This window comes from Manis javanica, chromosome 9 (genome assembly GCF_040802235.1).
Source record: "Manis javanica isolate MJ-LG chromosome 9, MJ_LKY, whole genome shotgun sequence".
NCBI lineage: Eukaryota > Metazoa > Chordata > Mammalia > Pholidota > Manidae > Manis > Manis javanica.
Window position 1 is genome coordinate 17,038,978 of NC_133164.1, and position 288,358 is coordinate 17,327,335.

The window sequence follows — 288,358 nt, forward strand, 5'->3', positions numbered from 1 at the left end:
GATTCTAAGCCAGCTCTACGACCTATCCTGGGCCACTTAGAAGATGCCTAGGAGTAAGTGGTCTCTAAAAGTAACCAGCTTCCAGATCTACAATCATTCATATTTCAGCCAGGGTAAATGCATGCAAAAAAAGTAAGTAGAAAATTGCTCTCATCTCTCTTAATTAACCATGTCAATGGGAAGCCTAGATACTCAAGGCCATGAACACCTAACTAAGATTGAACCTGTATTTGGTGTCACAGAATCTTAAACTGCAGGCCTAATTCTTAGAGTATAAACAATCTCAAGGTAACTGGTCTTGCAAACTCACACCTATAAAATACAACAAATTTTATACATGGTTTTAATCTTTATTGCAAGGACCTTCAAATGCTTTATGGACAGATTAATCCTCATAACCTCTATTTGGGAGATGGCAAGCATTGTCTTCATCTTACAGAGTGAAAAATTGAGTCATCTAAAGGTCTTGGCTTGTATCCAGTTAGCAAACTGGAATATGAAGGAGAAGAAAAAAACACCTTAAATTTGCTGCCTCTTGGTTTAGAGCTTCAGCCACTGAAGTCTGGCAGCCATCAAGATGGTAAATTATAAAATTTATTCCCTTGGCAGATGTTTCCCTATTGGTAGATTTCAAAATGTTTGCTGCCTAGGGAAGAAACACTTCCCTCTTCTTAGGATTTTCCCTAGTTGAATTTGAAAATGCTGTTGGCAAAAACAAAAACTTGGCTATTCCTTTTTTTTTTTGAGCACATCATTGAACAAAGCTTGCATCTTAAAAACCTACTCTTCATGTTTCAAAGTAATATTTTACAAGCTAATTTTAAAAAGATTAGCTACTTTTATTAAAATGTCTAATAAATATATCATTCACATAAAACTCTAATTGGGATATATATATGATGTGAAGAGATCTGTATGATGTAAAAATACAGTAAAAACAATACCCTTTGACCTAAAACAGAGCTTAAGAAATACATTATCAATAACTTTTGAAGCCTTCCTTCTTCATCTCCAGGGGGAACTATTGATGATATGTTTATCATTTCTTTGATTTTACTTAGAGTCTTGCTGCATGTGAACATATCCACTCAACAAAACAGCTTATTATTGTTTTGTCTGTTTTTAAACTCTATATAAGTGGAATTATACCGTATGTATTCTTTTGTGACTTATGTCATTTGAACTCTAGTACTTAATTCCATTACGTATATACCACAATTTACTTTTCCATTCTTGTGTCATTTAATCCCTCCCTCCCTCTCTCCCTTCCTTCGTTCCTTTGTTCCTTCCTTTCTTTTTGCCATTACAAACAATGCTGCTATGGAAATTCCTGGAAGTAATACTTGTCTTAGCTTGGGTTCCCCCAAGAGCAGAACTTGACCTCCTTGTATAGAGTTTACTTGAAAAGTGATCTTAGAAGCAAGAGTAAGGAATGAGGGATGTGCAATAGAAAGCAACGGATCCAATGGAGGATGTTATTTGTAACAGACTGAATGAATGTGTCCCCCAAAAATCCATATGCTGACGCACTAATCCACAGGGTGGCTTTATTTGGAGATGTGGCCTCTAAGGAAGAAATTTAGGTTAAATGAGGTTATAAGAGTGGAGTCACGATCCTACTGAATTAGTGTCCTTTTAAGAAGAAACACATTGAAGAAAAGCTTGGTCTCTTTTTCTCCCGACCTTGTGAGTACACAGCAAGAAGGCAGCCATGTATGAGCCAGTAAGAGCTCTCACTCAGGGCGGAACCTGCCAGTACATTGATCTGGGTCTTCAAGCCTTCAGAAGCATGAGAAAACAAATTTCTGTTGTTTGATCACCTAGTCTGTGGTATTTTGTTATGGCAGCCCAAGTTGACTAAGACATTGCCCACTGCATAGACAAAGGGTTGGTTTTGTATATGATTTTTATAAAAGCTCTTACACTTAAATATTTAAACCATTTGAGTTAATGCTGTAACATAGGGTACCAACTTCATTCTGTAAATTAAGGAGGAGCTACTGTAAGCATGAAATGATGTATAAATGGAAGGGCTATAATTGGCATAATTCTAGACACAGAGGAAGCACTCAATATATTATATGATTAATAAAATGATTAGGATTCCACTGTCAGGAAGACCAGATCAACTCACTAATGTATATAAATTTTTTAAGTAGAAAAATTGTATTTCATATAATCTAGTAAATAAAAAGTATATCCTTATGACCAAATTAATTTTTCCCAGAAGTCAAGAAAGCTTCAACATATGGGATTCTAATAACAGAACACACTCTTTGCTTCTAATCTTCCCTCCATTTGGTATGACACTGATAGCACTGCCAGATTGCTTCTCCTAAAATCTTATACCCATTGCTAAAGATTACACCCATGCTTCATAACTACATAAGGCTCTTTTCCCATTGGGTTTGCATTATCTATAGAATTAAATGCTTAACTTGAATTCAAGTCCCATATATGTATTCTGGTACTTGACATTTAAGTTTTTCTTCTGCTTTTTTCCCTATGTTAACATTGGACTAGAAATAAAGTAGCTCACTCTTCTCTTTACAAATGTATTGCTTTTCTGCTTCTTTACTTTTGTTCAAGTCATAACATTCATACCCAAAACTGTACCTTAAATTCTTTCCTTTGGATCATATTGTAAATCTGTGTACATACAACAAATTTTTGGTGATTTTTTTTTGACTTTCATAGTTATTGCTGGTTTAATGCTATTATTACCTAGAGGAGATTTAGTGTCCTTTTCCCCAACTGGATTTCAGTCTCTAGAAGAAGCATTGAGTTACATTTGCAAATTCTATATGCACTGTTTATGGTTACCAAGGCAATATTTGTTGATTTTAAAACTGTAAAAAGTTCAGTCTCAGTAATCTTTTCCAATTATGGAGAAACCACTTCATGTGACTTTTTAGGAAACTTAATGTTCTCAGATCAAATGTTTAAAGTTCTGTTCTTATATAAACTTAAAATTTTTAACTACATTAGTTTCGCCTTGTCTGCGGTCTCAGTACCTGTGGTCAGACGCAGTCCAGAAGCAGATGATCTTCCTTCTGAGGTGCGGTCGGGTCAGTAGTCCCCTAACACTACATCACAGAGCCTGCATCATCCACCTCACTCCATCTCATCAAGCAGGCACTTTGTCATCTCACATCATCCCAAGAAAAAGGGTGAATATAGTACAGTAAGATGTTTTGAGAGAAAGAGTCACCAAATTCACTAAACTCATTATGTTTTGCTCAGCCTTATTATTGATACTTTAGTGAATTCTTGTTCTACAGTGTATTACTATAATTGTTCTATTTTATTATTATTTTTACTCTTATTATGCCTAATTTATAAATTCACCTTTATCACCGTTATGTATATGTAAGAAAAAACATAGCATATATGGGGTTTCAGGCATCCATTGGTGGTCTTGGAACATATCCTCTGCTGACAAGGAGGAACTGTTGTATATGCTCATTCACAGGTGTTTCAAGGAGTAGATGAATCTGCTCTACTGTGTGATGGTTGCCACAGAAACAAATGAATGGGGATAAGTTATTAATTCAGAGATTATAAGTGGAGGAATGAAGAACTTTAGAGTGATATACTCTGTGTGAGGTAAATATAGACAGAACAGCACTTTAGGAAAGAAAGCTTCATTCAGGGGGGGAACAACTGCTGAGTTTCTATGTCATTCTCTTTTGGTCAGTGGAGGAGGGTGGAGATGAGATGCTGTTTTTTGATATCTACCCACCATTCTTCATAAGTAGCTCTGTTTGTTTGTACTGCATGTGGCTGGGAAAGAAAAAGGAAATGAGAAAACATTGGCTATCTCTTTTTATAAAGAAAAAACCAAATGCTTTTGTACCCACATAATACCGGAGTTCTGTATGTAACCTGACAAGACAGTAGAAAAAACTGTTCTGAGTGAAGAATAGAACAAGAATTCGCTAAAGCATTGATAATAATTAAGGCTGAGCAAAATGGAAGGCTAGTGTTACCTTTAGTTTCTTTTACAGTTTAGTTCTTTAAAATATACTTCACTCAGTAATGGCTATGTTTCTCTGATATTACAAAAAATTATTTAATGTAGACATACATCACTTTGGCCCTATCTCCGTTACCCTATTACCTTATGTTACAAAATGTGGATATTAGATCATGAAGATTTTAGAAGCTACCACTTATCTCACTGCAGTATATTTTAAACAAAGGCAAAGGAACTAAAGAAATAAAAAGCTTCTTGAATATTGAACTTCAGAGTCCATACCTATTAAGTCGTAATGTCATCATTCAGCAACCATGTCAAGAAATCTATCTTATATTTAATCAGACTCCTTATATTTCAACCTTTATTACTCAGGGTGCCAGTGAAACATGTGGCCTTTATCAGAGATAGATTTACTATGAAACTGATGGAGTTTAGTTTCATGGCTCCTCACTTGCATAGATCTTTCTCAAGGCCCTAACAGGGGGTTAGGAGGGTCCCAGCGTTGTGTCACATGGACATATATTTCTGCAAAATTTGCAAAAGTAAGTTATTTTAATTGTACTCTTAAACCACTATCACTTTGTAGTAACATGTACTCTATGTCACACTTCCCCTTGGTAATAGCAGTAGAATTTCATGAGCATTTTTGAGATCCAGCCAAAGGGAAGCAGAGCTGCGTGGAACATAATTTTTTGTGGTTCTCAGTCACTTCTCTATGTACTTCAGTGGTTGCTAGTTACTCCACAGTAGGAATTGTTTTCAGAAATACTCCTACATTCTGCCCATTGGTGACTTACCTGAGGCCATGAAATGAAAATTTAGGGTTAGACATTGTAAAATGATGCATTTTTCCCATTGCACTTGCCGTTGGACCTAAGTGGGAAGTGGGGAAAAACAAGGGATGAAGCATAGGAAGTCAGAAGTGCACCTGTGTGAAATCTTCCCATTTTCAGACCTATAAGCAGAGAATTGGTTCTTGCCAACATCTAGTGAAAGCAGGAATTCTCCTCTATCAGGAATTCTTGGAAATGCAGCATATAAAATTATTAAGGCATTACACAGATTTTTCCTATTTGTTGGAATCACACAATGGAGAATTTATCAGAATATCTGTAGGACACAAACCTGCAGGTACTAAATAAAAATGTGTGTGTGAAGCACATGTTTTTGTGCATCCTACCTTAAATAATAGAAAACAAATTTTAATTGATGGTGCTAGAAGAAAGATTGAATTGTCTCACTATTTTCTCTTTATAAAATAATATCAGAACATTGTCATATGAAGAGAAAAAATGCAGGGAATATAAAAATATGTTAGGGGATTAAAGATAGCGTCATGAGAGGTGAGACAGAAGCCTCTTCCTAAAACCACATATAATATGAAAATATAATTAATACAACTAATCCTGAAAGAGCAACAGGAAAGAGGGCTGCGCCAGACTGCATACCTGGAGAAAAGAATAAACCTTATGGAACAGGGTAACATACCAAAGCCATGGCCTGGAGGGACCCAAGCCCTTCCCCCACCCCAGCTCACAGGCAGGAGGAAGAGAAATGGAGCAGGGAGGGAGTGGAGGCCTGGGACTGCTGAACACCTAGCTCTGGAGATCTGCTGTGGAAACACAAAACTACATTGCATGGTGCTCTGGTGATTACGGGGGTTGGAAAGCTAACACAGGCACAATACCTGGAGAGACTGAGATTCTAGCCACTTATGGAAAACAGGGATCCATATCCAGCTGTTCTGTGACAAAAGAAAGATAGGCAGTATGAGAGTCTTCCGAACAGCAAGAGGGCTGCTAAATGTGCAAGGATTGCTTACTGCTCAGGAGAAAGGACAGGTAGACAAAATTGTTCGGGTGCACTCTGCCCAGTAGGCTGAGAACTTTCACAATCTTCAGGCACTGCAGCCCCCTGGCTGGCTACACAGCTCCAAGGTCCCAAACCATGATACACAGCCTGGTGCGCCTTCCTTCCAGTCAGCCTGCACTTAGCTTGCAAACCGGCAAACCCTGCCCTGGCATCATGCCATTTAGAGGAAAGCCCCACCTAAAGCAGCTAAAAATGTAAAGCACAGAGGTTTATACCTGTGTGCTGGGCCCACTGGTTATGGCAGTGGAGACAGGCATAGCAGCCTGGAAGCAGGAAACAGCTCTTTCCTCCCCCCAGGCACCAACACCACTCCCCTGTGACCCCCGACATTGCTCCAGGGGCTGAGCAGCTCCAGAGAGTAGAGCTACTGGGCACTAGAGGGCACAACATACAAATATGAAATGTTAAAGGAATCTGGTTCAAAGAAAAATCCTACATACAGCAGAAAAAGAGTCAAGTGAAACTGATCTCATCAATCTTCCTGAAAGAGATTTCAAAATAAAAATCATAAACATGCTCCTGGAGGTACAGAAAAATATTCAAGAACTCAGGAATGAATTCCAGTAGGAGATCCAATCATTACGGAACACAGTATCAGAAATTTCCAGATAAGCAAAAGCTGAGAATTTACCTCCCACAAACTGTCTCTACAGTGCGTTTTGGAGGGACTGCTATAAATGGAAGTGTTCCTAAGGTTTAATAGCTGTCATCAGAGGTAATAAAACCACAGTGAAGAAAGTAGAACAGTTAATTACTAAGCAAATGCTAAATTAAATCAACTACCCCCAAAGTCAGTCAAGGGATAGACAAAGAGTACAGAGAATATGATACCTAATATATAAAGAATGGAGGAGGAAGAAAAAGGAGAAAAAAAGAACCTTTAGATTGTGTTTGTAATAGCATACCAAGTGAGTTAAGTTAGACTCTTAGATAGTAAGGAAGTTAACCTTGAACCTTTGGTAACCACAAATCTAAAGCCTACAATGGCAATAAGTACATACCTATTGATAATTTAGATTGTTTTGTAATATCATACCAAGTAAGTTAAGTTAGACTCTTAGATAGTAAGGAAGTTGACCTTGAACCTTTGGTAACCACAAATCTAAAGCCTGCAATAGCAGTAAGTACATACCTATTGATAATCACCCTAAATGTAAATGGTCTAAATGCACCAATCAAAAGACATAGAGTAACTGAATGGATAAAAAAAAGACCCACCTATATGATGACTCCCAGAGACTCACTTCAAACCCAAAGACATACACAAACTAAAAGTGACGGGATGGAAAAAGATATTTCATGCAACTAATAGGGAGACAAAAGCAGGAGTTGCAGTACTTGTATCAGACAAAACAGACTTCAAAACACAGAAAGTAACAAGAGACAAATAAGGACATTACACAATGATAAAGGGGTCAATCCAACAATAAGATACAACCATTATAAATATCTATTCACCCAACACAAGAGCACCTACATATGTGAAACAAATACTAACAGAATTAAAAGGGAAACTAGAATGTAATGTAATGCATTCATTCTAGGAAACTTCAACACTCCCCTCACCCCAAAGGAGAGATCAGCCAGACAGAAAATAAGTAAGAAGACAGTGGCACTGAACAACACATTAGAACAGATGGACCTAACAGACATCTACAGAACTCTATACCCAAAAGCAGCAGAATACACATTCTTCTCAAGTGCACATGGAACATTCTCAAGAATAGATCATATGTTTGGCCACAAAAAGAACCTTGATAAGTTCAAAAAGATTGAAATTGTACCAACCAGTTTCTCAGACCACAAAAGTATGCAACTGGAAATAAATTATGCAAAGAAAATGAAAAATCCCACAAACACATAGAGGCTTCACAACATGCTCCTAAATAACCAATGGATCAATGATTAAAAAAAACAGAGATCAAGCAATATATGGAGACAAATGACAACAAAAATGCAATGATGAAAAACTGTGGAATGCAGCGAAGGCCATGCTAACAGGAAAGTATACTGCAATCCAGGCCTACCTCAGTAAAGAAGAACAATCCCATATGAAGAGTCTAAATTCACAATTAACAAAACTAGAAAAAGAAGAACAAATGAGGCACAAAGTCAGTACAAGGAGGGACATAATATAGATCAGAGCATAAATAAACAAAACCAAGAAGAATAAAACAATAGAAAGGATCAATGAAAGCAGGAGCTGGTTCTTTGAGAAAATAAACAAAATACATAACTCTAGCCAGACTTATCAAGAAAAAAAGAGAGTCTACACACATAAAGAGAATCAGAAATGAGAAAGGAAAAATCAGTATACACAAAAGAAATACAAAGAATTATTAGAGAATACTATGAAAAATTATATGCTAACAAACTGGATAACCTAGAGGAAATGGACAACTTTCTAGAAAAATACAACCTTCCAAGGTTGACCTAGAAAGGAACAGAAAATCTGAAGAGACTAATTACAAACAACGAAATTGAATTGGTAATAAAAAAACTATGTAAAAACAAAACCCCTGAACCAGATGGCTTCACTGCTGAATTTTATCAAACATTTAGTAAAGACCTAATACTCATCCTCCTTAAAGTTTTCCAAAAAGTAGAAGAAGAGGGAATACTTCCAAACTCATTCTATAAGGCCAGCATTACTCTAATACCAAAACCAGGTAAAGACATCACAGAAAAAGAAAATTATTGAACAATATCCCTGATAAACATAGATGCAAAAATATTCAACAAAATATTAGCAAACTGAATTAAAAAATATATCAAAAAAATCATTCACTATGATCAAGTAAGATTTATTCCAGGGATGCAAGGACGGTACAACATTCAAAAAGCCATCAACATCATTCATCACATCAACAAAAAGAAGGACAAAAACCACTTGATCATGTCCATAGATGCTGAAAAAGCATTTGACAAAATTCAACATCCATTCATGATAAAAACTCTCAACAAAATGGGTATGGAGGGCAAGTACCTCAACATAATAAAGGCCATATATGACAAACCCACAGCCAATATCATACTTAACAGCGAGAAGGTGAAAGGGTTTCCTTTAAGATCGGGACCAGAGAAGGATGTCCACTCTCCCCACTTTTATTCAACATAGTTCTGGAGGTCCTAGCCACAGCAATCAGACAACACAAAGAAATAAAAGGCATCCAGATTGGCAAGAAAGGAGTTATACTGTCACTGTTTGCAGATGACATGAATTTGTATATAAAAACCTTAAAGAATCCACCTTAAAACTACTAGAACTAATATCTGAATTCAGCAAAGTTGCAGGATACAAAATTAATCCACAGATATCTGTTGCATTCCTATATACTAATAATGAACTAAAAGAGAAATCAAGAAAACAATCCCATTCACAATTGCATCCAAAAGAATAAAATACCTAGGAATAAACCTTAACCAAGGACATGGAAAACCTATACCCTGAAAACTACAAGACACTCTTAAGAGAAATTAAAGAAGATACCAATAAATGGAAACTCATTCTGTGCTCATGAATAGGAAGAATTAATGTTGTTAACATGGCCATCCAGCCTAAAGCAATCTACAGATTCAATGCAATTTCTATCAAAATGCCAATAACATTCTTCAATGAACTAGAGCAAATCATTCTAAAATTCATATGGAACCACAAAAGATCCAGAATAGCCAAAACAATCCTGAGAAGGAAGAATAAAGTAGGAGGATTATGCTCCCCAACTTCAAACTCTACTACAAAGCAACAGTAATCAAGACAATTTGGTACTGGCACAAGAACAGAGCCACAGACCAATGGGACAGTCTAGAGAGCCCAGATATAAACTGAATCATATACGGTCAATTAATATATGATAAAGGAGCTGTGGACATACAATGGAGAAATAATAGCCTCTTCAACAACTGGTGTTGGCAAAACTGGACAGCTACATGTAAGATAATGAAACTGGGTTATTATCTAATCCCATACACAAAAGTAAACCTGAAATGGATCAAAGACCTGAATGTAAGTCATGAAACCATAAAACTCTTAGAAGGCAACATAGGCAAAAATCTCCTGAATATAAACATGAGCAACTTTTTCCTGAATTCATCTCCTTGAGCAAGGGAAACAAAAGCAAAATTGAACAAATGGGACTACATCAAAGTAAAAAGCTTCTGTAAAGGAAAGGACACTACCAGCAGAACAAAAAAGGCATTCTACAGTAGGGGAGAATATGTTTGTAAACAACATATCTCACAAGGTGTTAACATCCAAAATATATAAAGAACTCATATGCCTCAACACTCAGAAAGCAAATAACCCGATTAAAAAATGGGTGGAGTATATGAAGAGACAATTTTCCAAAGAAGAAATTCAGATGGCCAACAGACACATGAAAAGATGCTCCACATCGCTAATCATCAGAGAAATGCAAATTAAAACCACAATGATATCACCTCACACCAGTAAGGATGGCCACCATCCAAAAGACAAACAACAACAAATGTTGGCGAGGCTGTGGAGAAAGGGGAACCCTCCTACACTGCTGGTGGGAATGTAAATTAGTTCAACCATTGTGGAAAGCAGTATGGAGATTCCTCAAAATGCTCAAAATAGAAATACCATTTGACCCAGGAATTCCACTTCTAGGAATTTACCCTAAGAATGCAGCAGCCCAGTTTGAAAAAGACAGATGCACCCCTATGTTTATCACAGCACTATTTACAATAGCCAAGAAATGGAAGCAACCTAAGTGTCCATCAGTAGATGAATGGATAAAGAAGATGTGGTACATATACAAAATGGAATATTATTCAGCCATAAGAAGAAAACAAATCCTCCCATTTGCAACAACATGGATGGAGCTAGAGGGTATTATGCTCAATGAAATAAGACAGGTGGAGAGAGACAAGTACCGAATGATTTCACTCATATTTGGAGTATAAGAACAAAGAAAAAAAAAACTGAAGGAACAAAACAGCAGCGGACTCAGAGACTCCACGAAGGGACTGGTGGTTATCAAAGGGGAGGGGTGTGGGAGGGCAGGTGGAGAGGGAGGGAGAAGGGGATTGAGAGATATTATGTTTAGTTCACAGGGTTTGAGGGGTCACAGGGAAGACAGTGTAACACAGAGAAGGCAAATAGTGAATCTGTGGCATCTTACTGCACTGATGGACAGTGATGGCAATGGGGTGTGGGGGGGACTTGACAATACGGGTGAATGTAGTAACAACATTGTTTTTTCATGTGAAACCTTCATAAGAGTGTATATCAATAATACCTTAATAAAAAAAGTAAAAATTAAAAAAATGTGTTAGGAATCCAATAAAATTGCTTTTTTGAATTTTTGATGTTTGTGATATTTGTCAGTTTTCAAAACTTTGTAATTTGTTTTTAGCATGTAAATGTAAAGTTTTATCATTCTGCAAAAATATTCTCTTGAGTGCCTGATTTTGTTTTTCTTTTTCTTAAAAGTATCTCCCAAATTATATAAGCTTAAGGTCGCTCAAAGTCAAGTTTTCCTCCCGGTACTATAGGAGAGTTAAAACTTACAACCAATTTAGTTTAAAAATCAAATGAGTGACTAGATTTTTTAATGTACAAAAATAGCATAAAAATTCTTCATATGCTGTAAATGTCACTCATTCCTTTTTTTCTTAAGAGCAATAATCCTAGTTCCTTTAATTTTTCTTTATTATATATATTTGTATTTTTTTATTTCTACATTATATTTTGTATATGCTCCTGGTCTAATAGAACTTTCTGTAATGATAGAAATATTCTATTACCTATGCTGTATATTATGACAGCCACGCTATTGAGACTTGAAATGTGACTGGTGAGACTGAGCAATTAAATATTTATTTTATTTCATTTTAATTAGTTTGCATTCACACTGACATAGCCACACATGGTTAGTAGCTCTCATATTGGAGAACATAGTTTATACCCTTGGTCATGTTTGGGATAATCTCCTCATCTCCATCTATATCTAGTCACTGAATATAGATTTCTATGTCTTTATGCAGTGATGTCCTGTTATTATTAACATAATACATATCATTCAGAAGATTGTGTTTCATTTTTCAATAATTTCTCAAATTAAGTATTATATACCGATGGTGCTGTGGGCATTTTATAGGCAGGTCCTTGTTATTTGTGTTTATTGTTGGCAGATCCTGGAAAGCTTAAAAAGATTTGCAGAAATTTCCCTTTCAAACATGCTTTCAGTATGGTAAAGCACTCAAAGCATGCTTTATCTGGGGTAAAAGATGCAAAGAATCAATAATGCATGCTTCTTGCCTCTAAGTTGTGTTTACTAGAATAAGCTTGACAAAAGTTTGACATATTCAATAAATGGAGACTTTCTTCTTTATCAGAATTTTACAACTATAGCCAGCTATTTCATAATGCTCTGCAAGTTTAGTGTGGATACCTACAGCAGAAGCAGCCATGGCCTGCCCCTGGAAGATGACTGCTTACACCCAAGAGCAATTCCTGGAATGTAACAGGAAGCTGCACGGGACCAGTAGCTGAGCTGGACATTTCTCCAGGCTTCCTGTTGGAGGAATGACTGCTTTTCATTCCTCTTCAGGCACAAAGAAAACTCTGAAAACATACAGAAGAAAATACTCATTTAAAACAAATCATGACTTTCCCCATATATATATGATTCTTTATAGAATAATTTCCAGATAACTATACAACAGGAGTTGGAAACCTCAACACCACCTCAGAAAAATCTAGAGCAGTCTAGACATTGAGGTCCAGTATACTGTAAAATGGCACCAAAATGTAATATTAGTATTGAAATGATTTCTCAATCTTTTAGGCTCACAAAAATTGGTAGAAGACTAAAAATCTGATTCAACACATTTTCCATCGTTATTTCCTTTCTGTTTTCACATCCTTGTTTTTGTCTACTGCTTTCATGTCACTGGATTGAAAGAATACAATGATTTTTCTATCAAATATAGTACTCTGTATGTAATGCTAGACAGAAGAAAACAACTGAAATAGGCTACCATCAACATATTTTCTATTGAGTTCATTGTGTCCTTAAGGCAAGTAGGTGATATGTTTTTTTCAGCTTCCATTTATAAGGAACCATGGTGCTGGACTGCACACGAATGTAGTTTAGTTAAAAACAGAAAGCATCATAAAAACACAAAGTAATAAAAGCATTTTTGGAGGAACAGTTTTACTTAATTTTATTTTTTGATTTTTAGATTCTCAGGGTGTGAGCATTTGCTTAGTTGTGGAGGCAGGATTAGGAATTATGTAGGAATATAATAATCCTTTTCATCAAACTTGTGTATCCATTTAAGACAAACCCTGGATAAAACCCCAAGGCCACCTGCAGGTGAGCAGATACACAGCCGAGGTACATCACACTATGCAATACCACTCCCATATCTACACCACAACACAGAGGAATCTCCAAATAACCAGGGTGAGTGAAAGAAGTCAGGGAAAAAAACACACTTACTATTTCTAATAAACCCATGAATACAATTGTCTTTGTAAATATAATTAAGTAAAGCTTCTATAAGTTTCTGGAAAATGCACTATAATCCATGGTGACAGAAAGTAGAAGAGACTGCCAGGCCTGGGCAAGGTGAGGTGCAGGAGGCATGTGTGAGGGTAGGAAACTTCTGGTGGTCACATGGATGTGACGGGGTGCATGGTTTCACAGGTTTACATATGTCAAAACTTATCACATTATACACATCAAAAAATGCAGTTTATTTCATGTCAATTTTATCAGAGTACAGCTGCTTAAAACTTTTTAACAAATTTAAAATCAGTACTATATGATTTTTGACTATTCAAAAATAAAGCCCTCTATCCAAATAGCTTTCACAGTCTCATAAAGGAGACTAGGTGAGGGCCCAGTAAATGCTGAATAAAATAAATAACGGTCACAGAAACAAATGACCAATTTCCAAATGAGTGATAATTGAAACAGGAAAAAAAACATCACCAATCAGATGGTTTCACCTGCCTATCTCCATGAATGACATTAATCTTCATTGAATGACATTAATCTTCATTCACTTGCTCAAGCAAAATACTTGGGTGTCCTCCTGGGCATATTCACTCCTTGCTCTTTCATACTGTTAGTTACAATTTCTTTTCTTTCCTATACTAGATATATTCTGAATGCATCTAATTTCTGTCTTCTCTTCCCTGACTCATCTCCTGCTTTGGTCAGATCTGCAAGCACTTCCTAGGTGTTCCACATGCTTCTAGTCTCCTTCCCTTCTGAGCCAGCCTCCACAAAACAAAGGGGAGCAGTTATCTGTAGGGCCAAGGAAAGAAGTGCTCCTAAAAGGAGAGAGAGTTTCAGCCGTAGGAGGCCAGGTGAGGAGAGCTGAGGCCTTGGCACAAGAACAGAGCTATTGCTGACCCATGCATGGCCTGGAGGGAAAAACGGGGAAATAAAAACAATACAGACCTCATAGTCCTCTTCCCATCAGCCTCCTGCCCATGCCTCTTATTGGTCACACCCAAATCGAAAGCCAGGGAGGGGAGGTGATATAATCCATAAAGGTTGGCCTTCCAGGGCACAGAACAGGGTAGAAAAGGAAAGCAGTGGATCTAGAGAAGCAAAGAGAATATATTATCACTTCCTTCTAAAACATAAGATTGATCATATTATTCCCTTAAGAAAATAGCTTTATGTGTGTTTGGGGACAGGGGAAGACCTTTGTCCCTTCCTTTAAAATGGCAAGGTAATCCTTTGTTCATCTCACTAACATTTATTTGCAGGAAATTTTATTTACTGAACTAAACAAATGATAGCTGTAATTCCTTATGTGCGAACCATGGGATAGGCACTGTCCTAAACGCTTTATATATATTACCTAATCTAATATTCCCAACAGTTCTGAAACAGATTATGTTACTTCCATTACTGTACTAATAAGGCAGCTTATCTATCTTTACAAGGGTATCACATTATACATGCATAGTCAATAATCTTATGTGAATTCACTAATACTTGTAGGGAGGAAGACAGGAAGCAAAATGAGATTTAAATAACATGGCTGATGGCACTTGCCAGTCCACTCTCAACACTAGTGAAAACCTAGAGTTTATTTTGTACAATCTGATCCTTAAACACACACCAACTCATTTACCTCGTACTTAATGGAAGAAACAAGACAGAAAGAAAACTGGAAATTATGATTTATTAAGAGATGATGTGTTATTTTCCAATATGACTCAGTTATCATTTCAAAGGTAATTTTTATACACCTTATTATCCTCTTACTCAGTGGCTTTAAAACCTAACCCTTTGACAAGATGATTCTACTCTTGAGAATTAGAGCCTAGATTAAAACACAGGCTAGTTACAAAAGCCTGTCTGACTATAAACTCCTTGCTCTTTAGCATTATCAGGTATTGTCTCACCAAATAAAAGGCTAAAAACTGACAACCTTTTATTCTCTCTCTGCAGAATTGGCACTTGGTATTATTTACCTTTTTCTCAGTTTGCTAATACATATTGAGTGTCTGCAACTTGAAAGGCAATGGATATTTTATATATCCTGCCATTGTCTTTTATTAGTATGGTTTTTATGAAAGGGTACACTTATATTTTAATGCCTAGGAAATGTCAAGGTTTCTATTGAACATAAAAAATTTATTTCCCAACTTATAAAACATAAGTCAGAAATTTTATAAATATTTTGAAGACTAGTGGCAATTTGGTTTTCTTATGCTATTGTGTCCTTGTCTAAACATTGTGGATAAATATTTAGTGCTCATAATCTAACACTGTTGGGGATCTAACATGTAAATCCAACATCTTTTTTAGAGCAGAAATTACTTTTTTTTAAAGAGTTTTCAAAATACATTACAAATAATGTATTCTAACTGGGATAATCATATGTTTCTCTTTGAGTTCACACTCCTGCATTAAAAATTTCCTTCTAATTCATAAGGCACATAAATGTATACCATTGTTACTTATATACAAGCTTTAATCTAAGTTGAAAGTCCATGTATTTTCTTATTTGTATCTTGAGGCTGCCTAGGATGTACTTGCAAATCATAAACATTCAGTAAACATCTGTTGAATGAATGAATGAATTTTATAAATGACAGCTATAAAGATTTATTCTGAATTTTCATTAATTCCATTCATAAGTGACCTAGAAAAAACCATGCTGTTTCTATCAAAAGGTGATATAAACTTCCATTATACGGGATGTATTATAATCACTGGCATATATTTAAGCAGAAAACAACAGCAGCGAGGCAATCGGGCAGAAAAGCCCAAAGTGGCCGGATCAGTGGCGTTCTGTTTGGTGTGAATGATGTTTTTAAAGATTTTGGACTCAATATTTAAAGTCAGGTTATTTGACATAAACATTAGGATTTCTGGGTTTTCTGAATTTCTATGGTATGCCAACACGGCCTCCATTCCCAGAGGCACCAGCAGTCGTAGCCTTAGATCCTGAGCTGACTGGAGTCCCCCCTCTGCTGTCCTGCGTCCCCACTGACCACGGGCCAGTTCCCCTGAGCCTGGGGCTGCAGGAAAGGAATAGCTCACTGCATGGTTTGAATGGAATCGGTTTCTAAAATTCTAAGTTCTGGTGTTCTTTCCTCAAATTAGTGTGCCTGAGTTCACAATGCCGCTTCTTCCACTGCATGAAGAAAAGGATGCTCTTGCCCACTACAAATCTAACTGTGGAGTAAAGCCCTGGGGCATAAAACTCAGGGGGCCTGAAACAGAAGGCAGGCCGCCTTAATGATCAGCCAAAGCACCCAGGGCCTCAGGAGTTGCCTGTCTCTCCCGTCTCACACCTGTTTGGGTTCCTGGGGAGGCCTGGCGTTAGAAGTGGGGTCCTCTCATGATGCTTGAAATTCAGATAAATTCTACAATAGGGTGATGAGAATAATGGCAATTTATATTCCACTTTTTGGTTTGTTAATTAATTCATTAAATGTATTGGACAAATGCACGGCTCTTGAGGGAAAGTCTCTTGAGAATGCCACGGACGAGCAGATACGAGAAACGCCCCCAACTCTTTTTTTTGTTGTCGTTGTTTCTTAAAGCTTCACGTATTTATTTGGATTTAAATGTAGCTATTATCAGTCAATATTAATTGTCTTATTTCATATTGGTATCTGGGTCTGATTTTAGCAATACTTTAATAAATAAATAAAAAAATCATAAGGTCTGGTAAAATTAATGTTTTTGTTCTGATTGAAAGTTGTCTCATTTTTGATAATTCTCCTGACCTGAACACCAGAATCCAGTGTGTGTGTACCTACACACTGACTAGAAGAATACCAAGTTATGATTTTAAAACTGCTCATACACAGATAATAGATAATCCGGTAATCATATATATAGTAGAAGAAAAGCCCCATTTTCTTTAAGGTGAATTTGGAGTTTGAGTTGTCTCTGTTCTTCATCACTAATTTCTAGCTTAGTGGGTATTTTTTGAAATGAAATAGTTTTCTTAATTAAGTATACAACGTTCCACTCTGAAAAAAAAAAGGTAATTTACAGTATTAAAATGCTTACAAAGGACAGCCTAAAAATGACAGAAGAGAAAATGAAAAAAATAAAGTGAGTGTACAACTATTTTTAGAAGTCATTGATAACCAGTTTACATAAACTACTAGCAATAATGAAAAAAATCATTGTTCAATGGATTTAAAAAAATTTTTTTGTCTCTATTTTTTTACATTCACTATTGGTTTGAAGTCTTTTCTTTTTGCCCTGAACATCAATGCATCCAGAGGAAACAGTGACTGGCATGTTAGAGTGTGAATAATGCAGCAATCTGGAATTGCCTGTCCTTTCGCCTTACATGAGAGTTAATGAATAAAAATAGAATTCAGAATTTGAGTTCATACTAACTGCTTCAGAAATCTTTGCAAAAAGAACTATTTTTAGTGACCCATGTGGTCTTATGAATCTCTATGGGAATATCAAGCAAACAGTTCCTAAAATTGGTCACAAATTATCTCATATTTATTTAGCTCCATTCTCAACTACAATCACTTTTTTTGAAGATTACCCTAAAATAAAAAGTAATCGGTCCTGCATCTCAATGAACAGCTGCTCTTGGATATGCACAGTCATTTCAAACTCATCATCTTTCTCTCTCTCTGGACCTCCTTATTTTTCTCAAATGAGTTCTATCCTCCGAGTGACTCTAACTTGACAATTTTCCTTTATGCCTTTTTCTCCATCTTCCCCAAATCTAATAATAAGAAACCAACAATTATTTTTTCTTGTCATTGATACCTCATTTTAATTCCCATTGTCATTATCTTGGTCTCAGAACTCATTACTTCACAGCAAGACTATTTTAATAATTTCTTAGCTGATCTTTCTTGATTTTGTCTCTGGCCTCTCCAATATTGTTCATATACCATGGCTTTCTTTACTTGGTTCATTTTTCCTACTCAAAATGCTTCAAGATTTCTCCATAACCAACAAAATAAAAACTCCCTAGTCTATCATCTAAGACCGTTTTCTTCTGACTCCAATTTATTAATCTAACCTCATTGACTCACTCAACAGACATTTTTTTAGAGTTGCTCTGTGCCAGGAGCTATGCTGGGAACTTGGCATATAAAGTAGAGTAAGGTAAGATCCTTGGAACTTATTCTCAGGAAGAGGACATTAGCCAGCAATGCTCTCCATGACCCCTCCACAATTCTGAGTGTTTATTTTTTCATTCAGTGACTAATTCACTTCTCATTTCCTCCATGGAAACTCTTAACTATCTCCGTCCATTTTAGTTTCTTCCTCTTCTGAACTTCTATCTCATGGTATTTATTTATGATAATCTAGCCAACTTGTTCTTTTCTTCCCACAGCTTTCCTGAAAGAAAACTGACATATAACATTATGTAAGTTTAAGGTGTACGATGTGATGATCTTATATATTGCAAAATGATTCAATAAGGTTGATAGTGAAGACATGCATTCCTTCACATAATTAGAGTTTTGTACCTGTGTGGTGAGAATATGTAAGATCTATTTTCTTAGCAGCTTTCGAGTAAATTAATACATTGTTAACTCTAGTCATCATGTTGAATATTAGATACTCCAAATTTATTCATCTTATAACTGGAAATCTCCTCATTTCCCTCACGGTCCCCCAGCTCTGGCAACCACCGTTCTATTCTCTGTTTACATGAGTTTGGCTTTTTGTTCTTAGCTTTCAAATGCAAGTGCCATTATGCAGTAGTTGTCTTTCTCTGGCTCACTTAATTCACTTAGCGTAATGCCTTCAAGTTCCATCCATGTTGTTGCAAATGGCAGGATTTCATTTTTCTCGTGACTGAATAATGTTCCATTTTATATATTTATATATATATATATATATATATATATATATATATATATATATATATATATATATATACCACATCTTCTTTATCCATCCACCCACTGATGGACACCCAGGTTTTTTCCATATATTGGTGTCTCACCTGAGGGTTTCAGCCCTGTACAAGTTCGCTATGGGTTCAGTGAGACTGAAAAATGACAAAAGAATGTTGTGGGTGAAAAGGGGCTCCCACTAAGCTGTTTTATTCTAATAGGGGCAGGTCAAGCCAAAGAATCCCATCTGCTTCTGCCCCAGCAAGCCCGTCTCAGTCTCTGCTCTTCACTCTAGGCTCTGCCCCAGACGCTGCTCTCTGCTCCCCCGTCTCTGCTCTCTTTTCTAGGTTCTGTTCTCCGGCTTCCCTCTGCTCCGCTCCAGGCTCTGCTCAGCTCTGCAGGCTCTCAGCGTCTGCTTCGGCCTCACCTCTAGCACTGGGCTCTTTCCATAGCAACACAGGCAATAATGGCTTATCGCCAATGGGTATACAAGTATGTGCCTGCACAGTAGGCTAAGTATTACATCATTGCAGGTATACAATGGGTTTCAGGTGAGGATCCTGGCCGTGGAACTTCCATTTTCCCCATAGTTGGCTACTGTGAATAATGCTGCAATGCACATGGTGGTGCAGATATCTCTTCAAGGTGGTGATTTCATTTCCTTCAGATATATACCCAGAACTGTTGGCCATTTATGTATCTTGTCTGGAAAAAAGTCTATTCAGGGTCCTATGCCCACTTTTTATTTAGGTTATTTGTTTTTTTATTACTGAGTGATATGATTTCCTTATATATTTTGAATATTAACTCCTTATCTGATAAATGCTTTGCAAACATTTCTTCCATTCCACAGGTTGCTTCTTCACTCTGCTGAGTTTTTTCTTTTTTAAAAGAAGCTGTGCAGAAGCTTTTCAGTTTGATGCAGACCCACTGTCTATTCTGCTTTGCTGCTTGTACTTTTGGTGTCATATTCAAAACATTGAATGTGACATGGTGCCACACTGTCTACTTCTACAAAAGGAATTCAAAAAAAAACAATGAACAAGACTGAGGTCTGCAAATCTGGCCCTGGAGGTAAGGATGGGAGTGTCACCTGGTCCCTGGATGTGGGGGACTGCTCTCTGTAGCTGGAGGGGCTAGCCAAGAGGACAGGGCCCTTGGATTCCCTGAGGCACAGATGGGACCCTCTGCCGCCATCCCTGTGCCTGCAGGCCTGCTCATAGGCTGGGAGGGGCGGGAACTGAGCGTAGAGCGCTCCAGGTTCTACGGGAGCGCAGACAAGAGTGCCTCCCAGTTGTTCTCGGGGCCAGCAGGACGGCTCATGGACTGTGGCCGGGAGGGGCTTGAGCCAAGTGTAGGACCCTTTCAGAGCTCTGGGGGTGCAGCCAGGAGTATCTCCTGCAGGGTCCCTATGCCAGCAGGGCTTTTCACAGACCATGGTTGGGATGGGAGCCCAGCTACAGGCCCTTTCAGACTCTACAGGCTGTTTGGCCGACTTACCTCCAGGGGCTCCCAGATCATGGCCGGGAGTGGCTGTGGGCCATTTCAAGCTGCACAGTGGGACCAGGTTCTGTATGCCTATTACCCAATGCATGGGTGGGCAGGACTGCTCCCATGTCCCTTGTGTATGGTGCTGGTGACAGGACAAGCCGAAAAGGGTGGTAGCTGAGTAGTACTCAGGAATACAAAGCTGTTTCCTTTTCCATGGCTGGGACCAGGGTTGGCAAGTCAGCCACCTGGCTGTGGGCTTGCCTTCTCAGAACAGCTCTCCTAAGTCTTGGGCTGAGCCAGAGTTTCACAATCTCCTGCCTGAACTCCAAAGCTCTCACAAAGGTACTTTTGTCCATAGACGGATGCCAAATTATTGTTGCTGTGCTTGGGATACAAGCTAGGGATGTCTTATTTGGCTATCTTGCTGATGTCACTCCTTGATAAAATAACCTAGAGGACTTGTTCTTAACCAGAGGCAATTTTTCTCCCATGGGACATTTAGCAATGTCTAGAAACATTTTTAGTAGTAGTCTGAAAGATGGGTGGTACTGGCTTCTAATGGCTAGAGGCAAGGGATGCTAAACATTCTAAAATGCACGGACATCCCCCACAATAAAGAATTATCTGGTCACAAATATCCATATTGCTGAGATTGAGAAACGTTGATCTGGGTAATTGTTTATCGTGCATATAAGTTTTTTTCCCCAATAATGCCACATACCTTATTGAAATAGAAGTCATTTACTTTTCTATTTATTTTTCCTGACTTTTGAAAAACAGTGTAGTGGGTTAAATGTTGGTTCCCCCTACCCAAAATAGATCAAATCCCTGGAATATGTGACTGTTGCCCTATTGGAAAAAGAGTCTTTGCAGATGTCATTAAAAGTCTTGAGATAAGATCACTTTGGATTATCCAGATGAGCTTGAAATCCAATGAGAAGCGTCCTTATAATAGAGACACGGAGGAGAAACACACAGAGGAGAGACACACACACAGAGGAGGAAATGTGAATACAGAAGCAGAGACTGGAGTGCTGAGGTCACAGCCACACGCACAGAGGAGAACTGATGGGAAGGTGGAGGCAGAAATTGGAGTGATGTGGCCACAAGCCAAGGAATCCAAGGAAGGCCACAGCCACCAGAGTGTGAAGGCAAGGAAGGAGGCTCCCCTAGAGCCTCAAGAGGGAGTGCAGCCTGCCTGCACCTTGATTTAGGACTTCTAGCTTTTAGAACTGTCATAAAGTAAATTTCTGTTGTTTAAAGTCATCAAGTGTGTGCTAATTTGTTATAGCAGTCTCTGGAAACATACATACAGTAAGTACAATGCCTCACCCATATTAGGTACTTAATAGATATTTCATATTTATGAAGGAAATTGTTTTGCTTCATTGTAGAAATTCAGTTATGTCTCCTTACAAAATCTAATCAAATGCATGTTCTTGTACCTGCATATGACTTCCCTCAATGCTACAGTGTGTCATTCAGCTACTAGACATATTAGCAAGTGAGTTAATAGAATACTACCCATGGGAGGCCACATGATGCAATCATCAAGGTGTTAGATGTACATTTGTTCATGTGTGTACTCATTGATTTATTTCAAATGCACTCCATATAGATGTCTTCTACTGAACCTGTTAGCTATAAGATGTAATGCTGTAACTTAGAAGCTAGCTGTGGTTAATGTAGTTTGTAGCAACATCAACTTTAATCTCTAGATGGCACTATGTTATAAGAAATCAACCTAAGATCTGATACGATTTCATATAACTGTTTCTGGAAATGAAGAATATTTTCCTGCTAAAATCTCCGAAGAAATTATGGACACTACTATGAATGGTCTATTTTACTAAATATGGGTAGGCTTCTAATGTTCATATTACTATGTGATAAGGAAAGATAACAGAGGGATTGAATTCTGAAATGTGCTGACCAACAGTAAAGAATATATCAGAAAAGTTAATTTTCAACAAGCTTCTGGATCATTCTGCATACATTCATGAGCAAATGTATACACAATGAATGAGATAGCTCCAATTTCTGGTATTAGAAAGTCCACATAACCTGGGACTTTATCTTTGATAGTTACAAGGGAAGATTAATAACCTACTCTTCATTTCAGCTCAAAATATAAACAAGATGACATATTTATCCTTAATCCTCATTACTGAAATTCCAAAGTCAGTCTCAGATGAGGTGAGATAATGTTACTTGTATCATCTTTTCCTTAATTCTCTTTTTTACATCCTTTGCCTTTCTTTTGAAGAACATTTTTTGTCTGGAGCCTCCAGTGATTTCTAGGAATTTAAAAAATTCTATGATCCTGAGGGCTTTTGTAATTAGATTTTTCTCTATTTGCATATATGGTAAACTCATTTAAACCAATGAAATAATCTCTCATCATTGTCTTCTCCACTTCCAAAGCATCTTGAACCACTGCTATGGTACATTTTCATTTATTATTCTGTGTTTTAATTATTTGCATACAGATCTTACCTTTGCAAAATTATACACTCCTGGGGAAGGCATCCTGACTTATTTACTTTTATGCAAAATGGTATGTGCTTAGAAACAAATAATAAAAACAGATTTGGTAGTGCACAATGTGATTCAATTCAAAGAAAAAATTGTTTATTTGTGAGTTGTTTCTTTTTTCAGCCTTTTTCCTTCTTTAAAAACATCTGAATGTCTTTGATCTGAAATACACAGTGTGACTGCCAAGTAAAAACAGGTATAGTTTCTTCATCAGTTCAATGATTTGGGGGGGATTAAATTATTAAATAAAATTTTGGGACATTCAATGCAGTTTATTTGAATTTCTTCATTTTCTTCACACAAATGAAAAACCAATCTACCATCACCCCTACCAATTCTAACCCTCAACTTTCCTCTTTCTTCAGATTTCCATTCATCTGCCCATTCTTACAAACACAGTTCTTCCATTGTAGAGAGATGTTGCCTTTTTTTGTTCCTAAAGCACATTGCCCTTCCCATACTACAGCACACATATTGGACTTTCATTGCTTATTACTTTGTCTATATCTTTTATAATTCTTTAAACTTCAAAACGATGAGAACCATGTATACCTTACTTACCTTTGTATACCCAGCACTTGGCACAGAGCCTGCTATATTGTGACCACACAGTGTCTACTGTGTGAATAACAGTGGAATGAATGATTTAGGATGAAGGGGAAACACTTATACCATTTACCTTCCCAGTAGCTGGGATACTTATTATGTGTCAATCACTATGCTAAATACAAGAGGTGGAGCAGCGAGCAGGACAGACAAATCCCCCTGCCTTCACAGAGCTCCCATTTTAGTGCGTGAAGGCAGGCAAGTCAACAAATAAATACATAAGTCAACAAGTGAATACAAAATAAGACATATATGAAAAAATCTAAACATACTAATAAATTAGTTTATAACATATAAAAATGAGGCAGGTAAATGTGATAGTGCTCAAGGTAATTCCAGAAAGGCCTTTCTGAGGAGATACAATTGAGGTGAAGTGGTGGTAGGGAGATCTGTGTTTTGTGGCACAACATTTCCTTTGGAGAACAGTCAATGCAGAAGACATGAAGCAGACATTTCCTGGGCATGTTCCAAACACGAATGAGATGGAGTGAGTGAACGAGAGAAGCAGAGTGTGTTTGGAGCAGAAACCTGGCGTCAGATAATAAAGGACCTTGGAAAGCCTGACAAGGACTTCAGATTTAAAATGGGATGTCTTTGGACTGGGGTGGTGGCGGTGGGTGGGCAGCAGGAAGTGGTCAGCTCTGGTTTATATTTGTGTTAGAGATGTCAGAATTTGCTGAGAGAATACATATGAAGTATGAGGGGAAGGGAGCCATTAAGGATGACAACAGGGTTTTTGGCTGGAACGACTAGAGAAATGGAGCTGCCATTTACTGAGATCAATAAAAAGTAGAAGATAGAAGGCAGATGAGAAGACAGGGAAACTTTTGCCTTTAAGTAGAACAAGTATATATGTTAATGAAATGATCTCAGGTGGTGAACAGTTCAATATATAGAAGAGAGAGGAAATGATCCCAGAAGTGTTCCTTGATTGGGCAAGAAGGGTTGAGATACTGTACAAGCAAAGTAGTTGCCTTAGATAATTCACCCCATATGCAGGGAGTACAAGGTGTAAAGGCACAGATGCAGACAGACTCGTAGCGATGGTGGGTTTGAAGCTGATGGCCCTTGGAAGCTCTCTTATGAGTGCTTCTATTTTTCCCATAAAATAAGAAACAAGATAATCAGTGGAGAGCATGGATATTAGAGGTTAGAGGAGGGAGGAAAAGGTGCAGAATGTAAGTTTTTAATATGAGATGAATAATGTATAATATGTGACACTATTTCAAATGGCTAAAAAAATCAATAACAGCATAGTCATCATGTGGTTTTATTCCAAATTCCCTATTTTCAAATTAACAGACTATAACGGAACAACTAATAGTTTACGAAGAAAGTTGTCATGGTTTGATATGTAACTTCAGTTGAAACAGGATGCTTTAAATGTAATAGTAAATGCTCAATAAATTGTCAGCGACTGCAAATACATAGAACAGCATTGGAATGTGGTAGATTGAGATTGGCTCTGTCTTTTTTCTAAGTACCTGTGCTATGTTGAATGAGTTGATTAGTTTGACCACCTATAAAAGGGGTTATAAGAAACAGACATAGTGGAGATTCTTCATGTCTGGCTTTGAAGACAAAGGAAGCCACATGGCTTGGAATGTGTGTGACCTCTTGGAGCAGAGAGTGGCCCTGAGTGGCTTCTAGGAGCTGAAAGCAACCCTTGGTTGACAGCCTGCAAGGAAATGTGGACCTCAGTTCTATAATCATGAGAACTTGAATTCTTTGAGAATCCTCAGTGAGGTTTGGAAGTGGGTATTTCCCTCAAAGTTTCCAGATGAGAATTCAAGAAGACCCTGAGCAGAAAACTCAGCCATACCTTACCCAGATTTTTGACCTACAGAACTCTGAGCTAATGAGTAATTGTTTTAAGCAATTAATTATCAAACAATGGCACTTTTCTTTGTAAAGCACTAATTTTCAGTCAGATCTTATTAACTTTAGAATAGAGGACTGATATAGGAGAAAAGACTCAAACGAGTTGTCTGGGAAGCCAAACCCATCTAGAAGGAGGCACGTGTGATGGACACAGGAGGGATCACTGCGCTGTAGAGCTGGGGGATATAGGGGTAAAGATCGAAGGTCTTTATTAAATTCAGATTCTAGGGTTTCTTGGTGTAGAAACTAAGGATGAAACTAAAGAGCAATCTTTCAGTGGAGGGAGGGTATTCAGTGGTGGACAGAGCTAAAAGCCAACTTCTATTTGATTCTGTCTTACACAGGCTTTACCCTTAATAGACTTTTATTCTAATTTGACTCTACTATCCAGTCACCTAGGTTCAAAGTAATAGCATTATGTTTGAGTCAGGGCTTCTGGAAGTCATCAAGTCTAGCTGATAATTTTCTCAGCATTTCTCTTACCTCTCCATTTCCTTGGCTAGCCTCTCATCCCAGCACTCCATCCTCTGGTAACTGGTTTATATTACAGAACTTTACTTGGACATCCTATGTCCATTTCTATGCATTACCGCCAGACTCATCTCACTTGAACCTGTCTTTCTTCACACCACCTTCTTGTTCATAATTTCTCTCCGTAAGATTCTGTCTCTCCAAGACTTTTGCACTGTCATGGTCTTTTGGCCTCCCTTGCATTATGCACGAGGAAACTAAAGCCGGAGAGCTATGCTTCCTTCACTCAGTGTCCGAGCAACAGGGGACAGAGGGGGGCCTAGAATGAGATCTGACTTAGTTGGATGCTGTCTCCTTTACACTATCATGCTTCTCAGAATGGCTTCAGGGTTTTCACCTTAACTGCAATCTTATCTCTCTACCTTTACCCTCTTTACTCCTCATGAATCATCTGCTCTGGACAAACCCATTTTCCCACTGTTCTGTGAATATATGGATCACCTTATTCCACTTGGCAGATGCCCTCTGTTCTCTGCCTTTCATAATGCTTGTGTTTGTGCTGGCTGGTCACTCCATCTCACAGATTCCATCTTTCTGTGAACTCTGTCAGCATCCCCTGTTTGTGTCACTCATGAACACATGAAGCTTACAAACCACCTTATTTGGTTGTAGATATTTCACGAGTGGCTCTCTTATCTTGATAAGACTATATATTCTCAGATGGTGCCTGTGGTTTCCACTTCATTTGTAGCCAGCTCCAGGCGTTGTTGCATAAATAAACAGTATACCAAATTAAATTAGGCTTTGTGTTCTTCTGCACTGTTTATATTTTAAATTAGCTAACATTTATTTATTGAGGGCTTATTAGGTATTAGGCAGGGGGATAAAAGGGGAGATAGGCTAAATCTCTGTCCTCAAATGAGCTCACATTCTAATGGGGAATTCAGGCAACTAAATTGCTGTTAAGTAATATGATAAGTATGTTTGCAGTGAGTTTTGGGGTTACACTATTCTCACTACTATCCAATGATTAGAGAAGATGGGCCCTTGTGGTTGGTTTTGAGCTTGGCATGGTTTTTCTCCTATGAGACTGTTGGTTCATACAGGAATTTTATCATGATACATGTTACATTAGTTCCATGCTCTAGCTGGTTGAACAGACTCAGATTCAGCAAAAAACACTGCAGCAAAGCCACATTTTAAAGGACTTTGCTCTAGCATGGATCCAATTATTCTGGGTAAATAACCTAACTGATTAGGTGTCCTATTGTATTTTCATTTGAAAAGTGCTCTGATCCAGAGCCAGTTAATTAAAAATCTATTTTCAACCTGGTTTTTTTTTCATTTCAAACAAATATGCCCTTACCTTATTGTGAACGATTTAGAATTTAGAATATTGGCCCTTAGAAACAGGTTGTACTTAATTACAATAAATTCTGTTGCTTTGACAGTAGCTACAAAAGCAAACAAATCTTTTCCACGTAATGCTTTCTACAATGGCAAAAAAGAGAAAGACTGAGAAGTCCAGTTGACAAACTGCAATTGGTCTGCACTAGGGTACTTGAGTACATCATTCAGTATCACTGAAATGTGAGGGAGCTTTGTTAGGATTTAAAAATTGAGGACTTGGATTCCTACCCAGTTGCAATAACACAGGGTAGCATTGTTAGTTCTGATTCAAGTGCGACTGATCAAAAGGTTATTGAATATTCCTTGTCTCTCTGCCAGCTCTGAATGTCCTCTCCCTGACTGGAATATTTGGATCCTGTTGTTGTTCATTAATGCTTATCTTACATTCCATTCACTATCATTATCTACCTTTCTCAGTAATTAGCTAATTATATTTCAAGATAATTAGTTTAATGAAAGTGTGGGAAGTATGCAGTAAGAATCTAAGTGATATTGTCATGACCTCTACATGTAGATTGAATTAAAAATAAGGAACCAAAAAAATTAAAAAGGAACATGTTTTTACAATATTATATGTGTTCAAACGATAGTGTGTTTTACTGAAATACTTCAAGTAAGTGCTAGTTTCCTTTTGGGTCCCATTGCTCCTTGCGGGTATAAAATGGTAAGTTGGGCATTAGAAATGTGGAGAAATTCTTTCAAGCTACTGGGGCAGCTCTTTGGTCCCTGCAGATGTGATGCTTGTTGCGGCCTATCCTGTTTATGGATTTCTCCGATACTAAAGAAATATAGAGAAATTTCTAGAAATGAAGTGAAATAATATTAGATTAGTGAAGTACCTCTATTAATAGATGGAATATAGCCATACTTGTAGTTCTCCATTATAAGAAAAGAGCACATGATTAAGTTGAAGTGCTTATATATTATCTAGTTATATATTAAACCTAAATGTGTATATATTATCTAGTGACTTATGCATTTATGTATGCATGTATTTATTTATACCAATGTATGTATGTATGTATGCATGTCTTCATTGAACATGACCCTTTATTCATTGCTGTGGAAGAACAAAGAAGGATACTGACGATGCTTTCTATCTTGAAAAAGGTTCTTATCCCCTTAGACAGCAAATGAGAATGTGCCTCAGTCCTCCAACTGCAGGAGCATAACTGACCAAGAACCTCTGCAGGGATCTAGTCCATCGCTACCACCATGTTTGCTCTGAGCCTATGCTTGCTAGAGACAGTTTCCAGCTGGTAGCTGAACACAGCTGAGACAATAAGGTCTATTCTTGGGAGACTGGGACTCTATGCTAGTTACCTCTGGCCCAACGACTCTCCCTGAGAATTGCTGGACTTCCCTCAGACAGCATGGCACTGTAAGATGTTTCCACCCTGCCTTTCTTCTCATTCTTCTTCTCTCAGGATCAGGCTTGTATATTGGATGGTTCTCCCAGGCTTCCCTAGCTTGCTCTCTATTTTCTTTCACAAGCATTTCCCCAGTAAAAGCCTCTGTATGTTTAATCTCACCTTGCTATCTTATTCTTGGAGGACCCTGCCAAATACACTAATGATGAACTATACTTAGGGAAAATTAAAAACATTATTAGGAAGTACAAAATAACAGGCAACAAACAATACAGTTAAAGAGGTCACAATAAGTGACATAAAGTGATTCAGAATAGGTAAAGAGGGGCTGAAACAGAAATTAGGATGCATAATATGGTAAAGCATTCTAATGGAGTTGTATACAGAAGAACTGAAGATTTGAAGTTTTTGAAGACTGAAATTTGAAAGGTTTATTGACTTTGGATTTAGAAGGCCTTGAATATCATGCTGGAGAATTTGGCTTATCTCTTTCCTCTCTATTCCCTCTCCTGAAAATGTGACAACAAAGGGTCTTCAAAGTTTTGAGAATGCTGGGCACCAGCCGGTGCTTTCTATTTCAGATCTTAGTGTAGAGGCATGACTAATATCTGGTGGAGTTCAGTAGTCAACGCCCAAGAGCAAAGCCACGGAGAGGAGCCATAATATGAGGCTGGGATTTGGGATTCTAACACCTTGGTAGTTTCCTATTGAGCTGAAGTACACACATATGTGCAACAAAGACTGCTTTTGAGACTCGTGTCTTTGTTCTATACCAAGAACAGGCTAATTGGCTAGTTTCTCTTCCTTCTAGTAACTGTGCTACAATTAGCAGTGTATGGGCCAGAGCTGAAAGATTTTGTTTGGCAACCCAGTGCACATTTTGTTTGGCAATGATAGTGCTTTAAAAAAATCAGAAAAATCTGGATTTAAGACTATTTTTGAATAATCCATTTATTTGGCTGGATTTTCATTCCTGTACAACTACAGAGTTGGAGTTGAGTAGCAACTTTTCCATTTAGATGGGGTAAGGATTGTTCAGGGAGGCCACAGCATCCATTCTACTTTATAATCTAACATCTGGTCCATGCTGTTCAATGATGCCCCTGTCTAGTGTTTGTAGCCTTTTCGTATGTGACTGCACCCACATTTAAACCTTACTTTCTATATCTGGCCACACTAATGTTGAAGACTTATAACCAGCCTGGCCACATGGCCATTGTGTGTTTGCTCTGGGGCAACAGCTTTGTGTATGTGAACAGCTGACATGCTTTGGATCCCAGGGAACTTTGCTGTGAGATTCTTGTCTGAGCAAGACATAGAAAGGGTTCCATTTTCTACTCAGCACCAAGAGGATTCAGTTGGCAATGGTGGCAAACTGAGCTTGAATGAATTAGCATTGAGACCAATGGTTGCAGAGTCTTGGTTGGAGGGTTAACATAAGTCCTGTCCTCTGTGGGTGATGAGAAAGATAAGGGCTTATCTGAAGACATGTATAATGGGAAGTACTCCACAATTTATCATTATGTTACAGGAGGCTTCATCTCGGTCGTGTCAGTACTTGTATAATCTTCCCTCAAAGGTCCACAAGCATTTATTGAAAGGCCATGGGAGCCATTCACTCTGTGTCCAAGACCACAGGCTTACATTGGACTTCCCTGGTCATTGCTCTTTATGGCCCCATAGATTAGGAATAAGCAAACTTTTTCAGTAAAGTGCCAGATAATAAATATTTCTAGTTTTGTGGGCCAATCATGTTTGTCACACTACTCAAATTTGCCGCTGTAGTGTGAAAAGCAGCCATGGGCATTATGTAAACAAAAGGGCATGACTGTGTTACAATAAAACTTTATGTAGAAAAATAGGTAGTAGGTAGGATTTGGCCAGCCAGTGTAGTTCACTGACCTCGTCATAGGGCATAAAGAAAGGGAAACACTTATCACAGCCTTCCAAGCCACAGCTAAATTCTCTAAGGATTTAGGGAAGTGTCAGAACTTCAACCATGTATTCCATATCTTTTTCCTCTCTAGTTAAAATGTAAACATCCCTCTATTTCTGTAATCTGCTTCCCAGAAAACTCTGCTTTTTCTCCCTAACCCTCTCATGGAACAATGCACCAATTTTGTCCTTCCTGAGCCTCCACAGTTTTCGGTATTAACAAAAGACAGGTTCTCCCCCCCACCCCCCGAGCACACCACCTCTTTGCTGTGTGCAAGTGAGTGAGACACCCACAAAGTGGTCTCTCGGTTCACTGGCCCTTTCACAGTCCAAGAACTCAACTCTGCTTCAGCTACCCTCCCCTCTTGGTCTTCTGCACCACATCTGCTGACATTTCTATGCCCCCAATTTCCAAATTTGTATCTGCAGTCCTGACAAGACTTGCAGTTGATACGTATTTCTACCACACCGGATATCCATTTACCTGACAAACAACTCGAACTGAATTTTGCCAAAGCTGAATTCATTAGTTCACTCCTTAACCTCTTCCTTCTTTGTCTTCCGTCTGCAGAAAATGACCCCACTTTATCCTCAGTTGCTTCAGTCTGCAGCCTATATTCTTTTACTTATTTCCCACATCCAAGCCATTAAAACCTCCCCACACGCCGCTTTCCATTGTTACCCTTCAGGCTCCTCTTACCTTCTGGAATGGCAGAATTCTCCTGGGATCACTGGAATGACTACCAAAAACCTCATCTCCTGACTGTCTACACATATTAGCCAAAATCAACTTTTAAAGCATAAAGCAGGTCACGCCTCACCTTTAATCTTCTGACTTAAACAAACAAAAAAAGAGCAAACTCCATACCTTTTCCTATTAAGTCACACACAATGTGACCTCTGCCGCTTGGATTTCTTTCTCTTCCTCCTCCCTGCTCACCTCCGCATCCTGTGGGCCTCTTTCCATTCCAAGCTCACTGCCATCGCGGTACATCTACACTGGCTCTGTCATCTTCTCGGGTTGCTCTTTGTCCTCATGTATCAAAACCAAACGTCTCTTACAATCCAGATTTCAATGTAAGTGGTGTCTCCTCAGAAGCCCTGACTACACAGGATAAAATTGCCACCTGTCACTCTGCATCATTTCACCATATTTTAATTTTTTCCATGGTATTTATCACCATCGTGGCTGTTTGATTTTTTGTTTCTTTAATGGTTCCTCAGGTAAAATGTGAGCTTGCATGGAACAAGAATTGTTTGACTATCCAATTACCTTACTTCTTTAGTCAATCGATCATTTTGCATCATCTCTATCCATTAGCCCCTTCTGGTTTTCTCTCCTTGGTTTTGGTGGTGAATTGTCTTGATTATCATTTCTGCAATTCTTCTGTCAGGAGTTCGGGCCTCCTTTCTTTGCATCACACCATCCTGGCAAGTCACATTCCTGGATGACTCCAGCTTTTACCCTCTCTGTGCCATTATTCTGCTTGATAAGACTTGCTGGGAAAAATCACATAACCAACAAGAAACGTACAGTCATTGCCTCACCTGTACACGGCCTGGTAATGTTAGTGTATTTCCCAATCATCCAGTGCTCCTGAACTTCACACAGTTATTCAAGTCTCTGCTCCTTGTGTGCAGCAAGTAAGCTCATGCCCTGCTGTGAAGACAAAACAAGCCCTAAGAGAGGCACCCACCCCTAAAACTTTCTTTCCACCACCAAACCTACAAGCCTTCCTTTCTTCCTCTCCTGTCACTCAGGCAGAGGGCTTCCTTTCTTGGATAAGCACATGTCCTCTATGGTTGCTTTTGAGCCTATCCTTCCTGCGCACCAGGATCTTGCACTATCAGTTATTTTCTACTCTGTTCCTGACACATCTCTCTCCTTCCTGGACCTCCCTCACTCTTTGCTCTTGCTGGGCTCAATTTCTTTGATTTCTTGGCATCCATAACTTTTTCTCTGTCTCTTTGGGGATTTTCAACATATCCCTCTGTCTGCAATGCCCCTTCTCCTCCACATCATCTGGTTAATTTGTGCTCCTTTCAGATTTCAGCTTAGGTGTCAGTTCTTCAAAGTGGCCTTTCCTTAACGCAGATGATAGCAGGGACTCTGTTATCACTTCCGTCACACACATTCTGAGCTTCCTCCTTCTTTCACCATCAGAGTAGTAACTATTTAATACCTATATTCCTTGATCCATGGAAAGCTCCCTAAGGGGAGTGACAATAAGTGTCTGTGAGCCACACTGTATTTGTGCCTAATAAAGTGCCTGGCTCATCACTGGCATTCACTCATGGATATCTGTTGAATGAATGAATGGAAGGAAGAAGAAAAAGAAGGAGGAAGAGGAAGAGAAATAGGGGTAGAAGAGGAGGAAGAAAGAAGAAAGGAAGACAAAGGAAGGATATCCTGAAGAAATGCACACCCTACAGCCTGGAGCTGACTTGCAGGCATTTGTTTCACATCTCTCACAGGGCTGCCCCATGGCTCCCGACAGAGGGAAGTCCCTCCCCGTCAGGAGGGTTCTCCAGGCTCACTCACTGTGGGTAATAAGCACTTGGCTGAGGTTCATCAAAGGCAGCGTGGCTCCATGCTGCCTCTAAACCACTGCTGACCTTTTCCAGCCTGAGGGTCTCCACGCAATCTCCTAGTGTTGCTGTCCAGTGAGTCTGATGTTCACTCAGGTTTCTTTGAGAGTGGCCTAGGGAGGCAGGGGGGACAGAATGTCATTGTCTTGCCAATGGGTTTCAGCCCCAGGCAAGTTCACCATGGATTCAATGTGACCAAAGAAATGACAGTAGAATGTTCTTGGGATGAAAGGGTTATACCCAACTTTATTTCCACAGTGGCAGGTCAATCACTAAAATCCTGTCCACTCAGAGGGAGTCTGTGTGCAGCAGGCTGGTCTCTGTCTCTGGGCTTCTCTGCCTTCGGTGCTGCCACCACTCCAGCCTCTGCTATGCTCGCCTGCAGCCTTGTAGCCATGCCACAGTGTTGCCCAGAGCACTGGGCAGAACTCTTTATATAGAATCAGTAACAATGTATTGCCCACACTTGTGTAGTGAGCTAGCCGACCAGGGCCAGGTGAGAATCCTGGTTATAGGAACTTTCCACAGTCATGTTCTTCCTACTGGTCATAATCTACCCCTTACAATGAAGTTGGTGGACTTTGGCTTGGATCAGAGAGATTAGTGTTCGAGGGTTGTAGTCTAGGGCAATATTTAGGAAGGTACAGCAATGGACAGATAAGATGATTAGGATCTAAATTAGAGTGGTGGTACTCTTTCTATTAAATCATGTGTATACTATTGAATATTAACATACAGCTTGAACAGAACATACCAAAATGTCTAAACATGGAGAACTAATTCAAACAAGTGTGTTCTTATGTGATTCAACAGTGATAGGCTGAGAAATTAGTAAAATATTAAGCTAATGTGAACATAACAAATTGGATTAGTGAAAAGTAAAAACATTGCTTTAAGCATAGGAGAACATATTAAAAGTATCAGTTTACTATTTTAGTTAGTAATTAGAGTTAAAAGAAAAAACGGGGGGAAAAATACAAAGTGCCTTATTATGAATTCAATTATCAAAGCCTCTTAGATAAATGCTATGTGAATTTGATTTTCCTTTTATAATCCTTACCATGTCCCATAAAGAGTAACAGATGACACAAGCAGATGGACTTGTGGTATCTGCTACTGCTTAAAACATCCTCCAGCATTTTTTTTGGCCATATTCATAAACATAGGATATGGTAGAACTAACTTACATCTGTTTAAAATCCTTGGTAACTTCTGTTAAAATTTATTTTAGTAAGTTATAATATGGCAAGGCTTTTTTTTTTATTATGGACAATATTCTATCCAATTTAGAAATAAAGTCTGAGGTATATTTTAATACTTCAAGATAACTGTAAGTTTGGAAAGTGAAACATGCTTTTACCTTTCCTGTGATTTTATAGTGGTGAGTATTCTTAAGGAAATCATGGTGGATGGTAGTTGAATTTGTGGAGGAAATGGGAGAAACACATGGAAAGATTCTTGTTCTAATTAATAATTTATGTAGCTTTTTACAATTTCTCAAAGCATTTTAAGACCATTAATTTTGTTCTTTACCTATGCTTTGCTCTTTTGATAAGTAGCATGTTTTTCAGTTGAACAAAAAACAAGCTACTCTGTCTCCATTAACTTTATTAACCTTATCTGAGAACAGAATGTAATCATGCCCCCTCTTCATTTGGTAGGAGTTTGTCTGACTTGAGTTAAAGTAAGCCTGGGGAAACACCTTGTATATTATACCCACACCTATAGTGTGACAGGAAATGTCACACACGATCTCACGGAATTCTTAAGTAATTAACCTTGATTAAGAGAATAGACTAACATTTATATAGTTATTGCTCAGGTTATTTTAGAAAAAATTCAAACCTATGGAAATTCATATCGAGGTGAGTCAATTTTTATAGAAAATTGTTTATTGTTATGATGCATTTAATAAATTTCTTTAGTTATATAACTGAACAACAGGAAGAAAAATAATGCTTTCAGAAATAATAGTCATAACTTCCAAATTCTGATTATTTGCTGACTACTTATTTTAGGATAAATTTAATGACTTTTTTTTTTAAAAAGCTAGTTTTAAGAGCTAGACCTGTAAACTTCAAGAAGCTCCAGGTGAAACAGTTACATACAAAAAAATGTTAATGAAGTATACATTCACTTTTCAGGCAAGTGTACTTGAAAAACTATACTTGCAGTAAGAATCATTGCGGAGGGACAACTCCCTGAGCTGCACCTGTTTTCTGAGATGGGTGGGCTGGCTCACTGATTTCAAATGGTCTCTGTGGGGTCCTGGTGTTGCAGTTTCCTGAGAGCCCCCATGGAAGACAGGAGGAGGATCCGAGTGACGGGGCTAAGACTTCTTCCCTGAACTTCTCCCTCCTACACATCAACTTCGCTGTCACATATTTAATTTACTGAGGTTTTACCTAAGACTTTTTTTAATTTTGAAATAATGGTTTTTCTACTAAACACAATTAATAGTCACAATACAAAATAAACAAAATGATCGTTGCTTAATCAAGGATGTTAAAATGATGAACTGGATCAAACAGCAATCAAATAAATCTGCCATTATTTTCTGAGCATTCAGTCATTTCCATTTTAATTCTACCCAAGAATCACAAGTAGTCCTAATCTTTTTTCTAGGTTATTTTGGTTTAACATATTGACATTAGAATATTTATAACATGTTTTTCTCCTTAATTCTTAATTATCTTTAAAAGTCCTCATTGTAGAATTCAACAATTTGCTAATACACAGTTTGTTTATCATGGAATTTTCAGGACAATGCAATATATTTAGGCAATATATAAATGCATTAAAATAATGTCAAGTCATTTTACATTATTGGGACTAAGTGCAGGAAAGGCTTAGCTCACAGCAATTACAGATCCTAAGTTTTGCAGCTACTATACTACACAATTGCAGATGTTCAAAATTAGGTCTGAGAGAAAAAGTTCAAGTTGATGAATCAAATGAAAAATGGTAATTTAAAAGTTGAGAGATGAGACCTTCCAACCAAGAACAGCAAAGATGGGTTGAGACAAGAAGGGCAGTACTTTGGTGTGTACTAAATGTTTTTGGTTTCTGGCAGCAAAGGATAGAAAAAAGCCCTTGATACCCACAGGCATACCTACTTACATTCCACACCAATGTGTTTACTTCCAGCTCTTAATGATGGGGTTGACACCTTAGCATTCAGTAGCGCCATTAGATTAAAAATGTCATTAACATCAGCCTCTATTTCTCTGCAGAGAAACCTCGTCCTTCTGAATTCTTGTGCAGCTCCTTCTCCCTTTGTGAGGTGCACTGTTCAGGAATATTCAGTTTACAGTGGAAAAAAAGAAAACTTCAACACTTTCCATTTTTTTCAGGCCAAAGAGAAATAAACCTCAGCATCTCTTGAGCTTGTGATAGGTGATCTTTGTTGTGTGACAGGAAAATGAAAAACCATCCCTTTTTATATTTGGCTTAATAAGGTACGTGAGGTAGCAATGCTCAATAGCCAAAACTGACTGGTGATTTCCTTTCTAGATGACCCATTTAAATTGGCTGAAGATAATGAATTCATCCATCACTTATGACTAAGTGTACTGTCCCCTGCATGCACTCAGGATAATAGCATTTTAGAATGAAGGGTATTAAAATCATCAGATAAATCTAACATTACTGGGGAAAGTCATTTCATGATGATCATTCAGAGGTCATCATTATGCACATTCATACCAGTTTCCAACTGGTTGAGGACCCAAATTGGAGAAGAGCAGGACAAGAAACAATTTCTTTCAAGTGACATCAGTATTTTTCAGCCACTAGGTTGCCTAGTCACTTCAGGGGCAAAAAAGAAAAGAGGGGAAGAGATAGGGATTGGAGTGTTTCTCAGTTTGGTTTGTAGACATTTTTTCTGCTTTTCACGAAGTCGACTTTTTATTTTTGATTAATACTAGGCCACAGGATGGCATAATATTCACACAGAACAGGACTGAAATATGCTGAAGAGCAGGAGGGCTTGCCTAGGTCCCGGAGAAGCTGTCTAGTTGGGAGTGTGCTTCCTCTGCCTCCCCAGTTACTGCTGATAAACGTTGCACAAGGTATTGAACCGTTCTCTGCCCTGGCTTCCTCAACGTAAGTGGGGAGAATAATAATACCTACCTATTGAGGTTGAGGTGAAAATGAAATGGATTTATACACATCGAATATTTATCATAGTGCCTGGCACACAGTAAGCTCTCAATAAAGGTTATTCATGTTATTATTATCATTACCATGATTAATATTATTCATTCTGACCAGAAATCAGAACCACCACAAAAAGGTACTGAGTAAATGTGTTTGGTTTGGTAACTTTTCTTGGTTTTCTTTTCCAGCTAACTGCTACAGAATACTCTCTAAGCCAGCTTGCATTTTTCTTTCAACAATTGGGTTTTAGAATCCTCTTGATCAGAAGCTACCCTATTTAACCCAACTAACATATACACTTTAGGGAATCTGGGATCTTCAAAGCACACTATAGGACTTAGCTTATGGTGGGGGCAGGGAAGGACAGGGGCAAGAAGTCTGAAGTGGTCAGAAGAAACCTTGGCCATCTAAATGGCCTGATTTGTGGTTCTTGCATCTCGGGAGGTCATAAAAAGGCAGGAACCTGAGGGTCATTTTTTGTTATGGGGAACTGTTGCTATGGTAAAGGAACATGATGGAACAAAATGGATGCTGGAGACAGTATTACAACCAGTCTCTCTGGAGTGGACTTTGGGTAGGATACCTGGTTATAGCTTTGTTGGAAGAATACCTATCAAATCAAGCAAACTCTTTCCTTATTGAGTCTGGGAGGCCATCCAAAAGCCCATAGAATATGTCAAATTCCCCTAACAGGTCTTTTTATTTCTTTTTAGGAGGGACACTTTAGGAGCTGAAATAGGATCCTCTCTTTTGGTATGTCTGTTGGGAATATACTCATTTATTTTTATCATCAGATCTAGAGACCATATCTGACCACTGTGTGCTTGGTAGACCTGCTGATTAAAAATTTTGCTTATTTGCAGCCCATCTTTCTCAAGAAATAATTATTAATGATAACTGACTCTTAGAGTAGATTCTGGGATGATACATATTAAGGTATCATGCCTGCCTTGAGGGATCTCATAGTCTAATGAGGGAGGAAGACCTATCATATCATGACTGCATTTGATGATTTTAGTATAAAAATTGCTCCAGAAATGGAAGAGCAAGAAGCTAGTTGACCAAATACTCAGTTGCTGCTGTCCAACTTTAAAATTCATTCATTTAAATGAAGCTCATTCAAGGAGACAGATGGTCTCAAAAACTAAAATATCCCAAGACTGCTTCCCTGACTTAACATATCTTGATAGAACTGAATAAAAATGGGGATTCTTTAGGCTGTACTGTTTCTTATATTGTAGCACTGAAGGAGATGATTCTAATTCATCAAGGACTTCTTACTTCTAGGCATTCTTGGTCTCCATGTTTGCATTTGATTCTATTAATATTTATAGGACAGCCACAGGGTTTTCAGCAGTCACCAGCTACATAATTTCGTTGAATTTTGCTCTTAAAAAGAAATGCTGGGGCATCCAACAGGGATAAATATTATTGGTGGAACTATGTATCACAAGAAATTATTCAAATTCTTTACACACTATGCTTCTGGGCTATAATGTTACTGTACAGAAGGCAAAACTAAGAATAAATCCTCAAATGCCATAGCTTGGATTTAGAATTAAAGATAATGAATGCATTTATGTAAATTCTGTATTTAAAAAGAAAAAAGAATATTATTCCTTACCATGGTAAACTGAAATGTAAATGTTAGGGAAAATGTGCTATTAAGTGTCTTGAGCTGATGGCTAATTTCATTACATGCTGCAACTCTGTGGACTACTACAAAGCTACAGACATTTGAATATTTTTAAAAATAGTGAATTTTTGGTCCCATAAAGATCTAATCAAAATCTGATTTCCTTTAATGTAGGTATTTCTCCTTTATTCTAGACTTTCTTAGACATATATCTCCTCTTGTCTTATCATTCTACTCCTCCCCACCCCATCCCTGGAATGGATTTGCTGTGCCCAACTTACATTTTTTCTCAATTCTGTGGATACTCTTTTTTTAATTATTGTGGTAAAATATACATAACATATAATTTCTGATTTTAGCCATTTTGAAGTGTACGATTCAGTAGTATTAGTTCCAGAACTTGGTCATCACCCCAAAAAGAAACCCCATATTCATTTAGCAGTCATGCCCCATCCCTCCTTCTGCCAGACTCTGACACCCATTAATACTCCATCTGTCTCTGCGTTTTTGTCTATTCTGGATTGGGTGACTAATTCTGATGACTAGAATGGCTCCAGGAACAAACATTTTGTTGTCTAGATTGCTGCCCTCATCCTTATTTGGGGAAACCTTCATGAAATTTCTCTTCTTTTCAAATTTGGTATGTGCATCCCAGCACAGCATTATTTATCCTGCTGTTGGGCACTGATGGCCTGACTTTTAACCCTTGGTCTTTTTTTGAACATGTGCCTATAGAATATCCAACATGTTAAGAATGAATGTCATCTGGTCATTACTGATGGATAAATGTGAAGGGCAATAGAATGATATAACTAGTAATTAATTCAGTAGAAGAGACCTACTGATTGACTTGGAATTTGCTTATGCCCCATAGTCACCTTGAAACTTGTTTATTGAATACTTGCCAGATGAAGTGTACTGGGTGGTACTAAAGTAGAGTTTTTCCAAATTATGAATTCACACAACATTCAAGCCTCAGCAGTCAAGGGCAAACTAACTACTGTCTCTTCAGGCTTCTCCACCAAAGAGAAGGCCAAGTAACTCTTTGGACTCTGAGCACTGGAGATGGTATGTGCTTCTACTTGGCTCTAGTATCAGTTACCTTTACATCAGAGTGGTTAAAAAGAGTACCAATGGCGAGTTTAGTGTCAGAGAAAAGACGAGACTTCATGGTGCCTAATAGTGACATCAAACTAGAGCCTGCCCTCTGTAGAAACTGGGCAGCTTAAATGGATCTTGTCAAGCTCCTGCTAGAAGGGACCTGGCATGTGGCTAAATCGGAAGGTGTGGGGACGGAGAGCAGGAGGTGGTGGTTGTGTAGTCAGTGGAATCGCTGGGAAGTTGGGGAAAGGGAAGGGAGGCAGGAAGCTACTGCCTCCCTGGGGTTTACTGTCTGTGAGTGTGGTCAGGCCTAAGGACCTGAGGAGGGTAGATGCAGGACTGTGCTCCAGAAACAGGGAAGATTACCTAAAGAGGAACCACACAGTGCCATCACTGTACTTAATCTGCCTTTATAATTTTCCCCTAAAGCTTCCAGCATGCACAGTTAGGAGACTGATCTCTATATCCAGAGGACAGATGTTTATAGCTATTATTATTGGTACCATTATTATTGCATGAATATTTCTGATTATGTCATACTAAAATATGTCTTTGAGCCAGAAATTAATGAAATGTTGGATTGGAAGTCACATAAATTAGTTGTATTTCTAATTTTGCTCTGAAGAATAAATTTGGATGCTTTCCTTCAGTGGCAGTTATTAGTTTTAGTGATTTTCTATCAAAAAATGAGAGAAAAGATAACTTTGGATAAGGTTTGTATAAATATATAGTTACTTATAAAGTCTATAATATACATTTGCATTATCAAAATATGAATGTGTATAAAACATAGTTGTAACTTCAGATTTCCTAAATTATTCCAACCTGGTGTAGGCATAGGATGATAAAGCATGAGTAAAATTCACAGGGTTATTCCTCAACTCAAATCTTCCATTTTATAACTGCATATTTTAGATTGCAAACTTTATTATTCTTCTTATTTTGGAAGTAGGGGGAGGAGAACAGATTATTTAGGGAAGTGTAACAAATACTGAATCAAACTCAAACTGAGAGCTGGTTAGTGGATAGCAGTGACCAGGAATTCTGTGATCGGAAGGATAGCCTCAGTGGGTGCTGGTCTTTCCTCACGCTCGTTTCTTCATGGTTCACACCTTATACAGACTTTGTTCCCCCAACAATGATAGAGCTCAGATGCAATGCAACCTTCTCCAAATGAAGTGTCATCCCTTTGAACTTTCAAATGAAATGAATCTTGGTCAGTGCAGGACTGAGAGGACTGAGTTCCTCCAGGGGGGTGGGGGTGGGGGTGGGGGTGGGACACAAAGATGCTTATTCAGCAAAAAGAGTCAGTTACGCTACCAATGAGCAGAGCTAACTGGAAAACTGGCCCTGTCATCCAAGACCTATGCTAAAGAATTATTTTCCCTAATTTAGATGTATGTGACATAATTGCTAAGCAATCTTACCGCACCTCTCACGTGGCAGTGCAGTGACAGCAGCCTGGGTGTCGGGAAATGTATCAGGACACACACCACCAGGAGGCAGAATTACTGGGCTGACCAGCCCACTGTGAGAGTGAGGTCAGAGGTCTCCCCATACAACAGCATTTTCTCAGATTTGACATCAGCTTTCTTGACTGCCATTTTGAATGTTGTTTTCTACTTTAAAACCCTGTATGAAGGTGTAAGTGTGCCTTCTGGATAATGCTTAGCATGAGAGAATGAAGGCTGCGTGGCAGCCAGTAGTAAGGCGCAACAGGGAAATTATTCCCATGATGAAGGGCAACTTTTTTGTCTTAGCTCCCATATTGCCTTATTTGCTGGGGTTAGCTGACTCATTTGTACTCCTGGCTGAATGACTAGCCAGGATCTTAATAAGGATCCTTAGGAGGTGTGTGGTAGGTGAAGTGGGGAGAGAAGAGCTTTAATGCTAACTCAGTCTACTCTTTCATGTTGCCCAAGGGTTGGGTCAGATCCAAGAACTGGAGGAGGTCTTGGTCCCTTCCCACCTCCAACTCTCACTTACTTGCCTCTTGCTCCCACTTTGTGCACCCAGCAGATACACCTCAGACATGCTGCTGCCTTTCTCAAGCTTCCTAATCATGCCAAGTACTTTCTCCTTTCTATGAAAGTAGTTCTTTTAGTTAGCACTTCGGATATTCCTTTTTCTAAGTTCTTGTTCTCAATGAGGAACTGCTTCGAACATGATGGAAAATCTCCACAGAGAAAAGGTAGGAAGAAGAACAGAGACAGTAGCCATCTGTTGCTTTGGCTATCTTTATGCAAACTGGAAACTGGAAAAGCTTTCTTTCTTTTTTTTAAAGATTTGTTTAATTTGGAAATTATATAAATGTAGTTTAAAGGCCCAATGTTAAACTAGAAATTTCTGCCCTAACATCCGTGAAATTGACAATGAATTTGCATGACTGGGTTTATTCAAACATTCAAGTCAATACTATCAGAAATCACAATTCATAATAGGAAGCTTTATTCTTATTCAAATAATAGTATAACTTTCTAAAATGTTTTAGATATATACTTTTGCAATTGGCTTCAGAACTGAATTAAAACTAGACCAAGAATTACTTTCACTCCATAACCATATTTTCTTGCCTGTTTTTCAACTTTTTGTCCAAGTGGGAGTCATGTATCTCCTGGCTGTTTTCAAAATTCAAATCTGCTATCAACACAAGTTGTCACCCTTGCAATTTTAAAGTCACTCTCTTTTAGTTTCAAAACATCCAGGATCTTAAGTTATAATGGCAACAATGGAAAAATGTCTAAAGGCTCCAAAGAAAACAAATACAAAGAGACCACACTCAGTTGGGTCTATGACATGTGGTAGGTTTGTTTTTAAAAAGTCACTTTACTCAGTGTCACACCCATATATCTATCTGCTTCCAAAACAAATGTGATCAATGGGAATTAACTTTGGATGTTAGAAGAACTCCCTGAGTTTTTGTTTGCTTTCTTGTTTGTTATTGTGAGACTGCTTACTACTTGTACTGAGCCACCCCCTTATTCTCCTATAAAGATGCCAAGGCTATAAGCTCAACAGAAATGCAGTCAGCAGTTAAGAGACTCTTTACCAAAAGAAAATTAGACTCATTTTCCTCCTCTAACACTTAGGCAGCAATTCTGAAAATGAATATCTAGGTTATTTTTGTAAGTGGATGGTGTACAACTCTTATAACCATAGTAGTTAAGAATTTGGAATCTACAGTAAAAAGCTCTCAGGAATTTGAAAACAAAATTAGAAGCAGGCCTGAAACTGATGCTAAAAGTCAGTATTTAATGAAAGGTATCTAACTGCAGATAGAAGCACACTAAAGAAAAAGAGTATTATTAAATGAATCCATTTTAAGCAGGTATTTGTAGTGCTTTAATAATAAAATTATATTGTTGTTTGAATATTTAAATCCTATTGAGATAATCCCAGTTGCTGAATGTAGTGGGTCCACATGCCAGTCCATGGATAAGAATAACCTGGAGACTTTTAAAATTATTATCATACTCAGATTTGATATACTTCCTAAGGCTTTACTTTAGAACTGTTGAGGCAAAATTGCAGAGACCAAGGAATCTTTAAATTTAAAATATACTCCAGGTTATTCTGCTGCAGTCTGGCCATGGATGCACTGAAGACCCCCTGGTGCAAAGGAGGGCATCCCTTGCAGTGGTTTCAGAAAAACAACAGAGGAGACTTTAGGGATCAGAGAAGAAAACAACACGCGATCCCTGCTTTAAGGAGCTCTTGTGAAAGGGGATGGGTTAGAGCTGGAGAATGAGTGCTATGCAGGAACCAAAGAGAGAGGAACCCAAACAACTCTGGAGAATCCAGAGTGGACTTTTGGAAGCAATGCTTGCTGAGCATTATAGCCTGTTAGATTAAGCAGGTAAATGGAAGATATAGGAGAGAAACTGTGTGAGCAAAAGTGTTTGAGGAACTGCAAGCAGTTCATAGGATGGGAGCGAAGAGGGTAGAGCTGAGAACATGGAGAAGGCAGGGGCCAGATCTGAAGAGCATCAGATGTCATACAAAGGGGCTTTAGTTTATTCTGCCACTGAATGATTTCATGTTAGTGTGTTGCACATGCCATTCTGAGGGCAGTGTGTGTGTGGGGTGGGGAAGGTGACTTGGAGCTCCAGACCAGCTAGGAGGCTATCTCAGTAGCCCAGGTGAGAAATGAAGAGATGCTTTGGTACCATGTGGAGAGAGGAGGGAGTGTCTTAGTCAAGTCATGGGCCATTCTTAAGGTCACAAGAATTACTAGGAGAAATTCTAAACTATTTCTGGTCAAAGTACCCCAGAAACACATGAAAGTGATGGGAAGTAGTTATGGAACCTTTGGGGTTATAGCAACTGAGCCTTAAGCATCCCACTATAAGCCCACACTTCTTTGAACTGTTGCACATCATCTTTAAATGCATGCTCATTTTAAATCCCACCTGTCTCCACTTTTTCATAAAATATGATGTTCAAAAATACCTGTTATTAAAAGATGACAAGGAGGAGGAGGTGTCCCAGGAAGTCCATTATGTTATTCTGCACTTTCCTCTATCTCCTGTTGGGGTATCACTGCCCATGAATATCCTCATACTCTAGTCTGTAAAGCACAGAACTGTACAGATGAAAGAGGAAGAATTAGAGAACTTGGGTATAGGAACTGGTCAGGATGGAGAATGTCTGGTAATTTACAACTTTCTGACTCGGGCTCCTTGTTAGGTGGTAATGTCACTGATTTCTGCTATGCTCAGACAGGTGTGTGTGTGTGTAGAGAGTTCTCTTCTTTTAGGAGAAAGGGGGACAGGGAGGAACAGTTTTTCTGGAGGAGTAGGGGTATGATGGATTCCATTTTGACATGTTGACTTTGAGTTGCTTATAGGACACCTAAGTGGAGGTGTAGATAGACAGGTAGATCTATGGCTCTGGCTGTCGAGGGACACCTGTTCCAGAGGTACACAGACATCAGTTGAATGTATAGTTATGCTTTGTAATAATCTTTACTGTTGCCAGAGATGGATTTAACATATGCTTGCTGGAAAATTTTAGGCTGTTAACTTCTCCAGTTTTCCAGTTTACTACTTACTTGAAAAATTAAGCAGTTCTGCTTTGAAACAGTAGGAGTAGAGGAAGTGACCACAGGGCTAATTGGAAGGCAAGAGGTACAGTCTCCTTGGTCAACTCACGAGCTAACCTTAGGGACACAATCTTCTGCTTTGTGCGCGTCATGTTTAGTAAAGGTTACAGGGAACTAAATGATGGGAAAAAAGAGAAGAGGGAACTAAAGAAAATACAAGTTGAAAGTAGTAAGAGCAATAGGTAAAATAAGCACCTTAAGAGAAAGTCCAAATGAAATAAACAAAAGTAGAATAAAAAAGAAACACAAACAAAAAGAGTCATTAACTTAATAGATGGGGGTGGGTGAAATAGGTGAAGGGAATAAAGAGGCAGGCACAAATACCCAATTATAAAATAAATTAATCACAGGGATGAAAGTACAGCATAGGAAATAAAGTCAGTAATATTGTAATATCTCTGTATGCTGACAGATGGCAACTGCACCTACAATGGTGGGCATTTAGTAACATATATAACTGCCAAATCACTGTTGTACACCTGAAACCAATATAAGATTGTATATCAACTATACTTCAATTAAAATAAATAAATAAAATCTAAACATTAAAAATCAAAACAAAATGAAAAAATAAAAAGATGTAAAAGATAAATTAAAACAGATTGAACTAATGCAAACAATATAGGAAACAATTTTATTATGACTTTCTCATTCTAAAAGAAATTCATTTTCAAAGGAAACACTTGAAAATAGAGATAAGCAAAAAGAAAATAAGAAAACAATTTTGTCTTCAAGGAGAAACATTTTGGTAAATATTCTTCTGGTTTTTTTCTAATACATGCCACCCAAGTTACTATATACGATGTACGTCACACAGATCTGTAGTATGTATGCACATTTACAATGAATGTATATATTGTAAATATATATATTTATTAACACTATAAATTATAGATATTCATATAACATGTTAAATATAAACTGTTTTAAATTCTAGCAGAGTAGAGGATAAAAATAAGTTAATTAAAATAGAATAAAATAAGTAAACTAAGTTTAAGTTCCAAAGCTGGCACTCAAGGCTCTTAGGGCTCTTGGAGTTTCATCCCTTGAAATATTCCCTGGGCCTCCCTCCTCAGAGTTATATTTTCCCTGCAGGGGATCTTTAGCAGATGTCCTTTGAGCTGAGACTAAGAGGGCAAAGGTCATGACCCTTGCCCTCTAGCTGGGTCCCTGTATTCTCTTAGCAGCTGTTGGAGATGTTTATCAGCCTTCAAAGGCTGCCTGTGGGGAATCCCTGCTGGGTGCCCACCAGCATGTACAAGTCCTTTTCTTTGGGGAGTCTCTCTCCCGCCAGAAGCCAATCTAACCAACACGTGTTTAGCCCAGGATAGTATATAAAACCCTTTTATATGCACCATCTCATCTGATCTTCACAACTACCCTGTGAAGCAGGTATTATTTCTTGACCTTTCATTTTTTCGGGGATTAAGTCACTTGCTTAAGAACACAAGCAATTAATAAGAGGTGCAGCCAGAACTCAAACCTATATTGGATTCCAAATTCTGTGATCTTTGCTCTACGTTTACAGCCCCCTTGCTTCTGAATACAACTGAGATTCTGAGTTTCTGAAGCCGAAAGCCACACCTGCAGCAGCTCCTCCTCCACTTTAAGATTCTGGGTCTCTGTGGAGAGTTCTTTAAAAGGCCTCTGTGGATCTTTGCAAAGCACAATAAATATTTGTTGGAACATAAACAGATATAGTTTATACTTGAGACTCTTTGCAAAGTGTATCAGAATCAATCTTCCTTAGAAGTTTGAGTCAGGGATATTTTATTTCTTACAGATCTTAAAAATCATGTTCCTATACCTTTAATTAATAGAACCATGGATTAAAAATAAGGCTTTCCCAATGCAAATAGCAACTTATTAATTACATGGAAATATAATAGGCTGTTAGGATAAGGGTGCAAATGTAGACATGAAATGAGAAAACACAAGACACTGGGCATTAGAAGGCATGTGGATAGAAGGGAAACCCGATCACAAAGTGAGAACAAGAAAATTTCCTATGTAATCATGCCCAGGGTTTCCACAATTTATGCTTGCTAGTTTTGCACTTTTTAAAATGAAATACTTGGAGTTATTTAGCATATTATAGAGCAACCAGACTCTTTCACTTTGTCTCTTGCCTCTTATTACTGACCTATCTTTTCCTCAGTATATTAATGGACATAAAAATAAGGTATCCAACCAAATGAACCGATCAAATTCTCTAGGATAGTGCTTTTTTAATCTGTGAGGCAGCTAAACTCATTCTTTAAACAGGCATGTACATGGGAACCCAATAAGTAAAACAAAAGCAGAGTGGGTGTCATGGAAATCAGGGGGCAGGAGAGCGAATCTCCTCACGCCCGTACATCCCTTGTGGCAACATTCTGGCCCATCTGTTGAGGGGTGTAACCCTTAGGATTTGAAGTGGGTTGATCTTGTTTCATTCTCTATCAGACAATCAAATGACAAGATAGAGAATACATTCCATCTGTGTCACATGGCTTCACTAAAAAGCAGAGCTTGGGGTGGGAAGGGACCTGGGTGGTACATAAACTCAGGGCCATAAAAATGGGAAGTGGGAAAACCAGCCCGAGTCTAGTAACATTTCTCTCTATATTTCTTCAAAATTTTTCATTGTGAACATAATTTCACAAGAGAATAAATGTCTGTCATTTTCAGAATTTAAAGAATGGGATCCATAACTTAAAAAAACATATAAATTGCATGATATCTCTCTGATTTGTGGCTTTGTTCTACCATCCATCACAATGTTAGGAGATAGAAGAGACTTTTGATCATCAATCTGTCCTCCTGCTCTTGTCATTGCTTGTGTCCTCAGATAAACATAATCTGTTTCTATAATTTATTTTTCTGAAAAGGTTTGAATAAATTGAGATATAGAAGCTTTTATTTTAGGCACATATTTTGTAGAACTGAATGCCTTCAGGACTTCTTCTTGGTTCAAGTTTGGCCAAACAGAAATGGAGAAAATAAGGTTTATATATCCATGTATTATATTATATAATGACCTATATTACATATAATAAAAGCAAGCATTGTCTGTTTGCTTTCTACTGTACTAGAGGATATTGGATCCTTTTGTACTTTTGTAAATCACATGGTGAGAATTTTTATGAAGCATTTGTGAAAACTATGTAATTTCCAAAGTGCTCTTTCTATTAAGAACACAGGTATTTTTTCAGAGTAGTGTCTCATGCTCAGCATTGTTCTACCTGTGTGTAACAGCCAGAAATCTTGAAAGGAGTTTTAATTGAACTTGAACCTAGCATCGTTTTCTATTTCTTATTTGTAAATAGTTTTTAGATCTATCTACCCTTACATAGTACACAGTTTCTTTCTATTTTAATCACATTTTTTATTTACCTTATGGAATTTCCCCAATCTTGGCCTTTTAGGCATCCACATTTTCCAGCACTTGACTGCTATTAAACATCTCTTAAAATATTCATAGGTATACACTGATTATCTCTGCAGCCTAGAGAAATTTGGCAATGCTTACATTATTCTCTCTTCATAATTTTCTCATTGGAAATCAGAAGTCCTCTAACGTTATTTTTAGTTTATACTGACTTTATATATATATATATAAAATCAAGAAAAGTTAGAGATATAGGCATACAATATGAAATTTCTAGTTTTTGAGTTAAAGATTATTAGTGTAATTTGTTTGGAGAACTTAAGGTTTGTGGAACACTAAGGAAGAGAACACAGATTCAGGAGCAAACAATTTCTATGGACTAGAAAGTTCTTTGAATGAAATCATCATTTGGAGAATACACAAAATTTTAGTTCACTACAGAAGAAAGGGCTTCTCTATGCCTTTCTATACACAGAGTCAAAGTTATATCATGAATTTTTATTCTTCAACATATTCCTTTGGCATTAGATGGCTTGTGATCTTATTGCTAACACTCCCCCTTATTGGCCTTGCAATGGATAAGGTTATTCAAAATGGATACTTAAGGGATTCTTGTTAAACGAATGTGAAAAAAAAGAAAAGGAACACAGACTATGAGTTTATTTCATGAAAATGAATCAAACAAGGTTTCTGTTTCTTTTCTAAGTATGAACGTCAGAATGAACATTCTGAAATACTGAAATAACCTTAAAGTCCAACCTTTTTGAGTCTCTCAAAGTTCTGGCTTCTCAGAACAAGAAAGAAAGGAACTGACTCAACATCACTGCTAGAAGGAAGAGATCAAACTTGAACTCAAAAGTTCTATTTTCAGTTGAGGAAGTCTTATTGCTAGAGCATGTTTCTGTTCACAAACGGAGCAAGCCCACTTTCTTTTGTAGCCTCTTTTTCTTGCAAGAAAACGTGTAGATAATCACGTGTGACCCTCTAAAATGCTTCTGTTTTGCATGCAATCAGATGGTTATGGGTTTTTGGACAAGAATTTCCGTTTGAGGCTAACCTTTGTTCCTGGTGTCATACACAGTTCCTCTTAAAATATTTATTGCTATTACTTATGATTCCTTAATGTGAAGTTTTGTAGAACAGTAACTGCCATCTCTTACTTTGTTACTTTCTCAGCTCCCAGCTAGACTTTTCAACAGATTTTCCTTTCTTAGAGCAGTTTTAGGTTTGTGGCAAAATTGAGGGGAAAGTACAGCCCCCAGACAGGTACAGCCTCCCCACCCTCAACCACAGTGATACATTTGTTACAACTGTTGACTCTGTTCTGACACGTGATTATCACCCTAGGTCCATAATTTATACTAAGGTTCATGCTTGTTGTACATTCTGTAAGTTTTGACAGATGTATAATCATATGAATTTACAATTAAAATATCATACACTCAAGACAGGTGCACCCCTATGTTTACCGCAGCACTATTTACAATAGCCAAGAAATGGAAGCAACCTAAGTGTCCATCAGTAGATGAGTGGATAAAGAAGATGTGTTACATATACACAATGGAATATTACTCAGCTATAAGAAAAAAACAGATCCTACCATTTGCAACAACATGGATGGAGCTAGAGGGTATTATGCTCAGTGAAATAAGCCAGGTGGAGAAAGACAAGTACCAAATGATTTCACTCATATGTGGAGTATAAGAACAAAGGAAAACTGAAGAAACTAAACAGCAGTAGAATCACAGAACCCAAGAATGGACTAACAGTTACCAAAGGAAAAGGGACTGGGGAAGATGGGTGGGAAGGGAGGGACAAGGGCAGGGAAAAAGAAAGGGGGCATTACGATTAGCATGTATAGTGTGTGTGGGGCACGGGGAGGGCTGTGCAACACAGAGAAAAGAAGTAATGATTTTACAGTATCTTACTATGCTGATGGACAGTGACTGTGAAGGGGTATGTAGGGGGAGACTTGGTGAAGGAGGGACCCTAGTAAACATAATGTTCTTCATGTAATTGTAGATTAATGATACCAAAACAAACAAATTAATAAATATCATACACTCTTGCCCTAAAAATCCTCTATGCTCCACAGATTCTCCCTTATTCTTAGCTTCAGAGAAGCACTGATCTTTTTACTGCCTACATAGTTTTGCCTTTCCCAGAATGTCATATAGTTGGAATCATATAAATGTAGCATTTTCAGATCAACTATAATTTCTTAAAATAGAAAATAGTTATTTGCAAATCATGGGATTCATTTATAAACTGTGGCTATTTTTAAGATTGAAAAATGAGTAACAATTGTAAAAAAAAAACTCTATATATACCTTTTTAAGCATGATGGAGATTGTGTTCTTTGTGTAATGGTTGCACCCAATTTCAGGGACCATTCTCAGATCCTGGATGAGGCAATTTATTGTCTTGATTCTTTGCATACAGTTTCCCTTTGTTTTTCTGTATTCCTGGATGAACTTGCTAAGAAAAGAAACAAGTCAAGCTAAACTACTCAAAAAACTTTAAGATTCATTTTTCTATTCCCACCTATTTTTCTGTCAAGAAAGGAAATCCTGAATTCTACCAGGGGCATAACTCCTTAACATAGTTCCTACCCTCCTGGAACTCAGAAGACTTGACATTTTCCAAATGGGTTGCTTCAGGCTGAATTTTCTTTTTAATTTTTTTAATTTTGGTATCATTAATCTACAATTACATGAAGAACATTATATTTACTAGGCTCCCCCCTTCACCAAATCCCCCCCACAGACCCCTTCACAGTCACTGTCCATCAGCGTAGCAAGATGCTGTAAAATCACTACTTGTCTGCTCTGTGCTGCACAGCCCTCCCTGTGCACCCCGCCCCCACACTATACATGCTAATCGTAATGCCCCCTTTCTTTCAGGCTGAATTTTTAATTACTTATTTTAGGCAAGCCTTCCTGCTCTTCCAGGCAAAGCCTTGAATGGTGTGTGGTGAGGACTCTGCAGCTGTGAAATAAGGTGACACTGAGCTCTCATTTTTTGGTCGGAATTAACTATTACAGGCCTTGTGAGGTTGTGGCGATTTCTCCTCTCCTACACTTACGGTATTAAAGTCTTAGAACGTGAACTCTTAAAATCCTGTAACAAGAAATCCCTTTTCTTTTGAGCAGCCAACCAAGCTTCCCCATCACAATTTGTAAGCATCGTTATAGTGACAGTCGGCTTCTGAGAAGTCCTAGAGCACTGTGGAAACACTTACTTGCGTGAATTTTGCTAGCTGTCATTCCCAGGCACCAAGTGGGGAAGCCTAAGGCAAGGTGGTGAACACATTTTAAGAAAGGTGGGATAGTGAAGGAAGGAGAGCATTCATTTTGGCATCATTGTTTAGAGCCAAATTCGGTTCCATTGTAACAATAGTGCCTTGAACTTTCTTCCAAGTATTTTTAAGGCAAATACTTTTTAATTTTGGTGAAAAATTTGTCATGTGCTTTCCTTTTATCAAAGGAATACCATTTGGTTTTGAGAATAATTTTAAGTGCTGTGTGAAATGAGGAAGTCACAAAAACAAGGGACATCATTACCTGAAGAGGAATTGGTTTAGGAAACTTGTCAATCACAGTCGTGACTAAGGAACCACTCTGGTCACCACTTCCGATCCTTACTAGCCGTTATCTGGCAAAGGGCAGATGGTGGCCCCCAAGCTAGATACCGCACGAATGACAACTGCTTGGGGGTGGGGAAGAGGGAGGTGGAGCAAAGACATATGTCTGTACAGTGTGTTTAGCTTTAAAGAATCAACTTTAAATTGTGTAACATCTTAATAATCAGTCGACCCTAAGATGCAGATGTTCTTTCATGTATATAGTATAAAAATATACTTTATAAAGTTCACATAAAAATAAATAATGCTAAATGATGTCAAAGAAGAAAATAGATTTCTAATCCAAAATCAGTCGCCTAGAGTTCTATGATGGATATCTACGTAGATTGACTGGTGACACTTAGAGAAGGCATAGATGGAACGTTACACACACACAAAAGCAATGACTGACAAGTAATAATTTGCCAAAATAGTCAAAATGTTAGGCATCTGGAGGTGTAGTCTAATAGAGCTCACTGTTCAAATCAATTTCACACAGACTGTGAGTGTTCTGAAAAATCTCAAATATGGGACATGTTTATAATGATGATTACTGCAGATTCTGGCACACATACTAGTTCTTTTAAATACAACAGGGAAAAATCTGTTAACAGTTGGCTCCAGAATTCATTTTAAGGAAGTATTGCTTTGTTTAGACCACATTCACTGGGGCAGGTGAGACCCTGAGGGTACAGGTATTAGCAGGAATAAAAATTGAAGTATAGGCAGAATGGCTGGGTTTCTGTGAGCCAGGTGATGAAGCCAGGAAAACCAGAGGGGTGGTGGTGGTGCTGGTGAGGCGGAAGGTCAGAGAAGCCAGAAAGGTCAGATGCTGGGTCCTTCCATATTGTGGATACCAGGAATAATATTCATAATTTTTCTATTATTAGTGGGGATAATGGTGATGGCTGCACAATATTGTGAATGTAACTGTACACTTGAAAATGGTTAAAATGGTAAATTTTATGTTATGTATATTTTGCCCCACACTGAGGATGACAATTCTTGGCTGTTTTATGTATTTGTATTTCCAAATAAAGGAATATACTTATCCTGGATTTAAATGCCCAGTCTTTTTCCATTCTTTCTTTAAAAACTATTTTCCTTCTTTTTTTGGGACAAGAGTTAAGAAAAAATAAAATTAAAGATATCAGAAGAAATTATGTAATATAAAGTTATCTAGTTTCTTAATCTGTGTATTTTATTGGGCATACAGTATATATTTTGAATACAATTAAGTATCTATAAAGATTTATTCAATATAAATAAATAATATTATCTCTCCATTCTTTATCAAAATATGTTCAACTGCAGTGTTATTGAAATTATTAACCCTATTAGTCAGGCTGACTAAGTATCTTTTGAAAGCAAGTAGAATGTTTAAAGTACTTATACATATGTAATTGGAAATATTTTATAATGGTCATGAAATTTATCAAAAATTATTTGGTTTGGAAAACCACGTTATTAATCTTCTGTAATCACATTTTAAAAGTAAAAATTATAGTGCAAACAGAGAGTAATTTGATTAAGTCAGTAGGTATTTACAGAGAAAAAGTCACAGGACATTCACAAAATAAACTTCATACATAAACAAACCTTCAACATGTTTGAAAAGTTGAAAATATACTAGTCACATATTCTGAATACAACTAATAAGGGAAAAAAGTTGCAACAAAGGTCTAAAGAATTTAAAAACATTATAAAATATATATATACTCTCCTAGATTTTATGCAGAGTATAAATCAAAAATACAAAATAATCTATTTAGGAAATAGATTTAGACACTGAAATAAATGGTCAGTAGCTGTAGCTATAATTCAGTCACAGATAGCCACAGTGCTTCTGTTATTGGGAATGAATGACAATAAATGAACTAAAAGTTCAACTCAAGAAGTCACAAAAGCAGCACAAATTTGTGACAAGGAATAAAGGAGAATGAAAATGAAAAAGATAATTCAGTAGCAATAGACAAATAGACATGATAAACCCAAAACTAAGTTTTACCAACTTTGGTAAAGTTTAATAAAGGCTGAAAGAGAAAGCAGAAATACAGAGAATCAGGATTATCACAATAGCTATTAGGGATGACTAAAATAGTAAATATTTGAACAACTATGTTAATACAAAAGTGACTTTTCATGTTCTAGAGAAATATAAATAATCAAAATGAGTACATCAATAGGAAGAAAAACCATATAAAATTTAATTGCTAATAAATCCAATGATCATACTGTAGCAGTATTTTTCAAACTTTATTACCATGACACATGACAAGAAATAACATTTTACATCATAAGTCTTCACACAGATACAGTTATATGTATAAAGCTGAGACAAAAGGCAGCCTATGGAATGGGAGAAAATGCTTGCAAACCATATATCTAATAAAGGATTAATCTTAAAAATACATAAAGTTCTCCTATAACTCAATAGTAAAAAACTGAAGACCTGATTAAAAACTGGGCAAGAACTTGAATAGACATTTCTCCAAAGAAGGAACATATGGATGAAAGCCTCAATGAGATACCATCTAACACCTGTCAGGTTGGCTATTCTCAAAAAAATAAAAACCAACAAGTATTGCCAAGGATGTGGAGAACTCTACACTGCTGTTAGGAATGCAAAATGGTACAGCTGCTATGAGAAACCACCTGAAGGTTTCTCAAGACATAAAAAATAGAACTATTATAGGTTGCAGCAATCCCACTTCTGTTTTTTTTCCAAAAGATCTGAAGTCAATAGCTCAAAGAGAGATTAGCAGACCCATGTTCACTGCAGCACTGTTCACAGTAGCCAAGATGTGGAAACAACCTTAATGTCCACCAGCAGATATACAAATAAAGACAATGTGGTATATGCATGCAATGGAATATTACTCAGTCTTGAAAAGGAAGGAAATCTTGCAATATGTGACAACACTGCTAACATTATGTTACAGTTACAGGGAAATAAGCTGGTCATAGAAAGAGAGATACTGCATGATCCCATGTACATGAAGTACATAAAGTCAACAGACTCTGAGTGGTTCCCTCACCAATTCAACTATAAGCTCATGGTTCCAGGTGTGTGGTGTAAGGCTGCCCATGCAGGAATAGGGGTATCTGCCTATGTGGAGTATCAAAAGTAGCCTTGCACAACCAGTTGTGGTCATTTCTTAGCTGGCTTCCTTAGTGTCCTCACCTAGTTTGGCCCTGGGTTTAGGCAATAGAATGTGATACATTATTAGCTGGTCATCAGAGGCCAGCTGGGTTTCCCTCAGCAGTTCCTTGGCAGTAAGGACCCCGTTATGACACATGCACTCTGAATAGTCCCTTTTTGCTTTGCTGGCCATCCACTTCATGTAAGTCCCTCTAGGAATATTTCAGCAAGCTGGAGGATAAAAATAATTGGCTCCTCAGCTTTCATTTTTACAACAGGGCAATACTTCCTCTCCACTCAGAGCTGGCATATCTACAGGTGGCTGAATGTAAGAAATGCAGGAAATTCAACCTTTTAATGTTATAAATAGGGCAAGATCTAGTTGTTACTGATTTTCAAACTAATTAAAGTTATGCCATCAAAAACTTGAGGTTTACTGAATAGTGCTGGTCTTAATCATATAATATTTTAAGGGCAAATTAAGTATGATATTCAGTTCCAGAAGAGATTTCATACTAATCATTTGCTGTAGTTTTTGTTTGTTGTTTGTTTGTTTTGAGGCCTATGATGTCTGGATGACCCCTCCCCCGACCATGAGACTAGTCAGTATTTTAAGACTAGTACAACCCTGGAAAAGTCAATTAAATTTTCTGAGTCTTCTGTTTTCTTCATCTTTAAAATGAGTGTTGGATAAGGTGATTGCTAAAGTCTATATCTATGAAATGCAATGCTTCTAAAATTCTGCACATGAATTTTATTTTCTCCTTTACAGTTTTTTAATTAAACTGCAAAATAGTATTTTTCAGTGATACAGTTAACTGTTCTTCATAGCACAAACTGAATGCTATTATCCCACATATTTTTCTTGTTCTAACTTACTGTGACTTAGCAATGATAACCATTTTACCCTAAAATGATAATGGTATTTCAAAAAACCTATTTTCAGTAGTTACTTCATTAACTACTTTTACTGTATGGATTCTGTGTGGTAGGTAGAGAGCATCGATACTACAGGTATGCATTTGTACAATATGCTATGTCTGTCACTTATAAACTCTGAGTTTGAAGAACTAACATTTAAGACATTTATGATAGCTATGTCATTTTAAATGTGAAGAGGAAGATAGGAATTTTCCCATCGCCTTGTTTCACAGGTTGAGGAAGTTTGCATTTTTACATGCCAAAGAACACAGGTTTCGGAGCAGGTCTATTGTAGATGCAACTCTCCTGGAACCAATTCACCTTCCTGAGTGCTGGCACCAGGGCCTTAGATTTTTAAGGGAGATTTATTGCCTTTACCTGCCACCGTCAAAATCCATGGAAGAAACAGTATTCTTGTTATCATGTTGCATTTGTGAGTTCATTTTTTTCTAGCTCACTTTTCATTAAGAGTGAAACATTTTAGGTCCCAGATTTATGTAAAAGTTTTAGTTCTAATTTCCTTCTTTGCATGGGCCCACAATCTTGTTTCTTAACAGCTCATGGATGTTTAAACCCAAGTCATAACTTTACCAAGACTGTCCACATCAAGCACTCAGAGGCAAGAAGAGCTGCCCGTCAGTACACTCACTACATCAGTTCCCAGCTCTTTAGTTTCTGATTCCTGTGTGTCTTCCTTGGACTTCACCTGTGCATTTAGGTGAATGTTATGCAGTATTTCTAGGTGTTTGCATCTGGATAATTTTTGTCTATCATATGGCACCATTCTTTCACAATGTGTCATATATTTATTAATGGATGTTCTCTTAAATGCTCAAAAAGCCAAATGAAACTTTAAGATTACCTCGTTCATAGGTATAATGCCATTTTCCTCCTTGGCTTCTCTCTGGAAGTAAGTACAGGTATAGTAACATTTTGTGGAATTCTTACTGTATACTCAGAGCTTCAATTATATTATTTTTTGTAATCCTCACTGGGTTCCAGAAAACTGGAAGGCTGGGTTTATATACATTTCATAGGTGAGGAAACTGAGACGTGAGAGGATAAATTTCCTAAGGCCACATAGTGGGCAAACGTTACAGGCCCATGTTGATGTCGATGAAGGATCCATTTGATGCATTTGCTCAGCTTCCCAAACATTGTTTTTTGCTTTGGAGTGAGAGGAGATTCAAGAAGAGCTCCTAAACATGACTCCCCTGATTCTAATTCAGTCAGTGGATGGATTAGGGAAAGTCACTGAGGGAGAGAATGCAGGTGAGGAGCAGGATTGGGACAGAAGGAGGAAATGAATTCAGAGTTGCACATAATACGGTGTAGCGATGGTTAAGATCTCCAAGTGGAGATGTCTAGGAGGTCGTTTGGTTCTGGAAAAAAGGAGAGAGATTTGGGCTTCATCCTCCAAATCATAGTGAGGTTTCCAGGCACTAGGAACTAAATATGTATTTTATAACATCCTAATTCAGTTCCTTGCTCAGTAGGTATTACCTGCTGAGGATTAGAATCCTTGGAGTTATTTACATTTTACTTCCAAGCATTTCCAGAACACTCTCCTTACCGGTGCCTTAGCCCTTATCACTCTGTGTATCTTTGCTTTTATCATCTGCACTGAAGTGTCCTACTTCATCTTCTGCTCTCCCCATGGGGCTGTAAGTTTCTGGAGAGCAGGGACAGCTGTCTTGTTTATTATTATGAACAGCACCTAGTGTTAAATACATACTTGTAAAATAGATTAGTAGATACTTCCCAATTATAGTTCTAATTCAGTTTGGTAATACAAAAGCACATCAGATCAGAGAATTGTTATGGAGAAATGAGTAGTAAAAAGTGAGGGCGTTCTCTGTTGACTAGTCTCAGAGGAAAGTGTCATGAAGATGTAAGCCCTCATAAAATGTGCTTGTTTGAAATTATTTCTTACTCTTTAGCCTGAGAATGAACTAGAGTGAGCTCACTTATTCCTGCTCTTATTATGCTTTAGTGTTCTGCACACTCCAGTTCCTTATTCATTTTTCACAAGGTTAAAAGGGTTATTTGGAATTGTACAGAATGTTCTTCCATTACTATGAAAGGAATGCATGTTGATAACTCCCATTAGCATTTATCAAAGTTTATATGTACCTAACTCAATGTAAACAAAATGCTTCAAATTCACATTTCCTACAAACTTGGGTTATCACTAATAGTCTCACTATTTAGATGATATGAAAATGTACATGCTTTAAGACTGTATTAGTTGTTAAAAAGTGTCAAGAAAGGTAAAGTTTGGGTAGTCTGCCACCTGCTTAAGGCCTGTAAAATCATTCCTACTGGAGATACTGAATTGTTTTCCATTATATTAACATTGCATGAATAAAAATCCAAGCCTTTTAAATCGCAAGTATCATAAGGTGTTGATTGGTCTGGAGCAGGATAAATTCAGACAAATATTTATGGTGCTAAGAGTTGTGTATATAAATACTCTTCCTTGAAAATGTTTCCAGTGTACTGTTAAACTGCCAAGGTGATATAATTTAACAGGTAAAGCAGTGAATAGAGAGCCAGGGTTCACTGAGTTTGAGTTCTTTCTCCATTCCCACTTTAACATATGATCCTGAACCGTTTGAACCTTTCCAAAGTCAAATTCCCACTTTGTGAAACAGGGGAACATTAACCACATAGTTGTCAGGGCACCAGGGTAGGGGCCATGGTTACCGACATTTTTAAAATGTAGAATTATTATTAAAATCCAGAAATTCACAACCATTATGGAGAGGGTGATTTTCATTAATTATTAATCTTCATATTTGCAAACCATAACTTGTACCAACACTAGTTACCATCTATTGACTGCTTGCCATCCTAAGTGTTCTATATCCTCCATGTACTTCTGCTAACAAACCTTTGAGGCAAGAATTATTATTCCCATATTAATGGGACTAATAGTACAGGATCCGATGTGCCCAAGATCTCCCATTTTGAAGATGGCAGAATTGGGATTCAAACCCATGTGTTTCTGAAGCCAGAAAGCTGGTTCTTACCTTTTATCCACATTGCCTCTGTGCTTTGCACACGAGGTATCTGAAGCTGAGAAAAGTCGAGTTGTTTGCTGAAGATCACAAGCTAACATGCTGGGTTGGAATGAAAACCCCATGTGTTTGACGTGGGAGCCCTCACTATTTCTATTACTGTTTCTCTAATAATATTAATATGCTTGGGATGTTTTGCTCCACCTTTCTCTATTGGATTACCAGGATAATTGGAGTCACTGTCTGCTGAATACTCCGACCTCTGAAATCTCAAAAACCCCATCTTGCTAATGAATTCTACTTTAGTGGATGTGAAGGTAGACTTAGACTATTCATCAAAAGTTGAACTAGCTGCATTTTAAATCTTCTGGAATTCAGTTATTTTTTGATTAAATGAGGGGTTAGGATGGTTAAGTCTCTACGTTTTCAACCTTGTAGTGCAGCCTTTTTGAGAGCAGTGAAACATACTGCTGTCATCTATCGAGGCACTGGTACCTAACTGAGTGTCAGGAACTTTGTGGATATAATAAAAATATTTGTAAACTTTTAATGAAGTTTCATTGAATTCTTTGATTTTAAAACTAGGTTAAATGAATTTTCCACTCAATTTCAATGCTTATTAAAATGCTAAGCATATTTACTTCCTTTATAAAATGAAGGGAATTAAATATAGTGGCCAAATGATTTACCTGAATTATTATATCTTTGTTAATAATTATTATATCTACTTAGGTAAATCCACTTAGAATCACCCTTTACTTCAACCAGATGAAGCTGCCTAAACTCTTCATGTCATCTTGCTAAGACTGTTCAGAAGAACATACAGTGTGACATTCCCAGAAAGCATAAAATTGTTAAATAGTAAAGCTCACTGTAGTTGCAGCCATAGGATATAGTCATTATGATAGGAAGGTAATTTCAGAGAACCCAATGTTCAGCTTAACAGACTTATATTTAATTCTGATTCCACTAGCATACTGTCAAAGATGGTCTTAAAGATAGTCAAAGAGTGTTGTGATTGCTTCTAACAATGGAATTTACTCTAAACGTGCTTTCATGTAGGTAGGGGAAGAATTCAAAGTTCTTTAGGATTGATTTACAGGTGTCCTGGCCACAGTTAACATTTGAATTCCTGCCATTTGTGCCTCAATATGGAAACCTTCCAGCTGGTTCCATTGTGCCTGCAAAGGGCAGATTATGGCTCTCTAAAAATGCAGGTTGTCTAATCCCCAGAACCTGTAAATATGCTACCTTACATGGCAAAAAGGGCTTCACAGATTTGATTAAGGTTACAGATTTTGGGATGGGGAAGAACATCCTGGATTATCTTGTGGGTCCAATCTATTACAAGCCTTAAAAGTGAAGAATGTTTTCTGGCTGTGGACAGAGAGATGAATGTGAGGATTTAATCTACTGTCTATTTTAAAGGGGTCACGAGCCAAGGAATGCAGGTGGCCTCTACAGGCTGGGAAAGCCAAGAAAAACAGATTCTTCCCTACAGCTTTTAGAAAGCAATGCAGTCCCTTTGATTCCACCCTGGTGAGCCCTGTGTTGAATTTATGATCTGCAGAACTATAAGGTCATAAATTTGTAGTGTTCAAGCTGCTAAATTTGTGGTCATTTGTTACTGAAGCAAAGGAGACTAATACAGTGTACATAATCTTTCCTGAATCACAGCATTTGGATTTATTAAGAACTATGTTTGAGGAGTTTTTATGATGTATCAGGTATGTGTATGTGTCTAATTATCATGCAAAAACAGCCCTAAAAATACTATATTATTTAAAAAATTTTCACAGGAGAGAAAACTAAGGCTTAAAAGCTTACAAAAATCACATATTCAGTAAGTGACACAACTATTATTTTGAAATCAGGCCAGTCAGGAGTCAAAAGTTATACTGAATCTACTGTTTCATGCATATACAAAATGTTAAGATGAATTTTCTTCACCAGAAGGAGTTTAAAGGCAATTAATTCACATAAAAACAGACTCTTTCATGCCAGGTCTTTAGTTATCTTAAATGGCAAATCATTTTCCCCAGAATAGTGCTTGATACATTATAGGCACTTAATATATGGTAATTAAATGAATGATTATTATTGAATAAAAATAGTGCACTATAGGTAAATATTATATCATTTGTTTCATTTCACATACCTATTACAGTATACTATACATGTATATATATATATATATATATATATATATATATATATATATATAAGAATCAGCTTTTTCTTCCATTATAAAAATAGCATAGAGATACTTCCCTTTGCTACAAAAATCAGGGGTTCTAAAAGATTTTTTTCTGCATTTATAATATTAAGTTATAATTACATATTATTTTAAGGAAGTGATTTATAGTTCATTTGTGGTTTATTCTTATATTTAACATCAGTAGTAAGGTTATATTTAATAAGGTAAAGTGATTAAAGTACAGGAAACAAATTTTGGTATGAATGTTACTTCCCATTAAAGTGTTGAAAAAAGATTACTGAACAATGCAAAGGAAATTAAATGACCTTTGTTTTTCAGTCAAGGTGTTTCATTTTCTTTTTTAAATTGCCAATAAAACTAGAAAGATAATAGAATCTAATTAAACAATGTTCTTTTTTTTGAAGTATCATTGATAATCTTCCATTGTAAGCCATATCTTTTTATTTGAAAAGTGTCCACTAATAGTTAAATACAAACTTACGAATAATAGTGTAACTATATTAGTTAAGCTTCATTCCACATTACTCCATTTTTAAATGATTACTAGATGCTCTAAGAAAGAATGTAGAAGTCCCAGAATTTTTAATTTCATAAGGACTTAAGTTACAACTAAATTGGTCCAGAGGACCTTTTCTTCAAGAAACAAACTCTTCATATAACCAAAATAACATTTTACTGACCATTTCCTTCCAAATCTTTCAACGAAGAATCTCAACTAATAGTGATTCACTTTATCAATCAGAAAACTAGTTCCCATCCTTTTATGAAAATTACAAAGGTTAATATTTGACAACAAAATAATCCTAGGAAATTGAGAAGGTTGTCTTGCATTTAACAGAAAATTTTCAAGTAGCTATGAGCAAGATACTCAACCAGGCAATAAAGTAATTTTAAAAATACTTTGTTTTGATATTAATAGCATGCTAATTTAACTTAAATTTTTAACATTGTTGCTCATGCATTATACACATATAAGTACATGATATTATATGAATTTATGCAAAATGATTTATACAAAATAGAAAGTATTGATGCTTAAATAATAGGTGCAGATATTTCACATTGAGGACCAAGGGGATAATACATGTGGTTTTTCTTTTTTTTTTTATTTAAGTATCATTGATATACAATCTTATGTTGGTTTCAAATATACAACACTGTGGTTCAACAGTTACCCATATTATTAAATCCTCACCCCCTCCAGTGCGGGCACTATCCATCAACGTAGTAAGATGTTACAGAATCGTCAAGTGTATTGTCAGTGCTATTACATGTGTCTTTTACAGTACAACAATCTAAACTACTGCATATATCAATATCTTGATTAGCCAAGTTAAACAATTTGTAATGACTAAATGGTCACATCCTTGAGAGCAGTGGTGGATGGTTTTAGGAGACTGAGAAATAGAGAAAATTTCATATGGGAATACTTATGGCAGTTTGGGGAATTCTCATCAGAAAGCAATCATGGAAGCCAGTCAGATCCATGAAGTACTAGTATCCAGGGGGTAATTATCAAAATGGAAATAGGGCTCGGGGCACAGGGAAAGGAAGTTGTATTACGTGAAGTCAACAAGCACTTCCACACACTGGTGGCCAAGAGTAGTTTAGAATCAGACAAGAAGACCAGAGTTGAAGCTCGTGAAGAAGCAAATGTCTTGGCAACTAGGAGCTGATTATATTTGCCCTCCTCTCCTCTCTTCCCTCCTTTCTCTGAGGAGCAATGGTTTCTCTGCATTTCCAGGGGGGTTCCCCTCCATGTGAAAACAGGGCTCTTCTTCTCGGACATTCTGCTTCCAAATGATCTCTTCTCTTTCGCCATCTTCATCTTCACTCTCCTTTTTACCTCCTTCCCCTTGATTATGACTAAGTCAAGCCTGTCCATGAAAAACTCTTCCCTAAGCCTTCATGCTAATTTTAAAGGAAATCCAGTTGATTCTTTTTTCAATCTTGTATATTTTATCATTCCTTGCAAATATTCACACATACTTAACTCAAAATGCTGTATTTTTTCCTGTAACTCTTGTTTTGCATAAATACTAAATTGAAGTAATGTGTAGATTAATTATGCTCTGCCATTTACTTATCTTTGGTTTCTGTGAAGGAATATGCCACTATTTTTAGTCCTGATCTTAAAATAACTCATTTTGAAATGCTGAAAAACCTTAATGAATATCCAAATTCATATAAATTATTTAAGCTATAATTTCCTATACTAAACAGTCATTAGATTAACATACATCTTTCGATCTCCTTCCAGCTGTACCAAATTAGCTTACTTGAGCGCTTTTAGTTTATGATTTCAGGCAATGGAGAAAGTACTGCTTTTCTAAGTTGTATTCAAAGGTTACAAACAGCAATTTGACTTTAAAATGCCATTTAGAATGTTTCCTCCAGTTAGTATTCCTGTAATAAGAACTCAGTTTTTCCCTAAAAATGATTGACTTTTAAAACATTGCCTGATCTTCTCATTTACAGACCAGGAAACAGAAATACAGAACATTTAGATGAAGAGCTCAGGATTTCAAAAAGAAGTCTGTATTATGAGATGCTCTCTTCTTTCTTCTTTCCTTTAAGAAAGCAAGTGTTACAGAGCCATTTTTGTTTAGATAGTAATTATGATAAGAAAAAAATCAAGCATTTGATGACATTTCAAAAGGAAAATATTAAAGTTTCATTTTACGTTTAACTACACTGTGTCTAAGAAGGGGTAGGTTCCAGTGGATGCTTCTCAGGGTATCGCTGGTTTTATTCTTCACAACACCTTTTTCTGACTGTTTCAATCCCAGAAGACATAACAAGATGGAAGGATCATCTTCATCTGTCCCAATAAAACATCTCTCTTTCTCAGTTTCCCTTTCTAGCCGCTAGATTTCAGCTTTCTGTCTTTATGTTTCTATCTCGCATCTCTTAGAGAGTCTTCCCACACACTTCACTCTGCTAGTTATTAACGTTTCCTCTCTGACAATTCCTTTTTTTCTCTTGAAGGGAAAGGGAAGCCCTGCTACTGTCATGGCTTTTTCTTTTGATATACTTCAGATCTCTTCTTTGTAACCTACCCAATTCCTGGTCTGCAGGGAACCTGCTGATGGGAATATTTCCTTCCTCCTTTTTTTTAATACTCAAAATACTCAGAATACTGTTTGCATAATATTGATGATAGATATGTTATGTATTTATAAATGACCCTCCATCTGGTGATCTCAATGTAATTTATGTGAATAACTTCATGAATAGTCTCAAATTTCCCACCATGTGGTGGATCAGTTTGTGTCTCCTCTCTGTGAGTGGAAGGGCAGTGATTAGGGAAAACAGAATTTGGGACTAGAAGCATGATGCTGGGAGAGTGTCTGATAGGACAAGGTTTTGGGGGGAACAAGATAATAAATTTGTGTCAAAAAATTAGTTGGAGGGGGCGGAGCCAAGATGGCAGCATGAGTAGAGCAGTGGAAATCTCCTCCCAAAACCACATATATTTATGAAAATATAACAAACACAACTATTCCTAGAAGAGAGACCAGAGGACACAGGACAACATCCAGACTACATCAACACCTGCGAGAACCCAGTGCCTCATGAAGGGGGTAAGATACAAGCCCTGGCCCGGTGGGACCCGAGGCCCCTCACCCCAGCTCCTGGTGGGAGGAGAGGAGTTGGAGTGGGGAGGGAGAGGGAGCCCAGGACTGCTGAACACCCAGCCCCAGCCATCTGGACCAGAGCGCAGGCACAGTGCATGCGTGGAGGGCTGGAAACTAGGGAAACAGGGAAGCAAGACCGGTGAGAGGGTCCCTGAAGCTGGCACCAGAGAACAAAGAAAAGCGAGCATCTTTTTTAAATTATTTATTTATTTATTTATTTATTTATTTATTTATTTTTTAGTGAGTGTTTTTTGGAAGCCTTAAAGGGACAGGGACCCCAATACTAGGAAAACAGGGCAGCAAGACTGGTGAGTGGGTCCCTGAGGCCGGTGCCTAAGGACAAAGAAAAGTGAGCAGCTTTTTTTTTTAATTATTTAATTTTTTGTTGTTGTTGATTTTTTGTTTTAGCGAGCGCTTTTTGGAAGTCTTAGAGGGACAGGGTGGGACACTTAGTCCAGAGGCAGGGAATCTGGGAATCTCTGGGCACTCTAACCCCATGGGCAGCAGGGAGCACAGAGGCCCCTTACAGAGATAAATACCCTCCTGGCTGCTCCCCCTCCAACATGGCTCCACCATTTTGGGGCAGCAGCCTGAGACAGGCCATGCCCACAGCAACAGCAGAGATAAACTCCATAGCAGCCTAGCAGGAATCAGAAGCCCTGTCTGCACACAGCTGCCCAGCACAACCCACTACAGGTTGCTGTTCTCCCAGGAGAGGAAGGCCACAAACTAACAAGAAGGGAAGTTCTTCCAGCTGTCACTCGTCCCAGCTCTGCAAACTATTTCTATCACCATGAAAAGGCAAAATTACAGGCAAACCAAGATCACAGAGACAACACCAGAGAAGGAGACAGACCTAACCAGTCTTCCTGAAGAATAATTCAAAATAAAAATCATAAACATGCTGATGGAGATGCAGAGAAATATGCAAGAGCTAAGGGATGAAGACCAGAGGGAGATCACAGATGTCGGGAAGGAGATTACAGAACTGAAACAAACTCTGGAAGGATTTATAAGCAGAATGGATAAGAAGCAAGAGGCCATTGATGGAATAGAAACCAGAGAACAGGAATGCATAGAAGCTGACATAGAGAGAGATAAAAGGATCTCCAGGAATGAAACAATATTAAGAGAACTGTGTGACCAATACAAAAGGAACAATATCCGTATGATAGGGGTACCAGAAGAAGAAGAGAGAGGAAAAGGGATAGAAAGTCTCTTTGAAGAAATAATTGCTGAAAACTTCCCCAAACTGGGGGAGGAAATAATCGAACAGACCATGGAAATACACAGAACCCCCAACAGGAAGGACCCAAGGAGGACAACACCAAGACACATAATAATCAAAATGGCAAAGAACAAGGACAAGGGAAGAGTTTTAAAGGCAGCTAGAGAGAAAAAGGTCACCTATAAAGGAAAACCCATCAGGCTATCATCAGACTTCTCGACAGAAACCTTACAGGCCAGAAGAGAATGGCATGATATATTTAATGCAATGAAACAGAAGGGCCTTGAACCAAGGATACTGTATCCAGCATGACTATCATTTAAATATGATGGCAGGATTAAACAATTCCCAGACAAGCAAAAGATGAGGGAATTTGCTTCCCACAAACGACCTCTACAGGGCATCTTACAGGGACTGCTCTAGATGGGAGCACTCCTAAAAAGAGCACAGAACAAAACACCCAACATATGAAGAATGGAGGAGGAGGAATAAGAAGGGAGAGAAGAAAAGAATCTCCAGACAGTGTATATAACAGCTCAATAAGCGAGCTAAGTTAGGCAGTAAGATACTAAAGAGGCTAACCTTGAACCTTTGGTAACCACGAATCTAAAGTCTGCAATGGCAATAAGTACATATCTTTCAATAGTCACCCTAAATGTAAATGGACTGAATGCACCAATCAAAAGACACAGAGTAATGGAATGGTTAAAAAGCAAGACCCATCTATATGCTGCTTACAAGAAACTCACCTCAAACCCAAAGACATGCACAGACTAAAAGTCAAGGGATGGAAAAACATATTTCAGGCAAACAACAGAAAGAAGAAACCAGGGGTTGCAGTACTAATATCAGACAAAATAGACTTCAAAACAAAGAACGTAACAAGAGACAAAGAAGGACATTACATAATGATACAGGGCTCGGTCCAACAAGAGGATATAACCATTTTAAATATATATGCACCCAACACAGGAGCACCAGCATATGTGAAAACAAATACTAACAGAACTAAAGGCGGAAATAGAATGCAATGCATTCATTTTAGGAGACTTCAACAAGCCACTCACACCAAAGGATAGATCCACTGGACAGCAAATAAGTAAGGACAAGGAGGCACTGAACAACACACTAGAACAGATGGACCTAATACACATCTATAGAACTCTACATCCAAAAGCAACAGGATATACATTCTTCTCAAGTGCACATGGAACATTCTCCAGAATAGACCACATACTAGCCCACAAAAAGAGCCTCAGCAAAATCCAAAATATTGAAATTCTACCAACCAACTTTTCAGACCACAAAGGTATAAAACTAGAAAAAAGTTGTACAAAGAAAACAAAAAGGCTCACAAACACATGGAGGCTTAACAACATGCTTCTAAATAATCAATGGATCAATGAACAAATTAAAATAGAGATCAAGGAATATATGGAAACAAATGACAACAACAACACAAAGCCCCAATTTCTGTGGGACGCAGCGAAAGCAGTCTTAAGAGGAAAGTATATAGTGATCCAGGCACACTTGAAGAAGGAAGAACAATCCCAAATAAATAGTCTAACATGACAATTATCGAAATTGAAATACAATGAGAAATCAGGAAAACAATTCCATTCACAATTGCATCAAAAAGAATAAAATACCTAGGAATAAACTAACCAAAGAAGTGAAAGACCTATGCCCTGAAAACTACAAGTCACTCTTAAGAGAAATTAAAGGGGACACTAACAGATGGAAACTCATCCCATACTCATGGCTAGGAAGAATTAACATCATCAAAATGGCCATCCTGCCCAAAGCAATATACAGATTTGATGCAATTCCTATCAAATGACCAGCAACATTCTTCAACGAACTGGAACAAATAGTTCAAAAATTCATATGGAAACACCAAAGACCCCGAATAGCCAAAGCAATCCTGAGAAAGCAGAATAAAGTAGGGGGGATCTCACTCCCCAACCTCAAGCTCTACTACAAAGCCATAGTAATCAAGACAATTTGGTACTGGCACAAGAACAGAGCCACAGACCAGTGGAACAGATTAGAGTCTCCAGACATTAACCCAAACATATATGGTCAATTAATATTTGATAAAGGTGCCATGGACATACAATGGCGAAAAGACAGTCTCTTCAACAGATAGTGCTGGCAAAACTGGACAGCTACATGTAGGAGAATGAAACTGGACCATTGCCTAACCCCATACACAAAAGTAAATTCAAAATGGATCAAAGACCTGAATGTAAGTCATGAAACCATAAAACTCTTAGAAAAAAACATAGAAACATAGGCAAAAACCTCTTAGACATAAACATGAGTGACCACTTCTTGAACATTTCTCCCCGGGCAAGGAAAACAACAGCAAAAATGAACAAGTGGGACTATATTAAGCTGAAAAGCTTCTGTACAGCAAAAGACACCATCAATAGAACAAAAAGGTACCCTACAGTATGGGAGAATATATTTGTAAATGACAGATCTGATAAAGGCTTGACGTCCAAAATATATAAAGAGCTCACTCATCTCAACAAACAAAATACAAATAATCCAATTAAAAAATGGGCAGAGGAACTGAACAGACAGTTCTCCAAAAAAGAAATATAGATGGCCAACAGACACATGTAAAGATGCTCCACATCACTAGTCATCAGAGAAATGCAAATTAAAACCACAATGAGGTATCACCTCACACCAGTAAGGATGGCTACCATCCAAAAGACAAACAACAACAAATGCTGGCGAGGTTGTGGAGAAAGGGGAACCCTCCTACACTGCTGGTGGGAATGTAAATTAGTTCAACCATTGTGGAAAGCAGTATGGAGGTTCCTCAAAATGCTCAAAACAGACTTACCATTTGACCCAGGAGTTCCACTCCTAGGAATTTACCCTAAAAATGCAGCAATCAAGTTTGAGAAAGACAGATGCACCCCTATGTTTATCACAGCACTATTTATAATAGCCAAGAATTGGAAGCAACCTAAGTGTCCTTCAGTAGATGAATGGATAAAGAAGAGGTGTTACATATACATAATGGAATATTACTCAGCCATAAGTAGAAAACAAATCCTACCATTTGCAACAACATGGATGGAGCTAGAGGGTATTATGCTCAGTGAAATAAGCGAAGCAGAGAAAGAGAAATACCAAATGATTTCACTCATCTGTGGAGTATAAGAACAAAGGAAAAACTGAAGGAACAAAACAGCAGCAGAATCACAGAACCCAAGAATGGACTAACAGTTCCTGTGTGGTGATCTCCAATAAGTTCTTCAGAATGATATAAAGTGCATATCAAAGTGTGGAGAAAGGGTTTGTTTGTGTTTATACAGAGGATCAAAGCCTGATTTGGCTACCCAGAAAACAAATTAAGATACAGAACTTCCAACATCAACATTCTCTGGAAGAGTCATTCCAGAAGGTGATTATCAAAAGGCTTCAACAAAGATCCTGGCGCTGTTGCAGTTGTGGCTGCATTCATCCCACTGGTTCCTGGACTTGCCACTGGAATGAAGAGGGACATGTCTAGGCTGGCCTGTGCATACAGTACAACAACAAATTTGACTGGATCTATACTGTCGGAACTCAACCAAGAATTGGGAGAGGTGCAAGTTGCAGCGCTGCAAAATATTGTGACTACAGACTATCTACTGTTAAAAGAACATATGGGATGTGAACAGTTCCCAGGAATGTGTTGTTTTAATTTGTCTGATTTTTCTCAAACTATTCAATTTCAGTTGGACAATATCCATCATATCATTGATAAGTTTTCACAAATGCCTAGGGTGCCTAGCTGGTTTTCTTGGTTTCACTGGAGATGGCTGGTAATTGTAGGTCTGCTTTGGTTATGTAGCTGTATTCCTATTATGTTAATGTGTGTATGCAATTTAATTAGTAGTTTAAAACCTATACATGCTTATGTTACTCTACAAGAAGATATGTCAAAGAAATAATCAGTCTTCCCATGTTTTCTTCCATCTGCTACTTCTATAGCTTTTCTTCTTCTTTCCTAATTACAACCCTTAAGTAGAATTCGTGCCTCATAACGAAATTACCGAGTATCATAATTCTTCCAAGTGGTAAAGATACCTCAAGACAAATGCTGGGCATAAAAGCCACAGGGCATAAATCTGCAAAGAAGTAAAAAGCTAACCTTTTCAAACAATATTGCTTCTCTCTCAATTACCAACTTTACATTTCCCTGTATGGCCCTGGAAGATGACTGGTTAGCCAGAGACGGGTAAGATTCCTCAAGGGAGGAACAACCTAAGACAGGCACAGTCACAGCGGGGCCATCAGGTGAGAAATTGGGAATCAACAGAGGTGAGGCTTAGAACCTCACCCCGTCTGTTTTGAGAGAAATCTTCTGCATCCGTGGATGTTTTGTTTCCCTTGTCTAGCTTAGATTAATACTTAGTCTATAGGCACACACCTGATCATCTACATTTGCCCTCTTATAGCACTAAACTATGTTTTCTACCTTTATCTTGCATCTACCTACCACTTCAGCAGTTTATTAAAAATAAAAATAATAATAATAATAAAGGGAGAAATGTGGGATCCACATATAAATCAAGTATAAAAATCAAACGAATATTCATATTTGACTTGATTGTTTATAGTTCATAATGCGTGATCAAAACCGAAAGTTTCTGTGATGACTGCCCTTGTACTGTTCACCATGTAAGAACTTATTCACTATGTAAGAATTCGTTCACCATGTAAGAACTTGTTCGTTATGCTTCAGAAGACTGGAGACTGAAGAGAACTAGGCTTGAGATGGGTTAATGACTGTGCATTGAGCATTGACCCCCCTATACAGAATTTTATTGTTGTTAACAACCAACCATTTGATCAATAAATATGAGAGATGCCCTCTCAAAAAAAATAAATAAATAAAAATAAAAAATAGAAAATAAATGTAAAAAAGAAAAACAAAAAAACTTAGTTGGCCTTACTAATTTTTAAAAAATGATATTAAGCGGAGTAAAATTACCAGTTTTTAATTTTTTTCCCCAATAATTCTACCTTTAGTTTCCTTTCCTCTACTTGCACTTCTAGATTTAGATACACATTTGCATAGTAGTAGATAATGCCCGTGACTGTCTCATGTGTTTTTGCCTTATCTATGTCTGCCTTACTAAAACAGCAGAGTTGAGTAGCTGTGACGGACTGTACAGTCAAAGCCTTGCACCTGGTCCTTTACAGGAAATGTTTGCTGACCCTGATGTATTGCTTGCCTAGCTTGCCAGGTGGAGGAAGGGTTCTTCTTACATTTCTTAAAGTGGGTTCAGTTTTGTCTTTCAGCTTATTTCAGTCTTTTATCCCAAGTTACATCATGATTGTGACCGATAACAAAACAATTCTTAGAAGTTATCATAAGTTTCCTAAAAGCAGGGCTTGAGATGGCAGGTTTTGTACAAGTGGTTTGTTGAGGGGGTACTTGCAGCAGAAACAAGTGAGAGAAGAAGGGTAGTGCTTAAGCAAGCCAGGTGCAATTTCAGATGCAAAGTAGCTTCAGCTAGTCCCAAAGGAAGCCTCTTGGGGCATGAATTGCAGCACAGAGTTGGTTCTGCCCTGAGGCCGGGGTTTGGTTTGCTGTAGTCCCTGTCAGTCATTGAATGTGGCCTGCTCAGGGGTGGAATGTAGGCTCCCAGGCAAGGCAGTTCTTCAGAGCAGTGGTTAGCACAGAGCCCTCAGCAGTCTTCACTGCAGCTGGAAAAGGGCACTTAAGACTGATCAAGAAGATTAAAATTTATCATTTAGCTTTTGTGATGTCATGAACTACTCAGTGGCTTAAAATTACAGAGATTTATTATAGTCTACATTTCTTTAGGTTGACCATTTGCTGGGGCTCAGCTGGACAATCCTTCAGGTTTGGATGGTTTCAGCTGTTCTCAGATGGTCTTGTTCACAGTGGCTGGAATAGTTGGGGTGGCTGTAGCTTTTCTTCATATAATTTCTCATCATCTATCATAGGGTCTGCCAACTGCAAATCTAGTTTGCTGCTTGGTTTTACAAATGAAGTTTTATTAGAGTACAGTTATGCACATCTGTGTATGTATTCTCTATGTCTGCTTTATTACTAAAATGGCAAAATTGAGTAGTTGTGACAGAGACTGTATGACTCCCAAAGCCTAAATTCCTTACCATCTGGCTCTTTCAGAAGAAGTTTCTGACCTTGATCTCAGGTAGCTCAGGCTGGCTTGCATCGTGGAGGATGAGTTCTCAGGGCAAGAGTGGAAACTGCAAGGCCCCTTGCAGCCTAGGCCTGGACACACACAAAGGCACTTCTGCCAAAATCTGATTATCAAAGGAAGTCACAATTCAAGGTCCAGATTCAAAGAATGAGGAAATAGACTTCACCTCTTAATGAAAGAAACTAAAAATAATATGTGGCATGTTTGCTGTCTACCCCAGTGGGCCTCCAGTGGGAGCCACTACAGAAGTTGGCTGTCCCTTTGGATATTTCGTGAATGAGGAGACTGAGACCCAGACAGGTAATATATATCTGATAACATGCAATTTGTTAGGAGAAAAACTTAAAGTAGAAACTAGATCTTGATCAATATTCTACCACTATTTGAGCTCTGCCATGTTGCTTTTACTATATAGTCACCCACTAAAAGTAACTTTCATTGGCTATTGATGGTTTCTCTTCAGGACTTTTAACATGCTTGGTATGAATTCTATTACATACCAAAGAAAAGCACAATCAAATCTTAACCATCACTGAAATTTTGACTTTCTCACTTTCAGTCAATTTTAACATAAAAGTACTGAAAATGGAAAGCTTTATTTCTTATATGTTGTATGTAGTGCCATGACACAAAAGCTTGGTCTGAACAAAGACTCCTTGGGTAGACAAAATAAAAACATAATAGTGAAAATTAAACCTTGAAGGATATACTTGTCAGACCAACTATTCACTATCAATCTTACTAGAATATGTCACCAGCACAAATGTATAAAAATAAAAGTATGTGATGTCCTGGGTATTTCCTGAACATTACCTTTAAGACATTTTGTGATTGAAACTGCCATTATAGGATGTGGAGCACAGTATTTATGGACATTACAATAATTTGTAGATTTATTGAGCATTGACCACATGCCAGTAAGTTTTCAAAATTCAGTAGATATTATTTCATTTAATCTTCAAAACCCAGGAATTATGTTATTATTTCCATTTCATAGATGATGAAATTGGGATACAGAAGAGTCACACATATAGTTAGTGATAGAAGCAGGATTTGATATGGGCAGCTGAAATCCATTATCTCTACCTTTAACTGTGATGTAAATATCTTGTCCACGTGACATCACTTACTGGCTCTGTGACTCTGGTCAATTCACATAAATTTCCAGAGCCTCAGCTCCATCACTGAAAAATGGCAATAATGATACCTCCCTCTAGGAGCTGTTGGGACAATCCAGTGGGATGATGTATGTGAATGTCTAGGCTTAAGTATGGGGGGGACCCAAAGGTAAATAAGGCATGTTCCTACTCTCCTCTAAGAGCAGAGCTTACTATCTACTTCAATAAGAAGTAAATAAAACTCAGTTATTATAAAATTGATACCATAAAATTTCTCTGGAATTCAGTCACCAGGGAATGGAAATTTTAACCATTTTACTGATTCCTAGAAAGATAGAGGGCATAGAAATGAGTGTCACTCTACTTTTTCCCCTCCTATTTTTTGGATATTTCTTGCTAGCTCAGAAACTCATACATGAACCTACTTCCCAACATCCTGGATCTATATACAGCTGGTCACTGTCTCATATTATTTTCAAAGTCATGTGTTTTCGCTGATATCTTTTAGGACAAATTATCTCTACAGCTTTGAACTCCATTTTATTGGCAAATTCAATCTATTTTTCATTTTCTTCTTTAATAAATATCTATTAAATGACTAAGAAAATCACAACATTATGGTAGTCCATGGGAAATAAAAAGACATAAAAATGCAGTGTGAGACCAAAAAGAAGTTTATAATAAAAATTAGTAGTTTCCAATGTATATTTATTAGACTCCCAAGGATCACAGACATGTAAGTTGCATTATCTATAGATGAATAATATGCTTTACAAATTACATGCTTAATTTTAAAAATATAGTGGGATACTCTCACAATCAACAAAATGAGAGTTTACGAATGTATACTTGTCATGAAGTTTGTCAGTCAACATTATTCAAATTCCAGTCCACCTTGGGCCCTGAATATTCCTGCACACTGCTGGGTGTGCCAGACTCAAAGGCTGTCCATCTCCTTATCCTGAGCATTTCTGTAACTAATCATACAGGCAGCTAGTAGGTCAAGAGGATCACAGCCTGGCTTCCTTGTAACTGTGTGTTCCCTGTAGGGGAGACTGGCTGTTTGTTACTTACTTTCTCAAAAATAATGCAGGGACCTGTCCCTGGAATTCTTATTTGTGAAGCAAACTTACTACATTGGTAACATCTATCTGACCTTATTATTGTCCTAGTATGACTGGGGATAAGGGCTATAAACATAAATCTGTAGATGCTCCTGCTGCTTTTTGTGCTACCAGATTTAAAAGCCCTTTGTCTCTGATCTAGGAGTTTCTTGCCTTCTGCCAGCATCCATGAGACAATAATAAGCTAGCTTATTAGCTTATAAGTAGGTTAAAATATTAGACCCTTCACTCACTGGTCATGACAGTTCTGGAGATCTTCAACCTTTAACCTTAAAATAATATCTAGGACTCAACAGGTAGGAATCATTGGTTTTAGGTTTTAGATATATAAACCACCATCAATTAAAAGCCTTGTGTGAGCTAATAGAAGGCAAGAGATTAGAGAGGAAGAGAATGACCATGAACAGAGATGTGGTGTGTGGTAAGAGAACAAAGGTGTAGAGTAAAAGAAATGTGACAAGAGAAAATGTGACAAAAGAAATCTGAATTGAGTGAAGAATGCTTAAAATGTCAGCTGGGCCACACTTTGGAGCACGATCAATGTCAGGCAATGGGGAGCCCTTGATGGTTTCCTAGTAAGAAATTTACGCAATTAGTTTTTCTCTACGAAAATTAATTTTTCAATAGAGAGAGACTTAATATGGGAAGGCAGTTGGGAAGGTTTTGAGAATAGTTTGGGTGCAAATTCTAAACTACTAGTGCTAAAGGAGTAACAAGAGGTGGACAGATGAAGATATTCCAAGAGGAAAGATGTGATGGTTTCCTGATTAACTTTCAAGGAGTTGAGGATAAAAGAATAAAGTAAGACTAAAGATTTGAGCCTGGGAGTAGGAGATAGTTACAGTATTAAAAACATAGAGAGACCTTCAAAGGAGGTTCAGAAGTAGGGGGAAGATTGTGTGTGGGTTCACTTTCACCCAGTTTTGACATGAAGTAGCCTATACAGCAGCCTTCCAACTTTTCCTCTTTTAATCTCTCCTTCCCTTCCTTCCTTCTTTCCTTTCTATATCTGTCCATCTATTATCAAACACTTGATATTTTGCCAGTCTTTTCTTGGGAACAAAAATATAAATAAGTCATAATTTACAAGAGCAGAAAGGTAGATTAAAAAATTCTGTATAGTGTGATGAATTAAAAAATTGAGATAATACATGGTGAGAGCACAGAAGAGAAACAGCTCTTTCCAAGGGAATTGGGGAAGCCATCTCATTGGAGAGGATATTTGAGTTGGGTATTAAATATTGAGTTAGAACTTATGAGGATGAGAAGAGGAAACAGGACATTCCAGGGAGAGGGAAAGTAGGGAATAATATGTGCATGGTGCAACTCGGTAGAAAAAATATCCAAGAAGTTGGCAACGCTAGATTAGCTTGCAATGTCATTCTGTGAGACTACACTATCTCCAACTTGGACATCATGAAGCAGCTTATATTTGCTACATGCTTGCTATGTACCAAGCTCTTTTTGTTTAAAAGCATTTTAGGCTTTAATCTTGGTAATACTAAAAATAGTGATATCGGGTCTTGGATGAGGAAACTAAGAACATGACCAAGGTCATGGAGTTTATGAATGGTGGTGCCAGGATTTGAAACTCCTCAGGGCTGGGCTACCATTCACCTCATAACCTACATGGGACTGTGCACAGTGGCCCTGAACCATCCCAACCTGGTTCCAGAATTTCTCTGAGTCATTATGTTTACCGTATCACATTATTGAACTGAAGAAAGCCTCTGTGCATCCCTGAAGCATGCAGGACTGAAGGCATAGGAGTGTGGATTCTTCTGGGGAGAACATCAGGTTCGCGGGGGGTGGCTATGTGGCAACAAGGACTAAGAAGATTGGGGACCACTATGCAAAATGGTCATCTTTAGTTATTGAATATGGTTATTTCTCGTTTTTACGGCAAAATACCAAGGCAATTTAAGAAGTAATTTTCTCAAAACACAGATGACCATCACTTACATAAAACTCCAAAGTTCATTTCAGTTTGTGTTACATGATTCAGAGGAGCAGACCTTTTCCAATGACATATACTCTGGTTTCTGCCTTTCACGGACTTCTGAGAGAGAATGGGCCTCTGCAGTCCCTGATGCCAAGGAAATTCTCTAACCTGAACAGGCAGAACATCAGTACAAGTGGTTTCCTTCTCCCTTTATTCTTTCTCATATTTCCACACTATTTTTGAAGCTGTTTTGAGGAATGCAGGGCTGATTTTTTTTCCTGAGTATGTATTTTCAATATTCTAACCAGAAAGTGAGGAGAACCCAAGATGCTAAAAACATTAGCTTGCAAGTTTCTTTTTTTGCTCTCTTCACATTAAGCTGGTGATAAAAGGCCCACTGGAGGGCTGTGTTCAATGCCTAAAGTGAATACTTTAAATTTAATGATACAATCAAAATCATTTTTCCCTAGTAACTACTATTGTGCTCATTTGAATGGATTCTAATGCAGTTGTTTTTCCCTTTAAATTATGCTTTGTAAATAAATATGAGTGAGATGGTTTAGTTCAAGTATAACAAGTATCCAGCTAATAATTTACTTTGCCTGTTACTTATCTTTGTCAGGATGAATGTCTGCCTCTTTCCTGTTCTTGGTTCATAGGTATTATTCTAATAGTGTTGGTTGTGCATTTTTTAAGAATTCTACATGTAGTTGCTGAATTGCTTAAAAGTACTTCACACCAGAAAGTTAAATCTCAAAGAATTTTGGTCTTACATCTAGCAAGCAAATTGCTCCTAGCAACATTATATTAATGTCAGGTCAAGCTTTGTCTTTTCCTTTGTATTCAATTTCAAGTACCCCAGCAAGTGATTCCACGTGCCAACCACAAACTGATTTGAATGGTAGAGGTTGATTGGCCTCAGACCACTTGCTATTCTGAAAATAAGTTACTTAGTTACAGATTTGACAACACTTTATTAGTTTTCAGAATCACTTTTAACAGTAAATCAGCTCTTTTGAAAAAATGCTTTAAAATTGCATGGCTACCATCTTTACCTCTTCTCCCTTGATACTTGTGTAAATGTCATAGGATGGAATCAGTTGATATCCAAAGACAGGTCTAACCTTGGACGATTTTCTGCCTTTTGCAAACAGTGACCGTACTTCTCGTCAGCCTTGGGAGGGCAGCAAGCGAGTCAAACCTGAAGATGAAGGGGAAGGAAGGGTGCCAGGTGGATAAACCACAGCAAGCTCAGCACCCATCCCTCTCTGTTCTGGCCCTGCAATCCTATCCAGGGCACTGTTCATACTGTCCTTCCATAAGCCACATGGGGTCTGGGTGGAGCTATGTTTTACGCTCACCCAGAGTATGAGAACGGTCCTTGTGAAACTGACTAACCGATGGTCTACTTGTGGTTTAGTTACACTAACGGAAGCATTTTTACTTTTAGGAAGTTGGAAGATGACATGAGCTTTAAGCTGTGAATTGAATTCTTCTAGGTGTAAAATATATGTGGCTCTTACAGCCATGGTTATCCAAGAATTGCTCAACCATGTTGACAGGAATGAAGATATAATTTCTGGAAGTCTCCTCAAGAGAATATCATTAGCCAAGATTTAGATGATAAAAATGCAATAATATAGAGAATATTTTAAATTTGAATAAAGGTTAACTAAACATGTAAAAACTATAGGACCTTTTAAGGAAGAGTCAAGGTGCTTTAACATTCAAATATATAAATCACAATGAAAACATTTTCCTTTTTATCTATATCCCAACTAAAATTTGTTAATCCAGGATCACCCAATACATACATCCAGAAATAATTTTTAATCAAGTATTGGGAAATAATTCAGGAGAGTTAGAAGTGGAAAAACCTACAGTTACATTAATGCAAATACGTGAATGTGCAAACAGGACATACCTCTCTTCATGCCCTTAGTACCTGGTTTTACCTTCAGACTTTCAGCTTTTCTTGGCTTCTGTATTTTCTTTTGGCTTATTTCTAAAGAAACGTTTTATCCAAGGGAAAAAATGTTTTATCTGTTCCTTTTCCAAGAAGTAAGAGGGGGAAAATTTGAGAATTCTAAAGATATTTAAATGATAAGTAGTGATCATATCAACAGGGTTTTACTGTCACTCCTTGGCAATGTTTTGTCTTATCCATTGTGGGAGGATACAATGAAATCAGTTTTTACAATGTGTCACCATCCTCTGCAACCAGAGGGCCTGGGGCTGGACTGTAATGTTAAACAGACTGAGTCCCTCCCTGCTTTCTAAAATTTGTCTCACAATAACTGATAAAGTTAAAGGGTCCTAGCTGATAATATAATTTGTGCTGCTGTTTCTGTTAGTAATTTTGGAGGCATATTCAGTCTAAACGAAATTTAGATTTCTCCACTGGGCATTAGATGGCAGTATTAATCAAGACATTCAGAGCTGACGTACATCGCAGCCACTTCGGAAGGTACTCATAATTCTCCTAAGAACGTTTCATGAAATAGTTATTTATCCTGCATTTTGTACTTCTGCAAAGGGAAAGCATAAAAAGTACTACAGGTCTGGTTTTATAATCTTTTGCCTCTTTTATTTACTTGTGTTTTCAGGAAGCTGCTTAAAGACAAGTACCTTTATTTTCAGATGGTTATTTCTAATGTTAACTGTCCAAAATGTTTCTTTTGCAAATTAAATTTTTTTTCTCTCTTCTTGCAGCTATAATTGCTTATATATCGATGATTAAAATGTCAAAGTTAAGAGAATGGCCCACATTAAGTGTTAATTATAATGGTCACGGGTTATCTTATACAGAAAGTTCCACTTGAAAGGGAGTGGAAAGCCACCTTGCACAAGAAACCCTGCTCAGTTACTTACAAGTTGGGTAACTGGTTTAACCTCTCTGTGCTTAAAATTCCTCACCTGTAAAATGGTGATAATGCTGGTTTATCTCACAGTTTTACTGTTGAGGAGTAAGTGAATTCTCATACGTAAAATGCTTAGACCCATACCTGTCATATGGGAAGAACGGTTGAAGTGTTTGCTGATGATGGACAGGCGATGCCTCTGCGTTTGCAGTCATAACCTCCCTAGAGTGTGTTTCTAGAAAATCAGTCTGATTTTTTTCTGTTTCAAGTATTTTGCAGTACACAAAATATTAGGAATGAAATTGGTTAAAAGTGAGCTCTCTTGGCAGCTGTTGTTGGGCAGGTTGATGCTCAATGGAGCCAGACAGGCAGCATCGCGGTTTACATGCCACACAACAGGGGATTCTTTTCAGCAATGACCAAACTCAGAGGTGACTCTTTCTATAGTAAAATGTCATGGAATCAGATCCCCCCATCCCTGCAGCAGAGCAGAGCACAAGACGCAGAGCTGACAGCGCACAGAGGTGTTAGGCACACAGCCCTCGGAGAGGAACAGGAAGCTTGCAGGATGCACGCATCGAGAGAGAAGCTGTTTTCAGGAACACGAGTGATCCTCGGCAGGCATTCAGACGGGCACTTCGGAGGAGAGTGTGAAGATCATTTAACCATGGTGGATAAAGACTTGGATATTGAAATGAGAACTTCGCAGATACTGCAGATAACATCTGAGAATTCTCAGCCCCTGTGTTGGGAGGCATCCGGCCCCCATGAAGGGCAGAATAAGAACATTGTGAGGGACTCTGAAGATGGAAAGCAGAACCCAGGGACAGAATAGAAGAACTGTAGATCAGATGCTTAGTACCATACATAGCTAACAGTTTTCACTAATTCTCAGGAGGAAAAAGTACATTTTTCATGATATACATGATTTTAAAAAAAGCTAACATTCTAAAACATTAGATACATGCCAACTTCTTTATTTGCATTACTTCACTAATCTGCAATAGCAGTAAAAGTGCTCTTTCCTCAGGAGAAAATAGCCAAGAGCTGTTAAGTAACTTGTTCAAGATAAGTTAATGTCAGCACAGGAATTAACTGATTAGTAAAACTGAATATAAGTCTTTTATAACATTGATTCAGTCAGTCTCCATTAAATCTTTTATTATTTCATACATCTTTGACTTAAAGAACACGTCTAGGTATTTTTAAAGGTACCTTTGGATTGATTCCGATAAAGTAGGACTGAAGCAATTTTACCGCATGATCTCAGGAAAGGGACTGGGTCCCAACACAGGCAAAAAATAAGTAGCCTTCTTTACAAAATACTGCTTTAAGAAGACTTCCTGTGGTCTGGGTATGCAACATGTATGTATGCCTGTATACACACACATATGTATGTATATGTAATTATATACTTATGTTGAATGCCTATATTCATGTATATGGATCTTGCCTTCTTTCTGCTGGTTAAAGCATCTAATCAAAATTAAATATAGGATAGTTTTCATTATTCCAAGGCTGGAGTTTCAGTAGTTCAAAACATGACTTAGTATTTGTATCTCTTAATTTTCTGATATATAGCATTCAGTTCAATGTTTAAATTTGACCTGCCCTCATTACTCCCATCCGTCTGTTATCAAATGGAACAACACTGATTCTAATGTGAGTATCTATTAATCGGAAATCAGGTTCTCCACTTAAACATTCCTAAATTAACCTTTCTAATAGAGAGTTAATAAGCACTTAGGAGGGATTGTTTAAAGTGATCTGAATGAAAATATCATTTTAAGTCTCCCAGACATCCCCTTTCCTCTTATTTTCCATAAAGTTTGTCATCAGCATTCAATGAAACTGCTAGTGATGGCTTTTCTAGTGCTTGCATCTGACACTAAAGACAAAAAAAAATGTGACCCATCTGCCACAGTGGCTGCATATAATGATTGAAACCACGGTTTACAAGGTCCATTAGTGTTTACAGTTCTGCCACTTTCCTTCATGGTCTGCAAAGCATTTTAGTTCAGACTGAGTTATTCTTTCATAGCAACCAATTTTCTATAGTGTGGATGTCTCTTTAACTTAGAAAGCTCCGAAGGGAGTTCCGATGTCTTGTGCGTGGAGGCCAGGTAATACGTATCAGTGTTGCTGGGCAGCAAAGCCCAGTAGCCTGTGATCTGTTTGTGGTATAAAGGGAGATGTGCATCCTGAACTCCAAAGTCAAAATGGTATCGCAGATGACAGCATCTGCTTTCTACTAAATGGCTCGAAAACTTGTTTTATTTTTTTGATCAGACAATTCTGTTCCTCTTTAACAATTCTTCATGCCATTGCCACTTCAGATCCTCCATGCCTGCAAACCCCTCATGCATGAGTATATATACATAATGAAAACGTGATCTGGATGGGGACAGAACCTGGGCCAAAATCACATAAAGCAACTTTATAAAACCAATTTAAAATATTTTTATAAAATGAGTAAAATACCCATTATAGAACTTCTACACAAGATGTCAAGCAAGGCCAGGACTAGAGTGAATTAAGAAAGTTGTCTGCAGAGAAGAAACTTGCAGGATCCTGAGAAAGAATGCCTCCTTAAACGGCATGTCTAAGCTGTCTCTATTGTCTTATCCTAGTCCCGCCCATAGGGTCAAGATTTTATTCTATCTGCAAGCCAACAAGTTAGCCTGTGACAGTTTCAAAGATGCTGGCAGAAGACACAAGATGCCTGGGTCAGAGACTAAGGACTTTATTACTCAGGGCGTAACAGACAGCCTGAGTTTTCCGTTTGTTGTTGGTCCGTCTTGCCACCCAAGTCTGCGCAGTGATGTGAGCCACCCAGGTGGATGCTCTGTACTGAGAGGGTTTGCAATACAGCCCAGGAATCCCAAACTTAGAGAACACATATCTTTAATAATGGGGTGTAAGCAAACCTGCCTGACCTTTGTCCCAGAGTAAGATTATATCTTTATTTTATTAGACAGTAAAAACCAAAAAACACCCTTCCCCACCCCCACCAAAACTCATTTGCTGTAAAGAGAGACAATCATCTGTGTCTTTCAAATTGCTCGCTCTACAAAGATGCTCTTGAACAAAAGCTGGAAGAGACTCTGCTCATAAAATATGCACAATCACAAAAGACCCATGGAGAATTTCATCCTGATACAAAGTTTTATGAAGATTAAATGAGGCAGTGTTTATAAACTCAGTCCAGAATAGGGAATATAATAGGAACTCAATAAATGTTAATTCACTCTTTATTCCTCCCGCCCCCCTCTGAAACACAGAACCACTTACATCATTGCCCCAAAGCCAGACGGTTAACTGAAGGTAAGAATCACATTTTGTTGTTCCTACTATGTTTATGGAATAATATTTTCAGATGGTTTTTGAGTACTTTATAGATACATACAATTCTAATCAAAGTAAAATTATGCCTTCCACTGGCTACTACTGAGTTCATGTGAGTTATTTTCCAGTTCCGGTCCAGGCCTAAATATGCTGTGACTCATTCCTTACCAAGAGGCCATGTTGTCATAGTCTTAATCTACCAGGCGTACAGATGGAGATCTAGTAACCAGTATGAGTGACTGATGGATTTCTGGTCAACCTCTTTGCTTTCTGATCCATTCCCCACCCTTTTCACACTTTTCTCTTTATAGTATGGGGCTGACTCCTGCAAAGTGCATTTCAGCTTCTTTGCAAAGCAGCTTCCAGGTAGGTTTGGCCAATGGGACACAGAGGCAGAGATGGAAGTGAACAAGAGAGAAAAGCTGGGTTTCTCTCACCTATCCTCTCATTTTGGATGGATGTCCGACCATAGTTGCATGTCTCCCATGACTCCAGCTCTGTTAGGCAACACTCCCCTCTGGGAGCCCGCATTCTTATGGACAGCCATGGGTCTTGTTGTCTGCTGGCACTCTCTCTTCCTTCTGGTTCTCCAGGCCCACAGGTGGTGGTATCTTCCTGTTATTGGCTGGCTGGCCTCCCTAAGTCTATGCTTATCCTTTTTCACCCTATGGTACTATCTGACATGGGTTTCTTTTCTTGACTGGTCCTTAACTGACAGAGTTGGATACCCAAACATTTTTCCACTAGTAACTTTCTGTAAGTCTTCTTCAAAGTAGTTTAGTCTTTTGATCATGATTCTATCTTGAAATCTTTAATTCCTTGGTCCTTATTCAGTTGTGGGCAATATAATGTGATTAAGCTAGCTTCAGTAAAGGGGGTTATATTCTAAGGATGTTGGAGACTCTCCAAAGAAAAGGGTGGAACTTGCTGTTGGTTGGCCTTGTCTGCTCTAATGGTTGACCTTGAAGGAGGGATGAATTTAATCTGATCCTTTGGGATGATTTTGGGGGAGGAGGTATAAAGCAAGGCAGTTTCCAACCTTAAAATTTTATGACCATTCAGCTGATCTCTATAGTAAGGTGACAGACCGATTAGGGGGGAGGACATTTACAGGGCCAACAAGAAACAGCCATGTTTCTTGGCCCAAGCTGCTAAGATCTGATTTTGAGAGCAGGTGCCATCTCTTACAGTTGGGGAGATCCTTACCTCAGAAATCCATATCCTAGATGACCTTCATTACTTTTAGAGATACTTAGCCAACCAATATTCAGAGAGATATTAGTTAGGTATTAGTGGATTCAGGAACTCAAGACTAGATAGTGACTGATAAGATAGTTTGAAATATAGGCCTGAATTTTTATTGACCTTAAGGCATATTCTATATTTTTTCCTTCTAAATATCTTTTATCCTGCTATATTAAAAAAAATTATTTCTTGTTTCAGAAAATATGGTGCTAAACATTCAGCAAGACAACATGGTTTTTTATAGGTAAAAGTAATCAAAGTTTGAAGGAAAAATTTTATGTGGTGTTTGTATAACTTTAATAAAATTATGGTCTCCACACCCTTTATTGATGACTTTTTGCTCTGCAGTAGTGTTCAAATATGTTATTTCAGCATCAGTCAGCACCTCAACTTCTTAAGTAGATTCATCTTACACATTCGTACATTATTTCCTTTAAGGTTATTGTCATTCAGTAGATTTTTTAAAAATCACTTTTGCTAAAGACACAAGTTAATGTTGTGTTTTTGCAACTCCATGTATAAATGGGACATCATGTGGTAACTGCCTTCAACTGCACTTACCTAGGTATGCTACAACCTAATAATACTGAATTTCTAGATCTTAAAAATACCAAGGTTTCACTGTAGTAGATTCTGCTGGCACTGTGATACCTGTTCTTAATTTAATGGGAAGTAAGGTGTCTGGATGGCAGAAAGTGACCTTGAAATAAGGATTTATGCTTTTGGAAATTATTTCTAATTTCCAATAGAAACACTTGCTTTTGAATCAATGGCATTTTTTTTTTCTTTTTCAGAAAAGGCTACCCATTCCCAAAATGATTGCCTTTCCCCCAAATTACAATATGACATATTGGCAAAATAACTTATTAAAATACATAATACTGTGCTAAAGTGCAATTATTTTACATTAATTCTAGATTTAAAAAATCACATATTTTAAAACAGATTGAGTGCTAAATGGAGAGCAACTTGTGAACATATCTGTTATTGAGGATTTTTTTCTTTTAATAGAATTCATCTTAGCCTCACCACAGCCAAGTAGTATTAGTAATGGCTGTCAGCCCAGACCTAGAAATAGCATCATTCAATAGAAACGGATGTTATAGTTCTGATCTTTAAAATTGAAATCTAAGCATATACATTTAGTTTGCTAATCTTATGAAGTATGGTGAGCAGGAAGGTAACCCTTATTACATGAAAAAACAACACTAACAACATTAACCAACAATAAACTTCTCCAATGAAATATTTGCTTCAAGTGGTTAAAGATATACCTCACTGGGGGGACATGTTGTTTAAAAGACAGGCATTATTTCCTTTAAAAATAAATTATACATCTATATTTAATGTTCACTATTTTGCATGTCCTGGAGCCTCTATTTTATTCAGACTCCTCCCTTTAAAACAGTTCATACAGTTTATCCAAACACCTAACACATATGCAGATAATTGTCTTTAAAACTTGGAAACCACATATAGGAATTAAAAAAACAACAAGCATTTATTGAGTACAGACACATTTAAGTACCTCCTACTGTGTGCCTATCACAGTGCTTCAGGAAATAAAATATGAAGGTAAGTACGGACTCTATTTTCTGTCTTCAAGGAGCTTAGGGAAAGCAAATGTACACACAAACACTCCTGTGTAGACACAGGGAGGGTGGGTATGGGGTGATTCTGTAATTAGCTGACTTCAGGCTCTACTGGAAAGACTGCTGTGGTTCACATATGCCATACATAAGACTGATCCTACATGCCTCTTTGTTTGATGCCAATAATAATGCTCATACACAAAAAGGAGGGACATCTTACTTTGGCCTCCATTGATTTTAGCACATCCCTTAAGCAAGACTGATATTTCACATGAATGAGAATAACATGTATTTCATCCTCTCCACTCTTGACACCTCCCTATCCTGTTTCTCCCTGCACTCCCTAGCATCTCACTATTTCCCAAATGTTTTCAGTGTCCTCATCCTGCCAGTGTCTGGTGGACTTACAGAGTCCCCCACCATATCACCCTCTAGTATAGAATGCGGTCTTTTTCTGTAAGGGGCAGTATAGTAAATAATTTTGGCTTTGTTGGCTACTTAAGTCTGTTGCATAGGTTGCTCTGTTTACAGCCCTTTAAAAATATTCAAATCACTCTTAGCTTTCTGGGCAGTACAAGCCAGTCATCCCTACAGGTCTTTAGCTTGCATGCAAATAATCTGAAAGACTTGTTGAAACACAAATTGCTAGGCTCACCCCCAGGGTTTCTGATTCAGTCCATCTGGGGATGGACCTGAGACTGTGCATTGCTTACAAGCTCCCATTCCATAGAGATAAGGCTGGTCCTGAAGTCACACTTTGAGCACTGTTTTTAGAGCAGCAGTTCTGAATCATGACAGCATCTTTACATCACCTAAGGAGTTACAGAACAAAAGAAGAGCCCCAAATTATGTCCAAGCCCATCCCTGAGTCTAAGAATGGCTTCTACATTTTAAAATGGTTGCTCCATTTCCAGGCCCAACTCTTGATACTTTGTGTACACACAGGCACACACACCCCTCCATCACCCTTGTCTCCTAGGTAATTATTATATGCAGTCAGGACTGAACACCCCCCTCCTTCCTCCAAAAGACATGGCCTAAGTACCAGCTCCCCAGAGACCCAGCGAGGTGTGCCAGGTAACCTGTGGAACTCAGACCTGCTTTCCGGTCAGGGTATGCGTTTCACGTTTATTATCCAGACTATCCTATCCCTTTCATACAGTAAGACCTCAGGGCTTGGCCCACGTCAAGTAGAGGAAGAGCCTTCTATTTCAGTCACCTAGCAGCACCTGGGCAAAACGAGACACATCATCGTTTGAGGAGAAAGCTACAGGGCAGAGGCGACAAAAGGTCACAAGGGCCTCAGCAAATGTATGCCCCTGAGCTTGTTCCTGCTTGTCGCGCGTGCGCTTGTGTGTGTGTGTGTGTGTTCACAGAAAAAGGGCATTTATTTAGTTAACCTGATAATTTTGCCAACGCTGGTGGTTCTCTTGGATTCTGTTTTCAGCTGTGCGTGTAGGGGTAGGTGTGGGATTGCTAAAATAATTACCGTGGATTCGTTTGAGCATCATGATCCTCTGCTTTTCTTTTTCCAATCCTAAGGTGTAAGGCGCTTTCAGGAATGTGCAAGGTTAAGAGTCCTGCAGGGCAGAAGCTCCCTTCCCCAATTAACACAAGAGTCTGGGAGGAAGGCTGCAGAAAAATCCAGAAATGGGGTAACAGGCCAAGAGGAGAACATGGCAGACGGGGAAAGGGAATGGGGCAAGAAAGGGAGGAGGGCGGAGGAGGCCGAGAGGCGCCATGCTCCCCCGGGCTCGGCGCAGCGCGTCTTGGCGGCCAAGTCCAGCTGTAGTGGGTCGGCCGCCGGCGCGGGGCTTGCTCTTCCCCGGGGGTCAGGGATGCCGCACCCCAGGCCCTGTTCTCAATGCTAACCGTCCGTTCCTGGGCGAGGCCGGTCCCCGCGTTTCCTGGCGTGCCTGTCCCGGGGAAGTGGCATCGTCCACGGAAAGCTGCAGCAGATCAGCCTTTTGCTCCCTCTCGCTTCTCACTGGCTTTCCTTCCTTCTGGGTTACACGGGAGGAGCTGGGCTGCATCAGAGGAGGAGACCCTGGCAGGGAAGGGGCTGCGCGCCCCGAGGGCGGGGTGGCGGTGGTGTGTCTGTATGCGTTTTCTGTTAGCTGGACTCACATCACTTGCTTAAGTACTGATCAACTCCTGGGAAAGATTTCGGGGGTGGCGTGGGATCGTGGGTGAGATCAGAAGCTTCAGAACAGAAGGAAACTCAACTTGCCAGTTATTCCCCTTGATCCAGGGCACACTCTGAGTAACTGGGATAGCAGATCTCTCATCAAAAGATGTAAACAGGATATTTGGGTTTAAAGTCGCTAAGGTCTGCGATGGGCCTCTGACGTGGCTGTGTCTATGGTTAAGGTCAACCCCCCCAAGGCCACATCTATAATTTAGGGGCGGCTGGAAGGGCTGTGTGCAAGGCCTTACCACAGTGAGGCTTAATCATTTCTGGTCTTGTATAGTATATTGTTACTCTTTCCTAATGATGCGTATTACACCAAATTAGACTTTTTTAAACCTCATTTCCTCTTCATATGCCAGTGCCTGGAAACAAGAAGGGCTCACTAAATGCTGTGGAATGACTGTCTTCAGGTAGTGGTTGTCAAACTTGAGCCTGCATGTCAGAATCACCTGGGGGTATTGTAAACGGAGCCTTGGGTCCCAACCTGGAGTTTGTGATTTTGTAGGTTTGGGATGGAACCTAAGAATAGGCATTTCTATTAAGTTCCAAGGTGTCTTGAAGGGGAATCATCTGTCCTAGGGGTAGATTTTCAATCTTTGGTGAAATTAGCATCTCTATCACCTCTAGAGCATTGAAACACACACAAAATAATAAAAACAGTAACAACAGTTTGCCACAGCCCCACTGCCAGATCCTCTGGGCTGATTGGCTTGGTCTGGGACCTGGCCATGTTATGTTTTAAGGACCTACTTTGGTGTCATTCTCAGGTGATCCTCATCTGCTGCCAGGGCTGAAACCTACTGTCAGTGCCAGCAGATTCCACCATTCAAATGCCACCTGTTTAGATAAAGACATTTTCCCAAAAGTTAAATGGAACTCCCATTGCTGCATTTATGAGGCATCAATTTGATTGGCTCTTCCTAAGAAAATGGGAAATGGCTCAGATTCAGTGTCAACTAGGGAGACAGTCTGAAGAGAAGGAGGGTTTGTTCTGCAGGCAGATGATCAAGAGAGAGGATAAATCTTAATTCACTTTCCCAATCTGCAAATTCTCCTGCAATAGTGGAATGGGTTTCTCTATCCATCTGACAGTTGAAACATAGCTTCCTGTTTTTGCTTTGATTTGAAATTTTGAATTGCTAGGGAAGCTGAACCTATTTATATGCTCACAATATTACTGATTATTGGATGACTGGATTATTTTAATAATTTATTCATTTTTCTCTTGGCACGTTTTCCTTAATAATTTGTAACAACTTTATGTCTTAAGGACATTTATATCTTTGGTATACATTTTCTGATTTTTGTCACTTTCCTTTAAATAAAACTTTTGGTACTAAAGTTTTAAATGTTTTATGCTATCAAGTCTATTAATTTTTTCCTCCTTGAGGCTCTGTTTGTCATTCTCAACAATTCTTTTCCCACCTTATTAAATAAATTAGATAAATATCCTCTGTGAAAATTACATACTTATTTTTCACTTAAGCCTTAGTTGGCCTGGAAATAATTTTGCTCTAAGAGATGAAGTAGGGATTGCTTTTAGCTGCTTTTCCCAAATGGAGGGCTAGTCCTGACATAATTTCTATTAACAATTTGTCTTTTTCTTGATTGGAGATGCCACTTTAACCTATAATTATACCTTAAAGTAATATACATTCTGTCTCATGTATCCATCTAGCACTTCCCTGGCCAGTACTTCCCTTTTAAAAAGTACTGTAGTTTGTAAAGAGTGTTTTACTATTTGAGAGGGCAGAGATGTCCTTATTAAAAAAAAGCTCATTTATTTTTCCAAATGAAATAAGAAATCTGTTTTGGCATATCCTTCTCTGTCTCAAAAACTGTAATTATGACACTTTGGAACATCTGAAGATATTCAAGAACCTCTCAACAAAGGCATAGCACTGGGAAAGCCCAGCCATGTAAGACTGTTTAACAGGTACAGAGGGATTTGCTTTCTTTTGGTCTGGAATGATAGATAATGAATATTCAAAGCTACCTTTTATTAATAAACTAGTTTAAAATTAATCAACTGACAGTTATGACTATATAGATGATATAATGTCTTAGACTGTAACAGAATGTATTATTTGAAACAAAGTTAAATTCCAAGTGATGGAGGATTAAAGGCTATAGTGGATGATTTCTTTCTTAGGTAATATTTACAGGTAAATAGGGCAGTTCTACTCCTTGAAGTTATTTGGTACCCAGGTTTCTGTTAGTTGCATATTCTGTCATCCTGCAGGGCAGTCAAGCAGGTGTACTATAGCCATGTGTAGGTTGCAGCAAGAAAGAAAGCAAGAGAAAACATGGAATAGGTATGTACGTGGCTTTAAGGCACAACCCTACTTTACTATGAAACTGAAAAGAGATCCATCACTTCTGTCTTATGCCTTTGCCACAAGCACAGTCAAATGGCCACACCTACCTTTAAGAAAACCTAGAAAATTTAGTCCATGATTAGAAGGTGCCATGCTCAGGGAAACTGCCTATACTGTGAAGAAAAAGATCAGGTTTTTATGGTCAGTTTGCAGTCATAGCTCAGAGAGAAAAGAGGCAGTTGTAACCTATTGCTCATCCCATCTGAACTTTCTAAGTTGACCATGACCTTTCCATACAAGCCTGTTCCTGGATTTCATGTAAATCATGGATGGGTGCTAACCAGACTGCATCCCCATTGTCTATTTGTTTTTCTCATTCTTGCTTTCCTGGTTCCTTGACTTTGCCTCATACAGCTCTTACAAGGTGATCACCGTTCCCAATTTTGTCCCTTAGTATGGAGGAATTCCTAATTTATTCTTATAGAAATTGGTGTCTCCTCATGCCCTCCCTTCCCACTCCAGCCATAACTTCTGGGTCTAGCGATGGTTTCTCTTTCCTGAGAGGAGACAGCAGTTACACCCCGTTCCTATAGCTTGTCTCCCCACTGGCTAGTCCATTCTTTTCTTTAATAACACCTTGAGAGAAGAGAGAGACTGAAAACTGATGCAGTATTTTATGATGAAATGAAAGACTCTGCAAATAGCTCTTCAGAAATAATATGCATTAAAATGTATAACACCATATAAAACATCATTAATAACAAGTGGGACAAACTGATATGAAGTTAAATGGGGGCTCGATAAGAAAACAGAATAAACCATAACAGTTGGTCTGCTCTACTGAAACTTATTTCTGTATTGAGAACCAGATCATCCATGGTGGACAGATAGGACATCCCATGTGTGATTTGCTCCAGCATGTTAATAATATTTTACCCCAGGATTAACACACATCAGGGATATTCTACTCATCAAGTGATAGCACCTGAATGCAAAATATCTTAACACAGCTGCTGCAGAGGAATGGAGTCCTGCATGTGATGTTCATTGCCCTACATTCTTCCTCATGACTCAGTGTGGCCTCTTGCTTTGTCATGGAAGTTCCTCCTTTGCAAGATTGCCCAGTATTTTCACACTTTGATTTCATTTCTACAACTGAGCAGCCTCCACTCTTCCTTACATCCCTTTCCATCTACTTTCACTTCATATTTATTTATTTCTAGGAATATCAATGTATTTTTAACCAAGCTAGTATTTTTATCAAGATTATTATTGTTTTTCTTAGCATTTAGTAATAGATTGCATAGATTGTGAGTAGTCTGCCCATAACCCAGTTTTTTGCATATTCTCTGGTTACTTTCCATATATGATTTGCAGAATGTGAGTTTTAATTTTTAGGAGTGCCTATGTTGCCCTATAGCACAAACCATACTTTGTAAACACACCGTGACCTACATGGAGGGATGAAATCAGTTGGTGATATTGTTGCATCTGATTTATATTTTGCATATTATTCTTTCTGTTTTCCTCAATTAGGAAAAATCTCCCAAATCTTAGGGGTATGTTTTTTATTATTCCTTTCAATGCCCAGTTTAGGGTTGTGTATTATATGCTCTCTTAAGTTATTTACTTCTCATCTACCTGCCTTCTGTTTAGAGATCTGGTAGTCTTACCTTTGGCCCAGAACACCCCTTTGTCTGGGACACTGAAACCACCCTTATTAAGGACAAGGGAATGTAAGATTGACTAAATGGTATTCAGTGTGACTCCTGTGTGAATGACTTGATGTGAACAACTGGTTTGTTTTGCTTTGTAGATTTAGGACTAATCTATTCAATCTGTTAATATATTTTGTGTGCAGCTGCTATCACTTGATGTGTAAAACACACTTGATGTGTGTTAATGTTGGGTAAAACATTAAAATGCTGGGGCAAATCACACATGGACCAACAACTGTGATCGATGCCATCATATATGATGTCCTTCTATCTGCCCACCACGGATAAGTTAGTTCTCAGTACAGAATACAACTGTACATGTTTACACAATCTTTTCCTTTGTACATTTAGCAGTAATCTGTTCAGTCAGATGTTAACATACGAATGCAAATAAACACAGAAGTTGGGTATCCCACTGCACATGGCTAGGCTGACACATCTGCCTTTGAAAGGAAAGCTGTGTATTTCAGGATGAAGTAATATCAACGAGTGTGTCAGCACTAGAGAATGCATGTGGTTGTAGGATTGCATTGTCCAGTCATCAAAACTCCCTGCTTATGATTCCTATTAGTGTTGCAAAGAGCAAAAGTCAATCCTGTATTTTGCTTATCTAGTTGATTCTGCTGCTTCCTTCTCATATGAACAATTGGAAGAACAACTGTATAAGAAGCTTGAGACAATAACTAAAAATTGGTTAGGGGTTGCCTGGAGTGACAGATTCCATTTCTTCAGAAATTGTACAACCAGACAAGTGAAGTCGCTGGAGGTGTTGGACTGGCTGCAATGGATTTATCCGTCTAGCATTTCTGAGCTCCTTTTCATGGCTGCATCCCCCTGCCTGCTGCTGTCCTTACTGATGATGGCACAGCAGCAGGAAAGGGCAGGGTGATCTCAGGGGCATCAGCCATATCGTGAAGTCTCAGGCCACTTCTGTGTCTGCTGAAGCCCCCCGTGAAGCTCCTTGTGTGCCAATAGGCATGTTTAGGTTAGGACTAAAAACCTCACCTTTTGTTTAAGAGGCTGGTAGCAGGGATGGTTGCTTTCATATTTGACAAACCCGCAACAGGAAAAGCAACGCACAAGGTCTGGAGCTCAGCATGAAGGTCATTCACTGAGATGCAGACCAAATCTGGTAGCAGCCAAGCCAACAGAGGATATAGATTTAAACTTCATTTTTATTTATTAGAAGTCCTGCCTCTACTGTTATTTTTACAAGCAAAGCTTTACAGGTGTTTTACATTTATAATGTTTTCATGCAGCTTTAGTGAAATTATGTTTGCTGCTGTGTGAAATTCTTCCTAATATTCTGAAGCCACTGTTTGGCAATTTTCACATTTTTCCAAATAGAGAGATATTCTAATATGATTTTCTGGCATTTAATGAAGCCAACTGCAATTTAGGGTAGATTTATTTAGGGTAATTAACTCTGGTGTCATGGATTTGTTAAACAATGAGACCTCAGGTCTGACACTAGGAAAGTAAGATTCGATCTCTGTGCCTTAGTGGCTGTGAAGCACATGAAGCTGTTGACCTTCTTTTATGATGTTGGAAAGATTTTTTTTCACCCCTTTGGCTTAAGTCTCCGGGGAAAAAAATCCCCTCTTTAACTAACTACATGGATTTCTTCATATGGATGAAATACTTCATGATATTCTTTGTTTGCTGGTAATGGAAAACCATGCCCATCTTATGAATGATTAGATGAGAGAACATTCCCTAGCAGGGGCTAGAGTAAGGCTGACACCCACTGAAAACCAGAGTTGGGGATTATTGGCTCTGTTTTTTGCTCTGGAGAGTATGCATGACCATATTCAAATACTGTTTTTCTTAAAGATTCAGCATGGCCATGTTAGTTTTTCAAGTAAGCAAATGATCCCTCCCCACATATATATATGAATGTATGGGTGTATGTGCATAGATGTGTGTGCTGGTTTGGCACCAAGGAACCTGAGCACTGCTCCCAGATGAATTTTTCTCTAACACCACTTTCATTGGACTTCTCTTTCTCTTCTTCAAGACCATAGAGTAGGTTCTCTGGACCATGCCATTTCTGTCTCTCAGTGACCAGAATTTTGCCCCACCCCATCTCTGTCCTTTTCCTTATAACTCCTTACCAAACCCCCTGGTCCATCAAGTAAGTTTCTTCCTGGTTCTTGTGCATAATGCTTATTCCTCTCCCTACCAGAAATCTGGCACACAGGTCTATTTATCTAGGGAATAAATAAACAAATTAATTACTGACTTAAGTGCTTTGTTCAGGCTGATTCAGGAGGGCTGGGATGAAAGAAAGGACATTCCCATTTAGCTTCATGTTCTCTGCACTCATTTGTCCCTCTTCCTTCATGGAACCTTCTTAATAATGATCTAACTCTTTCCTTGTCCTTAGTCCATCCTGAAGGTATCTAATATACATTTTGGTAGTTAATTTTATGTTTAATTGAGCACTTTAATGAACAGATTCTTATATTCTTTGATTCTGTATTTCATAGGGACTTTTAACTACAGTAAAGATTTCTGAGGGCTGGGACTCTGCCATATTCTTCTTTTATATTCTCTAAGTAACTTAGCACATATTATCAAGCACATAATATGCCCTTGATAATAAATAATTGAAATAAATGATATTGATTAAATCTCTTTGAATGTGATCAATTTGTGGTATTGTTACAATTCATTACCTGCCTCTCTCTACCATTACCACTAAACTAGAAATTCACATTTGTTTACATTATATGTACATCCCATTGTGCACATATACACACAGTATAGAGCCAGTAGTCTACTGGAGGATTTATTTTAGGTGGTTTGTGATCCTATGCCAAAGAAAAGGAAGTAATTCTTTGTAATCTCCACTCAACCCCCTTCCCAACTGTGGAAAAGCACCATAAACCTTGGCAAATGCTTTGCCCTCTCAATCCTGGGAAAAGCTGTCTTGTTAAAACACGGCCGTGCATTTAAATGGCTGCTCTGCCATTATGAACTGTGTAAGCTTCAGCAAGGAGTGAAACCTCTCTGAACCTTGATTTCATCCTTGTAAAATGAGAATAACCACGTTGCACTTTCAAGGCCACTTTTAAGATTAGCAATAGTGTCTCTACCAGTCACCATTTATTGAGGTCACTATGTTCCTGGCAGTGTATTCTGTCCACAAATTTTCTCCTTTAATTGTTACAACATATTTGGCATATATTAAATGCTCAGTAACAGTGACTATTATATTTCATACCTTGGCTTTAATGAACACTGACTCAGACTGAAGATTGCCAAGGACGGTTTTTTCATTTCCCAGGATTGGCAGAAAGGTGTAATGAAGTCAGGCTACTACCAGGTGCCTGTGGCCCAAAGCCAGTGTAATGGTTGCTCTGGGTGGAGGCCAAATGCTGGGTCCTGCCATCCCATCCCCATAATGGCTCTTGGGCCCAGGAAGCTTGCTCTTCAACAGAATCTGGCTTAGGAGACAAGAAAAGAACTGCCCTGAGTTGCTTGTGAGCTGATTCACACAACACTCCAGTAGGACTGGTGAGTCAGTTTCATTAAGCCTCAAAATAACTCACTTATGTAAACTGAGGTGACTTTTCAAGGACAGAGAAGGGTTAAGCCTGAGTGTTGGGAGCAGGTTGTGTTTCCTCCGAGCTAAGCACAAGAGTGAGGGGCCTTAGCTTTCAAGAGGAGGGATTTGGATTAAATTCTAGTAAGTGCTTCTTGATTGTAAAGGTTTTGAGCTATTAGAGCACATGAACAACAAAACTAACAATAACTTATCCAGGGGTTTTATCTTTCCTGCACAGATTTCATAGAAAGAAATGACTTGGATGACATCAAATAGTAACTTCCCCAAACAGTGATTCCTTCCTCTCTCCTTTCCTTTCTAAAACAAAATTGTATTTTAATTGTATATCTTTCTCCCTTCATCCAGTTATCCCCTAGACTTTTGGGAGGCTAGAGCCAGGAGAATGGTATTTTTGAAAAGCTGGGCAAATGATTCCCTTGTTCGGACAGGGTTGGGACCAACCAGCTTCTTGGATAAAAAAGCCCCATAGACTGGAAGGGACTGGTTGCAGGTCTGTGATGGGATCCAGTGTGATAATGGTGTCCTGTTTACTACCACCTTGTGGTTGCATCCTCCATTATGATCCACAGGGCCCTGGCTGAGGTAAATGGAGGAAGCTCTCTCTCTATCAGTCTTACAATAATTTTATTAAGTTCTTGAATGGAGTGATCTTAATCTTAGTGTCTTACAGAGTCTCTGAATGTTACATCTTCTATTAGCTTCTTACTGCACCTTCTCATGAGAAAATAAGGGTCAGTTGCAGAGCCTTTCTATTACAGTACCCCACCAGAATCTTCTGCTACTCAAGAGTTAAGAACAGTTATTGACATAATAAACAAAAGCATTTTTTTAGTACCAAATGCATTAGCACCATCATTACACAGATAATGCCAGTGAGGCCTAAGTAACTTTTAAGGCCACATAACTTATGAATGATAGAGCTTGATTCAAAGCTAAGACCATCTGGCTTCCAAGCTCATGTTCATGGTAGCAGGATCTCAAGTGAACTTGAGACTGGCAGCCAAGAAGAGACTCTCAGCCAGGAGATGCTCATGCCTGGGGCTTTGACCTTCTGAATTCTAAGGGAAGAAGGAGACTGGTGAGAAATTTTCCGCAGTGGTGAAGGAGGCATTAAAGGAGTCAAATCTTGAGAGCCCACTGGGAACGCTGTTACTAAGGGGACATCCCGATCAGGCTGTTCAGTGGTGGGACCTGGGCTACCTCCCCTCCCCTGAGGGCTGTCCGTTTCTAAGACTCATTCTCCAGCTCTCCCACCTCCCTCACATCAAACCGTTGAGATACTGGCTATCCTTCAGGAATTTCTTTTTTTTCTTAAATTTGAGTTAATTTATGTTGCTTGCCACCAACAACCCATACTGACAGAGACTGCCACACTTTAGAACTTATAAACAGACAAATTATAAATTATATCAAGACTCTTGATACATATAGGTATCTTTCCTTAATTTTTGTTATCTTACATTTTAGCTTCTCAAAATCTTGGTCATATTACAGAAAAGGTTTTTTCTTCTCTTTTAACTTACATTCATCTCACTTTCAAACTCTCTTTATGATCTACTTTTCTGATTTATTCATTTGACTGCTTCTCCAGATTTCTTTCCCCAGCCAGGTGGGCCACATATGGAGTCTTTAACACTTCTGCCAGCTCTCTCTCTGGGGGTTCTGCACCTTGGTTTCCCTAATCATAACCATAATTACCTTGTACTTTTACAAGGTATTTGCTATTTAATTTACATAGCATACTGTTCAATTAGTGACTTAGTCACAGTCAGCTTAAAGTTTCTATACTGCTCCAATTTAGAAATAGAAAAAGAGAAGCATTGCCTTTTAAAAATTTAACTGGTTTATATCAAAATAGAAAATGAGTATTTTAATTCTTTCATCACTTGTATCTTCTATGACCTTGAGTTAGGTTGTTACAATCTTTTCTCTTGCAATAGCACTTCTAAAGCTCCAGGGTATGCATGGACTATCTTTGGTTATTATGACCCTGACATAAAGGGCTACATTAGCTGTTTTTGATAAAACAAAGTAACAAGGAGGAAGAAATATGCTAGTTAAAACTACGAATAACAGAGCTGCTTTTGCCCCTAAGGAAGTGGCATAATTTTTCTCTGGAGGCTTTTGTTTAAGAAAATATTTAATGGTCTGACCTTGGGAGCTAATGCTTACATGATTTGGAAGGAGACAGCAAAACAGAAAAGATTGATAAATTGGCTGCAAATAAAATGAAGAGAAACTGAATGGTAGGAGCCGCCCAGAAGTGAGAGGAATAGATGAGGTCTGCAATATGGTAGAAGGCTGCCCAAGTAGAAGGGAAAACATTCTTTTGAGATGGGGATGGTTGAGGGACTTAAAAGGCTGGACCGTCTAACACTTAATTTTAAGTAGTCTGTCCCAAACCTCCAGTAAAGAATGCTACATGTCCCCTTGATTTAATGACTTTTTGGGGTGTGAATGGGTGGGGTTGATTGCCAACCTAGGGAGCAGAGATCTCAGATGGGATAAGGGAATAGGTGCAGAGGGGTAATAACTCAGTAATTGACATGAAATAGCTACTCTTTCCCTAAATAGACCAGAGGAAGGAGAACTCTGAAGGAGGAATAAAGGTGGCCTGAAAGAACTCCAGTTGTAATTGTTACTACATAGCGGACATTTCAGGGAAGAAACTGACCAACTAGTGGAGCAGAAATGGAGACACTGGAAGAACTGTTGCAAAGAGAAGATCAGCCCCATGAAAAAACAAAACAAAACAGAAAAAAGAGCTGGATCTCCTCCTGTTTTCCTCCCTGTCTTCTGCAATGCTGAAATGTGTCGGGTCTATTATTTCTCAGAAAGTAAAGCTCTTCAGTGTGTAACCAAATGATACGTATTGTTTAGCACCACCCAAAGTGACGTGAGCAGGTTCAAGGTATTTTTCTATAAAAGCATTAGTGGAAAGCAGAAAATATAAAGGAATATTCAAACATCTAGCAGAAATGTAACTACAATTTTTAGAAGTAAATTTCTTAGTGGGAATTTGCCATGAAAATCATTTCCTTAGAGATGATGGGTGCAGAGGCTGTAATCTCCTATTTTACACTCATGTTTATGATTCCAAATAGATGATTTATATGATTGTAATTCTAAATTCTTAATATAATAGGTCTTATTAATCTCCTTATGACTAAGAACAACTTTCAGATTTTAAAAAATATGATTAAACTTCATTCAAGTGGGCAATTCCATAACTGGGATTTCTAATATCTAGACTAGAGAGATAAAATGGTTGGGAGGAAAGACATGAGGGATCTTAGAAAATTAAGACAGAGAATTAAGACAGAAGGAGAATGAACAGAAAGACAGGATAAAGAAGGAAATGTTGAAAAAAATAAAGTTGATGAGAATTACTTTTTAAAGCATTTGAAATAATATATTTTTTTCAACTTATGGTTGAGATAAACTCTCACCTTTAGGGGTAACACAAAGAAAACTTCTGCCTGAGAAGTAAGGATGGCTACTTTACTTTAAGCTAACTCATTACATTATGCAATAGCTGATCAATAATTATGAACATCTACGCTATAGTAATGGTATATCACCACTATGACAGAAAGCTAAGGTGTCTTACAGTAGTTTTGAAATGAGTTTTTTGGTTTAATGTTGCTATATTTGAGTACTGGAAGTTTATATGCAATTCAGAATATAGCATTACTCACTCAGTTCACAGTTAAAACTTTGAATACAGAATTTTATCATATTTTTAAGACATGTAGTTTACTGTAGAATAATGGTGGCTATTTAAATCTAACACTCCCTACACCTTCTCTGAAAAACTATGCATATCAAAAAATGATAGTAAATAAATCATCCATAATCCATATGTAGAGCACAGGTAGGAGGTGGTGATTCCTAGCACATTAAATTATATGTAAGGAAGTAAATACATATAGAGTTAATACCATAAAAGCCAGGGCCATAGCCTAGTGGATGGAAAGTGGGTACCGAGTGACAAGCTATCAGATGCCTAGGAAGAAGACTCCCCCAGAATGGAGGTGCTTGAGTATTTTTCCAAAAGAAGGCATTTGGATATTTTCAACATAGCATTTTCCAGCTTATAGATTGCTATGCTGACTGGAGACCTGGTGAAAGACTATAAAAGCCTCTTAGGTTATAAAACAAATTCGTATGAACTGAAAGCTGTTCATTACATTCAACATGTCATTTTGCTTTCTGTTCCTCATTTAAAAATAAATTGTATAATAAAATAAAATAAGTGAAAACATCACTCATTAGTGAAAACACTCGAAGTAAGGTAATACAGTGAAAGGAAAGAAACCTATTGGATAGAACCAAAGGGATCAGATAAAAATCGACACCACTAAACAATGTAAGAAGTGAGTGCAAATCAGAGTATGGATTGGAAAGGACTTAAAGACTTTTTTCCAGGTTTTTTGAGGTATAATTAACAAATAAAAACTGTGTGTATTTGTATGATGATTTAATACACATATACATTGTGAAACAATTACAATCAGATTAATACATCAATCACCTCACATAGTTACTATTTTGTGTGGGTGTGGTGAGAACACTTAAGATCTACTCTGCACAAATTCCAATTATACGATGTAATCGCATTAAGTACAGTCACCATGCTGTCCTATTTTTCTTCCCTCAATTATACGATGTAATCGCATTAAGTACAGTCACCATGCTGTCCTATTTTTCTTCCCTGTTGGTGGCAGACTCACAGATATATAAACATCCTCCCATTGATTCTTAGGTCCGTGACCCGAAACTTTGGTGCCTCCTCTGCTCCCAACCCTGCCCCTCTCAGTCTAATAACGGGTCTCATCCCTCTGGGTTGCAACTGTGACTTTCTCCAGATAAGCATTTCCAACATCCAACCCCATTCACACTTCCACCCTCACCCATTACCTATCATCCCAGACTATTTCAGGTGACTTTTCCCACATTTAGTGACTGAACTTAGCTCATCCTCACCCTTTAATTACATCGTTATTTCCTGTTGACTTACCTTTCAATAGACTGTAAGCTCTACTTGTTCATCTTTATGAATGCAGTGTCTGTCATGGTGTCTGGAACACGGCAGGTGCTCAATGAATATTCGCTGAATGAATACCCCTGATCGCCACAAGAGAAGGAGTTGAGTACACAATATCGAAACGTTCAGTAAGGTGCACTAAAATATGACCACAGTTGTGATTACTCTTTCTGTGAACTGAGGCAGAAGCACTCAATTAGAAGGAAAGGTAACTGGATCCATTCTCTGCAAATTGTACCATCACTGTAGATGGAATTAGATGAACTGCTTTGAGGATATCATACTATTCCATGTCTGACATCTAATCTGGCATTTCCATGCCTGTTGCAGCCATCAGCATAATTTGGACTTTAACAGATTCTTGTAAAAATAGTTTTTAAATTATGGATCTGTAACTTCAGTTCCTGTTATTTCATCCAATCTTTACCACACACTGCAGCTACCAAACTTCCACCAAAAACAAGATGACCATGTTGCTCTTCTAACCAAGAATTTACAGTCAGTGACTCTACCCTGCACACACATCTTATTGACAGTAAAGAAAATTATCCAACTTATTACAATTTTCATCCTTCCTTCTTTTCTTAATAAATTAAACAATTACACTGGTGAAATTCACATAACATAAAATTGACTATTTTAAAGTGAACAAGTCAATGGCATTTAGTTCATTAAGAGGTCATACAACCACCACATCTGTCTCTGATTCCAAAACATTTCATCACTCCAAAAGGAAACTCCACACCAATCAGGCAATTACTCCCCATTCTCCACTCCCCTGGGGACCACCAACCTGCTTTCTGTCCCTATGGATTTAACTCTTCTGGATACTTCATATAAAGTTGGCCCTTGAACAATGTGGGGGCTAAAAGTGCTGACCCAAGTGGAGTTGAAAAGATGCATGTAACTTCTGACTCCCAAAAAACTTAACTACCGATAGCCTACTGTTGACTGAAAGCCTTGCTGATAACATAGTCAGGTAACAGGTATTCTGTATGTTATATGCATTATATACTCTATTCTTCCAACCAAGTAAGCTAGAGAAGAGAAAATGTTTTTTTTCAAATTTTCACAAATTTCCAAAAATTTTTCTGATAATAGTTATTGAAAAACATTAATGTATAAACGGACCCCTGCAATTCAAATCTGTATTATTCAAGGATCAATGGTATATGGAATCAAACAATATTTAACTTTTTGTGTCTAGCTGCTTTCCCTTAGGATAATATATTTGAGTATCATCAGTGTTATAGTACCTAGCAGTAGTTTATTCCTTTTTGTGACCAAATAACATTCCATTGTATGGATATGTCACTTTTGTTCATCCATTCACCTATTAATTGACATTTCGGTTCTTTATGGCTACTGTGAGTAGTCTGCTATAGGTATGCACGTATATGTAGTTGTTTGAGTACCTGTTTTCATCTTTTGGATATATACCTAGGAGTGGAATTTCTGGGTCATATGGAAATCCTATGTTTAATTTTTTAGGAACTGCCAAACTATTTTCCACAGTGGCTGAACCCTAACACTTTCACCAGAAATGTATGAGGGTATTAATTTCTCCACATCCTTGTCAACACTTGTATTTTTTTTTTATTATGGCATCTTAGTGGATGTGAAGTAGTAGCTCATTGTAGTTTTAATTTTCTTTCCCCTAATGGCTAATGATATTAAATATCTTTTCATATGCTTTGGAGATATGTCTATTTCAGTCCCTTGCCCACTCTTTAGTTGTATTGTTTGTCCTCTTATTATTGAGTTCCGAGAGTCTTTGTGTATTCCGGATACCAGATCCTTGTCAGATATGATTTACAAACATTTTCTCCCATTCTGTAGGTTGTCTTTCACTTTCTGGATAATGTCCTTGGATACACTGAAGATTTTTATTTTGCTGAAGTTCAATTGATGTATTTTTAAAAATTTTATTGTTTGTGTTTTTGTTGCATCTAAGAATTCAGTGCCAAATCCAATGTCATATAGATTTACCTCAATGTTTTCTTCTAAGTGTTTTATAGTTTTAGCTCTTATATTTAGGTCCTTTATATATTTTGAGCAAGTTTTTATATATCGTGTGAGAAAGGAGTTTCCCTCTTCTTTTTATATAATTTACCATTCAGGAAAACAGAAATGCCTTCACCCAGAATAAATTCATCTCCAAGCCTTTATTATATTCTTCTGTCTACAATGACTTTCCTTATAGTCATCCTTACCTGGGCTTACATTACCAGTCACTCAATGTGCTCCATAAATACAAATTCTACTTTGTATTTCTTATACTCCTGTATCTTTCTCCACTTCTCAACTTACCAAATTAACAGAAATAATTTCTTCTCTATCAACTCTCATAACCTCTCTTATGGTACTAATTCATAATTTATTTATTTATACAAATAATTATCCATACATTCAAAAATTAAAGAAATGATTAGTGGGTACTTACTCTTGCTCTGCTAAATACTAACCCCTTTTCAAAACCTGTCATTTATTATGTATTTATGAAGATGTCTTCTTTTTCCTACTAGTGTGGCAGTTTTAAACATAGGAGTATCATCTCATTGACCTCTCCATCTCTCACAAGACTCACTCAGCAACTGGAGTGAATTAATGAATGCAAAAACTGATCATTGTCTACACACTGTCAATATAAACAATTGTCTCTAAATCCTCTGACCTCATATATTTTCTGCCAATATAAAGGACTGATCTCAGCTTAGATTAGGGAAGTTCATACACATTTTCCCAAAATGTATCAAATTTGCTGTAACATCTCCCCTTTGGCCCCCTTCTCCTCCTTCCTTTGTAAATGTGATTTTCAGTTTCCCCAGGGTGAGAATTATTGCAGGAAGATAACCAGCTATTCTCTGGCAGAGAACCCAAAGAATGCAGGATTACTTCAACTCACTTGCTTACAGATTTTATATAAATGATTTTGCCAGCCTCCTTTGAAGTTTGAGTAAAGCCATTTAACAAAATGCCAATACAAGAAGTTCATACATCTTTAAGCATTTCCTGAATATTCCTTAAGTAAGGACTAGAAGAAATTTGATAGTTTTGTTATTTTGTGTGTGTGTGTGTGTGTGTGTGTGTGGTATGTACCTTATCCACAGTGAACAGTTTTTCAAAATTTTTATCTAAGTAGCCTTGAAGCAATGAAAATGGCCAGTATAGATATAGGATTGATAGTTTCCAACACAACATCTGACATTTCAATCACATTCCACGTCAAGTAAAGACACATTGCTGGATCTTTTCTAGGTCTTTGAATTTTTTGAATTGATATATTTTGATTACCTATTTTCTCCAAGCTACATAATTGTCCTCAGATAGAAAATTTCTTAATTTAAATATCATTTGCTACACAGTATTGGTAAAATAAAAAAATTGATTTGAAAAGAGAAGAGAGAAAGGTGACAGGCATTCAGAAAATAAATACTGTTGGTGTGCTGAAAATAAAGTGTAAGAGTTATGATCTATTAAATACTACATTCAATTTAATTTAAAGTGTCCCTAATTAGGTGGGTATTTCTGGTTTCTCTTGCTTCCCAGTATAACGTCCCAAAGCACTTGCTGATTTTTAGCAGTGCGTTAGATGGCAGTGTTCACATAGTTTAAACGGCACTTACTGCAGTCGTGTTATTGCAGATCCAACCAGTCACCTTCATTTGGGATTTTGCACCACTCCAGTCTCCAGTCTTCAAAGCTGCTATTTTCCAGGACTCCTTTTATGCCTTTGGTGCAACTAGGGGAAAAAAAATAAGAATATTAGTAACTGGGGATATCCTATGATAAACATAAAAGTATGTCTTTCTGAATCCTTATGCCTTACTGAGCAAAAAGGACACATGGCAGATCATACCTGTTTCTTACAGGTAAAGTTCACAGAAACTCACATTGCTGTCATTTGCAACTACAAAACCGCCTATGCTCACCTCAAAGTAAAGGTATATCTTTGTTATTAAGAAACTTGCAAGGTTTAAATCACATTCTTTCTTACAAATTGTTCCTAATTTAAGTCTTGGCTGTTGTTTTCCTTATTCCTTTCCCCTTTGTGCCTTTATCGACTTTGAAAAGAAAACCTCTATTCTAACCCTCCATGTGCTTCTATTTATTTTTATTCTCAGATCCAATAAGCATAATTTGCCCAGTTCCAAGCTTGATTAACTCTCTTGGGGCAGAGTCCATTTGGCACATGGACCAGATGCCAAATAATTTACTATGTCTTACATGCCATCAGGGAAATATCTCCAAGGTCTAAGTCAAGATGCCTTTTCACATTAGGGCATAGCTTTTTTTTTTAAAGAAATTTAGCTCAAAAAAACAAATCCCCAAGTTACTGTTTTTCTCTAAGTAGTTGAATGGTGTCCCTTCTCCAATTTCTATTGCCCAGCAAAGTCTGTTTTCTAGTTTTCCAGAAACACTGGGACCTCTTGACCTGGGAAGGTAGGATGCCATGTGCTAAATTCACTTAGACTAAATTTAGAAGCATCTTTTTCCCTACCCCAAGTGAGATCAAGCAGTCTGCATGGAGAGCACACGCAGGATTTTGAGAACCAAGGGCTTAGAGGTCAGAGGGATGAAGAGAGTTTTGTAATACCTGGATTTAACCCTTTTTATTCTTTCCAGAAACACCAGAGATTTGGGCTATACCTAATAAACATTCAAGTGGAATAAAATCCTTTTGGAAGGAGGAACTTGCAGAATATGTTATATAAATATCATCCAACTGTGAATAATAATGTATATCTATAGTTCTTTTTCACATAAAGATAGACGCAATAGATTCTCTTATCCTATTTTGTAGATGAGGAAAGTGAGACTCAGTGACGTACTTGTTCAAGTTCACAGATCTAAGACGAACACAACTTCCAACTTCTGGTTTAGTCTTTTCATCAAACTCTGAAAGCTCGACCAAATCCAGTGCAATTTTTTTTTCTGTGTAACAATCTGGATAATGTATTTCTTATTTAAACATTGGCTCGAATTTCTCTTGACTTATTTGTTTGGGGCAAAGCTAGAGGTAATGCTCTCCTCTGGTCACAGGAAGCCCTCATAGGGAATAATTGTAGAGGCTCACTCTCTTCTTAGCTGGTTAAATTGCCATATTACTCCCCATTTAATTTGAAAACTTTTAGGAGTCTCTCTCCTCTGGATAAAGATTTTTGAAGGTGTGGGCAGTGTTTTAGAGCATTCATCTCTTAAAGGAAGACCAAAAGCACAGAAATTCCCTTTAAGTGAGTTTCCAGGAGAAAACAAAAATTTACGAATTTGCGATAGACTACATTTGCTTTTTAATACCCACCATATGTCTAGTTTTATTCAGGGACTAGAGGAGTGGGTTAGTGCTTATTTTCACAGATTATATAAATAACAGCCCACTATTGCTTATTTCTTCTAGGTGATGATATTTTGGACTGTACTAAATAAAATGCAATGGAAAAACTTAAAACCATCCTTAATTATTAACAAAGACAGTCCACTAATAGGTCTTTAGTTAGTGCCTGTAATACTTGGGCTGTGAGGTTTTAGAGTGTGGATTGTTTAATAACCAGAGACAAAGGTGATTGCTTTCAGGGGTTTCAATATTAATATTTCCATTTCCTGTTGTCTTGCTCTCCCGTTGATTTTTTTCAGGCTTTGCTTAATGACCTATAAATCTAAAACTGAGTTTTACCATAAAGGGCCAGCAACATCCTTCCTATTTTTCTGTTTTATTTTCTTCTCTATCTGTCCCCTTTTAGGACACCAAGCACCAACCTCCCCATCTTCCTTTCCCTCTCTCTCAGTGGTGGAAGTGCAAATAGATGGGGCCCCGTTTAGTGCCCAGAGGGAAGGAAGGCACTCACGTTTGTAGAGAGCTCTCATGTCCAGGCACTGTGCTAACCTGTTACATATGTGGTGGTATAATATTTCAAAGTGCTAACTCTCCGGTGTAACTGCCAATTCTCCCCAGCTTGGCAGCTAAATGGAAAAGCAACATGGCCGTGGGGACGATTTACAGTGGGGAACAAAGTTCTTTAGCTTTTGAGTTCAAAGGGCACCATCTGGGTATGAGAAGGGAACATTTTTGAAAAGGAATGCAGGGAGAACAGGTTTTTCTTCCTAATTTGAGACTAAAGAGATTAAGGAGCCTGGAGCTGGCAACCAAGTCACCTCCAAAGTCGTCCAGTTCCCAAAACACTGGACTTGATGTGACTTTTTACTTTCTTTCCTTGAGATGTGTTTGATGTTTTGTTTCCCAGGCCACCCAGAATCAGCAATTTTGCAAAGAGTCCCAGATGGAGGTTACTTCTTTGGGATTTGTTACAAAAAGGGAACAGTTGAGTACAAAGGACATTGACGAAAGAACTGAAAGAACATTTTAGTTGAAGTGTTTACAGATACACTGTTTGGTAGCGGACTTAAATCTTGCTACTCTTCCTCATTTGAGAGTTAGTAACAAACAGGTCTCGTCAAGCCTACTTTCTTGATCCTTCTTCCCTCTTTCAGAAGGCTTACAGGCTTCTGCTTGATGCCTTCATTTTAAGGAGTATCACTATGAGAGCTTTCTAGCCTTGGTGGCAAATCCTTGTAAGTTCCCCGTGTTCTTTAAATGGCACTTCTCTTGCCCACCCCCGTGTCCTCACCATCTGCAGTCCGGCTTTCAGTCAGGGCCCCTCTCTCCCTCCCACGCCTGCCCCAGCACGTCCTATGTGCCCCACACTCTCCCGGTGGCTCTCCCCTGGAGTTCTCTGGCAACGAGCAAGGTTGGACAGGGTAAGGTAGGCGTGGGTGTGGGAGAAGAGGCTGTTATTTACACTCTTCAGAAAGTTGTCATTTTGGCATGAAAAATTTGACTTTCAGGAGTAGAAGAGTTTAGTATACTGCTAGGGGGAATCCTCCCTACTTCCTCCTTCCTCAGAAAACAAGCCCGACCCCAATCTCATTACTTCCTGAGTTTCTAATTTTAAAGTGTGGCTGAAGCAGTCATCTTCAGAACAGCAGTAACCACCAGCTGCTGGCACTGCAGAAGGAGAGATGAGCTTTTCAGTCTCTATTGCTCATGGTAAGTTAGCTGTTTTAGTGGTTTGGCCACTGTGCATGAACTGCACTAGATGCGCTAGATGTTAAGGTCTTCGGTTCACACGCAACCAATCCCCTGCGCCGATGTCACCTCGGACAACAAATCGTTTGTCTCTGTCTCAATTCTCATCTGCAAGATTTATTTCTATTGCTTCTGAATTAGGATAAAATGAGATGAATTAGGATAAAATGATATGCAAACTTGTTCAAGATAAGGATACTTTTAAAATAAAGAATAGTGGTATTGTTCTAAAGAGACACTATGATAAAAATATCCTCTCTTTTATTGAAGACTAATAGACTCAAAATATATGTACTATTTAGAATGGACTGCAAAGCAAATCCATTTTAGGAAAGTAAAATTTGAGCGGTTATTGACAACTTCATATTACATAAATTATTTAAACCAAAAAGTTTTTGTAAAACTGAGTAAATTGTGTTCATTACAAGTTATATTCTTTCTTTTACTTTGAAAGTAACAGTCAGGCAAATTAAAATCCATTGTGCAAGGAAAGTGAGTACAAAGAACAATGACTGTTAGATTCGTGCTCCTTCATAAGAGTTCTTGTTTAGTTCCAGTTTTTAGAAAAAGTTCTCATTTTTTTATATTTGCTGGTGACAATCAAATGCAAGAAAACAATTTTAAAGAAAAAATCTAAATAAATATTTTAGAGGATATGCAGATTTATTTTCATTTTCACAGATGGTAATATGCCAAAGTTGGTTATAATGTACTTATTTCATTCAGAACAATCCCAGTTGAATCTTTCCTTCATACTGAAAAAACATACTTTAATTGAAAAAGTATGCTTTCATGTCAGGATGCCTTACGTGGCCTATATTTTGAAATTGATAGATGATATACATAATCTTTTCTATCTTGTTAAAAACAAAAAATCAGATTGTAAGTTTGTTTCTTTCCAAATGTTGTGATGTGACAGGAAAATAGAAGTCAAGGATTGAGGCTGAAGGACTGATGTAGTTCATAGTTGCAACATGTGAAGGCAATAGGCAAAACTGAATGCAGAAAGAGCATTCTTGCACTTCCATAGGAAAATGATGGAAAGTGGGAGAAAACCTGATTTGCCTCAAATGCAAAGCTATCTCAGGACTCTGTTAACTAGATTCCTTGGATGAGATTCAGAAGTATCACATCTCTCATGTCACTCCCCCACCACAAACATTTGCACAGCTGATGGAAATTTAAAGCTGTATGTGTAATGACAACAATATTTTAATTTAGAATTTTACATCTGATTAAAGACACAGCACTCTCTATCTTTCAGTTTGTTCCATGTAATGGTGTTTTTTGGTAAATATTTCTATCTACTGTACAGGATTATAAGCAGTTTTGAGGTACCTCTCTCTCCCCCACTTTATGAATTTTATCTCTGTTAAGACTTACCACAGCAGCTTGCTTATTGTGAAGCCTTAATATTTTTAATTAATATTTAAGAAATGAAATGTATGCAGTTTACATGGTGTCCATTTACTGAAAACTATAAATATATGTTCAGATCAAATAGAATACCAATCACAGAATCATCCAGGTAGAAGTATACATAGACAACTGAAAATAATGTAGTGAAAATCTCAGAAAAATAAATACTCCTTTTAAGAGAACAATCTTGCTCTGGGAAATACTAGAAGCAAGTATCTGCATACACCAGAGATGTCCAGGTATCTCTATGTGCCCCCTGCTCTCTCTTCCCCAATTCTCTGCCTTTCTTGGTCTTTTAGGAATGCAGCGTCTATGAGAATTTGTGTACAGGTTTCTGTGTGACTATAAGTCTTTATTTCCCTGGAAGTCAAATTGCTGAGTTGTAAAGTAAGTGCATGTTTTGTTTTGTATAATGATTCCATTTTGACCTTGCTCATAGCTCTGTAAATATTCTCTTCGTAATCCTTTGAGTTAGCCATCTTTTTTTTTTGTTGGGACTTATATACTGAAGTTGGAGAAAAGAAAAATGCTGGAAATGTAAGAAGTCTCCAAATTCTGTAAAAATTGTTCAGCCATCGGTACACTCTGCATATAAATATATCTGCCACAATTTGGTTACCATGGAGAAGGAGCTGAGGTGGGTGAGTGGGAAGGGTAAGGGGATAAAGGGGCACAAAAATTCTCAATCATAATATAAATTGGTCTTGGGATGGTGGTACAGCACGGAGGATGGAGCCAATGATTCTGTAACATCTTCCTGTGTTGCAGATAGCAGCTGTAATAGTGGGGGTGAGGATTTAATAAAATGGATAACTGTTGAACCGCTTTGTTGCATACTTGAAACTAATATAAAATTGATATTAATGATGCTCCAATAAAAAATAAAAAATAAAAATAACTAAATAAGTAAATATGCCACCATTAAAAAAAACCTCACAACTGCAAACATAGGATAAGAAAGCTGGGCAAAGAAAATAATTGTCTTTTCCCACCTATCGTAAGAAATCCAATGTAACATTATTTTCTGAAATAAATCATCAAAGCTTAATTTGGTTATATCTACTAGCTATTGTCTTCTATAGGTCATGTGGATTCTACACATAAAATAAAAACATCAGAAAGCTATAAAAATCAAATTAACAGTAAAAATGAGTATCACCCACAAGTACCTGATTGTGTGGCCTCAGGAGCACGCCTGAGATGCCCAGCACACTGCATATATTGTTAGAAAGTGCAGAGGTAATATATCATCCTAAGGTACAATCCTGATGTTATGGGATGCTCTGAGCCCCTTCTCCAAAGTGCCACATATCATTAATCATTCATTCATTAATGCATTCCATAAATATCTGTTGATCATCTACTATGTAAAATGCACTCTATAGAGAAGCAAGGTATGTTTCTATGCTCCAAGTTAATTCTCCGAGGACAGAATAATTCATCAGAAGTAGCTTGGGATATCATCCAAACACTAGCAAATATGTTAACGAACTTTAAGAGAGGAACTCTGTGCTTGGATTTAATTACAGAATTACAGTATTTATGTGACAAATACTGGAATCAGACAAATTGGCCCTAAAATAAAAGCTTGATTTTACAAGGTCTTGGAGATTACTGGTAAAATAAAAATGCTGATTATAAAAATTTTCCTACTGACTATCGTGTATGGGTGATACAGACTTAGATACAAAATTTCTAGATCTTATTAAAAGTCATGTATTAGTTTAACATAAGATCAGAAACTTGACATGCTATATTGCACAAAAGAGTAGTGTAGATAAGGAAATAGCTCAAAGATAGAAAAAGGTACAGATACCATTATTACTCTCCAGAATGCAGAGGACTAGAAAGTGGACAGGAATTAGAAGACCTAGACAAAGTCAGCCTCTAGCTGTGTATACTTTCCCGCTGTGTGTAACCTTTGGTAATTCAAAAACCTCAGGTATCCTCCCTGCCTCCGTCTCTCTCTTCCCCCACCCAGATAAAGTAAAAAATAATGGGATCATACCTGCCTTCACAAAGTAATTGCCCTTACTGCACCAGATGGTTGGAATGGTCAAAATGAGAAGCTGTATATGAAAAAAATGGTTAAAGACATCCACATATACCTGTGTAAACAAACAGCATGATTTCATACAAACAGTTACACTTACTCCTGCCAGTTTTCCATTCATTAAAATGCATGGAAACCCCTTTTGAAATGTCATTATTATGACTACTTTCTGTGTCTCATAAAATAATCTATCTCATTATGTTACATTCCCATTTTGGTCAGACCACCTTTCCTTGCTTTAATCACCCATTTTATTCATCAGATGGCTTAAAATTACCTTTCATTTTTTTCAACAAGTACAGTTAAATCCTCAAAGAAGAGAACATTTGTCATTACTGAAGATACTTGAATTTGCCTCATGTTTTTAAATCAACTTTTTAGTTTATTACATACATGTACTTCTCTCTCTATATAAAGCCATGTAACTCTTAAGCATAAAGCTTACTGAATTTTCACAAAATCAGAACCCAGGTCAGGAAATAGAACACTACTGGCCCAAAGGCCTCTTTTTTGCCCTCTTACAGTTACTAATTCCCTTTTTTATCAAAAGTAACTACTACCAGGATATCCATCAATGTAATTTACATAGAGGAACTTTATACAGGTAGGATCACAAGGAATGTATACTTTTGTGTTATTTACTCAAAATTGATAATTATCCAGGTTGTTGCACATATTGGTAATTTGTTCATTTTCACATGAAAATAAATTGATTGAATACTATGAATATGCCACCGTTTTCCATTGTGATGGTTTGATGACCATTTGAGGGGAACATTAACCAGTTTGGGGCTATTTCAAATAGCGTTGCTATAAACATTTTTGTACATGTTTTTGATGAACATATGTATGCATCTTTCTTGAGTACATTCTTAGGAGTGGACTTGCTGCATTAATGGAAATCTGTATTTTCTATTTCATTAGGTACTACCAGTTTTCAAAAGTGACTGTATCAATGTGGACTCGCATTATTACTGTATAAGAGTTCCACTTTTTTTAATGATGTATTACTTAAATTCCAAACATAGGGTGGAATTTATAAGTGATTTGATTGTTACTGATTCTGCCTCTCTTTATAGTCAGAGAAGATATTCTTTCTGATTAAAATCCTTTGAAATGTGTTGCAGCTTGCTTTATAGGCCTGTATATGGCCATTTCGATGACTTCTCAATGCTTCCTTGAAATAGAACGTACATTCTGCAGTTGCTCATGCTTTACTGTATTTAGGTCAGTCAGGTCAAGTGTGTTAAAATGTTCAGATCTTCTACAACGTTAATGATTTTTTTTTTGCCTGATTTTTCTTTCTATTCTGAGGTAGGTATTTGAAATCTCTTACTATGACAGTGTGACTCACTATGACTTACTATGATTTCTTTTTTATAGTCTGGCAATTTTTTCAGTATATATTTTGAGGGTATATATTTGTAGGTACATATAAAATCTAAGAGTTGTTTTATTTACTTTGTGGGGGAATGTGAGGGAATATCTCTTTTTATGTTTAGTAATGTTTCTGACCCTAAATTGTACTTTGTCTGACAGTAATTTGTATATTCTAGTTTTCCTTCAGTTAGTGTTTTTGTGGAATACTTTTTTTTCATGCTTTTACTTTCAACCTTTCTTTGTCCTTTTGTGTGTCTTTATAAATGTGTCTTTTAAACAATATTTATTTTGGATTTTTAAAATCCAGTCTGGTAGTATCTTTTCTAAGATTTACAGCACTTACTCTGCTAACTTGCTGTGTGTGGTTTTGCTTTGCTTTTTGTTTGCTTTTCATTTTTTATTGAAGTGAAATTTACATAGTGAGATGAATCTTGCGTGTGTGTAATATGCCAAATTTTTACAAATCTGAAGTCTGGATAAGCAACACTTTAAACAAAATATAGAACCTTTCCATCATCCCCAAAATTTCCATTGACTATATTACAAATCTCCACTCCCACAGATAACCATTGTGCTGAGCTCCAGTGCCATAGATTAAATACATACTTCATATAAACGAATTATGCAGCATGTAAGCTTTTATGTATAGTTTCCCTTGCTCCACATGATATATGACACATGCTTAGCATGTATCAGTAGCATATTTTATTGCTGAGAATTACACTGAATGATTCTTTTCCTGCTGACATGTAATTGAGTTGTTACACATTCTTGTATATTATGAATAAAGCTGTTAAAAGTATTTGCATGTACATATATTCCTATTTCTTTTGGGAGAAATACGACTGGGTGACATTTCTGGGTCATAGAATGGATGTACACTTAACTTTGTAAGAAATGGTAAAAAAGTTTTCCAAAGCCATTGAACAGCTTTACCCTTGTATGATACATTTGACATTACATCTCTCTTACTCTGTTTTCTGTTTGCTTTGCCTGTTCTATGTCTCTTTTCCTTATGAAACTTTTCTTTGTATCCTTTGGATTTCATAGACTATTTTTAACATCCATTTTCCTTCAATTTTGGCTACATATGTTAATTACATTAGAAATCATAATATGAATTCTTAAGCTATAAGAGTTTAATATAAATCAAATCTTCACCACTTTTTAGATTATATAAGGATCCTAAAATGCTTTAATGTCATTTATTGTCACCTCTTGCCTTTTGTTTTTATCATGCATCTTATTTCTATAAGTACTTTTTAACCACCAAAGGTAAAATTATTAATTTTAGTCAGTATTTATATTTACCCACATATTTAAGCTTTCATTGCATTTTTTCTTCCCTGCATTTCTGTGTTTTCATCTCTTATAATATTCATTTTCCTTGAAAAATTATTTTTAATGTTTCTTTTATAACAAATAGGAAACAATTTGTTATAGTTTTAGCTTGTCAACTTTAGTTTGTTTTTGTTTTTTCATTTTAGAAGAAACCTTCACTGGTTATAGATTTCTAATTTGGCAGGTTTCTTTCTTTTAACTTAAAGGATGTAATGTCATTGTTTCCTGACTTTATTTCCACTGAGGAATTCAGTATAGGGACTATTTTGCTTCTTGAAAGTAAAAGCTTGTAATTTTTCTCTAGATGCTTTAAAGGTTATATCTTTTCTTGTTATCATTAATCTACAATTACATGAAGAACATTACGTTTTCTAGGGCTCCCCTTCACCAAGTCCCCCCCCACAAACCCCATTACTGTCACTGTCCATCAGCGTAGTAAGATGTTGTAGAATCACTACTTGCCTTCTCAGTGTTGCACAGCCCTCCCCATGCCCCCCGCCACATTATACATGCTAATCGTAATACCCCCTTTCTTTCCCCCCCATCCCTCCCTTTCCTCCCATTCTCCCCAGTCCCTTTCCCTTTGGTAACTGTTAGTCCATTCTTGGGTTCTGTGATTCTGCTGCTGTTTTGTTCCTTCAGTTTTTCTTTGTTCTTATACTCCACATATGAGTGAAATCATTTGGTACTTGTCTTTCTCCACCTGGCTTATTTCACTGAGCATAATCTACTGATGGACATTTAGGTTGCTTCCATTTTTTGGCTATTGTAAATAGTGCTGCAATAAACATAGGGATGCATCTGTCTTTTTCAAACTGGGCTGCTGCATTCTCAGGGTAAATTCCTAGAAGTGGAATTCCTGGGCCAAATGGTATTTCTATTTTGAGCATTTTGAGGAACCTCCATACTGCTTTCCACAATGGTTGAACTAATTTACATTCCCACCGGCAGTGTAAGAGGGTTCCCCTTTCTCCACAACCTTGCCAACTTTGTTGCTGTTTGTCTTTTGGATGGTGGCGATCCTTATTGGTGTCAGGTGATATCCCATTGTGGTTTTAATTTGCATTTCTCTGATGACTAGTGATGTGGAGCATCTTTTCATGTGTGTGTTGGTCATCTGAATTTCTTCTTTGGAGAACTGTCTGTTCAGCTACTCTGCCCATTTTTTAATTGGATTGTTCGCTTTCTGTTTGTTGAGGTGCATGAGCTCTTTATATATTTTGGATGTCAACCCTTAATTGAATCTGTCATTTATGAATATAGTCTCCCATACTGTAGGTTGCCTTTTTGTTCTATTGATGGTGTCCTTTGCTGTACAGAAGCTTTTCAGCTTGGTATAGTCCCACTTGTTCATTTTTGCTTTTGTTTCCCTTGCCCGGGGAGATATGTTCATGAAGAAGTCGCTCATGTTTATGTCCAAGAGATTTCTGCCAATGTTTTTTTCTAAGAGTTTTATGGTGTCATGACTTACATTCAGGACTTTGATCCATTTCGAATTTACTTTGGTGTATGGGGTTAGACAGTGACCCAGTTTCATTCTCTTACATGTAGCTGTCCAGTTTTGCCAGCACCATCTGTTGAAGAGACTGTCATATCGTCATTGTATGTCCATGGCTTCTTTATCAAGTATTAATTGACCATATATGTTTGGGTTAATGCCTGGAGTCTCTATTCTGTTCCACTGGTCTGTAGCTCTGTTCTTGTGCCAGTACCAAATTGTCTTGATTACTATGGCTATATAATAGAGCTTGAAGTTGGGGAGTGAAATCCCCCCCACTTTATTCTTCCTTCTCCAGATTGCTTTGGCTATTCGGGGTCTTTGGTGTTTCCATATGAATTTTTGAACTATTTGTTCCAGTTCGTTGAAGAATGCTTTTGGTAATCTGATAGGGATTGCATCAAATCTGTATATTGCTTTGGGCAGAATGGCCATTTTAACAATATCAATTCTTCCTAGCCAAGAGCATGGGATGAGTTTCCATTTGTTAGTGTCCCCTTTAATTTCTCTTAAGAGGGTCTTATAGTTTTCAGGGTATAGGTCTTTCACTTCTTCGGTTAGGTTTATTCCTAAGTATTTTATTCTTTTTGATGCAATTGTGAATGGAATTGTTTTCCTGATTTCTCTTTCTATTGGTTCATTGTTAGTGTATAGGAAAGCCACAGATTTCGGGGTGTTAATTTTGTATCCTGCAACTTTGCTGTATTCTGATATCAGTTCTAATAGTTTTGGAATGGAGTCTTTAGGGTTTTTTATGTACAATATCATGTCATCTGCAAATAGTGACAGTTTAACTTCTTCTTTCCCAATCTGGATTCCTTGTATTTCTTTGTTTTGTATAATTGCCATGGCTAGGACCTCTAGTACTATGTTAAATAACAGCGGGGAGAGTGGGCATCTCAGAGGAAATGCTTTCAGCTTCTTGCTGTTCAGTATGATGTTACCTGTGGGCTTATCATACATGGCCTTTATTATGTTGAGGTACTTGCTCTGTATACCCATTTGTTGAGAGTTTTTATCATGAATGGATGCTGAATTTTGTCAAATGCTTTTCAGCATCTATGGAGATGATTATGTGGTTTTTGTTCTTTTTGTTGATGTGGTGGATGATGTAGATGGATTTTCGAATGTTGTACCATCCTTGCATCCCTGGGATGAATCCCACTTGGTTGTGGTGTATGATCCTTTTGATAGATTTTTGAATTCGGTTTGCTAATATTTTGTTGAGTACTTTTGCATCTATGTTCATCAGGGATACTGGTCTGTAATTTTCTTTTTTGGTGGTGTCTTTGCCTGGTTTTGGTATTAGGGTGATGTTGGCTTCATAGAATGAGTTTGTGAGTATTCCCTCCTCTTCTATTTTTTGGAAAACTTTAAGGAAAATGGGTATTATGTCTTCTCTGTATGTCTGATAAAATTCCGAGGTAAATCCATCTGGCCCGGGGGTTTTGTTCTTGGGTGGTTTTTTGATTACCTCTTCAATTTCTTTGTTGGTAATTTGTTTGTTTAGATGTTGTGTTTCTTCCCTGGTCAGTCTTGGAAGGTTGTATTTTTCTAGAAAGTTGTTCATTTCTAGGTTTTCTAGCTTGTTAGCATATAGGTTTTGATAGTGTTCTCTAATAATTATTTGTATTTCTATGGGGTCTGTTGTGATTTTTCCTTTCTCATTTCTGATTCTGTTGATGTGTATTAATTCTTTTTCTCTTAATAAGTTTGGCTAGAGGCTCATCTATTTTGTTTATTTTCTCAAAGAACGAGCTCTTGGTTTTATTGATTTATGATAGTGTTTTATTCTTCTCAATTTTATTTATTTATTCTCTGATCTTTATTATGTCCCTCCTTCTGCTGACTTTAGGCCTCATTTGTTCTTCTTTTTCCAGTTTCGATAATTGTGATGTTAGACTATTCATTTGGGATTGTTCTTCCTCCTTTAAGTATGCCTGGATTGCTGTATACTTTCCTCTTAAGACTGCTTTCGCTGCGTCCCACAGAAGTTGGGGCTTTGTGTTGTTGTTGTCATTTGTTTCCATATATTCCTTGATATCTATTTTAATTTGTTTGTTGACCCATTGATTATTTAGGAGCATGTTGTTAAGCCTCCATGTTTTTGTGAGCCGTTTTGTTTTCTTTGTACAATTTATTTCTAGTTTTATACCTTTGTGGTCTGAAATGTTGGTTGGTAGAATTTCAATCTTTTGGAATTTACTGAGGCTCTTTTTGTGGCCTAGTATGTGGTCTATTCTGGAGAATGTTCATGTGCTCTTGAGAAGAATGTGTATCCTGTTGCTTTTGGATGTAGAGTTGTACAGATGTCTATTAGGTCCATCTGTTCTAGAGTGTTGTTCAGCACCTCTGTGTCCTTACTTATTTTCTGTCTGATGGATCTATCCTTTGGAGTGAGTGGCATGTTGACGTCTCTTAAAATGAATGCATTGCATTCTTTTTCCTCCTTTAGTTCTGTTAGTATTTGTTTCACATATGTTGGTGCTCCTGTGTTGGGTGCATATATATTTATAATGGTTATATCCTCTTATTGCACTGAGCCCTTTATCATTATGTAATGTTCTTTATCTCTTGTTACTTCCTTTGTTTTGAATTCTATTTTGTCTGATACTAGTACTGCAACACCCGCTTTTTTCTCCTTGTTGTTTGCCTGAAATATGTTTTTCCATCCCTTGACTTTTAGTCTGTGCATGTCTTTGGGTTTGAGGTGAGTCCCTTGTAAGCAGCATATAGATAGGTCTTGCTTTTTCATACATTCTATTACTCTGTGTCTTTTGATTGGTGCATTAAGTCCATTTACATTTAGGGTGACTATTGAGAGATATGTACTTATTGTCATTGCAGGCTTTAGATTTGTGGTTACCAAAGGTTCAAGGTTAATTTCCTTACTATCTAAGAGCCTAACTTAACTCAATTAATATGCTGTTACAAACACAATATAAAAGCTTCTTTAGTATCTTACTGTCTAACTTAACTCGCTTATTGAGCTATTATAAGCACTGTCTGGTGATTCTTTATTTCTCTCTTTATTCCTCCTTCTCCATTCTTTATATGTTGGTTGTTTTATTCTGTGCTCTTTTGTGTTTCCTTTAACTGCTTTTGTGGGTAGTTGATTTTATTTTTTGCCTTTAGTTAGTATATGGTTGGTCTGCTTTCTTTGCTATGATTTTATTTTCTCTGGTGACATCTGTTTAGTCTTAGGAGTGCTCCCATCTAGAATAGTCCCTCTAAAATACCCTGTAGAGATGGTTTGTGGGAGGCAAATTCCCTCAACTTTTGTTTGTCTGGGAATTGTTTAATCCTTCCTTCATATTTGAATGATAATAGTGCTGGATACAGTATCCTTGGTTCAAGGCCCTTCTGTTTCATTGTATTAAATATATCATTCCTTTCTCTTCTGGCCTGTAAGGTTTCTGTTGAGAAGTCTGATGATAGCCTGATGGGTTTTCCTTTGTAGGTAACCTTTTTCCTCTCTCTAGCTGCCTTTAAAACTCTTTCCTTGTCCTTGATCTTTTATATTTTAATTATCATGTGTCTTGGTGTTGTCCTCCTTGGGTCCCTTCTGTTGGGAGTTCTGTGTACTTCCCATGGTCTGATTGATTATTTCCTCCTCCAGTTTGGGGAAGTTTTCAGCAATTATTTCTTCAAATACACTTTCTATCCCTTTTTCTCTCTCTTCTTCTTCTGGTACCCCTATAATGCAGATATTGTTCCATTTGGATTGGTCACACAGTTCTCTTAATATTGTTTAATTTCTGGAGATCCTTTTTTCTCTCTCTGCCTCAGCTTCTCTGTGTTCCTGTGCTCTGATTTCTATTCCATTAATGGCCTCTTGCACCTCATCTAGTCTGCTCTTAAGTCCTTCCAGAGATTGTTTCATTTCTGTAATTTCACTCCGGACTTCATCCCTTAGCTCTTGCATATTTCTCTGAAGATCCATCAGCATGGTTATGACATTTATTTTGAATTCTTTTTCAGGGAGATTGGTTAGGTCTATCTCCCCAGAGTCCTTCTCATGGGAGGATGTCCGAGTTAGTCTGGTCTGTATCAAATTCTTCTGCTTTTACATGGAGATAGAGGTAGTTGTGGGGAGCTGGTGTGTGTGTCAGCTGGGAGAATGTCCCTTCTTGCTAGTTTGTGGCCTTCCTCTCCTGGGAGAATGGTGACCCCTAGCAGCTTTTGCTGGGCAGCTGCATGTAGATGGGGTGTCTGATTCTTGCCCAGCTGCTATAGAAGAAGCTCTTCCCAGTTGCTGTGGGTGTGGCCACTGCCTCTATGGCAGAGTCGCGCCGGAGGGGAAATGGGCAGGAGGCTGTTTATCACCATGAGGGGCCTCTGAGCTGCGCTGCTGCCCAGGGGTTAAGGCGCCCAGAGTTCCCCAGGATTCCCAGTTACTGGGCTGATTGCGCTGGGGCGCTTCCGTCCAGCTGTAAGGCCCCTGTCCCTTCAAGATTTTCAAAGGGTACTCACTTTTCTTTGTCCCAGGGGCGCTCCCAGGTCTTACTGTCCTGTTTCCTTAGTATCCAGCACACCACGCACTGTGTGTCTGCGCTCCGGTGAGGATGGCTAGGGCTAACTATTTAGCAGTCCTGGGCTCCCTCTCTCTCTCCCCGCTCTGACTCCTCTCTTCCCGCTGGGAGCTGGGGTGAAGGGCGCTCGGGTACCACCGGGCTATGGCTTGTATTTTACCCCCTTCGTGAGGCGCTGGATTCTCGTAGGTGTGGATGTAGTCTGGCTGTTGTCCTGTGTCTTCTGGTCTCTGTTTTAGGAATAGTTGTATTTGTTGTATTTTCAAAAATATATATGGTTTTAGGAGATTTCCAAGGCTCTATTCATGCCGCCATCTTGGCTCCACCCTCAGGTTATCTCTTTTTCAGTTAATTTTACTATTTTGCGTAGGCATGTTTCTTTGTATTTGTCTTACTTGGGTTCATATTGGTTTTTGAATCTGTGGCTTGATATTTTTATTAGTTTTGAAGACTTCTTGGCTAGTATGTCTTCAGATATTGGTTCTTTTTCTTTTTTTCTTGTTTTCCCCTTTGGGAGTCTAATCATATATATATATATATATATATATATATATATATATATATTTCTCAGATATATATATATATATATATATCTGACTTTGATATCATGTCCCATATTCTCATAGTCTCTTTTCTATCTTTGTTTTATCTATACTTTAATCTGTATATTTTTTCCTTGGACCTATTTTCTAGGTTAGTTCCCTTTCTTCAGTTGTGACTAAGCCATTATTGTGTCTATATATTACATTCTTAATTTCAGTTTATCACAACTTTTAGTTCTACAGAGCTCACTTGATTCCTTCTTTGAATAGATTTCAACTTTCTTATTGTCTTAAGTTGGTTCATGTTACTATAACAAAATATTATAGGCTGGTGGCTTATAAATTATTTTTCTTATGATTTTAGAGGCTGTGAAGTCCAACATCAAAGTGCTGGCAGATTTGCTGTCTGGTGAGGGCCACTTTCTGGTTCAGAGACTGCTGTCCTTTCACTGTGTCCTCACAAGGTGGAAGGGGTAAGGTTGCTCCCTGGGATGTCTTTTATAAGGGCACTAATCCCATGCATGGGGTTCTGCCCTCATGACCTAATCACTTCACAAAAGCTACCTCCTCCCAATACCATCACACTGGGGATTAGGGCCAACATATGAATTTGGTAAGACACAAATATTCAGTTTATAGTACTAATGAAATAGTTCATTTCATCAAACATTTTATCAAGTTATGGTCTGTGCCACATAACTCTATTAATTTGTACTATATCTCTGCATATGTCATTCATTTTCTCCCTAGGTCTGATCTCAGAATGTTGGGTTCACTTCTCTGTGCTTACCTTCTCTAGAGCATCTTGATCCCTCAGGTTCCAGGCTCGTTTTTGGGTTCCCAGTTCTGTGAGACTGTAGAAAACTCTGCTCACCTTCTCTGCCTCTGCATATCTACATTCTACTAAACTTGTATGCACTACTTAGGAAGACAGATAGCTGCAGGGAAAAGTGGCATCAAATGTGAGGCTCGTATGGATGAATTCCTCTTCCCTTTGGGATCTGGCCCCTTAAGTATGGTGTCCTTAAGAACTCTCCAAAACTTCAAGCAAATTCTCAAAAAGTGTTTTGTCAAAGTTGTTAAGATATTCTTGGTGGAAAGACCAGTCAACACTAGTCTGTCATAGCCAAAAGCATTTACCTTGAGTGTTTATGGTGAAGTCAAGTAACTTAATAGCCACAGAACCCCTGAGGCTGGAAAACAGTCCAAAGGCTTATATGACTTTTGTCTTCAGGGCAAACGTGAGCTTCATCAGGAAAAATATGGTCGGTTGTTCTCTAAGTCAGACATAGGCAAAGTCAGAGCAGACCAAAGAAGAATGCCCTTGGCCATGCCACCTCCATGGAAAGATCAGATGGTTGATAAAGTCTACTAAGGAGTGGCTTTGAATTACACGTGGAGATTTCAAAGCCTCTGAATTTGCACAGTATTTTTTGTCTGATTGTTATGCTACAGAAACATAAAACATGAGGAAGTCTCTTCACTTCTACAGAAAGAAGTAGAGATTGACATAATTATCCCACCAATTTGGGCAATGTTTGTGCTATTAGTCAAAATACATTAATAATCAACCCCCCTTCCCTACCCCTCACCAAAATGTGGGTGCACACACATGTGTACACATCTAAAAACTCAAAATTTGTATGTGTAAGAGAGAACTACCACAAACTACTTCTTCAAGCTTAACTGGAGTGACATACCTCAAGAATCCCTTATTTTCTGAGTTTTGAGGGTTTTTAATGTGAAACCAAAATGGAATTAGTATGACTAAATGGAATTAGTCTTATCTGACTAAAACACTAAATGAACAACAAAACAGTTGATTAGTTACTGTAATAAATCAGAGTAACAGAATAAAAAATAAGCTTTTAGACAAATTCAAATAACTTATGAAATTTTAATTTTGCTATATCCTTACGATTAACCTCAAAATCCTTAGAAAAAGAAACAGCTAAAATAAAATTTAGTGTACTGTGAAACATTTAATTATTCAATATGCCTGTGAAATACACAAGTTCAGTGTCTGTTATTTACATAGCAACTGTATTATAATGCATTTCTGCACAAGTAATTTGATTCTTTCCTTCTTAAAAATCAGGTTCTTTTTAAACTGCACTAGGGGATTTCACTATTTAAACAATCTGGTAATCAATGCATAAGGAAAAAGAAATCCTTCAGTTAAGTCAGCTTTCCCCTTTTATTTATGTTTTTCAAATTTGAAATATCTCTTAAATTTTTAAAAAGTGAAACAGCTATTTTAGAGCAGGTATAAATTATAAGTAATTCTTCACCCTATTGAAGAAAATTGAATTGTTTTTGAGGTAATATCACAGATTTTAAAATCACAATTAGGGCCTTTGATATTAATAATTGTGTATGTACCTAAATTAACAAATGGTACCTATGATCCTTTATGTGTTGGTTGTCAAAAGGCTATTCCATAGGAAGGACCCCTGTCTCCTGTGGTTCTGAGACACACAGTCCCTGATACTCAACACACCCTGAAATGTTGTAGTGATATGAAATCCTGTTTTAATCAGAAGATTATAGTCTTATGGGTCGTCTAACTTTTAATTCTCTTTACTCACTTTCCTTTGGTAGTTGTCTAAAGCCAGAACCCTGCAGGTGATTTTGCTCAGAAATGTGTAAGCCAGACTGCCAAAGACCTTTTCCTACAGCTTTTTGAAAAAAACCACTTCTCAGATACGTAGGAATTCTTATTTGTCAAAAATCTGCATGAATCTAAAATTAAACACAACAACAGCAATTCATGTTGAAAAGAATTTCTAAAGAAGGAAACCATGGCAACAGAATCATTTATTTTTAACTGCACCAACTCTTATCTCTACCTTCACCCCAAAACTAAGTACACTTAAGCCATAGCTTTTTCCATGCTGCCTTATTCCAATCGTAATTCTGCAAGAGTCAAAAATAGGGACAGGAATTGTCCTGTTTATATTGCTAAGTTCTGTTGAAGCCATGCTTCTTTTCACATTTACTTGCTCACATTATCCTGAAAATGGCTTTTGAGGAACTTTTGGGGTTGCCGAGGGGAAGCACACATAATGCGTCACACGGCCCACAGGGTCAGTGCCCCAGGTAACACCGATGACAAGCTCTCTAGTAGGAAGATGAGAGTCCTGATTTAATTACTCAGGCTTCCTCACCTTATTAGAAGTGAGCTGCCCATGCAGAGCAAGAAAAGATAACTCAGCACATTCAAACTTACTAAGTCAAGCTTCCCTTGGTTCCCAGTCAGTGTGCAGAATCTAAAGAGCTCTATTCTGGCTGTACTTCTGCCTCTAAATCATTGCCGGATCTTGCATCGTCATGCCAGGTGGACTTACACTTAGGGCATGTGCTTTCCTTAAGCAAATGATTACAAGCTTCAGGAGACGACAGCTTTGTTAAAATGTCTTGAAAGTGCTCATCAGAAATTGTCACATGATTGATAACACTAAAAATCATAAGCATTTTTTCCTATGAATAATTTCAAAATCAACTCACTTCAAGACTGGTAGATACCTTTATATTTATCTAAATATCTTTTAATAAATACCACCTGATAGGATATGGTATTTGGAATATATTTTCTCTAAAATTTTTGTCTTTTTTAATTTCTGAGAGTTTGGTTGCATGAAGAACTTATGGTGCCAAAGATTAGGGTTCATACCTCATTGATTCAGTTGAGCTCTTCATCCCAGAAGAGCGCTAAGAGAAACATAGATTTTAGTTTTGAAGATCAAGTCTTGGGTAATAGAAACAGGCACAAGAATATATTTGAAGGCATGAAGGGCATTAACCAATAAGCCAACTGAATCACATGGAAAAATCAATCTTATATTTTCTAAAATAAATGGAATGCCTGATGGTTCAAGGAACACTGGCTTGCTTATCTGTGAATCACACTTGGAATTAAATAAGACTGCAGGAAGGCTCAGTCTTGCAATATACTGGTTACATCAAGAAGAGAGCAGAGGCATTGGCTTCTTAGGGCTTAATTCTAACATCTTCCTTATTCAGCCTGTTTGTTTCTGCAGCCCATTTCCCAGCATTTTCCCTCATTAGGCTGGTATGGAGGTCAATTTTTCTGACTTTGTTTCACTGAAGGCTTTCTGGGATATGAGCCAAAGGTTACCAGGTATATTTGCAGAAAAGCTTTGGCAAACTATCACATAACTACATAAAAGAAAGAATGAATATTTACCAATGATGTTAAATTCCTAAATTTTTCTGAAAAAAAAAAATAAACATTGTTGTCTTGCCAATGGGTTTCAGCCCCAGGCAAGTTTGCTATGGATTCAATGTGACCAAAGAAATGACAGTAGAATGTTCTTGGAGTGAAAGGGTTTTTTCCCTTTTCCAACTTTATTTCCATGGTGGCTGGTCAGTCACTAAACTTTCATTCACTCAGAGCGAGTCTGCAGGCAGCAAGCCGGTCTCTGCCTCTGGGCCCCTCTGTTTGCACAGCTGTCCTCTGGGCTTCTCTGCCCACACAGCCACAGCTGTCCTCTGGGTCTCTGTCCTCGGCACTGCCACTCCAGCATCTGCTCTGCTCTCCTGCAGCCTTGCAGCTGTGCCACCGTGTTGCCCAGAGCACTGGGTGGAGCTCTTTATATATAAAGTCAATGGCAACGTATTGCCCACACGTGTGTAGTGAGCTAGCCAACCAGGTCCAGTATCCTGAGTATCCTGGCCACAGGAACTTTCATTTTATCCACAATTGTTTAGAATTTATTCTTTGAAATCAGAGAAAGCCGAAAGTATATCATTTTTCAGCATTAATACAGAGAAACAAAATCTTTCTTGGGATGAATCATGTGGAGAAAAGCAGGAACATTTTGCAGTTTCTCTATTTCCACAGCTGCCACTACTTTCTTTGATGGCTTCTTTGTTTCCAACATTTCCCATTTTTAGTATCAGCTCTGATGATTTATTCAGCAAATATTTATTTTGCCCGTGAAGTCATGATAAATGGTAAGTATAGAAGTCAGGCTGCAGATGCACAGGAACATGAGGGGATACAGGTGTAAATAAGGTTTTGAATAGCTATCTCTCATGCACTTCCAGAGACAAAGAAAGGTGGTTATACAGCAAGAAAATAGTAAGAGTACAGAAGTAAAGGACATAAGTTTTTCCCTACCTTTTGTGGAACATTGCTAAATGACCATCCTTGAAACAAACCAAATCTTGATATTAAAATTCAATGAACAGATAAGAAAAAATAAAAGATTATCCTCTCTGAGCCTATGGTCAGCTTTGTTATTATTAAACATTATCGATTTGGATGCCTTTGCAAAATTTGTAAGAATTGCTAAAGAAGTTAATAAGTCTAACAACTTTTATTATTTGTATATGATGCTGGAAATTTATTAAACATATTAATTTATTAAGCATATTAATTAGGTATGGAATTAGCATAGGACATTATGGAATAGTATGTATAGGTATGGAAGGTATGGAATTAGGTAGGACATTAGCATATGGAAAACTGAAGAGCTATATACTTCAGTGTTTTGTTTATAGCCAACCAATTCTTACACAGATGTTTTAAAATGTTTGATGGATAATGGATAATATTATACACATGTGAGTTAATCAAGGCAAAGAGAAAAGCAAAGTAGAAAACCGCTGAGATTAAGCCGGCAGAGGAGCAGGAACGCAAAAGGTGTGGCCCCTTTTTCATGAGGTGCTGCCCCCTTGCCACTGCGCTGCTCCCGAGCTTTCTGGCCACCATCCTGAATGGGAAGCAAGCAGTTACATGATTCACATTGCCGAGCTAAATCTCAAGCAGTCGTTCAGAAGAAGCATAATTATTCCCAGTACTTCGTCTTAAGAGAAACTTCTTCCTCTCTTGGGTCCTCACAAAAAGCCAGTGAGTCATCTGGTGACAGTTCTGGAGAGGGGGACAGGGCACTTCATGGAGGAGCTGCCTCCTGTCAGGCCCTTGGGGTCTTGCAAGCATTCTGCCACTCGGTAAATGAAGCCACCTAACAGCTTAGTGATTGAGATGCTTCAACTGAAAAACAAGGACCTAGGGACCTCTTGGGCTCCAACCAGCAGTAAAATTCTATTTCTTGGATTATAATAATTAGAGTAGGTCCTTAAAAAGCTCTGCTTGCTAACACTTGCTATCTTAGAAAGACAGAATATTCTTGAAGTAATACAATGTATATGTGTTTGTGTGCATGTGGCCAAAATTTTAACTTATTGATCTACTGTACCAAACAAAGTCTAGGGAGCAAACAGAATCCACACCACTAGTTTGAAAAGAGAACATTTACTGTAAAAAATTATTAACTGGTAGCAGGTGAGTAGCCACAAAGAGGGGCTAAAAGAAACCTAAAAAAAAAAAAAGTGGCTCAGGGCTGAGAAATAGAACCTACTGAAGAAATGCACTTGGAAGGGGTTAATACTGAGGTTAAACTTCACTGGGGAGGACGTAGTGGACCCACAGGAGGGCAGAAAATTTCACAGGATTGCCCCAGGAGAAATCTTGTCACATTCTACTGGCAGGCTGGTGAGTAGGGAAACCTGGCATTCAGAAAACTTTCACTGGGGTCCCAGCACAATTGCTGGAGGATGTGTGCCACTGGACCCCCCATGTCATATGCAGCACCTGAACCTTAGAGCAGGAAGAGAGGAAGCAACCAAGTCAAAAGAAGTCTATCCCTCTCCCATGCTACGGCTTAACATGAACTAGCTGGCAAAGGAGAAATGCTCACCGGCTCCACTGGCATATCTACCTTTCCCTAAGTCATTCAATTCTGAAATGTGGTGTGCACTTACAAATATTCACTACACATTTTATGCTACAGGGTATAAAGGAATGCACTTTACAGTGTTTAATGGGTTGGGATAAGAAAAGTGGCAGTGGGTCTACAGCATTTCTCCATCAGTCCCATGGGCAGTTGACAATGGATGTCTATCAAATAAGCATACTGTATTGTTATGCTGAATTCCAATATTCATGGCATAAGAGTTTGTGATTTAGAGCATTGCAGTAACACTCAGTAAGCCAAAAACCACATGTAAAAGGACACCATAATTTGGGTAAATGTTAATTCACTTATTCAGTCTACCAGCAAATATTTGATGAATATCTTCTATATGCTAGCTGTTGGGAAAACAGATCAAGCTCAAAATTGAAAAACCCCAAAGACTTTACAGCGATAAGTGCTTTGGAGAAGATGTGTAAGTGCTATGAAAGCAAATTACAGGGACACTTCACCTACTTGGGAAGAATTCTCTCAGGAAGTGCAGTGGAGGATGGGCTGAGGGAGGAGTCAGTTACCTAAGGGCAGAGCGTGGTGGAAGAAGCACCCCTGGAGCAGGCGCATCAGCACAAAACCCTATGACGGGGAAAGGACGTGTGTTCAAGAAGCTGACAGAGGCTCTGTTCCTGAAGCCTGGGTCTCATGGAAGGGGTCGCCTCGGGAGAGGAATTCTCGAGCAGATGGCTTTTGGCCTCACCTGCGCCATCGGCCCTCCTGGGTTTCTAGCCCGCTGGCCCCACTGAGGAGGCGGACTTGCCGGCCTCCGTAACGCTGTGAGCCAGCTCCTCAGCACAGATCTCTTCCTATGTACATTACATGTCCCATTGGTCCTGTTTCTCCGGAGAACCCTAACACAGATTTTGGTTAAGTAGCGGAACACCATGTAGGTACTTAAAAGATTCAATCTCTATCTCAGTGGTTTTCAAATGAGGGCGATTTTGGTGTATTTGTAAATGTTTAGAGACATTTCTAGTTGTCACCACTTGGGGAGGGTGATGTGAACATCTAGAGGGTAGAGATGGGGCTCTGTCTTTTCTACTGAAAAAAAGACAGTCCCTGTAACAAGGAATTATCCCATCCATATTGTCAATAGTAGCAAGGTTGAAAGATTCTGCTCTGAACTGATAGTCACGGAAATCTTTTGAGCAGGACTGAGGGTGTGTTGGGGTGGGGTTGGGATGGTGGGAGGGGAGAGTGGTGAGAGTGGTCTTCTGTATTTTAAAAATACCTTGCTCCAGAAAAAGTCCATAGTAGGTACATACTGTGATTAAAGGGGTCTTAAGAAATACTATTGTCTATATGAGCCTTGTTAAAACTTACATAAAATTTGTTTGCTATCTTTCATAGTATTTTTTATTATTTTTATTATTGTAGTATTTTATAAGGTATCAATGATACCTTAATAAAAAAAAAAGAACAGAAACCATGGAAGTATTTCTAAAGTAGGCAAATACTAGTATTATAGTATTTTGCTATTTTTCACAGTATATCTTATTATAAGTGAGTGCAGCATTATCCAAATGGCTTAACAAAGGGGAAAAAATTAAAACACGGGTAATGGTCATCGTTCAGTTATCTTATTCAAATGACATGTTCCAGATTTCAGTGAAATTAAGGATTTATTTTCTCTAGACTGAACTTTCAGACTTAAAAATATTTTCAGGTAAGAATGCAACAAATTCTCATAATGGTTAAGTGTTACTGAAGACCAGTTCTACAGGAAATATTAAATATTCCAGTGGTAAGGTAATGAAGATTAAATTCTGAGATTTCTAATTTGTAGCTATAGGACCCTTAGCTGAGATCTGAGGAGACAGGATCTCAATTGCTGTAGGAAGTAATTGGTAGTGCAGTCATAGATGTGAACATTTTTAAAAAGTACACTCAGATAGCATAGTAGGTCACATAGTACTTCACAGGACATTTGGGTAGCACAGTATATGACTCTACAGTTTGCAGCCCATTCAAACTCAGGAAGAGTAATATTTTAACAGCTGAACAACTTTTTATTTGAATCCCTTTTGTCCAGAGATCATGAAAATTATAGACTGCAGATATACTTCTATAAACAGATTTGTGTTAAGATTTTTAAAAGGAATTTTGTTTTCAACTCTCTTTAAAATGAATTACATATATTGAAAACTCTTAAGTTGCAAAGGTTTTAACTAGACTTACTTGAGTATTTGGCAAACTTAATTTTCCTTCTAAATTCTAACTGAATGAGATATATTGGCTTTCCTACAGCTGACTTCAACCAAGTGTCAGTTCTCACTGTATTTTAAAGTACCAAACACTTCTTCTGATCTTTACAGAAAGAGACACGGCCAGGAAAACAAAAACAAAACAAAAACAAAAGGTGGATTGTGAATGAATGCTAAGAAGCCAGTGGAAATAGCTAAAATAAAACTCCCCCAAATAAATATTAAAATGCTTCTATCTTAATGTAAAGAGACAAAATAATTAGTTGTCGTGCTGGCTGGGAAATAGGAAACCATGAAAGTTTAGCACAGCACTACTTATAACAGCCGAGATACGGAAGCAACCTAAGTGTCCAATAGTAGATGAATGGATAAAGAAGAGGTGGTACATATACACAATGGAATATTATTCAGCCATATGAAAGAAACAAATCTTACCATTTGTAGCAGCATGGATGGAGCTGGAGGATATTATGCTCAGTGAAATAAGCCAGATGGAGAAAGACAAGTATCAAATGATTTCCCTCATTTGTGGAGTATAACAATGAAGCAAAATTGAAGGAACTAAATAGCAGCAGACTCACAGACTCCAAGAAGGGACTAGTGGTTACCAAAAGGGAGGGGTGTGGAAGGGTGGGTTGGGAGGGAGGGAGGGAAATGGGGATTGAGGGGTATTATGTTTAGTACACATGGTGCGGGGGGCCACGGGGAAAACAGTGTAGCACAGAGAAGGCAAACTGAATCTGTGGCATCTTACTACACTGATGGGCAGTGACTGCAATGGGGTATGGGGGGGACTTGATAATTAGGGTGAATATAATAACCATATTGTTTTTCTTGTGAAACCTTCATAAGAGTGTATATCAATGATACTTTAATAGAAAAAGAAACGAAACCATGGAAGTATTTCTAAAGTAGACAAATCCTAGGGTATTATAATTCAAGAGATTCCATGTATTCTCACTTGGTGAAAAAGTACAGGTCACTCTTCGCTGTGTTGAGCCCTCTGGACACTTTGATTAATCTGTATCTTCAAACTTTCCCCATCCTCTATTATTTGCTTAAAACAAACAAGCAAAGAAGCTAGCATATTAGAAAGGAAAACTTTGGTCATTTAATTATTACCAATCAGCACTGTTTATCAGATATTCTTAACAGTTGATATCATGAAGACTAAGTAATATTTAAGACTTAGAATTGTATATATGAAGGAACTGGATATCCAATCCAGAGTGCTTCTCTGTAAATTTTAAAACTATGAACTGCCTGGCTTCCTCATCTGTACTTCAACTAGCTCCAGTGCTGTGTTTCATTCCCAGCGTTTACATATATTCTGATAAGAGGATTGCATTTCTTTGGAGATGGAAGCATCTAGATAGTGGCTAAAAGGAAGTGTTGATGAACACACAGCTGCAGGGGCGATGTCTTTAATGTTTAACGAATGGACTGCAAAGAATCAGAAGCACGATTTATAAAAGCACTGACCTTCCTACCTCTTGCTACATCACATTTTAAATCATAGAAAACAAAGATTTTAAGAGAGGGAACATATGGCCAAGTGTTCACACTATAGTCCCTGAAATCAGTCTCCTTCAACAGAAGATACTTAAAATATTGGAGCATTTTCGTTCCTGTTTTGCGTTGTTTTGTTCTTTGTTTTTGATACTCATCCTCTCTGCCAGATTGTTGGCTGATAAACTATTTTCAAACATTTATATAACTTCTGCTTATGTATTCCAGAGGGGGAAAGACCTTTTGTTATACGTAGTAAAAATCAAGAGAAACAGGGAGGATCCTGATTTGCCAAAGGTCAAAGGTCATGACAAGTGAATGACTCCAGAGGCCTTGGGGTCAAAGGTTCAACTGGAATCCCATAACCTCCATTTGGCTTTTTACATCACAAAGGAAAGCAGTACTTTTCTAACTTCTGTGAAGGAATTCATAACCATGTTCACATTTTTCTATGAAAAATTATTTCAAAATGATTCTGCCCATGATTATTTTTCCCTTGAAACCAAGTGGCATGAAATAGGCTTTTATATAAGTTGGATGTCTCCTTATTCTTTTATTAACATTCCATATTGGCAACCTAAAGGAAATAACAGAGATTAACATGTGTTTTTTTTAAATGGAAAATAAGTGCATTTTTTAGAAAATCAAGACTTAAACCAAAGAAGTACATTTATCCTTTTGTTATTTTTTGTATTCATTGAATGTATCACAAATTTTGTTTTTCTTGAAAAAATAACTAAGAGCAATAGTAATCTATTGTGGTTTCTATTTGAGATATATCTTTATGCTAAGTTCTTAATATAGGTGTAAAACAAGATTTTGAAAGAACCATTCTGGTGTTATTATAATGTTTTTTTTTTTTTAATTAAAAACAGGCATAAAGCTTCAATGATGCTAGGGCCACTGTTAAGGCAGAATATCTGTGGCCAATCTCATGATACATTAGTAGCTGAAGCCATAACTACACCATGTGAACTGGAGGAAAAATGCAGAACGTTACTTTTCAACTCCATTGGTTTCTAACCTCTCATGAGCACTTAATTCCTCATAGAGAAGGAAATAGTCATGCTGTAGAATCCTGTGGCCCATGAAGGGTAATTGGATAACATCTTTTGAAAGATTTACAAGGCTGCCAAGGATTTTGCCAGCTTTAAACCTGATTGATTCAGTGTGAAAAGATCTGAACAATTCTGACCTAAAAGTTTAAAGACAGACCTTTCCTGTGAAAAGTATAATTTAAAGCCTGTAATAAAATTGTATTGGAAAACACCACATTGAAGATCACAGCCATAAATTGCAAAATTTAGCATTATGTTAAATGGCTTTTTTTTCTAAGTCCTCAAAAAGAACCCTAATTGTTCACCAGATACTTTAATAATGAGGTGTTTGGGGAAGGGGGTGTTCATTGCTTTTTACTTTTTCTGGAAGAAGTCCCTGAAGAGGGACAAAATGAGCCAAACACTTTGCTTCCCAAACCAGTAAGTCTGATTTCTTGGTTATACATACAGATGGACTTTACACAATGTTTTTCTTATTAGATAAAATAAATGAAATTCCATTTATCTTTAACAAAGAGTAGACAAAACAGACTTCTTCCATATTTTAATTTTTCAAAGTGTAGATTCTCTTCATATATTAATTTCCATCTTGAAAAAACATACACACTCACAATTAGCACAATATTTTGTGTGTAGGCTCAAATGCTTGTGATGACTCAGACAGATTAATGGTTAAACATCCCCCAGCTAATTACTCCAGGCCATTAAATATTTATCTAAATTCCGTAAGTCTATTGTCTATTTTAGCCTCTCTCTTCTATTGCCTATTTTAGAAGAAACAGGTTTAGAAACACTAAAAAAATTCAAGTAAACAAAATTAAGTAGAGTGCATACATCTTTTTATCATTTTCCTTAGAATCAGGGAACAATTGAGACTATGTATGGTATTTAGACAAAAGCCTATTTATCATTTAAACAATATCTCCTTTGTGACATGTTCACCAACTTTGTGTTTCCGCCTCAAATTTCAGTTTGAAGGATCTAGGGAAAAATGCCATGTGCCCACTTACCTGTGATTTGGATGATAAGCCATTTGCTTTTTGATTCTTTGAATCATATGAACTAATCTTAGATGTTTAAAATATTAATCTCAATTTATGGTACTTCTGTCACTATACACATATTATAAGTTACCAGGAATGATTGTTTTCTTAATGTAGGTTTGTAAGAACACCAACTTTCCAACAAAGTGAAAGCCTTTCTTCCCATCGTTTAAAAAAATAAAACAAAAGCAGAACTGTGGAACAAAGAAAAAAGTTTCAATTAAGAAATGTGTAAAGGAGAAGGCCTCTTCCGTGTAAACTGGCTTATACTGGGAAAAGGCTGCCAGAAAGGAAGCCAGGGACAGTGTGCTGGCCTCTCGTATTTCTTTCTTGAAGAATTAGGTAAGTTAAGTCGGACTTTCACCACTTCCACACTCTTGCTGGAGTTAAGTGCCTAGGTAGTAATTCAACCAGACACCCAAAAATCCACCCTGTCTTGTGAATGAGTACAGTTCCCCCCTTATTGAAGCCATCAAAAGTTGAATTAAATTCCACTGTACCGACTTCCAGTTGCCTGTTAGCAATACTGCTGAACATGCCATCGCACTGGTCTGCGACTCTGAAGTGGCATGGCCCCAGAAGCTCTTCTTCAGAAAGTTAGTCAATTAAGCTGAAAATTGTTAACTACTGGAAAAACACCCTAGGGTGAATGAAGAGGCAGATTAGGAACTGGCAATAAAAATAGTTTTTGATATGTTCACATCACTTCAAGTATCTTTTATACAAGCTGTCCTACATTAAATGCTTAGAACCAAGACAGTCTTCTGGAGAAGCCTGATTTTGAGTTCTGGTGCCACCTAGTGGAAAGGAGGAGGAAGAGATGACACAAAGGAGGCCTGACCTGTCGTCACTCATTAGATCAATACTAGTGTCTTCACACTAATATTAAGTTCCTTCAAATCACTTTGTATATAAAAAACACTTTATCATTTTCCTGATGATAGTTTACAGGGCTCCCCATCAGTTAAAGCAGTAAGATCAAACCCTTATGTTTCTGACATTCAAGGCCTTCCACAATCTGACTCTAGTCTCCCTTTGCAATGTTACCTGCAACTAACTATTCTCCATGAATTTTTCACAAGAGCCAGGTTGGTCTGTTCCCAAACAACATTCCTCACCTTTGTTCACGTTACTTTCCCAGCCGGAACAGACTCTCTTATCCTTTTAGAATCTCATATTTGGAAAGACCTTATGGTTGGGTTAGATGTCTTCAATCATTGTGCCGCTCATAAAATTCCCTTATAAGAAGTCCTCCAACCTCTTGAACATCTCCAGGGGCAGTGAATTCAACCTGATTTGACATGGCTTATATTTTCAGCTACCTTTGGCTGAAAGTATTTTCTTATGTTGGACCTGCAGCTCCAGGTCAAGAGCAGGGTAGGGCTAGATACAGGCATGAGTTCAGTGCACAGATCTGGAAGAAATTGAGTTCCTATTCCAGCTTTGTAATTCTCTAGTTGTGCCACACTGGGCACATGACAAGTTCCCTAGGTCTCAGTTTCTTCATCTGTAAAATAAGGATAAAAATAGTGCCTAAAAGCTTTTCAGCTGTGTGTGTGAAAGTGCTTAGAACAATATGTGACACACAGTGTATTCTTTACAAATGTTTGATTTATTGTGTTTATAGCTTTGGAAGTCAAGATGTCAGTAATAGCTGTGGTGGTGGGAACAGATGAATAGAGTGTACTGAACAATATGCCTCAATGTACACACTTGGAACACTCCACCTCTAAGATGCTCCACTAGTTTCATGGGGACTTAAGTTTGGGAGATGCTGCATGCTATATGCAGCTACCAGGTATATACCACTAAACAGCTATATATAGATGCATATACATAGATATGTGATACTTAGTATAATCAAGCTGTCAGTTCCTGATATATAACACCTACTTTACTTTGTCCTAAGTTGGCATTTTTTTTAAGCCTATTGGACCCAAGAATCCTTTTTTCCCAAGATTTTTTTAAATATAACATCTTAATACACATTTATGTTTTAGGAGTGAGATCTTCATCTCAAAAACTTTAAGGACAAAACAAATAATGTAAACCAGGGAAGTGAACCAGGTGAAATACACTATGGAACAGTATGAATTACGGAAAACTAGAGGAAACATATCATGTCTAAATGTATTTCAATTTGGCTGGAGAAGAACACTATGTAGGCCAAAGAAAGCACAGCTGCAGGCTGAATCTGGGCCCTGTTCAGCAAACTTGTGACTCCTGTAGAGAGAGAAAAGAGAACTGCCTGGGGAAGAACCAATTTTTAGAGATAATAAAGAGAAGTTACCACAGAGATTGTGAAGGAAAGCTGAGAGATGTAGAACCAGGAAAGAGCAGCATCTTGAAATAAAAGGAGACAGAACAGAGAGGTCTCTGAGGTGAGAGCGTGGGTGTTTCACTTCCCATTGATGCTCTCATCACAGTACTGCTAATGTAGCGGCTTAAAACAACACATATGTATTATCGTATAGTTCTGTGGGTCAGAAGGCTGACATGAGTCTCACGGGTCTAAAATCAAGCTGTGGTACTTTCAGAGGCTCTGGGAATGAATTCACTGCCTGATTTTTCCAGATTTGAGAGGCTGCTTACAGCCCTTGGCACGTGGCCCCTTCCTCTAGTCCTTTTCACATTACAATGTTCTTCTTTCCGGCCTCCCTCTTCCATTTTCAAGGAATCTGTGACTACTCAGGACTCACCTGTATATACCAGGATACTCTCTCTATTTTAATGTCAGCCAATAGGTAACACCTGCAACTGTTATTCCCTTTTGGCATGTAACAATTTATTCACATGGGATTAGAACACAGAAATCTTGTGGTGGTGGGTATTATTCTGTCAATAGCAGAGAGTATATAAGACAAACTGAAGAGAGACTGCTGTGTCTGAGAGCCAGGACTAGAGCTTCTTTATCCTTCTGCCCCTCAAACTATCTATCCCCTTACTTTTTAATCATGGGAGAGGAAGATTTGAAAAGGGGAAGGAAACTGAAACCCACATGGCAAGAAATGACACTCATAATTCATAGTGTGTGCCTCTACAGTGTCTGTGAAAATTAGAATAAAGATGCTCTACAGGAAGGTGGGTTAGAAAAGAGGGACTCTTCCAAGTAGATAAATTCCCCAAAGCCACCCTTCCCCTGTGTGGGGAAGATGATTCCAAAAAGATGTCCATCCTCTAGGCTGACGCAGTCCCATGAGAGACTGCACAGAGGAACACATGGTGCACCCATGCAACCCTTGGCTGGGTTCCTTTGTACAACCTTTACAACCATAAAGGCAGATGAGAGACAGCCTACATTCTGGGCTCTCCTGGGAAAGCTGCTCCTCACCCACTGTCACGCTCAGAGATATATTTCTTCCATGGCCTTCTCCAAACTATACAGAATTTTCAGAGCATTGTACAGCATTTTGAAAGCACATGTTATCTTACATAAATATCTTCCTTCTTGACAGTGTGTTGCCTGAAAGCAAAGAATATTTAAAGCACTGTTTTTCAACCCCAGCAGAGTGTCTGCATGTATATTGTTAGATTTCCCACTGGTGGGGTATATGAGATGCTATGAATTTAAAACACTGCTAGTTAAATATTTAAGTGTATGTTAGTACATATATGTGGCTTCTTGATATGAAAGTGTGCTTCTCAGCTCATCTGGAAGCTCATGAGAAATGCAGAAATGGGCCTCACCCAGACCTACTGCATCAGAATCTTCCTATTAGCTTTCCCTGCAGGTGACTTGGGCACATATCAAAGTCTGAGAAGTGTCAGCAGAGTTTCATACCCAAGATCTAACAGGCAGCATGAAGAATGGGGCACATTTTTAAAAGTAAGTCCATTAAGGTTCATTTAAAGAAAAAGGAATGATAATAATTTGCTGTCTAAATATAGCAGCCTGTGAAAGGGCTAGGAAAAACAATGACTGAAATGTGGGAAACAGTAAGCTAACACAAAAAGGTGACAAACACACAAAACACAAAAGGTACTAAATGTGTGCTGGACAAGCTGGATATCTAATTTCCTCAGCCTTTTGGTACCACATTGTTATACTAACCTAATAGGTACTTAGTTCTTTCTACCTGTCCACCTATACCCTGAGTCTTTTCTTTTTCCTGCCTAAGACACTAACTCCAAGGCTTTGCCTTTTCCATTTCTTCATTCATTCAACAGCTATTTACTGAGCACCTGTCTATACCCTATTCTAGGTATTGATAAATGAGGTAAATCCCTGTCCTCATAGATATTATATATACCCCTGTACTGTGATCTCTGGAATTTCTGTAAGCACCTAAAGTAACTCCTCTATTACTGGCAGTTTAACTAAGAACAAACCCAATATTCCTCAGGCTGGAGGAATCACACAAACACAGGCACATGTTACTTTAACTGTAAGTGAAAGTCTACCTAGTCTAGGCACAAAGTTCTAGCTGCACACAGAGCCAAGCAGCTAAGGCACGGCAGCAATGCAAACCTCCACCCAGATTCTATGGGTCGTTTGAATGCAATCTGCCACATCTGCATTCCTTTTTATGTTTCGTCATCAGCAGACCCGGGCCCTTTTGCACAGTGAATAGTCAGGGCTTATACAAAAGCAATCAAAGAGCCCTTTGCTTTGAGTGGCTAAATGCTAGCTGCTGCTTGGAGCAATACAGTTTTACTCTTGGGATTCTGGCCGTTAATCATTCAACCATCTCATTCTTAATCTATCACTCACCAAACAAGGAATTTCAGAGGAGAAATGCTTGACCTATGTAACTTACTCTTTTTAGACTTTCAAAACAGCCATACTTCATGATACACATGAAAGAAAATGCTTATCATGATTCTGTTGTCTGTTTACAAATAAATCTTTTGTGATGTAACATTAGGGAATTGTCAGACTACGCTATGCTGGTTTGACACTTCCAAATGCCTAAATGAAGTGATTCACAAGTAGTTTGGAGTGTGGCTTTAAGATCAAGAAGCATGGTGCATTTGTACCTATGGAGTGTCACTCACCTTTAAGAAAGCCTTATTTGAAGATTTAGGGAAATTGGCAACAAATATTTTATTTTCTGGAGAATTGATTCAATAATCCAATGTAGATCTAGCAGGAATTGTTGACAGTTGAAAGGGTTTTATTATCTAAGACATTCAAATGATCATTTCTGTGTGTTATTTTGATGTAAGAGGTATAATTTCATGTTTATCTTCATGCTTTGTTGTCTTAAGTGCTTTATTGGTATGTCCTCATTTACTTCTCACAACTTCCATTTTACAGGAGAGAAAACTGAGGTACAGTTGATTTGAAGCCAGGCAATTTTAAAATAAAGTTCAAACTCCTAATTCTTTCATTCCTTTCTTGTCATTAAATTCAAACTTTTAAAAAATTAATAGTGTCTGTGAAGCATGAGTCTACAATATTAAGGAAAAAACTAGCCAGCTTGAAGAAAAAATAAACTGAAATGGTAAGCAATCAATTTCCCTTAGTGTGAATGAAGGATGACCTAAATATTTGCAGAGAGGTGATTTCAAGTATGGAAATTTACAGGAAAAAAAATCTTCTTTTCCTAATAAGTAATCATAGCATTAACACTTCTGTTTTTTAATATTATATTTACTATTTACTCTTTTTTTTTATACTTGTTTTTAAAACTTGGTATTTTCTACCAAAATGACCAAGTATATCATTCTCTCTGTGTGTATATAAATATATATATATATCTATATCTATACACACACACATATATTCTATTATTTATTCATAAAGTGATGGAGAATCATTGCCTTGACCCTCTTTATCCCTCTATAAATCTCAGCGTTCTTAGTATTTAGAAAGAAAGTATGATCAATAGAATAAGCCTGCAACCAAAGAGGCCATTGGTTTGAGCCCTTGCCCCTGACTGACTGTGCTTTATCATCTGTCTGTAACCTGAGAAGAACAGCAGAACCTAGCAGACAGGGTTATTAGGAGGGCTGAATGCAGTAAGGAATGTCAATAGCACCCTCCCTATGGAGGGACTTTAGGAGTTGAACCTCCAAGCCTGTTTCCTATTGTGCTGGTAAAATACGCAGCCTGGTTTATGGGGGTGCTGGTTAAGATCCAGCCCTCCCTCGGAGTCAATAAGCTAGACTCAACAGAAGCCCCACACAAACTAGCCTGCATGTTCTGTATCAGTCACAAACTGCACCTCTTGCAAAAACAGCTTTCACTTCAATATGTGGTGGCTTGAGATTGAGAAACAGGCAAACAAAGATCTCGTAAAATTAAATTACTGAATATCTCTGAAGTAATATACACTGGAAGGTGCATGATATTGACAGAGTTATAATAATCATTACATCCATTAAATAAATTTTCAAATGTAAATATTTTTCTCTGGCTACATCAATGTAATAATTTTTATGTGGCCATGGTATGTACATATGGATCATTTCTTTTTTCTGTATCTTTCAGAAAGTTAACTTTTTTGGACACTGTAAGATTTCTTAAAGAAATCTGACGAGAGTCATCAAAAGTTTCAATTAGCTATTCAGTGGTCCTAAATTGTCTATATTTAGCATGTATTGGCATATTTATAATTTAAAAAACTATTTTGAAATTACCTTAGGAAATGTTTTTTGAAATGGCTTCTTTTAAATTGCTTTTTGGAATGACTGTAGCTATTGTATAAAGCCAGTAATTAAAGGATTTGACACTTCAAAAAATAAAACCCTTTTGGCATGTGAAAAGTCATTTATAATCACACCTCAAACTTTAGCTGTTAATATTAACAGGGATAGTTACAGCTGAAGGGGTCGTTACACACTTATAAAGGAAGTTTCACTAAATATAGTTAGCATAAGAAGAAGTGTTGACAAGAAGAGTTGAAAATAAAACCTCAAGACAACTTTGATTTAAGGGAAATTCTATTTTTTTGTGTGTTAATGTCATTTTTGAGGAAACTTCACACTTTATTGCAACAAATAAAGAAATGAGAAAATAAGCCAAAAAAAATGTTCTTTAGCCCTAAGTAGTAGGACGGCCTTTAACTAGGCATTTAAATAGCTCATGCGAGAGTCTGAAGCTTTCACCTTGGGCACTCTATTGGTTGATTCAGGAGACTTGTTAAACACCAATTTGGTTGCAAATATTCTCTTTTTATAGTTTTAACTGTATTATATAAAAATTGTTTTGTCTGTAACTAATCCAGATTTTCTTCACAATAACAGGGTTAATGTTCTTATAAATATTGTACCAGAACATTTAGATTTCTTACTGAAAATGTCCCCCCCTTCAGGTCAGGGACATAGGGGAAAGCAAATTCTTGGTTTACTTATTAAAATGATAGTCTTGCAAACCAAGTGATTTTTTATGAGATAATTTTCTTACTTTATGTATATCTGCTATAAACAGAACAGGAAATAAATGTGGAGGCCCCAGTTCTTAGGGTTTTTCCACCAAGAAGATAACCTTTCCAATATAACAACATATTTTTTTTGCTTCTGGTATCATTAATACACAATCACATGAACAACATTGTGGTTACTAAATTCCCCCTATTATCAAGTCCCCACCACACACCCCAATACAGTCACTGTTCATCAGCATAGTAAGATGCTGTAGAGTCACTACTTGTCTTCTCTGTGCTGTACTGCCTTCCCCGTGCTCCCTGCTATGTTACATGTACTAATTGTAATGCCCCTTATTTCCCTTCTCCCTCCCTTCCCACCCATGCTCCCCAGTCCCTTTCCCTTTGGTAACTGTTAGTCCATTCTTGGGTTCTGTGAGTCTGCTGCTGTTTCGTTCCTTCAGTTTTTTTCTTTGTTCTTATGCTCCACAGATGAGTGAAATCATCTGGTACTTGTACTTCCCTGCCTGGCTTATTTCACTGAGCAAAACACCCTCTAGTTCCATCCATGCTGTTGCAAATGGTAGGATTTGTTTTCTTCTTACGGCTGAATAATATTCCATTGTGTGTATGTACCACATCTTCTTTATCCATTCATCTACTGATGGACACTTAGGTTGCTTCAATTTCTTGGCTATTGTAAATAGTGCAGCGATAAACATAGGGGTGCATATGTCTTTTTCAAACTAGGCTCCTGCATTCTTAGGGTAAATTCTTAGGAGTGGAATTACTTGGTCAAATGGTATTTTTATTTTTAGTTTTTTGAGGAACCTCCATACTGCTTTCCACAATGTTACATTCCCACCAGCAGTGTAGGAGGGTTCCCCTTTCTCCACATCCTCGCCAACATTTGTTGTTTGTCTTCTGGATGTTGGCCATCCTAACTGGTATGAAGTGATGTCTCATTGTGGTTTTAATTTGCATTTCTCTGATGATTAGCGATGGGGAGCATCTTTTCATGTGCCTGTTGGCCATCTGAATTTCTTCTTTGGAGAAGTGTCTTTTCAGATCCTCTGCCCATTTTTTATATAACAACATATTAAACTCTTCTATCTTCCTGTGTTTTAAAACTCATGGAACTCAAAGAACTATTTTTTCCATTGTCCTACAGAATAGCAATACTTTCATAATTACCTTTCACTCGTTAAAAGAAAGTTATATTCCTTTCAATGCAAAATGAGTGATGACATTATTTCCTTAGCTTTGTGCTCTGAGGAATCTAGGATTCAATCCCAGTGCCCCTGCATTTGACATATGAGACATTGGGCAAGTCACTTAATTTTCTTAGTTGATGGAAGGATAAAATAACATCATATATTCAAGTCCTATTGTAACTATGGCTCACAGAAAGCATTCACTAAATAAAATCCAAGTTACAGACTTATAGTAGTAGCCAAATATCAAAATTGTACCCAAATACAAATATTTTAGGGTAGTGAAAATATCAAATGAACTAAAATATTCCCATGCTTTGGTGTTCTGGACATATTACTATTCTCTGAAATATCTACTGTCTACTCCAATTTGTGGGGGCACAGCTGGATGAACCAGGAACACTACTAATCTGAATGATGGCCATAATAGAATCAGTGTGTTAAACTATCAATTACTGGGCTTTCAAACATTCCTTTGAAATATATTTAATGAGACTTAGCTATATACCAGGCATTGGTCTGGGCAGTGGAGATACAATGATGAATAGTCCTTGCCTGTGTGGAACTTAATTCTGGAAGATAGGGAGAGCCCTGTAAATTAGAAACAGTTCACCAAGACAACTTCAAATAATGGTGAGAACCCTGAAGAAAATCAACCAGGGTAATATGCTGAGTGATTGGGGGTTAGATCAATTTTGGATAGGGAGCCAGGGAAGTCCTGAATAAAGCATTGATATCTGAGGAGACAAACTAAGGGATAAGAGGGAGCTAGCAAGACAAAAGTCTAGAGACTCAGTGTCCCCAACTGCTTCCCCAAGGAGGTAGCACATGCAAAGGCTGTGAAAGAGGAAAGAGTTTGCTTATTTACAGAACAGAAAGAATGCCAATAAGGATCAATAAAGTAGAGCAAGTGAAGGGAGAGTGGCAGGAGGAGAGGTCTGGGCCATTCAAAGCCTTGGTCGTGGTAAGAGTTTTGTAGTTTTTAAGCAGGTGAAGGAGACATCTGATTTGCAATAGAAAGATCACTCTGGCTCTGTGAAGAATGTTTGCCAGGAGAAGTATTAAAATGTTGTTTCAATTCAAAGACATGATGTGGCTTGGATTGGGGAAGTAGCTGCTTAAAATGGGGAGTGGATATTATAGGCCCTATAACATATGTGCTTCAAAAGAGCATATTTGGAAGTAGGATTGGTAAGACTTCTTGATATGTGGAGAGATGAGGAAGGAATCAAGAAAAACTGTAAGTTTCTGGCTGAGCAACTGGGTAGCTTGTGATACCATTTACTGAGGTGAGGAAATTCAAGGAGGAAGAAGGTTATGCAATGAGGAAAAATTTGAAAGCCACATGGCTAACTTCAAGTGTGAATGTTGTACATTTCTCCAAATATGATGTGATTACTTGGGAACTGAGAAAACTTGCCACTTCCTCCATCCTTCTGAAATACCATCATCTTCTGGCCCAAGCTGAAAACTCTATGCAAAAACTGGAATCTTTATGCTTAACTTAGATACAAAACCCTGTATTTGCAATTCTGGGTTCCACTCTCTTGAGAAAATTAAAAGATTTGTGTAACTCTCTGGGTGGTAAAATTTATCTGATCTGATCTCATTTGGTGGCCAAATCCAGCTTGAATTTACATGAGGCCATTTATGGCCTTTTTCCCTCTTAGTATTACAGTTCACACAATTTAGTACAGAAATATAAATATATGTGACTATAGGGTGCCACCTAAACCCTATTAGGGTTGCACAGGACATGGTACATGTGTGATATCCTTTTAAAATTGAAAGAAAATTAAGAGTTCTGAGACACATTTGTCCATTGGCTTAAAGAAGGGATTGTAGAGCTTGTACTGCTAAACTTAAAATTGAGAAGTACCTTATTAGGTACCTTACTACTTTGCATAAAAATTTTGGTCCTTTTTTGAGAGAAGGGGGTTTACAAGGTACACTCTGCCCAAGGAAGGAGAAATTGGGAAAGCAGGCTTTGCTGACATGATAATCGTTTTAGACCCAAGCAGAGAGGGCAATGTAGAGGACTCCAGTACAACAAAGTTAGGAAGGATGGTATTTTTATGAAAGGAAAAGTCACATAGACAGGTTAAATTAATCAGCAATTGTTTCACCACACCAAAAAATGGTGCTAAAATTCTTGATTTGGTTTACCCAAGTTAACATGGAGCAGCTTAAACACTTTATTTATTCTAAAGTGTAAATTTTATTGATTCTAAGATGCATATTTCAACTTTTCTGAAATTGGGATGCATCTAACAATTGATAGAAACTTAAGATGACTCTGACCACATGGAAGTGATGATGTGTTACTGCTTGAATGTACTTGACCAAGGCTGTTGTTTTGGGGTGCATGATGGGAAAACTAAAACCCCTGAGGTCTCAATCATAAACTATGTAAGGACCCAAATAGGACAGTGTCTTAACCCATTTGGGCTGCTATAAAAGAACCATAGACAAAAAAATAAAATAAAATAAAATAACCAGGGGATGGCGTATATGCTACAGAAACTTATTTTTTACAGTTCTGGAGGCTGGGAGTCCAAGATCAAGGCACAGGCAGATTTGGTGTCTGATAAAAGACTCATTCCTGCCTCATGAATGGTTGTCTTACAGCTGTTTTTTCATATGGTGGAAAGAGCAAGGGAGCTCTCTGGGGCCTGTTTAGGGCACTAGTTGCATTCATGAGGGCTCCACCCATATGGCCTAAATCAACCTCACAGAGGCGCCATCTCCAAATACCATCACAATGGGGATTAGATTTCAACACATGAATTTTGGAGGTATGCAAACATTTAGTTTATAGTAGAAGGTCTTGATCATTACTTGAAACTCTCCACTTAGTTTAGATCAAGAAAACACCAGCATCAGAACTTGCAGAATGTCAGAAACTGGAAGAAGAACGCAAAGACAATACTGGGGCATATTTTAAGAGCATTGACAGTGATCTGAATGGGGAAACAGAGGAATTAAAGACTCTTTATTGGAAGTAATCCAAAAGAATAAGTTCCTGAGAAGAGGTTTTGGGATTCCTTTACCTATTTATTTTTATTCTATTTTCCTTTGTTAAAGGTGCAAAAAGTAAGATATACAAAGCATTTACACACAAAAATACTTTTTTAAAACAAGTATTAAATAATAATTCTAAGGTATAAGAAAATGTGTATCAGTTTAATTGGCTGATTTTTAAAAAAAATTAGCTCCCCTTGAATCAGTGATGCATCTTACAACTGATTATGTCTTAGATTTGATGAAATTCTATTCCCCTTTATAAGAAGACAGAGGCTAAAAGGACTTGGGGGTGGGGAGGGTGACTGTGTAAAAGTTACGATTCCAATGCCAGATTATTACTCTAGTTGACTTTTTTTCTGAACCCTGGTTCATCTCTTATTTCCCTTCTGGCCTTTTCCTGGTACTCTGTTGTTAGTGCTTAAATGGAGTATTCACTTCATTAATTTTGAATATTGCCAGCACATAAACCTTTGAGTACAGGTCAAAAACTGGACTTCTGGCCACAACCAACTAAGTGGATGTTTTCCCAATGATAGCATATGCATAGAAAGGTTAAACTTTATTTTCTCATGAGTTACTGCCTAATGCAAAATAAACTTCGAATTTATATTTCTTGAGTTTTACTCAGCCTACAAGGCTCTATCTTATAACTCCCATTTTAAGAAGAAGAGTATGAGAACATTTTTGTAAAGCTTTTTATATGCGAAACTATATACCTGTAAGTTGCAAAAACTGCACATTGCAATAGGGATTTTATTAAATTTCAGCTTTTAGCCACAGCACACTAAACAGCACAATTCATTTCATATTTAATTTTCTTTGAATGTCATAGTGACTAGGATATTGTTTTTTTGATTTTTTAAATTTTACTTGTATGATCTGAATAAAACTATACTCTATCAAAGTTAGTTCAAATCTCTAACGATTAAAAGACACACAAATCTTAATTCCAAAACTACTGAAAGGTAAAATGTCTTTGTTGATGTTGTCTGTACATTTTTGATGTGTCTATAAAGCTTATTTTATAAATAAATATTTACATTCTAATGGTTAAGTGAATGAGCCAAGAGCTAGAATGCCTGGATATGAATTCCAGCTCTGCCACTTTTTGGCTGGTTGACCTTAGGTGATATATTTATTTTCAATATTTCCAGTTTTCTCACATGTAAAGTAGAAGATGCTAAAACTACATAACTATTTTGCAGGGTTGTTGTGAGGATTAAGTTGAATTCATACATGTAAACCACTTAGAACAGTACCTGTTACATAATTAATAATCAGTAAAAGTTTATTATTGCTATTAGGTTTTAAAATCTCTTTTACATATCTCTCTCCCTAAAGTCCCCCTCATAGTGGCAGTTATTTCTTAAATTTCTTTCCCTAGTGTGTCTCAAAACTCTAGCCTATTACATTACCCTTTTCTTCTAAATCACTTGTTTTCTTATTTTTTCCCAAGTGCAATTCTCTGTCTTATATAAACCAATTTAGATTTTGTAGGTACAATTCTCCACCTATTATCCCAGTTAAGCCCAATAAAAGTATGGAGTCTAATAAAGTTCTGGAGCAGGTAAATGAAGTATCTTTCTAAGAAACAGAAATGACAGGGAGAGGTCTACTGAGGCTGGGGGGAGGGGAGACTTGTTTCTTATATTTTAAATTGGTTGTTATGGGAATTTTCTCAGTTCTATCGTAAAAGTAACACACAAACACACACACACAAATACAAAGTCATTTAGTCTCTCATCCAAAAATTAAAAATGCATGCTGACAGTTATTTTTAACAATTAGTGGAATATAATTTAACAGGTCAAGCCTGGAGTGGAAGGCAGGATGTTCTACTGATTTTTTCATTGGGCCTGCCACAGTACTCTTTTTTTCTTCTTGAGGACATTGGGGTAACACATTTAGAAATGCTCTGCAGGAATATTTTGAAGATTCACTGTCCAAAATTACCTTCAATACTTTAAGAATATGACAAAAATATATCTGTAGCATGTATTTTAGTGCTATGTGATGCCCTTTCTACAATGGTAAGTTGGTAAAGGTTTAACAGCTTTTCCCTGCACCCATCCCCTACCCAACCCCCAAAAAGTAACAAGCTGATGTGCTGCACTTACCAGTTTCCATGGTATAAACACTTCCTCCAGAGCCACTTTCAAGGTACCAATGTGACTCACTGACACTTCCTGAAAATTTAAGAATGAACTCTTATGAGTCTGTATGAGCTGGTTCTAGGACATCACTTCTGTATATATACTTGATATTGCCCATTATAACAAAGGTAAAAAAAGTGGAACTTAAATTCTTGTGATATCCCTCCCTCTTTTTCTCTCTCCCTCCCTCCCTCTCTCCCTTCCTTCTTGCACATTTGCTGGACATGTCAGGACTCAACTAGGTCAAAATCAGTTTGGATATATTATAAAGTTACTCATTTATGGCAGTGATATGGGGGACTGATATGAGAAGGTTATAATTCATTAGAATTTTATAATATAGTTGACCTTTGAATAAGGCTGGGGTTAGGGGCCCCAATCCCTAATTAATCAAATATAACTTTTCACTACTAGAAGCCTTACCAAGAAAGTCAATTAGCACATATTTTGTATGTTGTATGTATTATATACCATATTTTTATGATAAAGTAAGCTAGAGAAAATGTTTTCCAGATTGTTGTAAATCTACAAAAAATTTTCTAATATACCTATTGAAAAAAGTCTGCATGCAATTCAAATATGTGATGTTTAAGTGTCAACTGTATACAGTTTCACTATATAAATATGTATTCTGTACCTATGCACCTATGTATGTAGATACACTAGAACTACTTTTGTTTCTCTGAAAATCAAGTTGAATGCTACAGAAAAAATAAAGGTGAGCCAATAAAAAATGGGTCCCTAGGGATGAGCAAGAACTGTGAAAGGCTGAGATAAGGAATATAGGCTGACAGCATCTGTATTCTGATTGCTTTGCTAGTATCTATATGTTCTTGGACCACTTTAAAGAACTAAAAACTGAACATCTTAGATACTGAATCTCTGAATGTGGAGAATGCTAACTGTTCAGTTATAAGCAAAGCAAGCATCTATACGTAAGGAAAAACAAATGTGTGTGTTTATGTTAAAATTTCATTACTTATAATTATTTGCTTGAATTATTTTTGTCCTTTTGTTTTCTGCCATTAACTGGTCAATTACTCTAAACCAAGTGGATAACATAGCTTTAAGTATATACCCATTTACTAGTTACAAATTTGTATTTACTAAACTTTGAGTGAAATGGAGTGTAGGAAGGTAGTAAGCCAAATTAGGTAATTAATAGCTTCAGCTATATCTCTCCATGTAATTAAATTTGACTGAATTCATGTATAAAAAGTAAATGTAGCTTGGTCACCTCTTTTGTTCCAACTATTACACAATTCATTTTTGAATCAAATTGCTAATTGCTAACAATTCTTATTCATTTTTTGTTATGTAGTCCAGGTATGATAGGTACTCCTAAGGAAAAAAAACTATTTTTATCTTAAAAGTCATTAACCTGAATGTGACTTTATAGATATTTTAGATGCTTTTGAGGTTTTCTTTGTGTGTGTGTGTGTGTGTGTGTACATGTGTGATTTTTGACACAAAATGATTCAGAAATTTGTTTAAAAATTGATATTAAATTTTTAAAGTTATACGTTTTAAAATTTAGTTCATTAGGCTTATAAATTTATATAGTTATAATACTAGAATAATTTAATAATACTTGAAAGAGATCTTTAATGGTGGTACTTAAAACTTTAAAGATTAGTAAAAATTTTAAACATAACAAATATTTAATATATCATGTACACTTTTTAAGTAATTTGACCTGACTGACCAACTTTCAAAGTATTCAAGTAGTACTTTTACTTTTTAAATTTGTTAAAATGGTTATTTGTAAGCTCCATTAACTATCCTTTTTATTAGCATTTCACTTATTTAAAATCATAAGTCAAAATCAATTATTCAGTGACACGTATTAAATTGGAATCATGAGACTATTCTTCAAATAGGACAAATTCTCTTGAACATTATACATTATAGAAAGTAAAAAACCAGCTATCTTTTTAAATATATATATATATATTTATTTTTGCATCATTAATCTACAATTTCATGAGCAACATTATGGTTACTAGATTCCCCCCTTCACCAAGTTCCCCCCACATACCCCATTAGTCACTGTCCATCAGCAGAGTAAGATGCTGTAAAATCACTACTTGTCTTCTCTGTGTTTCAGAGCCCTCCCCGTACACCCCCCACATTATATATGCTAATTGTAAGGCCCCCTTTCTTCTTCCCCCCCACCTTTCTCCTTCCCTTCCCACCCATCCACCCCAGTCCCTTTCCCTTTGGTAACTATTAGTCCTTTCTTGGGTTCTGTGATTCTGCTGCTGTTTTGTTCCTTCAGTTTTTCCTTTGTTCTTATACTCCACAGATGAGTGAAATCATTTGGTACTTGTCTTTCTCCACCTGGCTTATTTCACAGAGCATAATACCCTCTAGCTCCATCCATGTTGTTGCAAATGGTAGGATTTGTTTTCTTCTTATGGCTGAATAATATTCCATTGTGTATATGTACCACATCTTCTTTATCCATTCATCTACTGATGGAAACTTGGGTTGCTTCCATTTCTTGGCTATTGTAAATAGTGCTGCGATAAACATAGGGGTGCATCTGTCTTTTTCAAATTGGGCTGCTGCCTTCTTAGGGTAAATTCCTAGAAGTGGAATTCCTGGGTCAAATGGTATTTCTATTTTGAGCTTTTTGAGGAACCTCCATACTGCTTTCCACAATGGTTGAACTAATTTACATTCTCACCAGCAGTGTAGGAGGGTTCCTCTTTCTCCACAACCTTGCCAACATTTGTTGTTGCTTGTCTTTTGGATGGTAGCCATCCTTACTGGTGTGAGATGATATCTTATTGTGGTTTTAATTTGTATTTCTCTGATGACTAGTGATGTGGAGCATCTGTTCATGTCTCTGTTGGCCATGTGAATTTCTTCTTTGGAGAACTGTCTGTTCAGTTCCTCTGTCCATTTTTTAATTGGATTGTTCACTTTTTGTTTGTTGGGGGGGTGCATGAGTTCTTTATATATTTTGGATGTCAACCCTTTATTGAATCTGTCATTTATGAATATATTCTCCCATACTGTAGGATACCTTTTTGTTCTACTGATGGTGCCCTTTGCTGTACAGAAGCTTTTCAGCTTGATATAGTCCCGCTTGTTCATTTTTGCTTTTGTTTCCCTTGCCTGGGGAGATATATTCATGAAGAAGCCGCTCATGTTTATGTCCAAGAGATTTTTGTCTATGTTTTTTTCTAAGAGTTTTACCGTTTCAGGGCTTACATTCAGGTCTTTGATCCATTTTGAATTTACTTTTGTGTATGGGGTTAGACAATGATCCAGTTTCATTCTCTTACATGTAGCTGTCCAGTTTTGCCAACACCAGCTGTTGAAAAGGCTGTCATTTCCCCATTGTATGTCCATGGCTCCTTTATCGTATATTAATTGACCATATGTTTGGGTTAATGTCTGGAGACTCTATTCTGTTCCACTGGTCTGTGACTCTGTTCTTGTGTCCCCAGCTATCTTAATACAAAAATATCACACCATATGTTTGATCCTCTCAGGCCTTTCTATACTTAATTTTACATCTCCTCTGGGTTTAAGGGATCTTATTTGTTAAATAAGCAATGGTGTCATTCCAAGCAATTTGGAGGATATCTTCTCATTTGGTAATGTTGGCATAATGACAAGAGACATTTGAGAGAATATTCACTGGACCATTTTTCGTGACATTGATGGGACACCCGAAGTCCTATTTATAATCTCTTGCACCTAGAAGAATAGCCCTAGTAACCCCAGAAGTCCATTTCCAGATTTACTCACAGAAATCTGAAATTCCCACCGATGATACTACATTATTTTATTAGACTCTACATTTCTTTGGCTTTTCATATTTAATTGGCCTTCTTTATAAATGATGATCTTCTAAATTTGAGGATCCTCCATTTACTTCATATTCTTTTTAATCTCTTTGGGGCCATACAACTTTCGCAAATATCAAATGATAGCTGATTACGTCTCTCATAGCTTTCTCTATTTGGCCCAATATTCAAAGATCTTTCCACTGTCAGAAAAGCATTTGAAGCTTCCTGTTAGTTAAACAAGATCATAATGGTGATTCTGTGATTTTACCAACAAAAGAATGGAGTATTAAATTTCTCTAATTGTAAATATTGCCAGATTAGACAACAGCTTCCCTTAAACCCTCAGCCCTCTGTATCCCTCTAGAAAACAAATAGCATCATTGGTTTCTCATGAAAATATATGGAACATAAACACAGTGGGCACATAGATCAAAAATATTGCAGCAGCAAGGTGCATAATGAAAGCACAGTATGTAAAAGCACAATATGCCTGCAGGATGGGCTATGGAAATGATCATGGGCACAGGGAGATGTGGGAGGAAGGGGAAGAGAGACAAGCCAGGGAATGGTATACAATGTAGCATTATTTCAATCCCACCTTTGGATGTTTTTTGTTTCAATGGAAAATAATTTGAAATAATATGTTCTTTGCTTATGAAGGCTTGCACCCTGAATATTACTAGAAAATTCAGTACACAAATTATAAATCAAATGGTAAATACAACAGCTCGAAATATACTCATAAATCTTAATAATGTTCATCTAAGGTGGGATTTGGTATGGGCTAGTTAGCTTTTCACAATTCTAGGCAAGGAGGCAGCAGGTCCACTAGAAAATCTATTCAAAAAAGTTGTTTTAGAAACTCTACTGAATTTAGTCCACTGAATTACTTTTGCTTTATTTAGATCTCATAGTTACACTTTTCTCTGTGGCTCTCCTAGCCTGCTCCGTAAGTTACCCCATTTATTGCCCAACCTCTTGAAAGTACTTTCCAACTAAAATGGCGCTGTTCTCACAGGGACAACTTACATACCCCTAGACTATGTTTGTATACATAAATTGAAGAAGAAAACTGAGTCAAATATTTTCTACCTTTGCTTTCAGCAAGTAAGTGTTTGGGTTTGAATTATCATGGTTACAATTATATTTTGGTAAATGGATTTGCTTGGCAGACTTGAAAAATTCTCAAGTCAGTAACAATTAGCTTTGAGAGGGATGTGCCTTTTCTTTTTTTAACCAGTATTTTCATTTTGTAGTTGTTTTGTGTTATTGCTTGTGTTAGCAACATGCACTCATCTGACGGATGGGGAAAAGTGGAAGGTATTAGCTTAGAAGAGAGGACATTGATCTAGACTAGAATGTATGTTTCCTTGTACAAAGAAAGTGAGATGTCAAGTGAACATAAGTTCATTACTCACATCTGATGACTAGAAAATTTATGCCACTCAAAGATTTCATTGATGGGCCTGAAACAGATGGGCCTAAGAAAAAGGCACAATCAAAAGACAAATGTATGAAGCTGTGTGTGTGTGTGTGTGTGTGTACATGCACAAATTATGTTTCATATTGAAAACAGCTAACAGTCAAGTGAAAACTTACATTAAATTTATTTATATATTACTTTGGAAAACGTATTTGTTTAGCAAGTTTTTTTCTGAGTTATTTCTCCCATTTGCTATACTTTTTCCTAAGCTGGTACCCCTATAAACTGGTATTGTCCATTTATTTAACAGTTCAGTAAGTGGTTGTATTAATAATTATTCACAACACAGGCCACTGTTTTAATAGTGATCTCCTGGTCTATCTATTCAATACTTCACATGGCTTTTAAAGTTGACAAAATTATTAGAGAATACTTCATAATTGGGAGAGATCTGCATTGTCTAAGTGAAGAATTAAGCAAACTGTAAAAATAATTGACAATAGGGATAGAAAAACAGAGAAGAGAGTACTTTTACCCTAATTTGGATTCCAGGCAAGAGGAATGAATAGTCACTTATAGAATTACCTGGAAAATTACTTTGAGGCTTTAGTTCATTCAGATTACATAAGCTTTGATCTCACTGTTGATTCACATTGTTTACATAAATTATGATCAAATCCAATAAATAAATAGCTTGGTAAAAGTTATTGGGACAGAAAGCCTTGTTTTCTATAGTTTTCATCTTCTTTTTCTTTTAACTCAACTTACTTTTTTGGGTATTACTGAATGCAGTTGTCTGGTGTAGTTTGAATTCATGTGTGTGAATGTTTAACTATGTGGTACTATTCAAGTGTGAAATTAACAATGGAGCTGGTCTGTTGTGTGACCACTGACTCACTTCCCACAACTCAAGGCTTCTTTTAACATTTCTTTGTGAGGGATTTGTGCACTAATCAAATTTGTCCCAGCCTGAATCAGTAGAAGTAATAATTTTTGGTATTCATCGTTTTAAAACTAAGATGACAGGCCGATCTCATCTTGTTGAATCATTTCAAACTTTCCATTGATTTTAACTTGATACCCCTGTGCATCTGCTATGGCTATGGCCACAGTAGTCAAGAGCTTGGAAAACAAAATAGAGCCACTGAAAGATACTTCACCAGGATGAACAACATATCTTCAAATTCCAGAGAATTTTCTTCCATTTCCCAAGAAGCAAAACTAACATATTGACTATGACTCATTTACTGCAGAACTCTTACTAGTGCATTCAGCCCCAAAGGCAGGTTAGTGATCCTGAGAGTAATATGCATTAGCATGAACCATAAATATCCTTCTGTGTCAAAAACAGTCTTTTTATTTGAATATTTCATAAGAGAAGTCTAAAGTCTAGTGAGAAGGGTATACAACTGTGTAAACTTACAACAGGAGTAAGGAATAATGTTATTCCTAAATATTTTGTTTGTCCATCAGACTTGTTTTACTCAAAAAAAAAAATCCTCTCATCTGTTGTACACTTTGAAATAGAAAAATAAAACCAAACAAGTCTACTTACCACCATTGTGGTGGGTTTTTATTGTTGTCGTTTTTGTTTTAGCTTATGTTTCCCCGGTGAGAGCTACTTCAGTAGTTTTAGCTGTTAAGTCAGTTCAATGCAGAGCTCTTCTTCTACTGAGAGAGAAACATTTTGATTGAAGAGCTCTTTCAATCTTGAAAAGGTCAGTTAAATTTTACCCCAGCCAATGGCTTTATTGTCTGTGTTGCCTTGAATGTGTTTCTAATAGGGCCTTTGCTCTACTTTTAACCTGGTGTTTGCTGCTTTTATTTCTCCTAAGGGGACGGTGCTGTAAAATAATCTTAAATCCTTTTTAGGATTTATTAAGAAAAATAAATACATAAATATAAAACAAACCATAAGCATGTTCACTGTTTTTACCTTATGAGAGACTTACTATTCAGTGGTTTTAAAAAAACAGTCAACTTTGCTTGGAAAAAGTTTCATATCTCATTTGTACCTTTATATAGAATTCAGGTGAGTCATGGTACCATGACTTTATAATCAATTAGGGGGATGAGATCTCTAAGATACACATTTTAGCAAAATCTGTAGTCTCTACTTTCAAAATGTGTTTTTTAATTGAACATATTAATGCTACCATTAGTACCATAAATTCCCTTCTCCCTCGTCCACTCTAGTTAAATTCTTCCAAATTCAATTGCCTGAAATTCTGCTATCGAAGGCTTTAATGTTCTCAATGTCACCATAATTTTCCAAATTTTTGTTGAAAATTCCTCAAGGAAAGATAGTATTTTAAAAGTCATCATTCACTTCAACCCAGGTCAAAATTAACTTTGGAACCATTTCTGAGAATGAAGTTGATCAGTGAAGGAACCCATGTCCAGTGGGAAGTGGGAAAGACAGAGTATGTGACGTGGGAATGCAAAAGACTAACATTCCTTTAGTGATTTCAACTAAATGCAGACAGGAATCTTAGCCAGGAATCTTAAGACTTTTAGAAGATTAAATGCTTACACAGAGGAGAGCTTTTCTTTTGCCCAGGTTGAAGACTATGCTTTGGAGTTAGTCAGATATCATGATGTTTCTTAATCACAAGCTCTGTTGCCAGCACTAAGACAAAACCTTCAGATGATTAATATTTGGTATTATTCTCCAGCCACTTATGTCCCCTAGTCAATGAGCAATGAATCTCCTGTTTCCACTGTAAGATCCTGTGCAAACTATGCTATTAGATGTAGCTGAGCCTAGTTGGAAACGTCTAAGAAGTCTGCCTAGGTAGATGCAAAATAGCTTATAGCAATAGGGTAGACATTTCTGATTGCTGGTGGTAGGTACTTGGATCTTTTCTTTACCTTGCCTCTTCTCTATGTGGATGATTTCATACAACTTCTCTTTAAATACTATACTGTGCTGGTGACTTCTAAATTAATCTCTCAGCCCAGACATCCTCCTCTGATCTCCAAAGACACATGTACCGATGTGTCCAGTTGCTCCTCGAATAGGCATCTTCACATGAACATATCTAAAAGTAAACTACTGATTTATATTTCCATCCAAACTTGGTTTTCCCTCTCTTTTGTTGGGTTCCCCATCTTAGTAAATGCATTAACTTTCACCAGTTTCTCAAGCCAGGAACCGAATAGTCAGCCCAGGGTCTTCACTTTCCTCACTCTCATCTCCACCATCTAATCCATCAGCAAATGCTGTTCAAAGAGCTCTACTTTTCATTGTCTTCACTGAGATTACCCAAATGGAGGCTGCCATAATCTCGTATCAGAGATGCTTCTACAGCATTCCAACTGGCCTTCCTACTTTCACTCTGGTTTCCCTTAAAATCTAATTTTCACACGCAACCAGAGGGATGTGTGTATATGTGTTTTTAAAGTTAAATTAGATCATGACCTCTGCTGCACTTGGAATTAGTGTGAAATTTTCCCATTGTACCTGGAATAAAATCCTTACCTTGGTTTCTCACATAGCACTATCTTGCCACTGTCTCCTTTTCCAACTTCATCTTCTGCCAAACTCCATCTCACTCACTCCTCTGGTCTCAATGACTTTTATTTCAAGTTCCTTGGATGTTCCTAGTTTTCTCACAGCTCAGGAACCTGATGCATGTTCACTCTGCTTGGAATGTATGTCTTTGTGCTTTTTGAGTGGTTCTTCCTTTTTTCTCATGTTTCAGATTTCAGAATAAATGTCATCTATTTACAGCAATCCTGGCTGACTGTTGTTGCCCCTGTCCACCCATTATTACCTATGCAAGCACATTATTTAATTTCTTCACTATGATTTCCACTAGGCAACAAACTGCAGGAAGTCAGGGAAGTTGTCTGTCTTAATATTTAACTCTGTCACTCAGTGTTTATCATGACTAATATTTGAGTACTGAATGAAACAAATGCGCATTTTGTCTTAATCTGCCATTTGACGCAACTATCTTGAAGCCTGTCTGCTTGTTTGTATTTTTTTTTTTTTAGAACTTCTGTTTCTCATTTATTTTCCATACTGCTTTCTGATTATCTTCCTTCTTTTTGGTTTCTGTGCATTGTCGTGGACTTCACACTTCAGCTTTGAATTCATGGATGTTCATCTCATCAATATCATTTAAACTTATTTGTGAACCATTAAATGAAAGGTAATCTGTTGAACACTGCTGGGCATAGAACCATGAGGAAAACAAAACCCTATTGTAATGCCATTGGCACATCTTTGGAAATAGGTAGGAGGCAGAGAGAAAGGGAAGAAAGGTAAGTAAACAACTAATATATTTGAGTAAGGTAAGGATACAAGGGCATATAAAGAAGTATGGGAATTTCAAAATGTCTCACTATGTTTCTTGTTGCTGAAGTACTACATTGTCCAAATATTGAATTTTCTGCCTTCTAGGATTCAACATCCTGTTTTTCATACTCTGGAATTTGTCATGATTCTAGAACCAAATATAATAGACCTTTTTTTGGTTGTTCTTTGCATACATTTTTATATTATATCTATAAACTTATTCAAGAATTTCAGCTCATTTGTGTACCTGGCCATTACTTTGATGAAAAACAAAAGATCTAGAAAAGCTTGCTTTATAATTTCAACAGCAGAGATAATGGAAAAGTCAATTGACTATGGCATATTATTAAATATTCCACCACCAGATTCACCATCTCAAAATGATACTGTGTCTGTGAAGATATGCCCTTGACAGCCATCCATATCAGCAGCAACAATATACTTTTTAATTAAATTAGTCTGCTCATTTTTTAATAAGTAAAACTGTGTTGAGGTGTTAGAATTCCACAAGTAAAATAACTACTCTTGAGAGTATGGAGAAAACTCAACCGCACTTTAAGAAATATTTATAGAAAGTTAAACCAAAAGTATTTCTCTAATACAGTTAATATAATGCTATTCTGTTTCCTTCTTTATAAGAATAGTTCAGTAATATAAAAATTTATCAACACTTCACATTAGTCTCTTTTATTATTCAAATATGAATCTTCAAGGGAACTAGCCAGAAGGTGCTCATGTCTATCAAACTTTGATCCAAATTCAATGGGCCAGGGTTTATTAAAAATAGTGAAAGCTTAGTTGTATAGCAACCTCGCTCCGGCATAAACCAAAAACACACAAATAAAAAGAAGGCAGAAAAACCCAAAGAATAAAATTTAAAGCATCTGAATTCTGCAGTATCATGTGAACTCTAATAATAAAAGGTGAATGCTTCATTTAAATCTATCCAGGGAGAAACAAAACTTCTCTGATCACTAACAAAAAGTGAATGGCTAGCATCTTCGGTCTGGTCAATTTAATCTGTTAGGCTGAAGAATGCTTATTTAGCCAGCCATCAGACATGTAGTAAACACAAAGAAGAGTTTCCAAGCATGCAGGAGGCTGGTGTTTGAGATCAATTCTCAAAGTAATTTATCAGCTCAAATATATTGATATTTCAAATATATTGATTCTCAATTCACATTTGGTAGAACTAGCATTCACTTGCCAATGTGAATGGAACTCAAGTGAGATGGTATTGATTTAGACGTGAAAAAGAAATTTCATAATTTATCAAAACAAAGTACTATAAATAAAACCTCACTGAATAAACCCAGTTCCCTGCCACAAACGAATATACATTCTTTTCAGAAAGTTGTGAATGAGTGACTGGAATCTATTTTTATTTATAGTCTCTTTTAAAGAAGAAATACCAGGCAGACATAGATACAGTGATGTCTCTATTTCGATACTATTTTTCCTTTCTGCTCTATGCTCTACATTGTACAAGAAGCTTTATTTAGATTAGATGGTGTTGTAACAAACAAAAAATTCATTTGAGAATAATTATGAAGCAATTTCCCATTTTTCCTTTTTTTCCTGAAGGTCAGTGAGTCCAGTAATTAACCAAATATGGTCCAGCACTTATCCAAGAGGAACACTCACCAAATTTCACAAAATTACTTGAAATGCAACTCATCATTATGCAGTGAATACAATAACATTTTGATGAAACAAAGCTCTCAGAATAAAAAGGTGTTTGGAGCTAGTGAACTTCAAAGAGAACATGTTACTTCCAAAATGTGATCACTGTGAATTTAATGCATAAAATGCAACTAAATTATTGTGGTTTTAAATGATTACTAAGATATTTCATACACTTCATGAAGAAAATTCAGAAATCTCATAATAATAGAGCCAATTTGTTGAAATTTTTGAAGTATAAAGTTATGGTAAATGATTTAGGTCATAGAATTTTCTTATGTAAAACACTTGTCAATATCATTACTTCACGTTCCAAGATACCTTATGAGCTCAATGTAATATAATTTAGTAGAGTGCACAGCAAAACAAGTATTCTGTTACTATACAATTAATTTTTGCAACAGCTGTACATTTACCATCCTCAGCCACTCATTACAACAATCATGCTTTTAACAGCCTGACACTTGTCTCTTATTATATTTGAGAGCAATTGTTAATTTCCTTATATTTCCCATCTTTTTAGTGCCTTTGCATTGTTTTATTTCTCTAATGCACATTTACATGGTCTATTATATTAATTTTCTCATTTAATCTTGAGAAACTAAAATTATTAGGAAGTTAATAGTGCAGGGATCAGAGGCTTTTTTCACTTACAACGTAACTCTGTTAAATGACACAGTTTGTTTCAGCTTCTTGCTGACACTGCAAGGGATTGCGTAGAATGAGTTCAATTACTTTCACAGCGCTAATCATATATCATTATGTAGAGACATGAATCCTTAATTCCCAAACCAGCGCCTGAAGCAGCATGGCAGCAATAAAGGACAGGTTCCAAATTCCTTTGTCCACTGCAGCATGCAGGTAATAACTGAAAATAAGATAATTGTGTCTACTTGGCCATGTTCTTTATTAATTTGAATATTTGATGCCCACAATGAATCATTTTCCATTAATTTTTATTCACCCACACAAGACTTTTTGTCAAAATTGATCTGAGATGCATTGTTCAAGGCCAATTAGATATTTACTTTTTTGAGAAGTTTTCCTCCACAGTTTGGGAAATGTGACTTTTCAAGGTACAAATAAAAGTGAGTAAATAACACTGAAGCAAGTCTCACAGGAAAGAATTCCTCAGCATTAACAAAGCCTGACTGCTTGCTTGCACATAATCTTAGACACACAGGTTAATGTGTAACCCAGACCACTCTCGTTCAGGTTTGCCAAGGTCAATGAAGAAATGGAATTAGAGAGAATATTTTGTTTGTTTCCTAGGCAGGAAAATGGCTTATTAAATCTCAGAGCAAGGTATAACCTCATTAAGATAAATGTAAAAATAATCCACCAATCACAAGTTACGGAACAGGAAATCAATGCTGTTGTTTTATAACAAAGGCACTTGGACATTTCTGGTTTAAACAACAACAAAAACCTTCTATTTCTGTTTTCTTTCCTACCCTCTCTGGGCAGGAAATGTGGGCTCCCTCTGCTCATGCTGCCTACTGCCCAGTTGTTCTATCGCCTGCCCAGCTGCAGCCAGAGGAGGAGGATGGATTTCTCCCCTATAGGCAGATGACTAACTTCCAAATGTGGATGAGAATCAGATAGATCGTCCTATGGAAAAGAAACGGGGATAGCACAGTTTTCATTGTTAAACTGTTTTTTTTTTTTTTCTGGCTAAAATGCTAAGGATCTTACTACTTATCTTATGACTGCTATTTTGTAGGCTACAATTAACTGTAGGAGGAATGGAGATTTTCTGTAGTTGCAAGCACATCAACGTTTACAGAAAATAACTCCAAAAGAAGTTTTCTAATGTAATGGTTTCAATCAAATGGCAAGGTTGGCAAGTAGCAAGTTTCAAATTGTTTCATTGTTTTATTTGCTTGATTTCCCTCAGAATTCTTACTCTTCGCTTCCTCCCTCTCCCCTTTCTTTCCTTCCATCCTTCTTTGTTTTCAGTAGAAGGGCCAGTCTTGCTCTTTTGTATCCCATGTACCCAGCTCCTGTACTTGGATTTTAGCACTTAGCGAATATTTTTTCTGTGACTGTTTTATAAATCACCTGTAAATATAGCTTCAATATTATGTTATATATATTTAAAATGTGTTCTATTTTGCAAAAGTTAAACCTATGAGATTAGAGGTTTTTTTCTGTTCTTCAGTTCCTTACATAGCATAATGCTGAAACTAAACATGTACTCTGATTCATAAAACTGTACTTTTTGCATAATCATTTCTACAAATATGGCAGATTTTTAGGGGGGTTAACTGTTAATGTTTTGCCTGTATTTGCTATGTAATCCACCTTGACTACTGTGAGGCACCATTTACAGAAATATCACTGGGTTACTTTGTAAATATTTAACAACAGACAATTCCTCCAGGTTCTGATTATCAGACCCCTTGACCCAATCAGACTGAAAGCAATGAGACTAGGAACAGCCTGGGATTAGAGAGTTGGTAACTGTAATTAATCATTAATTGACTTATGTGTACTTGAAATAAGTCAAAGTCCTAATGATTATTAACCCTATTTATGCTTTAAAATGGCATAGAGATCTTTTAAAAAATACCAACATCAGACCCATGGAATGTGAGGCGATGTCTGGGCATCTGCATTTTAAAAAGCATCCCAAGTGACCCCGACGCAAGGGAAGGTGAGAATCTTTGGGCTTGAGTCTCTTAGTATCATCTACAAAAGAAAGTCAGCTTGGGGTCACTTTGACCAAGTCATCAGCTGTTAATCCCCAGGCACTCCTGACCTCTCACTATGTTTTTTATTTGCTTTCACCCTTGTCTACTCCTGAAAATGTAAGTTTGGGTTGGCCTCACCTGTCAAATCAATGTTTCTATGTATTTTAGCTAGGAGCTGGCTACCCTCTTGGTATCATTCTCCACTGCAGAAGATACTTTGAATTAGCTTTCATAAATATCTCATTTGAAAAACTGTCATTCTGAAATTTATCTGGAAGAATCTATTTATATTTTTACGTATTCCATTAAGTCACAAAATTCTATGATTTTACTGTTAGAAATAATAGTTCTTCCAAATATCACCTCCTTCAAAACTCAGACATCCCCTTAATTCTAATACAACAGGGTTTTGTAAAAAGCATCATGTTCGTTTAAAATTTTATAGACTGATTATTAATGGTCATTCATGTATATTATAAGATACCATTCCAGTTTCATGATTTTTCTGATTTTAAAATGAAATCAATTCTTATATAAAAATGTTAAATTTTGTAACCTTGAAATTTTTTCATATACTCACAAACCTGGACCTATACTCTTAGTTCCTGTATCTTGAAAGTTATAAAATAATCACATTAAATATATTCATTCTTATTATTCTTATTTTTCTTTCCTAATCCTCTTCAAGAATGTTTTTTCTTTCTTTTTCTTTCTGTGATGGTCTCTCATTCTTTTTTTGTTTTCTAGATTTTGTTGTTTATTTAATCCACTCTAATTTATGAATGGCCAGTAGCTGGCACATGTACCATGTATTAGTTTAGTTCTTGATTAGTTTTTGCTGCATAACAAATTCCCCAGAAATTCCATGGCTTTAAACAACAATCCGTTTGTAGCTGTTCTGCCTCTGGCGGCTAGCAGAGTTCCGCTGAGGTAGGCCAGGCTCAGCTTTGTGGTCTCGCTTCTCATTTCCTGTAGGTCTGTGGGATGCCTGAGGTAGCTCTGCTTCAGACTGTGGGGACCAGGATGGTTCCCTTTCATGTATCTCTCATCCTCCTGTGACCAGAGCACTGCTTGGGGAGAGTTACGAGAATGGAAGAGATGTGGGAGAGCAAGTGGAGACACAGGAGGACTTCAAGGCGTTGGCTTATAAACTACACTTTTAACCACATGCTATTGGCCAAAACAAGTGACAGAGCCAACCTTGTGTCATATGATAGAGTGGCCATGCAAAGATATGGATGCAGAAAGATTGGAAATGGGGTCAATAAGTCAATTTGTAACACAGTACTTTTTTCTTGTGCTCATAGATGACATCATTGACCTGTTAAATCAGTCTTCCTACAAAGCTTAAGCTAAGGTTGTCCTCAGAATTCATCACTAACAGAGTAGAAAACTGTTTTTTCTTACCTGGTGTTGACTTTCTTCATGTTTAAGTATTTCTTTTTTCTTTATATTAGAGATAAGGACTTGGGTCAAGATTGGGTGACTGGTCTAAAATATGAGTTACTCCACATACTTCTTTATTACTAGTTCTATTAGAACAAGCTTTCAGGGTTTTGACACTTACTTCTCTGCCCTCTTAAAGTTACATGTGGCCATTGGCTTATGTTCCTAATGAAATATGAGCAGAAATGATCCATGTCTCTTTGAGGATGAATCCTTTAATTTTGAGACTCTCTAGTCCTTTCACCATTGCAGTGTGGTCATGAAAGCAAAAAATGATATGGAAGTGTGAGGCTGAGCCATTATATAGAAGACAGATCTCCTGAAGCATCAGCCAAACACACTGTCTACTTGCTTAGGTAAGAAATGAAACTTTTTTTAAATCACTGCATTTTTAGGATGTTCTGTTACACCAGAACTTAACCTATCACAAACAATTTTCCCAAAACTGGAGCTGAAGGTAAAAAAAATGCACAAATGAATGCAATTCACTTCAATATCTTAGATAAACAAGAATAGTAGAGTTTGACAGTTCTAGAAAATAAAGATCTAAGTAGACAAATGTGAATGATTTTCAGTATTTCTTAGTGTTTCTTCTTATCATTGGTTGAAATTCAAATTGATAGCCTTTGGAGGAGCTCTCATGATGGTCACTATATCTGGCTAAGTAGGAGAAAATAATGTAAGTGAGAAAATTAGTGGCTTAAATATTTGCGGCAAAGAGGGTGTCCTTAGCGAATTTTCCTTTTCTGTTATCACTGACACCTGACGGAGCTGAGGTTTGAATATGGAGGTATTGATTGGGAAGGTATCTTTAGAGAAGTTATCTATTCAGCCTTTCTTTTTATGTCAGGCTAATCATGGACTGAAATTTAAGATGCTGCTTTTACAACTCTCTCCATTGATTTATCCTTTGCGTGCCCTGCAAATAGATTTTTCACATTTATTTTGTAATCTTGGAAAGTACAAAGTTAAGACTTTGATATACTGTTTGTAAAAACAGTGATTTTTTGGCATTTGGCAAGGAAGTATCCTAATTCATAAAATATTTAGGGACATTCTTTACTTAGGAATGTTCAGGAACATTCCCTGATTCACAGGGACCCCACCAGCCTCTTGAGAAAGAATTTGAACACTTTAAATAGGATTCAGATATATAGAAACAGATTTATATACCTGGAGGTAATTATGTGGGAACCACTTCCCTATTTCCCAAGAAAAAATATCACCAGAAATGTGGAGATCAGCAGCAGCACAGGTGGAACAAGGAAAGACACCACTTTATGGACAGCAAGAGCTGTGACCTCTAAAACAAAGTGGCTTCAGAACAACTAGTGGAAGCTCTGATCATATGTAAGACACATCCCTCATATCAGGGCTCCTAATGGGAAAGAGACAATACCTAGGAGCCATAAAAGTGGTAAGGTTGGAGTACACAGACTATCTCAAACTATCCCTGGAAAATGCTTAAATTTTAAATACATATCTTTATTTTATATGTATATACATCTTTAATTTCAGTCCAGGATTAGCCTGATGTAAAACAAAAGTCTGGATAGATAATTCTCTAAAGATACCTTCCCAATCAATATTTAAACCTCAGCTCAGAAAGGTGTCAACGGCAGCAGAAGAAGAAAACTTGCTAAGGACGTCCTCTTTGTTGGCATTTTAAAGCCACTCCTTTCCTCACTTGCTCTTATTCCCTCCTATTTGGCCAGATATAATGATCAGAATGAGAAAACTTCCAAAAGCCATCAATTTAAGCAGCCTCCAGTGAGTTTCAGATAAATTTAGATTTAAGTATGTAGGAACAGGTGTCTTGAGCAGACTAGAATTCTTGTTCTTTCTCTTACTTTCATGTCAACATTTTAGTAAACTATATATATACACAGAAAAGAGAACCAGTCATAAATGTAGAATTCAAAGAATGTCCATAAAATGGACATATACAGCTGTGACATAAGAACCCAGATCAAGAAACAGAATATTACCAGTATCCCAAAGCCTACTCATTTCCCCTCCAGGAATACAGCCTTAAGATTGACATAGCTTAGTTTTATCTGATTTTGAACTTTATATACATGGAATCATAGAGTAGACATTTTTCACCAAGCATACAATTTTAGGATGGCAATTATCTAATTTTTTTCCCGCATTCCTTGTCTTTTTGGCTTCCAAGATATCTGTTACAAATCTGCTGTCATTCTTAAGGTTGCTCCTTTGAAAGTAGTCTTTTTTTCTATAGCTGTTTTTAAGAATTTTTCCTTTCTCTTTGTTCTTCAACAGTTTCATCAGTGTGTGCCTATATATGAATTACTGTGTAATTATCTTGCTTCAGGTTTGTAAAGCTCTCTAAAAATATTTATCAATCTTTTCCATTAATTTTGTTCAATTTTCAGTCATTGTTTCTTTTGATATTTCTTTCATCCCATTCTTTTTCTTCACCAATTTCATATATTTAAGATTTTTCACTATTTGCTTTATACACTATTATCACTTTGTGTTTCTCATATTCTTTTCTTTATTTTCCAGTCTTTTTTTATTTCTTCATGTATTTGGTTACTGTATTTTCTTTTGAACTATCTCCCACTTTACTTACACTGCCTTTTTCTGAGTCCATTCTGCCAGTAACCCAAGCAACAAGTTCTTAATTTTAGGTATTATGTCATCAGTTATAGAATTAACTTGTAATTACTTTTTATAGGTATCTCAATTCTATGATTAAATTCCTTTTTTACTTATTTTCTCCTTCTCTCTTCTGTTTTTTTTATCAACATATTAATCATTATTACTTTAGAGTATATGTCTGCTAACTCCAGTAAGTGGATCACCTTCTGAGGTTTCATCCCTTGGTAATCAATTAATTTGGTGTCTAATGGCTCTAACTGAATGAATACATTGTGAACACAACACAATTACCTACCTCTGTTTAGGAACAGAAAAGGGGGCTTGATATAATAATATTCCATTCCTAAGCTGAGCTGATTCTGAGTAAACTCAGTCTACTTCTGGTTGGTTCTTTGTCTTTGACCCTAGAATTTGCAATTTTCCAAATTATTCACTAGGATCCCTATCCTTGGAGGATGCTTCTGTCCTTTGCAAAGAGTAAATGAAGAAAATTCTCTGACATTACTTATTAACTTGCTTCTTCAGGCATCTTGAGAATTCAGCAAATGTCTTAAAAGAGAAACCTAAATCTTCAATTTTGTCACATTTACCCTATATGACCATTAAAGTCTCTGCTGGTTTCTTTGAAAGGGACAAGAATGGATTATCAATCCTTTCCCTTCTCCATTAATTAAAAAATAAATTTAGCTGTGGATTAACAATGTACCACTGTTTCCAAGACTTTCAACTGAAAATACAGTGTTTAGTGTAACTTCATCTGGAGGCCTTTTCCCTTCAGCATCACAATACAGTCTGCTTTACCTTTTGGAGTGTGGAGAAAATGGAAGTTCCTATGGCCAGGACATCACCTAATCCTAAACTACTTGATGATGTAAGTGGCCCACTGTGTAAGCTAATGCTTACATATCTTTTAAATGAGCCCTTACTGCTGGTGTTTGTAACTATATAAAGAGCTCCACCCAGTGCTCTGCCCAGACGCTAGACAGAGAAGGACTGCACACCCCAGAGGCAGATGTGATTCCAGCACTCAACCTGCCACCATGAAAATAAAACTTGGTATAAACCATTTTACCCTTAACATTCCATTGTTGTTATTCAGTCTCATCAAATCCAGAGTGAATTTGTCTGGGGGCAATCCCCCTCAAGTGAGACAGTTGGTATAGTCAGCAGGATTCCCTTCAAACTGAAAAAAAGAAAGTGGAATAAGTTACCCTCATGAGAGGGGTACTTCAGTGGGCTGCCCCTATGGATGGAGGACACTCAGGTATCCCCCAATGGGCATGTGGTCCATAATGGCTTGCCTTCTAGAGGAGTGGGTCCCTCCCCAGGACTGGGGGGAGGTGGAAGTTATGTCTGAGGCAATAAAGGAGGCCCTCTGCAAAGTACAGAGGTCCTTGGAGAAACAGAGTGCTCATGTGGCAGTGGGAATGGTGGGTTGGCATTCCTCACAGCATTAAGGAGGGTTGTAAAGGAAAAGAACATGCTCCTGCAAGAGGCATAATAAGTTAAGGTCCTTAGGAAGAAAAAAATTCATTTTTGACTGAGATGGCATCACTGTGAGGTGCTATGGAGATGGTAAAGGATGTAATGGTAACACAAGAATAGACAGCACAAGAACATGGGCTGCAAGATGCTGGGAGGAAGTAAAAATTGATTGAAGAATGAGATGCCATCACTGTGAGGCACTGTGAAAGAGATAAAGGCCATGAAGGAGAAGGACATACCCTGGCAAGAAGCATGAGAAGAGGCAATGCAAGAACATGAGATGCTAGGTGCTGTGGAGGAAGAAAAAATTGTTTGTAGAATGAGACAGTGGTGCGGCAAGGCACTGTGGAAGAAGCAGAAGACATGGAGGAGAACGTACTTCTGAGAGAAGCATAGAGGAGGCAGCATGCAAATGCCAGTTGCAAAGTACTAAGGAAAGGGTAATAGAGCTATTGAAGACTGAGCTATCATCACTGTGAGGCACTGTGGAAAAGCTAAATGACATAGCAGAGGTTGCACTCTTTGGAATGAGAAAGCTGCTGTCAGCCCAGGAAATGGTGGAGGAGCTGCGGGAAAACAAGGAAGTAGAGGTGCTGCTGGAAGCACCAACCCCTCTTCTATCATAATCCCACCTAGTTGTAGTCAAGAAAATAAAGATGCAGCAAACACAGGTTCCTCTGGGAGAGGTGGAGGCCCCTCTTCAGGTTATGGAGCACTCTGTTCTCCACCCTATACACAGGCAGGCAGAGCTAATGGATTTGTCCTCCTGGTTTTGGCAGAAACCCTCAGAGTCTATATCAGCCTGGCTCCTGCAGCTTTGGGATGGAGGGGTGGTTGCGATCATTCTGTCTGCATCAGATATGGGAAAACTGGGTTCCCTCACAACTCATCCTGACTTTCAGCAGTGACTGAAGAATATACACCAGACCCCAGGGGATCACTCACTTCTCAAGTTGGTAATGGCCATACTTCACACTGTATGGCCCAATCAGGGTGACTTGCCATCTTCCCCTGCTAGATGGCAGATATATATCAAGGTCCAACAGGTGTTAAAGGAGTTAGGCATGAAAATTACATTTATAACCCAGTAAATTATGACCCAGAAGAGGAGCTGTTTACAGCAGGGATGAGGGATACAGAACCACAAAAGGCTCCCTCATCCCTCTTTGGACCCTTAGTGGCCATTTTTGCCCCTCACTCAGGGAATCCCATAAATGCAGTTACCTGTACTGTGGCAGATTTGGGGGAGGTGGAAGTGATGCAGGTGTGACAGGGAGTATGGTCTGCTACTGAGATGAAAGGTCTAAAGGGCCTCATGAAGGTCATGAGGACCCAGATGTGGGTTAATTTAGTAAGGGCAAGAGCAGACAGAAATTGGATTGGAAGCCAAATGGAATCTTACTGAAGCAGTGGCAACAACTGAAGTGAGATTAGTGGTTTCTGCCACTGAGGACCAAGAAGCAGAGGCTGGAGACAGAGACACAAGTCTAGTCTGTTTGTCTACAAGACTTCCTGCTGGAGAGTGAGACAACCTCACCTAAACCTGCACAGAAGATGATTGGGTGATATGGTTTGACTGAGGGGAGGGTTGAGGCACCTGGCTTTGTGGACCAGGTGGGGACTGGAGGCCACATGTTGAAATATCAATTCATTGGTCCCCAGTGAATGTACAATATGGCTCTGGTAGACACAGGAGATGAATGCTCACTGATTTATGGTAACCCTGAGTGGTTTTCCAAGGCACACACTATTATAGATGGATACAGAGAGAAATCTTGTTGAGAATAGGGCATTTACCCCCAAAGGAGTAATATGTGTATATATCCCCATCCCCAAATATATTTTGGGGATAGATATCCTGCAGGGCCTATGGTTACAGACCACTACAGATAAACTCAGATTAAGCTCAGACTATGTGTGGTGAAGGCAGTTCTGAGACCTGCTAAGCACCCTCCTGTAGCTTTGCCTTTGCCTCGGCAGGTGACTAATACCAGACAATACAAATTTCCTGGAAGGCATAAAGAAATTGGAGAAACCCTCCATGAACTGGAAAAGGTGGGTATTATAAAGCCCACCCATAGCCCTTTTAATTCCCCAGTGTGGCCAGTAAAAACCAGATGGCTCCTGGCAGATGACTGTGGATTACAGAGAACTAAATAAAGTCATACCCCTCTGCATGCTGCCATCCCCTCTACTGCAAGTCTTATGGACACCCTCAGTTATTAACTAGGGACATATCATTATGTTGTGGATCTTGCTAATGCCTTCTCTTCTATTGACATAGTAAAGGAAAATCAGGACCAGTCTGCCTTCACGTGGGAAGGACAGCTATGCACTTTCACTGTCCTTCCATGGGGTGCCTTCACAGTCCCACCATCTGTCAGGGACTTGTAGCTCAGGACTTGGTGGCATGGGAGAAACCACCAATGGTGTGGCTGTATCATTATATTGATGATACCATGCTTACTTCTGATTCTCTATCAGATCTAGAAGGTGCAGCACCTAGACTGCTGCAACATCTGCAAGAGAAAAGATGGGATGTGGACAGCACCAAGGTTCAGGGTCCTGGTTTGTCAGTCAAATTCTTGGGGGTAGTCCGGTTGGGTAACACTAAAGTTAATCCAGAAGCAGTCATAGATAAAGTCCAGGACTTCCCTATCCCTGTAACTGTGGCATTATTACAAGTATTTGTGTGTCTTTTAAGCTGCTGGAGAACATTTACCTCCTGCACTTGGCACAAATTCTGAAGCCCTTATACTATTTGGTATGAAAGGGTATCAGGTGAGACTGGGATGAGACATATGCATTTGCTTTCCCCACTGAGAAAAGGGCAGTTCAGGCTATGCAGGCCTTGAGTGTGATAGACCCATCAAGGTGCTTTGAACTGGATATTCATGTAACAAAAAAGATGGCTATGGTAGGGGCTTGAATAGACATGTTAACCTATTGGATTTTAGTCACAACTCTGGAAAGGAGAAGTACAGTACACCTTAATAGAAAAGCAATTGGCTGCCATGTACCATGCCTTGCTAGCTAGCTACAGAGCCCATCACCAGGATGGCCCCAGTGAAGGTAATAACCACCTACCCCATCACAGATGAATAGAAGACTGGACCCAAAAGCCATGGAGTGGCATGGCATAGATGCCTACACTGGTCAACTGGGGTGCATACCTACAGCAGAGGATTGCTCACTCTAGCCCCTTAAATGAAGAACTTCAATGCTTGTTGGGGCTAGTGACACACACCAGTGAAAGGCAGGAAGAATTTGCTTTAGAGCCATTTGTAGCAGAGAGCCCTTACTGGGAGAGAAGAGCCCTGATACCCGAATATGCATGATGCATAGATGGCTCCAGGCAAGGGAAGCCCTGAAATGGAGGGATGTAGCTTTCCATCCTAAGACTGAGACAGTTGGATGGAAGATGGTGGGGAAGAGCAGTTAATGGGCAGAGTTGCAGGCAGTGTAGCTTGTAATCACCCAGGAACCCTCCCCAGTAGTTGTTTGCACTGACAGCTGGGGCATCTATTGGGGCTTGACCCTGTGGCTACAAACATGGTACCATGCCAACTGGCTGATTGTTCACTGACCCCTTTGGGGGCAAGAATTGTGTCAATTCTTATGGGCCTGTGGTCAGACTAAAACAGTTACAGTGTATCATGTGACAGGCCATTTACCACTGGCATCCCCAGGAAATGATGGAGCAGATGAATTGGCCGAGGTATGTTGGCTAGAAGGAAAGCCTACATCTGATGTGGTTCAGTGGTTACATCATCATTTGCTGCATGTGGGGCAAAAGACAATGTGGGCTGTAGCCCATCAGTAGGACCTGTCTTTAACCTTTGAAGAAGTCAGCAGAGCCCAGCAGGAGTGCATTGTATACTCTAAAAGAGACTTCACCAAGTCCCACAGTAACATGGGATGAAGTTAAGGGATTGATGCCCTCATCAGGTGGCAGATAGACTATACTGGGAGTTTGCCAGAAGGGTATCGATATATCATGACCTGTGTGGACACAGCGAGTGGACTTTTAGTTTCTTTTCCTGCATGTTGTGCAGACCAGCGAATGACCAAAAGAGGCCTAGAGTATCTCTTTGCAGCCTATGGCTGATTGCAGGTAACAGAGTGATCAAGGTATCCACTTTACTGGACATGCACTACAAGAATAAGTGAAACAATTAGGGATAAAGTGGAAGTTTCATGTACTGTATAATCCTGGGGAAGGTATGATAGAGAGGTACAGTGGTTTGTTAAAATCTGGTCTGAAGTCAGACACCACTGGTCTAGCCTGCTTATGGACAGTAACAGCATTTGAATGAGAAGCCCTGGAAAGGGACATTGAGCCCTGTAGACATGCTAACACCACTGCTACCTCCCCTATACAACTGCAAGTACAAATCAAGGAGGAATCATTGAAGCTTGGAGTTTGGCCACCAAAATAATATCTTGCTATGAGCACTTACTGTGATAAATCCCAGAGACTCCATTCAGTGGACTTGGCCTTGGGTGTTGTGACACATGGATCAGTAATGTCTGGCCCTCCTAGGACCTTGAGGACAAGGCCTGGAGGTTAACCTCCTATGTATTCCTGGTTTAATGGCAGAGTTGTCCCCAAACATCACAGTAGTGTACCCTAAATGGCCGGAAGGTAAGAGCATCTTACCGGGAAGTTTTATCTTTATGGCCAGTGAATGTACCTCCATGGACCCCTCAGTAACCTCCATAGGGATGGGATAAAACTATGGTATACAAGACCTGGGTGGGACCCCCTTCCTGCCACAGTCCTATCATAGGACAACTCTCTTGCATGCATCTCACTTGATGGACAACATTTGCCTATTTCAGTATCTTAAAACATATGTCTTACTGCACTTAAGGTTAATCTCCTCTAATGTCTTTGTGGATTGTGTACACACCCTAGCAAAAACTGCAACTTACTGGGTGTGCAAGCAGCTCCCTATCAGTACCTCTACTGGCCTCCTGTAGAAAGTGTGAATCATGAACTGGGACTCATTTAAATACAGCTGGCTTGATCACGTAGTGGCAATCGATCTCAGACTTGAGGATTACTGTAATTTTTGTTATCTGTATCATAATTTTCATTGTTATCTATAAATTGCTGTTTTCCTCTGTTGCTGTTGCGGAATTTGGTTACAATGCTCCAGTTTTCTCTCACAGGGACCATTAAGGAAGATTGAGGGCACATAGATTGTGAGGTGAGAATCCTGGAGGGGTGGAGTGTTGGGACAACGCAAGTTCCTATTGCCAGGATCCTCACCTGACCCTAAACTACTTGATGATGTAATTGGCCTGCTGTGTAGGCTAATGTGAATTACTCAATCCTTATCTTCATTTAGATTTTCTGGATTTCATCTGTCTTAATAGTGTTTTTCAGAACACATAGATTAGTATAAATATGGCATAGGCTTAGCCATAGGATGGTGAATTATTATTTATAAAATCCCTTTCAGAAATAAAATGAACACTAAGAAACTCTCCACATAACCCTGAAAATGTAAAAATATTTTCATTAAAAATTTTTTTTCTCATTATAAAATTCTATAGTGCTTTATATGTATGTATTACATGTTGATGTTATGTATGTACTATTTTGAGCACAAATAAATCTTGCTGTGTCATATATGCAGTGAGTTCATTAAGACCACAGATGCAAAAGAATAATAGTTTCTGTGGTTTTCTTACTGTTGTTTTGCAAATTTTCTTATTTAGGCATTTTGAACTTGCGTAACTCCTGCCAATTGCAACCTGTTCTTAAGCTTTGATACTTTGTCTTCATTAGCTTCAGTTTTCTGCCTAGTAACAAAGTTTATTAGTCAAGCTAATAGCCATGAATTGTGGTTCCTTAATTGAAGCTTCAGATTCACTGGTTTTAATAAAAAAGCACACAGTCACTTCTTAAATCACTTTTAGATGTAGTTAACTTCTTCTAATAGTTTTTCTGTTGCTGTTGCTTCTTTTTTATCTTTGTAAGAAATTAATTAGTAGAAATTGACTCATTAAAAATAATGGTTGAATTTGCACCAGAGATAAACTAGAAAATATAAAACCTTGATATTCTTTTTGGGTGATATCATTTTAAAATGCTCTTCCACTAACCAGGATTAAGAAATTTGAGAAAGATTTTTATAATCCTTTTTTTCACTTTTTGAGATTAAATAGTAAAAAATGTAAGGAACAGCCAATTATTTAATTTCATGAAGACCTTAACGTGGCAATGTTTTCCTATTTTAATTCACTCTTTTGGTGTTATTAAGAAGTGTTTTTTGTTTCAGATAGAATCATGTAGTTTTGAACTATTTTCAAAATCTCTTTTTGCTATAAATGAAAATTCTAAATATTAAGAAAAATGTTTTGCATATAAAGGATAACATATGTATATATAAACATGTATATATATATATCTATATCTCTATATAGATATATATTTATATATACACACACACACACATAGCCATTACAAATAAAAATATAAAAAATTTCAATTTTGATTGCCCAATATCTTGTCACCCCTTTGAAAAAGAGTGTTCTTCATTATGTGGCCAGTATTCCAAGTTGAATGTAAGTTTACTTGATAGTTACAGTTCTTGAACTCTGGTATAGTAAATTAGCTTCTAGAAAGCTACCCTGTATTTATTGGAGTTTAACAAAATTGTGATTTCTATACTACATAGGTACCAACAGGAAGCAACCCTTGGGAGAAGAAATCACAGCTGGGAACAATTAAGACTGATTAGTTTGTGGCAGAGAAACTCAAAATGGAAAGAAACTTCTCTTCGGGGAAATTAGGAGCTGCATTCCCAAGCATTTCTGAATTGAGTGCAATTCTCAGAGGAATGTAGGACTGTGGAAAAATGTGAATTTCAAATATTTGGAGGTTTTCTCAGCTTATTTAATGTCTGTATAACCACTATGTGTTGATTCTATTGGCTGTTTTGCAAGAAAAAAAAAAGTTCAAGTAAATAAGTTTTTTTCATATTTCCCCAAATTTATTTACTTCAAAGTTTCCCTAATATTTTCATTTGAGTTTATAGATAGAATATAGATGGTTCCATAACTTCTTACTATTCATTTTATAGAGATGGGGATAGCTGTGGTTTCTGAGGAGTTGGCAAAGCATATAAATAGCAGTTCTCTTGAAAAAAGTGCACATTATTGTGTATGAGATTGGTCTGAATTTTCTTTCAGAAATTGTAAAATAGACCACTTTAAAATTTAAAGCAAGAAATATGCAGAAATTTTATACATAATTTCTGAATCTGCTATCCTGGATAAAGAATTGGTTTCTAAAGAGCTAGATAAAGATGTGCTGAATAAAGAAAATAAATGAAATGACAATGGAATGCATAGTTTATACCAGTTTCTTTTGCTTTATATTTGAATTATGGATATGCATTAGAAGCATATTTCTTTTGACTAGGCTGAATTAGGTCACTAACAAATTATGAATATAAATTAAATAGAAGTTGTTTTCCTAGACAATTTTAGTAATCTACCACAGGTTCATTTATTTTCAATCCCATTCATCAGTTGGTGCTAACTTTGTTGTTTTATGTGGATAGATTTGTTAGTATATTGACCCTTCTAGAGCAGAAATATGATTTAATGTTAGGATGTTATAAGCAATAGGCATGCTATTTTTCTTTCTAAAACAGAGAATGAGTTACATTTAAATATGGCAATATTTATATTTTATTTCCAAAGGGTAAGATAGCCAGTAAGTACTATATTATTTTCTTATGTATGTATTATATGTAATATGTTATTTTCTTTAACAGATAATGGGTTATTTTTTACATGTAATAATCTATTTGATGTGATATTCATCTGTATGTGGATTTTTCACCATAATCCTTTTTTTCCCTTCTCCTCCTGCTCCCCTCCCATACATTCCTTTCCTTTCCTCTCTTCCCTCCCTCCCTCCCTCCCTTCCTTCTTTCCTTCCCTCTTCCTTTTCACTACTGGTTGTGCTTAAAGAGTGGTTATACTAATTCTGGATGCCAAACAACTGGATAACTTTAATATTACACATTTAGAAAAAGATTTATTATATTAACAAACATATAAATATATTAAGGGCAATACACTTTCTAGTTTGGGACAATTATTGGCTAAATTATAGGAAGTCATGGTAGAAAATTCAGCAATAACTGACCAGAGATTATATGAAAGGGAATCAGTGGCTGACTATTGCTACACTGCCAGAACTGGTAGTTCTTAACTTTTTATCATTTAAGTGTCATGAATTCTTTTATAAAGAACCCAAGTTTCAACACAAGAAACATAAAATCTCCTTTTTCCCAGTTGGATATATATATATATTTGCATGCATTTTAATGCCATTCAAAATAATATTTAAAACATAAATCACTGCATTAATGTTGGAGGTACATATTTTTGTCATTACAGATTTTACATCTGATAATATTGTATCTCGTGGACAGACAAATCACATTACTGTCATCAGTAAGTTAACAGAGCTACTACTAAGGAATGACTATTGCTTATAACACCCTAATATTATATCATATTTCTGCTCCAGAAGGCTCAAATTGTATCTTGTATAATAAGACACAATTAAAAATGGCCAGTAAACTGGGGATTGAGTAGTGTGGAATCATAAATAGAACCCCCAAAACCAACAGAAAGCCCAGAAAATGAGTTAAGCATAAGCTTCAATTTCCATGTTTGTCCCATATTATCCATGGCAGCAATATATTCCCTACTTGCAACTGGATATGGTTGTCAAGTTAGAAAGAATCCTAGGAATACTTAAGAAAGCAGTTATCATCAGTGGGCTTCCAACTAAGATACAGATAATCTGGGAGTGTAAGAAAACTTTCCAAAGGGTACTAGCCAGGTGCTTTAAGGGACATTTTTCATATCTCCCATTTCATATGACCTCTTTTCTAAAATTAGTTGATAAGAGCTTTCACACTAATTTTCTTTCATTTTTCTTTCAAAGGAAGCATCCCTTCTCATCCCAAATCTTTTATGGAGCTTTGGACCCCTTTGGGTACCTCTGTGGAAGCTTTAATGACTGACAAAGCACAAAAATCCTGTAAAGATATCCCTTTCCCTCTTAAACAAATTCTCTTAGGCATACAGCACGACATCAGAAAGTCAGGCATTGGTGTATAGGGGATCTTTATGGGATCTTCTGAACGCAGGTATTTGGCAGAGATGCACTAAGGAATTAATGGCTACATTTATCCAAAGTTGGTTTTTTTTGCTGTTTTTGTCTTCTTCCCTAGTATATAAAATGTATTACTTTGAAGATGATTCTCATGAAAATACAGCTAACTAAATATCAATTAGAAATAATGAGTAATAAAAAATTTTCCCCATATATGTAAAAATAAACTAGTTTTTCCCACTTTTCTCATCCCAAGTACTCATTCTTGGGAAGTTTTAAAAAATTACCTTCAAAGAGCCAATAAAACGGATTATTGACATTGACTTTTAAATTCTAACTGGGATATTTTCAAGGGCCACCAAGTTTTTCATGATTCATTGGCTAAAAGTCTAAGGCTATAATTCATTAACATTTGCTATGACTCATTAACATTCAAAATAAGTCACATTATGAAACATTTATTCCAATTATAACTAACCTTTATCTTATTTCACCTTATATAATATTTTTTATCACACACAAAGTCTGTATCATATACTAGGATCAGAGATGGATTCATTTTAATGGCATATGCCTTTCATTGGGTATACTTACAGAGTATAATAATGATGTATACAGTTAATTGAGTTCTTTCTGACTTTGATACTTGTTATTTAATTCTTCTAACATGTGGATTTAGGACTTCAATGCTGTACATAAACATTTTTTCAAAGAGTTCCATGACTTATCTTCATCTTATAACTTTAGCTATATAGATCATGTTCATTTATATTATATCTCATTACAAAGTAAAGGAAAACTATATTTTTCTATTCATTTTCTAAAATTATAAATGCAGATAAAATAAACATTTGTTCTCACTAATCTTGATGAGACAACCTTTAGTAATCAATACTGCAAACTAACTTGTCTTTTATAGAAGGCAAGTCAGATATTGCCAATTAGGGTATGCTGTGGACATTTTCCATAAACGGAGTAAGCAAAATATGCCAGTTCAAGATCTGGCATATACTTAAAGCATGTTTTAGAAAAATTGATATGATTAAAAAGCTATCAGAAATACTGGATTAGAAAAAGTATACTGAAATGGACTATATTTTTGCTTTTTTCCAACCTTTCTGAGAATTCCAGGTATGTTGGGGGTCCTCAAGACCATTCCTAAGTTTGATGATTTAGTAGGAAAACTCACAGGACCCAGCACATAGGTTAAAAAAAAAAATGGCACCCCTCAGCATATGTTATAAAAAAGGCATTCCAGTTAGGTGCCCTACCTAATTCTATGACCCCAAAGAATTATGGTCATAATTAACAGTTACTTGTTAAGTCTTGGTAAAGCTTTTCTGGACTACATCTTAGACATTGAGAAATTAAATCCTAGGTTCTGATCAACAGATCCTTTTGTATATCATGTGACCGTGAATTTCCTGCTTTCAACCCAATTGGGGGACAAAACATTTTAGCTGAGCTGTTAGCTAATATATTATTAAAATAATTGTTGATACTACATAAATGAGCGCCTTTGTTTATTTGTCATTCATTCCAACATTTATTTAATAAATATTAATTACCATCTTATATGCTCTGATTATACTTGTGCCTTGGACAGAAATATTAAATGAGACACCATACCTATCCTAATGAGTTTGAAGTCTATTAGGAGAACCTATTACAACACAGTAAATGGCATGAGAAGTGCGTGTATGAACACGGGTTCATTAAGTGGGGTTACCTAAATCAGAACAGTTTTCTGAAGGAGTTGGTAGAGAATATGGGAAGAGATACGGCAAATTCAGGTTTGGATCTGGCTTTTTCAAAGATACTTATTTTAGCTGCAGCCGACCTCTCTAAAGGTTAAGATTTCACATGAAATGCCCCTTAAGTGGGAAATGGATAAACTGCGGTTCGTCTGCAATGGAATATTAGCAAACAATAAAAAGGAACAGCCTACTAATACATGGAACAACATGAATGAGTTTCAAATGTGCTATGCTAAGCGAAGAAGCCAGATTCAAAAGTATATTTTCATTTATATGATATTCTGGAAAAGGCAAAATTGTGGAAACATAACACAGATCAGTAGTTGCCAGGGGCTTGGGAAGGAAGAGCTGACTTAAAGGTATGGGGGACTTTTTGGAGGTGACAGACTGTTCTACACTTTGGTAGTGGTTAGGTCTCAGAGGTGTCCACTAAGAAGGGTGATGATTGTCAAACATAACTTATACCTTTAGTTTTAAAAAAGGAAGTCACAGTTGTCATGACCTTGGTTGTGCTCCCACAGGTACAGCTGTGCATGTGCACACATACATGCCCTCCCACAAAACCGTGGGCCTCATTCCTTGCTCTTCCTGTTCCCTTATGGAAGGGTTCTCAGCAGAGCTTTTCAACAGGAGTGCTACTGGATTATATACAGGATGACTGTTCATTCATTAAGGCTGTAGTGTGCTTTGCAAGATATTTGGCAGCTCTGGCTAAATGGCAGGAGTACCCACTTACATTTCCTGAAGTCCCCTAGGGGATACATCTGCACCACAGGCAAAACCCACCTGCTGGACATGTTTTTCTCTGGACTTTCATATGAAGAGGTGTGAGTTCTCTAATTCATCAGTGAAGAAGAGAAGACTGGTGTATTTTGCTCACTCCTCCCTTTTTTTCAAAGTAGGAACTGCTGACCTGTAGAGAGGTATGTACTAGTTGGCTCTCTCCCATGAGTAATAGATTTGACTTTGCTTCTGGCCACATCTTGAGGTTGGGAAGTGTGAAAGGTAAATTCACATGAGTGTTGACAAACCATCTGTCAGTACATCTGCCTCATGTCCTCCAAGCTAGCTTTTGACAGTAAGAGAGCTGGCACTTTAGTTTCCATCAGTCTGACTCCTGTGTCTATCTTATCAGATCTTGGGAAGGAAGGAGAAGAAGGTTATATATAGATCCATTGCCCCACATTTATATACTCTTAACTTGTAAAGTGTCAAAGGTTACTACAGATCTTCCAACCTTTAGTTCCTGTTATAACACACACCCTGAGCATATTAACCTATACTCCAGACTCAAAGTAATACTATAGCACTGTGAACTTTGTGGAATTAGTTCAGTAGGTGTGTTCAAAAACCCAGTGGCATTTGCTTCTCATGGCACACCAGTTTGTTTCTGTGCTCTCTCCCCACCTTTGAATGTAACAGGACAAGGTCACAAAGCAGCAGTCTCCACCTTGGTAACCCAGTGTCAGGCTCTCTAATTGTGTCACCAACTGATTCATGCTAACTCCTACACTGCAATCTGTACTGTGCACATGATATAAATGAAACCTTCAGTGTTAGGTGGAGACAAGCTTTTCCTTTGAAGCGTGGAGCCACTTTTTTTAAAGCAAGAAAGTATTCTGTGGGATAATGGAAGTGTCATAACATGGAACATTATCAGATCTTTTTGTCAGAGACCTCAAAGGCCAGACACACTACCACATACATCCTGAGGTTGAAAATTCTTGTTTAAAATGGCATAGATGGCATTCTGAGATAACAGAGGTGACTACACTAAATAAAAAAAGTAGAAACTTTATTCTTCCTACCTTATCATAGAGCCCCCCAAGTACTCTCCCCTTATCATTCCTGTTCTTTCTTGGGTATAATCCCACAGTACGTTTCTTACTAGTTAACTAACCTAATCAATTATATTACTAAATTCCCAGGAGGTGGTATTTTAATTCACTTTCTAAGTGGTTAACTGTTTTAATATGTAACATCACCTTTTTTGCTCTTTGACATTTGTCTTTTAAAAAGGATTTGCAATGGTTTAGCTGAAGTAGTACTGGGTGAGCTTCAGACACAAAATTTGAGGGAATGATGTAGGGCTCTCAGATAACACTGCATAATCAACCTCTTGCTTTGGAAATACCAGCCTCTCAAAAAAGAATTTCTGAACTTTTTACTGTCTGAAAACTTGCATAATTGTCAAATGTGAGAATATTTTGTGTAATATTATCTGGTCAGGGCTGTTATGTATTATTTTATTTTGGAGAGGTATTTAATGCAACAAATGTTTAAGTACCTACAATACACTGGGAATAACAACAAAACAAGATATATAATGTAACTCTGGCCAGGCATCCTTCTAAGTATTTCCATATATTGATTTATTTTAATCCTCACAACAATGACACGAGGTAATTGCTATTATTAACATTTCCAGTCTGTAGATGAGGAAACACGCTCAAAGGGATTCAGTAATCTGACTCAGGTCACATAGCTGCTGGATGGTTAATTTGGGTCTGAATTCTCCCATTAAGCTCAAGTCTCTGCTGTCGAGGTAAGTGTTAGCAGAGACTAACAAAAGTTCCATTTCAAATATAATTTGTGTCTGCATATAACACAAACAACAAACGTAAAAACTAACCTTCTGCAGAATGGCTCTAATTATGAGGTGACTGCTTTCTCAGCAGTATTATTTTACTCACATTTATAGTTTTTATTCCCTGAAGTTAATTATCCCTCCATAACTTCCTCCGCCAATCTGTTAGTTTTGTGTGTACATAGAAGCACATTTTACAGAAATAGAATGTGTAGACTTATAACAGGACAATAGAACACTTCTCCATTTTAACTTTTAAATGATTAAATATCTAGTAACAGCAGCCTCTTTTCTCTTGGAAAGGAACCTTCGTAAAATAATTAAAATTCTGTATTTTATTCAAACCAGTCAAAAAGCACAAAAGTTGATACTTTAAAATATATTTATACAGTATTTTTAACATTATCATTAACACTTGTTTGTGAAGAGACCATCATGTACTGTGTATTTTTTAGTTTAACCTGATAGTCACTGATGTGCATGTAAACATCTTAGAATGGCTTTTATAAATATGTCGAAACAAGTCAGGCCCAAACCAAATTCCAAACCAGAGTCACACACCCTATTCACTTAATCAATTCCAGCGCACAGGAAGTACTCATTTAGAGACCTTATGTTTGTTGAGTTTTGAAAAAAATATAACAATGATGTATCAATATAAATAACTCAAGTACATTGATTTATCAGACTTCTTTGAAAAAGTTACTTACATCAGTACTATTTTCTGAAGGTGTAGAAAGAATGCAATTATTTTTTCAGTTAATTCATTCTAAATTGATAAATTCCTTAGAAATTAAAGCAGGGAAAATCATCTTTTCAACTCTAAAAATAAACAAAAAGAAAAGAGTAGGGAAGATATTAACCATTTCAGCATTTTATGTTTTTTTTTTGTTAACTTGAATATGTCTTACATTTTTGTTATTAAGCATAACCCTTTATGTTAAACATTCTCCTCAAAGTCTGCTGGTGACACATAGCTCCCTTCCTGAAGGGGGGGCTGGTGACACTGCCAACCTCTGAGAGGAAAGACAGCATGTCCCACACTCCTCTATCCCTCACTTTTAAGTCAAGCTCATAATGAAGAAGGTAAACCTTTTAGTAACCTTATAAAAATAATTAACCTCAGTCAACTTTGGTAATCAAATTAAGCAAATCACTTAATTTTCTGATATAACTGCATCAATTAAAGAAAAATCAAAAGGTGGTGAATGATTAAATGTGCTCTATCTGAGAATCTTGAAGAACATTTATGTAACTTTGTAAGTTGAATAGATAGTACCTTCAGTGGAAACGCATTTCATTAGAAGTGGGTCTAAGTCCCTACCCTTCTACAATCCCGCTGAATGGTTTTATGTAAACCACTTAAACTTTCTGGGATTTGGTCATCTCATTTATCAAAGTAAAGGCTAAAATAGAAAAATAATGAACCATGTCTTTTTGGTCTCTTCTTCATCTATTACTCTGATTTTACAAAGATGCCTGTTCTCCCCTGGAGAGGTTAAAGATGAGTCAGGTCTGGAGGCCCTAGAATACAGAAAAAAGGGACCAGGAGACCTCTTAAAGTATAACTAGTTCATGAGCACCTATTACTATTACTACCTTTCCAGTCCTGTTCTATGATAAGCCACCAGAAGGCTTCCTCCTTCCCTTCACAGTGCCACACCCACACATGTAATGGATTATATGATCTCATCAAAGCTCATGCTTTTAGAATTTAGTATCTTAACATTAAGATGTCAGAGAAAGTGAAACAATTCTTCCCTTGAGCATTGCTTAGAAAATTCTGTTGATGCTAAAAATAGTCTTAAATCATTACTGAATAAAGAAATTAACCTAAGATTTTTTTTCAGACATGCATCTATTTGCCTTTAAAACTTATAAAGAAACTTTACTTTTTCCTATTATTTTATTTTTTTTTTAATTCATTTTCTGATACATGTCCTGTGGTTATTGACTTAGAGTGAATTGCCCTGAGGCAGACCTTGAGAAGAAAATTTAGGTCAAAGTGATTTATTAGGGAATGTATCCAGGGAAAACACATAGATAAGTGAGGCCTGTAGCAAGAAGGGAAGGGGAGAGAGGAGAGGAGAGGTACCCAAGTGAATTTTCAATATCAAATTAAATCCCATGGCTCAGTCCAGCAGGGTATATTTGGAGCAGGGTATGTCACACCTCAGATTTGTGCCATCAAAGATGAGGACACTGAAGTATTTATACACCACACCATCAATCACTGATTTGCCACTGTGGATAGGAGTGGAGGTATGTTAATTTCTGGGTACGGCCATCTTCTGTGTGCAGGCAAGGGGTGCCAGCCACTGGAGGGTGGTCTTAGAACAAAGAGAACAGATGCTGGCTTGGCGGATGAAAATGAAAGAAACCAGCAAAGAGATGTGAGAGAAAGGGGCTAAGCGCTAACAGGTCTGCTGCAGGACTGCTTATACTCTATGAGAAACCATAAAGCTAATGACAAATTATCTAATGAAGTAGTTTCCTACAAAGAACAGAGGGATAGAGCGTGCTAATCTGTTTTACAGATAGTGAGGATCTGTATTAGTGAGGGTCCAGCAGGAAACAGATGGCACAGCACACTGAGCAATTTGAGGAGTTTAATAAAGGGACCATTTACAGAGGTGAGGCTGGTGGGCAGGAACCCCAGGACGACTGCAGTAGTGCAGCGGTGCATCTTCATCCCGAGGCTTGAGGCCAGGAGGAGGGGGAGCCCACCAGTGCAGTGGGAAGAGCAGCTGTGTCCTGCCTAGGGTGGTGGGAAAGCCTGTCCACTGAGCAAGGACTCTGCTCTCACCCTCCGCTCTCCTCTCCTTTCCTGCCAGTGTTCCCATCAGCCAAACAAGAAGCCAGATGACCCCAGAAGCCTGTGGTGTGGTTCCTATCAGAGCCTGCAGAGCTAAACACAGCAGGGCCAAGACAAGGGCAGAGGGGACACCAAGGGGGTAAATGGAAGATTTGCACAGGGTGAAAGATGAATTGTTAAATTAATTTAAAACCAGTTAAGTTGCCTAAGCCCACGGTGCAAGGCATTCCTAATCACTTTCTATTCCAGGAAGATAATCTAAAATATTTCTTTAGAATCTTCAGGATAAAAATGTATTCATCAAATGTGAATTTATTTTTCTACCCCTTACCAGACTGCCCTACTTACCTTTCTAGAGTTACTAAAAGAGAACCTGAAACTTAGGAGTTCTTTCACATGACCTAGAAATGAGGCCTTTTCTCAGTGTCTCAAGACTTGGTCTTCGATTTCATTTCATGTTTATCTTTTAACACTTGAGTTTCTGGGGCCTTCTCAACATTAAAAATTTCCTCTGGTCATATACATTTCTTTCTTTTTTCTCAAATTGAAAATAGTTTTTCTTGTAATTATATAATACATAATTATAAATGATGCAAACAATACTAATTTTAAAAATGTTAGTAAAAATTTACCCTCAGTCAACAAACTAGGGAATAATAATTAACACAGTGCTGTATTCTATCCAATATTTTTCAGTTCACACACATACATTTGCAAACACACACAGTTATTTAGAAAAGTGGGATTATGCACAAAATTTCATTTTTCCCTTAATAATTCAGAAATTCTTCCATACTTAGATAGATCTGCACCATAAAATTTATATAGTATTGCTATTTCGTTGTATGAATGTCAAATTACACTATTTAATGAATTCCACAACACTGAACATGTAATTTCTGATTTTTTGTTATTGTTTACTATTGCAAACAGTGTGACTATGGTCTACTTGTACATACATGTTTCTGTTTTCATCCTGCTTTTCTAGATTTAAATCTCTTGCTGGAAATTTTGTATTAAAAGAATTTCTTTCCATTCTTTTTGGAAAGCCAGTTTCAGGTGATATCTTCAATTTGGCCTGGATTTTATTTTGTCTACAATAGGAATATTTCCACTGTATTTTTATCAATCTTTTCTGGTAGAAATAGATAGAAACCTCTTGTAGTTAGTGTAAAAAAAAAAATGGCTATGTATTTTGGTGCTACAGAGGTGTTTCATGTGCTCCAAGACCAGAGTTCTAGGAGGGACTTAAGAGCAGACCAAGCTGGAGAATGGAGACTGAAAGAAACCAGGAAAATCTTTTGTATATATGCTTATCTTCTCCTTCTGTATCTGTATATAAATCTGATTAAAACCAGTTTTCCTCATTTCCCCATTTCTTGTATAAGTTATTATTTATTCCACTGAAAGATAATGTTCAGACCCACAGGCCAATGGAACAGACTAGAGAGTCCAGATACAAACCCAAGCATATATGGTCAATTAATATATGATAAAGGAGCCATGGATATACAATGGAAAAATGACAGCCTTTTCAACAACTGGTGTTGGCAAAACAGGACAGCTACATATAAGAGAATGAAACTGAATTACTATCTAACACCATACACAAAAGTAAACTCAAAATGTATCAAAGACCTGAATATAAGTCATGAAACCATGAAACTCTTAAAAGAAAACACATAGGCAAAAATCTCCTGAATATAAACACGAGCAACTTTTCCTGAATGAATCTCTTGGGACAAGGGAAACAAAAGCAAAAATGAACAAATGGTACTACATCAAGCTAAAAAGCTTCTTTATAGCAAAGGACACCAACAGCAGAACAAAGAGGCATCCTACAGTATTGAAGAATATATTTGTAAACAACATATCCAACAAAGGGTTAACATCCAAAATATATAAAAAACTCACACCCCTCAACAACCAAAAAGCAAATAACCCGATTAAAAAATGGGCAGAGGATATGAACAGACAATTCTCCAAAGAAGAAATTCAGATGGCCAACAGGTACATGAAAAGATGCTCCACATCACTAACCATCAGGGAAATGCAAATTAAAATCACAATGAGGTATCACCTCACACCAGTTAGGATGGCCAACAGAGAAAAGACCAGGAACAACAAATGCTGGCAAGGATGTGGAGAAAGGGGAACCCTCCTACACTGCTGGTGGGAATGTAATCTAGTGCAACCATTGTGGAAAGCAATAGTTTCCTCAGAAAACTAAAAATAGAAATACCATTTGACCTGGAAATTCCACTCCTAGGAATTTATCCAAAGAATACAAGTTCTCAGATTCAAAAAGACATATGCACCCCTATGTTTATTGCAGCACTATTTACAATAGCCAAGACATGGAAGCAACCTAAGTGTCCATCAGTAGATGAATGGATAAAGAAGATGTGGAACATATACACAATGGAATACTATTCAGCCATAAGAAAGAAACAAATCCTACCCTTTGCAACAACATGGATGGAGCTGGAGGGTATTATGCTCAGTGAAATAAGCCAGGCAGAGAAAGACAAGTACCAAATGATTTCCCTCATTTGTGGAGTATAACAACAAAGCAAAACTAAAGGAACAAAACAGCAGCAGACTCAGAGACTCCAAGATGGACTAGCAGTTACCAAAGGGGAGAGGTAAGGGAGGGTGGGTGGGGAGGGAGGGAGAAGGGGATTGAGAGGTATTATGATTAGTACACATGGTGTGGGGGGATCATGGGAAGACAGGGTAGCACAGAGAAGGCAAATAGGGACTGTGACATCTTACTACACTGATGGACAGTGACTGCAATGGGGTATTGTGGGGGGACTCGATAACATGGGTGAATGTTGTAACCACATTGTTTTACATGTGAAACCTTCATAAGAGTGTATATCAATAATACCTTAATAAAAAATTGTAATAAAAAAAAGAAAAACAATGTTGATAATCCTTAGTTCAATTACTAATTTCCTTAGGAAAGCAGGTAATTGATTAGACCAGTTTGGGTTTGGACGCTCACTCCTGATCTCCCAGTCCAGTGGCGCTGAATGTTACCGTCCCAGTAATGTTGTACAAACATGGTCCTGAGAAGCCCTATTGCTATAACCATGTGGACTGTTGGAATATGATCGTTCTAAGACAAAAATGGATGGGCAGACAAGCCAAAAGTCAGAAGTAATAACTGGAGACTTAAAAAAAAAACAACTTTCAATAACGGATAGAACAACCAGGAAAAAGATCAACCAGGAAACAGAAGACTTGAGCATCATGATGAACCAACCAGACCTGACAAGTATCTACAAACCACTCCACCCAACAACAGTACAATACAGATTTTTCTCAAGTACACATGCACTATTGTCGAGGCCATAAAACAACCTTCAATAAATTTAAAAGGATTGAAATCATACAAAATATGTTCTCACTACAATGGAATGGAATTAGAAATAAAGCAAGAAAGAAACTTGGAAAATTCACAAATATGTAAAAACTAACATACTCCCAAATAACCAAGAGGTCAAAGAGGAAATCACAAGGGAAACTAGAAAATACTCTGAATGAGGGTAAATGAAGATACACATACAAAATAAATGGCATGTAGCTAAAGCAGTGCTTAGAAGGAAATTTGTAGCTGGAGTTAGAGGCCTGTATTAAAATTTTAAAATCTACATGGAAGCATATTACCAATGACTAATATATCCTCCAGAGTTCTTGATAAATTTCATTTAAACTTGCAGAAAATAAAAAATAAGGTGCTACAATATGATAAATTAAAGGTATAGGTAATCCAAGGCAGAATTTCCAGCAACTGCATTTCTGGTGAATTAAGAAAAAGATGCACATTATTGGAAAACAGAATTCATACTGTTATTACCTTTAAGACAAAAGAGTAGACAAGAGATGGAAAAGAATTTTGGCTATTTTTATTAATCAAATTTTATAATGGTATATATTAACCTTGTAATCAAAGGGTGAGCCCCCATTACACAGAAATAAACCTTGACATTAAAATGTTTCCACTTTCATGATTCATATGGATAAATGCTAATTTGTGTTCTCTGCCTGCCACAATGTCACTTTGGTTTTGTAGTTTTCCAATTGTATTGTAAGAACATAATCTTCATGTTTCATTCCATTGAAAAATGACTATCATATTTTTAAAAATTGTCCATTATGTATCAGGAATTGTATTAAGCACTTTTATACACATTTGCTCATGTCTTCGTCTCATCTTTCCTGACATATGCATTATCATCACTTTAGAAATTGAGAAACTGAGGCTGTGAGAAATTAAGTAATTTACCTAAAGTCTTGGTCTGTGAAGTGGGGAGGGAGATTTAAGAAGTCTGATATATGTCAGAACTTCTATTTCTTCCATCACTCCAGGCTGCCTGTGGTCTGACATCTCCATTTCTGCATTTTTCTGGGAGAATCTTGCCTAGAGTCCTTTTAGTCTGTACTTTTCCTGCAAATTATCTCAATGACAGCACATAAGAAAAACTCTTGAATTGGTCTTTTTATTACTTCAATTGCTAGATAAATTTTGTGTCCTACCTCTTACCTTAACAGAATGATCACTGAAGAATCAGTCTGATTGAATTTGAGAAAAGTAATATTCTTCATATACTATTTTGTGTATTTGTATGAACCTCAGCAAGATTTAAGACATTTAATACACATTTATGAAGGCTTTAAAATGTATCAACTAATTTTACATATATTTTCTTATCCTGAATTTGATTTTAGTCTGAACTTATTCTCAGCATGTAACTATTTACACTTACAATAAACCTTATTAGTTTTTTTTCGATTTTTAGATCATATAAATTCTTTATTGTCATTGCATTGGTCAAAATTTAGCTCTGCAATTTGACTTATAAATATGTGTATCTAAAAACACATTTGTTTGTTTTATATATTTTTGGACAATTGGTATTCCTCTGAAAGGTGCCCTGTGTGCTTTTATGTGCTACTGATTGGTGGCAACACTAATACATTCTTCCTACCCATTTTATAAATTTCAGGACATTTACTAGATTGTTGATTGGCTCATATTGAATTTGCCTACTTGAACCTGTAGGTCAAAAGGGAGATTCAATTAAGCCAGATAATAGCACTGATTTAAAAGCGAACAAATGCCTTTTCATTTTTTTAATATCCAATAGCAAGTGGGAAATTGTTAGATTTTGCAACCTTCTCTCTCCTCTTTGGCCCAAGATAAATTTCAATTACATAAACCCTATTTCCTGTTGCTAATTACCTACTCCAGTCAATATTCTTTAAATAGTCATTAAGGCTGGGATGAGATCTCCATCATTTCTGAAATTTAGAGAAAATCTGGAGCAGACCATTAACAGAACAGGAAATTCCCTAATATCCTCAGGATATGTATAGAAACCCATCATGATTAAGTACTAGGGAACTAACATCTCCTGGGGGTATTTATTAAATAAACTTGCCTAAATACATCTGACAAATACATTATCTCTCCAAAAAAGTCTAATTATCAAGATCCATTTATCTAATTAAGTGACCCACAAATATCCTAATTTTTCTTTTGAAACTATTCTATGATAATGAGTTCACTAATAATGAAGCCAGCTTGCTAAGATGGAACCAAGATAATCAACTCATTTGTACGTCTTTTGTATTTCCTGTGTTATCTAAAAGAATTCAGAGAAAAAAAGCTGTAATTCTATCCTCCAAGACAGAAAAAAGTAACTTTTCCTAAGGAAAATGAAAAACATCATTTTCAAGGAAAATGGAAAATATCATTTACTTCATTATTATTTGTGGCAGCAGAAATAAAATAAATGAAGGAAATATACATTAAATATGAATTATATTTGTAAAAGAAAGGAAATTTCAACTTTTTCCTTTAATGCAGTAAAAATGATAGCATACTCTTATTCCAGATAATCAACAATAATTATCTCGTAAGTGGGAGAGAGTACATTAAAATATGTACTCATAAAATGAAGTCTTGCTATAATACAACTTGCTCTTGATTGGAATTCAGCAAAAGGGAGGCCCATTTAAGGAGCATTCATCATCAAACTACTTGATATCTTTTGACATCAGTGTCTTTTCAATTATAATCTCTAATTTCTTCTTTTCTATACAAAAACCATTTTCCCCAGCCCAGCCTGATCTATATACATAATTCTCTTCCATTCTTCTTTCTTCCTTTAGCACCATTTGTTCATGGCTTGTCCCTATGTCTGGAATACTCTCCCTAAATTTTCTTTGGCCTGTCTAAATCACAACAGGAAGTTTTAGAGAATGAGAAGATCAAAGTTTTTGAAATTTGGAGGAAGTGGGGTTGAATCCAAGCTCTGCTCTTACTTGCAACAGGCTAAGAGTTAAAAACAAGACAATAGGCCCCAGATGGTCACCAAATCACGACTTAATTATAGTTTCAGCTCCCCCAGAAATGAAATGTTAAACCAATCAGGATTCACCTGCTCAGCACTAGTTAGGTAACCTTCCTTATAGACCCCCTACAATCCCCTTAAGGAAGTAACCTTTCAATTGCCAACTCAATTTTTTTGCCTAGTGTAATTTCTTTATCCTGCTCCCTTTTGTCTAAAAAAAGTCTTTCATCTTGTAGGGCAACTTGGAATTCAGTTCTATCTGCTAGATTGGATGCTGTCCAATTCATGAATCACTGAATAAGGCCAATAAGATCTTTCCATTTTACTCAGTTACTTCCCAAAAAAGTCTAACTTTTTTTAGCAGAAGAAAGCTTTGAGATTCAGTTTTGTCATTTGTAAACTGGCAATGTATCATCTGTCTCATGGGATAGATGTGAAGATTAAATAATGTAATTTAACTTACACAAGAAGTCTGTAACATGGAAAACTCTCCATAAATCCTACTCTCTCCATAGGACTTTTGTAGCAATATAGCCTCAGTGATCTCTCCTTTAGACATTTTACACCAAGCCTGCCATCCCTCTGGTCCTTTTCACAAGCCTTGCATAGTTAGTTAACTCTTAACGTTTCAGTGAAAAAGTTACTGAACACTTGCTAACCATCATACCTGGTGTTAGCTCCTGGTAAAGTCCAAAAAAATGCCCACAAGAATCTTATGATCTAGAGTCAGTGAAGTCTAGTAATTTGTGCTTTACATTGCTGAAAAAACTGGCCACATCTTACTCTAAATTGAAGCAGTTATAAAGGTTGACTCCAAGGAGGTAGCTTTAGTAGGAGATAAGACCCAAGATTTTCTCCTGTTATATATTTCAGTAGCAAAGATCAGTCGGTAGCAGTAGCAAAGATCAGTCAGTAGCAAAGATCACATTATAGAGTTGGCTTCTTTCTGGAGCCTGTTCTTTCAGAATGGAAGCCACAATTAAGTTGAGAGAAAGAGACTGGAAGGGAAAGAGGCTAGCAAGTAAAAGTCTTCAGGCTTAGAACTTCTAATCTTGCTAATGCAGACTAGTATAAAAATTTACTATAAGCAAAGAATCGTGACCTAAAAAAAAACCTGTGGTCATTTCAGGTCTTAAGTAACCCTCAGGAACCTAAACCTTCACTAGTAAGAATCAGGCTGCAAAAGTGCATACAGCCCCCAGGAAGGGCATGCTTCCCTTTCTTTCACACTTATGTGATATCAGAGAATAAAAACAAAGAAACTCTTGGAAGTAAAATTAGGGGAGCAGAAATCAGGGCTGCCAAATGGGCTTCCTAGGCCAGGAACTACACTCCTTTCAGGGTGGGAGCCTTCCCAGCTTCTGCCCTGCAGGAGTTGATAATTCCTGAGGGCCAAAGTCACTACTCATTTCCTATTTTTCCCTCTTTGGTAGGAAAACTCGTGTTTTTTTACTTAATTGTTAAACTAAAGTTATCCTGTTGCTATGGCATCACTGATGTTGAATTTATGAACATGTGTGTGTATTTACTGATGTCCCCATATTATTTCCCTTTTACTTCACAGTTTCTTGGTCAGGAGAAACAACATACAAAGTTTATGAAGAAAGACTCTCAGAGATGCTGGACTTTGATCTAGGTGCAGTAACTGGCTGGAATTTTGTGGTTATTTTCCCTGGGCAAGAGGTGAATATATTTTCATTAAGAAAAGAAATGTGCACATCAGATATGTCAGGGGTCAAGGAGGCAGGGTTGTGGCAAACACTTGTTAGTTTTCTCCCGATAGGCATTCTCCCCCATTTTATTCATTCATTTATTTTTATTAGTATTATTATTTCTGCAATGGAAACTTGATTTTCCTATTTCCTAGTCTCCTTTGAAGCTAGTAGAAGTGATGTGTGCACTTAGGTTATGCCCTTAAAAGGAGAGGACACACTCACTTCTCTTGGTTTTAATCTTCCTATTAGCTGGAATGTGGACACGGTGGTGGTGGATTGTCTTAGACCATGTAGATGAGGGAAAACCTGTCATTTGATAAAGCCAAAGAAGGCAACTTGAGTTCCCAGCAATCTTGAGTTATCGTATCAACACTGGATGACTTTACCTCTGGATTGCTATGAGAGAGAGACAAAAAAGGAAAGGGCAGAGGAAGGAGGGGGAGAAGAGATCTTTTAAAATTCTTGCCATATTTGGTACATAAGATTGTGGATTGAGTTAGTTCACTGAGGGCAATGATTCTGAACAGGAGATGATGTTGGCTCCAGTAGACCATTGGCAAAATTTGGAGTCCTTTCTGGCTGTCTGGGGATGGATGCTACTGTCAGCAGATGGGCAGAGGCCAGGGATGCTGCTAAACATCATACAGTGCGCAGGGCGCCTCAATGACAAAGACTGATCTGACCCAAAGTGTCAGCAGTGCTGAGTTTGAGGAACCCTGAGTTAGGGAAAGTGTTGAGAAGAGTCCCAAAGATTGATATAAAAAGGATCCATTTGCCTAGAGCATAGAGCAATGGCAGAAAGAGAACTGGAAAATCAGGCAGGTCCAATTAGTTAAGGTTCTTGGAAGTCATGTGAAGAAATTTGGACTTTACACTAAGGGTTAGAAATCAGGATTTAAACAGGAACTTAACATAACAGGATTTGCACTTTAATGAAATAAATTTGGCTGCAGTATGCAGAGTGAACTGGACTGTGTTGGTCTAGAGGCCATTCAACACTAGTGGAGAGGTGGTGTCCTTGGCAAGGGGCAGGACAAAGAGGGAAAGCAGCACACAAGATTCAGAAGATTTTTGGAGGTAGAAGCAAGTATTTGCTGATAACATTGACATGTTGGTGAAGGAGAGAGGGTTCAAGGCTTAACCATGTTTCTTGTGTAGCCTAGAGGCACAGAGGTGGCACTCACTGAGAAATGGATCATGTCTTTGACTGGTATATTTTCTCCAACACAGAGGAGAGACATCAGTCATGAGTTAAGGTACTGAATGGTAAAATCACTGGCATAATAACCAGATTCCCACAGGTATTTTGAATTGGGGAGGAAGGCATTCTTTTTCATACTTAGTGGAACAAGCAAATTAAGTCATCTCTGAAGAACAGTAAGTAACTAGAATCCTGGTGAATAAGCCCTGGTAAATCTTTTCACTGGAGGTGACAATTTTCTATTGCAATTAATATATTCTGTCATGTTGCGGGATGGTGTCAGACTGGAGTATTTAACCAGTTATGAGCTCTTCTCCCCCATCTTAAATAGAATTTAAGAAGGAAGAAAGAGGAAGTGTAATAGTGTTCGAGGCTGCTTGCACCTGGGTTGCTATGCTTAAATACAGCTTAGTAGCATGAGGCAACTTCCTTAAGGTCTCCAATACCTCTACATCAATGACAGAATCAAAATCAGATCTAAAAGTTATACTTAAAAAATGATTTATTATAAAATTTTGAAAAATATATAAAAAATATGAATCAGCTGATTCAAGAAATCCAACTTAGCCCTAGTTCTAGGATATGTATTAAGAATTTCTAAATGCTAAATGCCAAACTAAAAGATTTTGTAAATTTGTAAATGTTAAGTGCTAAAAACACATAAAAAGCTTCCCTATAAGAATAGAAATTATACTATAATGTTAATTTACAGTAAAATTAATTTTCTATATATTAGAATATATTTTTTCTATAATACATGATATACACATTTATATATTACATATATAGATTATTACATATATGTTATATATTTTATAATACTTTCAAGTCTTATTAAGATCTCTCAGAATAAATAATCATTAATTCTTAAGACTTAATTCATTATTCCTAAGACTATGAAAACACAGGTAAGACAGGATTAAAAAAACTCACTAAAGAACTTTCATTAAATCAAAATTTAAAGCTGTTAAAATTATTTAAATGATTTGCTATTAAATATAAAAGAAATCACAACCTAAAAACCAATTTTTTTAATGCCTAAATAATCATATTTCAATGTGAACTTAGCATAACGAAATTAATTTATAGTTTAGCCCAGAATGTGTAACAAATTTTTCTGCTGTTTATTTGACATGCTTCTACTACTACTAGTTTTCTAACAGGCAGGTAAAAAAACACAAAACCAAAAACCTCTAGAATATATTATTGCTGAAAATGCACTATATATATATATGCTATAGTATTTCAAAGGCTTAAAAATTATTTTTTTGTTTGGCTAATATTTCAAATTTAATTTCTACAGAGCAGTGACTCTAGAAAAATAAAAAGCTTAGGACCTACACATATGAATATTTTATCAGCAGTTAATATATGCTACTGAGTTTACTTGAATACATTTTTCTTGCATATTTATTTTTTAATAAGCCTTTTACTCAAAATGTTTTATCCAACAGCACACTGGAATTCAAAGTTCCTTTTGGTAGAAATGAAAATACAAGACTTATTTGCTCCCTCTGCTGGAGAGATGGGTATTAATTTAAAGCGACAGCATGATTTTGAACTCTGAAAAGCAATGTAATGTTTTATTTCTTAAACCTCAGAAGTGGCTGTAAGCAAATGCAATGGCATCTAGAGAGGCAGAAATAAAGCACATTTAGTAAGGTACATCCTGTTTTAAAAAATAAAATAAAAATATGCATTTTTGGAAAATGTTAAGAATGAAATTTAAATGTTTGTTTCTAAAGCTTACTTTACCATTGTGTGGATTTACTTCCTAGAATTATCTATTTATAAAGATGGAATGCCTGTTTTGTGCTCCTTTATAGATGTGGGCTCTTCAGTATTTTATTTTTAAAGCATCAATACCTAAGCAAATAAAACAACATATTTTGCATGACTTTTAGCATTTAGAATTTTTTAATTTTGATTTTTTCTTTTCCTCATTCACATGTTCTTTGTTCACATGTTTTGGTGCAATTATTGTGAAATCTTCTAGCAAGTCTGACAGTATAACAGCTTATAAATAAAATAACAATAATAACTTGACATTTATTGTGTCCTAAGTGCTAGGAATTCTACTAAATTATGTGAAAAATCTCATTAGTCATTTCTCAAATATATGAGAGTTGATGTTAAAACAACCCACATTTTACAAATGAAGAAACTGAAGTCTAATAAATAAATAACTTGTCTAAGTTCAAAAACCTAAAAAGTGGACAAGCTAGGATGTTAAATCTGGATGTCTGATTCCAAAGTGGAGTGTACACATTTTAACCTTTATAAGGTTTGAAAATGATGTCTAGAGTGAAATGTCACATGAAAATTGTATGGCTTTTAAACCAATAAAAACCTATATATGTTAACTACAAAGCTACCATTTCTTCCTGTCAGACATTATATTAATGCAAGTTGTTCATTAAATGTAAATTTGTAGGAGACTTATTCTCTCAGACTGTGAAGACAACCTGATAAGGCTTTAGGGAAAATACATGGCACATGGACTTCCTAGTTAAGAAGTGCTGATTCTCTCCATCAAAAGGTCAAAGTTTTCTCAGATTCCCTCATTGCTAATATGAATGTGCCTCTTTGCAGGGAAGGCATAATAATAAATTTGAAAAGTTCTGCATGATGCTCTGAGCCTTACAAAGTAGAATAATATGCTCTATAAATACTCAGTAAAAAACCTATCAGCCCAAAAGCCAACTTGATGTGTAGCTATACTTTTGTGCATCACATATGGTAATGGAATAGAAAATTACCTGGAAAAAAACCTTTTACACTGTTAGAAGATTCAATTCAATGCTCTAAAGCTGAACAATTCTGAATTAGAGCGTTAACACCTTATTTAATGGTTTGAATACTGACTTCTCACCAGTTTAAAGGAAATGTGGTAATGCATCAACTGCTTTTTGATGATATAGTCAAACTAATACAGAACCATTAAATCTGTTGCTATTTGAATGAGTCAATATTTTCTAAATATCTTAGCTGCTGATTGCTGACTGATTGATTTGACCAATTAAGTATCTGATTATGAATGACTCATATGCCTGCTATATTGAGTAAAAACAATGGTATGGAAATTTTGATTTTGTGCATGCAACACAATTTAAAATACAGGAACTATGATAGTTGAATTGATTAGTTAGTCATAAACCATTTGAGGTCTATAATTTTAAAGCTAGCTGGATAACAAAAAATTGCCCACTGAATTTTGTACTCCACCTCAACCAGAAAATAATAATTCCATTTCTAATACCCTAAAATCTCTTAATTTGGTGTGATAACATTGCACAGAAAATCTCATTAGAAGAAACTGCACTAGTGATATTAAGAATCCATCAAAAGGCCTAATGGTTATCAGATTTATCTGCCACATCATCTCAGGAAACCAGAGCTAGGAAAGAAGATAAAAATAGTTCCTGCCTCATTATTGCAGAGAGGACTGAGTTAATGGACACAAGAGGCATGCCCAGAGCCTAAAAACATACAGGTATATTTGTACACATTAACTGCACATGAAAAAAATGAGGCCCAAAGAGGCTGCAACTTTTTCAAAAATATCACCATTTTATTGGGGAAAATAAACTATAAATACTACTTTAGAAAGACATTTTTACTATAGTGAGTATTAAAGTTGAAAATGATCTGGAGTTAATAGATGTCAAATCAATTCAAAGAGGCTATGCTTGTGAAGGAATGAACTAGAAGCTGATTAAATTTGGTATATCCACATAATAAAATTCTACGTAGCTGTTAAAAAGTATGTGGCATGTACATTAAAAAAACTATAAAGTGTAATTCTAAACAATGTTGAAGCCACAAGAAGGCAAAAAAGAGAAAACAGAGAACACAAAAACAGAACCCCAAATGGCAGACTGAAGCTCTAACATATCAATAATTTCATTAACTATAAATGGTCTAAATACACTAATTAAAAAATCAGAGTTTGGCAGATTACAAAAATTATCAAACTATTGTCTGTCCATAAGAAATTCACTTCAAAATAATGATATAGCTAGACTAAAAGTAAAATAATGGAAAGTATGTATCATGTAAATATTAGTCAAAAGATAGGAGTGGCTATATTAATATCACATAAAAACAATCTTTTTTTTTTTTTTTTTTTTTTTTTTTATTTTTTTTTTTTTTTATTTATTTTTTTTTTTTTTATTTTTTTTTATTTTTTTTTTTTTGAGAGGGCATCTCTCATATTTATTGATCAAATGGTTGTTAACAACAATAAAATTCAGTATAGGGGGGTCAATGCTCAATGTACAATCATTAATCCATCTCAAGCCTAATTCTCGTCAGTCTCCAATCTTCTGAAGCATAACGAACAAGTTCTTACATGGTGAACGAATTCTTACAGAGTGAATAAATTCTTACATGGTGAACAGTACAAGGGCAGTCATCACAGAAACTTTCGGTTTTGATCATGCAATATGACCTATAAACCATCAGGTCAAATATGAATATTCATTTGATTTTTGTACTTGATTTATATGTTGATCCCACATTTCTCCTATTATTATTATTATTTTTATTTTTAATAAAATGCTGAAGTGGTAGGTAGATGCAAGATAAAGGTAGAAAACATAGTTTAGTGCTGTAAGAAGGCAAATGTAGATGATCAGATGATCAGGTGTGTGCCTATGGACTAAGTATTAATCCAGGCTAGACAAGGGCAGCAAGACATCCACGGATGCAGAAGTTTTCTCTCAAAGCAGGGGGGGTGAGGTTCTGAGCCTCACCTCTGTTGATCCCCAAATTCTCACCTGATGGCCCCCCTGCGACTGTGCCTGTCTTAGGTTGTTCCTCCCTTGAGGAATCTTACCCGTCTCTGGCTAACCAGTCATCTTCCGGGGCCATACAGGGAAATGTAAAGTTGGTAAGTGAGAGAGAAGCCATATTGTTTGCAAAGGTTAGCTTTTTACTTCTTTGCAGATTTATGCCCTGTGGCTTCTATGCCCAGCACTTGTCTCGAGGTATCTTTACCACCTGGAGGAATTATGATACTCGGTAAATTCGATATGAGGCACGAATTCTATTTAAGGTTTGTAATTAGGAAGGAAGAAGAAAAGCTATAGATTTAGCATATGAAGGAAACTTGGGAGGATTGATTATTTCTTTGACATATCTTCTTGTATAGTACCTTAAGTATGTATAGGTTTTAAACTACTAACTAATTTGCACACACATATTAACATAATAGGAATACGGTGACATAAACAAAGCAAATCTATAATTACCATCCATCTCCAGTGAAGCCAAGAAAACCATTTAGGCACCCTAGGCATTTGTGAAAATTTATCTATGATATGATGGATATTTTCCAACTGTACTTGAACCATCAGACAAATTAAAGCAGCCCATTTCTGGGATCTGTTCACATCCCATATGTTCTTTTAACCATAGATAGTCTATAGTCATGAGATTTTGGGGTGCTACAACTTGCACCCCTCCCAACTCCTGGTTGAGTTCCAACAGTACAGATCCAGTCAAATTCGTTGTCTCACTGTATGCACATGCCAGCCTAGACATCTCCCTCCTCCTTCTTATGGCAAGTCCAGGAGACGGTGGGCTGGATGCAGCCACAACCGCAGCATCGTCCGGATCCCTGTGGAGGCTTTTTGATGATCATCCCCCGGCACGAGTCCTCCAGAGAGTGCTGATGCCGGAAGCTCCTCCTCATATCGTATCTTAGTTCATTTTCTGGGTATCCAAGCTAGGCCTTGATCTTCTGCGTAGAAACAAACAGACCCTTTGCCCACACTTTGACATGCCCTCTATACCACTGTGCAGAACTCATTGGAGGTCAGCACTCAGTAACTGCTTTTTTTTTTTTTTTTAATTAAGAGAAAGGAATATTATCAGAAAAGAGTACCTCCATAGCTGATCATCTGACACCCTTTAAGTGATCAACATTAAGGATATTTAAAGCATGCGTTGATCTTTGATTTACCAATAGTTTTATCCTGTTAAGGAGTAATCCCCCTTTTCTTTCTTTCTTTCTTTTTTTTTTTTTAAATTTTTAATCTACACTTACCTGAAGAATACTATGTTTACTATGCTCTCCCCTATATCAGGTCCCCCCTAACAACCACATTACGGTTACTGTCCATCAGCTTAGCAAAATGTGGTAGAGTCACTACTTGTCCTCTCTGTGTTGTGCAGCCCACCCTCCCCTTTCTCCCTCCCCCCCATGCATGCTAATCTTAATACCCCCCTTCTTCTTCCCCCCCCTTATCCCTCCCTGCCCACCCATCCTCCCCAGTTCCTTTCCCTTTGGTACCTGTTAGTCCATTTTTGGGTTCTGTAATTCTGCTGCTGTTTTGTTCCTTCAGTTTTTCCTTTGTTCCTATACTCCTCAGATGAGTGAAATCATTTGGTATTTCTCTTTCTCCGCTTGGCTTATTTCACTGAGCATAATACTCTCCAGCTCCATCCATGTTGCTGCAAATGGTTGGATTTTTCCACTTCTTATGGCTGAGTAGTATTCCATTGTGTATATGTACCACATCTTCTTTATCCATTCATCTACAGATGGACATTTAGGTTGCTTCCAATTCTTGGCTATTGTAAATAGTGCTGCGATAAACATAGGAGTGCATCTGTCTTTCTCAAACTTGATTGCTGCGTTCTTAGGGTAAATTCCTAGGAGTGGAATTCCTGGGTCAAATGGTAGGTCTGTTTTGAGCATTTTGATGCACCTCCATACTGCTTTCCACAATGGTTGAACTAATTTACATTCCCACCAGCAGTGTAGGAGGGTTCCCCTTTCTCCACAGCCTCGCCAACATTTGTTGTTGTTTGTCTTTTGGATGGCAGCTATCCTTACTGGTGTGAGGTGATACCTCATTGTAGTTTTAATTTGCATTTCTCTGATAATTAGCGATGTGGAGCATCTTTTCATGTGTCTCTTGGCCATCTGTATTTCTTTTTTGGAGAACTGTCTGTTCAGTTCCTCTGCCCATTTTTTAATTGGGTTATTTGTTTTTTGTTTGTTGAGGCGTGTGAGCTCTTTATATATTCTGGACGTCAAGCCTTTATCAGATCTGTCATTTTCAAATATATTCTCCCATACTGTAGGGTTCCTTTTTGTTCTATTGATGGTGTCTTTCGCTGTACAGAAGCTTTTCAGCTTAATGTAGTCCCACTTGCTCATTTTTGCTGTTGTTTTCCTTGCCCGGGGAGATATGTTCAAGAAGAGATCACTCATGTTTATGTCTAAGAGGTTTTTGCCTATGTTTTTTTCCAAGAGTTTAATGGTTTCGTGACTTACATTCAGGTCTTTGATCCATTTTGAGTTTACCTTTGTATATGGGGTTAGACAATGGTCCAGTTTCATTCTCCTACATGTAGCTGTCCAGTTTTGCCAGCACCATCTGTTGAAGAGACTGTCATTTTGCCATTGTATGTCCATGGCTCCTTTATCAAATATTAATTGACCATATATGTTTGGGTTAATTTCTGGGGTCTCTAATCTGTTCCACTGGTCTGTGGCTCTGTTCTTGTGCCAGTACCAAATTGTCTTGATTACTATGGCTTTGTAGTAGAGCTTGAAGTTGGGGAGTGAGATCCCCCCTACTTTATTCTTCTTTTTCAGGATTGCTTTGGCTATTCGGGGTCTTTGGTGTTTCCATATGAATTTTTGAATTATTTGTTCCAATTCATTGAAGAATGTTGCTGGTAATTTGAGAGGGATTGCATCAAATTTGTATATTGCTTTCGGCAGGATGGCCATTTTGACGATATTAATTCTTCCTAGCCATGAGCATGGGATGAGTTTCCATTTATTAGTGTCCCCTTTAATTTCTCTTAAGAGTGACTTGTAGTTTTCAGAGTATAAGTCTTTCACTTCCTTGGTTAGGTTTATTCCTAGGTATTTTATTCTTTTTGATGCAATGGTGAATGGAATTGTTTTCCTGATTTCTCTTTCTATTGATTCGTTGTTAGTGTATAGGAAAGCTACAGATTTCTGTGTGTTGATTTTGTATCCTGCAACTTTGCTGTATTCCGATATCAGTTCTAGTAGTTTTGGAGTGGAGTCTTTAGGGTTTTTTATGTACAGTATCATATCATCTGCAAATAGTGACAGTTTAACTTCTTCTTTACCAATCTGGATTCCTTGTATTTCTTTGTTTTGTCTGATTGCCGTGGCTAGGACCTCCAGTACTATGTTAAATAACAGTGGGGAGAGTGGGCATCCCTGTCTGGTTCCCGATCTCAGTGGAAATGCTTTCAGCTTCTCGCTGTTCAGTATAATGCTGGCTGTGGGTTTATCATATATGGCCTTTATTATGTTGAGGTACTTGCCCTCTATTCCCATTTTGCTGAGAGTTTTTATCATGAATGGATGTTGAATTTTGTCAAATGCTTTTTCAGCATCTATGGAGATGATCATGTGGTTTTTGTCTTTCTTTTTGTTGATGTGGTGGATGATGTTGATGGATTTTCGAATGTTGTACCATCCTTGCATCCCTGGGATGAACCCCACTTGGTCATGGTGTATGATCCTTTTGATATACTGTTGAATTCTGTTTGCTAATATTTTATTGAGTATTTTTGCATCTACGTTCATCAGGGATATTGGTCTGTAATTTTCTTTTTTGGTGGGGTCTTTGCCTGGTTTTGGTATTAGGGTGATGTTGGCTTCATAGAATGAGTTTGGGAGTATTCCCTCTTCTTCTATTTTGTGGAACACTTTAAGGAGAATGGGTATTATGTCTTCTCTGTGTGTCTGATAAAATTCCGAGGTAAATCCGTCCGGCCCCGGGGTTTTGTTCTTGGGTAGTTTTTTGATTACTGTTTCAATTTCTTTGCTTGTAATTGGTTTGTTTAACTTTTGTGTTTCTTCCTTGGTCAGTCTTGGGAGGTTGTATTTTTCTAGGAAGTTGTCCATTTCTTCTAGGTTTTCCAGCTTGTTGGCATATAGGTTTTCATAGTAGTCTTTAATAATTCTTTGTATTTCTGTGGAGTCTGTCGTGATTTTTCCATTCTCATTTCTGATTATGTTGATTTGTGTTGACTCTCTTTTTCTCTTAATAAGTTGGGCTAGAGGCTTATCTATTTTGTTTATTTTCTCAAAGAACCAGCTCTTGGTTTCGTTGATTTTTGCTATTGTTTTATTCTTCTCAATTTTGTTTATTTCTTCTCTGATCTTTATTATGTCCCTCCTTCTGCTGACTTTAGGCCTCATTTGTTCTTCTTTTTCCAGTTTTAATAATTGTGATGTTAGACTATTCATTTGGGATTGTTCTTCCTTCTTCAAGTGTGCCTGGATTGCTATATACTTTCCTCTTAAGACTGCTTTCGCTGCATCCCACAGAAGTTGGGGCTTAGTGTTGTTGTTGTCATTTGTTTCTATATATTCCTTGATCTCTATTTTGATTTGTTCATTGATCCATTGATTATTTAGTAGCATGTTGTTAAGCCTCCATGTGTTTGTGAGCCTTTTTGTTTTCTTTGTAGAATTTATTTCTACTTTCATACCTTTGTGGTCTGAAAAATTGGTTGGTAGAATTTCAATATTGTGGAATTTACTGAGGCTCTTTTTGTGAGCTAGTATGTGGTCTATTCTAGAGAATGTTCCATGTGCACTTGAGAAGAATGTATATCCTGTTGCTTTTGGATGTAAAGTTCTATAGATGTCTATTAGGTCCATCTGTTCTAGTGTGTTGTTCAGTGCCTGTGTGTCTTTACTTATTTTCTGCCCGGTGGATCTATCCTTTGGGGTGAGTGGTGTGTTGAAGTCTCCTACAATGAATGCATTGCAGTCTATTTCCCTCTTTAGTTCTGTTAGTATTTGCTTCACATATGCTGGTGCTCCTGTATTGGGTGCATATATATTTAGAATGGTTATATCCTCTTGTTGGACTAAGCCCTTTATCATTATGTAGTGGCCTTCTTTATCTCTTGTTACTTTCTTTGTTTTGAAGTCTATTTTGTCTGATATTAGTACTGCAACCCCTGCTTTCTTCTCACTGTTGTTTGCCTGAAATATGTTTTTCCATCCCTTGACTTTTAGTCTATGCTTATCTTTGGGTTTAAGGTGAGTTTCTTGTAAGCAGCATATAGATGGGTCTTGCTTTTTTATCCATTCTATTACTCTATGTCTTTTGATTGGTGCATTAAGTCCATTTACATTTAGGGTGACTATTGAAAGATATGTACTTATTGCCATTGCAGGCTTTAGATTCGTGGTTACCAAAGGTTCAAGGTTAGCTTCTTTAGTATCTTACTGCCTAACTTAGCTCGCTTATTGAGCTGTTATATACACTGTCTGGAGAGTCTTTTCTTCTCTCCCTTCTTATTCCTCCTCCTCCCTTCTTCATATGTTGTGTGTTTTGTTCTGTGCTCTTTTTAGGGGTGCTCCCATCTAGAGCAGTCCCTGTAGGATGCCCTGTAGAGGTGGTTTGTGGGAAGCAAATTCCCTCAGCTTTTGCTTGTCTGGGAATTGTTTGATCCCACCATCATATTTAAATGATAGTCGTGCTGGATACAGTATCCTTGGTTCAAGGCCCTTCTGTTTCATTGCATTAAGTATATCATGCCATTCTCTTCTGGCCTGTAGGGTTTCTGTTGAGAAGTCTGATGTTAGCCTGATTGGTTTTCCTTTATAGGTGACCTTTTTCTCTCTAGCTGCCTTTAAAACTCTTTCCTTGTCCTTGATCCTTGCCATTTTAATTATTATGTGTCTTGGTGTTGTCCTCCTTGGATCCTTTCTGTTGGGGGTTCTGTATAATTCCATGGTCTGTTCGATTATTTCCTCCCCTAGTTTGGGGAAGTTTTCAGCAATTATTTCTTCAAAGACCCTTTCTATCCCTTTTCCTCTTTCTTCCTCTTCTGGTATCCCTATAATACGAATGTTTTTCCTTTTGTATTGGTCACATATTTCTCTTAGTGTTGTTTCATTCCTGGAGATCCTTTTATCTCTCTCTATGTCAGCTTCTATACGTTCCTGTTCTCTGGCTTCTATTCCTTCAATGGCCTCTTGCATCTTATCCATTCTGCTTATAAATCCTTCCAGGGATTGTTTCACTTCTGTGATCTCTTTCCTGACATCTGTGATCTCCTTCCGGACTTCATCCCACTGCTCTTGCATTTTTCTCTGCATCTCATCCCACTGCTCTTGCATTTTTCTCTGCATCTCATCCCATTGCTCTTGCATTTTTTTCTGCATCTCTGTCAGCATGTTCATGATTTTTATTTTGAATTCTTTTTCAGGAGGACTAGTTAGGTCTGTCTCCTTCTCAGGTGTTGTCTCTGTGATCTTTGTCTGCCTGTAGTTTTGCCTTTTCATGGTGATAGAGATAGTCTGCAGAGCTGGTACAAGTGACCGCTGGAAGAGCTTCCCTTCTTGTTGGTTTGTAGCCTTTTCCTGGGAGAATAGCGACCTCTAGTGGCTTGTGCTGGGCAGCTGTGCGCAGACAGGGCTTCTGCTTCCTGCCCAGTTGCTTTGGGGTTTATCTCCACTGTTGCTGTGGGCTTGGCCTGGCTGGGGCTATTCCTCCAAAATGGTGGAGCCCCGTTAGAGGGGGAGCAGCCAGGAGACTATTTATCTCCGTAAGGGGCCTCTGTGCTCCCTGCTGCCCAGGGGGTTAGAGTGCCCAGAGATCCCCAGATTCCCTGCTTCTGGTCTAAGTGACCTGTCCTGCCCCTTTAAGATTTCCAAAAAGCACTCTCCAAACCAAAACAACAACAGCAACAATGAGAGAGGGAACAGAAAGGAAAAAAAAAAGAAAAAACACGCGATTTTTTTTTTTTTCCTCAGGTGCCGGTCCCAGGCACCCGTGCACTGGTCCTGCTGCCCTGTCTCCCTAGCACCAGGGTCCCTGTCCTTTCAAGGCTTCCAAAAAGCACCCACCCACCGGTCCCGCAGGGAAGGAACGCTCAATATTCTTTGTCCTCAGGCACTGGTCCCACGCACCCGCTCACCAGTCCTGCCGCCCTGCCTCCCTAGCACCGGGGTCCCTGTCCCTTCAAGGCTTCCAAAAAGCACTTGGCAAAAAGAGAGAAAAAAAAGGGGAAAAACGCGCGATTTCTTCCGTCCTCAGGTGCTGGTCTCAGGCACCCACCCACCGGTCCCACAGGGAAAAATGCGGGATATTCTTTGTCCTCAGGTGCCAGTCCCAGGCACCCGCTCACCAGTTCCGCCGCCCTGCCTCCCTAGCACCGGGGTCCCTGTCCCTTTTAGGCTTCCAAAAAGCACTCGCAGAAAAGAGAAAAAAAAAAAAGGGGAAAAACGCGCGATTTCCTCTGTCCTCAAGTGCCGGTCTCAGGCACCCGCCCACCGGTCCCGCAGGGAAAAACGGGGGATATTCTTTGTCCTCAGGCGCCGGTCCCAGCCACCCGCTCACCAGACCCGCCACCGTGCCTCCCTAGCACTGGGGTCCCCGTCCCTTCAAGGCTTCCAAAAAGTGCTTGCCAAAAAGAGAAAAAAAAAAAGGGGAAAAACGCGCGACCTCCTCCGTCCTCAGGCACCGGTCTCAGGCACCCGCCCCCAGGTCTCGCAGGGAGAAACGCGGGATATTCTTTGTCCTCCGGCGCTGTTCCCAGGCACCTCCTCACCGGTCCCGCCACCCTGCCTCCCCAGCAACGGGGGCCCGTCCCTCTAAGGCTTCCAAAAAGCGCTCGCCAAAAAAAAAAACTGCTCCGGTTTCTCTCCACCCGCCGGGAGCCGGGGGGAGGGGCGCTCGGGTCCGGCCGGGCTGGGGCTTGTATCTTACCCACTTCACAAGGCGCTGGGTTCTTGCAGGTGTGGATGTGGTCTGGATGTTGTCCTGTGTCCTGTGGTCTCTATTTTAGGAAGATTTTTCTTTGTTATATTTTCATAGCTCTATGTGTTTTTGGGAGGAGATTTCCACTGCTCTACTCACGCCGCCATCTTGGCTCCCGCCCCCAAAAACAATCTTTAGAGCAAAGAATATGACCAGAGATATGAATTTTACACGATAAGTGTCAATGCACCAAGAAGGCATAGCAATGATAAATGTGATAAATGTGTATGCACCAAACAACAAGCTTCTAAAATCCCATTTGATACCAATGCTTTTATACAATTAAAGGGATCATTTTGAATATTTTAATGACCATTAATCCTCTATATTTATAATACCAATTTTATGTTTTTCCTGGTCTTTTTGGTTTTAAATATTGACATTTTTCTATTACAGAACAATTTTGCCAACCTTTCTCTGGTATAGGTTACTAGTTGGGCAGATAGACACTTTCAGTGGTAAAGCTGTTAAAAGGTTTAAATTATTGGCACATGTAAGGGAAGGTATATAGTGTATTTTGAGAAGCTAGATGTGAGAGAAACTTTTCTTTCCTAACACCTTTGCTCAGCGTATAGATAAGTAACACATCAATGATGTAATGTAACAAACTACTCCAACAGTTGATGACTTTAAACAACAATCAGTTATTTGCAAAGATCTGTGAGTCTTATTCAGGCTGGACTAGCTTGGGTAATTTTGTTTTTAACCACAGGTCTGTAGGTTGTCTGGAGTGGCTCTGATTGTGTGTCTTTCACCCTCCTTGGAACAACTGGCTAGGTAGGGCATGGAAATGACAGAGAACAAGAGAAAAGATGTGAGATATCTTAAGGTCTAATTTTAGAGCTGGCACACTGTCCAATCTGCTCATATGTATTAGGCAAAGCAAGTGAAGAGATTTATTTCTAAAAGATACTATGATTGAAAACATTTAAAAAAAAAGGCCAGACTTGGGTTTCCTGTATTACAGTATTACAGTATTAGTTTTGCTGCATAACAAATTGCCACAGACTTAGTAGCTTAAAGCAACACATATTACCTTGAAGTATCTGTGGGGCAAAAATCCAGTTATGTTTTAACAGTGTCCTCCAAGGCTGCATTCTCATCTGCAGGTTCAGCTGGGGAAAAGTCTGCTTTCATGCTCTTTCAGGTTAATGGCAAAATTCATTTATTTGTAGCAGTAGGATTCAGGTTAGCTTGCTTCTTCAAAGCCAGCAACAGACAAAAGATCCTAGCAAGACAGGTGCTACACTGATACATAATCATGTACATCCTATCACCTTTCCTACATTCCACAGGTTAGAAGCAAGTCAGAGTCTTTGCCCACACTCAGGGAAGAAGATTATCCAAAGGCATGAAGACCTGAAGGTGGGATCCTGGAGGCCATTTTAAAATCTGCCCAATATGAGTACAATACTGTCTTACCTGTCAGAATATAAGTAGGTGAGAAGCACACCATGATGGTTTTAAATATGTCTATATATTTTTTATATTCTTCCCTGCAACTCACTCTGTTGAATCTGGACTGGACTTGGTGATTCCTTCTAATAAATAGAATATGGTGGAAATGAATGTATGTGACTTTTGAGGCAAAAGGTGTTGTGATTTTTCTGCTGTCTTTCTTAGACACTTTAGGGGAAATCACCTGCCATGTCATGAGGATATTAAAGCAGTTCCGTGGAGTGGTCCATGTGGCAAAGAACTGAAGGCCCCTGTCAAAAGCCAGCAAGGGGTTTCTGTCAACTATGCGAGCATTAACTCTCTGCTAACAGCTACATGAGTCTGCCATTTTAGAAGAGGATTCTTGAGTTCCAGTCAAACTGTTAGATTTCTGCAGCCCTGGACAATATCTCCTGATGATAAAAACTGAGCCAGACCACTCAGCTAATCACTCCCTAAATTCCTGAACAACTAAAACTATAAGATCTATAAATATTATCACTTTAAATTACTAAGTTCTGGGGTAATTTGTTACTCAATAATAGGTAACTAATACAGACACAAAGTGTTTTATTGTCTGGTTTCCCATCCATCAAAGACCCTCCCTACCACAGGGTACAGAGAACTCTGTTTCTGATAGACTGTTTCATATTTTTTAACCCTCCAAAATGTTTGTTTTAGTTGTTCCCCTAAAGTGACACCAACTAAGGTAGAAATGTCCACTTTTGTTAGCATGTAAGAATTCTTTGTATGAAAAATAAAATGTCCATGCTATGTCTTAAAGCTGTGTTTTAGAGGGGCAATTTCCCCTGGAAAAGGCTGTGCTTTACTTAAACCTCAGAGCTGGCTTGAACCTTTTCCACTCCATATTCTAAAAAGTGTATGCTGCAGACAGATAAGCATATTTTCTGCAAAGAAATGTTCCAAAGATAAAGTAAGAAAGATGAGAACACTCGTTCTTGTACTGTTTCAGGTGAGTGAAGCCTCAGTGCTGATACAAATGAATTTGCTCAAAGGCTTTACTAAGAGAAAACAGTTAAAAGATCAAATCTTCAGAGGAGACTATAACCCTAACAAATTTGAAAGTGAGGTTCCCTTGACAAACAGGCTGTGGATTGTCCTTCCCTCCAGCTGTGAGCACAAAAGCAAAGCAGCAGAAAAGTTCATCAAATTGGATTGGTTTTCTTAATGGGACTCAAATAATCTCGTCTAAGTGAAAAAATATAATCTGGAAGTTAAAAGGGCAATTCTCAGTGGTTATCAAAATAACTGGCTTTACAATTGGATGTTAGCACCATGTATTTCACTTTACTCTTACCCTTCTTGTTTTCCTTATTATCTTCCATGCATTCCACTGTCACAGTTAAGAGCTGATTAAGCCATGATAGAATATTCTGACTTTACCACTTCAAAAATTATCCTAGAGTACTCTTTTCCCAAACACATCTATTTCACAAATAATGTTAGTACTTTTCCTTTGGTATTTGTGTTTTAGTGGTCAGACTCAACTCAACTAATGTATATTCCACAGTAGAAGCAGCAACATGCCCATTAGTTTAATTTAATCCATATTAAATTATGATATTATGCCTTAAAGGGATAAATTTAACAAGGCCTGGATTTAATTTATCAAGTATACTGGAGTAGGTAAATAACAGCATGGAGCCTGATGCATCAGAGTTGGAAGTATAATGAGACCAGTAGGTAAGCCCTCCGTAAAATTACTTGGGGCGTAGAAGAATCCAGACATAGCAATTATACTTCGCAAGAAGAAGCAGTTACACGGAGTGTGAAGCAATTAGTCAGATTTACAGTCTCAAAGGAGAGAAGGGAAAATTACTTAAGTTAAACTAAGAAGCATCCTAAATCATCATTACACTGTATTGATTTCAGCTGAAAGAGACTGGCTAGAAATGCTTGGTTTATCTTTACTATTAAATATTTCCATAGTGTTTGACTAGCACCAAGAATATATAGCCCAGCATGTGAGCTACAGTAAATTATAAGCACATAGGCTTTTGCAGTGGGTGCATATCTTCTGGAAGAGGACTCAGAACACTTGGAAGTCAATGCTGATCTATATGCTAGTTGTATTTTTTAACATTCCTGCCAATATGTCAAATAAGGGGTGGGCAAATACCTTTAAACAGGAAGAAGAGTACATGGAAGTGGTTTTAAGTGAGAAACAGGACGCACTATTTTAACTGTTTGGCTTTGTATCACAACCTGTCATTGTCTATTTACTTACTAAATAATCCTGAGTATTTCTGACCAAGTTTATTTGCTAGAAAGATTTAATGTCCCTAAAAATAACACAAAAACATTTTGAAATATGCATTGCTATTTTGAATTATCTACTATATAGTCAGTAGGATGACTGATAAATATTTTCCACTGATTTGTATGAATATATTTTTAAAATGTCAAACTGTTTATATTGAAGGCATCTGACCCACACAATTTTGGATTAGTAAGAGGAACATAAAATCACTCCTCATTGGCAGTGAAATCTACCCGTGAAATTTGTCTTATCAGTGTGGAAAATTAAGTACTCAAATGTCATCTGCATATTTTTGGAAATGGGCTAAAAATTAGAGATACCCATTTTCCACAAACACAGGAATAGGCCAATTATTATTTCTACTGATTCTCTATTAAACACAGGTCTTGAAAGAAAAGAGTAAAAGAGTGAGATGGTATAATAGTATCCACAGGCAGATGGGGTGGTGTGTGTGTGTGTGTGTGTGTGTGTGTGTGTGTGTGTGTGTGTGTGTGTGTGTGTGTGTGTGTGTGTGTGTGTGTGTGTGTGTGTTTTTGCTCACATGCACTCCTTTTATTCTTTAAGATTTTAGTTATCAGAATTGGTCAAGAATGGCTGAAGTTATAGACTACCTGAATTGCCTTTTCTAGAATTAACCAACAAAATCCTTCTGTATAAGAAGGGAGGTAACTAGTACTTAGACTATACCACAGGCTGTGATGGTAGTGTTTGACAATTAACTGGATCCTCAGCAACTCCTAAATTACATTGTTGAGCTTCCTATTTACTGTGACAATAAATCCTTCTAATACTGAGGCTTTGGGAAAACTACAGAGTGGAAGAAAGGGCAGCGTTTATTGGCCTTTACATGGGCTAAAGAACTCCCTGCTCTAGCATATAAAGTAATACAACTGTAAGAAGGAAAAAAAAAAATCTCTGGTCCCTGCAGTCTCTACCTTTACCATTTCCCTTAATTGATGGTTGGTGGGGAAGGAAAGCTTCTTAAAATTTTCCAAGATTTAGTTTTTTTGTATTGCTATTGGTGGGCCCTATTCCACCATTTTTGTCTGTTTTTTTTTTTTTTTTTGTACTTCTGTTTGGGAAACACTTTGATGACTGTTTATGCAAATGAAGGGTATTAGGAACAATAAAAAGAATGCAGTGCCATCTTATTATTGATGAAAAAATCCTTCAAGTTAACCAGTAATGTCCAGCAGCACATGAAAAAACAATACATCATTACCAAGCAAGGTTCTTTCCAGAAATCTAAAGATCGTCCAATTTTAGGCAGCTTTACCATATTAATAGACTAAATGTGAATGCAAAAGATCACTGTCAACACATATTGAGATAGTTTTGATATAAAACTCAGCATTCATTCCTCATGGTGTCAGGAATAAATTACATTTGCTCCTCCAGATCATTCTCTACCCTGCCTCTAGGCCCTGGGGTCTGGCCTGTATGGACCTCATCAAAGACTGTTACACTCTCTGGAGTGGGGGAGGCCTGACTTCCAGGAGATCACAGAGTGAAAAGAGAGTGAGGTCAGAATTTATAGTACCTGCCCCCTCTCTGAAGCATTGTTTCTAGCTAATTTGTCCCTCAAAAACAAAACAAAAAAAATGCCATTGCTGCCCTCAAGGTGGCTTTTCTACATGACTTTCTCCCTCTGAGTCTAGTAAATCTTCAATCTCTTGTCCCTTCTATTTTGGGGGTAATCCCAGCCTTACTGAATATCCTTTGAGTTTCCTGAATACTCTAGCCTCACTTCAATAAATAGTCCTTTGTTAAAGCCAAACTATCCTAATTTCAGTGAGCCATTGGTTTTCCTTCTGTGACCTTTCTTCAGAGGGGAAACCTCCTTACCATGATTGGTATATCAATAAAGTATGTAAATAAAGATAGAATATAGCTAGTCTTTGACGTTCCTGGCTCAGAATTATAATAACCCTTGGAATTTCCTAAGTGATAAAAATACCTTTATTATGCTTATGGTATGACTCCTCGTGAGCCCCTAGATACCTTCTGGATGGTGTTTGGTCCCTAAAAGACCAAGCACATGGTTAGAAGGTTGGGAACTTTGAGTTCGCCTGACCTCCAGGGAACAGATGGTGATTGAGTTCAATTAGGTGGCCAAAAATTTAATCAATCATTCCTAAATCATTAAAACCCAGTAAGAAGCTCAGTGTAGCTTCCTGACTGGAGAATACATTGATGTGCCTGGAAGGGACATGTCCCGACTCCATGTGGAGATGGCGTGTGAGCTCTGCATTCTTCCCAGAACTCACCCTGTATGTATCCTTTATAATAAAACTGTAATCATAAGCAAAGCACTTCCCTGAGTTCTGTGAGTCATTCTAGTGACTTACTGAACCTCAGGGGGTTTATGGAACCTTCAAATTTGTGGTCAGTTGGTTAGAAGCCCAGGTTGCCTGACAACCCCTTAAAATGCAATCTTGAGGAGGATTAAGCCCCTAAACCTATTGAGCCTGATATTAACTACAAGTAGTTAGTGTTGGAATTGCACTGCAGTATATCCAGCTGGGAATATGAAACAGAATTAGGTGGCAGCATCATGTTTAACGGTGAAACTTCCAAAAATCATCCCCCTTAAAATCGGACATCCACTATCAAATTAATTATTTTCATTTTTAGTAATATAGTTAATTAAGGGTATGAATTTTCACAACATAGAACATTGGTTTTGCTGAATTTTATGCACTAATAACCAAGGTCACTCTTTGGCAAAAGGTAAATTTGTTTCTTCATGGTCCATTTTGCAGGTTCTTTTTTTTTGGCAGAAAATCTTTCCCTTTTATTCTAACAGGTTCAGTTTGTTTCATTCTCTTTTGCTGTAAGGTAAACACCTTTATTCTAAAGCATAAATCTACTAGGGAATGAATACAAGGAGATATTAATTTAACTCCATGCAAATTTGTCTTTTTGGCAAAACACAGTTCTTTCTGATATGTTGGCCATGTAGGCCAACTATGGTATTGTTCTCTCTTCTAGGATGGAAATAGATGCACATACTCTCTACAGTAAATTTTCACACTGAGTTCACTGAAATAAACTGCTTTACATTTCTGTTTAGACCTTAGTATTTTAAAAGTGCTTTAATCTTTTATCTATTTAATAACTGTGTAAGACAAACAAGATAGGTGCCTTTGTTGTTATTGTATAGATCAAGAAATTGGAAATCAAAGATTCTAATTGGTATATTCAGAATTGAGTAACTGGAGGGTGGGCTACAAACACAATCTTTGGCTTGTTTGTATCATGGTTTTCTGCTAAACCACCATGCCTCTCTATTTATAACTCAAACATACACTGACTTTTCATGTCAGAGAACTTGGGAATATGTCATTATTATATTAATTCTGACATGTCAAATCATAGGGTTGTTTGATATTTTTTCTACCAATAATTGTGGTGAATTCTGAGAGGTGAGCTTGCAATTCTAGCTTTTTCCATCACACAGTAATTGATAATTGTAACTCACAGCCATGTACATTTGCTTAGAACTACTTATCTGGTGAGTGGATCTGACCTGGGCCATGATGACCAGTGTCAGGCAATACAAGATGACTGAACTTGAATACATCAGAATTTTGTAATTAGATTCAGTTGAAATAAAACTAATGAAGCAAAGTAAGTTGAAGTGTTCCCTGCCTTATTGATAAATTACTCTAGTCCCAAGAATCTGAGTCAGAAACCAGAAGAAATATTTCTGTTGAATAAAAGCATATGGATCCAACTCATTTCTTATAAAACTTTCATTGTGGGTATCAGCAAAAAAGGAATTGCCATTCACTGAACAACTAACTTCATGTGCTTGCTCCTTTACATAGCCAACTCTTTCAAACCTGTCAAACATGCAAAGTCCATATTATTGCCCCATTTTACAAATGAGAAAATTGAGGTTGAGCCATACACTGCTAATATAGACACAGCTCAAATTTGAATGAAGTGTTCTCAAACCAAAGTTCATGCTTTTTCTACTCTCCCAACCCTCTCTCAAAAAAACAAATGTTTATAATTTCTGAATCTCAAAACATTTATATTCACACAACCTTATAAACAGATAATCAATTTTTAAGTAAATTAGTCTACATTTTTATTTGCCTGATAACCAGAAGAGTTAAAAGGGGACAAAATAGAGAATTAAAATATGTCCATTAAACCATTTTTTATAATATCAGACTATATTAAATAACTATGGATAAGACTTCTGGTGAAAAAGATGGCAGGTACCTCCTCCCACATACACATCAAGGAAGCAACTACAGCAAAAACAATGCTGAAAACAACCTGAAGACTGATTTACAAGCCATTTATACCTGGTAAAGAATAGAAGATCATAACAGGGCTAAGGTGGCAGAGCCGTGATAGAGCAGGACCCAAGCTCTTCTCCCATCCCAACTCACAAGTAGGAGGGAGAAGAACAAAGTGGGAAGGGCATAAGCACTCAGGAACTCTGCACACCTGGCTCTGGAGATCTGCTGTGGGAACACTAGTCCACATTGCATTGAGCTTTGCTGATTAATGGGCCTGGACACCACAGAAAGTTGGAGCACTCCGGGAGGAGACTCCTATCACTTGTGGAGGACAGGCACACTCATTTGGTCTGACTGAGACCCAACATAAGGGCAGCAGTTTGAAATATTTGCCAGCAGTGGGAAGGATGCCAGAGAAGTGGGGCTTGGATGGATCTCTCTGCAGGAGAAAGGGCAGGTGGGTGATGCTTCCCCTCAGCCCAACTGGTTGGGTACTTAAGGGAGTCAGCTTCAAAGGTTCCATCTCCCTTGCTGGTGGCTCAGCCCAGAGGTACTTCTCTGTACAACTGTCTGCCTGCCTTTCTGCTTGCCTGGCCCAGCTGTGGTCAAACTGCTGCCTGACAGGGGGAGGAAGACTTTGCAGACTGGCAGGCAGAGGGAGGCTTTACCAGTTTTCTAGGCCCTCTCTCAGCCCAACTTGGCAGATGCCTGAAGCAGCCAACTCAAAACACTCCTTCCTTCTGGCTAGAAGCCTAGCCGCATGCGGCATTCCCCTGCACACCTGCCATGCCTGCCTCTTGGGCCCAGGAGCACCACCATCTCTGCCAGGCAGAGATAAGGTGGTCCCACCCACAATGATCCCAACAGAAGCACAGCTGCTAGGCTCACAAAAGGCCAGCTGAGAGGAGCTGCCAGCCACAGTTGAAAAGATCAGCCACTGTGGGTGGAGGGGCAGCCCTATCCACAATGAACCAACCAGAAGCACGACTCCATGGCTGACAAAGGCCTCTGCTTACAGAGATCAGTCACTGCCATCAGACAGAGAGAAAGGTGGAAACACCCACAGCCCAAAAGAGCAACTGTGTCTCTACTGCAAAGGAGAACCAAGCACTGGAGAGCAAACAGTCTTGAGCTTCTGGGCACCACAGGATGCCTTCCTCATAAAGCCATTACTCTCTAGACCAGGAGGCATAGCAAATCTATCTAATACAGAGGAAGAAACACAGAATCCCTGATAAAATAAGGAGGCAGAGGAATAGGCTCCAAAAAAAACTACAGGATAAGACACCAGAAACAGGGCTAAATTAAACAGAGATCACCACTCTTAATGAAGATTTCAAAGTAACACTCATAAATATACTCACTGATTTGAGGAAAAGTACTGATGATCTCAGGGAGGACTTGAAAAAAGTGAAGAGCTGAAAATGAGCTACTCATGGTTGAAGAATACAGTAACTGAAAGGAAAAATACAATGGAAGGAATGAATAATAGATTGCTACAAGTAGAGGACACAATCAATGAAATGGAAATTAGAGAACAGGAAAACAATGAAGCTGAGGAACAGAGAGAAAAAAGAATCTCTAGAAACTAGAGGATGCTAAGAGAGCTGTATGACAACTCCAAACAAAACAGTATTTCCATAGTAGGGGATACCAGAAAGAGAAGGAGTAGAAAGTCTCTTTGAAGAAATAAGTGCTGAAAACTTCCCCAATCTGTGGAAGAAAACAGACACCCAGGTACTGGAAGCAGAGAGAGCCCCTAACAAAGGAACCTCAGGAAGAAAACTCTGAGACATAGCAATTATAACAGCAAAGATTAAGGATAAAGAGAGGGTACTGAAGGTAGCTAGAGAGAGGCAAAAAAAATTACTTATAAGGGCAACTCCATAAGGCTATCACCAGATTTCTCAGCAGAAACTTTACAGACCAGAAGGGAGTGGCATCAAATATTTAATGTTTTGAAATAAAAGGATCTTCATCTAAGAATCCTCTATCTAGCAAGGTTATCATTCAAATTGAAGGAGAGATTAAAAGCTTCCAGAAAAATGAAAGTTAATGGAATTTACCACCACTAAACCAGCCTTACAGAATACGTTAAAGGAACTTCTGTAGACACAAATGTTCTTAAGCCAAGTTTTTATCAGTGAAAATAAACTCATAGTAAAGGTAGCAGGTGAATTACTAAGCAAATATGAAGTTAAAAAAATGCAAAAGTAGTAAAATCAACTATACACAGTATCAGTCAAGGGATAAACAAAATATGCAGATTATGACATCTAATACATGAAGTGTGGAGGAGGAAGAAGAATAAGAAAGAAGTATTTTTAGATTGTGTTTGAAATAGAGCAACTAAATATAGACTGTTATATATTTTGGAAACTATCATGAACCTTATGAAAACCACAGCCTAAATCCTATAGTAGATAGACAAAAGTTTTTTAAAAATGAAATCCAATCACAACACTAAAGAAAACCATAAAATGACAAGAGAGGAAGAAAGGATCAAGAGGAACTACTAAAACAACCAGAAAACAATTAATAAAATGGCAATAAGAACATACCTATCAATAATTACTTTAACTGTGAATGGACTGAATGCACTGATCAAAAGACACAGGGTGGAAGAATGGATAAAGAAAGAAGACCTATCTATATATGCTGCTTACAAGAGACTCATTTCAAACCTAAAGACATACATAGACTGGAAGCAAATATCTATTTTCTATTTCATGCAAATAATAGGGAGAAAAGAGCAGGAGTTATCAGTTCTTGTATCAGACAAAATAGACTTCTAAACAAAGAAAGCAACAAGAAAGGACATAACATAACAATAAAGGGATCAGTCCAACAAGAGAACATAATAATTATAAATATCTGTGCACCCAATATAGGAGTTCCTAAACATGTAAAACAGTACTAACAGAACTAAAGAGAGAAACAGCAGTACAATTATTTTAGGAGATTTTAACACTCCACTTACATCAATGGACAGAACAACCAGACAGATAATAAATAAGGGAAAACAGAGACACTGAACAACACACTAGATCAGATGGACTTAACAAATATTATACAGAACACTCCACCCAAAAGCAGCAGGATACACATGTTTCTCAAGTGCACATGGAACATTCTCCAGAATAGATCACATGTTAGGACACAGAAAGAATTTATCAAGGAACTTCTCAGACCACAGTGATATGAAACTAGAAATAAATTACATGAAGAAAACAAAAAACCCCACAAACACATGGAGGCTAAACAACACGCTTCTAAATAATCAATGGACCAGTGAACTAATCAAAGTTGAAATCAAGCAATACATGGAGACAAATGAAAACAAAAATAAAACTGTTCAAAATCTGTGAGACACCGCAAAAGCAGTTCTAAGAGGAAAGTACATAGCAACACAGGCATACCTCAAGACACAAAAACAATTCTAATTAAACAGTATAAACTCACAACTACAGAAACTAGAAAAAGAACAAATGAAATCCAAAGTTTGTAGAAGGAGGGACATAATAAAGATCAGAGCAATAAAATAGAGAAGAATAAAACAATAGAAAAAAATCAGTGAAACCACAAGCTGGTTCTTTGGGAAGATAAACAAATAGACAAGCCCTTAAGCAGACTCATCAAGAGAGAGAGACACACACAAATAAACAAAATCGGAAATGAAAAAGGAATAGTTACAATTGACACCACAGAAATACAAAGAATTATTAGAGAGTTCTATGGAAAATTATATGCCAATAAATTGGACAACCTAGAAGAAACTGACAAATTCCTCGAAAAATACAACCTGACCTGGATAGAAACAGAAATATGGACAGACCAATTACAAGTAACAAAATTGAATTAGTAATCAGAAAATTCCCAACAAACAAAATCCAATACCAGAAAGCTTCATAGCTGAATTCTACCAAGCATTTAAAGAAGAGCTAATACCCATCCTTCTTAAAGTATTCCAAAAAGTAGAAGAGGAAGGAATACTTCCAAACTCATTCTATTAGGCCAGCATCACTCTAATACCAAAACCAAAGACACTAGAAAAAAGATAATTATAGACCAATATCCCTGATGAACATAGATGCAAAAATCCTTGACAAAATATCAGCAAACCAAATTCAAAAATACATCAAAAGGATGATCCATCAGAACCAACTGTTATTCCAGTGACACAAGGATGGTACAGTATTTGTAAATCAATCAATGTTATACCACATTAACAAAAAGGATAAAAATTTTATGATCATCTCAATAGATGCTGAAAAGTATTTGACAAAATTCAACATCCACTCATGATAAAAACTCTGAACAAAATGGGTATAGAGGAAACATACCTAACCATAATAAAGGCAACATACACTAAACCCACAGCCAACACCATACTTAATGGTGAAAAGCTGAAAGCTTTTCCTCTAAGGTCAGGAACAACACAGGGTTGTCCACTATTACCACTTTTATTCAACATAGTAATGGAGGTTCTAGCCATGGAAGTCAGGCAAAATAAAGAGATAAAAGGCATCCAAACTGGTAAGGAGGAAGTTAACCTGTCAATATTTGCAGATGACATAATATTATATATGTAATAAAGGGTTAACATTCAAAACACATAAAGAACTTATATGACTCAACACCAAAAAAACAAATAACCCAATTAAAAAATGGGCAGAGGACCTGAACAGGTATTTTTTCAAAGAAGAGACTTACATGGCCAACAGGCACATGAAAAGATGCTCCACAGTGCTAATCACCAGGGAAATGCAAATCAAACCAGAATGGGATATCACCTCACAGCAGTCAGAATGGCCACCACCCAAAAGACAAGAAATAAAAAGTGTTTGTGAGTATGCAGAGAAAAGGGAACCTTCTACATTGTTGGTGGGAATGTAAATTGGTGCAGCCACATTGGAAAGCAGTATGGAAATTTCTCAAAAAAACAAAAATAGAAATATGTATGTCCCAGTAATTCCACTTCTTGGACTTTCCCCAAAGGAAACAAAATTCCTGATTAGAAAAGATGTATGCACTCTTATGTTTATTGTTGCATTATTTACAGTAGCTAAGATACGGAAACAAGCTAAGTGCCTATCAACAAATGAATGGATAAAGAAGAGGAACATGAACACAATGGAAAATTATTCAGTCATAAAAATTCCCTGCCATTTGCAACAACATGGATGGACCTAGAGGGTATAATGCTTAGTGAAATAAGCCAGGTGGAGAAAGACAAATACCATATGATTTCACTGATTTGTGGAATATGAAAACAAAGCAAAACAAAATGAGCAAAATAGCAGTAGACTCATAGACACTGAGAAATGACTTCTGGTTACCATAGGGAAGGGACTGGGATGGGAGGGTGAGAAGAATGAGGGGGATAAAGTGGCACAAAAATCCTCAGTCATAATATAAATTGGTCACAGGGATGGTAGTACATCATGGAGAATACAGCCAATGATTATGTAACATCTTGCTATGTTGACAGATAGTAACTGCACTAATGGGGGTAAGGATTGAAAAATGTGGGTAAGTGTTAAACCACTGTGTTGTATACTTGAAATAATATGTATCAACAATAATTCAAAAAAAACACACACACAGAAATGATAATTTAAACTTCATGCTGAATATGTTCTTGGAAGTTAAGGCATGCCTCTAATACACTACAGTAGTTTCCCCTGGAGCATAAAATATGATTTTATACAGGAGAGGAACCAGCATGGTTAGTGAAGATTTGCTACCATAAAAATTTAGAAGGCACTACATGTTAAATAGACAGATTTAGTATTCTAAAGATTTGTGTGTTCTAGTTACAAATTTAAATTTTAATTACCATAGTACATGATAAAAATACTCAATACTATAATTTTTAAAAACCATATAATTTATTTTCCTAGAAAAAATGTTTATGATTAATTGCATGCAACACCCCTCACCCCAAGAGATCCTTAGTAATTTGCTTCAGTAAAGTTTCTGTTAAAAGTATAATAATTCATTAAGGATTCATTTTGAGTATTGTTTTGCATTTTAAATACTGTTGGATGAATTTTGGTTTTGACAGTAGTGAAATGATTTAGTTTGCAGTGGGTTCTTGGTCATGCTGATCGAGTGTAATAAATCAGTTCCATGAAAAATATTCCGAGTTGACGTCACTGTATTAGCTTTAGGCTATCCAAAGGCAGCCGAGCCTTCGTTTTACCTCAAAAAGTAATGTTTAATTCATTAGAACAGGTAGAAAAAACATGTTTATGCCTTTTCTTGGTATTTTACTTGAAGATTAATCTTTTGTTCACCGCTGGCTCTGTACAAAAGAAGTTTATTGAAAGGAATTTACTGTCACGCCGTGTGTTGGTCTTGGTTTTCTTAACAGTGAATAGGAAATGGTGGGGGGGGCCTAAACAATATTTTAGTTTGAGGGTAGTGTGTTTTCTGGTTTCTACCCTGTCAGATTCTCATCCTGGTCTCCAGGGAGACAAGAAGGGATTGCTTATTTGGCATAATTTGCCTAAAGCCAAGTCCTGAAACTAGGATTAATATTATTTCATTTGACTGAGTTCTGGTTTCCATACATTTGCTAGGGTCTGAATACAATCCATTTTCTTAAAAGACTTAACACCTCTCTTTTACAAACGAAGTTGTATTTTGTACAAAATAATGAGAGAAAAGAAAGGAATATTTGGCTCTGAAACATTTTTTTTTTGGTACATTAAACTAAATAGAATTGGGCTTTTAAACAGGTTTAAGCTTTTTTAGATTAACATTTTTAGAGATATAGGAAAATTTAGGACTCAGAACACCCCTTTCTGGACCCAGATGAAAAACAAAATAATCATGTTTAGAGAAAAATAAGGTTGAAATCATGAAGAATTTTTTTCAATATCTGCATTACAATAATAAAATAGAGATGTAGTATGATTAACTAAGTGAAATATGACTTATTCTGTCTACCCATGAATGTTAGTTTCTACTGATAAAAATCTTGAAGATGTATTATCAATGGACTCAGTTAATAAAGATTAATGATGATATTATAATCTTCAGAGATCGATATCATAATCATATTTTGCTATATAGAGAAGCTTTTTAAAAGTAAAGAATATCCCATAATTGTATTCCAAACGTAGTAAGTATACTAACATAAAATTTTTGTTTTTAGTCTCCAAATTCAGGGATAAAACAGCAGAAAAATTAGAATTAGGTGAAAAAGACAAAATTTAAATACTACAAACCATGATTTATCTGTGGTATAGATGATAATTAATTTTATACCATTCACTCTCCAAGACCTAATCACAATCTTGAAGTTTTTCTATAATGCTTACTACAACTATAATCAATCTCTTCAATGTGAAAAGACATACTTTATTCTCTCTAACCACCTCCCACCCAGTTACTTGACCTGAATTCCCTATACCTGTTAACATTACTACCAATGGACCAGGCTTGACATACTGGAATATATTTTATACTAATTCTTGTCTATACTATACTAACCAATTTATGAATATTCTTACCTTCATAATGCCTTCTTAATGCATCTTGTTTTCCCCTACTCCATTTACAGTGCTCATGTAGAGTAGGGTAAGTTAATTCAGCCCTTTCTAGTTAAGAAAATTAACTACTTCCACTTTTTAGAATTTATATATCTCATTTCCTCCAATTCCCAAACACCTCCAAATCTCCAAATATCATTTCACTCAGAGTTTAAGGACCAAACCCTTCCTGCTATAGAGCAAACAGAGAGAGTAATTTGCTGAATTGGTTTTAATGGACCATCAGAGTCAATTGAAAAATAACTGGTGGAGAAGTTAGAAGGGAGAGAGAAAGAGTGAAGCAGCAAAGAAGGGAGGAAGAATATTTGAGTGAGGAAATCATGACCTGGTTTAAAAAGGAGTTTAGAGGATGAGGGAGAGAGAGAAAAGACCTGGGCCTTTTCAAGAAGGGTGCCAATATATGCCCTATGGGTAGACTTGGAAAAGGACCACCTGAGGAGCATTGCTGAGGGTACAAGACTTGAGCTCCATACCATGCCTCTCTTTGCCTCATCCAGGTTTTGTGCTAGTGTTTTTACTGGATGGGGTTCTCCCTCTAGTCTCCTACAGGGTGATTATCCAGTAGGAATGATACTACTCTGTGTCACAGGATCTGGGTTGGTCCTCATCTCGTAACCCCCAGAACACCCTTAAGATCAATAGAGAGCTGAGTGTTTTGCCTATCTCTCTAACTTTCACATATACTTGGGGAGCTGCTGAACTTATCAACTAGAGGCACTGGGAGCTTGATGACATTTAATGATACATTTGGACATGTGTAGGTTTTAGAGACAGCTTTGATCATCTCTGATTTATCATCTTTTTCTATTCCCATAGTTGAAGGATAAATTTGTAAAAAGGCCAAATCCTGCCTCTCATATAAAATGAACACATGTCAAAGATTTTATTTAACTCACGAATTCATGAGGTAACCAGTTAGATGTTACAACCAGTACAAAAGATAATTCAAGGAGCAGAGACATACAGGGTATTAAATGATTTTAGAGATAGAAGAAAAACCAACTCTTTTCCACAGGGATGCAGGCATTGGGGTTAGGGAGGAGATATAAAATGTCTCTCTATCAAACAAAATTTATTTACATGCTAATACATAAAAATTGTGTGCAGTGCTATCAGTTATCTATAACTCACAGAATTGTTTTAAAATAGCTCAAAAGACCATGAAAGATGGCAATATCTTAGGTTCAGAACCTGGAAGGATAGATGGATGTTCTTTAGACCAGAGGTTGGCAAATTTTCTCTGTAAAGGACCAGGTACTAAATATATTAGGCTTTGTGGGCCACATACAGTCTCTGTCACTTATTCATCTTGGGTTTATTTTGTTTCATTTTACAGCCTTTTAAAAAGATAAAAACCATTCACAGCTCAGATGTACAAAAATAGGCCACTGGCCCAATTTGGCCCATGGGTCCTAGTATGTCTGACTCCTACTCTCAACATGTGCAGTTTATGATTAAAGTCACCCAATAACATTTTCTTCCTCCATTTTAAAGTCTTACAATTTTTTTCTGACAGCATCTGGACCCATCCTTCATTTTGTTGCAAAATAATTTTGGAAAGATACTAATTTGGTCAAATCCTCCTTCTCAAACAACTGCAGTGGATCCTTGCAGAATTAAGTGCAGACTTCTCAAACCTAGCATTCAGGACTATTCATACATTTGACTGTTGCAGATTTATTCTTGAGGATCTTGCCAAGTAAACGACTCACTATTACTTAATTAAACATGCCCTATTTTCTCACTTTCGTTGTTTCTCATGTCTGAACTATTACACACCATTCTCTTCCCTTTTTGAAATCCTAGGCCTGTTTCAAAAGCTTCCTGCACAATAATGTCTTCCCCAATTGATATCCAGGGAGGATATTGTTCTTTGTATCCTCCTAACATTAGTGTCATCGTTTATATCCTTCACACTAATCATCCTTCTATTAACTCATTTTTTACATATATTACTTGTCTTTGTTCAGGGTGCTATGACAAAAATATCATAGAGCGGGGGAGTAGGTGGCTTATAAACAAAAATTTCTTACAATTCTGGAGGCTGGGAAGTCCAAGATGAAGGTGCCAGGAAGATTCTGGTGAGGACATACTTTCTGGCTGTTAGACTGCTGTCTTTCACTATAGGCAAGGGAGCTCCTGTGGTCTCTACATAAGGGCACTAATTCCATTCATGAAGGCTCTGCTCTTGTGATATAATCACATTCCAAATCCCCACCTCCAAATACCTCTAAATATCACACTGGGGATTAAGTTTCAACATGAAATTCAGGGGTATACCAACATTCAGTCTATAAGCACTTCCCATTCAATACTGAATTTTTTAGCTAATCTAGGCCTTTCAAAGATTAGAGGCTCAGTAAACTTTTGTTGAATTACAAGACTTTTTCTTCTCTTTCTAATGCATAATTTTTACTATGCTAGAATAAGACTTTTTAACTTATTACAGTAACTTAAATGTTTATGTTCCCTTTATACCATTAGCCAGGCTGGTAGCTATGGGAAATCACTTAACATTCTTGTAGTTAAAAAAATTATCAGAGAATTTTAAGATTAATATGTATTATAAATTCAAAATGCTGGGGTATGCTAAAAGTGGTCTCTAAACGTAAGAAAACCATGGAAAAACGTCTCCTGGCAAATAAAGGAGAAACTGTCAGATTGATCATATTTTTGGAAAAAGTCAGAATTAATCTTCAGCCAAAATTAATGTTTACTGAAAATGAAAATGATTAAGTCTGACTTTGCATTTTTGCCTCTATTTTCCAAGCCTCCAGCTTTTGGAAATCCAGACATTTTTTCTTGTCTTGCTATGGTGTTGCATATTTAAAACAGACATACTTGCATCTTAAAAGAGTCTTTGAAAAGACAAATAATCTCATGACAAAGGAAAAGTTCTCAGGCAGCCATGAAGCTCTAATTTTGGAAGATCCTTTTCCTAGAAATCTTGAAGGTGAGTGTTTACTATGCTTATATGCATATTAAACCCCTGAAAAGTCATCTTTAAAGTGTCTGGTTAATCTAGTTTAATCACCATTTTTTGGCTCCGCTGCAAAAATGATTCCAACTGCAGTATATCATTGTTCCAGTAGATGGCAAAAGCATACTATACACTAAATCGGAGTAAGTTTGAAAACTTGTATACTGAAGGCATGAACAAATATTCTCAACCTGTGTTAAAAATCTGCCTTTGTGCTGTTTGGGACACCGTGGATGTAAAGGGAATTGTAACATTCGATCAGAGACACCTCTGACTCAAGATAGGTTTTGCTGATATTCTACAGAATTAAAAAAAATAAGACTTCTGAAAACTACAAGACACTCATGAGAGAAATTAAAGATATCAATATATGGAAGCACATCCTATACTCATGGATAGGAAGAATTAATATTGTCAAAATGGCCAGCCTGCCTAAAGCAATATACAGATTCAATGCAATCCCTATCAAAATACCAACAGCATTCTTCGATGAACTAGAGCAAACAGTTCTAAAATTCATATGGAACCACAAAAGACTCTGAATAGCCAAAGCAATCCTGAGAAGGAAGAATAAAGCAGGGGGGATTATGCTCCCTGACTTCAAGCTATACTACAAAGCCACAGTAATCAAGACAATTTGGTACTGGCACAAGAACAGATCCTTGGACTAATGGAACTGACTAGAGAGCCCAGATACAAACCCAAGCATACATGGTCAATTAATATACAATAAAGGAGTCACAGACATACAATGGGGAAATGACAGCCTCTTCAACAACTGGTGTTGTCAAAACTGTACAGCTATGTGAAAGAGAATCTAACTGGATTATTGTCTAACCCCATACACAAAAATAAATTCAAAATAGATCAAAGATCTGAATGTAAGTCATGAAACCATAAAACTCTTAGAAAACATAGGCAAAAATCTCCTGAATATAAACATGAGCAACTCTTTGGGCATCTCCTTGGGCAAGGGAAACAAAAGCAAAAATGAACAAATGTGACTACATCAAGCTAAAAAGCTTTGGTACAGCGAAGGACACCAATAGCAGAACAAAAAGGCATCCTTCAGTATGGGAGAATATATTTGTAAATGACATATCCAACAAGGGGTTAACACCCAAAATATATAAAGAACTCCCATGCCTCAACAACCAAAAAGCAAATAACTCTATTAAAAAATGGGGAGGATATGAACAGACACTTCTCCAAAGAAGAAATTCAGATGGCAAACAGTCACATGAAAAGATGCTCCACATTGCTAATTATTAGGGAAATGCAAAATAAAATCACAGTGAGATATCACCTCATGCCAGGTAGGATGGCCACCATAGAAAAGACTAGGAACAACAAATGCTGGCAAGGACATGGAGAAAGAGGAACCCTCCTACACTGCTGGTGGGAATGTAAACTAGTTCAACCATTGTGGAAAGCAGTATGGAGGTTCCTAAAAAAAACTAAAAATAGGAATACCATTTGACCCAGGAATTCCACTCCTAGGAATTTACCCTAAGAATGCAGGAACCCAGTTTCATATGCACCCCTGTGTTTATCACAGCACTATTTACAATAGCCAAGAAATGGAAGCAACCTAAGTGTCCATCAGTAGATGAATGGATAAAGAAGATGTGGTACATACACACAATGGAATATTATTCAACCATAAGAAGAAAACAAATCCTACCATTTGCAGCAACATAGATGGATATAGAGGGTATTATGCTCAGTGAAATAAGCCAGGCAGAGAAAGACAAGTACCAAATATTTCACTCATCTGTGGAGCAGAAGAACCAAACCAAAAACTGAAGGAACAAAACAGCAGCAGAAGCACAGAACCCAAGAATGGACTAACAGTTATCAAAGGGAAAGGGACTGGGGAGGATGGGTGGGAAGGGAGGGAGAAGGGGAATAAGGGGCATTATAATTAGCACCACATAACATGGGGGGCAGCACGGGGAAGGCAATGTGGCACAGAGAGGACAAGTAGTGACTCTGTGGCATCTTTCTGCACTGATGGACAGTGACTGTAATGGGGTATGTGATGGGGACTTGATAATGGAGGGAATCTAGTAACCACAATGTTGCTCATGTGATTGTATATTAATGATACCAAAAAAAAAATCACAAGAAAAAAAATAGTTTATAGGAACAAATGGTCTCATGAACAAATAAGTCATGCCTGTGTGTTAATTTTGTAATCAATTCAATCAGGCCTTTTAAAAATAAAAAATCTGGAAATGATATGGAAATCATTTTAATTAAAAGAAAGGAACAAGGCACTTTTTAATTTAAAATCATGGCCATAAGTTATTTAGACAGTGGTGTTGTGCAATGGGAGTTAAAAGACACAAAAAACATAAAATATTTACATTCAGTTGCTATTTTTCAGTTATGTGATACCAGCATTTTTCAAAGAATGTACATATTATTGCATGCATTGTAATTTAGAAAGTGTATATGCTTAACTATTCCACTGCTATTCTTGCCTGTTTATGCCTTGCTAATTTGACAATACTGTAATTTAAACCAAGAACATTATACAGTGATGTGATTGTAAGCACTGAGAAATAAAGATGGTGAAATTTATATTCATGCAACATAAACATAAATTAGACAAAATTCAGATAATTTTTCTGGCATTGATGCCTTATGGAAAGGACACACACAACCAAAATTCAGCAAGGTAAATCTTAATTTTCTTTTCAGTTTCATTATATAAGATGACATGTATTCTCACACACAACCCAAAAATTCCTACAATACATGTTAACAATGCCCATTGCTCCATTGCTTCATTTGTCCTCTTGGCCTCAGCAGAACATCTGTCCAGCCCTTGCTGAGGCATGCTGCAGTGGGTGGGAGCTCCCCTGGGGCAGAGTCATATCTAGCAAGAATAGGTACCATGAGGCTTGCTGGTGATGCTTTGCAGTGGACACATGGGCAGGATTTTAGCTGGAATTAGCTCAGGTTGTCAAATCTGAGAATTGAAGCAGTAGCATAAAGGGAAATGAATACTGAGATTCATAGTTAGGAAATTAGAGCAAGACTGGATGAGCTGTGAGATAGATTTGGGCAGTCCAGGAATTAGTTTTTGAAGACAGGCTATATGCCTGTGTATTTTTTCAATGTGGCACTTTGAAAGAAAGTTTAAAGGCACGAGCTAAAGGGAATGTGCTACACTGATGCCTTTAGGGGATGTCAATCTACAAAGTCCCTTCTGACTATTTCCTGAGCTTTGCTAGTAGCTTAGACCCAGTTAGATTGTAGGTGGGATTTGGATTACTTTTTGCTTAACACATTATCATACACATGCTTATAGTACAGCTTTGCTGGCATTTTTCTATCCACTGTAGACATCTTTCAAGACAACACATTTGATTGGGCATTTTATTATCTCAAAGTGCATGATTTTCAAGTACATTTAAGGGAATTTACTGTGTCTTCTTTCCTACTTTTGTTAAAACTTGAATCTGTTTTAGCACTAATTCTTAGGAATACCATACTATTCCCCTTTCTTTCTCCAGAAGAAATGTTGATTTTCTTTTATACATTTGACATATCTACATTTAACCATTTTCAATACCACTGAGATTTTTAAATAGACATGAAAGTACTTCTTTACTCATGGTTTTCTTGATAACAAATAAAGCATGCATAGCCATCCATTTCATTTTAACATTCATATTATCCTTCATTCTAGATACTGCATGAAATCAACTTTGCAAATGCATAATTATTTATTATAACACAAATTAGTTTAAAATAAAGACAAAATTAGAATCTTGAAAAATTCAATGAAAGGAGAAACCAGGTTTGGAGAAGTAAAGAACTTGTAATTAAAATGGCATTAGAGAAACTTACCTATATGTTTTTCACATCTGACATTATTAGGAAAGACAGCTGTATTATTAATTCTGATTTAGCATATTTGATACAGAGGAAAGGATTAGGGTCTCTATCTGTATCAATTTCAATGAAATATTTATAATCTGTTTTCTTTGCTGAAGACAGCATGCAGGCAGAGCTGCTCTTTGATGCTTGTTTCTGTGTTTTGGCCTCAATCTAACTGTGACTATTTCTCTAACTTTGTTACTTAGAGCTGCTGACAACAGGATTCTCATACTGGTTCCTATCTCCATATCTTTTTGTCCCTTTTCTCATTTCTCTAGTGACACCATCACTTTGGTATCTAACTTCTTAAAAGTTCTGGGTGAGTTTTTAAAAAACTCACTAACATATTTTTCATCTATTCTCAATTCTCAGAGCTTTATGGTCTTAGCTCTGCTTTATGTCAAAATGTATGTTGTCAACCCATCTTAGTTCTGCCTTAGCTTCCTCCTACCTCACAAATACAAATACCACCAACATATAATTTCTAAGCACAGCATTATAATCTTTTACCTTCATTTATTTCTAAAGGATTTATTGAAAAGCCACTCATTATTTCTCTGCTACTCATTTTAGCTTCTTTTTCGATTTTTGAATGCTAAGCTCTTTATTTATAACAGAACAGTATTCAATAATTTTACAAATATTAACCAATCTACACATGAATACAAGAGTGAACAAAGCTGATAAAACCCATATCGTCATTAAACTTCCAAGGTAAAAGAGAAGATAGACATTAAAGGCACAGTGAAAAGTAAGATATGATGTCTATGACAGTAGGATCTAGTCTGAAAGAACAACCAAAGTAGGCATCTCTTCCAATCAGTCAGGAAGTGTAATAATGAACTTCAAATTCAGTGCATCAAAAAGCACCATTATACTCACAGACTCACTGTGTCAAGCATTCAAACAGGGCACATCGTGATGATGAGTCTCTGCTCCTTGGTATTTTAGGACTCAGCTGAATGACTTAGAACATAGAGGCCAGAATCATCTGGAGAACATCCATTCACATGTCTGTTGGCTAAGACCTTAGTTAGGGCTGCTGGCCAGAACACCCACAATAAGGCCTCTGCATGTGCTTAGGCTTCCTCACTGCACTAGGATGAGTCCCGAAGCCAGGTGTCCCAAGGAGGGGCCAGTCAGAGGCTGCATCCCTTTTATGACCTAGCCCCAGAATTCACACAGCATCGCTTCTATCACTTCTGTCACATTCTACTGGTTGGTGAAGTCACAAGCTAGCTTAGGTTCAGAGAAAGGGAAAAGAGACTCAGCTTTTGATAGACTAGAGGCAAGGTTCTGAGAAAGCATATAAGATGAGATATATTACTATGCTATAACCGTTTTTAGAAAAATACAACCTGATAAAGCATCTTTGAAAAAGTGATATTTAGGCTGAAGCTGGTTGAAAGGGAATGAATATGAAAAGGCATTATAGTCAGAAGAAGCAGTCTGAGTAAAGACCCTGAGATGAACTAAGCAAACGGCTTACCTAAGAAAAAAAGACCCAGTTTGACTGGGTCATAGAGATTGAAGAGGTGACTGGCAGGAGATGAAACTAGTGAGGTAGAGCCTTCAAGGCCTCTGTAGAGTTCAGACTACAAGGGAAGGCCTTGGCGTCATGTTAACTACATACCAACCTCATCATAAAGGAAATAAGAGACCATGAGCTGCTTATAATTTGGGGAGTGGGATGATCAGATTTGCGGTTACAAATGCCAGGCTGCCAGACTACAAGATAAAACTGTGGGCAGTGGGGCCAGTTAAGTGAGTACTGCAATGACCCAGGTCAGAGGTAAAAGTGGCCTGGACTAGGGTGGTGGCTGTGAAGATAGAGTTGAGTAGATAAATTTGAGACATAGTTAGTAGGGATGGGCCAGATTGGGAAATGGTTTGGCTGTAAAGGGTAAGAGGGTAGTCAGATTTGAGGCTATATTCCAGGTGTTTTGCTTTGTAAAGCATATATTGAAAGACTTGAGTAGCAGGAATGGGTTTTGTGGGGGATATTTTGAGTTAAATTTTAGAGTTATTGATTTTGAAGTGTTTTGAAACAATGCTGAGATGTCCACTTGTCAGTGGATTATATGTGCCTGGAGTTCAGGAGGGATGGTGCATGCATTTGTGGATCATCAGCAGATACATGGTACCTACTGCCATGGATTGGATCAGAAGAAGGTATCAATAAAATGGGCAGCAGTTTCACATGTTAGGTTTCTGAAAGAATAAGCAGAACTTCACCAGGCAGATAAAGAAAAGAGACTTGGGAAAAGGAATATGCCTTTTCTTACATTTTAAACTACTTCAGGGTAGGGGCCCTTTCTTTACAGAATAGATGGAGATATAATTAGAGGTAGGACAGGTCAGATTTTGGAAAGAGTTTGGCTATAAAGGATTGCTTTGCAAGGACCATTTTCTATAACTCATGAAGAAATTCTTGACATGAGGCTGGGAAATACTGAGTTCATCAATGACGAAAAATAACGTTCATCATTAGAAAGAAAGGCACTGTTTCACAGAGATATCATTTTATGTGTTGTGAAATAAAGGAGATGCTTTCTAAATAGTAAAAAGTACACTTGGTATTTGGAGTGAAGATGAACAATCAGAATTAGTTACACAAACTTGTGAGACTATATTTTGAAATGATGCTCAATGAAAAGTCTGCAGATCAATGAATTTTCTGTGGGAGTTGTTTCTATATTCTGCAGTATCGAAGGGTGGTTTTGAGAAAAGTGTGTTCAAGCCTTTGAAGCTCTTGTCCCTTTGGGTACAAATAGGTGGGAGGATAGGAAGACTTAGAGTAGTTTATCTTACTGGTAACTAGAGAGGTCGCTGGGGTTGGTCACATTTAACCAACTAGCTGGTGGAGCTGCTGTGGGCATCTTAACTTGAATGTGGAATAAAGAATGATCACCTGGGTTTATTTATTTAGAGAACCTGTCTTATTTCTTAGTGATCTAAGAATATCACCAATAAAGTTATACTTCTGTTAATATGTGTTGTTTTCTGACACTTGGTTTATTGCTTTCAAGTAGCTGATTATCTTGAAGAGAATAGACTTAAGTGTCAATAATAAACTGTTGGTAAAGTGCTTGTAATCTCCAGAACCCCAAAATGTTGTGTTTTCTCAGCAAAGAGTGAAAGAACACTTGGGTAATAAGAATTATCTAATGTGAATGGTTTAATATTTTCCAACCTGCATGAGTGTAGGGAAAATTCTGAAGATGGAACTTATTACTGAACTAATTTATAAATGTCAGTACTAGGTATTTTTGAATGGAAAGTTGGTTTTCTATAGGGTTCATTTAGTCTTTCACTGATTTAATATATATTGAATATCTACTACATGCTACTTATACTTCTAGGCTCTTGAGGTCTAAGAAATGAGCGTAGTCATTGCCATTAAGAAGCATACAATGAAAAAAAAGGGAAAGTCTACAAAATACCAGATTGCAGTTCAGGGTGCTATGAAAGTACAAAGAACTCTAGCCTAAATCAGAAGTTTTCCCTGATGTCTGATTAAAAGTCAATTTGAATAGAATCCTTTGCAAGACAATAAGGTATTACTTTCTCTAGTGTTTTCCTGTTAATATTGAAAATACCCAAGTAAGGAGTAATATGATTCCAGTGTGAACAGGCTTATGCCTCACTTTCCATATGATAGGTGGGATCTAGATCAATGGAATGCTGTATACAATGAATGTGCTGAAAGCAGCAAACAGTAGGTTTCCCTGGGGCCTGATTTTCCCTGCTAGATCTGCTGTGCCAAGTGTTGTGCTTAGTGCCTGAATGTGATTCAACATCAGTGGTCTTCAAAGCCATTAGTGAGTACCTGGATCATCAGGAGGACTCTCAAAGCACAGTCTGGACTCCGGGTTTGGGGAGAGGCCCAAGAATTTACATTTCTAATATTTCCCAGGTAGTGCTGATGCTTCTGATCCTGGAACCACACTTTGAGAACCACTACATTAGATTTATCTTTGTCCTCAGTGAGTTTACAGACATGTGAGGGAGACAGGTAAATAAACAAGATACTAGTGATACACTGTGACAAATAAAAAGGGAAGTGAAGATTTGAGCTGAGATTGCTTAGAATCATCAATAATCAAGACTCGTACTGACTTGGTGATTTGTAGACAGGCAAAGTGAAGTAAACATTTGAAGTACTTATTAAGATACTTTGTCCCCAAAGCCCAACAGTATAAACCTTTTATTGAGGAAGAAAAAGTGACAATGCTGCCTTGATTGCTTGTCTGTGCTGATCGGTTTCACCACTTAAATGCCTCCCTCTACAATTCACCTCTTCTTTGTAGACTTAACCTCATATCATTTGGGAACTACCTTTCTCTCCAGTGTCAAAGATAAATAGTGGCTGTGTTTGTGTTTCTTGACAGCCATATAAAAGTGCATTTATAAATTTGGGTTTCATCTTTCTTGTACAGCTGCTAATATAATGCTTATGTTAGAGCCTAAATAGTCTTTTTTTTTTTTTTTTGGCAAGGTTTATCTTCTGACCCAATTTTAAGCAATCTCAACAGAGATTATTTTATACAGAATAGAACAACCCTGACCTTTTGAAGAAAGATTTTGTTAGTACAAAGTAGCTATGTGAATAGTCAATAGTCAATTTACTTTGGAATAGTTAGAGAGGAAAGTTATTTCCTTCAAATTTCACTTTACTGAGAGAATGAAGACCAGTTTCAAACAGCATATGTCTTTCCCTCAGATATTTAGAATTGCCCCAAAGTAGAGAACAAAGCTTTCTAAAAAAAGAAAACATGGGAAACTAATAAATGCTGTCCTTGCCTTGTATTTCTCTCTTCTGAGTTGCTGTAATATAATTTTCTTGTCCACTCAACTCTTTCCTATCTCCCTGTCCCTTTGCTTTCTACTACACTCTACTTTCAGGGAAAAAAGGAGTTCCTTGCCATCACAACTATTTATGAGGTCTAAGTTTGTGTCCTTCCATTTGCTTTCCCTCTTACCTACCTCAAATTTTGACCTACTTTTACCAGTTAATGTCACTTAATCTTTCCTGTATTTTTTCCTCTGTTCTAGGATACTGTGGAATAGAACGCAGCATTCCTAATGTTGATTTCTTTTTTTACAAAAGTACTTAACTCCCTTTTTTATTTTTCAAGAATTTACTTACTAGTTATTAAAAGACATAGATTAACAAAATTAACAAGTGATGAAGTTATAAAGTCACAAGAAGTCTTAGAGTGTCTTCTTTGTAGCTATATACAGTTTTGCAATGTGAACATTTGCTTTTTAAATGCCTTTTCCCTGACTCCTTGATCCATTTGATTCCCTGAATTCCTATATCCCTGATTCTCCTGGGAATCTCTAACAGATTTTTTTTTCCATAGGACATAATAAAAAACCTTCTCCCCCTACTACTGTTACCCTTACTCTTGGCCCCTCTTTCTTTTCTCCTAATCACAACCCTACATGCCTTTATACTAGTGTGAGCACCTTGCTTTCCGGTCTACACTCAGCAGGGTCAACTTGGACTCCAACAAATCTTTTCTTTACTAAAAGTTTGTTTAATGCCATAAAGAACATTTTCATCTACCTTATATTCTGCAATCTAGTCCCCCCAATTTTCTTTTAGTGGTCTGACCTAGATTCCACCAAGTTACATAAATAAAGTAATTAGCTGAGTTCCGTATAAGGATAATATTCTAGTACTTTCCAGTCCTTCCCCTCCCCTTCTTTCTTAAAATGATAGGCAAATTCATACCACTGAGAATCTCTATCTTGCTACTATACCCTTGGTACCAATTTCTGTTCTAGGCAGGCGTCATTGGTTGCAAGGAACTGAACTGTCAAGGTTCCTTAAACAAAAACGAAGGCTTTCATAAAGGTTTGGACAAACACAGTCAGGTCTCATGGGCACTGTCACTGAAAACAAGGTATCTGACTGGAGCCAGGTTTGCTCTTTCAGTATCCTCTGGGCAAGATCTCCTTGAGGCCATTCTTGGTAAGTCTGGTCTGTTTTGCTCTCACAGCTTTAACTCGGCTTTACTCTCTCACATGACTCCCCAACTCATTGACTCTGTATCTCAGTGCCACTTTGATTAAATTCAAGAGATGAACAGGAATTCCTGATCCATCTGTTGTCATCCACAGTTTCACCTATTAAAAAGGTGAAACATTTCATCACATTTATAACCTTTTTTTTTGTCAGAGCCACCTCTACCAAAAGGTTAGACCACTTTAAGAAAAAATTAAACTAAAATTCTGCACATAAGTATCATTTGAAAACAAACTGTTTTAAAACCATCTCAAAAGTAGAGCCTGGATACAATAAATATCCATTTTTAATGTATTAAAGAAGTACTTCGATAATCTCAACCTTTTTACATCTAGAATGAAGCAAAAAGTGCTCTGATAATCTCAACCTCTCTTTTTATGTCTAGAATGAATTCAAGGACTCAATTTGAGAAGAAGTCTGTTAATAAATAATGACAGAGACCTAAGTTAGTACAGGGTATCTGCTGACCAAAATCATAAACAATGACTATGAATAAGCTCAAGGAAAATAAACTCTATAGTAGATGCCTGTCAATGCAAGCTTGAACTACAACTTTATCTGATTTGTGAAAAAGTCCGGTGGATGCCCTTTTCTGAGGTCATGAAGGTGGAGGCCTCATGATAAGATAAGTGCCTTTTTAAGAAGAGACACCAGAGAGTTTGCTGGTTCTCCTTCCATGCTTGTGCACAAAGAGGTTTTATGAGGGCACAGTGAGAAGCAGCTGTGTCCAAGCCAGAAAGAGAGCTCACACCAGGTCCTGAATTGGCCAGCACTTTGATCGTGGACTCTCTAGACACCAGGACTCTGAGAAATATATTTCTGCTGTTGAAGCCACCCTATTGATGGTATTTTGTTATGGGCAGCCAAGCTGATGAAGATATTATCCATTCTAACTTTTGCAGCTATCACCTTTTGCAGGGAATGCTTGAGTTACTAGCATCAGTGTATTCAACTAAAATAATGTTCAAAACAGCAGTCTCTCCCTTAATTTAAATAGGAAAAGGCATAAAACAAGAAATACTTCATCTACAGCAAAGAAGAGAGCAAGGAAGCTTTCTGGTACCAGACTGGATAACCCTGGACATAGAGTAAAGTTATCCAGGAATTTAGTTCCCCAAAGTCTAGCTATCTGGGTCTAAGGCCGGTATCTGTACATAGTGACCCTTGCCAAGGTCTGTTAGCTCAGAGGTTTCCAGACAAGTCTTTCAAGGATGATGCAGGTTTCACACTTGTACTTGATATCTTAAGGGAAGGACTGCGATTAATCAGTTTTATCCTTGTTACAGCCACAAATGATATGCAAATGACTGGGCGTCGCTGTGTTCCAATTAAACTTTCTTTACACAGTCTACAGGCAAGATTTAGTTTACTGGTCATAGTTTGCTGTCTTCCTTTTTTAAATTTGTTTTTCCCTTCAAGCCATCATGTATCAATCTTAGGGTTTCAGGAAAGGGAGGCATTCCTGAGCAAAACTAAACATTTTTGTTGTCCTCTCACAAGGGAGCTTAATCCCTCATCAATCAACTCACAAAAACAGTTCCAGTCTACTCCATGTGAAAGTAGGACTTGCCTTCCTGGGAAAGCGCTTGCTTCTTTCTTTCCGACATCCCTCAGAATTTAGGGTCTGTCCATTGGGAAAACTTCTACTATACTATCCATAGCTTCAGTAGAGATGCTTGTTAATAGCCACATATTGAATGCCTATATTTAATTATTTTCCCCTCAACTATTTGGATTGAACTCCTATTCCTTCTCCAAATTCAGGAATCAATTGAACACTGGATTTCCCCTTCATGGTGAACTTTGTGAAAATAAATATAATATTGCTTCTGTTCTCTACTGATGCCTTGCTATCCAGAATCTTTAGTGAAAAAGGGTTCTATATGATTGGTTTCTTAATAACACAAGCTCATTGTTTTAAGCACCAAGACTTTATTAAAACCATTTTGAATTAAAGTTTGAAAAAACTATACATTTCCTCATTTATTTTAAACAGTCTACTGACCAGAACTGTACCCTTTTAATGCCTTAGAATTATAAAACAAACCAGTAACACAGTGAACTGTAATTCAATTATATTCAAGAGATTGTGAGCCATATAGAGGTATTTTCTTTTATATTAAAAGACTCAAGAGAGCTATGCTTTTAAGCATGGCATGATTTTTGCCACTCAGATAGTGTGTTCCCCAGCACAACTCCCCATAGGATTGGGACCAACTTTAAATATATGCAAAGTATTTACTGTGTGTGAAAAATAAACAAGCTGTATCGATATACACTAATAATTTTGATTCAAAATCTCTGTGAGAGACTCAAGGAAGGATTTACTTCCTGAAGGTGGTAGGAAGGTGAGTGAAAGGCCTTCCCTTTCTTCAGAAAAACTTTCAGTGAAATCATTGACGCTTCTTTGGTGGGAATCAGTGTGATTAGCAGCTGCAGTGTGAGAAGCTCTGAAGGCCTCAGCACTATACCAGTGCCAGGACCAGCCCCAGATTTTGCATATAGTGCAGTCTCTTGACCCAGTGGAACAACTTGAGCGCAGCACACCATCGTGCACAGTGAGGCTTAAGCAAGAAGGCTGCAATAATGGCAGTGTCCATGGCAGCAGCAAATGGTGGCATTTTGGGGGTTTGGAGACCTTTGCAGGTGAAATTATCACAGGAATCGAAGCCACAGGGAGTGGATAAGCAGAACTATTGACACTGCATGGCTGTAAAAGTCCTGCGCCAGAGGTGTATGTGAGACAGACGTGGCTGAACTCTGCGTAAGTCTGCCAGAGGTCCCACACAGTGAGACCCAGGTACTACAATGAGACACACACAGCTAATGCATGACGTTGTTACTTTATTTTTACTTTCAGATTGGTATTTAATTTGTGCTAAATATTTTCGAGCAGCAGTTTCCAAATCTACAGGAGAGATTAACAAAGTCGCTCCATATGCTTTTAATTAAGATTAAATGAGGATTCACAATGACTCACAGTACATGAATAATTCTCACCGCATGTGTGTGTGACTCAGGCACCTGCCTTCCCTATGTGTCCCTCTCTTGGAGGTCCCTGTCCTTCACTGAACGTCCAGAATGGATTTCCAGGGCTGCCCACTGGACGGGTTGATGTCCAGTGTGGTGTTGGGTTCTCACTGTGGAGCTCCCGGCCCCTCAAGGGCCGCCCCACCACTGAGCGCTCAGGACAGGGCGCTGCGTTCTCTCCAGAGGGCAGGTCCAGAGGTGGCCCCGAGCAGGCCCCCTTTGCCTTTCCCACCTTGTCCTTTCAACCATCTTCCCACCATCCCCATCACAGGTCAGACACATAGTCATTTTTTCCTTAAAAGTTGGGATTGTTAAAATGGATTACAACTACTTAAGAAAAAAGAGTATTTTTAAAGACCATTCAGTGGTGGTTGTTCTTACCCAGTCGGTGGCCACAGCAGTGGGAGCCGAAGGCGGGTCTTCAAGGGGAGAACTGGGCCCTTCAGGACCGGAACCGCCGAGGCACTGGGGGCGCCTGCCACCTCCAGACGCCGTTTAGTGGCAGTGAACGCGGGAGCCAGGGCAGCCCATTCACTCCGAAATTCCTCCTCGGTCCCCGCCTTCCCCGTTGGGGCCCAGGCCTCCCTTCCCGGCTCTTCAGGGTCCCTGGGGTGCAGGCACCGGCCGAGACCTCCCGCGAGGGCTCACGGGAAACCGCGCCGCGCGTGCGCAGAACGTCCCCGCAGACCTTCCCTGCAGCCCGGGCGGACGGCGCTCGCTGCGGGGCTGGGGAGCAATGTCCGCAAAGCGTATTGTCGAGTCTGTGGGACACAGAGCAGTAGCAGGCAGGTTACCTAAGACACTTCTGTCCTAGGAAAGGCCCGGTGGCCTCATCTCTTCAGGTAATCATGAAGGGAATGTTACAAAAAGCCTACACTTCCACTGCGAATACTGGTCATCTCTTTGTTCTAGTTGTCTTCCACAGTTTAAACCTAAACCACAAATAAAATAAAGCTGTCGTGCAATACGATTTTCTTCAATTCCAAAAGAAAGTGACCCAAGAAATCACAGGCAAATCCCTAACTTCTATCTGCTTTTCCCCTTTTTCTGTCTCTATCAAAGATTTTACTACTTTTTTCATGTAGATCTCTACCCTACCCTATGCTTCATGATTTTTATTTTAGGCTCTGGGGCCACACGTTCTCTGCTGCAACTACTCAATTTTGCCATTGCATCACGAGAGCACTCATAGGCTATATGAAAATAATTGTCCAGTACAATTTTATTTACAACAGCTGGTGGTCCAAATTTGGTCCATGGGCCATAGTTTGACCCTTGTTTCAGAGGGTTTTGTCATTGTTTGTTTTTAGTCAATGAGGTTGGTGAGTTTAGTGTTTATGATTTTTTGGCTGTTGGGCAGATACTGAGTACATGTGTTGTGTGTGTCAATTTTTGTTATTCTCAAATACCCTGGCAGGTGCCTCCCAGCCCCATCAGGCCATGGGGAGGGGTTTCTACCCTTTCTCTCTCTGTGGTGCTGAAAGGCCCAGGACCAGGGTGCCATGAGCTTAAAGGGAAGTCTGAACCTGGAGTTTACTGTCAGATTGAAAGTCTTCTTTCAACTTGACTCCTAGAGGACTTTTAAAAAGATTCCTTCAGACACCGTGGCATATGAGAAGATGCTGCAAAGACATGAAATAAACAAGAGCACTTTCTTATCTTTGAAGAATGTTAGAAAATTCAAAGAAACTTCAAGTGAGGCTGAACCTATATAATGCCTACCCCAAAGAATTTGCCATCCCTTGGTCACTCCTCAAATGAACTGTAGATACCATACAAGAAATGAAAGGAGTTCTTTACAACGAATCATAAGGCTCCCACCCTACTTGATCAGAAAAAATGTAGGTTATTATCTCCACTTATGAATATCTGAGGCCAGGGTGATAGGAATTCCAAATTCCACCCAATATTCAAGATTCCACAAGGAGGTCTTTTCTTATAATTACAGTATTTACTGACTTCAGAATTTTTTCTTACTTTAGACTTTAAGCACATGTATTGTTTTTAATTTTTCACTTTGCCACCTACTCACATCGCAGTATTTATAGGTGTCTCCTCTTTCTGCCCTCTTAAATACTGAAGTATCCTTAGACTCAATCCTAGATCTTTTTCTTTTGTTAGTATACTCTCTCTCTCTCTCTGTTTCCTTCTAATCCCAAGATTTTAAATATTAACTATAATTAGATATTCTACCAAATTTATATCACTAGCCCAACTCCTTAGTTGAAACTCAGTTATATATAACTGGCTCCCTAAAAGTTCCAATATTCAAATGTCCAGCATTTCTCCCCAGCGTTTCAACCTAATAAATTCAAAATAGAACCCTTGGCTGTGCTTTCCCCTTTTTCTCTCCACTCAGCATTTTCCATCTTACGTGAGTACCTGTCATTAAGCTACTTACAAAGGCCAAGATCTAGGAGCCATCCTGTTCTTTTTTCCTCACTGCTTAATATTTAATCCACTATATAGCCTACATATTTATACTTCAGACTACCTCAAATTTGGCAACGATTTTCAGTTTTCCCACCTTAATGTAAGCCACCATTCTGCATCATGAGGACAATAGCAATGCCTTCTTCACTGATCCCCAACTTCTACCCTGCTCCTCTATAGTTCAGTCTCCATGCAGATGCAAGAGTGTTTTTTTTGAAATGTACATCAGTTCATGTAAACCTCCTCATAAAAAGTATCCAAAGAGCTCCTATTTTACATAGGACAGTATCTGAAGTCCTTGCTGTGGTCCAGAAGGCCATAAGTAATCTGATTCTTTCCTACGTCTTCCATGTTTCCTACCTCTCTTCTCATTGCCCATCAAACTGTAGTCATACTGGTCATCTTTTTCTCTTTGGTTAAGCCAGTCCTTTCGTTCCTCCAAGCCTTTATCTTTGTTGCTCCCTGTCTAGAATGACCTATCTCAGGTATTTCTATGGTGGATCCACGATCATCATTCAGGTCTTTCCTCCAATGTCACCTTCTTTATCTAAGATACACACCCCACTGACTACCCAGCTTTTTAGTAGTTCCCAATTTCTTATTGTCTTTATAGCACTTGAAACTTTCAAAATATATGTATTTGTTTATTGTTAGCTTCCCATCTAGAATGTAGGCTTTATAAAGGCAGGGACTTGTATGATTTATTATCCACTTCTCCAGGATATAGAATACTTGACATATAGTGTGTAGTCAATATATATCTATAGGATAAATAAATATTTTATATTTTTTGCCTTTTCCCTTAGATGATTTTAATATCATTGAAACTTTTAAAAAGTTTCATTAGAAGAAGTATTTCATTTTAATTTGGATTCATTTTTTTTGTGAGGATAAGTATAGTTTTATATGCTGATAAACAACTCTGTATTTATTCTTCTAGGAAGAACCTGTTCAAAATTATCTTATTTCCCCTGAAATAAGAAAGATCCTGATAATCATAATAGTAAAACAGCAAGACAATATAGTTAATGCAAATAAAGTTGGTACAGCTACTTCCTTCACCAATCTTTATTCATGATAATAATCCAATTTCTTAATAATCCAGAAAAAGAAAGCTTATAAGAAAAAAATGTCCTCTGAAGGAGCAACATTTTTTTTAGAAAAAGCAATTTACAAATCTTGGTATTTTTTTTGAACAAACCATTGTCATGTAAGCTTCTAGGGAGAATTTAACTTCAACATGGCTATAACCCTTTTTTTAAAAAAATTAAAGTGTCACTGTTATGCAGTTTTAGCGTGATTTCAAATATACAACACAGTGGTTTAACAGTTAACCACATTATTAAGTCTTCACCCCTTTTAGTGTGGTCACTATCTACCAATGTAGTAAGATGTTACAGAATCATTAAATGTATTCTCCGTGCTGTACTGCTGTCCCCGTGACCAACTGGTTACAACCCATTCTTATATGACAAGTTAATTGTTCACATAAATTGAAGTAATTTAAATTGAAATATTATACTAAATAATTTGAACAAACTGGACTTTTCAACATAAACATTGCAAAACATAATATGAGTATAGTGTAAAGTTTTTAAATGCTCACCAATTCTAATACTAATACTCCAACTAAATTTGTCAGATTCTTCATGCATTTAACAATGGATAGCTCACATTACTAAAGGTAATGGAATTACATTACACAATATTTCCATACTCCACTCCAACACCAGAGACCTCACCCTTTAGTGTACGCATTCTCTTTAAAGAAACATACTTATGATTTGCATACAACAGAATTATTTCTTGGTCCATTTTTCTTCTTCCTTGATAGTTTATACTAGAATTCACTTGTCTGTTGAAGTTGCTGCCTTAGACACACCAACTGCCTTACTGTTCAGTGATTTTTGACTCATCTCTTGACGTCCTTGGATTTGCTTTTAGAATATGGATTAAGAGTGAACAATGGGGTGCGAGGGCAAATGAAAACAGGCAGGAGTCCATGTCCCTTAACTTAAATGAAATGTGAAGTTCTGGTGTTTTTCATGATGATATAACATATCAATATCAAAGTGCAGATGCAGCCAAAGATGACCTCATTTACTGAAGGGCCAAGGAAAGATGTGAGCAGAATTCAAACTTGAGAGTCTGGCAGAACTTTGCTTTCTTTTGAGCAAGCTTACCCTCGTCTGGAATAAAGTAGAATGGCAGATTTAAGTGTATTTCCTTCCATCTCCTGAGTCAGGGCTATCAGAACGTATATCCACCAACTCAAAATTTAGAATTGACATCCAGTGTTTCCTCATAGCATTTTTAAAAACAGAATTCACACACCATGCTTTATTTGCATAATTTGAATCTTCCTTTCCTACTCCTTCCCTTTATCACTTTATCTGTTCATTTTCATGAGATCTATATTTTTAATTTTTTTCTGTGAAAAGCAAAATAGTCATTTTTGAAAATGATTTTTTAATGTTTAAGGCAAATTAATCAATTTCCCATGCAATGAAATTTTTTTGTTGTCACCTAAATTTTTTTGTATATACTTTTTAATCAGAAGTTCACTTACATATTAGTCAGGATTTTCCTTATTTTAGAAGACTAAAAATCACTATTGGTAACAAATGAAATAGGGAAACTATGGACTGATATGGAAAAACATTAAGAAGGGCATTCGTTCTTAGAAACAAAGATGCTTGGAATTGTAACAGCGGAAAACTGAATTAAATCTCTGGGCTTAAAATTTAATACTAACGTTAACTTGAAAATGAACTAAAGTAGCCCTCCAAACTTTGTAACCATTAACAGGTGACAGCTTCTCTGTGTTCTCCGTGTGTTCTGAGTCTCAGGGTCAGAGATAATGCAGAAAGCTGATTTGGCTGAACCCTAGCCATCCTGTCCCAGAGTACTGGGGAGGAGCTGATAAGAGAAACAGAAGCCACTGAATCAGTGGAAGAATGTCTGCTTAGATTCTTGCAAGTTGCTGCTTTGTGTGTCTGTGAACACCACAGCCTCTGTTCCATGATATCCCTTTTAAAAGCCCTAACTGCTTGTGTTTCAGGGGTACAGTAGTTCTTTAAGGCATGAGTCTGGCTTCATTTGCTGGAAAATTAATAAACTATTCCTTTCCTTTTTTCAAAACCTTCTCATTGTGTTTTGTGATTTAACTTTGGTGACAAGGCTCAGTTTTTGGTAACAGAATTTGAGATCCAAATGGTGCCAGGAATCTGGCTCTTTCCACCTGTCATGCAGTGCCTAAAGGCCTTATTATCCTCAGTTAAGTCACAGACACTTAACTAGGCAACTCCAGACTTTACAGTCTCATAATCCTTTATAGTCTCATAATCAGGAGCCCCTTTCTACCAGTTCCCATTACAGAAACAATAGGAAAAAACACTGGTTGAACCATGCTGGGCAACATGGCCATCTTTGCATCAATCACTGTGGCTTAGAGAGTCGGCTGGGCACGCTCGTCTGCCCTTACCAGTCCTCCCTGTTTGGAAAGCAAGAAAAGATTCCCCAAAGTGGGCCATACTATGATGTGCAGATCAAGCAATGAATACAACCAGGAACACTTTGATGGGGGATCTGTATGCTAAAAACAACTCCCAAATGCTGCCTTAATGTATGAGAAATAATACAAATGTAATATTGCAAATAAGTCTGCCAGAATGGTGTAGTAGAGGAAATAGGCATCTTGGACTTTTCTGCTTAAGAGCTCTGCTGCTTTTAGCAAGTCACTAAGATGAGCTGATCCTCTGTATCTCTATATGAAGGGAGCATAAATAACCATGCTACAGTTTTGTTTTAAGGATTGGAAACTAGAAAATGTGTCTGCATACCGCCTCCAGGATCTGATACACAGCAAGCACTCAGATGGTGATAGCCATTGTTGTTATTTGTTATTGCTGCAGAAATTTACAGTGAAAACACTTTTTTCTGGGCTTTCTTATTACAACACACACTCCATCTGAACACTGCCAAGGCTGTGAAAGTTCTTTTTTCCACCTCATAGCACAAAAGAAAATGTTCTACAATATGCAAAATACACATTTCTCCTGCTTCCTTTGCTTTTATCTTCTTCCTCTCTAGTTCTCTGCTGTTTCTTTTTCCTTCTTTGCGTCCCATATCCATTTTAACTTCTTTTCCATCTATCTTCCATCTCTGCCCAGTGCTGACTCCCTGCCCATCCGGGAACTTTGGTGCTCCTTCAAATGGGTGGACACAGTTCATCAGAGAATATGAAGCCCATTAAGCTTCCAAGGCTTTTTCCAGATAATGAATAACAAAGTTTCAATCCTGGCAATCTATTTCTCTGGATTACGAGAGGACAATGGTGGTTAATTATATGGATAATAGTTGTATACTGAACTTGACTGCCTGGTCTTCCAATCACACTGACAGGTTGCTATAGACAGGATTCAGAGAGAGAAGCTTCAAAGGTAAGTGCAAGGGCATTCTGTGAGAGGAAGCCTTTGGGAAAGGGGAGTGGATACAAGATCCAAATTCTCCAGTCATATGTTTGTGTGTGTGTGTGTGTGTGTGTGTGTGTGTGTGTGTGTGTGTGTGTGTGTATAATAGGCTAAATACCACTGTGTCTTTCGTATTTGGATGTCATTACCATATTTCTAAAGCAGCGTTCTTTTCAGTAAGCAGTATTTGTTCTGGAAATGCCAACTCATATTAAAATATAATTAGGAAGGTAATTCTCTTCTCATCATAATAGGGCATTTTAAATTCAATAAACATATTTTGGTCCTTCTACCATTATTTCCAATCATTAGTGTATATAAGCTATTCTATTTTCTGGTCATTCACACTGGTGAGCCAGGTTAACATATAGACATGAACCCAATATAATAGCATCCATTTGTGATATCATACAGCAATATCTGTAGGACTAAATATAGCTTTTCTCTGTCATTGAAATTTGCCACAATTTCCCCTCATCAACAAACACGTGTCACTCTCAGTTTTCAAAATACACTTAAACTCTGACTTACTCTTCAACATCCTCTTGATTTCATACCTTATTTTATTCAGTTTTTAGTCCTTTCTCTGTGTGTTCACAAGCAGTTTTTATTTTTGATATGAAGCCCTCCTTACCAAAAGGCATTTATGTAATTCTCTTAGCAGAGTAACTTAAGTATACCTTTTTGATGGTGATGATATTAGTATAAAAATACCCCACATTATGTAACTGAGAGGGTTTGACAGTGATTTATGCATTTGTAACACCATAAGCCTTTGCCATTAACAAGTGTCATCCATGTCAAAACATAAAAAGGTAATCGCTTTGTGTAAAGAGATGTTACCCAAGTAATTCCTTAGAAATGTATGCTACTTCCAGTAGAACTGAAATTGCATGCCATTGCGAATAAGAGCATTTCTTACACTCATCAATGCATAATCTTAATCTTAATGAAGAGCTTAATCATAAGCTTTTAAACATCTCCTAGGTCTATTACTTGGTTCCATTAATTAGTATGTACGTTCTCAGGAGCCTAAAATAGATCATATTAAGCAGAAAATTTAGAGATGTGTCTTTGACATCCTGTTTAGTTTCTACACTATTCATAGAGAGGCTTAAGTATTCATGGAACAGGTTTCTTTATTCTGATGAGATAGAGAACATGTTACAGTAGTAACTTTACAAGAGTGTCTTATGAACATTTTGCTTTTTCTTTAATGGCTTAATGGAAATGAAAAAAAATTGTATTAAAGATCCAATATATATATTGGGAAAGGATTGATTAAGGGTGTGGAGATTGCTGCAACCATTAATGAATTCTATCAGTTCTCTGGGTGATGTGTCAGAATTAAGAACCAGATCTGCTGTGGACTGAACTGTGTCTCCCTAAAATTTGTGTGTTCAAGCTTTAACCCCCAATGTGATGGCATTTGGAGATAGGACCTTGGGAGTAATTAGGTCATGAGAGTAGAACCCTCAGGATAGGATTAGTGCCCTTATAAGAAGAGACACAAAAAGGCTCTCAGTCTCTTTCTCCACCATATGAGGACACAGCAAGAATCCAGGAATACAGCTATCACCAGGAACAGAATCAGTCAGCACCTTGACCTTGGACTTCTGGTCTCCAAAATTGAGAAATAAACATCTCTTGTTTAAGCCACCCTACCTATGGTATTTTTTCATAGCAGCCCAAGTAACTACTACAAGTTTTACAATCTATATAGACAGCATATGTAAATTTTATGCGAATAGCTAATAGCCATCGGTAGGCAGTGATAAAGAGAATGTTTCTATTTGATTTCTCAGGGAAGATGCCCTGAAAAATAAAACCAGCTCACCTTGAGTGGTCATAATTTAAAAGTTGGACTCAGAGTCTTCACATTCCAATGACATATTTCACCATTAATTCTGGTTAAGCATAAAGCGTATGAGTGGCAAATATGTGGTAGAGACGTGTCACTGTAGGTCGTGTCTCAATGGTATTTTTCAAGTGCTAGCAAAATGTAACAGAGCTTTGTACATTTTCTGAAGTATTTGAGTGACTATAATAACTTTTCTACAGTTCCATCTGAGTCATGTAACATGTTGCACATATTAAAATCAACTTATCTTGATATAAAACAAAAGTCAGTGTTTCTGTGACATGCTTTCAAATGACTGTCAAATATTAACTTTGTACCATATATTGCACCATTTATAAATAACACTCTAAATAAATCATGGCTCTCACATAATGCTACATTAGCTTCTTCTATCAGGGTTTTATATAACCATATGGCTAATAACCAAACAATTATTATAACAATTTTGAAGAGGTAGTATTTGATAATAGTCATAATTCTTCCTACAAAATTATTTTTGGCTAAGATGCTACATAATATGTACTAAGGCTCCAGAATGTACAATTTAAAAATAGCAACAGTTTCTTCTTCCTGAATATCCATTTCTCTATACTGGGCAATTTTTATTTTACATAATAAAATTATATTTTCTACCTCAGTACTATAAGGCAATGTATTTAGGTAGAGCCAAGCAAAAGAAAAAAAAGGTAAAGATAGATCCCAATATACTGCAAATTTGTATTCTTTCTAGAATCAAAAACAATTTTTCATTACCCTGATTTATAGATCTATAGATTTGGAGATTGAAATTAAAAAGAAATTTTATTGATATATTTAAGTCCATTAGGGAGGCTTACTTCAACTATATTTAATAAGATAAAATAAAGTGCTTCATAAACTGTAAAGTGCTGAGCGAAACCCCTAAAGAATAAGAAGCTCAAATCATCTCCTTCCAAGTTCAGAGTTCCTTCTATTGGACCAAGTAAAGCAGAGAACTCTCTGCCTATAATTAATAAAAACATTTTTCCTTACACTGAAAACTTGAATAAGAGACCAAGTTTCTGACTGACTGACTCCTTTCCAGCCCAGGAGTTAGTTGTTTCAGCAATCATTTGAGAATCCTAATGGAATTCCACCACAAATAATGCTCTGTGAAGCATTTCTAAGCAACAAAATTCAAAATGCTCACTTAAGTTTAGACCATTAAAGTCAAGATTTTGCTCTTTGGTTCAAGGACTTAGTTGGACCTATAGTTTGCTTTTCAAGTGATTAAAATAACAATATCATAAAAATGGTAGCTTTAAGTATAGTTGCCCAAGCATGTAAACTTGTTTTAAAGATACAAATACCTCTTGTTGGTGGGTCTTATTTGACCTGAACAAAGGTGGTCCATCAATATTATTAACTCCTCTGGGAAGAATGGATCCTTTTATTATATATTAAAACATTACAAATGTGCAAGTGGCTTGGGAGAAGTAAGGTAGCATAAACATTTTTGTTGCTGATTGTTACTTGTGTCCTTGTGGTTGGAGTATTAAACAAAATGTTCATTTACTGGGGAGAAATTAAACTGAGAATAAAGATAAAAGGCTTTAATATAAGCAGTATCCAATATAAGTGTAGGTTATTTAAGTTGGTTAACTATAACTTGGAGAGTATTTTCTAATAAAAGTTATGCTCTGAATATTAAATGAGTACAGCCAATTCACAAACACACATATACACATACCCTACACAAAATTTCCCCTTAATGTAACTGAAGAATAAACCATATACAGTGGGAAGAAAAAGACAAAGATTTCTGTGCATTTTGAATTCTCCCACTGAATACTAGTTTATTTAGAAGAGGCAAACAGTTTTGTGAGGAATGAGGGGGAATTTTTCAATTCTTTAGAGGGCATGAAATATGCCCTGTGGTTTTCCTTTTTATTGATTCAGGTTGCTAGTAATATTAATATTTTTTAATCAGCTGTGTTTTTGGTTCTCAAGTGAAAATTGGAGAGCTTGAGAGATTGATGATGAGAAATTTATGATGGGATTGATGGGTAAGAAGAGACTTTTTCATCAAGCAAGGGGACAGCACAGAGAAAGCAAGAGAAAGAACGAAGGGATTTAGGGGGAGCTGTATCTCTGGGTAACACAATATTTACTGTGCTGACAGTGCCTAAGGTATGGACAACATGTATCCAACAAATAGAAACAAATACATAAACAATGAAGGAAGCTCTACCCAAGCGCAGATTCTGGGAGAGAAATTAGGAGCATCTGGCCATCAACTCTCATAACCAGCAGGTGGGGCCAAAGGCCCAGAAGACTTGGTAATTGTCAGATGCTGAGAATAACATTTAGGGTGAAAAAGCCCTGAGAAGACGGGTTGAAGTCAGGAATCAGTGTGGAATACTTATTACCCTGGAAATGGCTGAGTTTTCTTGCTCACAGATGAGTATGAGGTTGATGGGCCAGGCTTAAATTTTTATTTGATTCATCTCCCTAATTTGGTGTATTTGGTCATTTTTTAAAAAATTAAGATCATGAAAATGGAAATTGCTATTAGTCCTCTTACAAAAAAAATTGTAAAAGATGCATAATACTATTCATTGGTAAGATTCCAAGGCCTTGGAGCACACAAAAAAATGAGTGCATCATAGCCTTTCATACTTGAAATGGCTTTTGACATTGACAGCCCATGACTGAGAAAACAAAGCCAATCACCACCCAGTCTTCTTGGAAACAAATTCGCGTACACTTAGTTTTTAAAACAAACTGTGAAAACAAGCTGTTCAAAGGTATAACTATTATATGTTTAAACCATACTTCAAAACATATTGGAATGCCCTAAAACACTACTTGATTATATGAAAAGGATTTTGCTATCAACAAAAATTAATTAGGTGCCTTTTCATATTTAAAAATACTATAGGAAGTTAATGCCAACTCTTTTTTAGATTATTGTTCAGGGTTACCATTTTTAACATTAAGCACCATGATTAATCCAAAAATAGCTCAAATACATGTTAACATTAACATATAAGTGATGAGTAGTTAAATTTATCAGTAGTAAATGGAAATCCTACTATTGCACACACCACTTCTCTTGCAATCTGATCTAAGTGTATTCTTTAACATAATTGTATAAAGACAGATTTAATCTTAATATGTCAGAAAGTATTATCATCTTGCAAGCAGTATTGCAAGGTTAATACTGTCTGGGAATATAATGTGTTTTTGACTGTAAGATCAGTCTTCTTATTTGAAAAAGGTTTTAAATTTCATTTCAAAGGAGATTTCACACCCCATGAAATTTAAACTATGACATTTAGAAAATATTCACTTTATTATAATGCACTGAAAAATTATAGTACAAATGCTTCTTGTTCCTATCCATCAAAATTTGTTAGAAATATAAAGGGAGTATTTTCTTAGGTAAAAATTGTGTGATATGCTGAAAAAGAAGTGAATGCCTCCTGCTGTTTGTCCTGAAGTCAGGTAATTACTGCTTCAATTATGTTACAGAATGCTTTGAAATTAGGTCCTACTGTTATATTTCAGTAGAGTTTATGTTCAGATAACCTTTTGTTCATTGAGTTTTCCATTTATCCAAAAGTTTATGAACTGACCCATATGCTTTAAAAGTAAGTCTAAAAAAAGGTAAGGAAATCTTTTTACATACTCAATATTACTTCTATGTCAAAAACTAATACTGAGGTTGTAGGTACATAAATGTGATACTTACACATATTAATGTGAAGATTTCATTTTTCATCAGACAGCATTCTTACATGTCCTTGCTAGACCTCAACTTGGGTTTGAGTGACTTCTTTTTAATGTTTTTTTTCTTTCCAAAACAAAATATTTTTGAACCATATTGAAAAAAAGTCTAAGAAATTCATGTTAGATTCCTACAAAATTTAGAATAATACTTGTGTTCCTTTTATTATTTAATAATATATTTATTCTTGAGTTTTAGATATCATATTCACCATTACCTTTAATATTCATTTTGATTTTTAAGAAATTTGAAATGGATCTACTTACTCAATATTTCTAAGAAGTCCCTAAGTGATACCTGCCACCCTTTGAGTAGTAATGGCAAACAACAGATACTCAATAAATATTAGTTGAATAAGTACATGGGTGATGTTAATATAAGGCAAAAATTATGTGCTATACCATTTTTGTGTCAAATAATAATGACTAAGTCATATTCTGACAGACTTGAGCCTGTATTTCACATCTGTAAAAATGTCATCATCTTAAATGATGACAGCTCATTTAAAAAACAAAAAGAAACATAAAATAAAACACGAAGTATATGCCTTCTTTCTGTCTAAATCGAGAATGAGATGAGAAATAACTCAGGAGAGGGATAAGATGTCAAAATGTCATCGTTATTACTATTGAAGCCAATTGGTCCATGGTCAGAAGTGTTTGCTAATTTGTGACACTACAATTTGATCTATCCATAGGTTTTCAGGAAAAGTTGAAATAACACTAAGACTCCACACTCAGCACCTGTGAGCATACAAAAAAATACTGGCTTTGTGCTCAACAGGTCAGGGATGAAAATAAATCTGTAGAAGTAATCACAATTAGATTGTTCTTGCTCAGTTTTGCAACCCAAATTCACATCAGCTAACTAGTTGAAAAACCCTGGAGTGGCTCCATGAAGCTACTTTAAAAAAGACCCAGACTTGTCATTTCCCTAAACTTCTGGCAGAAGCAAATAGGAATCTTATCTGAAAAATATCACTTTTGTTCTAGGTATCAAGGATTCCCAACAAACAATTTTTGAAGCACATTAAGCAGAGTAGTAAAAAATAAACATACTCACAAAGAAAGGCACACGGAGAGAATTGGCAGGAAAAAAAACCCTGAAAGCTGATATAGACCACAAATACTTAATATACTGGAAATATCAGCCACATATGAGGAAGCAGCCATTCTTTTTTATGTTCAAAGAAATGAAAGACAAACTTGTATATAGCCTAAAAGAACATGAAAGTATAAATACTGACCAAGCAGATTTGAAAAAGCATGAAGCATAACTTCTAGAAATAGAAATTACAACAAATATTAAAGGCTCAATGGACGGACTTAACATTTGATTACATACAGCTGAAAGAGAATTAGGTAGAAGAAAGATCAAAGAAATTACCCAGCACACACTTTGAAGAGAGACAAGTTAAATGGCATGGGAGGTTTCATTAGATCATGAAGGTACAAGCTCCATAAAGACATGAAGAACGAAAAGGGTGGATGGTGAATATGTTTCAACATCCTACATTTCCCCCCCAATAGTTTAGAAGTTAAGTACTTTATTCCTTTATCAGTTTGTTTATAAATTATAGCATGCATCTATCTACAAAATTTGCCTCTTCCTGGATAACACAAGGACTTTACACTTATTCTCATCCCAACGTAACTGATCATGACATTATTATTATTGATCATTCTTCTACAAGAAGAAAAGAAAGGCTTAAAAGAGAAACATTTATGAAGCAGGGCAGTTAGAAAGCTCAAAATAAGACTTAAATACAAATAGATGAGATAGATGAGTAATTACATTAATTGTAAATTGTCCAACTGACCTAATTTAGACAAAAAAAATTGTTGAGTAAAATCACCTGAATGAAAAACTTTATGAAACACACACCTAAACTCTAAGGTTGTATGGAAAGTTAAAAGCAAGAGAGTGAAAAAGGCAATTATGCCAATAAAATCTACAACAAACCTGGATTATCTATTTGAATATCAGAAAAAATAGAATTCAAGGTCCATAGCATTACCAGAAATAAAAACAGTTATTTTATAGAATTAATAGTCTCAATTTCTTAGGAACATAAAATGATTGCAAATTTGTATGTTTATATCTAAAAACATAGTCCTAAAATACAAAAAGAAAATACAGAGATGAAGGGACACTTACAAATACACAGTCATAGTCATAGAATTTAACAAATATCTCTACAAACATCTTCAGCAATCGACAAAAAGAAAACAAAATCATCAAAGAATATAGAAGACCTATAGGATATGATTAACAAATATTACCTAATGGATACAAATAGACCACGTCACGTAACTACCAAATACACTACACCTTTCTTTTCTGACACACACACAACATTTACAAAAGTTGACCATATAGCACTTGACCGTAATGCAGGTTTCCATATATTTCAAAGGATTGCTTTCCTAATACCTATATGATTAACCTAGAATTCAGTGAGTGATCAATAATGAAATACAATAGAATATATCCTTATCTTTGGAAATTAAGAAATTAACCAAAAGAATCATGTGTAAAGAAATAAATCATCACAGGTACAGAAAATGATAAGAAGTGGAGAAAAATGATAGGGCAAATACCACTGTATCTTAAACTATTAGAAAACAGCTAAACATCACTATTTAGAAAATAAGTTGAAAATTGAGCCAAACATCAATCTCATAAGTTATAAGAAACCCAAAACAAATCTAAATAAAAAAGGAACATAATAACATAGGTAAAAGCAGAAATTAGTGTAGCAATAAACACTAGAAAGTCTGAATAAAGCCAAAAGGTTGATCCTTAGAAAGGTAATAAAATAGACAAAATTTGGTCAAATTTGGTCAGTGATACTAAGCCATAAAGTACAGGGCACAAACAACTGGTACCAGAACGAAAAAAGAAGGCTAACTCCAGTGTTACAGAGATTTAAAAAAATGTAATGTGAAGAATTTGTGAACAACCTTTAGGTCAATACATCTGAAAATTTAGACAAAATGGACAAGGCTTTAGAAAAGATGAAGCTTAGTAAATGAAAGGAGCAGGGAGACTCAACTAGTAGATAAGTATCTTCCTGCACAGAAAATTCCAGACTCTACGGACTTTAATGTACTATTACGATAGAAAAAGATAATAATGGAAAAACCTAATAAATATAATAAACTGCAAATGAAGATACTTTTAAAGCATTCCGCATGCTTACAGATGGTATGATCAGATTGCTGTTGAAGTTCCAGGGCCTTGGGCTGTAAAGAAGCAGATGCTGACTGTCGGATTCATGACCACTGCACCCAAGCATGAACATCTCCATTTCCTGCATCTTAATTCTCAATACTTCTTCTTTGTCACAGCATTAAAGAACTAAATGTCAGGCCATATGCACATTGGAACACTTGCCTTTCTCTGAACCTTTAAATATGCAAAGGATGAAAAAAATACCAACGTGTCATACTCAGCATTCAAGCCTGCTGCCGTGGGGACATTTGGACTACAAAAGGAATAAAATCAGCAGATGAGAAGGAATGGTGGGTCTTTCTAATCTTTGCATCTTAAAACCACAAGAATGATCATGGTGAATCAATTTTATTCTTAGTATGTCTGTCTCCAACAACCTTAGCCATATGAAGAAAAGTCAATATAAGTTCTTTGGAACTTAAAAATAAGTACATTGAACACCTTTCTATGGCTCTTTTAAAACTGCATATAAATTACCACATGCAGCCATATACTTTCAATTTCTTTCTTCCTTAGCTTGAACTTGAACATAGTTAAGTATATTTTTACTTGATCCTGTGTCACAATGACATGTAGTAATAATAAAAAATAGTGATGATTAATAATTATGATACTAATGGCTAATGTTTATTGAGATGGTTAATATAGTCCAGCACTTCACATGGATTTCAAACACTTCACATGGATTATAGAAATCTAGTAACTTGCCCATGGATATGTAGCTATTAAATGCCAAGCTGGGAATCAAATTGATGGAGACTGAGTCAAAAGTGGTAGTGCTCAACTCCGGTGACTTTCAGAATCACCAATAGGGCTTGTTAAAATACAAAGTTCTGGTCCCACCCTGACTAGGTCTGGAGTGGGCCTAAGAATTTGCATTTCTAGCAGGTTCCCAGCTGATGCTGCTGGTCCAGGGACCATATTTGGAAGACCATTGTTATAGTACCTGAACTCCAAAGTGCTACACGGTATTGTTCCCTGCAGCATCTCATTTAATCCGATCAACAACTTTGAGATCCATGCTATCATTACCTCCATTGCCAGTTAGGAAAACTGAGAATGGAAATGCTAATTATATTTCTCACCTTCAAACAACTAGTATGTAGTAAAGTCAGAATTTCAATTTATGTGCCTCCATCCAATTTCTTTTGGAATGTACATGTGTGTGTTGTGTATCTTTGGTTTAAAATAGCTTAATGTAGGTTTTAAATTTGAATCAAACTCTGGCATTTATGAAATCCATGTTTCTTTGAGGAATTATACCCAGTGGTTTCTTGGAACATGGTTTAAAAACCACTTGCAGAGACCAAAATTGTAACCACCTTTTCTAACATAAGTTAAAAATAACCAAGACCAATCTATGTATCCCTAGCAATCACTTAAAGAAAAACCAACTAACAACTTTTATCTTTATTTCTACTAATTCTGGATATCAATTGCTACATAAAACATACTGCATTTCCCGGAGGTAGTCCTTATTTTGAAGAATGCTCTATTAAAATGAATGTTTTTGATTCAAATTTAATGTAATTAATGATAGTGGAAGAACATTTTTTCTACAAATTATCATATAGATTAATGACAATTCAGAAGAGTTTACTAAACCAAAAGAATTCCCAAATTTAGTTAGAAATTCAGAGTGGAGAAAGGGACATCATGAAATTATAGAGTCTGAGGAGCCTCTGAACCTATATTTTTGCATGTTTTTTTCTCATGGAATACTTGGATCCAAGGTCCTATTTTTTGAATACCCCAGAGGGACTAATTCACAAGGATCAAAGGCTTCCACGCTGATCACTGCTGTTGTCTATTCTTCAATTTTTTAAAGTATACTATTACTTTCAGATAAAAGCCGTCTTTTGGGTGGTCTTCCTGCTTAAAGGGCAGAGATGGTGGGGTGGAAGAATCGTAAAATCCAAGGGATGTTCCATTTGTTCTCTGGGTTCCAAATATCACTACAGTAGAGACTTTGGGAGGAGATGGAGACGCTGCATCTTGGAGTGAGCAGTGCGGGGTTATCTTGGTATCAGGTCAGGAAATAATTTGGGCATTAATAGTACATAGTTTGCTTTAATGTGTTAATTCATATTCTCAGGAATTTCCATTGTAAGTCTAGTCAAAAGGTCATTATCTTACCTTTGCTGTTTAGACACAGAATGCTGTGGGCATTAAGCCCTGGGTTAGTTTTGGGCTAGAGCAATGTGCTTGTCTGGCTACTTCCATTTTCTCTTCCCTGAATCATCTTTAAAAATGAGCTTATTTTAGGAGAAGCAAACATTACACTGTACTATTAATATTTGAGTGCTATTTAAAATATTTATTAGAATATTTTTCTTCTTTATGTAATTTTAAAAGGTTTTCAGTTTTCTTAACTGATCCAATAGACCTACAGGCTCAATTTAAAATCATGTTCTTTAAAAATAAAAAAATATTAGGAATATTCTAATTCATCCCAACAGTCCTTAATTCTAGGTAAATCCACTTTCTTTCTTGAGGAACTCCTTGGTAAAGTATTCCTTAGAGATCCATGGAAAAACACAGTTCTTTACCTTTCTCCCTATCAGCTAGCCAGAAGACTTTTATAAGTGACATAAAGGTGTCACCATGCCATTTCTGGCACCATCATTAATAGGATCCTGAGGCTCATTGTTAGAGCAGAAAGGAAATATTTTTCTTCTCTGAATTTTCTAAGAACAGATGACAAGTCAGAGCTGGAATACACATTCCTTCACTTTGAGAAAGTCTGTCTAATTTTCCTTGATTCCCGCCCCCCCCAGTACTTCTGTCTATTAGAAAACTCTGCCAATGAGCCTATTATCACAAATGCTTTGAGTGTTGATAACCAACCTTGAATGGATAAATTGTCCCATGACTATTTTCCTTTTAGTAACCAAATAACCTGTCCTTGGGATTTCTCCCTCTATTTCGAGCTCATTCATCATTTTAAAGAGCTTTTAACTGCATTTTCTAAGTTTAATAAGAAAGCTGGTGTTCGTTTTCTATGATGTAAAAATTATTTCCTTACTTTTACCTCATTATTGAAATTCCTAGGGCATTATGCTCAGTGAAAGACAAGTATCAAATGATGCACTCATATGTGGAGTATAAGAACAAAGAAAAAAACTGAAGGAACAAAACAGCAGCAGACTCACAGAACCCAAGAATGGACCAACATTTACCAAAGGGAAAGGGACTGGGGAGGATGGGTGTGGGAAGGGAGGGATAAGGGGAAAAAGGGGCATTATGATTAGCACACATGATGTTGGGGGGGCACGGGGAAGGCAGTATATGGCACAGAGAAGACAAGTAATGATTCTATGGCACCTTACTACACTGATGGACATTGACTATAATGGGGTGTGTGGGTAGGGACTTGATAATGGGATGAATCTAGTAACCACAGTGTTGCTCATGTAATTATATATTAATGATATCAAAATAATAAATAAATAAATGAATGAACACTTTGACTTTATTTCTATTGCCTTATTCCCTTTCAGTTTTTGTTTGGTCAAGCCATAGGCATTTTACTCCTTTCAGTCTTCACACATTAATCTCTCTAGTTCTACTGACCTTTCTCTTAGTCATTCTTGAATTCTGATATAAAATGCTTATTACAAAACTGTATAACCTTAATGCATTTCTGAAGCATTTTAAAAAACAAACTCCATCCAAGTAAATTTGAAGATCTAACTGGCTTTATTAAGCAATTCATGAATAGGACAGCAGCCCTCTAGCAAGTGGAAAGATGCTCCAAGAAATTATAGAAGATGGAAGGTTTCTATAGACAGGACGGTAGAAGGGAAGTTATTAGGAAAAGAAAAGAAAAGATTGTTTCAGACCCAATCACTTTCTCTTAGGGGCAAGAGCAGAGGGTCTTATAATGCAGATGACCTCACCTTTTAGGGAAGATGGAGTAGCCCACGTGACAGATCATCTGATGGATGATGCAGACCCAAAAATTCCACTAATCGAGTTGAAGTATGAGGCCCTGGTCTGGTGACGTGGCCTAGCAGAAGTGACCCCATGCTGGGCCTGTGTGTTTCTTCTTAACACACATAATCTGTGTCTGAGAAGACTGAGTATATTTCTGTGCATTTAATGAAAATGAGGAGCTCTCACAGGATACTTCTACTTGTCTCCATGCATCCACCAGATACCAATAAATGTGGAATATTGTGCTTGGATTACCAAACCTACTTGTACTTCTGAGAACTGTGTGGTTGTTTGGTTAATGTCTGTTGTCTCACAAAACTGTAGGCAACCTGAAAGCAGGAACAATGTCTTATTTTCTTGTTTGCCCAGTATTAAAATGGTTACACATATATTAAAATGGGAATGAATGATGGAATTTTGAGAAAACTATATTATGGCACTATGGTTTACAGTAAAAGAATCAGTATTTCTAAAATTGGGATTCTAGACTTATTACGTTAGTGAGTTAACAGAAGGGCCTTAGTTGAAATACAAATTTCCTGCCCCAGTCTCTCATATTACAATATTTTATGTGTAGGAAAAAGACTCTCCATTTCAGGTGCCAGTTACAAGTCCTGGGCCACCCTCTGATAACTGGCTATAAATCAGGGGTTTCATAAATCACTTCCTCATGTTCAACAATTTGCCAGAAGGACTCACAGAACTCAAGAACACACAACTTATATTTACTGGTGTATTATAAAGGATACAATGCAGGAACAACCAAATGGAAGGGATTGCTAGTTCAAGGTACAGGGGGGGAGGTATACAGGGCTTCTATGCCTTCTCTGTGTGAACCATTCTCCCTTCTCAGCACCTTGATGTGTTTACCAACCTGGAAGCTCTCAGGAGAATTTCATTGTTCAGGAGTTGTTATAGAGCTCAATTTCCAGCCTCACTTCATTTCCTAGAGTTTAGGGGTGGGGTTGAAAGTCACAACTTGCTGATCACTTGTCTTTCTTGTGACTATCCCCTATCCTCAAGCTAAATACAGCCTGGCCCTAAATTACTTCATTATTATAAACTCATATTATAAATTACTTCATTATAGCCACTCAAGGTGGCTGGTTATGAATTACAAAAGGCATTCCTTTTGCTCAGGAAATTGTAAGTGTTTTAGGAGTTCGGTACCAGGAAACTAGGGACAAAGACCAAATATGTTTTGTATTATACCGCACCATGGTTAAAAACTACAGCAGGAGTAAGTTAGTCTTGAAAGTCAGAGTTTTATTTAAAAGCATCAGACTTGAGAGAAAAAGGCTCTCTGAATCCTAAAGTCCATTCTATAATGTCAAGATCCAGATCTAGAGGACTCAAGAGTTTTAGGATGTTTTCTGGAATTTTCAAAATGAAATGAGGTAATGGTTTAACCACTTGCCTCCAAGAGGAAGAAATGGAGGAGAGAATAAGAATGAAAAGTAGGTGAGTGTTTCTGAGAAGGCCCTGGGCTTAGACTCTCCGAAAACTGAATCTCTGTGGAACTGCACACTGCCTGTTCCCCCAATAGCCCTGCAGATCCATGAACAGAAAAGAACACATTCCAGTTTCTATCTAGACCCCTGGGAGCTATTACTCCTACAGAATTTCCTAAGCTGTGGTAGAAATGTGGACATTTTTTTCTTCTCAACTCTACATTATGTGAGATTTCATGCTTGCAGTTAAAATTAATTATGTGTTTTTTCAATTTCTAAATAAATGAGTATATTTCTACATTAAATACATTAGAGATGGCCTGGCATATAGTGTGTCTTCTGGGTTCATGCCTCCAGGAATGCTAACCAGTAGTTCCTCCTTATCTGTGGCTTCGCTTTCTGCTGTATCAGTCACCCAAGTTGAGCTGTGGTCCAGAAGCTGAAGATCCTCTGAGGTATCATCAGAACGCCAATAGTGGCCTAACACTATGTCACAGTGCCTGTGTCATTCATGTCACTTCATCTTTAACACAGGCATTTTATCATCTCACATCATCCCTAGAAGAAGGGTAAGTAAAATACTTAGAGAGAAAGAGAGAGGGACAGAGACCACTTTTACATAACTTTTATTACAGTATATTATTGTGATTGCCCTATTTTATTATTAGTTATTGTTGTTAATGTCTTACTGTGCCAAATTTATAAATAAAACTTTGTCACGGGCATGCATGTATAGGAAAAAACATAGTAAATATAAGGTTTGGTACTATCTGCAGTTTCAGACATCCACTTATAATGCATCTTCCATGGATAAGGGGAAGTAATGTATTTTAGGCCCCTTCTTTGAATACTAGGCTTCTAATTTCTTGGTAGCCATTCCTAGAGATGAAAGCAGAGCTTATGAGCTGAGAAGACATGAACTGTCTTTTTAGAATGGTTTTGGAAACCTTGAACCTTTTGCCATGATAGAACTGTCACAGTGAATCTCTAATTCTAAAAAAATTTAATGTCAGAAGATATCTTACTGTAACCAGTGGAACTTCAGAGATGGTGAGGTGATTCAGTGTTACGAACTATTGTCAGACACATCACTTTATGCAGCCATAATCTGACAAAATGGAAGCCACATAAAATATCCTCTGAGTAATATTTTTAAGATATCGAACAGAAGAAAGAAAATCTGTGGTTCCTTGAGAATGTTTCTTTTTCCTGATATCCAGAATCAACCCCTCCTATCATATGCATTGTCTTTCTATATGTGTATTCTCCATACCTTGGATCTAGAGTTTTAAGATTCTTGAAATTTTGAAAGACCGAAGAAAGTTAAGCAGCATTGCTCTAAATTGATTCTTTAGAAAATTAATTGTAGAGTCTCTCAAGAGAATACAAACTGGAAAATGTCTGGAAGATGTTGATCAGAAACAACTTACTATAACTTATTAAAAATTGTGCCCTGGTTTTCAAAAAAAGAATTTTTTCCTGGTGTCAAAAATAGAATTTTTCTCTCTCAAATACCAGAAAGAGATTTTTATACATTGATTCTTTTATCAAGTGCTGTCTATTATTTGAAACAATAATATCAATTCATAATTCCTGCTTCACTCTTTAACTTTGAATAGAATATCAGCATTTCAGATTTTAAAAGGTATCTGTAGAGATAGAAAATGTCAATTTTTATTGAAGCTTTCAAAACGAGGCAAAATAACCACATCGGCTTTTAATTCACATAGAATTACTTTTTGGTAAAATCACTCAGAATGAGATTTTTATGGTAACTAAAACTATGATCAAGTCTGAGGTGGAATTTCCATATTCAGAATTCCTCAATGTAATATAGTCTTAGTGACATTCCAAGGTACTTTGCATACATCATGTATTTTCTGCATGGACCTTTCCGCCTAGGCTCATCGTAAGTGTGGAATGGAGCCGATATGTTTTCCTTTATAGGGCAGCATCAGGAGTGGATATTTGTTAAAACATTTGTTCTGTCTTGCCATCTCTGCTGAGTATACCGACCAAGCTGATTACACAGCAGTTTAGGTTTCTGGCAGGTTTTTCTGCCATTTGAATAATGGCAAAGGTAATGCTCTCTCCAAAGAACACTTTGCCTAATATGTCTAAAGAGCTCTAAGGCAATCTCACGGCAGTTTAGATGTTGAGGCACAGAGATGAAATCTTGGTAGAACAAGCTCCCTGCAAACGGTAATTGTCATCAGTATGGCTAACTACAGCTATGGTTCAATTTCTTTTCCCTTGTATGTGATGAGTGGAGGCCCTAAACCATCCTATAATAAGGAAAAAAATTACACGTGTCATAGATCTTTATATGTTTTCTGGGCTTTTCTGTCAAATATGAGTGAATAGTGAAAACACTCTAAGATGATGGTAATTACAGATGGGGAATATGAAATTAAATCTACATGAATTTTCGTTTTAGTGATGAGTGGAGGGAAGGAAATCTGGGGGAACATAGTTTTCAGGGAACTGGTTAAGTAGTTTAGTACCACACTCCGTGTTTTCTCTTTATTAAGAAAAATGCCTAAACTCAGAGTATTTGTCTTAATTTGTTGGGTTCTCCCTAAATGAAAGAAAGAAACCTTTAAAAATATTTTTATGCTGGATCACCATAAAAAGAGAAGTATCTAAGAAGCCATCACCAGTCACAGTTTGTTCCTGTCATCTTGAACCAAAATGGAAGAGAAAATGAACTGACTTCCTTAATAAATCTAAATGACGAATAATGCTAATATCAGCAAAAACAGAATACTTATTATGACCAGGTACTGATCTAAGTATTTGATATATAATAACTCACTGAACCTTTTCAATGACATTGTGAATTTGTTAGAGTTATTAACCTCATTTTATAGATGAGAAACTGAGGCAATGAGGGGTTGAGTAAATTGCCCAAGTCACAAACCTGGGAAGTGGTTAATCTGTATATAATCCATAGCCTACCACTAAAGTCCCTTACTTACATACTGTACTACACTGTCACTAAAGTAATAATAAAACTAACACTTCTCTCATACCTTCCCTATGGTAGGCATTGCTAACACAATTAATCCTCACAAAAACTCTACAGGATAGACACTATTACTATCTGTATTTCTCAGAGGAGGTGCTGAGACCCACAGAGGTCAAGTGGCTTGTTCACATCACAGCTAATAATAATGGAGCTGTGATTCACACTAAGGAATCTGGTTGTAGAATCTACTAGTTATTTTATTTACCTAACTTTTTAAAGTAGGCAAATAATTTAGCTGTGCCCAGAATCATAAAAATCAAAATTGAGTGATCTGTAAGGGTTACTCGTTTTTAAATTTTACATCATTTATAAGGCTTGAACCAATGAGAAAACCTCATACTATACAGAGAGCAATGCTTATCACACAGGAATTGGTAAAAGTTTATCTACTTTGCTTTGGATTTTCTGGGTTGGCCCATTGGGTTGATCAACTTTACTGGGATATTAATATTTTCTTGTTTCTATTTTTTTAATGTAGATATACTCATAATCCTCATTAATTGGCAATTAAAATCACTAAATTATTAAGACACACTATTGTAGAGTGGGTAAGCATCAGCCGTGGGGCCAAAGTGCCTGGGTTTGAATTTTCTGCAGAGTTGTGTGATCTTGAGCAAGTTACCTAACTACCTATGTCTCACTTTACTCATCTATAAAATGAGAATAATAGTAGGCCCTTATCATAGGACTGCTGTGAGGACTAAATGAGTGTTTCTATGTAAACTGATTACAATACTGCCCTGCATATTGTTAAGTACTATATATTTCTGGTAGTAGTAATTCTCCAACTCACCAAGCATAATCCCACCTCAGGTCCTTTGCACATGCTCTACTTTCTACATGGACCACTCTTTCCCCCAAATAAGCACATGGCTCATTCTTCATTCCTTTAGGCTTTCATTCAAATGCTGTCTTTAGTGTAGGCCTTTCCTAGCCACACTAAAATTATAATACCTTTCCTAACCTCCTCATACAATTATCTCCTTTCTTTGCTTTATTTTTTTCTTACCATTTATATATCTCCTTATATTTCTCCTTAGCATTTCTTTTGATACTCTGTTTTTTGGATGCCTATGTTTTACCTAATTTGTCCTATTTAGAGCCTGCCTCTCCCTAGAATATAAGCTCTATGATAACAGAGACTTCTTTCTGTTTTGCTCTGGGCTGTGTCTCCAATACCAGAAGAGCACAGGCACATAGCAGGTTCTTAAGCAATTTTTGTTCCATGCTTGAGTGAATGAATATTTCCTCCCAATGTGGGGGTATCACATGTCATGTGATGTTATGTGGTAGCTTTTGTTTTGTATGAAAAATAATTCCAAAACTTGAGTTTTTATAGAAATATGAAATCTGCTGTTAGCCTTGGTGTGAACTAGAGAAAGATGCTGCTTTCTCCAGGGTGTAGTCCTGAGCTAGGGCACGTGACTTGGGTGGGAAAGCATAGGATAGATCTTAGACTATCTGATATGAGTGAATCTGATATGAGCCGATGTGGTTATTTTGCTTCGTTTTGAAAGCTTCAATAAAAATTGTCATTTTCTATCTCTACAGATACCTTTTAAAATCTGAAATGCAGCTATTCTATTCGAAGTTAAAGAGTGAAGCAGGAATTGTGAATTGATATTACTGTTTCAAATAATAGACAGCACTTGATAAAAGAATCAATGTATAAAAATCTCTTTCTGGTATTTGAGAAAGAAAAATTCTATTTTTGACACCAGGAAAAATTCCTTTTTTGAAAACCAGGGCACAACAGCCACCTTTGTGTCTCTGGGAACTGTAAATTCCCTTTATTTACAGGATCAACTGAGATATTAATAAAGTAAATTGAAATACTTTTTAAAAAAACACACTAAAAATGGATGTGGTGATGACCTGAATTCAGGTCATGTCAGTGGGGATGGATGAAGATGGACTCATGAATATTGCAGGGGGTAGAGCAGCAGAAGGTGGTGACTCAAACATAAGTGGTAAATTAGGGAGTCAGAGGAATAAATAAATGATACCCTGGAGGCCATATAATTGGTAGGATGATGGTTTTATTCACTATGGTAGAGCTTACATGAGTTAAATCAAATATTTGGGGAAAATAATGAATTTAGCTTTGGACAATTCTGTCTTTCAGGTATTCCTGGGACATCTGTGGGGAGAGGCCTAATGATAATAATTAAAGTAAATATAATATTTACTAAGAAATTCTCTGTTGCCAGGAGCTGGGCTGCATGCATTTTTCTCAATTTAAGGATGATGAAAGTGAGGCTGATTGAAGATAAGTAAATTGGCCTATGAGTGGTGGCTGGGAGTTGAACAGACACTGACTCCAAAGCCTGTATATTGCAGCCTTAGCCACAGCAGCAGACAGACTCCTGGGCTTAGAAGGGATGGCAGGGGTAGAGATGGGGATTTGAGAGCTATTCATTTATAAGTGGTCCCTGAGGTTGTGAAAGATGAGTTTTCCTAGGAAGAGATTACAGAGTGAGAATGCTGGCAGAACGCATCTATACAACTTAAGCAGAATAAAGTGATTATAGACATTTAATGTCATGCACCATTGTAAGACTGCTTAACATTGATTTCCTGTTGCAAGCAAATGTCTTTCTGAGTGTCGTGATTCCCTTTGTTTAATGCAGTTCACCTTTCACATATACTTTGGGGATGAAGCCAATTTAACAATATGTATGACTAATTCTTTTCTTAAGAAAGAGGGATAAAGAGGTGACCTTCTGCACTGCCTTCTGATGGGAGGTTAAAACAGAAGCATTAGATTAGGATGAACTGTCTGTGTTTCCCTGCAAGGCTACCATTATTTAACTTCTTTCTTTCACTTGGTATAGCTAGATTTTTCACTATTGATCAGGATGATAGATTGGGAAAGAAAAATTATAGGAAATTATAACATAAAAGAAAGAAAATGTTTATTTTCTTGATATTATGCTACAGGAAAATTTAGAATTATTTTATTTGTAGTGCAATATAAAGAAATACTAATGTTTCCTTGTTTCAACATGTCCCTCAGCCTATTTTTCAAATTTATTAAAAAAGAATTTTTAAAAATTCTTTTCCAGTCATCATAGAAGTGACAACAGATTCTAAAGGATTCAGAAATCTTCAAAACATTGTCATTGCCCCCCAGTTTTCAATACATTCCTTAAGTACAAATAATCTGTCACTGGGCATTATTTTGTTAGGTTAAGAATATTTTTTGGTCTTTCAGAAGGAAGAAACCCTCATTAAAATGAAAATAATTCTAGAAGGGGTAGCACATTAGATTTAAGCTTCTCAACCTCAATTACATGGCAGAGTTACTACTGCAGGGGCTTTAAACAATAGCATTGACAGGGTTTTACTTCTAGAAGATAATGATTTAATTGGATAGGAGTGGAATTTGGGCATTGGTATTTTTTTCTTCTGCTTAAAACGGAATTTTATTGTCTCATGGTTCTAGACGCTGGGAAGCCCAAATCAAGGCATCAGCAGGGCCGTGCTGCCCCTGGTGGCTGGAGGGGAGAGCTGCTCCCTGCCTCTTCGGCTTCTGTTGTCTCCAGGTGCCCCTCGGCTTGGGGCCACATGGCTCTGATCTCTGTCTCTGCGTTTGCAGGGCCTTTTCCTTTGTGCGTTTAATCTCCCTCTATCTTTCTCTTATACAGACACCTGTCATTGGATCTCAGGGCCCACCTGGATAATTCAAGAACTTCTCAAGATCCTTAATATTAACAAAGCATTTTTTTCCATATATGGTCACATTCACAGGCACTATGGAATGAGTGGTGTCCACTTACCCTCCCCAAATTCATATGTTGAAGCCCTTACCTCCAATGTGATGGCATTTGGAGGTGGGGGGTGCTTTGGGAGGTAATTAGGCTCAGATGGGGCAATGAGGATGGGGTACTCCTGATGGGTTAGTGCCTTAGAAGAACAGATGCCGAAAGAACTCGCTTCGTCTTTGTCTCTTGCTCTTCCGTGTGAAGACGCAGCAAGAAGACGGGCCTGCAAGAAGGTTCTCACCAGTAACTGGATCTGCTGGCACCTTCATCAAAGACGACCGTGAGAAAATAAATGTCCATTTTTTACCCTTCAGTCTATGGTAATCTGTTATGGCAGCCCAGCAGACAAAGACCAGGTTGTGGACATTAGCACATAGACACTCCTTTTGGGGTCCATTGTTAAATCTGCTATAACTGGTGTCACCTGAAGCTGTCTGCTTTATTTCACTTCTCCAGGCCAGGATTAAATAATAGAAAAGTAAAGTTCAGCAGATTCTTCTTTTTCCCCTACAATTAAATTCTTTGACATGGTTTTTTTTTTTTTTTTTGCTTTTTTAGCTTCCCATGGATTGTAATTCTCAGCTGAGCTAACACAGGATTGGATGGTCCAATTAGATTCTCATAAATCAGCTTCTACTCAGCATCAAGCTTTATTAAATATTTTCAATGAGATAGGCCATCAAGAGGCTCAGATGGAGCAGAGAAAGGTGTGGGGACTTACAGGTGGCGGCTCAGGTCCTATCTTCCCTCAGTGGACAAGCACTCTTTACCCAGAACAACAGATGACACTTCTATGGGAGGTCTGCAGGAGTCACCTCCCATTGGTGAGGCACTCAGATTATTAAACAGATCTATTTTATATGGGATACTGCACATGTAACGTATCTGTGACTTAGAGATCCTAGTTTCTTACTACTGTAACTGTCAGCCAGGGATAGCCTACTAATGGCATTTCAGAGAAAAAGTGTGTGTCTCCTACGAAATATTATTGGTCTATTTACCTGGAAGTCCAGTTGACATGAGAATTAAAGAATGCTACCTGCCTTCTTTTCATTCCCTGAGGGTGCCCCAGCCCTGCCTCATCCCCTCCCCTTCCATGGATCAGAGGTTGGCTGCTTTAATTCTTTGCTCCCAGCAACCAAGGTTGAGAGCCAGTGATTTAGTGGGAATTGATAGCTTGCTACAGAGGCACTAGATACTAGCAGAAATGGAGGCAGACAAAATGATACCATGAGAAACATTGCCTGTAACCTTGTTTAGGGATGTCCTTCAGGTAACAGACACTGGTTGATCAGCCATTATGGGCTAGACACTGGGGATGTTGGAGTAAAAGTGATAGACACAGGGGGACAGACAACAACTAAGTAAGTAAGCTTAAGAAAATTAACTGTGATCAGAGTTAAAGAGGAATTAAGAGGGTAACTAACTGGGGGAACTCGTGTGCAGTCAGGAAGCCTCTCCCAGGAGGTGATTCTTGATCTGAGAACAGAAAATGAGAATGAGCCTGCTACCCAAAGGGATGGGTGAAGTGCCTTCCTGGCGGATTGGTGTCCTTTCAGTAACAGATAGGAGCCAGTGTGGCTGAGAATGGGGTCCCACAGAGAGAGCTGATATGAGAGCATCCAGGGGGCTGTCAGCCAGGTTCTAGGTTTAGGTTTTGTTCTCATGCTGAGAATTATGAGAGGTATTTAAGAGGAAGGGGGAGCAGTTTCTGATCCATTTCTCTTTAGTGAGCCTGGATTAATGGGGTGCTCCTCCTTTGACAGAGGGCCCTTACCAGATGTGATTTTGGGGAAAACCAACAGGTCCTTAACCAATGGCCATGTCTGCTGCCAAAGACTTTGCTGAGCAGGAAAACAGTGAATCTTTCAAGGGGGGTGTCTAGAGCTGCATCTGCATGTGGGAGGGCAGGAGCTTGCATGCCAACTCATAAAAGGTGGGTAGATAACAGAGAGAGAAATCCTTGCTTTTCTTGTTGGGTTAGAATTATCTACAAGAACCCTGGAAATGGGAAACTATTTTGGCTTCTCTTTTATAGCTTAGAATAATATTAAAACTGACTACACAAAGAAATGAAATGCATACAGGGATTGAAGAACATCTATTCTTTCATATGTAATGCAGTATGTTGGTTAAGTTCTTTATTGTAGTAGAGGCAAAAAAAAAGGTGGGGGGGGGAGAATACAGTAGACAAGCCAAAATAATTTACATAAAACACAATGGGAAGTGACTGAGAAGAGGACAATTTTGGAAAACGATCTCTCCAGGAATGCTGCCAAGGTAAGTGGCAGTAGATATTGATTATATAGACCTGTCATGATTGGCTTAACCAGTCATTCTGAAAATTGAATTGGATTTTTCTTCCTGAAATGATGTTTTTGAAGCTGTGCCAAATGCAATCTCTCTTCCCACCCATTCTGGTTTGTGTCTGCTTTTCAGACTTAATAGTGCTCAGACATTTATAGTGTTGGTCACAGGGAAGTCTTTCTGTATGCCCGGAGCAAACTGATAATGTTACATCATTTTACATGACAATTTCTCTCATTTTAAAAATATTATATATTCTGCAATAGTGGATGCATAATATGCAGTGCAGTGTGGGAATAGGTGAAGCACAGAGGAGAAGGAAAGGTAACAAAGCATGCAAGTGGTATAAATAAGGTGACTGTATAATTTAATTTCCAAACCTGGATTCTTTTGAGAATAAGAGGGGATGCTATAATTATACTTGTATAACAGGCTTAAACTGGAAATGTCATGGGCAAACTGGCATATATGTTTACCCTGTGAATGAGAGGACATAAGAGAATCCAAGTAAAAGCAAACTACTGTGACAGGTGTTTATTTATGGGACAAGAGTTAGAATGAGGCTTCTCACCCCAGGATGTATGAAATGGATTGTGGAATGGGGTACATGCGAATTTGGAGGCCAATAAGAAAGGCAGGTAGCAATACCTTCTGTAGTAAAAATTACCCAGCATATTGAAGGAGACTAAGAAATTGATCAAGTTTAACCTTCAATTTTCAGAAATCCCAAATGCATTAAGTCAAAGATGAATGAAATATAAGTATTGTCCTGTGATATGGGAGAAAGTGAGAAATAAAAATAACTATAACAAGAGTTAAGTGACTATCATGAAACATACAGATACAGTCTGGTGTGGTTTGGGAAGGTTTTGTAGATTATATACTATTTCAGACAAGCCTAGAAAGATGCATTATTATTGGGAAAAAAGTTGATGAGAATGAAGGATATTTCAAACACAGAGAATGGTAAGATGCAAGATGAACACGGGTACTAATTTGGTACAAACATAGTACATGAATGGGAGTTTCAGGAAATAACAAATTTTGAAAGATGAATGATCACCAACTCATAGAAGGGCTCTGAAATTCAAAATATGCCAGCTGCTACTTGGTGAATATCTCGCTAAAAGTTATACTTAAGAACAATACCAGCTGGAGTTTGGAGATTCATTGGCTGAATCTGAAACTGAAGATCTTGACACTAATTATCTGGTTCAGAATATAAAATTCTTATCATATGAATCAGCCTTATTACATTTGTCCAGCTTCTCAAGAGCCTACTATTCAACCACAAGTTAGCTGAGATTGCCGTGTCATTTGAGATACATATGTAAGATTGACTCAAACCCTCATCACTTCACCCACAGGAATCTCAGTGCTCTTTAAGATCCTGGCTTGGAGACCGTGTTTCTGCCAGGCCTTCTCTCTCTCCCTTCCTGCTCACCCTATCATTTCTGCAATGCTCAGGTACAGAACTCAGCCCCTTTCCCTTTCCATCCCCTAAAACAGTCTCCACAAAGCATCATGGTTTGGAGTCGGCTGAAAGCAGAGTCATGAATGATTAAGTCTATTTGGGAGATTTCCAGGCAGCAAGAGTGAGGTGGTGGGAGGATAAAGCAGAGAAGGAGGAAACGTCCTCATGAGGTGTGCTGGTAGTGTTTTTGTGGCATGCAGCAAGGGCTCCATCCCTCTGGAGCCTCCCCAGAGGCTGCTGGATACATTCCCTCCTCCACCCCCGAAGATATTTGGCTCCATGGCAGCAGTCAGAGCATCTATTAGCCATCGCCCAGTGGCTGAAAGGTTGACTTGGTCCCAAACCCTTATCTGCATTTAGGGCAGGGATTTATAAGGATGAACAAACTTCTGTGGCATGTGAGAAGGCCCTGTGGCAGAATGTCTCTAGACAGGGGTGCAAGCACCACAGGGCCACTGGTTGATATGCTTAGGTTTGTTCATAACTCTTCACAGATGTGCTTGAGGTTGCAGGTGGGCTGACGGAGTGTGACAAAAGCAACAGGCACATATCCACAGGGGACATTTACAAAATGGATCTATTTTGGTTGTGGAGAAGTGTAAACTGCAGGAAAATTAGGACATCAACTTAAAATTGAATAGTAGACATTCCTACTCCTAAAAGGCTATTTTTTATCCCAAATTTCTTAAGGGACATCTATTTTATAGGCTCCAGACACATCAAAAATCACTTTTCCCAACCTGCTGCCCCATCCCTTACCTGACTTCACATCTCATGTTTCTCTCTGTTTCAGATCCCCTCCCCTGGGGCTTTCCTAGGAAACTGAATGTCCTGATATTAAGAACCAGAACAATCTAATTCTCTAACTCTAACTAGAATTTGAACTAACACTCGCATCTCCCAAAATGCATTTATGTTCTTGTTGAAGACACAGTCATTCACTCTCAGCATCACCCAGGACATCAGTCAGAGAACTGGTCAGGAGTTTGGAAGGTCAGTCTTTCTCCCACTCCCTCTCAGCCACAGTAGGTTGAATGCAGCAGTTAAGAAATGTATTTTTTCTATAAAATGAATGATGCCTCCCACTCCCAGCCTGACAACTTCCTAATGGCACATGGGAAATAGGCAGTTTTGATCAAAAGTTTCTTTTTTCCCCAAAAGCTCAGAAAAGTTAAATAACTGCCAACTCACCTAAATAATGAGTGCCTGAGCTGGAATTCAGATCTACTTATGTCTTTTTGACAACAAAACCCTATACTAAATAGGTAACCATTACACCATATTGTCTTCTTAAAAATAATGTTCTGCTTACATTTAATGGGCCTGTTAGTTCTTTTCCTCCAAGCCAGGACTGGCTGAAAAGCTTTTCGAGACAGAAAATTATAATTCTTCAATAAATCCCATCGAGGTAATGGTCAAGTTCAAGAAAAACTTTGCTTTTCATAGTTTATCTATCAATTTTTTTTACATCACCTCAGTCTGAATTTAATTACTTTTTGCTTTTTAGTGAGCTTGGGCAAATGGGTGAAGGAAAAAGTCCAGTATGTTTCCCAAACCATAAAGGGGTCAGATCGAGAGGATTGTGCACTTAGGTCAAGTAAACTCAGGGCCAAAAATAACATGGAAAGGAAAGGATTAATGTTGTATGTGGCCTTTAGCATAATTTATGATAAAATTCAAACTAACAGTTTTCTAGTTTCCCTTCTCCAATTGATTTTATGTATTGAACCTTACACGTGTATGTGTGCACACATACCAACTCACACATCTATGAATAAAAGGAATAATGAATTGACTGACTTTAAATTTCTTTGGATATGTTTTCTGTGATCAAAAAACATTATGTAGGACAAAAATACAAAATTTTAAATTATTTAGACAATTTTATATTACATTTGTATATCACTGCATTTTAGCATATAAGTTCACAGATAGGAGGAAAGAAATAGTAAAATAAATAATATGCCCAGATAGATGTAATAAGGAAAAGAAAATGGGATATTTTTATTATATAATTAAGAATTTCAGAATTGTCTTTATTCCTTTGCTTTATCCAAAGTACCTACGTGTTTATTAAGGATCTTAAAAAAAGGCTTTGGTTACACATATAGTTGCTAATATGCTTATTACCTTTCAGCTGTGTTTATTCATATAATTTGTGTCTTTGATTATTAGTATATCCAGCTAGTAAATCTAGCTGTATAAATGGCTATTTTCAATGAAAAAAAAAGCACTTTTCCATGTATGTGTGCATGTGTGTGTGTGTGTGTGTGTGTGTGTGTGTGGTGTGTGTGTAATTCCTGACAGAATTCTTTAAAATGCTCCAAACCAGAGCCCTTGAAATTAAGTCCTGTATGAAAAAGTCCTTGCCTTTAGAGATTAACTATTTCCAGGCTCTGACATTCTAAAGTCCCTTTATTTCCTCCAAAGCAAAGTAATCATATTGATATAGAGGTATCAGGGGGGGAAAAATAGGTTTGAACTTCTAGAAATACAGTTTAATAATTGCCATTCCTGTCATTATGGGGACAATAATACACTTAGTTTTTCCTCCAAAAAGGTTAAGGACACCATTATATTATTGTAAGTAGCACTTTCAAAATTGCACAAAATGACACATGTTCTTTTGAAGGCATTTTATCAATGACTATTGATTTGACCCAGAAACCGGATTTAATAATGACTGTTGCACTAAGTACATGTCACAGTAAAGTCCCTGAACCAGGAATCTTCAAATAAGCAAGCTGTATACCTGCACTGGCATCTTTACTTAAGACTGCCCCTGAAGACTTTTAGCTTATCAAAATAATGTTTATTTAAATTGGCAAAAGACAAGTCGTGATAATTTTGTTACATTATTTCTAACATTCACTATTGGCATATCCTTAAATTTCTACCATTATGAGGATGAAATTTAGTGAACATTCGGTTTTACTCAAAATTTAGGCTCAGCTGTGTATTCTTCATTCTTCAAACTGTAAAAACCCTTCATATATTCTGGATAACACCCCTTATCAGATATGTGTTTGGCACATATTTTCTCCTTACATATTAGAAAAATATGTATGTGTTTGAGTTCAAATTAAGCAATTAAGAAATTTATCTAGTAGTGTAAGAAATAGAAAGCTTTGGAATAAATAAATAATCTCATAGCTGTCTTTTGTGTACTCTCATCTTTAATGTTTCATATTAATTAAGTACAACTTTTTGTTAACTGATATTTTGTATGTAAAACTCATACCTTCAGATATAATACCAAAATAGTAGAGCAAGTCAAGATTATTGAGGATAAATTTACTAGGTCCTGTTTTTGTTAAAATGACTGAATCACACAGTATTGGACAGTTCTGTTACCAACATAAATTTCTGCTCTGGGATAGGTTGATAATGAAATAAGGAAGGTTTAAAGTAAGATTGTCAAGAGCTGTGAAGAGCCTGGAATTGTACCATACTTACAAACTAACATGTTAACCTGCTCAGTTTCATGGATGTGGGCAGGAACCACAAGTCTCCTGGAACAGAGACAAAGGACTTTATTCCTCCCAGCAGAGCAGTACTGAGCATCAGCACTTACTCCAGTTCTCCAAGTCCCTTATCCCAGTGTGACACAGAGGGCCAGGCATTATCTGCACACAGAGTGGATTGTGTTACAAGAGGCACCCCTAGTTCGGAAGTTTAGTCTTTTCCAAAACCCACCACTTGCTCCAGAGAGGACAGTCTATAACCAAAGGCAGTGGTACCTTCCTGCAAGACGTGGAGAAAGCTGAGATACCTCTGGAGAAATGTCTCCTAGAAAACTAGGTCGCACATGGATCGCTGGATCAAGTTGTTTTGTTGATGGATTCCAATGTATGGATGGTGATCATTTGTTTATTCAATGAGCAATTGATATACATTTTTGTTGCTTTTATATTTTGGCTACTATGAATAAAGACTCTATGAACATTTGCAGATGTCTTTGTACAAACATTTGTCTTCATTTCTTACAGGCCATATAGTAAATGTATATTTAACTTTGTAAGAGGTCACTAAATTATTTTCCAAAGTGATTATGCTGTTTTGCACTCTTATCAGCAGTACATGAGGGTTAGTTTTCCACATCTTTGCCAACACTGGGTATTATGTCTTTTTCACTTGGTCGTTCTACATGGGATGTAGTGGTATGTCTTTATGTTTTTATTTTGCATTTTCCTGATTACTAATGATGTTAAACTCCTTATGTGCATATTGCCACTTACACATCCTCTTTTGTAAAACGTCTGTTCAGCTCTTTTGACCTTTTCTAAATTGTATTGTCTTCTTATAATTGAGTTGTAAAAACCCTTCATATATTCTGGATAATACCCTTTATCAGATATATGTTTGGCACGTATTTTCTCCTTGTGGTTCTTAACAGTAACTTTTGAAAAGCAAAAGTTACCAATTTTGAGGAATTCAATTCATCAATTTTTGTTTTATTTTTTTATTGTTGGGATTGGAATATTTAAAATCCATTGGGTACAATCTCCTACATTCATTTCTATCACTGCACCTAGGACACCTCAAGCTTCCTTTCCTATGTAGTGGGGACATGGCCATTCACTACATTTGCCTTGGTGACAATTTCCCTCTGCTTCCATGTCTAACAAGCACTCTTCTGACACAAAATTTACATAGTTAAATATGTAGGATTCTATTCCTGCATCGTTGACCTAGCTTCCAATAACTCCTAGAAGGCAAACTCTTTGATTTCTACATTATTGTTGGAGCCACATCATAGCACCTAAGAAATGACAATAAATGATCATTTTAATAATTATTTAGGTCACATTATATCATTATATCTTGGTAAGGACACATTTTTTTTTGTTCTTAGCCCCCTATTCCCAAAGAAAGCTATGTAACTGATATTACTTCAACAAAAGACCTGCTTACAAGTTAAATTTATTTGATGTCATAATTAAAATATTGTTAATTGGATGAAGTGATATCATCCAACTGCAACAAAGTAATCCAATATATCATGCTTACTCTTTTAATAAAAAACATTTTATCTGTAAGCATCACTAGCTTTCCTGTTTTCAAAACTTACTTAAAGCCCAACTCACAGTTGACATTTGGCTTTCATTGCAGGAATAATGGTAATGAGAAAGATTAAATACATGTTAGCAAACTGATACACTTAATACTATGCCATTTGCTTCAGAGGATTTGTTGTTCAAATTTTCCAAGTCTTTTAAAGATTGACACATGTGTACATTGCACAGAAAGGTAAATAGCCTCTGAGGCTCAAGCATAGTTCTTTGGAGTATTAAGTGCATCAAAAGCATGGAAGTTAATAACATATATCTCCTAATGCGGAAATGTGAATGAAGTATGCTTTAATGCCTTTCTAATCTACCAAGCGTCCTTTCTATTCTTGTCAAGTTTTCTTCCCCTGTGAATGAAACTAGGAAATTATTACAATTCTATATTATTTTGCCTATAATTATTTAGGTTTTAACACTGGGTTATAAGCATTTTGATGAACCTTCAACCTCACATTGTCTTCATCCTCACAGAGATACATGTATAGGGCATAGAGTATGAAATACATGCAAGGGAAAAGTTGTCAAACTCTAGATTTAACAATATTTAACAAATAGAACAAAACAGCAAGTGACCTTTAAAAATAATTTAAGATATCATTCTTTTTCTAAAATCTACAACAGAAATGAGAACTCATGGATGAAGCTAATAAATATTTCCATATATACATAAAATAAAAGTATATTCAATCTGTTTTCTAGGCTTCTGCCTGTATTTCTAAAATGGTTAAGAGTTAATGTTAATTCCTTGTTTTGAATATGTCATCGCTCTCCTATCGACCACTAGATAAAATCTAAGCTTACTTTCCCTATTTACTCTTTAATTACTTGTCCTCTTAGTCTTTTTTTCCTGTTTGCTGCACATCAATCATCTCCTACGCAGCTACTTACAATTGACTTTTTAATCCAACAGAGATTTGCTGATAGTCTGTAATGTAGTAGGTGCTAAGCCCTAAGATAACAAGATCACCAGGTTTACGTGAAGTCTTCATAGATTCGGAGACCGCGGAGCCTAGTGAGGGTGCATCCTCTTGCTCATCTTTCTCCTCCTCCTCATTACCCTTTCTTATTTTCACAGGACAGTTGTACCATGAGCTTTACAGGTGTGACCTCACTTAACCTTCAGTGCAACCTATAGGCTCCACTTAGCTCCACTTTAAAGATGAAAAGAATTGAAGCTTAGAAGAATTAAACAATTTGATAAAAGTCACACAGCTCATAAATTCTTGAGTCTTGTATCTGGAATTCCAAATGAAAATCATTTTTGCAATTTTCTCTACATGGCTTCTCCTATTGGAAATTCCAGTACCCTAAAGGAAACATCACAGGAGTCTAGGAAACTGGGAAAAGGTATTCGAGGGTGGTCACAATCCTGACCACAGTGGGTGAGGGGTTAGATTTTGTTTCATAAAGGAGAAATCTCTTCTGCTGAATTTTGAAGAATGCCTGTGACCTTATCAAGTGGACAAGGAGTGAAGAAGAGAATATTTCAGCTATTTGCACAGTTACTAGCAAAAGAGCACAGCACTAGACGAACGGAGAAGGGGTGTTAAAAAGCATAAACAGCGTGACAGGCTTTGATTTCTGAGATGTGTGTGTGTCTGTGTGTGTATGTGTGCAGAATATCTTGATATAAAAAACAGTCCATGATTTATCAATCTGAAATTTTTTTCTGAGACTTAGGCAATCAGTCCCCAGAAAGGCATTTAATTAAACAATTTTGTTTTCAAATAAAAACATAGCTTGGCAATAGAATCAAATGTCGTAACACTATATTACTAAAATCTGCTACAACACAAATTATTTATTGAAATAATGAATGAAATTGATAACTTGAATCCAAAATATACATTGATCATGGTTGTTGCTTTTTTTTTAGGATTCTGCTTTTGAGTCTTGTTAATAGTCGATTCCTTAAATTCAAGGAATGCTTTGCCTAGCTGCCAAGAGTTAGTTTTCAACTGGTTTTTGACGCTCTCCTTCCATTCTCTGTGCTGACAATTGTTATAGGTTTGTGTCTTAACAATTTCAATGTTTCTTAAATAATACTTTTCACTTTCAGATGTTTCGAGTCTCTTCTGAATAATGGTTCAATATTGAAATTCTCCAGATGCTTAAATCTTTTGACCTAAGAACTGTTGTTTCTGTTGTTTTAGACAGTCTGCACGTGCTTCCTTTTTATGCCTGAAGTGAAGGCCACTGCTTGTTTTGTACAATCAATGTCAATTTTATGCCTTCCATAGTTTACACTAAAATGCCAAAAAGGAAATAATTGACATAATCGAAGTGTTGAATTTTATGTGAGGAGAAAAACCACATTAATCTAAACATGAATCATCGACTAGAATATCAGAGGTCATCACGGATACCTTTTAATTTAGAAATCCCATTATGGAGTAGAAGACAAATGAAAATACTTTATTATTGATTGGTAGGCATTTATTTCCTTTTTCCCCCTTATAAAATAATAGGCTGGTTATTTTCCAATGCAATCATTGTGATAATTGTAGAACTGAGTTGTACAATAGATTGGTCCCATCTCCGGTAACATCACTGATTAACATTCTTAGGGAACTGTTTTTTAAGTCTTGTTTGGTATTTTAAAAGATATATTAATTTACTAGTAGAATTAAAAACAAAAAAAAATGAAAACAAAGGCCTTACTTCATTTAAGAGAAGACTCCACTTGGACTGATGGAAGACGGACTGAATTATTTCATCGTAATCATTCTTAAGTATCTCCTTAAATCGTTTTTAATAAAGATACTACATAACCGAATTTTACAAAATGCCCAAGTGTTTTATTAAAGCCAGGCTTAGGTAATTTTTCCTATTTTATAACCCAAACCTGATTTTCTGGTTAATAGTTGTGCGTGTGGTCCTTAATTCAGACACCAGAGTGAACATGCTGTGACCTTCGCACTCTGTCGCCGCTCTCCTGAAGCATTTACACTGGTCTATGTCTGATGTCTGCAGTTTTAATGTTTCCACCGTATCCCTTTATTTGAATTATTTCACCAGGTCATCTTTCTTGATTTTTATTTTTAAACTTTCTTTTCGTTTTTTCCGATATAGATAAAATCAATCTATGATTTGAATTAGAAAGTAGTCCTCTCGTTGACAGTAGTACTGCATATTTAGGGTGTTCTCCTCTTCCTATTTGGACTTCAGAAATGAAATCCTGAATACTGAAGACCTACTACTGTCTTCCAGAACTAAATCACTTGTTTGGAAGGGATGAGGAGAACTGCCACTGATAAACATTCTTTACGTTCATGACATTTTAAAGGTGCCGTTTTGGTAGTGGTTATTTAAAACCAGAGAGTCAACTTAAGAGTGACTTATTTTCAACTTCATCAATTGTTAGTAGATGTCTACTGCTGCAGTGGCCTGTGAATTAGTGTATTTCACCAACTTCCATGGGAAGATACATCAGTCAAATCTAGATCCCTCAGTTTAGTGATTAAAACTTCCATTGTAACTTCTGAATTTCATTCTTATATTTGGGGGATATTTGAAACAGTATTGAAATAGGTAATGCTGGTGAGTCTATTTCTGTTTTTTTTTTTAAGGAATAATGATAGCAGATGATTTCAAATAAATGAGTCTTTACTTGGTATTTTCGGAATTATTTTAACATTAAAAGGGTACAGTAAAAGGCAATAACGCAGAAATATGTTAATTTCATTTTAAATCTTTGAACCTGAGAACCACAGAAACATTTGTAATGGTGATTTTCAACTGGAGAAATAATGAATATCAACATCTCCAGGGAGCTATTAGACACGAAAAGCTATCTCAACCTGAAGTTTTTAAAGCCCCTTTTGCTCTGGAATACAGTGGTTGAGGTCCACTGATGTGCATCACAGTGTTTCTATGAGACAGCAGGGCATTTGCAGAGACGGGATAAGTAAGCAAAATACATCATCATAATCGATGCAAAAATCTAGACGAAAATTTGAATGATGGGTGGAATGAAGTGGGTTTTTTTCCACTACAGAAAATAAAAATAGGGTAATTGTAGTTATTTGGAAACTACAAGCTTTGCCAAAAAGCGAGAGCATACCTCAATCCTTAAAAATCCAGGCGGAATTAGGCAATTTATGAAGAAATTATAACTCACTAGACATTTTCAATGTCCCTAATTACAGAATTCAGTTCCTGAGGCTCTTTCCTATTCATGCAACATATTTTTAAACAAATATATGAAAATAACCTCTTTTCTCTGTTTTTCTGAAATTCTGTACCTGTTTTTTAATTCTTCCTCTTTGCTTAGGTTTGAACTAAGAATGAGCTTCTGACTTTGAGATTCCCTCTAAAATGGAAATGAAGATTGAGAAAGGCTACATTTGACCAAGGTGGATGGATAGGAGAATGACGGCACACGATGTCTGATGAGCCTTGTAACCATCCCCTTCTGTTAAATTTTCTTGCTCTTCATAAACTGAGAGTCTAAAGAGCTTCCATGGAAAAATTCCTGAGGCAAGTCCTTGGAGAAGGTGTGGGACAGTGAGAGATGGCTTACGGACGTGAATCTATATTGATTCACAGAAATAAAGGAGACAGATGTGCAACCAAATAGAAAAGGAAGGAAGAAATTGCCTTTCAATAATATGTTTTCAATTCTTGTGCTTTTTGTGGAACAAAGCTGTGGGTGTTGTGGAAAAATAAAATCTAACAGTTTCATGACTTATGACAAGAACAAGAAGATTAAAGAGAAAACATGGAATGACTAGAGGAAAGGGAAAATGGGCCTATCTGGCAAATAGCTTCTTTAGTGAGACTTAGGAGAAAACTGAGACATTTATTTATACACCGCACATGTGAAAACAAAGGAAAATAACACTTTGATGTTAAGTTATCCCTGAATCTACATGATGAATTGAGCTATAGATCAAAACCAAACCTGTGCTTTGGTTTACTACAAACTGTGTTTGCTAGAAGCAAGTGTTCCTGTCATTTCTGAAGTTTGATTAAATTCATGTCAGGAGATTATGGGTAGTCTCTTGAGTCTCAAGACCCTTTTGCAGTTGGCAAGATTTGCTACTTTGGAGGACAACGTAACAGTGGACAAGTTAGTAATGCTATTGATGGCATTCAACGTGTGCTGGGAAAATAAACATCAATCTCCTAAGTAGGATGACAGCAGGAGGTAACAGAAGACTGTAACAATATTCTTAACAGTAAGAAAATGCAATTTCCCCTGCTGTGTTTTATGCCTAGTTTTATATGACTACTGCATTATACAAATTAATATTTAATGCAGTTCAACATCACACTTGTCAAACAGTAGTGCAGGATATAAACCACTGCAAAACCACACATTTTCTGTGTTTGATAGAGGGTAATTTACTTTTTTTTCCCTGTTTCTCATTGCAGCTACTTTCAGCTCTGGAGTTGCCTCACCAACCAGGAGTCCCTTTTTGCAACCAGTATTGTGATGTAAATCATACCGGCCCAGGGAAAGTAAAAGGAAAGCAGATTTTGTTTTTACATATTCTGAGCAATAATATCATAGATTGACAGTAGTCTGTACATGGAAAGATTGGGATAATATATTGAAATTAAAACATGAATTTCTATTCTTGTCTTACTCAAATTTACATTGGGAAGTATGACTTCAGAGGATAGAGTGTAGTAATAATCCAGAAAGACAGTAGTCTTCTCTCCTTCGATATGTTGGTATCTTAGTCAGGGAACAGGAAGGTGAGCAGGTCAAGGAAAAAATTTAATAAACTCCTTTGACCTAAAGGGGAAAGACAACCAACTATGAACTCATGGGCAGCTATGGCATGATTTACAACAACCTGTGACTATATCCTGCTGTCTGTAAGAGGCAATGATAGCTCTTTCTGTTCTTAGGCTCATGGGGGAAGTTGAAATACTTCTCTGTATTTTTTTTCAATCTGAAGTCAAATTAGTTAATTTTCTTGCGCTAGAAATGGGTTGGTGCCTTGTGAATCTTAGCTGACATATGTCAGATCGGCCACTGGTACATCAGTGATTATGACCAGTCTTAGGCAAAATAATGAAGCCAATTTTGTCATCATTCTCCATCCACTTCCCCTTTCTACAACCATTTTGCACATTTTCTGCCCCACTTTCTGTGCCCAGTACCTCATGCATACCCTAGCCAGACTATTTTCATTTTGAAGAAGATACCTAGTACTTTTTTTCTTCCCCATTAGAATACCCATTCCCTCCATGTTTTCACTTCTACTGAATACTGAAGGAATATGACTGTGGAAAATTTTTATAGAAATTACTCTATTTTAGAAGCTGTTCATCATAATGAACAAGATCTCTGGTATTTCTAGACACTAAATACAGTGGGTGAGGAAATATTCTGGTGGAGAGGGACCTGCTCAGTGGTCCATAATCATCACACATGGAGATGATCAAACAGTGATCAAGGGCTCCTGACTCTGTGTGTGGTGACTCCATTCTCCACATTTTTCAAGCATCACACTTGGAGTCATCGTTGACTCTTCTCTTTCCCTCATACTCTACATCCAATCATTGGCAACCCTGTGATTTCTCATTTCATATCCTGAATTTGCCACCGATGAGCACGTCCAGTGATGGCTGGCCTTTCATTTTAGTCTTCTGACTCAGTGATGACCCCCAGTGTGGGTAATAACTTCCCACGGAAGCATTTTTCAAAACTTGTGGAGATGTATTCACTAGACAGAGGGGCTGAAGAAGACATACGGCAGGGCTGTAAATGCATAAAATGCACTAGAGAGTCATCCAGAAAAAAATTATTATCTTCCATCCCGCTTTACTTTTAAATGTTCCACATCCATAGTCATTTGTGAGCCTAGAATCTAACTCCATTTTACTGATAAAACCATAGTGGGTTTTTGTTTTAATATACATGGAATTTCCCAGTGTGTGAATTAAAAGGTCAGACTTGGTGTTGTAGAAAACTTCATTAGGATTTTTTTCATGATTTGAGAAAAAACATGGGCTGTGCTGTTCTTAGTCTCTGGGTTGCCAGCATGAAACACCTGTATTGGTCATACTTTTTAATTTTCACATTTCTAGTAGGCATATTTATGGGTGTCAAAATCTGACTACTAGTCATTATTTTCTAATGTATCTTGCAGGTCAAGATATTCATTGAAAAACATGGTTTTTAAAATAAAACATAGTTTTAAAAATTGATTTCCATTTATTATTCTTTGGTATTACAAATAGGGCATTTGAATTTTTGAATTACTCTAAATTTTTATTTATTTTGGTAATCAGTTGTATAGGTAGTATGGATTTATTTAGAATAGTAATGAATGTGTTTTCTTTTAATTAAAAATATGCACTGGATTTGATAGGGCTGAGAATCATGCTCCTAACTTGTCTCTCCTTTGCTTCCCTTCCACCAGCCCTCCCCACAGCAGCCAGTGTCTGTTAACACTAGACCAGACCCTGTCGCTTCTCTTCACACAGTGCTTCCTATGTCACTTAGAATAAAATGCAGAATGAAGAGCTGTGTGGTCTTCCCCTGATTACTTCGCTGCTTCACCTCCTTCTACCGCACCTCCTGCCACACCTCCACCTCATTCCTGCTGATCTCAGGATCTCTGGTGCTCATCTCCTTACTGTTTTCTCACACATTCAGCAAACACTCACCTGAGACTCTGATCTTCCCCTTTGGAAAAAATGCCCTTCAGCCCCACGGCTTGATGGCAGTACTGAACTTCATTCAGATTCCTGCTCAGATGTCTTCCTTTCCTAGAAATAGTCTTTGACTCCCTGCTTTCATGATCTCTTCCCTCACCCTGTTGGTATGGTTTTCATAGTGTTCTTTAGTCCCTTAGAATATAGTACATATTTTTTATTATCTCTTCTCCTTCGTAGAATATCAATTGTATGAAAACAGAGACATGATCTGTTTTGTTCCCTGCTTTATCTGTTATGCCTAGTATGGTGCAGACACATAATAGTTGCCCAGTTACACTGAATGAATGGGTGTCTGTTTTTAGATTTCAAGTCTGAGTACTTGATGTACCATTTATTAAGTCAAGATCATGGGCAATTCAGTTTAAAACCTCAATTTCCACATTTCATTTAAGATAGCTACTTCATAGGATTCCTGTAAAGTTTGAGAAAGATATTTTATATAAAGCCCTTATTATAGTGCCTAGAATATAAAAACATTCAAATTAAAATAGCTACCTGTCTGCCTGTCGATGTTTCTATCCATGTGTTCTCTCTCTCATGTCTCTCCTACTTATTCTGACAACCCAGAGTAGTTAGATTAGCCCCAGGATGCCTTTGGTCATGAAGTTTTTGAGATTTGTGTCTCATGTGGGTATGCATAGAGTCTGAAAATGATTCTCCCCCAGAAGACAGGAACTTTTATTCTCTCTGAGGCTGGAACTTTTATGATCTGTGATGGAAAAATTGACATAAAAAACTCTCTGGGCATACATAATATTATGTTATTATTATTAGACTTTTCTAGAAAATGCTTTCACCTAATAGATCTATTTTACTGGCTCTCATCTTTTCTCCTATGTCTGCAATTATTACAGGAATTTAATTCATGGGACTGTATTAAACTTAATTGCCAGATAGGGAGGAATTGACCATGTTGTTGCTGCAGATTTATACAGGTACTTTTATAAAATTATTCACATAACTAGGGAAGCTGAATTTTATTAGAAACAATAATTAACATCTCATTTGTAACAGATTGAATTAAAGGATTTTGGCCCATTAGAGACATAGAAATTAATCACCCAAGTGCCTTCGTCAGTACTTCCACTCTCATCCTTCCTTTTTCTGTAGGTCACACAGGCATTTTTGCTTTATTTCAGTCATTAAGGTAAATAGTGACTGATGGGGCTACTGGTTGGTTATAGGCAGATAGATTCTTGGTTACTAAATATAATTACTCTTCTTACTGGACTTTGGGGAAATAATTATGCTTTTCTGAATACACATTAACTGAAGATTAAGCAGAAAAATGCAACAAATATTCCATAGATAAACTGAGTCTTTAGAAGTGATTTTAAAATCAACAGTAGCATTGTTGAAACAGCACAAAATGAGAAACAATTTAATTCATAAGGAGATTGGTGAAAGGGAAAAAGGGCATAGCTATAGACATGCAGTATTTTGTAAATTAAAACATACGTATTTACCTAAAAGAATATATATCAAATTATTAATTATTAAATAAGCAAATTTTTGCTTTGGGACTAGGGTTTTGAAGTCATTTCACCATCTACATGTTCCAGCTTGATAAAGGTTGGTCTAATAAATAATGATAATAATAAACACTTTAAAATCCTCTGATATACCTAGATAAACTTTCTAGGAAAAAAATCATTTCTGGTATTAAGCATATTTTATATAATTTATGAGTCAGAAGAGCTTATATATTCAGCTCTATGCTTTTGGGAAGAATGGAATTTGTAACTCACATAAGTAGAGTACTTGGACAAGTGACTTAACCTTTCTAAGTCTGTTACCTCACTTGTAAAATGCAGATAATAAGAGTAACTATCTCAAAGACAGTAAAATTGAATGGGAGAATTACTACTTACACTAAATGTCATGTCAAAGGAAACCATTCACCTGTCCTTTAAATCAGAACAAGGAAGCCCTTCCAGAAGACTAGAGGACACAGAAATACTGACTATGAGTGGTTGTAGCCTTTTCTTCCCATCCAGGACTTCATTTCCATTTCTTCTTTCATATATTCAAACAGAAATTATTATTCTATAGCACTTGATCTTGGGCCCTCTAAGATCACTGGGAAAGAATATTTTCTACTCAAAGATAAAGGAATTTGTCTAACTTTCCACCAAGAATTTAAGAAAGTTTTTAAATACTGTAGCTCTAGCTCAGCGCCACAAGAACTTGGCCCCAAATGTGTAACAGACTGATATGTGGCTACCACTGGGTCATAGAAAAGATGGAAACTGAGTTGAGTCCACATGTGTGTAACTTAAACCTCCACAGGTACTGAGTTTACGTGACTAACAAAGAATAGTCATGTGAAAATTAATGTCTATTGCTAGCTCATTGCTTCCTCCCTGAATAGAAGTGGGGCTCTTAGCTGCCCTTCCCCCCTAAAACTTCCCAATTACTTATGAATGACTCTTTGGTTTTCATATACCTATGACCAGCACCTCATGGGCTTTCATTGTTACATAATTTGTTGATATTTCCTCCATGAGTACCAACTAGAGGCAAACATCTTCTCAGGCTTTTGCTACAAAGATACTCCATGAGTTTCCAGGTTTCCTTTCAAGGTCCTGCTTCTTGATGTGACCCAAAACGTTAAAACAAAAAACCTTTCAGTTGCCAAATGCTCTACATTCCTGTATTTCTTACTGTGTTAGAACCAATCTTAGTAGTAATACAGAATATATCTTTCCCAAATACGAGACTGAATTGTCCAAAGACCTTGCTCCTTGAATGCTGTATGTTTCCTAAAACTGCCCTTTACATTTCAGTTCCTAGCCTCTCTCCAAATGAATCCAATCTACTTCCTGCCTGAGACATGACCATATTGCCTTTTTTTCTTCTTCAGTTTTCAGATTCTACAAGAAAACTTGGTTCTTTCCATTGGTTCTTCACAAGAACGGTTTCTCCTACTTGTCAGGGACATTGTCTCATGAATTCAACAGATAAAACCAGATCTTTAAGGCTAGACTAGATTTATTGGGGAACCAGGATATTTGAAGTCATGAGAAGGAAGAGAGAGCTAGTGTTTTTGAGGGCCTTTTGCATGTTTCTTTTCTCTCCATATTTACAGCAGCCTACGAATTAGCTTGCAGTCTTGGATTTTGTCTGTTGGCTGAAGCCTCAGTCCATTCGCAGTCACTCTGCCTCTTCTTTAGTGCAGATGCTAGAAGTCCTGCAACTATATTTTCCAGACTCTGACTTTATTGCTGCCAGGTTCTGGGTGTGGTTTAGGTTTGGCCACTGAGAATTTACTGGCACAAGATTCGAAAGGTGGAATGAGGCAGAAGTGATTTTTCCTCTTTCAGTGTTGATTTTCCAGTAACCAAGCTCACTGTCATATTTTCTGCTTTCTAGATTTGGGGCTACGGCAGGTAGGAAGTTGGCAGTTGTGCCAGGAGGCTTTTCACCTTGGGACACAGGAGTTCTATTTTTAATTTTTTGAGGAACTTCTATACTGTTTTCCACAGTGACTACAACCAACATACATTCCCACCAACCATGCACAAGGGTTTCCTTTTTTTTTCTGCATCCTCATCAGCTCCTGTTATTCTTGTCTTCTTGACGACAGCTGATATAATAGACATGTGTGAAGTGATATCTCACTCATCTGCATTTCCTTGATAATTAGTAATGTTGATTGAACATCTTTTCATAGAGCTGTTGGGTTTTTGTATGTCTTCTTTTGAGAAATTCTAGTCAAGTCCTTTGACTTTTGTAATTGGATTAATTAATTTTTGTTATTGAATTGTAGGAATTCCTTATTAGATACTTTGGAAATTAATCCAGATATATCACATACATGGTTGCAAATATTTTCTACCTTTTCATAGGTTGTCTTCTGATTTTGTTTATTTTTCCTTTGCTTTTAATTTTTGAGCTTAGTTTATAATTTCTGATGAAACTATCTTGTATGTCTACAAAGATATTAAATTTAAGTCTTTTGTGTATATGGATAATGTGTATTTACTAAGTTAATATTAGTTACCGAGGTTTTATCTGTCAGTGGAAAGCATTAACCTAACTGATTTACATTCATTATTATTTTTAACATAATTGTCCTATTTTTTTATTGTTCCTTCTTCTCAAGATGGGTCACATTTTCCTTTTTTCTATGTTAAATAAATTTAGACTGTACCCTGAATATTATGAATACTAGTCATGGAGCCTCTGGATTCTGTTCTAGTCTTTCAAAGAGTGTTAACTTTTTTGTTAGCAGGTAATTAAGGTGGACAGAAAAATACTGTCTCTTGGGTGGTTGTTCAAATCTCAGCTCAGGTATTTTGTCCTTACCTGGACTTCATAGTTCAGGGGCCAGCCAGATATTTTTTCATAGAACTTGTGAACCACTTTTCAAAGTTCTGTACTTTGTTTTCTTAGGCTAGGCAGATGAGGATTTTCTATGGGAATTTTAGCCACCAGGCACAGTGCATGTTGTCTAAAATATAGTGCATGTTGTCTCATGCTGTTTTCTTCTTCAGTAGTTGACTCCCCTAGAGAATCTGCCTGTTTGTGTTTACTTTCCAGGTCTTTAGATAATTGTTTGTTGTATTTATAGTTTGTAGAGGTTGACAGTTGTTATTTGTGAGAAGGTTGGTCTGGCAGAAGCTTAGACAGTCATATCACATATGAAACTTATTTTATTATTCCCAGACAATAGAATTTTACTTACTGCTCACATGAAGTCTTAAGTAGCAAATCCTAATAAGCACCCATCAAGTGGTTACTCAAGGTCTTGGTTCTTTCTATCTTGTGGTTCTGCTTTGTTCGGGAACAATAGGTGGAGAAAGAGTGTGGAGAGCCACACACAGGAAGTTTCTAGGGCCAGGTTGAGAGAGAGCACCACCATTTCCACTCACATTCACTTGAATAGAAGTTAATCACATAAGCATACCTAATTTCAATGGAGCCCAAAGAACGCACACTAGCTCTGGCCCAGGAACAAGAGGAAATAAGTTTTGTAATCAGCTAGCAGCCTCTAACACACAGAGTTCTAATTATTGTTTTTAGCAGAATTACTACAAATTGCCATTTCTGAGGAAAATTTAGTATGTTCATCATATCTTTCTTCAACATCCATTAAGGATTCCCCAAACTGTGAATATCTTCTCATTATCGTCACCTAATAGCATTGCCTGAAATGCACTTCCATGGAAATATTATTCATGTTGGGATATGATTGTCATACAGTGTCAACTAAAATACAGTGCATGTTGTCTCATGTTGTTTGAGACACACTGATGAGTTTTTTTACAAACATTATTGAACACCTCCTATACCCAATATTTATGAGGAATAGTCATTATTGCAGAAAGGCTCTTTATTAACTCAGGAAAAGAATAACAAAGTCAATTCTGCCAAATTCCTATCATAGTACAATTTACTTTGTGTATTTTGTACTTCAAAAATGAATGACTCATTTCTAACAGACAATAAAAATAGCTTTCATTCACTTCCTTTTATGAATGTGAAGAACAATAAAGTGGCAAATAAGATGGACTAACAAGAAAGAGGTCACTAACTTATTAAGAGTCAAAGAACAAGTCTCACGCTGGAATATGATGCTAGGGATAAAAAGATGACACTGAGAAACTCACTGATGTCTTTCATTTGGATATGAAGGGACAGTACTCTCCTTAAGCAGCATTATTTCTAAGCAGATTCAGGCTTTTGGCGGGTAACAGACACATTAGGTTATTTCCTGTAATACTCTCTTGTTCTCATTTTCTAAAATCAGTGTTTTGTTTCTATTCAGGGAAATGGTGTGCTAGCATTGATTCTGGGTCTTTATTCCTCCAGTACCCTTGATATACCTGAGATGCACTAGTAGGTGAGTCAAGGGCAATGAGACTGTCATTTTCTCTCTAAATAAAGTAAGAAACCATGTTTGGCTTTGTCACAGTTTTCCTTTCTTTGCAGTAGTTTGCTAACTACTATGAACCTGGCAGTTGGGGAAATGAGGAAGGAAGTGGTAATTGTGTATCTTCCCCTCTTTTCATTTCTTCTTTGCCCCTAGACCATGATACCACAATTTATTTTAAGGAAATCTGGCTTTCACAAAGCTGAGGAATAAGAAATATAGGTCTACATCGATTTTATTTGCTATTTTGAGCACAAAAAATGGGGACTGTTGGAAATTTCCAAGAGACATGGAGCCAGTCACTACATAATATCCATAACAATTTTCTTATCACCCCTTTCTCACAACCCAGTGCAGCTGTGACTTGAGATAGAGACCTACACATTCCTTTAGCCTTGTGGAGTCCCATGTTTGCTGGGACAGTGGTGCCTTTCCCCAGGCTTTCAGGGATCCAAGCTCTGTACACATTGTTACATTGTGATTTGCATTACCACGTGGTAACTCGCAGAAAGCCTCTGTCAGGTGGGCTTTTAAGCTCAGGAAGAAGTAGTGAACCATAAAACAGACAACTACTATTTTATCTACACCTCTATGCAGGGGCACTGTCTCCTGGAAACAAAGGCTAGAATAGAATTTTCCTGGGGTATCTAATTGCTCAGAATGATAGAGATCAGGCATGACACCAACAAAGGACAATGTTCATTTCTAAATGAGGCAGGGAAACACTGGGGTAAAACTAATCAAGCAGGTCTTTTAATTGCATAACTGCAAAGTATTTTCTGAATAGCCATGTGTCTCCTGGCAATTAAGAAATACAATTCACAAAGAAGACCAGAAGTAAGATTTAGGGATGTTGCTAATTCTTAACGTGCAATATCATCAAATATCTGCCAGATTGAAAAAAAGTACTGTTCATTGTTTCCTTCTAATTTTTCACTGAACTTGCAATTATTCGCTGTGATTTCTATATTTTTTGGCTATATGTTAAATGTACATATTTGTTTAGAGTGTACATTTTAACTATCTTCATCATATATATTTTTGTAGTTTATAGTGAGGTCAGCGGAGTAATGCCTAGAATCTCATATGTAATACATTTTTCTAAGTTCTTTCATTTTCATCCTATGACATAGGACAAGGATATTTGCACACTCTTGGCAATTGTCATGACTCTGAGATACTCACATGATTTAGTGAATGACACTGAATCAACCTTAAAAGACATTTATTGGAATTTAGATTCCAATTTTCATTTCCTTTTTTTATGATATTTCATTTCATAAATGATTCTCTTTTCAAAATGAAAGACTTCTTTTCATTAAGTTTAATGTGTATTGTGTTACCATAGAAAAGGGAGTAGGACCCTTTCCCTTGTAGTCTAGTGTTTTATTGGAAATTTTAAGATTTTTTGTTCATGGAAAGAAATTAAATAATTCTTCTATTCTCAATTTATGGCTGACCAATTACTTCACCCTCACCATGCTTATGGGCTGCCAAGACAAGAATACACTGATACTACTAAATTTTAAAACTCCTGCTAACCTAGTAAAGAAAAATAATTTTACTTAGGAACTAACTACCTGTTCCAAGGCAGTGAATAAAACATTTCTGTTTACAGGTAGAGTTGTATGTGGGTGAATTTTTTCCCTCAGAAATTGAGCGGAACGGTATGGTTGGTCTAACAA

The 288,358-nt window shown here is 37.2% G+C and overlaps 2 long non-coding RNA genes across 5 annotated transcripts; one reads left to right on the plus strand and one right to left on the minus strand.

Moving 5' to 3' along the window:
* Positions 1-11,734: 11,734 nt before the first annotated feature.
* On the minus strand, positions 11,735-236,975 carry LOC118973652 (uncharacterized). 4 transcript variants are annotated; one of them, XR_012121018.1, is made up of 9 exons: positions 236,726-236,975; positions 147,007-147,075; positions 111,420-111,480; positions 104,535-104,650; positions 100,882-100,988; positions 33,432-33,591; positions 32,438-32,546; positions 14,293-14,435; positions 11,735-12,443 (listed from the first exon to the last, which is right to left on the minus strand). It is a non-coding gene; the product is annotated as an uncharacterized lncRNA (long non-coding RNA). The 4 variants fall into 4 exon arrangements; XR_012121017.1 differs by having other exon boundaries at positions 32,438-32,549; XR_012121019.1 differs by lacking the exon at positions 236,726-236,975 and adding an exon at positions 228,163-228,421 and having other exon boundaries at positions 32,438-32,549.
* LOC108385490 (uncharacterized) lies at positions 160,752-174,432 on the plus strand. Its single transcript, XR_001850323.3, has 2 exons — positions 160,752-160,910; positions 173,193-174,432. It is a non-coding gene; the product is annotated as an uncharacterized lncRNA (long non-coding RNA).
* Positions 236,976-288,358: the final 51,383 nt, after the last annotated feature.